Below are 288358 nucleotides of genomic sequence, written 5' to 3' on the forward strand. Positions count from 1 at the left end.
TGCACTGTGAAAAGGAGTGTTATGCTCCATGCGAGTGGATTCCATTTGTGAAGGGCATGCCTACTAACAGCTAAGAAAAGATTCTGAAATATGATAATATTTTGAAAAGGTCACTAGGCAAACCACTGTGCAGTGTGTCTGAGTGCAGGCATATTGCGGGGCATTCAGCCGTAACATCCTCGGAACTCACTTTCTAACTACTGCTGTTTTTACAACAGGCCTACGTGCATTAACTAAACACTGGGTCAAAATTATTTCTTCTGGAATTCATGGCCAATCTAGCTCCAAGGTGGTGGGTATGGCATGAAGACTCTCTCAAAATATGCCGAATGGATGAGAATAGCACCTGCCAATGATTTTCATTTCAGTCTCCTGATAGAGCACAAGGAGAGCGTGCTGTACTCACCCGCATCAGTTTACTTCTCATATTTCAGTTGTCTGCTCGTTGATAATAGGACAATTCTCAGTAACTCTTCAATATTATGTAAATCTCTGAATTCTAAGAGCACAAGGAGAGCGTGCTGTACTCACCCGCATCAGTTTACTTCTCATATTTCAGTTGTCTGCTTGTTGATAATAGGACAATTCTCAGTAACTCTTCAATATTATGTAAATCTCTGTATTCTAAGAGCCATAAGTGGTTAATCAAAGTATAGGGATGCAGACAGAAATTGTCTTAACCACCATGCAGTCTGACTATGGGAGTCTAAAGTTGGCTGCTTGGCATTTAGTTGTCAAGTAACTGCTGAAGCAAGGATATTCGGATATGATCATCTCTAGCTTTTCAGCTTTCAGATAAAGCAATGAACAGAGTAGCGTGTAGTCTGGCTACAGTGTAAAAGCAGGGCTATAGAGTTGCACAGTGGGCCTCAACCTGATGCTGAACATTCTTGTGTGCCATCCTTTCACTCTTTGTATTCCAAGTGTCCCTCTCTAGAAAGAAGCCTCCATCGTGGTAACGTTAGCTTGATCTGTGGTGCAATTACAAGCTCTGTTCATACGGAACCAGCACTGAATTCCTCATGCTGATAAAGTGCTTCTTTCAACCAACCCAGAATTCATTCCTCAAGACAATTGCATCGCCTAGAAGTCTCATGAAATTGCACTATAAATCTGTCCCCAGCCATCGCACCGCATAGATCCCTGCACAATGCTAAAAATAGACTTGGACACAACCAAGGCATTCGGCTGATCAAGTTCACTTTGTGTCCTACCACTTCACTTTAAAAAAGGTACATGTTGTGCGTGTTGGACGAAGGCAAGATTTTCTTCTGCATTCAGGCCATGCTACTTTATCCCTGCGCTCCATGGATTTCTTCACAAAGAATCAAGCAGTTGTCCTCCAAGTCTCACCTGATGGCATTACTGGGAAGTTGGTGTTAGGTTGCTTCACAGAGGGCATGTTGTTCACAGAGTTGCTCATTTTGCTTGCATTAGGCCAAATGGCTTTGATGTCCTTGCTATACATGTCTGGAAAATTACCACTGTATGATTTGGGACACGTCCTGTGTGAAAATCTCTCTACATGCTACCCCCAAAATTCCCTTTCTTCAAGTAGGGACACCAACCCTGCCCTAGCTCAAGTAAGGTATCTCCAATTTGATGTGACCGTCTATTGTAGAACATGAAAACTTGGTTAGATTCATGGTTAGTAGTGTTTTACTTCTAAGGTGGTAATTAGTGCACAGGCTTTTTTAATCAGTTCTCAATTGACAGGGTCTTCAGAAAGGAATGCAACCAAGAGACACCTATTGACAAATCTGAATTCTGCCACTTGGAGTAAGCGTACAAAGTGCCTGCAGAAACTATTATGTAGACAAAGCCTGTATGTGCTAAGCCGCCGCATCACTTTCAGTCTACAGAAGGAAGATTTTTTTTTATGTGCAAATGTTATGGGCACAGCTAAAAACTAAAACTGGCTCCATGTGTCTCAAGAAAAAAGTGAGTAGTTACAATACATAAATAGTTCATATGCACAAGTTCTAGAAATTGACTTATTTAATACAGTAATCCATTTCTTTACTTTAATACAAAGTGACATTTTTGTTTTTAGTACAGAAAATCCAAGTCAGAATCGTACCGTTCTGTTTCAATTGTACCGTGGGAGTCCAACTCTGACCTCAACTTAAAAAAAAATATATAACTGCTGTCCCTCAACATGTGAAGTATTTTAACTAGTATTTTAACTACATTTCCTATATTTATTTTTAAAAAGTATTTAGAACTATAAAACAGTATCTGTAAAACAGAAGTTAAAATTTAGGACCAAATTTTTCTTTGAACAACTGTACAAGAAAAATCCCTTTTTTAATTAAAAACTGCAAATAAAAATGAAACTACACAACTATTGGGTAAAACAAATACTTCTTGCTACATAATGAAATGTTAGGAACAGTCACCGAGAAACAGTTAGACTAAAATGATACTTCAAAAGAATTGAAGTTCAGTACCTACAACGTGACATACAGTTTAGAGAGACAGAAAAACTTCTTGTTAGGAACACAGACTTAGAAGTGCAAAAACAAAAAGGATCTGATACAATGGAGTTTGGTACAATGGGGTACATACGTCTTGTAACCAAAACTAAACAACTGCGTATTTGTTGACAGTGACACCACCAACAATTATGGTACCTCTCTAAAGGCTTTCAATCAAAGCCCTAAAACTGTGACTGTTCTTTTATTAAATAAAAATCTATGTGAATGCTACACACTGAAGTACGACATTTAAGAATTACCCTGCAAAATTGCACCAACATAAGCTTTCAATATTTACAGTCTCTAAAAGTGACACAAATAACATGCTAGGCCTAGTTATCGACTCTCCCCATGTCTACTTAATCCAGGCCCAACAATCAAAAATTATTTCTCAACACACATTAAGCATAGAGTGATCTGATATATTATGATGTTTAAATATTCGATCCATGCATAAAAACAAAAAAACAGTATCCATGACAGACAAATGTTTGCATTTTATCAACAGTGGTCGGCCCTGTAGAGGAGTGCACTTCCTTCTGAGCTCACTCCCAAAAGGTACCATTCACAAAACCCATGCGATTACCCGGTAGTTATGTCAACAGCGGCTTTGGAAATGGTCAGAAATACAAGGTAGAATCACACTGCCCACAACCATTCATTCATATGCAGAAACGTCACTCCATTTTGGAGATATGCCTTGTTTAGGGGAAAAGCAACAAACTTAAAAAAAAAAAAGACATTCAAGTAAACAGCAACAACCAAATACTTGGAAAAGGTTTTTGTAAACTTGTCATTCTAAAGGGTTTTTGTTTCGCAGCATCACTAAATAAATCTCATATGAAAAAGTACACCTACGTCATACCATCCTGTTCTGTATAAAAGCACACCATAAGATACAAGTTCTTCTGATGAAGTGATCTATCCCTTCCAACACACCTTGTGGATTTTTTTAATTCAGTGTATCACTCCCCTTCATGGAAAAAAAAAATCAATCATTTATATCTCTATACAGATATAAATGGATAGTATCCATTGGATGAAAAAAGCCAAATGTGAAGTACATCTGAAGAAGAGTATCTATAGTGGGCCGGCTGGAATCCACAGGACTTTATTTTGTTCTTGATCAACAGTTGTCATAATCTGAGTGCAAATGCTTGAAAGGGCTCCTCCCTGGACAATACCTATAAAAATAATTTAAAAAAACACCAGAGTCACACACATCAGACACTGGAAAAAGCAATTCTTAGCCAGGTATTCTCCTACATAGTATTTATCAATAGATCATAAATAAATTAACCACTTGGATATCTGGCAGATACATGATTGTAGGGAAAACAATAACAAGGATAAACAGAGCAGAGAGGTTAAGTATTTAATATGCAAACTTTCCTGCTAACCCTTAAAATGACACAGGAAAGCAGTCAGAGTCCTGGTTATAATCAGCTAAGACAACTGTTTTGTTACCGAGTCCTCCGTGTGCTATTTTCAGAGGCATGTGCTAAAATTTATTCATTACCTCTAAGGATAGCCAGAACCCTTGTTATATCATAATAAATCCTCACTGCTGGGCAAGTGGTGTTCAAGGTTTAACATTTATGTAGTAATACACAGCGACTATAGCTGTAGCAACTAGGCACTGTTTACAAATATTTTAAACAAACTGTACAGGGCTGAGCTAAATAAAGACACTCTTGCTGCCACCACAAACTAACTGAAACAGCTGGGGAGAGGGAATAGCCCTAAATACACCTGGCATAGTATCGGTCAGTGTGCCAAACTCAGCCTAGGGTGGAATACCAAGCAGAACAAGTTGAAAAGGCCAGGGGCCTTCTTGTTGAGAAATCCCTGATACCTTTCTTGGAGACTGTGCTCAGCCACAAGAACAGCCGCCAGTGTTTTGCATCATGGTGTTAACCCACTTGGATAAGCTTTGCCTGGGACTTTCAAAGCATGCAAAATACCTAGAGCTGGCAGCCAGGAACAGGAAAAGGGACTTCACCAAAATAATAAATTCCCTAAGCTTGGGCTTTGCTTCTCCTAACACCAATCTCCTCGCTCAGCTGCAACAGCATTAGCGTAGGGAAAGAAATCAGTGTAGACAAGGGAAAGCAGATCTTTGGAGCTTTAAAACATTAAAGAGAGCCTTATGTGACTTAATAGTTGTGCCTGAAAAAGCGCCTGTAACGACAGCTAACACCAAGGTCAAGTAACAGGAAAAAACAAGAGGCAGACTTTTTCCCACTTCTGACCTTCGAAGACTGAATACCACTTAAGCAAAAATATATTGTAATGGATGCAGCATGCTGTGCAGTACCAACACCATGAGAATGCATGGACCCAAAAAAAGGACAGGCCTGTACCCAGCAAAAGGGGCACTTAAAAGGCCATGCAAATCACACTAAGTGTACTGTCTCTGAACTCAACATGGCCTTAACAGGCTACTTGCCAAAAACAGTTGGTTACTGAAGCAACCCCTGGGCTTGAGACCTATAGGTCTGCTGCATACCAAGGGAGAAGAAGCTACTGTGTGCAAGATTACATATAGCTCTATGCTCAAACTGCACACTTCTCTCAGAACCCTGTCATGCGAGTTAAGCACTGAATAGGAGCTTAGAGTTTTTAGGTCAAAAGTATAATGCCGTTTCAACATAGCTGCTTTGGTTTGCTGCCTGACTAACATTTAGGAGCCTCCAACTGAGGCACTCAGCGTGCTAGGCACTGTACAGACAGTTTGAGCCTCAGAGAGCTTAGACTGAGGCCTCTCATTGTGCAACGTGTCTGGTCATGCATTTTTTGGGGGGGGGGCAGGATTTGGCTTCAATTAAGGCAACATGCAGCAAGTAGGTGACACACAAGGAATAGAAGGTAGCATGTGGTTATATAAACCAGTTCTGTGCCCATTTTCAAGGTGCACAGTCACGTCTTAGAAAATGAAGTATTTATCTGGGTTAATAAGCTGGAAAACTGCCATTATGACTGAATTTTCTCCACATATAATAGTAATGTCCCTTCTTATGAAGGCTTGTCCCTAAAGATACCTGCATACTGTGTGTGTGTATGACTTGTAGAAATCTAAGTAGAATTTCTTTTAAAGTAAAAGAAACATTGAGGACTGTTGCTCTATATAAGGGCTAGGAATGATTATTATTAAAGGCTTTGTGTTGTGTTCCTAGGCACCTTGTGTAACGTTGGGCCATTCACTTCTACAGTACTAAGCTTTCAGCCTGAATGTTGTGAGTTTGTGCAAAGGAGTTTGGTTCACTGAAGGGAGCTAAAGCATCCTCTAAGTACTGCAGCACTGTCTTGGTAAAAGCATATTAGAAAACAGTCCTCAAATGTCTGGTTGATATTATGAACTATGCCATCAAAATAGACCTCTGATAGGATTATGTACAATGGCTCCACACTCATGGCATAACATGTCATCTCCCTTTGTATTATTCCAAAGCCAGTAAATCCCAATATAGCTTTCTTATGGGAGAACGCCTCAATACACCATATTGGAGCAGGAATAAAAAATATCTCTGTATGTTGTCATGTAATAGTAACATTCATATCTTCCCTATGACTAACACTTACACTTTATGTAGTTTCAGTATAATGCTCCCACTACTACAGGGTCATTTGAATCTAGCCACTTTGAGACGACGGCTCCCTAAATACTAAAACCAAACCAACTCCATTTTGTAGACTAAGCACTTACGATTTTTTTTGAGGGGGGAGGGAAATTATATATTTTCTCTTAAAAGAATCAGAGCGCACACACAATTGGAACCCAGGAGGAGGAACTAACCCTGCTACATACATTAAAGGCTCTTTTGAAACACAATTTAGGTAGGAAAGCCTGCAACTGTGTTCTTACTGAAATGATGATTAAATACTAACCTGTAAAGTACTTGCTATATTCCTGTTCTATTTTTTGAGCGGTCTCAAATTGTTCTTTGGAATGTTTTTGTGTAACCTTGTCCCTCAGAAAGATTGGGTCTTTTTGCTCTCTGTAAGAGAAGAAAAAAATATTTACTCAACAGTCATTCTTTCAACAGACTCCAGATGAATTACATATACTTATGATTATCTCCACGCCTATGATTAATTTTCAGGCATACAAAGAGCGCCATCTGGAGATTCAGTGTAATAGTACCATTAATATGAAATGTAAGTGATAGCCAAGGCATACGAACTGCTGTAATAGGAAACACTACATAACACTGACAAAAATTCACTCATCAGTGAAAGCCAAGAAACCCTCCCCTCAAACTATTCATTTTAAAGGATCTTTTCAGAAGTCTTGGATCATCCTACACTTTGCGAGAAACACTTCTTAGTCAAAGCAACATTAAAGAAACCGCTCTATAAAAGGACTTAAAATCTCAATGCATTTCTCAAACTTTGCAAACAAAGAAACTTTGATACAAGTTGAGGGTGTGAGGGGCTGGAGATTAGCGATAAACTGTGTGTCTCTTCCAGATCAAAATTTCTCCATCATTTAAGAGCATTTTAAATTCATAGTTCTGATTCAGACCTCTCTCTAGAAAAATGCTTTGTTTTGTGAGCATGAAACAAAGATCTGCTATCACATTTTGGATACAGTAGCAACTGGGATTGGTAGGTAAAAAGCCCTAATATAAACAGAGACTCTTCTAGGTATTAGTGAGTAAAGGCAAGTTTCTGTATGAAATGGTAAAGAGCAGTTAGTCTGCTTCTGCACTGCTGAACTAATACATAAAGCTGGGCCAGTGTTGTGGTGCTATCATAGACACTGTCCTAGTATAAAGGTGGTTTTCAAACACATTTAATTGCTCTACAAGACCTGTGCTAAATCACATAAAGCACATCTGAAAATCCTACTTTTAAACTTTTGATGCCCAAAACAGGCACTCCTAAAGTGAACATACAGCTTATTTTGAGGAGCTTTTGCGAAATCATAATTTCTAGTGTTAACAGTTCAATTTTTCACAAAGTTATTATATTGAACTTTCTTTTCAAATAGCTGAGAGCGCTATTGGCCAGTTTTTTCAAGAGTTCAAGAACAGCAGTTTGGTTATCTTTTGAAAATCTGGCCAATAGCTAATACATGAATCATTTTAGGGTTATATTTTAAAAAGATGGTAGGATTTTAACCTCACAACAGAGCTGCAAGGCCTAACTCAATCACATTGATAAAGGTTTTCTGATATACTACAATGAAACAGACTATACAAACTATTATTGTGTAACAAAACAAGTGGCCGAAGGTGACGCTTCTCACTTACTTGATTTGCTTTGCATTTTTGTACCGAATGAAGATGACAATGGGGTAGATATGAACACTGTGGAGCCGTTCAATGGCATGAGGAGCAATGTCCAACAGACAATGACAGTCCTAAAAACAAATATTGCAATAGAAAGCATAAGCAAACTTATAATGTCCCTATTCATCCTCCAGTGAAACCTTGGTAACTCAACAGAATTTCTGCTTTACATTTATATGACAGGTCATTAAGCATATTAGCAACACCTTTTTCACATAAAATACATTGTAGCAGTAACTACCAAGTGAATTGTATGGGAAAGATTTATCAATGTTTAGGAGGACAAAAATATACAAACCAGTAAACCCCATTTAGAGTACTACAATCTATTAACAGAATGAGCACTTAGAGGATATTTGTACTAAATTGAAAATGTAACTTGAAACGGATGGAATCAATTAATCCCAAGCGTTCTGCCATAAAGTATTTAGGTATTCAATCATTTTGTGTTGGAACACAAAACAATAGATGAATAGTCTCTCTTACCTCCTAAATAGACCAAATATGCACCTTTACTCCTTAACTGATAAGAATGTATATCTGCTTTGACAGAACACGTTTTAAATCTTTTAAAGTTAGTTAGGGGGTTTGCAACAAGAACAACAACAAACATCTATATTATAAATTACACTTTCATTGTGAAGAAGAGATTGCACTACACCGTTTGTATGAAGTAAACTGAAAAATACTATTTTGTATGAAGTAAACTAAAAAATACCATTTCTTCTGTTTACCAGTATTTCACTGTATAAATAATTGAAATAGTAGCATAAAATGAGCACTGTACACTTAGTATTCTGAGTTGTAACAGAAGTCAATATATTTGGAAACAGAGAAAGTCATCCAGAAATATTTTATACATTTCATAGTCATAGAACTGGAAGGGACCTCGAGAGGTCATCGAGTCCAGCCCTCCGCCCTCAAGGCAGGACCAAGCTCCGTCTACACCATCCCTGACAGATGTCTATCTAACCTGTTCTTAAATATCTCCAGAGAGGGAGATTCCACCACTTCCCTTGGCAATTTATTCCAATATTTGACCACCCTGACAGGAATTTTTTCCTAATGTCCAATCCAAACGTCCCTTGCTGCACTTTAAGCCCATTACTCCTTGTCCTGTCCTCAGAAACCAAGAGGAACAAATTTTCGCCTTCCTCCTTGTGACACCCTTTTAGATATTTGAAAACCGCTATCATGTCCCCCCTTAATCTTCTTTTTTCCAAACTAAACAAGCCCAGTTCATGAAGCCTGGCTTCATAGGTCATGTTCTCTAGACCTTTAATCATTCTTGTCGCTCTTCTCTGTACCCTTTCCAATTTCTCCACATCTTTCTTGAAATGTGGCGCCCAGAACTGGACACAGTACTCCAGCTGAGGCCTAACTAGTGCAGAGTAGAGCGGCAGAATGACTTCACAAGTTTTGCTTACAACACACCTGTTGATACAACCTAGAATCATATTTGCTTTTTTTGCAACAGCGTCACACTGTTGACTCATATTCAACTTGTGGTCCACGATGACCCCGAGATCCTTTTCCGCCATGCTCCTTCCTAGACAGTCGCTTCCCATCTTGTATGTATGGAACTGATTGTTCCTTCCTAAGTGGAGCACTTTGCATTTCTCTTTATTAAACTTCATCCTGTTTACCTCTGACCATTTCTCTAACTTGCTAAGGTCATTTTGAATTATGTCCCTATCTTGCAAAGAAGTTGCAACCCCACCCAGTTTGGTATCATCTGCAAACTTAATAAGCGTACTCTCTATCCCAATATCTACATCATTGATGAAGATATTGTACAGTACGGGTCCCAAAACAGACCCGTGCGGAACTCCACTTGTTATCCCTTTCCAGCAGGATTTAGCATCGTTAACAACAACAACTCTCTGACTACGGTTATCCAGCCAATTTCAATTGGTAGTCTATTGTTTAACAGTGTGCTTAAACCTAATTAATAATGATTAATTTTAAACCAACATTAATTTTTGAGTTAATCGTGTGAGTTAACTGATTTATCAACAGTCCTGTTAAAAATATTTTTAAAAACAAAAAAATTAATTCAAACTTGTCAATGCATAGACACTGTTTTTAAGTAATATTAAAAAGACTTAAAAAATCACCAACACAACCAGTTTCTCTACATCTAGAACTATAAACGAATCTTGAAATAGTGACATGATAAAACAAGGTAACTGCATTTATATTACCTAGTTTTTCTTAAGAAAATACCCTGGGAACAATTATTTGAGTCTTTTGAAACAGAACAATATCTGTATTGGCAAAACTTTTTCAGGAAACGTATCTGTGGCAGGGTGTTGCCCTTTACTAGCCCTTTAACGGGCTGAGACCTGGAGTCAGGGGGAAGCCTACCTGGAGACTATAAGAGCAGCTTCTGGGAGGAGGAGAGGGACCTGTCTGCCTGCCTGCAATGAGAGAGGCTTCAGCCTAGCAAACCCAGGCTACCCGGCCTGAGGCCCTAGGATCTGCAAGGAGGCTGTCATGGAGGGTGGGGCTCGCATGGAGGCAGCCCTAAAAGGCTGGGCTGCAAGGAGGCAGCCGTGGTTTGCAAGGAAGCAGCTGCGGTAGGCTGGGGGAGTGTGAGCCAGGGAAGCCCCAGGCCATAAGTCCTCAAGGCAGGGTTACAAGAGGCAATCGGGCAGGCAGAGTGGGAGAAGAACTGGGGATCTTAGGGAGTAGGGAGGACCCTGGAGGAGGAGCGGAGGAAGAACAATGACTCCCGCCCCAGAAGGGGGCACGGACCAAGAGCGGAGGGCAGTGCCTTGAAGAAAACACCTCACCCAAAGGGGGCACGTCGGCATAGCTGGTTACTTCCCCAAAGCCACCCTGAGGGAAGAAGCCGTGCTGAAAGTGAGTCGAACCCACTACATATTATATAATAATTATCTGTACATTTTACAGTGAACTGTGGCACAACGAAGATACCATAAGATGACAACCACCTTCTCTGTTATCTCCTTTATCGAAGCTACCGTTGTCACGTCAAAATGTCCACTCCTCCGTTTGTAATCTATAAACAAACAGTCTTTCACTCCCCGTTCAATGGCTTGTTGGGAAGCTTTCATCACTTCTGTTTCAAAAAACAAAAACAGATTCTTAGTTCATTTATATTTCTTAACCACAGCATAAGATTTACAGAATATGCTACGGTTCTACATCTCTTCCCCTCCGCACCCTCCAGGAATTTTTGTGCTACCCTTTCATCCAGTTGTTAGGCCAACATAGCACATAGCAAAACACACATTAGCTCTTATTCCTTGTACACGTACCAAGGGGACATCTGCAAAACTTTCCAGGAGATTCTTTGACTAGCATGTCCTTCACAGCATCAAGTAATGGTCCTAGAATGAGTACAGGTCTGGGAGAGGTACATTCCACCTTCTGTACACGCTGATAAGCCAGACTCACGGAATCTAAAGAGTAACAAAAACAGTTATGTACAATTTAAAAATGTTTTTGTGGTAACGTAAATTTTTAGCAACGGACAAAAAGCCTGTAGTCCTGTTGCGAGAAGCTGGAATCGTCAGGTGCACAAACACACAGCTGTCTCACCCCATTAAGCAGTCTTTGTGACTTAGCATTTTGCTTAGTGTTAATTACGACATGTGAACAATCCTGCCACTTCTACAGATTAAGACAATTTGCAGGGGATCAAAGACATTTTCACTTGTAAAATGCAATCGTGTTTTCAATTAAGCCATAAATGAGCATAAGCCGGGGTGGACAAAAGGGCCTCCGCAGGCTGGATCCGGCCCGCCAAGTGGGTTCATCCAGCCCTCGGAGGTCTAGCTTGTGGCTCCTGAAAGGGTGGAAGAAGACTTGGCGTGCTCCTCCGCTCCCAAGCCCTGACTGGCCTGTGGGCAGAAGGGGGAGAGCACAAAGTCTCCTACCACCGCCAAGGGCATGGGCGCTTTGGGGTAACCCCAGACTGATCATGGTATGAGGGTGGGGAAGCAGGGAAGTATCCCATCCCACCCCACCCCTTCTGCTTGAGGTCCCGCCCCTCCCAGAGCTGCCTGGGATCACTTCAAAATTTCTGCAGTGGCCCCTGGCAAAAAATTATTGCCCACATAAGCAGTATAGAATTCAGTTGTTTGCTCAGGAGCTGTGACTATTCTAATGATTTAGACTCGTCAATTGAGACAGAAATCTCTCAAAGGAGGATTTAAACCATGCTGGTGAATAAATGTCAAAAGGCTTTTACCCCCTACCAATCCTGCTTAGAAGGTACAATTTTAATACAGGTTGAACCTCTCTAGTCTGGCAGGCTCTGGCCCAGCATGATTTTAGCCAGACGTCCACTTATCATGGATGTGGCCAAGTTTCCCGTGGTTCCATCAAGTTTGTTTCCACCCACCAGTCCTGGATCTTGGTGTCCTATGCTGTTATTTAGCTCTAATTTACCGCTAAATGTTTTCTAAAAGCCCAGAATGTGGCAGAAGTGTTGGTAATACTATACAATATTAACTCCCATGGTTCAGCAAATTCTCTGGTTTGGCAATGGTCAGGACCCAAGCATGCCAGACTACCGAGGTTCAACCTATATTTATACATTTCAGGGATGGACTTATTCTTTGTAAATTAAGAAATTACAAGCACTAATCTGAGATGATCTGGTTTCTTATTTAATGCCTACGTTGGTGCCTGAGGACAATAAACGTCATAGGACACAGAGTATACTTCAGTGTTTATATGCAGACTAAGCGGCGTGGAGGGGGAGAGGAAATCACATCTCTCTTAGGAGGTTTCCATAGCCTTAAGAAAACTAAACATAACAAAAGCACTTGCCATCCAAGAAAGGAATGGAGTCGGTACTGATTGTATCGAGAGCCAGTAAATCCTTTCCATCTTTGGAGCCGCTACGCTTGTGTTTATGCTTTCTTCTAAAGAAAGATCTTCGAGCTGCTGCTGACAAAGTCTTAGTGGAGCTGTTTTCATCTTTAGCCTCCGACATACTGTGTCTCCTATAAAACTCCTGGTCCATCCTACAGTGAAATGGATTGAATAATTGTATTCAGGTTGGCACAAACACATGAGGTTTTAAGAGCCATTGTTCACAACAGAGGAGAAAAATCTTAACAGTATGAAAAACTTGTCTAGGACAATTGTCAAATCATCTAAAGCGGCATCAATAGAATGTCCATAACCTGAAAAACTACCCCAAACTACTATTGATCAACACTGGAAGAATATAGCCCATGTATTACATTTAGGTTTGATTTTCTGGGTCTCTCTTCAAGGACACTAGAACATAGGTAAATACAACAGCACTGGAAAAGCTCAGTAAGCTGTGCCTGAGAATTTTGGGGGACATTATTTTCAAGGTAATTAGGTCCCTAATCCCTTGTGAAAAATCCATCTCCTGCTACATACACAAAATTGAAAGTACATATTGAATCACTGTGGTCCGGGACTCTTTGGTCCCGCAACATACATGATATAGAAGGATCACGAATGTTGCTGGACTAGAGAGTCCCAGCAGCAGAGGTTGCCGGCAGTGAAGAGAAGAGCTTGCTGGTAAGGCCAGTGGCAGGGGCGCGATTTCAGATTTTGGAAAGGGTGTGGGGGGGGGGGGGGGGGAGCATGACCAGTGCATGCCATAATGGGGGGGTTGGAAGAGTCAGAGCATGAGGGGCCAGATAAGGACAGTGGCTTCAGTAGTCTTACTCAGCATGCTTAGTACAAGCCAAGCAGCATATTGGGGGGACCAATTCCATTTGCACTGCTGCCACACACGTATCACCTCTTCCTAGGGCTACTAAGGCACTGGAAACCTCTAGGGGTTATGGAAGATAACTCAGCAATTAGCTGACAGGAGCACTGTATCTAATTCCTATATAAAAGAAAGAAAACTTAAATAAATATTAGAGGCACTCAGCTCTAATATTAACCTGTGGAACTCTTCAGCAGGAGATGGTGGAAAGGCCAAACTACAACAGAGTTCCAATAAGAACAAAATAAACTAAAGGAGGAAGCTGGAAATGGGCAACAAAGAATGGATCATTTGATTATTGGGACTTCTGTTGATTAGGGATATTAAATTTTGAATAACTTACTAATTGAATAGTCAAACTTTGTATAGACTATTCGATTAGTCAGTAGGGCACCTCTACCTTTGAAGTGTAGCAACACCCCTAGCAGGTGCACTGGTAAGACGAAAGCACCACATGGAGCCTGGGATCAGCTGGGGCCTTTCAAGTGGCAGCACTGTGTGAAGCCTGGGGCCAGACCCTGGGCTCCACACAGCACTGCCACTTTGAAATGCCTCACCCAGCTGCGATGTCCCCGGCTGCATGCGGCATTTCAAAGCGGCAGTGCTGTGTGGAGCCCAGGGTCAGTGAAGTAGTCCCCAGCTAACTCCAGGCTCCACATGGCATTGCCACTTTAAATGCTGCATGCAGCCTGACGCCGAGCTCCTTGCGGGCGTTTCAAAGCAGCAGCACTGCACAGAGCCCAGGGTCAGCGGGGAGTCACCAGCTGATCCCGGGCTCCACCCGGCGCTTTTGCCTTTCAAGTGTGCCAACTAGGGCTGTTGCTCTACATCTCTAAAATCTCCCTGCTCCCATCCATTAGTCATTTCTTTTCCAAGCTGAAAAATCCCAGTCATTTTAATCTCTCCTATGGAAGCTGTTCCTTACCCCTAATCATTTCTGTTGCCCTTTCTGTACCTTTCACAAATCCAATACATCTTTTTTTAGATGCGGTGATCAAATTTGCATACAATATTCAAGATGTGGGCAGACAGTGACTATATGTAGAGGCAGTATGATATTTTCTGTCTTATCTATTCCTTTCTTATGAATCCCAATATTTGGTTAGTTTTTCAGTTTTTAGACTGACACTGCATATTGAGACTATTTTCAGAGAACTATGCACAATGATTCCAAGATCTCTTTCTTGAGTGGTAACAACTATTCTACATCCCATCATTTTTGCATGTAGACACAGGATTATAGTTTTCCAGGGGCATTACTTTGCATTTCTTAACACTGAACTCCAACGTCCCTTGTGCTGCCCAATCACCCAGCTTGGTGAGATCCCTTTGTAACTCTTCACAGTCAGCTTTTCACTGAACTATTTGAGTAATTCTGTAGTATCTGAATATTTTGCCACCTCACTATTTACCCCCTTTTCAAGAGCATTTAAAGGTGTAACAAGTACTGGTCCAAATGCAAATCCCAGCAACACAACACTCATTGCTACTCTTTCCCCCCCAACCCCGTATCTTTTAAGTGGAGTACCAATATTTTCATGATGATCTAATAATCCTTTAATTACTTGAATGACCAGTCTTTTGTTATTCTTCATCACCTGCCTCTCTCTTTTTATAACAAACTCCCTGACCGAAAGGCAATGCTGCAAGCAGCTTAAACTCTGTTGCAATTAAGACTCACCTTTGGAGCTAGGGCATGCAGCTTTAAGCAGACCTCAAGTATGAAATCCAGAGGTTCAAACTTTCAAGGGGGTGGAGGGCTATTGCCCCCTAGCTCCCCATAAATGGTGCCCTTAACCAGAGGGTCAGTGGATGCTGTGGGGCAGAGAAGCTGGAGTGAGGGGCTGGAGCTCCAGCAGGGTGTCTGGGTCACTGCAAGCTCTGGTGGGGTGGGGTAAGGTCGCCATGAGCTCTGGTGGGGTGGCAGGGCTGCTGCAGCTCATTGGGTGAGGAGGATGGGGAAAGGAGTCCAGAAGGGAAGCTGGCACCCACACCTCCCCTCACGACCTTCCCTGGTGCAGCAAACTCCCTTGTTTGGGACCAGTCAGTTCCCCAGGGTGCTAGACTAGAGAGGTCCAACCTGAACTACTCTTTTGGCAACACAACGCAGTGTTTTGTATTGCCAGTATTGTTTCTACAAACTAAGTGACTAATTCTGTTTAACATTATCAATTAGTATCACGCAGTTGTATTTAAAATGGAAGCAAACAATGTACATACAGTAGTAATCTGTCCACAAAATGGGGTCCATTCCCTCTTATCTCACAAGAACAGTGTCAGGATAGTTAGGTCTACACCGCACTTGCAAAATGTTCTGCAACTGCTAGGGTACGTATTTTAGCGTGGCTTCTTTTGTCAGGAATTGCTTACAAGTTCTCGTGAGGAAAGGAGAGAAAGGAAGGGCAGAAATACTGTGGCAGAAAAATGAGATGGAATGTGACTGCACTAAACAGCTAAAAATTGAGTTATTGACTAAAGATCACGCCATTGATATGGGGGGAAATCTCCCTCAGAGCAGTGGATTGTTGTGGGTACACAGTCCTGAATTTATCATCATCAAAAGGGAGAGGTACTTTCTAACAATGAGTTTGACAGCCCCAGTTTAGATATTTCTGTGTTAAGTCACTTAGGTTACTGTCTGAATCTTCTTTCACAGCGCCAGGTGTTCGTTCCACTTTTAGGAGGTTACTATTAGCAGCATTAAAAATGACTTGGCAGAACATATTGTTTAATTAGATGTTATTAAAACATGCCACCCCTGAAATAACACTTCTAGGAAACTAATACCACACGGGAATCACACAGCTTTGAAGATTCAAACCCAGCTCTCTTTTGTTTATAATTCATCATTCAGGCACTTTAAGCAGCAATTTGTCACTGCGGTTACTTACATATATTTGCTGGGGATCTGTCCTCTCTCTAGCTTTTGAGCATTCTCATCCAGCTGCCAAGCCATCCAGGAACCAAAGTTCCCCTGTGGTAGAGTATCATCAACATACAAAATGTCATCCTTCTTAAAGTTTAAATCCTGCTCCACCTCTGCCAGCCGATCATAAAGTGCTCTGCAAAGAGAGACATAAATAGACGCTATAACTGGAGCCCCACCATCTCAAGATAAGCAAGTGGTGTAGCTACTTAGGAAAATAAATGACTCTCCACTGGAATTGGTCTCTGATGTCCCAAAGGCTCATGTACTCACAGTGAAGTACCTAGTTACACTTACGATGTAGGTTGGAGGCTTTCAACAACTGCCAAGAATCAAGGACTATCTGAGATTGTGCTTTGAATTTCCAATAAAAGCAGGAAAAAAAGACTGACTTGCTAAGCCTCTCTCACTTTGCATATAATGTTCAGCAGACTATTGTAGCCACTTTGTACTTGCCTTTAAATCATTTGCTACCACATGGGATTCTTGCTGGCAAAATAGTTAGGACACTAAGCTATTTAATGAGCATGTGAATACCTGATATAGAATCCATCTCCAGGTAAATCTTTAATCTTGTTGAATTCTTCTATTCTGTACTGAGTCTTTACTCTAATATTTTCTCCTGGCTTCATCATTTCCAGGTAGGCTTCCTCCGCTGTTTTATTTCGCATATCAACAGATCCATACTGTAAAATACAGAAAAACCCAAAACTCATGAGGTCTCAGGGCTCATGCTGTTTCTTAATAGACTGAAGGATTAGAATGGAGCCTGAAGCAGCGTGTGAAGTGGGAATTTGGTTCCCCTAACGGCAAGTAAACATGTAAAAGGAAAACTCACTACAGCATGACAATGAAGGTACCAGTCACAATGGCCAGTAGAGAGAGAGTAGGGCTTTTTAAATCCCTGAAGAAAACACACTAGATATACACAAAAAGGGAAAAAGCCACCTTACGCCCTTTGCTGTTCCAGAAACAAATGCAGAAAATCACAAGATTCCAAGGAGAACTTATTTAGGAATCCTAGAGAGACAAGGTGGATGCGGTAGGCCTGATATACCCTACAGTGTTAGGTCGATGTAAGCCATCTTACAGTGACCTAGCTATGGAAACATTTTTGCTTAAATGTGGCTCCCACAGATATCAATGCCTCTCTATGCTAATTGTAACACCACAAATCTGAGGGGCGTGGATGGTTGATGACACCCACCCCCAGCCAGAGCCTTCACACTTCTCCCCCACACCCTCACCCCTGTGCAGAGCTCTCTCCCATCCTCTGAACCCTTTCATCTCAATTTAGAGTACCCCTCCTCCATCCTAAACCCCTCATCCCCAGCCCCAAACTTGTACTCCTAGCCAGAGCCCTTACCCCCTCCTGCATGCCAACCCTCAGCCCCAGCCCACACATCCTCTTGCACCCTGAGCTCCACATTCCAGGCCCCACCCCACAGCCAGCACCCCAATCCTGATTTTGTGAGCCAAAAAGTTTGCCATTTGTTGCTTACAGCGACTAACTGGTTTTCAGGGGCTGGCCCACAATGCCCACAGTCTAACACTACAACAGATACAAGGGTGTCTAGTAAGGACCAGGGTGGTTGACAGATTTTGTGGGTACCTGAGTAAAGTGTGTGGGGGGGGGGAGGGGCATAAAATGGAAGTGGTGGGGTCTCAAGTGGAAGGGGTGGAGCTAGTAATAGTCTCCCCCAGCCAGCCCTTCAGTGCAGCCCAGCACACGCCACCCAGGGCTCCAGTGGGGATTTGAAAAGCCTGTAGTGGCAGCTGGGAGCCCCAGATTCTTTTCAAAATCACCAGGCCCCGGGGCAGCTGTCCTGCATTGCTCCCCTGCTCCTCCCATCCCTTCCGCCCTCCCCCCAAAATCAGTGGGCCTGGTGAGGACACGTACTGCCAACACAAGGAACCTTGTGTGTGCACATAATCAGGCAATTTTATAACTCTAATAGCTATATGCTTACATAAATCAGAGCTGACAATCCTATAGACAGGGCTGTAATTTCAATGTCATTAGGTGAGAGGGGCAAGCTTTCAAGCCACACAGCTCTTTTGCAGGTCTGGGAAAGGTGCTCCCAGAGTCACAGCAAAAGACATGGTGCAACAGATTGTTTAGCAGAAGCAGTTAGCATCTATGGTAACAGGGCCATTCAAGGCTGAGTGGCCCGTTGGCATCTCTGCAGTCATAGGACAAAATGAGGTTGTTAGTGGCTTACAGGTTGTTTTAAGAAAGCAAAAATCCAGAGTCTTGGTTCAGCACATGATTTTTATTTTAGGATCCCTAGGCAGATTAAGTGGCTTTGATTCAAGGTGTAAACTTAAAAACAAACCCTGCACATCTTCACCATATAAACCAGCCATCCTGCAGCGGCGGGGGGGAGGGGGGGCGGTATAATGGGAACATCTACTCAAGTGCTCAGATGGATTTCATCTCTATAATATTTAGCCAGCTCACTATCAATGAATTTATCCTCCTAACCCGGTGAGGTAGAGAAATATCCCAATTTTATAGATGGAAATAAGGGAAAGATAGATAGGGGGGTTGCTCAAGATCACAAGAGCAATCTATGAGAAGCCCAACCTTCTCTGTTACACAGATCCTTTCCTTCTTGACTCCCTCTCTCCTCTGCCCCCAAGAAGAGGGCTGCATCACAGGAGCTACTGTGTCCATCTACAGAGTCTGGGCTCGAGATTTCCCGTCTACAGCAGGAATTTTCAGCTCCTAATACATGTACCCCAACCCTGGTACTTGGAGCTGGTGTGTGGTTTGTACTGTAAACTCCCTGTCTTTAGCAAAGATAAATCTCCATGAAGTGCCAGGGCCTTCCAACTATTTGTGAGAGTTTAACCAAGGCCCTGGGCCCTCAGTGGTATATAAAGCCCAAGTTATGCATCAGACTCAAGAATCATGGGGTGGTACTTCCCCTCCTCAGTCTGTTCCAGTGGGCACAGAGTTTTCTGCAATTTAGGGTTTTCATATTCATTCCATTTTCTATGCTGTGGCAGCTGTTACTCTTGCAGCATACTACCGATTTTTGTAACTGTTAAGGAGTAAGTACAATGTAAGTCTCAGGACAGTTTTTGTTCTGGAAAGCGGATGCCTTGCCTCACAGCAGTATGTGTCGTCTTCTCTACACTGTACCAATGCAAATTCCTACTGCAGAAACACAGAACTGTGCGAATCATGGCTCACAGAATTTTCATCGTGTCTACACTAGGAGTTATAGCTATGGCTGAAAGAGAGGTTAAACTGACAGTGGTACCTTCAAATGCTCCAGCAACTAGGTGCCCCACTACACTCTGTCCCAGTTGCCACTCCAGCCAGCAATGAAAAATAATCACTTGTCTGCTAAAACGATCACCTGTGAAATAGTTCCTGGTGGCATTTAAATGCTTATGAGACTTAAGTCTCAACACTCCATTGAAATTATGGGGACAAGTCACAGGTCTCAGAGACTCAAGAATTCTCATACCATCACTTAAAAGTTTAGCAGGGCTGTCAATTTGCACTAGGTTTTCCAGGGTTACTAATACTGATGGAAATTAACAGGTCTTCATGGAATTTTTTTCGGGTGTCTCTAGGGCAATCATGAAGTGCAGAAAAGAACACCAGCGGACAGAAATCTAAAAGAGGGGGGGTCCACAACAAAGCAGTTACTCTAGATAACTACATGAAGCTATCACTTGCCAGAAAGTGCCCTGCTGTAAGGACTCTAGAAGCAACAGGAATATGTCGCCTGTATTTTGTGCATCTTCATGGTTTACCTCAAGTATCATGTCTCCCATAACTAGTCCTTCTGGTCCTTTGGCTGGGCTATCATCTTCTACATCAGACACAAATATTCCATACAGGTTTCCACCACAGATCTGGACTCCAAGCTCCACTTGGGATTTTTTAATGACAACATTTCTTGGTTCTGGGGTCCTCTTGTTTGTGTCCACGGGGACCCTTTGAATAGCAATTTTAAAAAATAGATTAGTTGCTCATTTACAGCTCAAGCACCCTTAGTCATCTCAACAAAAGCAATGGATTTCCCTCTATTACATCCCTACAGCACAAGCACCCCATTTTTAACTACAATTTCATGCATCCTGTATTATTCTTAATTCAACTAATCTTGTTTCTATTATTTGTATTTGAAGTGCTTCTCAAACAGGTTTGCAAGAAACATGGAAATGGTTCTCTCCTAGCCCATGTGCTCCTGTCTATTTAAAAATGTCAGTGCACTTCATTTTTGTGTCTTTTCCTCCCCCCCTTTTCAAAAGCAGAAAACGAACAGGTCTGAGTATTTACCTCATGGAATTCCGGGGACTAGTTGTAGGTGTGGTTTGTTTGGATGGAGGTGTCATTGTTCCTTCATCCTGTTCACTCACAGTATCAATTATGGAATGATTGTCGGGGGTTGCCGCCCCACTGCCTTGAGGAGTGGAATGGTTGCTCACTGGTTCTAAACGAGAACTAAACAGACAGACAAAATGGGTAACACACACTGATATAAACGGTTAACAGTTCAACAAATCCCCAACTAACTTCAGACTTGGAGGAACATTAACCATCTAGATACTGATTTTCCCTGGAATCTCAATCTGGGCTATATAATCAAATTGAAATCAACTAAGAAATCTCAAATTATTGCAATCATCAGTATAAGCCTTCCAATATTTTTTTCTAAATTGTATTAATCTTATAGCTAATGTGTCTTTGGGTTTTGTTCTACAATACTTCTCTGTGCAGACCTCCCAGTTAGGTCCTTGGTTTCTACATGCACTGACTTTGCAAGCCAAACCTTTAGTGGTCTTTTGACAGTGTGGATGATACTAGCACTCAGCACCAGCCTCTCCGCCACAGCAAACCAATGTGTGATTACAGTGCTAGAACACTTTTTGGTTTTAGTTTCATATTTCTGAAAAGTTTATTTTCCCTTGTTTACTCTTAAACTAACTAAATAAAACAAATGGATCCCATCACCTTGTTTGGTTTTTCTCTAAGCACTCATATTTCTTATCAAAACAGCTTTAGTGAACAGTCTCCGTTCAGAATGTTTTTAGTATCTTGATAAATGATTCAGACCAAGAGTAGCATTTTCAAGGTCTAGCTAAACTTACCTCGATCGTGAGTGATTGCCAAGTTGATACATATGGGGGTTGTACTGAGCCAGAATAGTAATGGTGTCACATTGCTGCCCAATGATCAGTCGAGCCTGTTGCTCTGTTGCATTTCTCAGATTAATTCCATTAAACTAGAATGAATAAATGTAAGACATTAGAAATCACATTTTCAAAGGAAAAAATGGAAAAATAATTTTAGGACTTGCAGCATCCTGATGTGTTTCAAAAAGCAACATCAACACAAGTCTCAATCTGTGGGAGCGCTGCAGGATGGGTGTCTGAACAAAGGGGAGAAAAAGTAGCTACAGAACTAGTGATTTAATTACTCTTTTGGGGAGAAATCAACACAACTAATGTTTGATAACTTGATGACAATCCTCAAATATGTCTCATTTTTAGATGACAGAAAGCTACCTTCAAAGTAGCATTATCCCTTATACAAAATATGCTTAGCGAAGGAAAAACTTCTGAATAATTTGTGATGAAACTTCACATACAATTAAAACATTATGATCTAGACTATCCCTTGTATTGTATTTATATTTTGAGAGATGACTTCTCGTTCACAAGCTATTACACAACTGCATTTGTTTACTAAAGTAGTAGAAATATTAAGTGAACAAAATTACCTCCAATAACTGATCACCATATTCAAGGCCAGCTTGATGGGCAATGCTCCCACCAGTTACTTTAGACACAAATATGCCACCGTTTTCTCCGCTCACAATGGAAATCCCTAGTGGCTCAGAACCCTTTTGCACTTTAACATGGCGTGGTTCTTCCATATATGGCCTTTAAGAAGAAATTGTTAAAAAATGATTTGGACAAAATGGCACTCAAAGCAAAATATTTAAAAGTGACATGCGCTATGTAATCTGAAGTGGAATATTAAGACTAGTTTTAAAAGCTACTAAAATACTGTAAACAGCCTATGCATTCCTTAAACACCATGCAATGTAGAGTGGTGGAACTAAATGTATATCAGATACACAATTCTAGATACATGACTGCATAAAAAAAGTTACAGCAAAAGTGAATTATAAATACTATGATGGTGAAAGAGGTAGGAAATAAATCTCCACATCCATATTATATAAAAGTAAACCACTCTATATAATATGCAATTTACAAACCATATTCCAGAAAAGTGCCTTACAGTTTATAAATGCTGGGAGTCTTAATATCCAGTGAAAACAAACATTGTAAATAATAACATGGGGAACCAAGAGAAGCCAATAAACACAAAATCAGTTTTATACTTGTACGCAGGGAAACGCAAATTAGTAATGAAAATTAAGCTGTTGCAAACTCAAGCTTTAAGACAGCAGTTTGCATGGTAGCATTACATTTACCATGCAAATTCTCCTTGAGGGAAAATATCAAACATAAAATAGCACAAGGTGCGCAATACTGCTTGAGAAGGACAACCTTATATCAGGCCAACCTCAAACTCCTTAGTGATGAGAACCTAGGCCTAGGAGCCAGAGGGATTCTCAGAAAAGACCTATTACGGAACAGATATCTGAAAGATGCAGAAGATTTGAGAAGAAAAGAACACTTAGACACACAATAGTAACAGGCACTAAAAAGCATAACAATAAAATAGTCTATACATGTTATTTCAGAATGAAAGCCTGGTGTAGTTTTCTCCCCGTCATTCCCTGCATTCACTGTACTCAGATTTGGATGTCTATTTCTCGTTGAATCCCTGAGTGTTATAAAACTTTAGGGAAGGGAAATCAGTCTGTTTATGAGTTTCCCAGACCAACATGCAATTTCTACTCCTTACTCCAAAAGGCAGAAGAAACCACAACTGCTTAAGGCCTATAATTGTTAACGTGGTGCCCAGTCCTAACCCCTTCCACATGACAGAACAACACACACTCACATAACACCTTTTGTGGTACTGACAACAGAAACATCAACCTTCTAGAAAAGTATTTCAACCTGCGGTCAGCAGCTCAGTCAATCTTGTTTTGATGTGATTCACATAACACAGAGAGCTGCATTTGTGGTCCACAGTGATAGAAAGGTTGAGAATCACTGTTCTAGAGAATGCTTATAAAATGGTGCTGCTAGATCCCTAGGTAAAAGTTTCAAAAGCACCTGACCAATGGCTTTGGAAAGAGGGAGGTGGGAGAACAAGGAGGACTTCTTTCCCCTTCATTATCATAAAAACAGCATTTATAGTTGAAAAATCCTTAATGAGATTTCTGTCTGATCTGCTTTTGATTTCTCTCTCCTGCCAATTTTCTCTCCCTGCCCACTGCCTTTGTCAGCATCCCTTTCCAAGGGAACACTCTTCTGGTAACTCTTAGTAGGGGCATTCTTAATGTCATCAGTTTGTATGGATAAAAGAAAGGTCTCATCTAATGACGAGCATAATTACAGAACCCAAGAACTCCTTAATTTGAGTCCTGATTCTAAGACTAACTCCCCTCTGTGGTCCTGGGTGTGTCAGCACTTCCATCTTCTCTCATAACGTGAGAAGTAAAAACAGCACCTTCTTACTCAGCAGATCTTTACCCTCTGTATCTGCTTTTTTCACACCAGCCAAGCAAAGTCAAAATGGCTACGTGAGCAAGATATTACTCTTGCTTGTACAACATATTTTTGATTAAGTTCCCAAGCACGAATACCAGTGTAACCTGATAGCCCATGAATATGACATTACACAGGTAACAATGAACATATCATACTAAACCACTCAAAGTTATGTGCAAAAAGGGGAAAATGCAGTTGGACTTTCAGATTCCAGGGTAAGATTGCATGACTGATCATTAGCAGAAAACATCTTCTGACTTGATAACTGAATACAGTTGTGCTAATCATGGTGAATTAATAAATAAAGCTCCACCATGAGTTTTCTACAATCACTTGCAAAACTGCAATGTATAGTACTATACACACACACACACACACACACACACACACACACACACACAATGGAATAAAAGCTGCTGAAATATCTTCAGTTACAGTGAGATGAAACCTGAAAAGTTCATATAAGATTTAAGAATTAGTTTAATGTTATATAGGATGTCCTTGTTATTCGATTTTATTGCCATTTTAAGGGCCAGGTTGCTATTTTTACCACTCTTGGTGAAGTGCATGTAAATGTAATTTATTCCTACATCAAGGTTCCTTTATATTGCCGAAGTAGTGCAAATAGGCCTCATTGTAAAAGTCCATGGTTAGTTGTTTGATATTCTGAGTTTATGTAAACTCTAACAAATGCAGATATAGCGCATTTACAATACAAGTAAAACCAACAGTCCAAAATTAATTAGCACAAGCTGAAGGAGCATTGTAAGATACAGGGATGTGACATCAATGAAAACTTACATTATATTAAAACCCCAGTATCATACTTAGGCTCCAAACATCCAGCACAACCTGGTATTGGGCACTATTGGCAGACAGGCTACTGGGATAGACGGACCTTTGGTCTGACCCAGTACGGCCATTCTTTTGTTCTTATTACTGCCAATAATCCATTAAAATCTTTGGAACTAACTCATGGTAGTGAAGTTAAGCATGCACAAGCATTTTTGTAGGATCAGGGCCATGATCCTGAATTTAAACCTCGTTGAAGAAATCTGCTTGAACTTGAATCCTTCCAAATCACAGCAAGTAAAAATGAGGGGTAGGCCTGGTGGCTAGTAATGTTAACAAGTTGAGCATTAACCAAAAACTACTTCCAGGTCTTCATTTTCTATTATTGACTCCTAGTGAAAGATTCTGTAAGGGATCAACATCTGAACAAGCCTAGGAGAACAATCCAGTTTAGGAGAAAGTACCCCATCACATGCATCAGCCTAAGAGTTTCTGAAAGTTTTAACACTATCCTGTAACTTCTGAAGGAAGAGTATGCAACACAAGCTTCTTTCACAGCACATAAATCATAACAAAAAAGAAGAGTAACAGGACTTAAAGTACAGCTCAGCACTTAATATATACTCCTGATTTTGTAAAGCCAATTGTTCATATTTTTTCACTTTACTGAATAAGATTATCTTAAGTAGAATTGTATGAAAGATGACAACCACCATCACCTTACCTATCTTTTCTACGCTCTCCAATTGATACAGGGCTAATAGAAATCCTAGGTAATGTAGAAAGGGAGTTCTGTGACTGGCTGCTGGCAAAAGAAGAGGTTTCCAGGTTCAGTGGTGACTGTGGAGGGGTTATCAGACTGGGACTGCTACATTCAGAATGTGATAGTGAACCTGCAATAATGTAAGAAAGGAAATCAGTTTCTGTATAAAGTGCTTATTGTAAATGTCTTACAACAGAGGAATCTGAAGAGGTATTAAAAGACAAGCACACCCATAATATGTGATGTATAATTTACATAAACATAGTTGGGCTCAACTCGAAATAAGCTATGCAACTTGACCTATGCTATCAAATAGCTTAAATCAAAACAGCTTATTTCAAATTTGGGCACGTCTACATAGCACTTATTTCGAAAGAGAGCACTCTTCATCCGATGTCCTTACTCTTCATACAAGGAAGTTTACAGGAGTTGGAGTAAGAAGCCCGTTATTTTGAAATAAGAGGCTTGCTGTGTAGATGTGCAATATATTATTTCGGAATAATATCTATTATTCCAAAATAATGCTACTGTGTAGACGTACCCGAAGATATTTACACATGCAATGTTCCTTTCAAATGTGAGTTGATTTTACTGCTCTAGAAATTGAAAGCATTGGCTTGAAGCAGTAACAGTGAGAATAGCCCGCAGGCCAGCTCCTTCAAATGAATATAGAAATGCACATGAGTAATGGAAAGCCCTGACATCATAATGAAATAAAGAAAACCTAGGGAAAAACAAAAAGATTTAAATGTATGGACAGTCTCAAGAGGATCTTATCCCTTTGCTCCTGAGTCTAGAATGCCTTAAGTAAAGTCCAGACATATAACCTGCAGGTCATGTAGTACAGAAAGTTATTATTGAATATCTAAGGTTTTAAATACTTTGCTTTGACTGTTTTCCTCCTCAAGAATATTTAACTGAAAAAACTGACAGTCAGGAACGTTCAAATCAATCAGTTGCTGCATCAGGGAACATTGCAGAAAATACATTTATAATTATGAATGAGTTAAGAGTTAAGTTTAGTCATGGTATAATAACGTAACATGTGACCTCTATGTATGTCCATTCAAAGTATTTTCAATACTTAATTAAGGATTCAGAAGAGTCAAAGCAATAATAGCAGTCGTCAACTTGCAAGCAGTTTACAGACTGAATTCTACTCATGTAAAATAGTTTTTAAAATATTACAAAGAAAATTTGTTCTGCTTTATACTTCATGAACAGAGATAAGAATTGTTTGCTGAAAATTATTTTCACAATTCCAATATATTTTCAATAATTCAATCAATATTGTTTAAAATATTCAAGTCCTCAGATGAATGCTTTATATAATCAAAATATTAATAATCAAAACCCTTTAAACTCTAAATTTATATCCCGGTTAGAAAGACTGAATTTTCCGAAGAATACGAGGTTTTAGAGTTAACACAATTATATATACACCTTTATGGAATAATTTCACCACTATTATCCACTTAGGATATAACTTCATATTTGCCTACAGAAGACTCGTGATAACTGATGTATTCCATAAAGCTGCAGCTCCTGGAATCAAGTGCTTTCATGCAGAAAAGTAAAAAGGAACATTTTCTATTGCAGTTTTTAAAAATCCCCTAGTTTTTAAAATATTCTTTTGGGACCTGTTTTTTTAATGCTTGGGGTTGGCAATGCTGAAAATATTACCAAAAAAAGTTAAGAATAGAAGATTTTACCCCTGTCGGAGCCCATGATGGACCTTGGATACCTTGGGGTTAAAGGGATCTTAATTCTTTCCGTCCTGTACTGCAAGTTGCTGGAAGAGCCTATTTGTAACAAGAAAATGTTAGAATTTATAACATACTTAAATGCAAACAGATAAAACATATTTAAGTCCTGATTCTTCAAAGGAACGCTAAATGTTCTCTATATGGGTGCAAGAGTCCAGTTCTAGCACAATTAAGGTGTTGCAAAAAAAATAAAATAAAATAAAATAAATTCCAAAACCCTTTTATTCTCCCATTACCGTGGCTAACAAGCTGCCTGGCTCAAACAGCTAATATAGCTATGGAATTGCTTAATGTACATTGCTAATACTCCATTGGGTGCTAAATAACTCTTTAAAATTTTGACCAAATACACAACATGTAAGACAGGTGCTGTTCACTTGTGGTCACTTCTCTTTCAGAATGTGCCAGTGAAAGTTTTTAATTATATTCCAGTTACCTATATTCGTTTCAGTGGATACATCACTTCCTACCCTAACCTGAATGTGGGTTTTGTTGTACTGCTACCATGTTCTGCCATAGACGTAATTGCATTTTGTGATGGATAATGGCATTCTTGAAGATACAATTTTAAAAATACGTTTCAGAATTAAAAGGTCTATGTCATGTTAAAGACTATTGCCATGAAGTGTGTGTATATTTAAGTTTTGCTGGAATAGATACGTACCCAAGTGTAAATATCAAAACTGTGTAAGGTCGATATAAACAATTTAATACACCTTCTTATCTTCCCACAAGATAATACTTTTCAACTAAGTACTACACAGCTATTTGATCAGTGGTAACATCTATGCCTCCCTTCTGGAGCTACCTCCTTTCTCACTTCCCATCATAACTCTGAAACTCAAAATTACATTTAGAAAATCTGTCTACCTGCTGATAACAGTCATCACACAATTGCCTTCCATACAGTAACAGCTGCTTAAAAAGTGTCTCGCACCATTCAACTGTGACATACTAAGCAGCATATAGGCTGAAAAAGGGGTTTCATTCAAATCCTCTCAGTGAGGAGAAATTTTAAGAGCCAGGAATTGGAAGCAAGAAAAAAGATGCATCCTATATGAAGGATCCCTCAAGGATGCTTTGAGTGGGGTTGGAATTTTCTCTGCTTTGTCTTAGAAGTAATGAGAGTGTGAATGAACTTGAAATGCTAATTACCAAGTCTTGCACTGGATGGTAATGAATTTGAACCATGTGATGCCCTCGTCCGTGAGTTTTCAGAATAATCACTGGAGTGCTTGTGACTTAGATCCAAACTCAAGCGACCTTGGTGCTGAGCACTGCATCAAAAACAAAATAAGTTATACTAAATTCCAAACAATGTAGCTCCATGCCACTGATCCTTTGCTTTAGCTCGCTACTACTACTTGGACAGCAACTTTATGCATTTATTTCACTGCAATACATCCTTAAAATCATGAACCATATACAACTGCATTCTGTGAAGTATTCCATAATAAGCACAATAAAGTTACCTCATTATTCAATTCCAGAGAAAACTTTTTTTTTTTTTTAAGAAGACATTTGTACAAGCCAGTCCGAGATAGGACAAACATAGTACTTCCTAACAGGACATTAAATACAATTTTTGATAATGTGATCAAACACATAGCTATTATTGTATACCACAGACTGCAATCTTCAAAAATTCTTTAAGAGTCTTGAGTTATGGCTATTAGGAGAAACATATTTGCTCTTTGTGAAATATGCTAATAAGATTATTACTTAGTTGGAAGGCAGAGACCAAGTGCTCTTACAGATGGTGCACTGAGCCACAGCTCAACAGAAATAATATTTGTGGCCTTTAATTCAGTTCTCTAAGCTTTCAACAGAATATGTCCTTCGTGATAAATTCAATCTTTTTCTAGTAAGCTTTTGGGAACAATTTTAAATATTTGCAAAATATATATTAATCTAACCTAATAATGAACTGTTTGCTTAATCAAGGGAAGCAGGAATTGGGTTTGATCTCTGGCTTTGCCAATGAGAGCCGAGTTGGGCCCAAGAAATTCACAGTAACTATTAATAACTTTGCTTAATTTTAATCTGTCATCTTCAAACACAAGTAGGGTTCAAATTTGCAAAGCCATTTAACTATGGAAATTCCAAATGGAAGAAAGAGTTGAGTCAGTGGGAAACAACAAAAAGTTAAGTCAACATTACAGATAAGGGTTAAGTTTTTAATGACCTTGCTAAATTTTCTACAGATTTAGTAGTCACTTTCTACTTTACTTTCACAGTAAATTATTCTCAGGCAAAAATATACAAGCCAGCGTTGCACGGCTTTTTTCAGAGAAACCCATTACATAGGAAGAAGTCACTGACTTTATACAGTGTTTGTAAAGTGCTTTGAGATTCCCAGGTGTAGGGTGCAACAGAACTACTATTTTACATTATACTGCACTAGTATATAGAGTTGCACTTTGTGTGGACCACAGTGCAGAGCAAGAAGCAGCTTTCTCTTATTGATTTTATTTGTAAATAAAGATCTACAAATGTGATGTTCTGAATATATACCTAGGGTGCAGGTGCTGATGGCAGATTTGGCTGGCAACTGACGGGCAATTGTTGGCATGAACTCTGTGGCTCCAAGCAGTATAAACTGGATTTCTCATTACAGCAGTTACTGCAGGACAGGGTGCTAAACTTCTTGGTACAGTACCTATTTTCAAGTGGAAAAAATATATAGTATGAGTTTTTCCCTAATCAATTCAAATGCTCTAGATATATTCAACATGCTGGGTTCAAGTCATTTATGCAAGTCACTAATCAAGTGGAAAGCTACACACAGCTACAATATGTTCAATGCATTATTTCAGACTGCTTTATTGAACAGCTCAAAAATCTACTTGCCCACCAAAATAGGAAGATTTTTCTGTCTCTTGTCAAGGTCATGAAAGTGTCAAACATTCATATGTAAAGGCAATCGTTCCACACTTCTAGCTGAACTATAATTAGGTAAGAGGTAAAATTTTAGAGAGGTGCACAAAAACTGTTCTTGGCTACAAACATCCTTTTCCCTCGTCAGTTGGCTCATATACTTCCAACTTCTGTAGCATCCTATGGCCATAGACTGACAATTCCCAACACTTTGAAACTGATATTTACACATCAGTCTCATTTAGGATTTTCATTAAAGTACACTTATATTTTACTTTCAGGCAAAATGTTGTTCAACAAATGCTTTGGTAATGTAATTCAGTGGCAGAAATATTTTGAAAGACAATGAATATTTACAGTCAGATATACTGTGAGGTTTGCTGTAAAATTAAGAACACAAATAAAAATAAGGAAACTGCTTTTTAGTGAAAATACCTTCCAATAAAGTCCCAGTTATTAATTTAGTGGAAGATTTAACTGGAGTTACTCAGGTCCCTAACTCAAATAATTTTTGTTTTTCTTCATTTAAATAATTGCTCTGGGATGGAAATGGAGATGAGGGGTTCAGTAGGCAGGTTGTCACAGGGTCAGAGGACTACCCCACCTCCCTCTCTCGGTAGCAGCTTGGGGCCAGGTGAGAAGTGCCTCTCCATGACTGTTGCAGATTGAGTGGGCACAGCCAGGGGAGAGGTTCATGTCCCTTGGCTGAGGCAAGTCCAAGTTTCTCTGCCCCCGCACTCTGCAGTCAAGTGCAAACTGTGCACTTTCCGCTTACTTGCCCCTTGCTCCCTGACAAAGAGGAACACCCAGCAATGTTCGCATGGGAAATGGGTGAGGGGCTTCAGCCCCCACAACTTGCCCTGTCTCAAGGACACCTGGGGGTGGGAAGCTCTGGGCTGAGACAGTACCAGGCAGATAAGTTGTGAGGGAAGAGAGAGAGAGCAGCCAGTCCCTATCACCTGCCTGGTGATTCTCTTTTCTGCTTCTCAGAAACCATATAATCCCATTCTGGGCATATCCCATTTTTTCCTGGTATAACCAAACCCTTACCTTGCTTTAAGTTACAATATGAAGAAGCTGCATACCACATTGGTTGTCCTAGTTCTTACTATTTATATTCTCATATCACAATGTTGTTCAATAAATGCTCACATTTAAATTTTGGTATTTTAATTCACAGTTGCAGAAATACAAAGAAACAAAACAAATATTTACTGTCAGATATACTTTGACATCTGTTCAAAAATTATGGGCATTATTAAGGAAATTGCATTTTTAGTGAAAAGACTTTGCAATAAAGTCCAGTTATTAATTAATAAGTTTCATTATTACATGTTATAATGCTTGGGATGCTACTAGGCTAAAAAATGCTCAATTTTACTAATGTTAATTAAATAATATCCTCTTTACAGCTGGGTAATTTGAGGCACAGAAGTTGAATGAGTGTTCTGTTGTCTCCCAGTAATTATTGATCACCAGGATGAAATCTCAGTAAGCCATAACAAGAACTGTGAATAATATTCAAATTAAACTTCATACCTGCTTGAGCTGGACCATGGTTTTGAGAACTGATGAATGGACATACCTCAGACCCTCACTCAACACAGGCAAATACATAGAGATACATTTTCAGAGATATTCTATGCTAGCAGAAATGCAAACCATATTAAACAAGTATTTTGAAAGACACCAGGGATAGATTTCTACCTACCATTGGTTAGGGGATGCTCTATTGCCTGCATTTCTACATTGTCTGCTTTACACAGCCCCCTCCTCAGCCAGTACATCTATATCAATTCTACAGCATTTTTTTTTAAATAAGGTAGGCAATTTAACTGAAATGTCTGCTTTGTAACATTTCCTGCAGGAAAATGCTCATTTTTGCTATTGATCTCATGCAGTCCTCTCATACTGCCTTTTGTAACTGAAGTAAACCTCTCCAATGAACAGTTTCAATCTGATCGAAGGCAGCAAATTTACTGTTTATAGTAAAATTGCACTCAGAGGCCCCAGTGGGAGAGGTATATTACAAGAGCCTCAAAGGCCTTACAGTCTCATTTGTCAGATCAAACGCTGGAGGTTGAAGAGGCACAGAAAGCAATTTGCTCAAGACTACACAGCAAATTAGTGGCAGTGACAGGATTCAATTCAGGTCTTTTAAAACACATTCCAGTGGTCTCTTCATTTAGTACGAAGCTCCGTTCTGAGATCTCTGTGAATCACCAGTAACCTTCCTGAGTCTCGACATTCATGGGCTCACTCAAAATAAACTCCCTGGTTTCCGGTTACGTATGAACAGTGCGACTTTTGCTGCCCTTGGCGTGCAGCTGCCACTAAGGCCCCCGCTTGCCGTGGCGGCAAGATAGACAGGCGTGCCCAAGTGACTGCCTCTGACTCTATGTTAAGACTGGTATAGTGCTTCAGGAGTTCACATTCAGTACTGAGTTGGTGAAATCTAATTCAAGGGGGTGTCTGCCCTTGTTTTTCTCACCAGACAGCATGACCATCATAATGGTCACTGCTGGCCTTTACGTTTACTAACTGAAGGCTGCTTGGAACGCAAAATGAATATTTCTAGCTTGCAGTCAGAACATTACAACTGACGACAAATTTTCACAATGACATTACAGGCCTTGCCATCCAGGTCGTCATCACTAACCTGATGACATGCCTCCAGCGTACAAGGAGGGAGACACAAAACCATCGCTGTGCCTAGTGGAACGTTTTGGTGAATACGGCGCCCACTCCCGGAGCTCCGGTGAGAGATGCTCTTCGCTGGCTGGAGTGTATTTCTGTATCTGTAAGCAAAGTGCAGAATTCAATCTGCAATTAATCCAGGAAGCTTTGAATAAACTATGACAAAAATAACTTGATGCTGATTATGCTTTGACTCCACCACTTCACGGATATCACTCCTCCCCGTTATTCTTCTCTGTGCCTTCACATTGTCTTTATCTTCAAACTCCTCTGCCTACATCTCAGCTCTCTCTCTCCCAATTAATTACCTATGGACCTTCGGTCACTCCCATAGGCTCTGCAGACTACTCCCATTGTTCTCCTCATGCACTTAGGCATGGGTGTAATTTTAAACATGTCAATAGGAGCTTGTTCAGATACTTAAAAAGTTATGAATCTGCCAAATTATCTTTCTGAATCAAGGCCTATATTGGAAGTCAGCCCCTCTTCACGTAGGCAAAACATCCCCACTACTATTCAAATTCTTCCTAAAAGCACAATGGCCCCACGCTATTTCAACCATAACCCCCTCCAAAAAGAGATGTTTGAAAACAAATTCTACACTCTTTCTCACCTGCCCCTTTCCAACAGAGCACATGACCGCCTAAAACAAGACTGGCTGCTGGACCTGAAGGTGTAGCACTCTGTCTTAGCTTTCACTGACAGGTGGAGCAACGTGGGTTGTGGATAAACATTTCTACATTGTTTGCTTTACTCAGAGTGACTAGGCATGGGTGAATGAGGAAATCTAATGCGGACTGAGAACGCGATGGCCAAAAATTTCAGCAACCATAGGCAGCTGCAAGTACAATTTTTAAGAAATGCATCACCCTCAACACCATTTTCAATGTACACACAGTAGTACATAAAAAGCATATTAAAAATATAATATACAAACTATGAATCATTTAAGGCTGCTCTTCATGTAACAGGGAACTTATTAGTGAGAGAGATTTAATAAAACATACACTGCTCTCACTCCTGCATCAGAGGCAGACACAACTTTTCCCCAGCTTAGAAAAGCCATTTGTAAACCTCTCCTTTTTTCTTGTCGTCTTATTTAATTAAAAGTCTCCAATACACTCATCCTTGATACCTACGTGTTTAATACAAGAAGAAACACAATAACAAATGTATCCATCAACTCCACCACAATGAACACCCTGTATATTTTTGAAGACATGCATTTAATATTAATAGATTCACATTTATATGTAGGGAAGATGGTCTTTCAACCTGAGTAAGGGGCAGTGCATAAGCTGCACCAACCTTAACCTCAGAGTGGCTCCAGACGATGCTGTTCTTGGAGACACTCCTTTACTTCTTGGCATATACCAGCTGATGGGTTCCAAACCTCTGCCCACTTTGCAGAGAGGGAAGGAGGAAGGGTGGGAGGGGGAAATAGCAGGCTTATGACATCTGTACAGCTACATTGGTCTATTTTCAGTCTAGCCACCAGAACAGAAACACACCCTCCATGATACAGGTATTAGCAGCATTACGATGGAAGCCAGCACATTTTCGTTTCTGATATTTAAGTGTATACATTAGAAACTTTAACGTAACTTTTTGTATTTTAAATATCGTCATTTTCATTGTCTCTGCAATTATTACAACTATGAAAGTTAGTGCATAAAAGGCACTTTTGTGAATGCCACACTTTTTAAAAGACACCGCACAAACCCTATTTTAAATCCTGCTCTGAAGCTCACAGCTCAGTTTACAACACAATCCAGAGACAAATGTGTGCGCTCTTGTATCTCTAAGCCTGGAATTCTTGCATAGGCATAACTCAGTCAACATACTTGTACATCAACCACCTCAAAAAAATAAGCGCAAAATTATATGGTTTTCATTATCTGAAAAATACTTGTTGGGGCTGGATGATTTGGAAAATATTAACCACCAACACTAACATGTCCTGATCAGATTCCTACCTCGATTGGTAACAAAGATAAAGGCTTTCTATCCAGAGAATGATTAATGTCACAAATGAGCGCCCTTCAAATTTCTTGTGTTAGCATAAAGATGGCAGGCAACATTTGTCTAGCCATTTAAGGATAATATAAATGTGAGGCACTTAAGGTGACTGATGACTACAGTTAAAATAATAAGCATATAAGTATCAGTGTACATGGATCAACCTGACATTGTGTTTAAGGCAAATTCCTGGCCCTCAAATATGCAATGTTTTCCTGGGTATGAACCAAAAGGCAGGAGTAACCCATATATTAGCTTTATACAGTACAAATCTGTTTTGAAAATAGCATCCTTTTTCTCTGCTCCCTGGGTTTGTTCAATAATCATCTGCTGATGGCAGTTACAAGAGTAAGCTGTTACTAATGCAGTGCAGACAGCAATAAAAAGAGGTAGCAGGGCTCTATTCTAGACCAGATAAAATTATTAAAGGCCCAATTCTGGGAGCTGGCAAGTGTTTCTTGAACCCCCAAATGATATCAAAATAGGAGCAAGAAGTGCTTAGCACAACTGACAGAAATTGCTAAAGTTTCATTTAAAAAAAATCATGACAGTTTTTAAACTAGCACTAGTACCTTGCACCTCACAGCACCGAGCGTCAAATCCTGGTCTCACTTATACCTTTTACTCCATTGTCTGCTCTGTTACACTTTTGCAAAGCCAATGAAAACAGTGGGCCTGATCAGATGTAACTGAGGGAAAATCTTGCCCACAGAATCCTTAAAACTAGAGAGAAACCAGTTTGAATCGCAAGATCCCAGTTAGAAAAAAATTAACTGATAGCTCTGTATGTGCATGTGGTGAGGGGGAAGACTCTTTACTTGGAAACAGAGCAGATCTGATCTGGAGGCCTTGAGCCTCACTAACCCTGTGGCCATTTTTACTTTATCTCTCAGTTAACACCCTACCTTAAATTGACCATCTGCAATCCTTCCTTTGTCTACATCCCTACCATGGATGGATGGTTCATTCACACCTTCCTCTGCAGCAAAACCAAGTGCTTTCCGGTCCACAGTTATTAAATAGTCAACATTTACAGGGTACAATCGCACTTTAACTCTATCTTCTTCAGGCCAGACATAAAAAGGTGTTTAGGCACCTAACGATGTAAATAAGCACCTAACGAGATTCACAGAAATGCGGATATTCAATCAAGAGCCCAACTCCCATCCATTTTCAATTGCTTTTGTGAATCCCAATAGTTGCCCATCTGCATCATTGGACACATACATAGGTTTGTAAACTTGACCCTTCATAATTCAATTTTTGCATCCTGTCAACACATCCTAGAGAACCTAGAATTATCACGGAAAACATCAGCTACCGAAGGGCATGAAACATTCATCAAGTGAGACACTGTTTTTGTAACAATCAGTGCCTTTTGAATACTGTAACTCTGAGAATTACTTTTGTCCTCTGAGAGATAAAAGTATTTTAATGAAAGTTTCAAGGGCCAATATTTTCATTATTATCCATTTTGGGCATCCAATTTGACACACCCTGAAGGGCCCCGATCTTCAGAATGTGCTGAGCATCTCTTCTCTGAAAAATCAGAATCCCTCTGAGGTGTGTCAAGTTAGGCACCCAAACCTGAGTAACTTTTAATATACAGGCCAGCATCTCTGCTTTATGTATATTTAATTTCTACCTGAAGTGAAGGATTAGGAATGGGCACGGGGGTGAGTTTATGTCTCAAAGCAGGTGCTGATTTTGGTCTTGGTCTTTTTATCTCTGGCTCTTCAACTCTTTGAAAGCCAATGTCATCTTCACAAGATTTTCTTGAAGACAGATGAGTACAGTCAAGCCCCTCCTCCCTGTAATAATGCCCAGTGGTCCTGCTGCGCCCCTTGTGAGTGTCTGAGTCTTGCTTAAGTGCCAAGGACGCTGGAGGCTGGGCTGTAGCTGGGCTGGTAGGCGGAGATCCAGTGGTTACCGTAGAGTCTGAGGCAGAACTTGTCTGCTGTTTATGTTTAAATTTAATAGAGTCACTTCTCTTGGGAGGGGTTGGAGGGGTTGAAGCCACTTCAGCTTTTGAGGGCTGAGGCGAATGCCCTGACACCTGATTAGGAGAGAGATAGTCCACTTTGGGAGGAGTCTGTGGTCTTTTGAAAGTGTCAGGATCAAAGATGGACTTCCTTTGTTTTGGCTTCTTGTACACAGAGAACTTTTCAGTTTCTACTGTTGAAATATTGACCATGACTTTAGGCCACGTACCACCACTATGCTTAGCTCCATGCCCTTTGTCTAAAGCAGTCTCTACCATGATGCAGTTGGCTACTGTGGGCTCAAACGGCAGCCTCCTGCCGTCCAAATCAACAAGCCCATAGCCTCGTTCCCCATAAGCATCTGGGCTAAAGGAGCTAAGACTGTGTTCGGAATTACTGTGGCAGCTGTGCACAGCATTCCTGCGCGAGTCTGCCCGTGAAGCGCAGCCGGAAAAGGGCTTGTGATCACAGAACGAGCCACTCCCCTGGTCGCTCTGGTCCTTCTTGCCATCCAGAATGTCTGGATTGAAAATGTCTGTTTGTGTTGAACTGTTGTGTTTCAAGTTTCTTTTATTCTGAGATTGTATCTCTGATGTATGAACCCGGCAGTTGGATATTTTCTCGGAATCCTTCAGGTTTTCAAATATGTTCTGACCACTCCATGATGAGCTCTGAGGAAAAACCTAGAGGGAGAAAAATATTTACTCAACAGTGTGTCAGATTTGAGTTTTGCCCCTGGCTGCCTCAGCTGTCCCCACGAGTTCCCAATTCACACACAGACCATAACACGAAGCTGAACATAAAGGAGCACACCTACGTTCTGGGGGAAATGATGGATGGAGTGTGTGGGGGTGGGAAGAGCTCAATCTCAGAAACCGCTAGTAACAGGGAATCCAATCAATACAGCAATCAGGGAATCAATCCAACAAACCTTTTTGGTCTTTTATAAGTATCTTCACAGAGGCAGCATGGAGTAATGGAGAAGGCCCTTGACCAGGACACCAGAGATTTGGATTTAGTTCTGGATCTACCAGTGGGCAAGTCACTTTTTAGTGTGTCTTTTCACTCTTACCTTTTGTCTGTCCTGTCTATTTAGCCTATCAGGTCTCTGGGGCTGAAACTTTTAGGGTGTGTCGACATAGTAGGGCTTAACTCGAAATTGAATCATGTCAATTACGTAGCTTATTTCAAAATAGGGAGCGTCTACACAGCACTTATTTTAAAATAGAGCACTCTGCCTCTGTCTTCCCTTACTCATCGCACTATGAGGGTTAAGGAATAGGAGTAAGCAGTCCTCCAGCTTGACAGTATTTCGACATTACTTCGAAATAACTGCCTCCTGTGTAGACATGGACTAAGTTATTCCGAAATAATGCTAGTTATTTCAAAATCATGTTGCTGTGTAGATATACCCTTACTCTCTATGGCACACCTAACTTAATTTACCCCCAGCCTCAGTAGAGATTCTGGTTTGAAATGTGTTTCCCTACTGATGGCCGTTGAGAATGAAGAATCCACTATCATGGGAGGAGGCTGCTTTTCCATCAGTGATCCCCACCCCATCTCACAGCAGTGTTCCCTCTAAGCCTCTGACTGGGTGGGGCTGATCAATCACCTGTAAAGCTGTGCTGCCACGCAGTTTAGAGGGAACACTGCTCACCAGGGATCCCTTTCGAGAGGCAAGAGGACAGTTCAGTTTCTATGTGCATGCAGACTTTCTGCAGCTGATGCTAACAAAGGGGCTATATTACCTGTTGCGTTGAGAGGTTTTTGGTTTTTTGCAATGTGTGCGAAATGGAACTGAGAGCAGCCACTGAATTCTACACACTGGAACAGCCATCCAAATGGGCTAATGACCCCATGGACCAATTACTATCAGGGAAAGCCATCTGTTTTCGTTGAATTTCCACATTACTGTATTCATTTTATGAATGCGCTCTTTCCCCTCTTTAGAATTAAAAAAATGTGCATCTTCAAAAAACCTTGCAGCTTTTTCCTTCACCTCCTCCGTTTCTGTCCCCACACTCACCTTCATCAATGAGAGTGTAAGGGAATCCCTACAGTTTCGTAGCAAAGCTTCACATTCAGTCAGTGATTTATTATCAAGTGCAATGCCATTAATCTGCCAAGGAAAACAGCAAAACAAGAGGAAATTACCAAAACAAAGCTAGCAACAAGAATTGTCTTAGTTTACCTTCTATGATATAGGTACATAATGGTTACACAAATACAAACAAAAACAACACTAGAGCAGAAAGAAAAATGACAGTATCTAGGTAAATTGGATCATTTTTGCACATGAGAAGTCAGACAATTTCACTAACTAGAGATTTAATTTAATCAGGGCTGCAATTATGGACTAAAGCTGGCGTTTAATGTTTGATTGCTCCACATTATCTTTATCTATTTGCATGCCTGAGATCTATTCCTGAGATTCTGAGATCTCTGAATAAAACGTATATCTATTCCTCTGAATAAAATGTATAACTAAGATACTAATAATTAAGATACTATTCAACTGATCACGCACACCCAACAGTTCCCAGAAGGGATAAAGTGGCATCCTGGAGGAGACAAGAATTGAAGAATCTCTTTGATTTGGTTCTGGAAGAGCAGGTATCTCAGAGGAAGTCTGAAGATAAAAACAGGCAAATTGCAGGAGCACCTGTAGTTTAACCAGCGCATCCAGAAATGGAATGGAGACACATTGGTCCACTTTTAAAGAAAGAATAGTCACAAAACCATTCCAGATCATTTCTATTTCTAACCTCTAATGGAGATCTAAAGATTCCTTGTATTAACAATACAATTCCTTGCATTAAAGATCCTTGAACTGAAGTCCTTATATTAATAAGTCTTAGATATCACCTATTGTGAAAAGGGAAGGCTGTGTGACTGTCCACAAGTAAGTGTGAAGGATGAGTTACTGCAATCACATTTGCAAAAACTTTACTAATGAAACTACTAAACATGACCTATATTTTCTATTACCCACCCTACAACCCCCAAAACGTTTGTTTATTCCTAAGATCATTACATTTAAAACAGAGAAAAACAACACACAATGAGCCCAACAAGAAGATTCAAGATTTTTAAAGCAAATTAAATGTGTGTTTCATACTCCCTGTAATACTGAAATGATATTTGTTCATTAGACTTACGGCAATTATTCTATCTCCCACAGCAAGAGACCCGTCTTTGGCAGCTGGGCTACCAGGCACAACAGCAGCAGCAAATACTCCATTTTCTAAACTAATTCCACTATCTGAAATCCATAAAAGATAAAACACAAGTTCACTCCTGTAGTATAGTAAAAGAAATGTAGCCGTGTTAGTCTGGTGTAGCTGAAGCAAAATGCAGGACTATGTAGCACTTTAAAGACTAACAAGATGGTTTATTAGATGAGCTTTCGTGGGCCAGACCCACTTCCTCAGATCAAATAGTGGAAGAAAATAGTCACAACCATATATACCAAAGGATACAATTAAAAAAAATGAACACATAAGAAAAGGACAAGTCACATTTCAGAACACGAGGGGGATGCAGGGGAGGGGGAAGGAAGGAAGGTAAGTGTCTGTGAATTAATGATATTAGAGGTGGGGAAAGTTAGATGTCTGTGAGCTAATGGTATTAGAGGTGATAATTGGGGAAGCTATCCTGGTAATGGGTAAGATAGTTGGGGTCTTTGTTCAATCCGCCCCCCCAGCACTCTCCGGGGGGACGGATTGAACAAAGACCCCAACTATCTTACCCATTACCAGGATAGCTTCCCCAATTATCACCTCTAATACCATTAGCTCACAGACATCTAACTTTCCCCACCTCTAATATCATTAATTCACAGACACTTACCTTCCTTCCTTCCCCCACTCCTGTAGTACAAATCCGTTAGAACATATCTGAAGTTACCTGCATGAAAAACAAACTCGTGTAATAAAAATGCAGTTGAAAATAAATTAGCCTAACTTCGAATACCTTTTAAACACACAGAACGGGAAGAGGGTTTACCGATAGCCCAACATTTAATATAGCCTGACAAGCACTTTCTAGTGGAGAAAAAGATTGCAGGGATTTGCAAGTTTATTCAGCTGAAATCCAGTAAGCCTCCTGAGAAGACAAACTAGATGGGAGAAATGATACATTAGCAATATTTATGCAAGAAATCTCTAAAGTCACTACTACTTGAATAGTGATAGAGATGCAGCCGTGTTAGTCTGGTCTAGCTGAAACAAAAGACTGAACTACTTGATCAGTTCTACAACAGTTAACGAGAACTCTTATCTAGGAAGTCATAACAATTCAGGCAAGTGGACTAATAGCTAGCCCTGAGCATTTAAATATATGTGATTACCTTTATGCCCAGCAAGATTGATGTGCAGAGGTGTTATCACTTTCCCGCCTAAGGACTTCCTTCTCCGAACCACCATATTAATAACTCCACCTCCATTAAGTACAGCTTTTATAACTTGCTTCTTATCCTTATTAGTAAGATCCACATCATTTATCTTCAGCAACCAATCATTCACTCTGGCAGTTAAAACAAAGGCAAGGAAATCCATATTATAAGAATACTTTGCTAATATGCAATAATTAATTACAAGGGCCATAATAGCATTATAACAACTTAGACATTAGGGGTGGCGTGTCAAACACTGCTCATTTCTGAAAAAACATGATGTATCCCATCATCTGTTAATGACTGAGTTAGCTCAAGATCCTCTGGTTCCACCACCAGTGCTTACTAGCCCTTGTAGAGATGACTATCGGGAAGTGACACAAGGGGGCACATGTGACTCCTCCCCACCCTTAGCTCAGGTCCCTTCATTGTCCCCATCCTGTCCCTTCCCCATCTCATGTTAGCTAGGGTGGGGAGAGTTCTGTTCCACTGCTCTGTCCCAGGCAGCAACCAGCATCCTAAGCAGTGTGCCCAGAAGCTGTCTGGGATAGAGCAGCAGTCAGGCACGGTGGCTCGAAGAAGAGAGGCTCTGTCCCCACCAGCTATTGGCCCCTTGTTCCCCCTCGTCCTCCCCATGGCATTTGGGGACTGGGACATGTCCCTTCTGCCACTGCACCTCCCCCCCCCATGCATCACCCCAGTCTCAGCATCTCCTAATCAAGCTGACTCTTGGACATCTCATATCTAAAAACATGGTGGTAACACAGCTGTGAAGGTACATTAAGCAGGATTAGCTCCACATTAGAGGCTGCCTAACTAACCACAGATACCTGAAGCAACATTTGAGAGGTAGGTTCTCCTATAAAGTGAATAAGTCACAGTTATTACCTTAATAATCAGGGCTATGAGATGGATTTTGGCAATTCACTTGACATTTTTCAGTTACCTCAAACATATTATTGTTCTTGAAACCATCTCAGGCATGACCCGCTCTCAAAATCTACCTATGTTTCATGTATTCTGATGCCATTGTGTTGAGCAGACATAGCATTAGGTATGTCCCCAAAATGTCCAGCAAATGACATTTAAAGCCCTTTAATATCAGAGAGTGGTCCCTTAGTTTAAACAAAAATGTCACAATATGTTCCAGCTTTTATTGAGACCTCAACTATACACATCTGAAAACATGAGTTACAAGGCCATTGAAAATTAGCCTTATGAAAGGACTGTGGCTGCAACTTTCTATTGGGGGGGAGGGCTTCATTCCATAATAACCTCTGCACATAGTTCCAGAGTCTGGACAAGAGCTCTGGTTCTGCTGTTTCAAAAACACAAGTCTCCATCACTTCTGCCAAAGGAAGACCTCTTTTAGCTTTCTGTACTGTTAACACAATTTTCTGTAAGCTGGACCAGCCAACAGAAGGACAGACATTTAGTCAACTTTCACTTAAGAGACCCAAAACTCAAACTGACACTATGGCATCAGTACTAGGTCATGAAGTATCCATAATCTTCCATCTCCTCGCTATAGCTTACCCACAAAATTCTCAAGAAGATCTAAGTACTGTAAACGGAAAGTGTGAAGCAACAGAAGTAGGTCATGTGCTAGAGGGCTTCTTACTGCAATTTTCAGATCAAACCAATTTCCCAAGCCTAAGTTATTAGGGAGCTAAAACAGAAGCCACTTAAACTATGCAGAGGTGACCAATTATACATATGATTTTTTTAAACTAAAGCACATTAAAATATGTGTTTACCAGTGGCATGCAAATGATTTACCAGTTAACACTGTACCTTAATCGACCATCCGCAATACTTCCTTTGTCTACTTTGGTGACAAATATTCCACAGTCTCCAGGGAGGTATGGTTCATTCACACCTTCTGCCACATCAAAACCAAGTGCTTTCAAGTCCATATCCTCCTAACAAAAACGCAGTTAATATTAGTGAGCAATTCAACAGCAATTCAATTTAATATGTACTTGTAGGCACAGCAAAATTGTAGAATTGAATTATTTCTTTTGGTGCTTTAACAACATCCCAGATATACAAATTATTATATAGAAATGTCAATTCCTCTCCAAGGGTTAAATATTTATCATTATTAATTAATATTCATTTATTATTCACACACAGTTTTATATATAAGTAACACCTGTGCAGCGTACAAGATCAATGGCAAAGTTATCTATGGTTTGTACTCCACAAAAGCAAGTAGATTTCCTATAACAAATCTTTTTGATAATGGTCTATTGTGTCTTAATGTGTCAGCTTTTCATACCTGACTGATATATTGGTTGTGGATACTGCATTTATGGTATGTAACCACAATGACGATTAATAATGCTTAAAAATACATATTGAACAAACTGCACTATTGTACGACCTATTATACCAGGGATGTAATAACGAAACATCAAGTAATTCGTTCACACAAAACCCTCAAGTCTTCAAATGACAGCTTACTCTGTCTTTTTCAAACTCTACCACTTCAGTTTCCCATTCCAGAGAATCCGTGTCAATGGCTGAATCATGAGAACTGTGGGCCATTAACTGCCGAAACCTGGCTTCCTTTTCCAACTGGTTCTCCATCTTCTCTCTATGGAATAAAAGACAATTGTTTATAAGTGATTCAGCAGTTCCCTTGTAAAAATATGAATGGATGACATTATGTATTTTACAGTTTCTTCTCTAATTTAGCAATACAAATTATGCTCAGTCTAGCCAATCCCAAAAGCTTGGTAGAAACCTCCAACCACTTTTAAAACATATTTCCTACATCCTGTAATAACCTTCTCTTAAATGAATGGGAAGAAACTTATGAATAATTTCTATACATGAACATATCGAAAATATCTTAAGAAACCTAGCAGAAGATTTGCTCCCCTTGCCCTCCAGATAACCTGCTCCAATTACTAGGGGAGAAGTGGATGTGAGTTAGTACTGAAACTAAGATCTCCTATCACCCTGAAATAGTATGAGATACAGGTTTTCTGCTCTTATTTATCATTCAGCGGGAATCTGGTTGTAATGAACAAAGCTACAGAGAAATCCTGACTGCAGTGAAAGAGTTGCTTCCATGCATTTCAACTGATATATTTCATATGTAGACATATTCAGAACAGATTACACTTCTGACCCAACAGTCTAATCTCAATGGAGACTTTCTATTTTCTTATTTCCTGTGGGGCAGGCTCTGCCATAGGGCAAGGCGAGCAAAGCAAGTGACTTGGGCCTCATGTTTTCGGGGGCCCCTGATGCTGAGTATTCACCATCCACTGGCCGTGGCCCCACTCCCAGGGTCCTGCCTTGGGCCCCGCAAACTCTTTGGCCAGGCCTGCTGGGGGGACAGGGCATGACTAATAGGCTCCTTTTGTCGGCATCTTACACAACACTGATATATAAGTTTATCTACATGTGGATCCTTCCCCTTATGCACAATAGGGCTGTGTCTACACTGGGCCACTTATTCCGGAAAATCAGCCACTTTTCCGGAATAAGCTGCGAGCTGTCTACACTGGCCCTCGAATTTCCGGAAAAGCAATGACGTTGAACTGTACAAAATCAGCCGCTATTCCGGAAAAACTATTCTGCTCCCGCTCGGGCATAAGTCCTTATTCCGGAACACTGTTCCGGAAAAGGGCCAGTGTAGACAGCTCAGGAGTCTTTTCCGGAAAAAAGCCCCGATCGCAGAAATGACGATTGTCATTGATTGGCCACGGACGCTTTTCCAGAAAAAGGACTTTTCCGGAAAAGCAGCCTGCCAGTGTAGATGCTCTTTTTCCAGAAATACTAATAATGAAAACTATTCTGTTTTAAGCATTTCCGGAAATTCATGCCAGTGTAGACACAGCCCCGGTGTTTAAGTTCTATTTAATCTTAATGCAAGTGATGGGTATAATGCAAGTGAAAGGCTAGGATTAGCCAGAGGCACATAGATATCAAAATGCTGACTACCTCATCAGTACATGTTGACTTGAATTTTTTTTCTGTTTCTGAACAGCTTTTGAAGGGGCATTAGAAATAAGATACTTTCTTAACCTCAAGCTTAAACAGTCATCAAAAGCCCTGAGTTACTGAAGTAAGCTAAACCAGAGAGCGAGCCCTGCTGTGTCTTCAGGCTTCTACGTAAGGGGGGTTGTGTACTAGTGTTATCTTATTTACACTGATGCAGGCAGACAGGCCTGAAGAGTCAGTGGATTAAAGGTTTTTAGTATAAAAAGAATTCCATACAATTACATCATTTTATAACGTACTTCAGTTCCTTCAATTCACGCACAGCATCATTTTTTTGCTTTCTCATGTCATCAAGATTGCGAAGCGCCTCTGCCAAGTCACTCACAGCTCTGTCTCGCTCTCTCCTCAAGTTGTCACACAAAGTCCTTTGAAAGTAACAGATATTCAGGTAATATTTTAAAGCTTCAACTTACATTCATACAACTCTGAATCTTTAAATCCAGACATGTCCTTTACCTGCTAAAAAAATCCTTCCTGTTTTAGAAATTCTGCTTTTGTACTTAAGTGTTTATCTAGCACAAAAGGGGTGTGAGGTGTTTTATAGACAGTAAGTTAACAACTAGATCCTCGGAAATCATAATTCAGGTCCCTTGCTTTTTAGACCATGGGTACTACATAGTCGGCTACTACGTGCGGAGGAAGATACCTTGTTACCACGCTCTTATGACTGCGCTGATGGGCTGTGGAGGGAGAAGTTAGTGTGGCAAGGAAGGGATTTGTTGTTAAGGTTGTCTTGGAAGACCCTCCCAAATTAAAAAGGGTTATTTTGCCTATTACTTAAGTTAACTGTGATCAAATCATGCACTGGCTCAAAAAGATGAGACACACTATCAAAAGCCGTCCAACTATGAAGGAACATCTAATGTGTTTACCGTATGCTCTCCCTTTCCGCAACTATCTTGTCCCGTTCTTGAAAAGCCCAATCTCGCCGACATTTGGCTACTTCTGCTTCCTGGACAGCCTCCTTTAGCTCTTGTGACATGGCCTCATATTGCTTTCGAAGCATTTCAATTTCTTTGTTAGCTCTTTCTATGTCCAATGTAGCAGAATCTTGGATCTGTAAGTTCAAATATATATAAATATTTATTTTATGAACAATTCATGAGATAAGTATGCACGTTAAGTATTTTAACCCATACTACCCATTTATTATATGAAGGGCTTGATTTTGAAATCCTTCCACCAACTAAATAACTGTTCAGTGAGAATCCCGAAGTCGATGGGAACTTTGCCTGTGTAAAGGGGTCAGGATTGGCTCTATGCATTTTAGCCAAGAGGGAGGCTCAGTGATTTATAGGACTGATTCACAGTAGATTTCCTCATCTTAGAGAAAAATCAATATATATACTTGATATTTCAGTGGCACCTTGCTGACTCATTGATCTATTGTAGCATAGAGACCGAAGATGTCGAAGGACAGCTGGAAATGAGATCAATATAGTGCACTTTCATTGCACAGACTGACTGTTCTAGTGTCTAGACTTAGCCTGTGAGACTGTAAACAGATGCAGATTTACAGTGCACCTACACTGGTGATTCACAATCCCCAATCTCACAAGAGGAATAATGGCTCTCGAAGATGTTTTAGCTTTAATTGAATATTTAAAAATTCAGGATTTTAGAAAAGATTTCACTCTTTTAAAAACATGGAACTCCACCTGTCGTCCAGCGCACATTCTGAACACCAAAGGGAACAGCGACAATGGCAACACCAATTTAAAGAGAAACACCTCCATATTTGCAGCACAAAACAAGCAAGATTATTTTAACATGACTAATTCAAAACCTTTTCTTGCTGTTATATGTGAGCTTGACTTGACATACGTGAGTAGTCCTAATGAACACAAAGGACCACTCATGAAATTATGCAACTATGTGTTCACAGAATCAGAGTCTAAATACACATAGAGGGTTCCTATCAGTTTTAGACGAGTCACTTCCAAAGGACTCTACACATTTAGGGCTGTATGCCTCCCCAAATTGTTTTCAATTGTAGCCATTAATGCTTAAAACCCCTTGGCACATTCCAACCCACCACTTTAAAATGTATAATCCTAATTCAGGAGAATAAACACAAGCCACAATAATATATGTCTTGCCTTTCGTTGTGCTATTTCCTTTGCCACTCTTCTACACACCCCTCATGTCAGCCCACCTCTCAAAATCTCCAAATCAACCCACAAACAACTGAGATCTGTGCCTATATATTATGTATCCATCAGTGATTATGTCAGGGCTCTCCACTCAGCTTGTACAGGATTCTCCTCTCCCCTTCATAAAACAAAAGGTAGATGTGACAAAGTAAAACTTCGCTCCTTCTGAGGGTCTTGTGTCGGAAGAGCCCTACAATTCCTTCTCTGTCTCTTTCCCCACTGTACAGATCCTTAAAATCTGTTGACCCCGTTGCCTCTTTTAGCAGACCATTTAGCAAGGCTCCTCCTTTAGAGTCTATCATATGCAACCCTTTACCTATTTGGGAGGTGGGGGTGCACTGTTGAGTGACAAGATGCTGCCAGACCTGCCTATATGGTATTATGATCAAGGATTGATACTATGATGAAATAAGGTAAATGAAAATATGCCGCACACATAAAACATTCAGAAAGATCTTACTTAAACAATTACTGTAAATCATGTAGTTCCTACACAAGCATAGGGAAGCAGGGCTAGTACATGATTTTTAAATACATGATAGCATAATTACAAACATTGCAAAACTGCAGGAATATTTTAATTCTTCTATATAAATAATTAAAATTAGCAGCCATAACTTGTTCTCTGTAAGTTGTAAGAAATGTGTGCAGAACAGAGAGTCTTTAGTCACACTTTATATTGTTTCACTTACAAATTGCTTTATAAGGATTTATATTAAGTGATTGAGATGAGGCACAGAGGACCAAAGCGCGCTGTATCCACGAAAGCTCATGGCAATCCATATTATAGATAGATAGATTAGATAGATTAGATAGATAAGTCTCACATGCCAAGCCAAGAGGGAGGATAAAAGACCGCCTGGCTCAGGTCAGAGCTAACAGCCCTGCCAGAAGGAGCTTCTCTTGCAGAGCTATAGCAAAGAGTCTGCTCACCAGAGCAGCCATTGCAGGAACAGCCAAACCCCAAGGAGCAAAAAGTCCTCTAATCAGAGACTGGCTGGGGAACCAAAGCCAAAGGAAAAGCCTGGGGTGAATTCCCCCTCCTCTCACTGGAAGACTGGGAAACAGCCTAGTGTTTTGGGGGAGGGTGTTGGGTTTTTATTTGGGGGGTAATTGAACTCTTCTGGAGTTTAGCCCCTCAATCCTGTCCAGAACTGGAAAAAGACTGAAGGGAAAACTGATTGGTGGAACAGAACCTGCCACAATGAGGTCCTGGAAGACGCACAAGGGGGCAATGTTCCAGGCACACCACTACTGGAACCTGATGAACCGTTGGGCTATAACAATCCTGTTAACTATATATTGACATCTATTAATTACTGATTAGCCCTTCATAAAGGTAAACTTAAAAGCTGTGACTGATTTATGAAGTAGCTTAGTTGCACCCCCTCCTAAGAAGTGCATTCTTCATCGAGCTTTTAAAAAAAAAAAAAAAAAAAGTTTTGTACGGAGACCTTACAAGTCTGCCAAATGGTGTTGACTCTCCTTGACCTAAAAGGAAAAAGCCATCTGCGAAGACAGCCAGTACCTGACGAGCTTGGTAATATTCCCTTAGCAGATGGTCTCTCTGGATGATAGCTTCTGTTCTCTCTTTCCTGGCAACATCTCTTTCTTCCTTCACTGTCTCTATATCCTTGCAGGCTTGATCAAGTTCCTTCTGGGCCTCAGCCTTATCCTTCACTTCATGACAGTACTTTTCCAGCAACTCGTTCCTTTCACAGATTGCCCGATCACGTTCCACTAGAGCGGAGTTTAGCTCCTGAAACAAACACATTGTTTGCAGGGTGTTTTGTACAGAGCAATATTTCTTATTTCCAGTTAAATAAACGCTGACACCTTAAGAACCATGGGTGTAGAATAAACTTTCTGCAAAAAGGGGAACTGTACAGCTCTTTGACCATACTAAATGCAGACAACATTCAGGAAAGTTACAACTGCTATATCACCACCTTTAAACACCCTGTCATCTGAATAACAGCACACAATTAGGAAAGTTCATGGTTCTGAGAAACCGAGAGCAAGGACATTTGTTGCGAGTCCACCGGAGTCTTGGATAACCAGTCAGATTTAATACCGGGGATGATAAAAAGTGGTTAATTAGGTAACTATGTAACTGTTAAAAACCTTAGCAGTTACACGGTTACATGCCGTAGGCTCTGCAGAGTAAGCTTTATACTGCAGAACCCACAGAACTGGGCGGCAGCTGGAGCCAGCTGTGAGGGGTGGCAGCTCGTGTGTAACCATTATGGTAACCAATAAGCTCATGCTTATTTAATAGTTTAAACAGTTACACTGTTCATCCCTATTTAATATAAAATGATATTATGTACTTTTAATGTACCTTATTCAGTATCATGCTGCATTACACATCAGCACGATAGCTGAATAGGATGGGAGTATTAAACTGCACAGCAGTGGGAAAACAGGATTTCTGGAGAGGAGTAGGACAACAGACTGCCAGTGTGGAAAGGAAGATTGCTAACATGGCTGTGTGTGTCCAGATCAAGAGAATTTTCTTCTCTTTAGCAAGTAGAAATGGATGCTGTAAATGTACAAAAAAATTAGTCCCAAATCCCAGCTGAAGAGTTTATATATTCTCTTGTTTGCAAACAATACTTCTACAAATTGAAGCATTCAACAGTGCTAATAATGATTGGGCAAATGTTGCTCTTTCTTACTCAATTTGCTTCTGCCTACACATATGTATGTAGGCACTCAAATTACAGTTTGATTACTATATAATCAGATGGAAAATGTAGCTAGTTCACAGGCAGAAAGTGAACAGTGTTTGCATCCGTGATAAACATTTTCACTCTTGTAGGATGTTTTCCAGTGTCAACACATTGTGACTAAGATCCCCAGAAGATACCAGAGTCAAAACAACTTGGTCGGCAAAGGAAAAAAAATCAGCTGAATAGCTGAGAAAGTATTGTATACTCAGGTAGTTGCTTGTGCACCTCCCCATCCTACAAGTAATGTGTTATGGTAGGTTACCTGAGCCTACAAATATAAAGACAAAAAACCCTTATCAAAGCTGTGTGGCTAAAGCCATTGCAATCTTGCCTTAAACTGTCCACAAAAACTCTTAACTAAGCTTTCCCACTTTTGATTTGTTCTGTCACTTGTGTGTGGTATACATTTCAGAAGTGTCTGGATATGGTTTGATCTCTTTGTGTTCAAGCACACAGGGCCCCAGGAAGATTTAGAAACTAGCACTAGGTCTGAGAGTTTATGACTGATTACCTTACATAATTTCAGCTTTTAAAAATTACAACCACCCCCCTAAACTTTAGTAGCTTTTACATTTTAGTAACAACACAAAACCCCCTGTATCATTATGCACAGGAGTACTGCAGGATGAACGTTTAGAACAGTTTAAAAAAAAATGGATGCAGTGCTTGCAGTTCCAAACAAATATTTGTGACCATACTATACATGACCATCATAACTGCAGTTTTTCACTAGGTGGCACTACATACAAGTAAGAGTAACTGCAGTACCAGGCGCAGTCAAACTTGTTGAAGGGATAATCCCATTTACATGGGATTATCATGCATACACCTACAAGCTGAAGTGTTGCTTGATCAATAAACCACTCATACATCCCTCTCAGACTCCTGCCCCAGTACCAGATCCAGGCAGAACCAGATAAATGCAAGCTTATATGATCAGTATTACCTAAAAAAGGAACACACTGCTCATAAGGCAGAATAGCTACATAGTTCTAAAGAGAGAAAAACTCTAAACCCAACACAGTTATTCCAATTTATATAATTAAAATAGTTCTAGCAAAAGGTACTTCAGTGCGCTCAGTATATAGGAATTGTATATGCCCTTGAAAACATCCATAACTTTTTTTTAAAATGTCAGCAATTAGCATCTTGTTGATCGGGGTTCTCTCACTCCTGTCTCTATTAAACCACTCATCCAAGTGGGCTTTCAAGATTGACACAGCTCTCTGGAAAAGCTTGGTTTTTTTTTTTTCGTCCTATGCTTAATCATCCATGCAAATTACTGTAGGAACTGTGTTGATTATTAAAACAAATTATGAACCGTCAGTCAACTTGGAGTGAGATTTACAGAAGAGCTCAAAGTTACCTTTCCTCTGCTTTCATGAAAGTGAGTACTAAAAATATGATTGACTTCAATGGGATCAGAGTTAGGCCAACAATGACAATTTCTGTAAACCCTACCTCTTGACCTGGTCTATACTACAGCAGTGCAGCTAGGCCTCTGTAGAGGCAAAGTTCAGACACGACCCATTCTAATGGAAGGAGTTATTCTATCAATGTAGCTGATAGATTTCCACTTCATATTTCCACTTCATACAGCGGAATCAGTGCTTTGCATGCAAGCGTCTGTCAGTGTAGCAATTCCACCTCTCCAAATGGTGGAACACCAATCAAACAGAAGAATCCAACCATTAACATCACTACATTTACACTTGGTGCAAGATCCCTCACAGGTAGGTTAATTCATTTTTTAAGTGTAGACCGGGAATTCACAATTCAAATTCCGCACAGCTAGCACCAACAACAGTTAGTCCAAACATTTTTCAACTTGGTTGTTTGGGTGTTGGCCACATATATAAACATGGCTTAGGCTACCTAAATAAAAGAAGTCTGTTTTTCAGAAGTGCTGCATTTAGATAACTGTATATGTGATCCTTTACAAGTGTGTGAAAGAAAAGCAAAAAAAAAGGTTTATGAGTGCAGGAAAAGTATTTGGTTGTATGTGAATAACACTAAAAAACTGAAAACCAAATGAGTATTATTAATATTCAGCAGCAAGCTGCATTTGTAAATCCTCTTAACAGCACTAATGTTTTAAACATTAAGACTATATAATGCTTGAATGATACAGCTTTTGGATTAACATGATTTATAAAGCAGTGCCTGCTTTTTTTTTTTTTTTTTTAAATCTTAGTGCCAAATGTCCTCTTTCATTTGAGAGGCTAAAGGATAAAATACAGGGGACATACTTCTAGTCTTTGAGTAGATGTTAAAGGAAACTGAGCGTCTATTTTCTAATGCTAGGTCTTACTTCTTAACAGTTAATACCCCGGTGTTTGTTTCTTTGCTACCAGTTTAAAAAAACAAAGAAATGTATTTGAGTTCTAGCTATTGTTATACAGTGCATCACGTACTGGGTACAAATGGTTGGCTTGTTAAAATGAAGAATCTGAAGTGAACTGAACAGAGCAAGTCAAGTGAATATAGCAGACCGCAGCTGACAGGTACCCAACTGTACTCACACTTGGAATATAATGAGCTGACATGCAAGAGTGCCACCAGCAGAACGTCAACAGGGAATTCCCTTTCCACAATGAAGTCAGGTTTCCAGCTCTCGGGTGCATGCTTATTTTCACAGCTGCAAGGAAGCACCGGTAAAACTCTTGATCCTCCCACCCATAGCAAAATGGTCCCTTGGTACCTGTCTCAAAGCTTCCACCTCCTCACTAGCCACTCTTTTCTCTGAGGACGTGTTTTTCAGTTTGGACTCTGCAAGCTCTAGTTCGGTCTGAAGCTTATCCACCTCTTTAATCACTTGGTCTCTCTCACTCATTATGAGGCGATACTCATTGAAAACAGAGTCTCTCTCTTCCTTGTACTTCTCTGCATCCTTCACTGCCTTCAGCTGCATTGTTTTGAACCGTGTCACCTCTGACTGCAACCGCTCCATCTCTCTCTGCAACTCTTTGTTCTGCGCAGTGGCTTTGCTTAGCTCTTGCTGTATTGACTCAAACCTAAACAAAAAACAAAAACAAGAAACAGAGGTACTTCCATCACTGTGCATTTTTTCTTGTACAAAGCGGTAGAAATGTCCAGCCAGAAGGGACTCAAGAAGTCCAGCCTCTTGACTTGAGGCAAGACCATGTAAGCCTAGAATGTCCTGGACGGGTGTTTGTTGTACCTGTGATTGAAAGCTTCCCATGATGGGGATTCCACAACCTCCTGTGGGAGAGTTTAAACCACTCCTATAATCAAAGGGTTTTTTCTCATGTCTAGTCAATCTCCCTTGTTACAGATTAAGCCCATTACTACTTATTTCACTTTCAGCAGACATGGAAAACCACCAATTACCATCCTGTTTGTAACAGCCCTTAACATAAGTGAAAATTCATCACCTTTTCTCTCTCAAGACTCAAAGGCATACCCAATTTTTTTAGCCTTTCCTCATAGGTTTTCTAAACCTTTTATCATATTTACTGCTCATCTCTGGATAACCTCGTTTTAGTGCACATGTATACAACTAAATGCTTTCCATGTGATCCAGAGTATCCATTAAACAGTGCAGTAAATAGCAAAACTTTGCAGATCACATTTTTTTTTAAAAAGACACCCACCATCTACACTATATAGTCAGGTTAGACCTACACCACAAACTTAGTAAGCAGCATAACTACATAGTTCAGCGGTGTGAACGCCACACCTCTGAGTGGCACAGTTATTCGGACCTCATCCCGGGAGTAGGCAAGATATATTCAAGGGAGAGCTTCTCCCATCAACCTAGCTACTTCCTCACAGAAGTGGATGAACTTGGCCAATGGGAGAAGCTTCCCAGTCAGCATTACGCCCATTTTCACTGAAGTGCTACAGCAGTGCTGTACATGCAGACAAGTCATTAGTGCAATAGCTGTCATCCTTTCCAGACTATTGGACTCCTTTATGGACTCTGATTTGTCTTACATACTAAGGATATTAAATATCAGTTTATTTACTAGTCGAGTAGTTGATGGAATTTCCATCTACTACTTGACTAGTCGATAGGCACTTCCACATTCCTCCTTTGAAATGTAAAAGAGCCCCTTGTGGGGCTCTTGTACATTTCAAAGGAGGAATGTTGTTCTCTGCATGCAGCCCAGGGCCAGGGCTGCACAGGGGTGCCAGCTTTGAAATGTACAAGAGCCCCCAGCAGGGGATCTTGTGCATTTCAAAGCAGAAGCGGCCTCATGGAGCCCGGGATCGGGGCGGGGGGGACTCCCTGAGCTCCGTGTTGCGATGCCTATTGAAATGCCATGCGAAGCCCAGGGTCAGCTGGGGAGTCCCCAGCTGATCTCAGGCTCTGCATGGCAATGCTCCAGAACTTGGGGTCAACAGGGAAGTCCCTAGCTGACCCTGGGCTCCAAGCAACACTGCTGCATTGAAACGCTGCCTCAGTGTTTCAAAGGGGCAGCGCCACACAGCTGATCCTGAGCTCAGCCGTGTGGTGCTGCCACTTTGAAGTACCTCTTCTTCCCCCCTCTCCTTTGTTGCAGCGGGAGGAGGGGGAGAAATTAACTAGTCGACTGACTATCCAATAAGCATTTGCTTATCAGATAGTCGACTAGTCCTTAACATCCTTATTGTGTACCCCCAGTTCCATCTCACTTAAAAACCTACTTGCTTACTGAATCAGACATAATACAAACTGTCACAGCCCACTATTACTAAAAAATGCTTACTTTCTCATTAACCATATTACAAATCAATTGGAATATAAATATTGTACTTATGTTTCAGTGTATTGTATATACAGAAGTACAAACAACTCGTCTGCATGAAAATTAGTCTCTACTCAAGTTACTAGTGTTTTTATGTAGCCTTTTGTAAAACTAGGCACACTTCTAGATGAGATAATGTACACCTTAAAGGCCTCTGCTAATCTGCATCTATACATGTACCCCTGATAAGAACTAAGACAGTGGTTCTCAAACTATTTGTGTACCAGGAACCACACCCCCATCCCTCTTTCCAGAATTCCTGCCCCACATATGCAAAACACACTTAGGGAAATGAGAAGGACAGAGTGGTTGCAAATGAACTGACTACAGATTGGTAATTTAAACAGGGAAAATACGTATTTGATACACAGAAGCTGTAGAAATGAAGTGAATGAAAATAATATTACAACGAGTATAAAATGCGATCAACAACAATACTGAAAATGTGCCGTTATAGAAATTGACTGTCTGCCTTTGCATGAAATAAGGTGTTCCGGATCCAGGCACTCCAACCCACAATGGATATAGCAAAGGCGTGGGAGACGGGAGAAATGGGTTCCCAGATCTGGGCATCGGAAATGATCAGTGTCATGGTCAAGAAAGGATACAAATTAGAGGTATGGAAAATAGCGTGGGGGAAAATGGCAAACTGAATGCTTCTATCTGCCTTACTTTGATGAGAAAACAAAAAGGACAGCAGCTAAATTAAGGGAATCACATTTAACTTTGATTTAAAAATATATTTCTTTTTAACAAAACACTTGGTTCAGCTGTGAATTTTATTGCCAAAATGTATGAGAGACTAAGATCTTAGATTCAGAAAAGCACCACCTGCCCATATGAACATCCAGAGTTATGTTGATAGAATTTAAAAAATAATGAAGCATATAAGCCTTCATGCCTCAGAGCAGACACCACCTGATGGGAGCATGGAAGAAACTTCTATCAGAATATTCTTCCATAATTTTATGAAAAGGGATTTCTTTCGCACCTTTTTTTCTGAAGCATCTGGTTATAGTTAATGTCAGAAACAGGGTTCCTGATTTGGACTTCTAGTCAGATCCAGCATGGCAAATCCTATATGCCTCTGGTATATCTTGTGTTCTCACACACAAACTCGGCATGGTCTAGACATGGTTCTTGTGCAAGCCGATATACTATGAATTAATTCCTGGGACCAGAGCTGTAAGCCTGATCCATTGTGCCAGGCTCTGAACTCATCTGGCAAGCAGGGAATGCTAAGATTTGGGGGGGGGGGGGAGAAAGGGGGCCGGAAGAGAGAGAGAGTCCTGAAAATTTAAAGCTTCTTTCATGCCATTAATGACATCTGTCAGTAATTTCCAAGTGTGTTTCCTGCCATTAGTGCAGCTCGAAGACTCTCCTAACAGATCACCAGTATGGAGAGTACAGAAAGATCTACTCGATTAAGTACCTAATTGTTTTTTTCTTTTAGAGTTGTGGGCAAACATGAAGAGGAGATTGTATTGTAACAGGCACACGTTAAAAGCCTGAGACATACACATCTGTGAAGTGTAACCTTGTAGCAGTGCGCATCCCAAACACCATTCAGGTCAACAGTGGGAGTGTGGAAGGCGAGTGGGGAAAGGGAGAATCAAATCAATAGCTGACAAATGAAACCAGGTCATCGGCTATACAGGATACTTGCTATGAAGGATTTTTTTTTTAAAGCAAGAAAAAATCCAACTCTGAGACATTAGGAATTAGTAAATGGGGCAGGAAAATCATACCTTCTGTAGACATTACTTCTATCTGTGAAACGATCATAGTACAGAATTCTGAGTAGCTATTGAAGAGAAATTCCACACAGAAAATCTGGCTTCAGAACTGACCTTGAACAGTCTGCTCTCTGCTTCCAAGAAGGAAGACAGCTGGCATCACACTTTCACAGCTCAGAGGCTTCCTGTTCTAGAAACTGAGTCAAAGCAATTTTTGCAACAGCTCTTATGAAAGCGGAATAGTGGGGAGTGAGGGAGTTTGAAGAGTAAGAAAGGCTAAATCTGGGGATGGTGGCCAAAACCTATTTACACAGTTATATCCATCATACCAATCTTGACATGTAGTATCGCCTCCATATCACAGATGGAGGAAACAAGGGTGCAGTGTTATGTGCTTTTCCCAGGATGAAAGTAGTAGTCCAGGTCAGAACCATGTTTTTGTGTGCAAAAACAATGCACAATTTAGACTCTGCTTAAACAAGTTTTTAAAAAACTGTAGTTAAAACTTGCTGAAGTTAGCTAGTTTTAGTTCATCATTAACTTAAACTGCAGATTTGGTACGTTTGATACTCTGAAAAATATATTTTGAAAAGAGCAATATTTCATGCTTAAACAATACACTGACCATGCACAAGAATTGTTTTCAAGCTGTTTTCCATACTCAATTCCCCATTCAGTCCAATTAACTTATTTTGCATAGGTTTCTGAGGAACAGGACTGCAGCTCCTCAAATTCCTCAGACTTCAGCATACATCAGTCTGACTATTATATCACAGATTTCACTTACACACTTCATTTCATGAGGACTCTTTTCGTGACTATACAGTAGTAGCTGTGAGCAAAGTATTCCATGTGCCTCATTAAAGGCTAGGATATTATGCAAATCCCCAAGCAAGTAGATTCTCTAATTTATATAGAAATCTGTATATAAAATTTACTCTGAAGGAGTTCTCTAGGACAGGACCATAGCATAGAATCATAAAATACTAGAATTGGAAGGGAGATCATCAAGTCCAGTCCCCTGCTCTTATGGCAGGACCAAACACCGTCTAGATCATCCTTTGGTATATATGGTTGTGACTACTTTCTTCCACTATTTGATCTGAGGAAGTGGGTCTGGCCCACGAAAGCTCATCATCTAATAAACCATCTTGTTAGTCTTTAAAGTGCTACATTGTCCTGCATTTTGCTTCAACTACCCCAGACTAACACGGCTACATTTCTATCACTATCCTTGAAAGATGTCTGTCTAGCCTGCTCTTAGATATCTCCAGTGATGGAGATTTCATAACCTCCCTAAGCAATTTATTCCAGTGCTTAACCACCCTGACAGTTAGGAAGCTGTTCCCCATGTCCAACCTAAACCTTCTTTGCTGCAATTTAAGCCCATTGCTTCTTGTCCTATCCTCAGAGACCAAGGAGAACAATTTCTCTCACTCCTCCTTGTAACACCCTTTTAGATACTTGAAAGTTGCTATCATGTTCCCTCACGGTCTTCTCTTTTCTAAACAAAACATGCCCAGCTGTTTCAGTCTTCCCTTATAGCTCATGCTCTCTGGACCTTTAATCATTTTTGTTGCTCTTCTCTTAACCTTCTCCAATTTCTTCACATCTTTCTTGAAATGTGGTCAGTGAGGCCTAATCAGCGCAAAGTAGAGCGGAAGAATGACTTATCGTCTCTTCCTCACAACACACCTGTTAAAGCACCTAGGATCATGTTTGCTTTTTTTGCAACAGTGTCACACTGTTGACTCATACTTAGCTTGTGGTCCACTATAACCCCTAGATCCCTTTCTGTGGTATTCCTTCCTAGACAGTTGCTTCCCATTCTGTATGTGTGAAATGGATTATTCCTTCCTAAGTGGAGTACTTGGCATTTGTCCTTATTAAACTTCATCCTAGGTATCTCAGACAATTTTTTTTTCTTTAGCAGCTAACTTTTTGCCTCCTGGAAAAATTCTGTTTCTGTGACTGGAAGAGATAGAAATGTTAAGCTTTTGCACACTTCCAGGAATCAAAAGAGTTGTGTATAAAATGTTCTTTTTAGCTGGTTTAAGCCTCCTGTGCATCTCTCACACACAAATGGCACTGTAAAGGTGTTCATTCTGCAGCCTTCATCACAGCCAACAGAGGATTGCATTAATAGGATGAGAGGGAGTAATCTGAAATTGTACATTGATGTTGGACTTTCAGTTAACACATGAGGAATGTAAATATTCCTAAATTAAGTCACTGAAAAGCCATAGCATCTCATCTCACCCACAGATACCTTTTTTAAGCCTTGTCTACACTAGCACTCTTCTTTTAAGCATTTGTGTAAACTATCTGAGTTCAAGCAGAGTAGAGTGAGGCCACATCTTCAATTGCCATACCAGAGATCCATCTTCTGGCACTGGATTTAGCGGGTCGAGTTAAGACTGCTAAATCAAATGCTGAGAACGGCTGCAGTATTGTTGGCAGTCGCAAGGGATTTATTTTTCCCTCTGAGCAATACTATGAACCAAAGGCTCTCGCACATGAACAAAAGGACAGTTTGTACAGGATTTCATATGGGTTAAAACATAATTCTGAGAAAGGGAGCATTTTCCCTCAGTGCTTTTCAATTCCTGAAGTTGTGTGGGCTAATGTAGATTTTTTGGTGTTTTACATATTCATGTAGGTTCCTTTCAACCTACATATGCAAATGTTTGGAAAAATACTGGTTAATCACACCATCTCTTTAAAAATGCCACTCGTCAGCAGAATTATCGCCACTTACATGACGTATATAAGCTACCAAAAGCTGCCTATACCTTCTAAGAGAGGAGGAATACTGCTGCTGGACATGTATGGCTGTGTCCCTTTGTTTCATTAACATGTCGATCTGCTTTTGAAGACGTCTGTTCTCCTCTTCTGTCTGTTCTAGCCGGCTAAGGTCTGTGTTGTGGCTTGCTATTTTCTCATTGTACCGTTTCCTTAATGCATCATAATCCTTTTTCACACCCTCTAGCTTGTCCATTGCTGTATCATAGAGTTTATTTAGTATTTCTGAGGATCCATTCTGTTTCATAACCTTCACAAGAAACAAAAAGACAAATTTAATAAGAGGTACATATTAAAGTCTTTTCACTTTTTTAAAAAGAATATGAATCTCTTAGGAGAGATGTTAATGTGTGACAACTACTTAATATTTTTTGCTTACAGCTACTTTTTAAGTTGCACTAGACCATTTTGAAATGTAAATCTCTACATAGAAAATTCTTACCTTCAGGCTGGTAATACTCATATTCAGTAAGTTTAAATGGGAAAATGTGACCATATCAAAACAATTTTTTTCCAATAGGACTATTGCTAAAGACAAGTAATCTAAATTAAAAAAGGTGTCAATAGTTAACTTTAATACATGGATCTTAAAAAAAATTAAACATCACAAGTAGATAAAAAGAAACTTAATTTATGATGACTAGTTGAACATATATTGACGAAATGTGGAAAGTTAACTCCCAAATTGTAAAATACTTACCAAAACATAGCTTTGGAAGCTAAGATAGCTAGAGGTGTTAAATTTAGATTAATTGGCTAATCGAATAGTCCATGCAATTTGCATGGACTGTTCAATTAGTTAATAAGGGGGCCTATGCTTTTGAAGTATAGCAACAGCCCAGGGGTTGTTGCTACACTTCAAAGGCAAAAGTGCTGCGGGGAGCACGGAGCCAGTGGGGACTCAAATGGTCCCCAGCTGGCCCCATGCTCCCTGCAGCGTTTCAAAGCAGCAGTGCCACACAGAGCCCGGGGTCTCCTCCACTGACCCCGGGCTCCATGTGGTGCTACCACTTTGAAGCACCTCCTCCTCTTCCCCCGCCCCTTGCTGCCTCTTTCTGATAGAGGCGGGGGCGGAAGGGGGAAGTGACTAGTTGTTCACATCCCTAGTGATAACAGTTATTAATGCATCATTTTACAACTGCAGCAACAGTAGTGGTGGCTGGAGCCCTTTAAATTGCCCCTGGAGCACCATGCAGCTCTGAGGGGAAGGATGGGGCGGGGTCTTGCACTACAGTAGGGGCAGCGCTGCAGGCTGGCTGTCCCAGCCCCGCCATTTCCCCCCGACCACTCTGGGGCTACAGAGCCAAGGCTCACCCACACCTTGCCTGGGTCCTTACAGAAGCTGTCAGCCCTCCCTATTTGGGCCATGTCACTGTGCTGATTGGGCCTAAGGTTACGAACCACTGCCTTAGGTGGCAATTCAGAAAAGAACTTTAGCACATTCTTTTACCCACCCCTATTTAGGGGGGTGCATTTTTTTTAGTACTCAACTTCAACACATTTGAATTTAAGCACAAGCTTAAGTGCTGTTACTGGGTAGGGATGTTTTCCTGAATTAGGCCTTGACCATAACTGAACTGTCTAAGAAAAACAACAGATACTGAAAAAACTGAACAAGCGGTACTGAAAACAAGCTGAGCTCCCAGACAGAAGCAAACATTTCCTCACAGCCTCAAATGTATGGAGCCTCTTCTCATTGACAGTATGTTAAACAACTATCCAATAAAGTAAACTAAAAGAGAAAACACACGGCCAAAGATATCAGGAATTTGGCTACATTTAAAATAAAGGCTCTAAAATGCAAACGGAATTTGCAGGGAAGAAGAGAGAAATTGCCACAATCAGGAAGCAGAACAAAAAAGACCATGTCCCATCCAGTGCCCCCATATGAGGAAGAGTAAATAGGCCCAGCTGGACTCAAGGGTACAGCCATGGCAACGGAAAAGTTCATACATGAGCAGTAAAAACTTAAAGGTCAGTCAGCTGCTGTACAGGAAATCAATGGCAATTCCACACCATAGGAGTAATTTGATCAACAATTCATGTTTCTCAAGCAGTTGGGCTGCTGTGTTTTGCAACAACCTGGTGATAGAGTGACATGTCAGAGAGACCGTCCAAAATAGAAATAGATTAATCCAGATGCAAAGTAACCAAGACTGAGATAAGACTGCTGGCATTCCTTCAGGACAATATGATTCACAACAACACAATTAGAAAAGGAGCCACGCACACTCGTCACTGTCTGAGCATAACCAAAAAACTTAGTTGGAATGGATAACAAAGTCTGCACAAACTTTAAAACTGACTGACGTCTATCGTAAGTGTTACATCACCAATTTACAGTGAGAGAAACTAAGGCACAGAAAGACTAAGTAATTTGATCAAACTCGCATAGTGAGTCTGTAGTATAGAAGAAAATGGAATATAAACCCAACCTCCTATAGTCCTAGGAGTTTTACACACAAAGATGTATAGGAGAACCAGTTCAAGCAAACCTGATATCAAAGGAAACGAGCAAGATGAAATACAAAGAAAGTTAAAATAATTTAAAAAATCCCCATAAAAACATGGAAAACACCTCTCAGTATTTGTAGTTTATTGTGACTTTTACACCCTTCAAACCTGGCAAGTAATTATTTTTGTTTGCATAGACTTTGGTTCTAAAGCTTAATCATTTGACTTAAAACTTTGTCTTGTGAATCTGCCCACAGAAAATAGGTAGGGCAGCCTATTTAGCCAGTCAACATGTTACTGTAACTGTTCTAACTAAATGATCACTTTTCTGTATATGAACCGTGGACTAAATGCCACTTCCAAGTTGTTTTTAGTTCCAGCCCTCCTGCCCATTTTTTTCTATAGCACGTTTACTACATTTTAAAAAAAAAAAATCACCTTGGTGTTGAGGCTGCTTAATTGTTAGAAACATCCATTCTTTTTTAAAGTTTGAAGTTGAAAAACATTAATCAACCTGTAGCATTGTTCTAACTGAATAGTGTCTGTGAACCTAAATAACCAAACTTTGTTCAATCATTCCCCTAACCTTTAAAGGTGTCACTGGGAGAAAGAAAAACTGCCACTCATTTTTTGGGATACTTTCCAAATATAAACTGAGTCTGGACTTTTGCATGCCGATAGCTACTCGCAAGAAATACCTTTAGGGACTAACATCATTTTTTTTAGCAATTTGCTTTGCTCTCTCTTTGAACATTAAAATGTACCTTTTCTTTATAAAGTATTTCTGGTTTATAATATAACCCAGTTTATGTAATTTCTAACTTCTAGGAAGGGTATGAGAGGGGTTGTGCAGACATTCCTTCACACCAAGGAAGGAGGCAAGCTTTATATAGCTTCGGGTTTGTACCCCAAAAGCAGGAGACGGGGGGAGAATTTGAGTATCTGGGTGCTGCAATAAGTTCCTTAAACTGAATCTTCCCAGAGCTGATCTCAGCGTCTGTATTTTGTGCAGCTGGGGGAGGCCCTGCCTGTCAGCTTTGCTAGAAGAGGCCTAAGTGTTTGGCTCAGCAATACAAGGTTCAAATGGTGACCAGGCTAGGCTGAATAGGCTGACTCAGTGGTATTTCAGCACCTCAGGTGACGTCCCAGGGGTCCTGACCCATCACACAGGCACTTAAGTGATACCTTGAAGGTTTATTTAACATCTGCCTTTGGCTGACTATGGGGAGTTTAAAACAATGAATTTTCTAGGTGTTAAGCATCCATATTTTCTAGGTCTAAATCATCTAGGGATATGAGAGAAGATCTATATTACATGAAAACAATGTCATGTAACAGATTTGTTTTGTTTTCTCAGTGCATCTTGGCAAATGTTTTCATGTCTCTCTCAAGGTGTCCCTAAGTCTAACTTATCTGTAATGTCTAATAATGTTTTTTTGCTTTCCTACTCTTCCAAGTTTTCCCTTTGCACAGTGTTTTCTCACCATCTCTCCATTACCTAACAGAGGAAAATTACCAAGGAGCGATAGGAGTTATTTAAGTTAAGCACCAATACAGACAAAAGAACACACATCAACCGGCCATAAACAACTTTAGCACTGAAATCAGAAAGGTTTCTAACCATCAGAGAGAAGTTCTAGAACAGCTTTCCAATGGGAACAGTGGGAGAAATAAAACCTGACTGCCTTCAAGAATGAACTTGATAAGTTTATGGAGAGGGTGGTATGATGTGAATGTCTACAAAGACATGGAGCCCATCTGCAACTGCTGGCAGCAAATAGCTGCAAGAGCTGAAGATAGGACACTCCATGAAGAGAGCTCCAAATTACTACACAGAACTCTTTCCCAGATGTCTGGCTGGTGGGTCTTGCCGACATGCTCAGGGTCTGGCTGCCTACTTTGGGGTTGAAAACCAATTTCCCCTCTTCTCCAAGGTGAGACTGGCAGAGACCGTGAGTTGCTTTTATTGCCTTCCTCTGTAGCAATGGGGACAAGTCACTTGCAGGTTTAAACAGGTATAAATGGTGGATTCTTTGTAACCTGCTTTATACCATGATTTGAGGAAGTCAGTAACTCAGCCAGAGGTTAGGGCAGGGCTGAGCAAGAGTCTGTCAGCAGGCTGGATCCGGCCACATTAAGCTCTTTCATCTGGCTCTGCAGCAGCTCTTGACCCTACCTCCTAATGCACGACCTAGGAGCCGGGGAGGTGTGTATCCTTTCAACTCAAGGGCTTGCACCTCCCCCGCAGCTACCCAGCAGGCACAAACCCTTTAAATAGCAGGAGTTGAAAGAGCTCACATCTCCCGGCCCCACTAATGCGTTGCCTGGTTGCCGCAGGGGAGATGCAAGCCCTTTCAACTCCTGCTATTTAAAGCTCTACCCCTCTCACCCGAGGCCCCACCCCTTCCAGGGCAGCCCGTGACCACTTCAAAAAATTTTCAAATGGACCCCCTTTAAATACTATTGCCTGCCCCTGGGTTAGGGGTCTGTTATGGAAGTGGTGGGGTGAGGTTCCATGGCCTGCAACAAGCAGGTGGTCAGACTAGGTGATCATGATGGTCCCTTCTGACCTTCTGTGATTCATCTCTTCCTCCTTACTCCATCTCTCAAACACACTGTTCTCTCCTCTCCCCAAATCCAATCATACGTAAACCTCAATCCACCTCCTTTCTCCTCTTTGCACACCCCCCATGCCAAAATTCTCCTCACACAGCACCAAGCTCCCGGTCACTCCCAGATGACACTAGGGCTAAATTAGGCGTGTGTAAATAGTCTCCTTTTGGGATTTTTTTTTTTTTTTTTTTTTTTTTTAGAGTGCTAAGTAGTACAGCTCTTCGTCCTATTGAGCTATAAGACACTTCATATTGCAGGGCTAGCAGGTTTTCAAAGTAAGATGATTTTGCTAATTAAAAGACATTAGAGATATGGAGTTACGGGAAAAAGAGACAAGTAACCACACACAAAATCAATTTTAGAGAGTCGTTTATCAGAGAACAGTGATAATTAAACAAGCATATTACCATTGGGTTTTAAATGGCAATTAGGTGCTTCGCACCCTCAGATTTTTGACGCACAGGAAAAATTACTGCAACTGGTAGAAAGAAAGGTAAGTGGTCGGCCAGCCTAGCAAGGCTTTATATTCCTTGAAAACATTTGTTGCTCATAGCATTCATGCCAAGAACCGCAGGCTACCTGCTGTTGCTGACTGCGAAGGTCTGTTATTTCTTTCTGATCCTCATCGTGAAGTCTCTTCATTTCCTCACATGACTGTTGGAGATGGTTATGCTCTCGTAACAACTGAGTATTCTTCCTCTTCAAGGTATCCATGTCCTCCTTCAGCTGCGACTGGTCACTCAGCAGTCGACTATGCAACGTACTGGAATGCCACAAAGAAAGAGCATTAGATTGAAACTTTCTAGCAAGCCCACTTCATGCCAATGCACTACTGCACATCAATCCAAGATGACGTTTCAAATTTTAAAAGGCAGACAATTAAGTAATTTCTTCAGCTCTGAATATTCTGTATGTCATGCGCATGTAAATCCCACTGAAGAAAGACTGCACAATGAGAGGCCTTCTGGAATTAAAAGCGATTTGCCAGCACTGTGCAACGTTAAAACAGACACACTTATACAGAACAAGCATAGTCTGCTGGGATAGTAGTGTATTTCAACAAGGAAATTGCTAAACAGATACAAAGTTGATGGCCCTAGGCATAAAAGATTTTCCAGGCAAAATAAATTAGCCTACATATTCAACACACTTGAACAAAAGAAAACCATGCAATACCACAGAATAAGGCATCAATGGAGTAGAAAAGGCTTTCTGCCTTTTTTTTCCTTCCCCAAAAAAATATTGTTGGGACTTTCCAAACCAGTAATGCTACCAATTGTTATTCCAAATTATGTATACCGCTTGTAATAGCAGACATATGTCTATTTAAATTTAAAAATCACAACTACGTCATATTTCTGAGGATGTAATTCAAACAATAATTCAATGCAATAGCTCAGTGTTTGAGCAGATTCCTGTTGCAGCAGCCCGAGTTAAAATGGTATTAAGTTGCAGTTTAGAGAAAAAACGTGGCCGTGCCAGGTTTTATTGTTAAAACAGATTGAGAACTCATTCTCACACTTACCAGGGAACGGTTTAAAGTCATTGTAAAAAAACTGCTGTTGCCTGTATCTTCTCTTCCCCCCCCCCCCCCAATGGCTCTTTGCACTCCCCCCCTTCACAAGTAAATGACTGAGCTACATAGCCTGTCCTGTGGTAGACATACCAAAATAACGCAAGAGTTTACAGACATAATTCAATTTAAAAAGGTAGCAATAACTCAAGCAAAGAAAATGAAGCCTTTGATAAATTATGTTTTACAGGACTACATATATACAATCCTTACACCTGGGTCAGATTGATCTCAGCATCTGCTACTCAGACTTAACTTAGATGGTAAATTCTTTGGGGGCAGGGACGTTTTTGTCTTGTTTGTACAGCACCTAGCACAATGGGGATCCTGGTCCATAACTGGGGCTCTTAGATGCTACTGCAATGCAAATACATACTTATTACCATGTTAAAATCAACCTTGACTCAAGAGCCCCATCCTCTCTCTTCCAAGAATAATTCATAGTACAAGTACAATGTTTATGCATAGACTTCAAAATTAAGTATTTGGAGAAGACATCCAAACTCACTAGTTACTTGAGAACACTGGCCAACCTGGGTAAAAGTTTCATTGAAACCAGGGTGGTGCAAAACTTTGAAGGTTTCCTAGATCGTTACAAACTTATCAATTTTGCATGGTGCACCATTAGAAAACAGTAACCTCAAAGCTACTTCCAGCATTTTGTTTTTCCTCTATGCTGATTAAAAATTAGAGTGGTCTAAGATATTGTTCATATCATGACACGTTTGTGTCATGTTCATTCTTGCACCGCTAGGTGGTCTGAAGTTTTAATTATTGATCATCATTACAGCTAGAAGCAGATACTGGCAACTTTTCCCCCCATAACTTCATTTTTCACAAGTGTTTGCTGGTGCTCTAACTCTGCTCTCAAAGTATCAAAACTCCCACTGATTTAAATGGGAAATGGAGTCAGGGCAATGCAGAGCCCAACCTCTTATTTCTAGACTTGTCCGATCACTGAATACCTGATTTTAATAACACTTCAGTTGATAGTTTCGGCTCACACTACTCCACCGAAACACAAATTCATTCCTGGCTTTAGAAGTTACTATTAAAAGATCCCTGCAGATAAAACCCAATGCTCTCCCCCTTCTGAAATCATACAACTCCACCTTTCACAGTAGGTGAAATAAATAAAACAATAAAATCCTTTGACTGTGGAAGTTCACAATAACTTGCATTTAGAATGGTAAGAAACCCAAGATGGTGGCAAGAATCATCTAATTTACAATTGGCATATTTTAAACGATCCATTACCTCATGATCCAACAGACGGAAACTTTTCTGGCAGACCAATACTACTGCTTAAGTCACTAGTAAACTTGTAGGCACTGCTCCTGAACCAGCATAGAGAAAACATTGTTTTTTTACCCCTACCGTTTGTGTGTGTTACTTACTGATAAAAATCTGCCTCCTTGGCTGCTTCTTCACATCTTTTTAGTGTCTTGGTATGTTGATTCTGTAGAGACTGTAGGTCTGACATAGCTTTCATACACTGGATCTTCAATCTTTCATAATCATGACTTGGTTTTGGACTAGGCCTGCCAGAGAAGGGAAAAATAAAACCATACTTCATTTATTACATCAGTGGAGCTATTGTGAAGTGACTATCCAGTTATTAACAAGTAATCACTCACATTGCTTTAAGAAATTACACTATTTAGAATCTACTACGGTAACAAATTACATTATTCAAGGAGTGACCCTGCATCTGTTGCTTTTTCTTCCCCTTCATGCTTCTGATGAAGTGAGCTGCTACTCACAAAAGCTTAAGCCATAATACAATTGTTACTCTTTAAGGTGCCACAAGACTCCTTTGTGTTTTTCCTGAAAAAGACTACCCCAGCTATCTCTCTGAAAATTGTGCCCATAATATTTAAACATCTCAGGCTTGAATTTATTCATCCTCAACACCCGTGAAAGGTAGAGATATTAAATTTAGATTAATGAACTAACTGATTTAGTTAGGATTGGTCCTGCAGCCCCTTACCCAAAGGGCTCAATGACCTCCTGAGGGCTCTTCCAGCCCTGGTATTGTATCAATCTATGAACTAATCGAATAGTCCATGGGATTTCCATCGACTATTTGATTAGTCTATAAGGTTGCCTCCGGCTTTGAACTGTGGCAAGAGACCTGTCGCGCTCTTGCTACATTTCAGCAGTGGAAGCTCTGCAGGGATCGCGGGGCCAACACGTGACTGGCTCCACACTCCCTACAGTCAATGGGGCTCTTGTATATTTCAAAAGCAGAATCACAGCAGAAGCGAAGACTGCTTCAGTCCCCACTTGCGTCATTTCATGCTGTGCCTCTACCTCCTTCCGCCCCCCCGAGACAGTGCTGGGGGAGAACCAGCTTTTAAGCCAGCTCCCTCCATTGTTACTTCTGATAGAGGCAGCGGGGGCAGGGAGAAGGGAGGGAGCAACTAGTCACCTCACCAGTTGACTATCCAAAAAGCATAAGCTTATCGGACAGTCAACTAGTCGGTTACATCCCTAATTGAGGTAGAAGTACTAGACATGGAAGCACAGATATACCAAGAGCTTGTCTACTCATGCAGGGCTCCAAGGCTGTGATAGCGATGATGAGGGAAGAAGCCCCTCCATAAACACTGTAACAATAGCTACACCGAGATTTGGGTTGGTGGAACTGCATCACTTGGGGATTACATGTTTGTTGCATAAACCATGGTCAGGTAACTTGCCCAGGGGCATAAAGGCTCTAAGGGATCTGAATGAGGCTCTGTAGCATGTCAGGTTGCACCCTAACCGCCACTAACTACACAATCTCTCCTCTACACACTCTCACTCGAACCGTAACTATTAAAAATTATTTCCATTAACAAGAATTCAAATTTACATGAAGAACAGAGATAGGGATGTAAAATCCTATTTAATCTGTTAAACATAACATTTAACCGGTAAAAAAGTTAATATTTCAACTGGATCCTGCAGGCAGGGGGGCTGCTCCAGCACAGCCGAGCCTACTGCACAGCCTGCTGCTCCGGCCAAGGCGGGCCTGCTGCAGGTGGGCACTGCTCAGGGTTGGCTGGACCTGCCACACCACATCCCAGACGGGGAGGCTGCTCCAGCCGAGCACACTACAATGCAGGTGGGTGGGGAGCTACTCCAGCCAGGCCAAACATTCGCCTCCCCTCCTTCCCTGTGACATGGCAGGCCAGAGCAGTGGGGGAGCTGCTCCAGCCCAGCCGGGCCACCAGTTAACAGATAAGCATCGCCTGGTCAGGTGACATCCTTAAAGCTGAATACCTCTCCCAGGTACAAGAGCATTATTTTACTGAATACAACTTCCCTGCTACATAGATCAGTCATAGTTGACTGCGTTAGCTTGCCAGCTTGTTTTCCTGAATACATTTCAAATGGGTTCCAAAAGCATGCGTCTGTGACAATGTAACTTATCCACTGAATTCATGCTGCTAAATTCAATGTAGTTTTGAAGTATTATGATAATATTTTATGATATTTTAAGTTATTACAAATATATGTAGGGTTGCCAGCTGTTTCAACAAAAATACCGGACACACTTGACATGACATCACAATCTACAGTATATCTTATTTAGAAAATACCAGACATTTATATTTTCTCAATTTGTTTCCCAAACAGAAAGCTCAAATACTGGACTTTCTGGTTCAAAACTGGACACGTGGCAACCATAATTATATAAAGATATCAGTCTCCAATTTAACTATATACAGAGATTCTTCTGCTGAATACTCTGGGAGTTTTATTTTATTTGCATAAAACATCCAGGATCATTTTTAAGAAAACACACCACTAGTAACAGCCTCTAATGTGATATGCAAACTACAAGCCATTTTAAAATCAAGATGACTTCAGAGGCCGGAATTAAAAATTGTACCAGAATGACTAGATAAAAACAACAGTTACAATCATTTGGCTAACAATTGGACTCATTTGTCATGAATTCCCAGCTCTTATATTTTTATTTACTGAGCTAAGAGGCAATGGGAAGTCATGTGAAACTACTAATTTTAGTGTTGGTAACAAACCAAACTAGCAGGATTTTATCCTGTTTGGCCCATTAAACATTTGTAGAAACTCTAAATTCAGCTCTTTGCGGTCTCTGGATAACCACAATGTTTTTGCAAGACTGAATTTGCTGGTTTCACAATGAAACTTTTGATAGTTAGTCACATGATCTGTCTCCTGGGTCCCCTAAAAATCAAACAAGCCTCCTGGCAATGAAGAGAGCTGAGTGAAAGTCACTTCTCTCTCCTTCTGAACCTGTTTAGTCTCCTATCAAGTTTGCTCCACTGCCAGTTCAGAGCACATTTCCCCATCCCCCAAATGCCACCACTCAGCCTGAAAAGTAATCTGGGTTCTTTCTGCTTCATGCATACAAATGGCAGTAAGGATTCTGGAACTGAAATTTAGCTGGCAGCTCGTTTGATGAAGGAGAATGGACGTGGTCTTTACACAGCTGTCATGGTGAGAGTAGTAAAAATAATGTACTAATCATATAACATTCACAGACTCACAAGGAGTCTATGAGCAATACTATTGTATCTTTTTATTTTAACTGATTTTTGTAAAGAATGCAGCTGTATTTGGGTTGATGAATTCATAATAGTGAGCAATTGTGCCCCAGCATGTAACCCCCCTCTCTCCAAACATAAAATTGGTCTTTGGAACAACCTTCTTGCCTGACAAATTGTAACAGGCATTTCAAACTAAACGACATATTACAGATGAACTTCCAATAGAGAAATCAGGAACATTATTTTCACATGTTCCCCTCTCAAAAATGCCAACTGGCAGAATACCCCGTTATTAATAGTGCTGCATGAGTTATCATTATCAACTGTTAAGAGAGTATTTCCCTCTCAAAATGTAATCCAAGTTACTGCAATTATCCACCCCCGTGACAGATGCATTCAGAACCCAAGTATGACTTAAATGAGGCTTTAGGGTGAAATTATTGAAAGCAGACACCATCTGTCCAACAGAGTAATTAAAATGATGTTAACTGAAACACAGTTTAAATCCCAGTGAATACACTATGTTTATTGAGTGCCATCAGCACATGCTCATATTAAGCTTGTAATCAGACATGTTCATTTGGCAAAGTATTTCAGTGTGAGAAATTCAATCAAAAGGCAACTGATAAACCTCTCTCAAAGGCAAACAAATATTTGTTTCACTCTCAAGTAAAGAAAGAATGGAGAAGTATACCTCGAACTCAGCTGAAGTTAATATTAAAAACCTTACGTTAGTTCCAGCTGAGTCTTATAAACAGATAAATATTGTAGTGTACACACTTTAATGTACCTACTGAAAGGTGGCACTAACAGTAACTAGCACTTGTATTCTCAATAGCTGATCCAAGTGTAACCAGAACCATGTTCTACACTGCCAATTTAGAGGTTTAAGCCCCACTAACAGAAGGCAATCAAGATGAAATTATACTGTAGATCAAAAAATCCCAGATCAGCCTATTACAGCAATACACATCCTTTAAAACCAACATAGCCGTCAGATCTGAGTTCAGATCTGATGAATTTTACTTTGTCCTGAAATTGCAGAACTGTATTCCCTAGCATAACGAAGTTATTTTAGTTGAAGACATATTTGTTGTATTTCATAGAAATGTCACAGTTTCAAAGAATTTAAATAAATCTATATATCGAAAATCTAAGAATTGTGGGTCAAATCCTGTTACAAACTGATCAACCACACACGTCATTTGGAACCAGAAATGCACAATCAGGCGTAGGGATGTGAATGGGTAACTGTTTAACAAGTAAACATTAACCTTACTGGATGATGCTTCCCGGTAACTTGTTAGCTGGCAACCCCCGTGGGACCAGGGCCCAATAGTCCCCACCCATGGGATCCTGCTTAATCGGATAACTAGTTACACATTAACTGATTAAACGGGATTTTATATCCCTCATCAGGTAGCAAGAGACAGGAGAAAAGACAGCAAACATTTAAATTAAGATGATTAAAGAAGCATTTTTCTTCTGCACAAGTTTCAAAGCTGTATTAAAACAGCATGCAGTTGCAAACTTTTGAAACCATCATAACACTCAGTTCAAACAACTTCCATTCCCAAGTTGTTTGTAACTGAGGTTCTATTGTATAACCCCCACTAACTCCCTTGATATGCCAATATTACTCCCCTTGGTGTACACATCAGGGCAAGATTGGGATCAGCACTTGTTAAAAGGTAACAGTAACAAGGAACTACAAAACTAAGGCTATGTCTACACTGGAAAGGTTTGGCAACGGAAGTGCTGTTGACATGCAAAAGTCTTCAAAAGTGAAAACTGGTCAAATCCACTCAACAGTTTATCGTCACGTTACTAGTCTCCTGTCGATAGATCAAGCAAAGCAATGTGGGTAAGCATCCCACAGTGCACTGTTGTGGGAAGGCAGGGCTGATCCCTGAGCTTCGTAGCTCTGGGAGTTGTCGGTACTAAGGAATGCCGAAGCAGCACAGCTGTCTCTCCAGCCCTTCTCCTGCAGCAGTAGTTGGCCTGCTACTGTATTCCTAGCAGGGCAGAACAGAAACATTCCAATGAGTTGCTCTTTGTTCCCCAAATGGAACAGCTCATTCAGGTGTGAGATACTTTCCCAAGTTTTCAAAGGGGAGGGGTGCATGCATGCAGAGCAGCAGAGATCAAACACACCGAGCAGTCTCATCAGGGCAGGCATGGTGGGATATTGGTAGAATCCAGTTCTCCTGACAAAACAACAGAATCCACACTGGCTCTCTGTCCACAATAAAAGGAAAGGAAAGAAAAAAAACAAGAGTCTTTCACAAGGCTGGAAGTTTTGTTGCCAAAACTGGGTGTTTTTCCCTACTAAAGTCGCATTGCAGTGTAAACGCTCTCGCTATTGTGTTGCCAAAAGGCAGTTTTTGGCCACAAAAACTTGCTAGTGTACAGAAGCCCTAAGACAAATAGCTGGTGCCACTATTGCTGGCAGTTATCTACCAGCATCTTGAAAATGTTTACACTCACTATTTCCCCCAATATGCAGTAATTGTAACAGACTGTATAATCAGCTCTCAAACGCTGCTTTCACTTGTTTCAAAATCTTTAAAGGAAAAAATATTAAGAAGGGCAATAAAAGCAGTAGATTTTAAGCATGTCAAATATTCCTTCAATGCATACACTGGCTGCACCGCCATGCACATACTGCACAATGTATGTACGTGTGCACACAGTCACTGACAGAAGGTACTGTAGCATGAGCAATACTGCTTTTACTCAGCAGAATGACAAGTGTCAGACAAGCATGGCACACCACAGCCACTATTTTTGCTCTTTTCAGGAACTAAACATGTAGCAACTCTCTGAAGTTCAGCTTGCACTTGCTGGGAAGAAAGCACATGGTACTTTTGAAGCAACCACAACCCTTGTCCAGCGTACTCTAACAGTAGAAGTGTTTTTAAATCCTCTTTATCATGACACACCAGGATCTCGGTTTGTCAATACTACCTATCCACATCTACAGACAAAAGATAAAAGTAAAAAAGCTTTAAAAAAAAAAGAGTTTAGATTCAGAGCTGGGGGAAAAACAGGACAAAACAAACACCCGCCCCTCTACCTACCCCCCCCGCCCCCCCCCACACACACAAAAAGTGGGCTGACCAAAACATTGAAAAAATTTACAATTTGTTTCCATTTAAAAAAAAAATCTGAAACATGCTTTGTTTCAACATTTTCAAAATAAAATGTTTCAGCTTTTTCATGTGAAATAACTTTTCATATTAATTGTATTTCAAATGTTTTACTCAACGAAAAAGGCAAAAAACGCACAAAAGCTAAACAAAATGTACGCTTCCGAGTCAAACAAAATGTCATAATTATTTCTTTTTTTCCTTTGGCCACTGAAAAGGAAGCGGGGGGGAGAGGGGGGGGGGGGGAGAAGAGAGAGAGAGAGAGAGAGAGAGAGAAAAAAGATAATTTGGATATTTTCAAGGCTCTACTTACAAAGCCACGGCCCAACTCTATGGACCTACAAAGATCCATGGGTGTTTTGCACTGAGCAGGACTGAAAAATGGAAAATAAAAGTAACATGACAAGTTTTTTTGTTGTTGTTTTTTTAAGAAAGAAGTCTACTCAACCTGTTAATTTTTGAAATACCTTCAATTGTTTGGAAACTAGTACCTATTAGGGATGTAAATGGTAACCCAGCTGGAGCAACTCCCCACCAGCCCCAGGCAGGGGCTGCTCCAATCCTGCGGGGCCAACTGCAAGCAGGACCAGAGCACCCTTTGCAGCAGGCTAGATGCTGGCTCCCGGGGAGGGGGGGAGCCGGTTACGCAGCCTGCAGCTCATGTAACGGCTAGCATTCTTAGCAGTTATGTGGTTACATTTTTCAATGCCTTTTTACATCCGTAGTACCTATCCCTTTTCTATACAGGCTGTTTCAACAGTGATCAGCCACAATATTTCTTCTTAAAAAGTTAAGACTATTAAAGCTTACAAATATATTTTCCAGCACACACTTCCTGCAGCTAAAGCAGTGGGCTGATTTCTTGTTCAAAAAATGCACACACTTTGGCACTCTACAAGCCCAAAAGAACCTTATAATAATATCCTGACTTGTATTAAAGAAACTGTTATAAAAAAGTCAGGCAGTCAAATCCTTAAGTCAAGCAATCTCCTTCTGCTTCAAATGGGAATTCTGCCTAATTACGGAAGATGTAAAAATGTAACAACAACTTTAGGATTTGGCCAAGTGATACACAAAAATGCTTTGGAGATGCTGAGATGGAATCTATGACAATGTGTTGAATGCTCGTTAAGTCAGTCTCAACGCTCCCCGGGAGATAGGTAGACTGGCTGACTCAACTCCAGTTCAATGGTTCAAATCTTGGCCACTGTCAGAGGGACTGAAAGTTCATAGTTAAGAGTCTTGCTTCTGAACTCCAGCTGGCAAAGATCCTGTCCCAACAGGCCCCAAACCCAACAGAGGAGGAAACGAAGGTGCAGACTAAGATTTGTCTCATGTCTCCCAGGAAGCCTGTGCAGTGCAAATGCACTTCAGCAGCAGTGGCCATGGGACTAATTTACTCTAGAGCAGTGGTTCTCAAACTGCCACCGTGGCCGCCATTCAAGTGGGCCATAGTTCAAAGCTCAGCACCTTCCCCTGCAGCAGGGAGCCTGTGCTGGTGCTCCACCCTGGCCTTCTTTCCCCTGTGAGGTTGGAGCGCCAGCATCGGCTTCCTGCTGGCGGGGGGGAGAAGGGAGAAAGCCCTGAGCCTTGCCCTGGCACGTGGTTTGCAGGGGAACAAGCAGCTCCGCATGCTGCTGCTCCTCCTCCCTTTGGCTCAGAGAACCGTAGCGCATGGACGTGCTGCCTGGAGGCTTTCCCCGCTGCTTCCATTGGCCAGAATCATGACCAATGAGAGCAGCAGGAGGTGGTGCCTGGGACGCAGCGTCTCAGAGCACGATGATTGGCAAGAGCCTTCCCGCTCCATGACCCTGCACCCCCAGCCCACTCCTGGCACCCTCCCTCCCGGAGAGTCACTGCAGCCTCCCTTGCTCTTGCATCCTCCTCCTGGCCAGACTTCACACTCTCACCCCCTCCTGCACCCAAAACTCCTACCCAGAGACCAACTCCCAGCCTGCTGCAGCACCCTACCTCCTACCCACATCCTTAACCTGCACCCCCCATCCTTATCCCACTCTCTCTCAGCCTCCTCCAGCAATGAATCCCTCATTGTTTTACCCCAACCCAGGCCTAGGGGCCTCACAAAATCTACTAATCCCAGGACCTCAGTAGAGTTCACCTGGCCCGTGGGAAACCCTGAACCTTCCCCTCTCTCCTCCTCCTCCATTCTTGCCCCCCCCTTGGGGTTGGAGCACCCGGGGAGTTAGGTGTCTCAGTTGGGGGCCACATTAGTAAGTGTTGGGGTTTGCCTCTCACTTGTGTGATTCCTGACTGATTTTTCTGTGAATCAGTGCCCCCAACCCAAAAAAGGTTTCCCACCCCTGCCGTAAATAAAGACAACGTTGAAACCTTTTGTTTTGAATATAAATTAGTATTTTACTTTATTTAAAACAAAGTTTGGTAAGCTAACTTGATAAAGTTATGGCACTTAATCTGTTCAGTTATTGTGATTTTAATTAATACTTCCTCTTACCAGTTATGTATGCACCTTACGATATAGCTCCAGTACCGCAATATGAATAATTTAGTATTTAAGGTATTTAGAGCTAAGCAAAGGCATTTTGTCATCATGGCTGGTGGTCCCCAGAAAGGTTTGCGTTAAGCAGAAGGGCCACAGACCAAAAAGTTTGAGAACCACTGCTCTAGGGTTCAACATATTTCCTTGACAAGTACTGTAACTAGCCTTGGTGGAAAATACCTATATACCCCTCAAAACCATTTTTCTCTATATTTTCATATCTTCACTCCTCCAAAATAAACCAACCCTTTCTCCATTCCTGCTCACCTCCCTTCAGGACACCACACTCATAATGCTTCCCACTTAATATTGGATTGTTAAACAGCCTCCTCTCCCCCCCTTTCAAATTAAAACCAAAAATATTGGGGTGTCAAGTATTACTGAATGGAAAATTGCATATTAATAGTGTGTGGCCCCCACAATCAGTATATGCTTTCCCCCCATGCCCTGACACACCCCTTTTCCTACAAGAGATTTTATGCTGGGCCATACTTCTAGGCAGGACTCTCTTTTGCCCTTCTCTCACAAAACTCTGGCTTCTTCTTTAACTCCCACGAGGAATGTTTTGGAGAATGCTCTGCTCCTTGGCTCCTCTCCCTTCTTTCTGAGCACAAGTAGCTCCATCCATTCTGCCCACGGCCTTCCCTCTCCCTCCTCAAGAGAAGAGCTGCAGGCAGGCAGCTAAGACTTCTTCACCCTCCTCTCCAAGAAAGGCACCAATGACTAACTCTAAAAAGCCCACTCACTTTGGCCATGTGATTTTGCAAGTGTTTTATATACTCTGCTACCAAAACTCTTGAAGTAGAAGAGCTCTTCACCCCTGTCTTTCTAATCCAGGGCTACTCAACTTTGGAAGCCCTGGGGGCCACAATGATTCTCATAATACATGCCAAGGGCCGCAACGTAAGTGTGGTTGCATATACATGTAAATATATATGCAAATAGCTTCTTTCACATTGACCAGCATGAATACAAAGATTAAGGCAAAATTATACAACACCGAGACCCCATTTAAGTCAGCTCTACTGATATTAACAAAATGGAATATTTACCTGATTTCCACCCATATGACAGCACTTTTAATGAGCAATGACAATCCAGGAACTTAACTAAAACACAAGACCATTATACTGACTCACCATTGAGGAGTGTGTTCCCAGTGGAGGCCATATTCAAAGGATCCTACCAGCGGGCCGCATGGTGAGCCCCATGTAAATCCAAGCCGCACCGGGGGCCGCAAACAAATAGGCTGAGGGCCGCATGTGAAGTAGCTCTGGTCTAATCATTAGCTCAGAATCAATGGACCATAATAGATGGCTCTTAAGCCTACATGTGGCCACCCAGTTTTCCCTGAGGATCCCAAGAAAAAGTTTGGAGGAAAATGTTCCAACGTTCCCAGAAGACAATAGTAGTAGGTCCCCTGTAAGACCCCTGTGGTAGGTCTCTGTTCTCCTCCGCCCCCCCCCCCCCCGTCCCCTCCCCCGCCCGCCCCAAAAACTACAAAGCAAGTGGTGAGAAAAGTCATTTACAACTATGGAGAAGAGGCTTATGTCCAATGACAAATGAATTTCCACAAACTGGAGTACTGCCAATGCCCATTTGAAAACAACCGCAAAATAAGTTTGAAAAAGGCTCTATTTTATAAGCAAAACAGTTGTCTTCTGTTGAGGTAAAACTCAAACTACAAAGCTATATCTTTTCATCATCCATATAAGTCAGCAACAAATACTAGTGCTACTCAGGGAGTAGCAAACACATTTTACAATCTATTCGCTAACCTGTTTTAATTGCAAGAGGAAGTCCATCTACATCATGAAAACCAAAATGCACAGAACACTCTTTCAAGACCCATGTTCACATTATATATTCCTATTATATTTGTACCTGCAGTCGTCGAAGGTTGATCCAGGAGATGAAAGTGCAAGGCGCTTGCGTAACTCATCCCTCTCCCGTGTAACTTGGCGGAGCTGAAATAAAATAGTCTCTAGTTTCTCATTCATCTGCCTTGTGTCTAAGACAGGTGGGGGGGAAGATGTTTTGCCTGTTGTACCTGTTAAGAACAGAGACATTTCGATTAGACTGTAAAATCAGACCAGGGACGTGAATGGTTAACCAATTAACTGGTAAGCCTCGACCGACTAACCAATTAAAGGGGATTTTACATCATTATCTCAGACGTGAATAATTTATTTTCATTATTACGAGCTAGGCTAAATAGATACAAACCATGACTACATCTTTTGGTGTAATCCTTGTTTTAAAAACCATCCAAGCTACTGTCCTGAATGCTGGCTCATGAGGAGCACCAATGAATTCACTCAGAGTATGTCTACACAGCAGTGTTATTTCGGCATAGCTGAAGTTATTCCAAAACAACAAAGAGCGCATCTACACTAAAAGCCTTTATTTCAAAATTACATCAACCTAGAGGACTTACTTTGACTCCTGTAACCCTCATTTTACAAGGAGTAAGGGAAGTCAAAGGAACAGTGTTCATCCTTCGACTTCTGCTGTGTAGACAGCACCTAAAGCGAAGTTAAGCTATTTTGACTTAAGCTATGCAACTGATGTTGCTAAAGTTGCATAGCTTAATTCAATTTTAGCCCTGCTATATAAACGAACACTCAGACTCTGACGAGGTGCAGACTGGTTTGCAAGATGGAGGCTCTTACGTACTTGGCAACACAGTCACCAGAAAATCAAGGTGCTAGAAGTAGCAAGAGCCTTTATTTACATTGGATATTTGCCCCCACTGTTGACAGTGGTTTGCAAATTCCTACTATAGGCAAAGCCATTACTCACAGCAGTAAAGCTTATTGCATAGTTGAAACTGGAGTAAGGTCTATCAGTGCTCACAACAGCTTTGTTAATCTAAACTGGAAACAGCAATAATGCAGCTATTCTAAAAACCACCCACAGACACACTTACCCTAACTCTGTACATTCACTGGTTTGCAAAGTATTATAATTGACTCTCCTTTTAAAACAATGTGACCTTTAGATAACTATTTGCCTCCACTGAAGATATAGGATAAACTCAAAATAAAACATGGAAAGCCAGAGAGATTTGAGACAGTCTCTCAAGCTTTCCTCAATCAGCTGCTGCCAGGACAGAATCCATAACCAAACACCAAGAACTAAGATGGTACAAATATCCATGAAGACATTGAACATTATTTAATAGGGCTGACATTCAAAAAGAAACTGGAATGTAATAATTAATTCAATACCCCAGCAATTCAATATCCCGGGACCCAACGTAACAGATTAATCCAGTACACTTCAAATACTACTTTTTAAAAAATATAAAGGTACATATGCAAGGTATCTTGCACTACATTTTAAATGTCATTTTCTAAAATGAGTTAATCACATATTTATAAAGCTGAATTACATGATAGCTACCTGGATGAATTGTCACACATTAAGTTTATATGACAAACCACCCCTTTTTTAAATTTAATTGGTGACTGATGGTATGTATTCTTTCAGACAGCTAACATGCATCCATCAGGTCACTGTAAGAAGAGGTTAACTTCCTGCCAAGACTTAATGAGAAGTATTTTGTTTCAAAACATCCTGGCATTAAATTCAATTGTAATTTTAGCTCTGCCAGCACACTGCCCGATTCTAATCTTAGAAGCACTATGGTGAATTCTGAGATGCAGGTCACAGATCAGAAGTTAGAATTTAGGTCTATGTTGAGATTTGTAATTCTGTAATTTTCTAATGCAGTTTTCTAAATGGGTGAAAAAAAACTGACAAATTGTTTGAGGTATTTCTTTTTAAATACTACACAGATGCAGGATTTTCAAGTGAAGTCTTATTAAGATGTGTTTTTAATTATAAATCACATCTGCTTTCATTTGAGGCCCTCAAAGCACAGTGTGAAAGGTAGGTGTCTTCCCCCATTTTAAAAGGTAAGTAATCCAAGGCATAAAGAGGTTAAAGCCAAAAATTTCAACAGTGCACCTGATTCTGGGTATAGGACCTGAAATGTGGAATTTCCAATTAGCAACAGCACTCAACAAGAGTAACTTCAAATCGATCCGTGGACTCATTTCTGAAAATTACCCCCAAGGTCTCTCAGATACTGCCCACAAACACTAAGATAACTACAATCAATGGCGATTTTAAAATGTGACTTACCCAAAACAATGTAAGAAATAGTTCACAGCAAAAACAAAAATACATGCTTACACAAACATCAGTCCTTTTTTCACATTCACTAAGAAAGCCTGTGCCTACCACAAGGTAAACTTTTGATTTATAAGCATCAGAAGAAATCCAAAGCAGTGTATGGTTTTGCTAGATTAACGATAATATAAGGCCAAAGCATTTTGCTCTACAAAGCCTACCATCTGCCTTCTTTCTCTAGTATTTTTAGGCTGGAAATTTAGAATCACATTATTTCCTAAGGCACAGTCCCAACATTTGTTGATTTCAAGTCATTGAACAATGTAGATACTAAAGACAATAGTGCAAAAATTCAGTTAGGCAGTATCTCTGCTGTACATAGTTTTACTTTATAAACTCGCCAAAAGCCTCTTTACCGCAGGCAAATGATAACATCTACAGTTCAGCTATTAATATGCTAACCCAATGGTCTGAAATTAATACATGTCGGTGCAGCCCATACTGCTATATTAGGGGAACTTCACCTGTTGTCCCACTGTAATGAGGATCAGGTCCCACTGTACGTGTCCACTACTCAGATACACAATAGGGAGTGACAACACCAGGAATATGCAAGCAGCAGCTATATGACTCATTCCAGCTTGGTTTTAAAAGTACTGGTACAAACCACTGAACTAATTTCTTGAGACTGAACTCTCAGAAGCAGTGATCACCCTTCTACTCTGTGGCCCAGACAGAGAAAAGTACCTAAATATACTTGACTTCACACATGTGAATATTCCCATAGCATAGACTGTAGAGTGACAAATTATGTTTTGAGTTATGCATGCTGAAGGAACTTCCTAGATGAGTACCTATGTTTGTACAGCACCTTGCACACCAAGACCACTGTTTGAGTTCCCTCTAAAGTTGCACTGCTGTGCAGCAGGTTATCAAGAGCTGTGCAGGCATGCAGCCAGAGGGGCATGGAGAGCAGAGAGGAAAACCTGCATGCTTGATGTTCATGAAAAGCCTGTTGCTCAAGAACAACTCATTGCTAAGTTAAGATTAACCCATCCATTACTTCCAGTGGTCAATATTCACTTGGGTTATTAACTGCATAAGTGCAGAACAAGCCCATCAATACATATCAAATGTTGAGCTCTTCATTTCTTCATCTCATTTTTCTTGCTACTGTATCACAAAGGGGGCATGTTCCTTTGCCATCCTGCTTTGAACTAGAAGAATGTCCTTGTGCATAATCAAAAATGTAAGTTCATGAACATCAATTTTCCTCAACTAATGCAGCATGGCAGCTAGCTTTACAGAAAAATCATCATATGCCACCTCAAAATTGGAAAGCAATTGTTTTCAATTTAGTAATTGATCACTTCCATGAATACACTCAGAATAAGAGTTTTCATCTCAGAGTTCTAAAATTAAATATGCAGAACAAAGCTACGTTTTCACGACTGAAGGAACCTCACATTGTGTCTCAAATACTGAAAGCAAAAATAATTACTGAAAGTCTTAGATTAAAAAATTGATTCCCTTTGCCATGTAAAAATGCACACTTATCATTCAAACATCTCCCTCCAAACAAAGACATTAAAAAGCTTGTATTTGCCCAATTTACTAACAACTTTATATTTTCAATAGTGCTAGAAGACCTTTTGTTGTATTATTTGTGAACTGTATATGCTTGAAATAACTTAAGTTAGCCTCTAGCTCTCAAGAAAAATTCAATACTCTTCATTCCCCTTAAAGGGAACTTTTCTAGCTGAATGCTAAAAGTCTTATTTCAAATGACATCTTGATGTACTGTAAGGAAAGTGACCTGTGCTTACTATTCTGTATTTTTTCCACCTGGCTGCATACATTACACAACATTGTTTCCTTTCTGTACTTTAGCCAATCAAATCTGACTTAATGTGCACAAGTTTAAAGGCTAAAGCTCTATTATCTAAATTATGCTGCCCTTCAGTAACTTACCTGCTTTTTTCAGACAAATCAGATTTGTCAAAATGTATTTATACAACTGCTGCCAAGTACAACTTGTTTGTCTGCTTACATAAGCCTCACATTTAGCCTCAAGAAACCAATTAATATGCAGGTCACCTTTTCTGGCCTATCGCCAGGTAATCTGTGTTCCGTTGTTACGTCTGAAATGGCCTTATTGTTCTACTAGGGATATGGTCTATAAGCAAAATTCATAGTGCTTGTATTACACTACATACATAAAATCTCCATGACACATTAACGCTTACACAACATTACATTTTCACAAAGCAAATCACTCCACTTCTGACCTCATTCTCAAAGGAAATCTGGACAACACTTGACGAGTCTGGGAGCTTAAACTCATACATTGGTTAGAGACTGAAAATCATGATTGATGGCTAATTACAGCAATCTGTATCCCACTTCGTCCTACACTTCAGGATGTAAAATCTCGTTTAATTGGTTAACCAGTTAAATGTGATGTTTAAATCGTTAACCAATTAAAGTGGAGACAGGTAAGGGGGGCACTCTAGCCCAGCAGGGCTAGAGCAGCACACACCCCTCCACCCATTGGGGCCCAGGCTGGAGCCGTCCCCCCACCATAGACAGGAGCTGCTCTAGGTTACCCGGTGGACAAGGGCTGCTCCATACTTATGGGCCCTTCAAGACAGGGGCTGATCCAGCCATCCAGATCAACCCCTGTCCACAGTAGGACCCCGGGGCTGGAACAGCCTCCTGTGTGCCTGTGGTAAGCAGGGTCAGCCCCCACTGGTTAAGCAGAACACATAAGCATCATCCATTAAGGGTGATAGTTACCGGTTAACCTTGCACAACCATACCTACAACTGCAGACATGTCAACTGCCCACTTCACCTTGATAAAACAACTGTTCAGCTTCTATTTAGTTGCGATACCCAAAGAACTCTAAGCCCAAAAGCTTGACTAGTTCCCCAACTTTGGTTTAATAGAAGTTGGTCTAATAGATTATATTACCTCACCTACATTTGCATATTAATATCTGAGGAGGAAAAGCAAAATCCACGTCTCAGAGTATCCTTTATAAATGCTTTTAAAAAGAGCGTGAGTAATCATACAGCAAGAAATTAAACATTAAATGTAGACGTTAACAAAAATCCGCAAGACTCCTTTCCTTTTACATGCAAAACATACTGATTGCTCAAAAATGCTGCTCAAAATTAACTCCATTGATTGCATCCTTTAGGTATTTCCTAATATGACAGTCTCTGATCACAATTTGTAAACCAAAAAGGAGGAAATATCTACAGCTAATTGCCTGAGTGACTGAATTAGGAAACAAACTGGCCAGAAAACTATGTAGTGCTGTACCATTTTTAGTGCAATTCTGAAACGAAACTAGCAGGTGAGAAAATAGTAAATTCTAAGTGTTCATGAAAATATGTAATAAACGTATTACTAAACATCATAGGGCAAACCTGCCTGCCACACTGTTGAGGCACACTTGTGAGATCATGGAAGGACTGTGTCATCTAGCTAAAATATAATCCAAGGTCATCCAGCAGAATGCACACTTCAGGTTTTACTGCAAATTAGTTTAAACAAGTGCCAGATGTTATATGCAGACATCAAACCAAAACAAAGTATTTAGTGTCTCTTCAGCATGTTTTACACATGCTGTGTGCCTTCTACTATCTGAATAACCACATGGTGAACTCAAAATTTTCTTCTGTTCCTGTGAATCATAACTCAGAACATTTCAAAGATTCTTGCTGAATGAAGACAAGACGACAAGAGTCTCAAGCCATTAACAGCTGTTTTTTTGTGTAGCCTCCGTTTTAAAAAATGTTTATGCCAAACCAGCAGTTCACTTCAGCAACAGCAAACGGAAACGAGGGCCATGCCCTAAGACAAAGGGCCATCTGGAGGCACTGAATACATTAGAAGCAGTATAACAAGGTAACAGAGGCAAGTAATGAGAAATATTCCAACAGAAAACTATTATGTAGGTTAAATAAAATATTAGTGGAGGCAAGCAACATTCCGTTATAAAGGGAAAGGGAAAGGTACAATACTGAACTGTACCGGCCATATACTGTGACAGGCAGAGACTATAATAAGCTGTGAAAGCAATGGGGATCATGTTTCAGAAGGGTAACCCTGTTAGACTCTGTTAGACCGTTTCAGCAAAAACAATCCGAAGTCCTGTGTGGCACCTTGAACGCCAACAAAACTATTTGGGCATAAGCTTTTGTGGGCTAGAACCTACTTTGTCAGATTCATTAAGTGGAAACTTCAGTTTGGCAGGGATATATACAGATAAACAAAGATGGGAGTGTTCTATCACTGAGGAAGGACCAGTTTTAAGGAGGCCAATTCAATCAGAATGGATGTGGCCCACTCCCAACAGATGGTAAGGTGGTAAGACTACCAAAGGGCAAAAATTACTTTTTGTAATGCGTAAGGCACTCCCAGTCTCTATTCAGACCCAGTCTGATAGGCTCAGAGGGGTAGTTGTGTTCATCTGTAAAAAAACAAAAACCAACAGTGGTTCTGTAGCACCTTAGAATCATAGGGCTGGAAGAGACCTCAGGAGGTCATTGAGTCCAGCCCCCTGCCCAAAGCAAGAACAATCCCAACTAAAGCATCTCAACGAGGGCTTTGTCAAGCCAGGACTTAAAAATCTTTAGGGATGGAGATTCCACCACCTTCCTAGGGAACCCATCCCAGTGCTTCACCATCCTCCTAGTGTAATACTTTATTCTAATATCCAACCTAGACCTGCCCACTGCAATTTGAGACCATTACTCCTTGTTCTTCCATCCGTCACCACTGAGAACAGCCTCTCTGCATCCTCTTTGGAACCTCCCTTCAGGAAGCTGAATTCTGTTGGAGATTAACAAAAATATCAATAGTATCATGAGCTGTTGTGGGCACAACCCACTGCCTCAGATGACAAATATGGAGCCTTGCATTGTTGTTTTCCAATCTGATGGTATCAAGTTTGCATATGAATTCTAGCTCTGCAGTGTCACGCTGCCATCTATTTTAGTATAGCAGGTTTCAAGTGTGTAACTAACTGTCCAAGGAGGCTGAAGTGCTCTCCGACTAGTTTGAGTGTTATCGTTCTTGAGGTCTGATTTGTGTCTGTTTATTCTTGTGTGCAAAGGCCGTCCAGTTTGGCCAATGTAAATGGCAGAGGAGCACTGCTGGTACATGATGGCATGTATCACATTAGTAGATGTGACGATGAAGGAGCCCCTGATGGTATGGCGGATGTAGGGACTTAAATTCACTGTCCATTCTGGTCAATTTCACGGCCATAGGATTTGAAAATTGGTAATTTTCACATGTTTATACTTGACATTTTCATGATATAACAACCATGGAGTCCTGACCCGAACCAGTGATTCCTTTTGTAAAGTCTTTGAAATGGGGAGCCATAAAGCAATGAAGCCTAGGGCACTAAGATGGACTGACATAAGAAAACAGCTGACAAAGAAGTTTTGCAAGGCATGTGAATGTCAAACCGATAGAGAAGTGTGAGGGAAAGATGCAATGGAGACACAAGGACCCTGGATGCTTTTGTCTTTATTTAAAGCAAAGTCGAGTCATTCTGCCCAGACCTGCAAATTGGACTTTCAGGGACACAAATGATGAGCTGACAGATAACATCAATATATTAAATATGAAAAAGGGAAATAGAGGAATCAAAGTGATGAGGGAAACCCTAATTTTCTGGGACAAAAAACCAAAATTCTCTGATAAAATGAAGTTGTGACAAAGTGGGGATTGTATTCACTCTGTTTGCTTTGTTATGTTGTATGTGATTTCTACTGTCCTATGCTATGTTGTAACTGCACGCATGTGCACGCCTGAGTTTCCCTCTGCACTACACGAGTGCCACCTAAGGATGGGAGTTTTGGGCGTGAGACTGAGGGGGAGGCCAACTCTGCCCACACATCTACACTGGAGCAAACAACACTAGTCACAAAATCAAAGGGTCATTTGACTGCTCATCTAGTAATTTGATCTACGGCATCAAATGCCAACAGTGCCCCTCTACTATATATATATATATATATATATATATATATATATGTAGGTCAAACAGGACGTTCTCTACGTGAAAGAATCAATGGACACAAATCGGATATACGTAAAGAAAAATACTCAGAAGCCAGTGGTAGAACATTTCTGTTTACCTAACCATAATCTCACAGATCTGAAGGTGGCGGTCTTGTCACAGGCCATGCAAATTCAATTCAATTAATTATAGACTTAATCAAGATATGGGGTGGTGGAACCTTTTTCAATGAAGGTGCTAACTACTTTCTGAAATGACATCCTTCCTGTCTTATCCATCCACTGACTTTGATCTTTATCTACTAAGGTTTAGCACTGTCTCCTGATACTTTATGCAAAGAGGTAGGGGGGTGGGCGACAGAACATCTTTCTTTCCCCCCCCCCCTTCCCTTCTCCTATTTATTTCGGGTTTCCTTATCCTCTAATCTTAACTCCCGTCATCTGAAGAAGTGGGCTGTGCCCACGAAAGCTCATTATACCATCTACATGTTTTGTTAGTCTATAAAGTGCTGCCAGACCATTTGCTTGCTGTTTTTTTCTGTAACAGACTAACATGGCTACCCCCTGAAGCTCCTGAACAATGGTTCAGGCTCTCTTGCAACCTAAGCCTGGGGGGGGGGGGGGGGGGGGGGGGAGGAAGAGAGAGCAACCAGGTGACATTAGATGACCCCTTTTTGCCCAGGGAAACTGGACAAAGGAGGAGACAGGGCTGCCTGCAGGCTGGGACTAGTTACTAAGTGTGCAGGAGAGGCCCTGCTGGGTTAGGATGCTGGGAGGGGACTCAGGTTCCTGGCTCCCCAAGTTGGATTGTACTGACTGCTTCTGGTTCCTGTGTTAACAAGTCTGTGCACCGTTGTATCCCTGTCAATGACTAAACCTACCATTCTACTTGCTGGCAGAGTCACATCTGACTGCAGATGTGGACGCGGGGCCTAGAGACTCCTCATTCCTCTATGACAACGAATTTTGTGTTTTTGTAGTCACAGAAAAATGTAACACTTAACTTCAGTGTCCCTAGTCACAATAGAGATAGGCAGGGCTCGACAAATCCGTGTATCTACTCGCCCGGGGCTAGTAGATTTCAGCTGGTCGACCCGTTCACCGGCGGCGCACACATGCATAGTGAGAGTCTGGCGCATGCCTGGTGGGAGGCCTGGCAAGTGGATTTCACCGCAGTTTGTCGAGCCCTGGAGATAGGCATCAATTGAATACAATGTTTTGTTGATATTTAGTTTTTAAGATCAAAACCTACCAGTGGCTTCATCATTAGCAAAATTACAACTTACATTTCTTAAATACAGGTTGGACCTCGCTCGTCTGGCACCCTCAGTACCTGACTGGTCCCGAACAAGGAGATTTGCTGGACCAAGGGAGATCCCTCCTTTCCTAACCCGGGCTGTCTCCAGGTTAGGGCTCCAGCCTACTCCTGCTGCTGCTGCTCCAGACACTCTGGGGCTTCGGCCCACACTGCTGGTGTGCTACCCATTCCACCCCTCACACACACAAACTGGGCTCCTGGCTGAGTCACCGGTTCCCCATACTGCACTCCTGACAGACCTCCCTGTTCCTGGGCTCTGTGGTCTAGGGGAGTCCCAGTTACGGGAGGTACAACCTGTACCCAATAGCTCCATGTCTGTGTTCCATATTTTCAAAAAATTGGATTCCCCCCCAAAGCAACAACACTGGAATCATCCAAGCACCTTATGTTTCTTCTTTACTGCAGTTGATGGCCTTGGTGTTTCAGCCTCTTGTTTGTGTTTCTTTTCATTCAGTTTATGTTTAGCCCTTTCCACGTGTTCTGCAATCGTCTGCCTTTGAATATCATCTTTACAGCCTTGTTGTCCACAATACAGAACAGCACATTACCATTAATGTGAAACTTGCTCTTGCCAAACTCAGTGACAAGGTCTTGGGGGGATTTTTAAAGTTTTTGGCATCTTTTCATAAACTCTTTACTCATGTCTGGAAGCTGAAGTGCAATCTGAAATGCATTAAAACACAAAAACTACAAGCCATTGAGTAACCTCTGTGCAGGAAGCAGACTATGAAAGTATGTTTTGCAATGTAAAGGGAAAGCACATTCCAAAAAACTAGCCACAAGAAGGGGAGGATGCAAACACAGAATAAGTAACCCGGGTATTTTCAGTAAAATTTAGTTAACTCAATATGGGGCGGGGAGGGAGGGGAGAGAGATTAGTTCACAAAACAAAAATTACAGTTTCGCTATAAAAAATAATTTTTGCATTTTTGGAGGCAAATTAAATACTAGGATCCCTGGTGATGAGATACCAATGCCTTCCAGCGTATGTTCTGAGCCCTACACTATAGACCTGGGTCTCTAATTAATGGGAATGTACAACTGACTGTCAAAGTACAAATGTGACAGGCCAAGGCAGCTGACTCTAACCTTGAAGAAACACAGGAGGAACTAGGCCAAGAAACAGAACCCATCTCAGGCAGGTCACAATGGTCTGAGAGACGGAAGCCAAAACACTTCTAGGAGGCAAGGGGAGCAAAGTCCAATTCTTTTCCAGTAGGGTAGCCAAGTACCAGAGCAAAAAGACAACAACCTGGTCGAAGATACAGGACCACTTAAGTCCACAAGAAATGAGCTATTTGGGAAGCGTTTTAACTCAACCATTTGCTCAGGCTTAATTTTACAAGGAAGGTATTGAACATTAACTACAGAGTGTGACCAGAGGTTTGGGAAAAATCAAAGGCAATCAAAATTACTGTATTTTGGCTGTTTACAAATATTCTGATGTTGTATAAAGTTAACTTTCTAGGGGAATGTCTACACTATGCATCTTTCAGAGACATGGCTGTGTTGATATAGCCCTGTCACTAAAGGTCAGCAAGTGTCAATGCTATTAAATACTTCCACCCCCAATGAACAGCTTTCACTTTGTCAGCAGGAGAGCCAAACTCTCCGACAAAGCAGAGTTCACACTTGCCAAGACAAAATTTTGCGGTTCATGAGGGTGGGGAGGACGGGGAGAGGAAGGGTTAAGCATCCCTGAACAACAAGAATTGTCCATCAACTGCAAGTGCATCCTAAACAACTCAATGGTTTTCCCATCTGCAGGCTTTCAACAAGCAGTAACACAAATCTGAACATAAGCTGACAAAGCAACGAATGACAAATGTGAGATAGCTTTACCAAATTAAATTCTGTGCTTGTGTTACCATAAAAGAAAAACATTCCCATTAGCTGACCTGGAGAAAAATGGAGGCAGTTATTCAAAAAGCCAAACAAAGAATGTTTGCCCTTGACTGAAAAACAAGCCTTATAAAGCATGTTTATGGGTCTGTTAACACCAAATGTTCAAATGGACACAGAAGCAAGCCACTCTACTCTGCACACAGACACAAACACTGAGGAAATAAAAAAAACCAAAACTGATTAAGACAGTTAAAAATAATGAATCTAATGAACATAAATAAGTTGGACAGCGATAATGCAAGACTAAGATTGTGAAAAATATATAAATAATCTGATCTTTCTTGGGAATGAAGTGTCATTGCTTTGCAGTAACTAAGATTTAAGGACTCAAAATTAAGCAGCCTCCATGGAAGACTGTCAAAACACAGCCTGGAGCAGGCTGGTTAAGCCCACAAAATGGCGGGCATGGTGAACTCACTGAACTAAGGACAAGCCAGGCACCAAAAGATCAAAGTCTTAAACATCACAGTCCCGGAAGCAGTGTATGTTACAGAATGGAATATCAATCATGCTAAGAAAAGCCAATACAGATTGGACTTCCTGGTCTGGTGCCCTCGGGACCTGACCTGTTCTGAACAAGGGAGTCTGCCAGACCAGAAACATCCATGGTCCATTGCTGGACCAGAGTCACCCAGTTTAGAGAGGTTCAATCTGCACAATAAAGAGTGAGGCATCCGTGGCCAATAGAACCCATTGTGAGGAAATATATTGAGATGTAATTAATAGATAAGGAAGACGAGACAACAGAAAGTGACATGAAGCAACTGTGACTCTAGAAACAACCCTGCATGTACAATAAAGGAATGAAGAAAAACTCTATCAAAAGGGAATGACAAGGAACCGAGAGGAAGAGAACATCAGAACTGCCATACCATCCATGGCGAAAAAGAATCTGAAAATAGGAAGAAAAGTAGTTAAGACCATGGGAGAATGTATTTAATGCCACCACATTCAGGGAAATTTATTTTTATTCAGAAATCACAAAACGCTTACGAGCAGATTGTCAACAGACTTAGACACTGCCCTCTAGCTGCACGCTGAATGCTGACATAGCATTGTGTAGAAACTCCAGTTAAGGGGAAGGAGAAAACTCTCTATACCCTGAAATACAGCCAAGATCACAGAGCTAGAGGTAGGATCTGCAAACAAATGTGGATTATACCCTGATCCTGTAAACACAACTGTTTAAATTTTATGTACAGGAGTAATCCTAGTGATTAGGTGTAAAGTTACTCATACACATGTGTGTTTATAGGATTGGGCCCATAGGAGTTACCATTTTTAAGAGGAACACCATTCACAAAACCTAGTTAATGATCCCAACATTTAAGACAGACACTGAGGTCATAGAGATTTGAAGGGGTTCAGGATTTCACTCCTAGACTTTAGCCTGGCTACACAGCTTCACTGGAACCTGATCTTTACCTTGAAACTTTTCAATTAAATTGAACAGAACTTTCCTCTCTCTCTACTGATGTAAGCCTTGAAACAGGTAGTTCTCCAGTGGCTCTCTCGATATACCTTTTTTTAAAAAACGTGGAACTTTAAATACAGCTTTTAAAAATGCATCTCTTAAAACATGTACCTTCTCTTTCCTTTCTGATCCTTGAAATAACATTTTTTCAGTTCACTACTAAAGCATTTCTCTACTCACTGGATCCCTTCCCTTCCCTGTAGGCACTAGGGTTGCCAGATGGTTGGAACAAAAATACCGAACAGCCTCCCCCTCCCCTACCCCCAAAAAAAAACCCACTGGGAAAAATTCTGTTCAAGGGGGGGGACCAAAGTTGAGGGGGGAGGGGGCGGAGGAAAAAAAAAAAAAAGACTCCAAGGACTTAGGCAAAAAAAAAAAAAAAAAAAACACACACACACACCACACCAGCATTATTAAAACAGCATGTCCCCTTTAAGAGTGAGCGCAGGGGAGTTGATGAGCACTAAGACCCAGGGGAAGCATTGCTTCCCCTAGGTCAGTGGTCCCCAACCTTTTGAGGCTGCCACGTGCCCGGAGCCGGGGCTGCCCATGTGCCATGCGCCCAGGGCCAGCCTCCATCACTTGGCAGGCGCACATAAATGCCCCAGCGGGCGCCATGTTGGGAATCACTGCCCTAGGTCTTTTGGCCAGCAGCCATTTTGTACCGGCAGCCTTGGGGAGCCAGATGAGCATGGGGGTTGGGGTTGGTGGAGTGGGGGCACATGCTCAGGGAGGCCGGGCGCTGAGTGTTTGTAGGGTTGCCAGGTGCCCGGCATTTTTGCCTCATGGCGGGGGAAAATTCAGAACACACCAGACATCTCAGGTGTTCGGTATTCTCTGAATTTTTTTTTTTTTTTTTTTTTTTTTTTTTAAAAACAGGACAGGAGGTGAAAATACCCGACTGTCCGGATGAATTCCGGACACCTGGCAACCCTAGCAGGTACATCATCTCTCACGTGCATAATGAGTTGTAACCTACAGCCCAACTGCCTTCATGCCTCACATTAATAAAGCCCTCCATGAACCGACTGTTGGGAAAGCAGGGGGGCGAAAAAATGGACAGGTTTCTCCCTCCCCTCACTCCGCTGCTGTGACTAGCTGCAAAGCACTCTACATTTTCACTTTCTCCAGCACTCACACAGACAGGGACATACTCAGCTGCAGTTACATGCAGGCTCTCAACTCCAGCCTCCCACCCCAGAGCAATGCTATCCTGCTCTGATCAAATCTGGCCAGCGTATGGGTTTGACACCCAGCTGTCTCTCCTTCAATGTGAAACGGTAACCAGTGCTCCCTTAGAGTTGTGGGTTTGTGCAGCTTCTCAGGAGAGATTCAAATGTTGCCCAGCTGATTAGCAGAGCTCCCACTGCTAGGTTTTTTGTTGCTACTGATGGTAAGCATACACATGCCTTGGTGCACATTAAAAAAAAGCATTCCACACATGGATGGAAAAAAATGCACCTAAATGAAAAAGATTCGAGAAAACATTGATGGTAACAACGCTGAGATTTTCCCTTGATAAACACACACTGATTTAGATTATAACATAAAATAAAGTTTATTTAACTTTACAAAAGGATGAGTGATAGCAAACACATCAAAGCAAATTATCTAGTAAATAAACAAAAATGCCAACAGAGCTTTAAGGTATGATATGAATTAGCAAATGTTCACCAAGAGTGATAAACATGCTTGTAGATGCTCAAGGCACAAGCTACCTTTGCTTTGCAGCTGCGTTTCCCAGGTTTTTATACACTGGCTAGCCTGGGGATGATCAAATCCCTTCAGCCTGGGAACCACCTCTTCCCTGAGTTCAGTCTTTATTCCTCAGGTGCTTCCAGATATGGTGTTGTAGTCAGAGTGAGATATCAAGTCATGTTCTCCCCACCCCACCCCCCTTTATATATTCTTCCAATTTTCTGGCAAGTTCTTTTGCTGTGGCTTGGGTCTAAGAGACCCCACTGTGGGGCGCTATCTCAGAGATCCATTGCACACAGTTTCTAAAGTAATCTTTGGGCTTGTATGCATTTCCTCAGTAAGCCATCAATATTGTTTGTTCTTTCTACTGTTGTACCTGAAAGGCTGCTTGTGGGTGTTTAACCTCAACATGTTTTAGTAATGTATAGTCAAAATTCATAACTTCACATGCAATTCAACAAGATATTAATTACCAGCAGATCAAGACTTTCAGAATACTGTACTTCACAAGGCATACTTTGTGCAAAAACACAAACCATAATTATACTGCAGTGCTGATCAAGGGAATGCCAAGGTGTCACACAATCCACTCCTAGACTAATCTTGTGTTTGTGATAAGCCAGACTCACCCCCAACCCCACCAACTGAAATGTAGTCAGCTGGACAAATCTCTCCCCACCCTCTGCCCCCCCCCCTCCCCCCCGGTTTCTCCTTCTCAGCCACAGCTTGAGTAGTTCCTCTTAAGCAAATGTGGTTTAGATGGTTCCTGTTAGATGAACGAATGTGGTTTAAGTAGCTTCCTATTGTGTGAAGCCAATAAGGCCATACGCTTGCTTAGAAATCATATTGCTTAAATAGAACTAATCACATTAAAGCTTATGAATATGTATGTAACCTACGGAATGTGTGAAGTAGTATGAATGGAAAACACCCAATCATAAGGCAGTCCAGCACCTGTTACCTTTTAAGACAAGAAAGGATTCTGCAAAGTGCATACATTAACATAACGAGTGGCCAGGTGGAAATCTCTTCCTCAGAAAGATGTAACAGTATGCCAAGCCCAGGACAGACTGAAAGCAGTAGAGCCCCTCCCTTGGATCCGAAGGGACCCCAGGGAACTCTCATGGCCTCACAGTTGATCTCCAGGAAGCTGACGCCTGGCCAGCTCCAGCAGCCTGTGAATCAAAAGTAATTTATGCTGCACCTGCACTCTGCCTCCAAACTGCCAGCATCAATGTGATGTGTACACCATTAAAAATCTCTTATAATAAACTAGCTTCAGTGCAGCTCAAATTTACCCTTTATCTAAGTTTTTTTCCCTTAGCCGGTCCAAGGACAGCTAACAGTGGTAAGGGAAAAATTCCTTCCCAGCCCCCTTAGAAAGGAGCTAAGCCCACCACAGGTCCTGAACAAACCTGGCATTTTGCTACCTCAAGGGAAAGAAGGGTGGACAAGAGACTTCTTATGCCCAGGTTTGCCCTTTTTAAACTCCTCCATTTTCAGGCAGAGTCTCAGAATCACCACATTGACCAACACTTCACTTTCTGCAGCAGCTTTTTACCTCCCTCCAATCATACCGTTCCCTGTTACCTTTTAAAAGGGCAGTGCAGTCACTTTCTGGGCACTAATGAAAAGCACCTTCAGAAAAGTTATGCACTAGGAATGATTTGGAAATTCTATGACTTGTGTTATAAAGAATTAGACTACAATGGCGGCTCTCAACCTTTTCAGAGTACGGTACCCCTTTCAGGAGTCTCGTGTCTCTTGCATACCCCAAGTTTGTGGGTCTTGTGTACCTCACATAAAAACTAATTGCTTACACTATTAGGCATAAAAATACAAAAGAAGTCACAATACATTATCGAAAAAGGTGCCTATTTTCAGTATTTTTATTGCAGCTGACAGGTTTACAGGTAAAAATGATGTTTACATTTCAGTGTATAGTATATAAAGGAGTATAAACAAGACATTGTCTGTATGAAATTTTAGTTTGTACTAGATTTTGCTAGTGCTTTTTATGTAGCCTGTTGTAAATATCTAGACTAGTAGATGTACACCCAAATGACCTCTGCAAATTCCCAGTAGGAAGTATACCACTGGTTGAGAACCACTCGACTATGTGATCACAAATGTCTCTTTTGGTCTTGAAATCTATCAATCCTCAGATTAAAAGCATATTGTAACAAAATTACAGTATTTCTATGAGCTGCTCTTAAATTGCATTTTAGTCCTGACTTTACTGCTAATCTGAACCAAAGGTTTACAGCTATGTCTTTTCTTCTGCTATCACAACTATAAACTTAATATCTGTCATGTTAGTGGGTTTCACTCTTCATGGAAGCCTTCTCTGTCATTAAAGATCATGTAGGATTTGCTATATTGTTATTTGATCATATTCATTAACATTAATTAATAGCTTTTAATTTGCATAATCAGCATAAACATCCACTGAAGTAGGTTTTACCCACCAAAGCTCATGATTCTATATATTTTTTGTTAGTCTCTAAGGTGCCACAGGACTTGTCATTGTTTGTAAATAAAGAAAATCTTAGTCTTTAGTCTTATTTAGCTTACTATGCCACATTAGGTCAGCTAAATGTTAACAGCACTTTTTCCTAAAGCATAGAAAGAACCATTTCCATTAAAGGCAACCTATATAGATACATGTGTATGAGCGACAGACGCACATAAACACAACTATCCCAGCAATTTTCATACGCAAACTTCTGCGAACTCCTCTTGTAGTTGAAAAAGTATCTGAGTTGTATGACACAGTGCTCGCTCAAAGCAATTAAATTGTCTAAAGAATTCTTTTAATAATCTGGAGAAATTGCTGCCTGTGAGTTTCTAAAATCTCATCTGGATCCTTAAAATTTTGCCAAAAAAAAAAAAAAAAGCTTTCACTTTGAATACTAAACAATGCCCTCTGAAGTTGCTAGGTAAACTACTCCCAGAATCAACAACTCCTTTTATTTTGGATGGAATTATTTTCAAGCACCTTTACAGAATGATGCACTCATGCAGCCATGTGTAGAACCGCCCATGGTAAATCACTAGAGGAAAAGCATTATTTAGATTTGGAATGTAAAAGTACAACTGTTTAAACGGTTAACCGGGGGATGCATGTAGTCAATAGGATTCTCCAATAAGCCCAGGCTTATCAGTTAATCGTGTGCTCAGCTACATGTTGACATCCCAAACCATGACTTGCAGTTCTTCCTGCTTACTCCTTGTATGGAGGACAGGAAGGATGGGTGAGAGCATTAGTTGAGCCCCAAACTCTTATCTTCCTTCCCACAGCTAACATGTAGTCTGCTTAAAGTCATTCTTGGTAGTATAGCTGGTACCCACATGAATAACCAAGAAGGGGGAATAGTGATAGGAATGTAGCTGTGTTAGTCTGGTGTAGCTGAAACAAAAGACAGGACTATGTAGCACTTTAAAGACTAACAAGATGGTTTATTAAATCAAGAGCACACAGGGGAGCAGAGCCGCCTTGCGCTGCTGTGCGATGGAGGCAACAGTGTGAAGCAGCGCCCAGGAGCCCGCTGACTGCCGACTCTGCCCCTGGGTGGGCCATCAAATAATCATGTAACTGCTAAGAGTCGTTGCACTGGTGAATTGTGAAGTCTCCTTCACTGGAGGTTTTCAAAAGGAGGCTGAATGGTTTAGTTCTAACAATCCCTACATCTTGACCGGGGGGGGGGGGGAGAAGAGGGGGGCGGTAAGACTACATGAGCCTTGTGGTCCCTTCTGCCCTATGGTTCTATGATTCTATAACTGTTACAGTAAAAACCTCTGAACATTAAAAAAAGATATGAACAAGCAACGTAACAACTGGGTTTTTGATTGTACCCGCTCTGGAAAGCTACATAGCTTCTCCCCCCAACAGAAATGCTATATCTAACTGAAAAATATTTCATCAACACTCTTAAAAAATTACTTGTGCCTACTTGATAGTCCCTTCCCCATGAGTACTGCCTACCCACAGGGGAGGGCAACCAGAAGCTGTCACCTACATGCTCGGACACTGCTTTCTGCCCAATTCTTTAGTGACAGTACCTCTCAGTGCTTGGTGTATAAGCACTTATCTCCATAAAATTACTCTGATGTCACAGAAGCTGGATTGTATTTCTGCTCATTGATTCTGCCTGGCAGAGGGAGCAGACTCATGAAGGAAGCTTCTGTTCACACACAAGTATCTTTGTGATCAGCTGGGAATGAGAAGAAAGGAAATTCAGCAAGAATATGACAGTTGAATGAAGATTTGTTTGGCGGGAAGAGGAAGGAGGACTGATGCACTGTGGTGGGAGTGCAGGAAAACGAACTGTTGAAGCTTATATCACACCTATTCTGTGGCTAAGAGGATTCCTGACTCCAGTACAGGCCGTCCTTGCTACAGGTCCACCCATTCCTTTCTAAGTGGGCTACTCACACTGCTGGTAACAGCACAGGTGCGAGAGGACATTACCAATTACATGGGATTTTACATCTCTAGTCACAACTCAGTCCCTGCTCTGCTCCCAGGACAGCAGAACTATGTGCTGGCATTCACTCAGGGCAGACTATGAAACTAATTTAATTCTAACATTTATCAATATATCAACATAAGGGAGCTGCGGGGGGTGGGAGACAATTTTTGAACTATTTCCCAGAAATATTAGAAGTAGTAGGCTCTCCCCAAAGCCCATCAATTTACATGCTTCCATTTTTCAGAGCAGTGAATACTTATTGTAGATTATAATTTAAGAGCTCACTTAGAATCGGAATTAACTGTGACTTTTACAACACCCCAGAGGAAAAATGGAACACGGCGTAATTGTTCCAATCCCAATGTATAACACGTACATTCAAATTGCCTCCAAGATGGCTCAGAGTTCATATCAGAAAGCTACAGTATACAGTACATTATAAATAGGTTGGCAACTCCCATCAGAGTGCCAGATGGGCTCCATCTTCCCCTCAAGTCAGATATCTAACTGGGGTGTTTTTAAATAAAACTGAATAAATGGGATTTTCCATATCAGTGTTCACTGAAAAAAATCTGTCCAAGAACACTGCTTTATTCTAATCAAAAAGAAAGTTGGAGCTAAGAAGTAAGTGACCCTGACTCTTCCAATTTACCCCTAAGAATTATTGGATTAGGCCTTAAATATGTAACCTGTAACAACAATGCCATTTCATGCCACCAATGTTAAAGCAAAAAAATCTCCAATGCCTTCGATCGGAAGTTAACATTTTAAAAATAATCGTTAGTATGAGTGTCTGTAGAAATGTTTCATACTATATACACACAAATTAGAGAAGCAAAGGGTTAACCAGTAAGCATCAGCCTTACCTGCACGCTTACTGGGATAGCCAACACACTAGCGGGTCCTTCCCAGCCTGGCTGAAGCAGATCCCCGACTACTGCATGGTGAGGCAGGCCGTACCCAGCCTGAGCAGCTCTCTGCCCGCGGTACCACGAGCTCAGCCCAACTGGGCTGGAGCAGCTCCCTACCTGCAGCAACACATGGTGGATGGGGGACCTTCTCCACCACAACTGGAGGGCCTGCTCCAGCCCAGCTGGGCTAGAGTGGCCCGCTGCCGCCGGGATCTCAATTTAAACAATGTTTAATCGATTAACATTTTTACCTCCATAACACAAATTATTGCCAAGACTGTCTGAGTCAATTTATATCCTTTGCTATATTTTCAATTCATAGTTAACAAAGCCTCAGTCAGGTACAAATTAAGAATTATTCACACACGATTAACAGATTAGTAGAATATTGGGGAAAAACCCAAAACTGTCTCCCCTAGTATACACAACATTTGTATATACAAAGTAAAGGTTCATCAATGGCTGATGAATTGTCTTTTTCAAAGGACATTAAAGAGTTGATTTTCTTCATCTACACGAAAATTACTAGATGTTCATATTTTAACATATTGCTGGAAGCTCCTGTTTGCAAAACCATAGAACAGAATATGTACTGGTTTGGGTGCTAAATATTGCACATTCATTCTTCCGGTAGTAAAACCTAAAAGGCGACCTATGACAATTGTTTTCTAACAAACATTAAGGAAAAAGTTGACAATTGCAATTTATTTTCTTGCTACTCCACTAACACAAAGCAGCAGCATAGAATATTGGCCATCTTAACGAACACTAGTTAAAGAGGCCGCCACTCCAACTCCAGAGAGACATTTTTCTCCTGGCATCCCTTATCAGGAGAGTGTTTGGTAACACACAAGTCTCTTGAGAACTGTTCAAAATATGGGAATGCAGTAAATATCTTGTACAGTGCATACCCTACAATACACCATGTAAAACACATATAATTAATAATATTTGCTCATTTTACTGAAGATAATCTGGAGTCTTACAAGACTTCACAAACAAATTGCAAAGTTGTTTCCAAAACAAAATATGCTGGGTTTGATTACAAAAGTATTGCTCAGACAAATGGGAACCTCATCCCTTCTCATTTTTTGCCTACTGGGTTGGAGTATCCCATGTTTTGAAGTAGAAAAGTGAGTCAAAGAACATGCAGTATTCCTCTTACGGCAGGTCTACACTATCCCTTGTTTGAAAAAAAGACACCCTTTTAGTGACATGTTAGTAACTTCAACACTGTCCGTACCAGCACTATGTCCATGCGTGATGCTCTCCCACCTCTCATGGAGGTCGTGTAACTATGCCTACAGGACAGAGCTCTTCTGTGCACAGAGGGTCTTCACCAGATGTGCTACAACAGAGCATCTGGATCAATGCAGCTCCACTGATCTACACTTGAAGCGCTTTATCGGCCCAGAGATGTGGCAAGAATTCCCTTAGCTGTCCACTGGAGAAAAAGCAGGCTCCAAGCCCACAACAATTAAAGACAGATGATCCTGGCAACAAAACAGCTCTGCTACCAAACTAGTTTTTTCAAAATTATGAGACCTGGGCTCCTCTCAGAGTAATTATCCTCAAATCAGCATCTCTGCCATCTTCCAAGCTGCAATAATTAGAGTAAAGACATACAGACTTATATACTGGAATATCATATGTTGAGCTGACCATTATAACTTCAATGTTCACTTAGCTCCGTTTATGTGCAGTCTCTTTGGAGTCATCTAGAAGCAACTCTATTTTGGAATCCATAACTTGCACGAAGTTGCTTGGTCAAAGGAACAGGGACAGACCCCAAGAGACTGGACTATGGCATGTTTACTTATTCCAGTTTTACAGCATCCTATCTTCTATGCAGAAAGGTGGATTGTGCAGTTGAAAAGCATAGTTAAGAAAATTTAACTGGCAGTGGGAACTAGGTTTTCAAAAGGAAGATCAAAGTTTGCAAGCAACTATAATACTTATATTTCTACTCAAGGGGATAACAAGATATAATCCCTCAGATCTTTTTCATTTGATTATCACTCAGAAAAAAGTCCAAAAGAAAAACAGTTACAAAAATATTTTATATAAAGTATGCTACAAATGAAATTAATTCCTCTGTTTATGTGCCTCAATATTTTCCTTGCTTAATAAAAGCAGTGCATGTCTATGTGGTGAATTGACTAAGCAAGTGGCAAACAGAATACTGAATACAGCTTAGTTGCACATAAACTTTGTGGCTATGAGTTAGTGAGAAACTAATTCTTAAAAAGAAAAAAAAAATTACCCTATCCTTTGCTTGCCTGGAAGTTTGCAGGAATAATGATGACCCAGTTATTTGGCCTAGCAAATTAGCACAGTAGAGAAAGTTAACTGTCAGATTACGTATTTGCTAGCTAACCGCACAAGCAGCATGATTATGACAAAACTATCTTGTGTTCATGGAATTAAAAAGGACAAGAGATGTAATGGGCTGAGAACTGTTCAGTCTCCGGAAACTAGCTGAGATGCTCACAATGACCAATTTCACGCTGAAGGAATATAAAGCAGAAGCTCTTAACCACAGGGCTGGGGCCCCTTGGGGGCTGCAAAAAGGTTTCAAGGAGACTGCCAAACATGGCTGGTTTTAGACTCACTAGGGCCTAGGGCAGACAACTGCAACCTGCCACTAGGACTGCAGTCCGTGACCCTGAGCTGCAGTACCCAGGGCTGAAGCCGAAGCCTGTGCCATGTGCTCCTTGGGGCCCTGCTGGCAATCTCCTTATGTCAGACTGCTCTTTTAAATGGAGAAAAACAGTTGTTGTGGCACAGGTGGCCTGTGGTTTTTGTATAGCACATCGGGAGGCCTCAAAGAAAAAACCTGAGAACCCCTGACAAAGCACAGAACTCAAGGCATGATGTTCATGAGAAGGGGAAGGAAAAAGGATGAGAACTGCACTTCTTGAATAACAACAAGTTCAGGCCTCAGGGAGCAAACCAAAAGCCTGGTATCCACTGATCAAGCTGCGCAGATGAAGTATAGTATTTTTGGCATCTTACTTGCAAGGCCAGTGATGTCGAAGGACTATTGCCCAAGGGTAGCAGTTGTCAAGCATTTGTCTAATCTGGATTACAGAATTAACATGGAAAGAGAGGGGCAATTTTAACAAATTGCCGAAAACAGCCCAACCATTGTAATAAATCAGATGTGTCCCTTTCTGTGAAACTAGTCCTCATGTTCCTAGCAGACTGAATATGATAATGTCTATTTACAAGCCAGGCCCACCATTCCCAAACTACAACCACTGCACTGCTTGATTTCATGGTTCACAGACTTTGAGGGAGAGCAGGGGTGTCCAGGAAAGTCAGTTTAACTGTGCTGGGCTCCATAGCATTGACGTGCATGGATTTCTTTTTCCACAGGGGACACCAAGTTTGCACTCTTTGTGACTGATAGGAGCTTCGTAAACGTGAGCAGTCAGATTAAGAACCATGACATTTCAGCCCGGCATCACCAAAATTTCCCAATGTTGCACTTCCTCAGAGCTGCTGAGAACAAACCCGGACAAAGGGTGGGCTGGAGCAGTATTGCTTTTCAGGTTTACTGGTACCGATTCTTAAGAGTGAAGTGATACTCACACACATACATCACAGTCATGCTGGCAGTTTGGAGACAGGCTACTTTTGATTTCGCTGGTGATTGAGTGCTAGTCAGGCATCAGCTTCCCAGAGACTCAACCATTATATTCCTTGGGAGATCCTTCGGATCTGCAGGAGGCTTTACTTCCTCTGGGCTGGCCCCAGGTTTCTGCTGTGATGCTACATTTTGTCCAAGAGGCAGAGAAACAGATTCTCTGGCCACTTCTCAGTTAATTTATTTGCTTACAGGGTATTTGTCTGCCTTAAAAGGTCAGGGATCCTAAACTGACTTTTTGGTTGTGTATTTCTCATGCACACCTCACACACATCCCACAGCTTACATACATATCCATAAGCAATACGGTTTCTAGGCAAAGCTGGGCCTCATGGTGGCCCTGAGTACAAGAAATTGCATTGTACTACAGTTAACATGCCAAAGGCATGGAAAAAAAAAAGCTTAACAAATTATAGCTAAGAAAGAAGGCAAAAGCAGAGGACTATATGTCTGGTCAGCTAGACACCAGTGAGGGGAAGGGGAGATGTCCGACTGTTTACACCCAATGCCTAGAAGAAACCAGAAGTTATGTGAAAAGCAACTGGCTCAAGCACAATGCAGAGAAGAAACATGTGATGTAGTAGAGAAAGAGTATTGAGGCAACAAAGCAATTTACTAATGCTCTGTTCCTCCCAAACACCTGAAGTCCCCAGACTGCACATTGCCAAAGGAGTGTGCAACTTTAGGATCATGCTGCATTCATTGATACGTCTAGACTTGCAGATTGCCATTGTGACGCTGACCTATCCAATGCAGCCCATGGTTTTATCTCCTCCAGATTATAGTACTGGAGCTCACTCTACTTGGGGCTGAATGCAACCAAAGCAACTGACATTGATCAGGTATGCAGCATTGTGTCTCATGAGTGGACATGAACACATCATATACATGCTTCCTAAATTCCGCTACCTCCCATTCATCATGGAATCAAAAACCCGGTCCCTATCTCCAAAGCCCTGAACAAACTGGCATCCAGCTGCCTCATCCACCACAACTCTGCACAACAGCTACTCTCTCCAAAGACAACACAGCTAGAGAGACTCTGGTTAAGACTACCGTGAGAACGGACACACACTTACCCCGTAGCTGGGGCATAAATGTCCGACAAGCCAGCCGAACCGCCCGCAGCTCCCTGACATGGATATGCAGGTTCCTCTCTGCCTCCAACCACATACCTTGCATATGAAGATCTGCCAGGTGGGCACCTCATCCTGCATCGGACACATCGGCTACCAGCTGGACCGAGCAGGAGGGGTGGTGGATTGGGACCCTTTCGCATACTTCAGAGTCCCTCCGCCACCAATTCAGGGTCAATAACATTGCTGAAGGGACCATCACCACCAGGTCAATATGGTTGCGGGCTGGCCTGTACACTGTCACCAGCCAGTTCTGGAGAGGCCTGCCATGTGACCCAAAACCCTCATGCAGTTCTGCACCATAGTCATAGCCGCATGACTGGAGGCCGCAAATGTCGTCACCCACGGACAGGAACCGTGGACATGGGAGGTACACCCTGCCACATGTCGCATCCAAAAGTGCCCCCACAAACTCTATCACTTGGGTGGGAATAAGGGTGGACTTCTCTTCATTCAGTATGAGCCCCAACCCTAAGAACGTTTCCCTGGCTAGGTCGATGTCGGACAAAAGTTGGTCCCTCAAACGGCCCCTGATCAGCCAGTCGTCAAGGATAAACGTGAAGCCCCTTCCTTCGAAGGAATGCCGCCACTACTGCCATGCACTTGGTGAACACCCTGGGTGCTGTGGAGAGGCCAAACGGCAGCACCGCAAACTGGTAATGGTCTTTGCCCACCATAAACCAAAGGTATTTCCTGTGGTGGGGAACAATCGAGATGCGGAAGTATGAGTCCTTCAAATCGAGGGCCGTGTACCAGTCTCCTAGATCGAGGGAAGGGATGATGGAGGGTAGCGTCACAATCCTGAATTTTGACTTAACAACCTGGAGCCCTCGAAGGGGAGGTCTTACAACGTCACCTGGACCTCCTGCGGTATGCCGGAGATCTGGAGTCACGAGCACCTACGAACAACAATGCCCGTGGCCATGGCCCGAGCTGCCAAGTCCGCGGCATCCAGGGTGGCCTGCAGTGCTGTTGGTGCAACTATTCTTCCTTCCTCCATAAAGGTGGCAAACTCCCGCTGAGAAGCTTGGGTACCTGGTCCTTGAATTTGACCACAGCCACCCAAGAATTGCATGCATACCGGCTGAGCATAGCTTGCTGGTTTGTGATCCTCAGTTGTAGGCCCACCATAGCATATGCCTTCCGCCCCAGCAGGTCCAACTTCTTTGGCTCCTTACTCTTCGGAGTCAGGCCCCACTGCCCCTGCCTCTCCCTCTGGCAAGCTGCCTGAACCACTGCTGAACCCGGTGGTGAATATGCGAAGAGATGCTCATGCCCAGAGTGGGGCACGAAATACCTCCTCTCAACCCCTTTTTATGTCGGGGGAATGGAGGCCGGTGTCTACCGTAAGGGTCTTGGTTATCTTTGCCACCATTTTATTCAGAGACAGGGCGATCTTAGCCAGAGCATCAGCCATAAGAATGTCCACCACAGGGTCCTCCTCAATCTCTTCCGCCTGTATCCCCAGGTTCTGCACAAGGTGCCTGAGGAGGTTCTGATGGGCTCGCATGTCCATCGTAGGCATGCCCGGAGATGGATCTGCTAAGGCCTCATCCATTGATGAGGACGAGGACTCCAGCAGCTGGGGTTGAACCATAACCGTGGCGGCAGGCTCAGTCCTGTGGCCAGGGCTCTGCACAGGGCCTGCTGGAAGGAGATGACAGGGTGGCTCAGCCGCTTCACCTCTCAATCCCGGGGAGCTGGCTCTAGTCTCCAAGCCCGAGTCCCTGGTGAGCGGGGTGGCCGAGGGGGCAGACCTACAGCTAGAGCGCACAGAGGTCGCTAGAGAGCCTGGTCTCAACAGGTCAGGGCTTTGTGCCTGATGATAGGCCCACGGTGTCCAGAAGGGCCACTGCATAGGCAGCTGCCACTGGGGGGGGCCATGTCTGGACCATGGGTTGGATGAGATGCCCCAAGTGATGCCGAGACGAGGACCGGTGGATTGGACCTGAAGCGGTGCGCCGACCTACAAGACGAGCAAGAGACCCTAGATGCAGCTGACCATTGAGAGGAGGCTGATGAGACCCGAGACTCCGCATAGGACTCCAAAGAGTATTCCAACACCCTCCATGGCAGTGCAGAAGACCCTTCTTCCCCCTGAACCACATGGTGAGCCATGGCAGCCCGTTTCCCTCTATGGGGTACAGGCAGTATCGGGGGGGGGGGGGGCGTGGTGTGGGACACCAGTGCCAGAGTGCGCGGTGCCGACTCTGTGGGAAAAGGTGCTCTCCTCCATGGTGCCAAGCCCAGGTCTTGCGTGGGCGATGGCCTAGGCAGTGCTGGCTGCAGTGCCAGGGCCCGCTTAGGCACATGGGTCTTGCAGCCCGCGTGCTCCTGTGCGCTGCATGGATGGCCTCCGGACCTCCTCCAGAGACAGGTCCCGGCCCCCTTGGGCTCCCAATCCTACCAGGCTCCTCCCTTGAAGCACTAGCTCCCGGAGGAAGGCGCTCCAGTCCCATTTCTGTGGCAACCTTTCACTTCGTGCCAGTTACTGGTCGACGGCACCGGCAATTGAGATCCGTACCTCAGTGCAAATCGGTGCGGGGAAGGCACCATGTGCCTTGGAGCCCCCTGTGTCTCTAGTCGATGCTGGTGTGCTCCAGCGGGGGGGGGGGGGGGGGAAGCATTGAAGTACCGACTCCATTAACAGGAGCTTAAGCCTCGAGTCTCTCTCCCTCTGCGTAGACGGCTTAAAGGACCCATGGGGCATGGGTTTGGAGCACTGTTGATAATGTTTGAAGCCCGGGGGCCCCAGCATGCCCTCCCTGAGGGGAGAAGCGGGGGTGGGGAGGTGGTAATGACTAACACCACTATCTAATCCAGTGGTCCCCAACCTTTTGGGGCTGCTGGGCGCCCGGGAGCGGGGCCGCTCACATGCCGGACACCCATGCGCTGCACTCCCGGGGCCGGCGCCGCTCCTCCACTGCATGCCCAGGAGCGGGGATGCCCATACGCCGCGTGCCCGGGGCCGGCACAGCCCTTGCGCCATGCACCTGGGAGCGGGGCCACCCACTCGACGGGCGCACAGAAATGGCCTGGCACCACATTGGGGACCACTGATCTAATCACTGTCTACTAACAATCAACTGCTAACTACTCCTAAGGAGAAAGCTAAGGGCACACTTGCAAAGGCAACCAGAGCGTTCCAGCAACCATCAGGGGCAGAAAGAAGGAACTGAGGGGGTGGAGGGCCAGCACGGGGTTATATGCTAGGATATACTGGCACCACTCCAGAGGACTCCCCTGCTGGCCCAACAGGTACTGCTAAGGGCAAAAAGCTTCCGGAACTTGTGCACAGGGCATGCGCACACACCTGGACAGAATGGACATAAACAAGCACTAGAACCACCACCAGTCTGCTCTTAATTAATCCCTGTGGGGTGCTGCATCACAGAACACCAGATGCCTTTTCCCCTCAGTTTATTGCCCATCTCAAATTGTCCTTCCCCAAGTCTCCTGGAATAAGTAAACACCATTACCCTCAGAGTAAATAAAAAACAAACAGAGCCCAGGTAATTACTAACAAACCCAAAACGAAACAAATCTGTGAAGGAAGATCTGATCTCAGTGAAGGGATATGTGCCGCAAGCAAGAGCGCCGGTAGACAGCACTGCAGATGAATAACTGAGAAGAACGAAGAGAAGCATATAAGTGCATAAAATTGATTTGAAGAACTTTGCTACCATATTCCTATCAGAAAGGTGGAAGGGTTGAAATCTGCAGCCAGCACTGGTGACAAAGATGGCAGGATAGATACATTTATATCCCAAGTTACTTTGGATTCTCTCTTCTCCACACCAGGGATTACCCCACAATCCATTTATGCAGTTTGCAGGGAGATACCACAGGACTCGGCAACTACCAGCTGTTTGATTTGCACACAGATTGGTGCAGCTGCAATGCACAATCAGTATTATAATAAATCAGTCATCAACTAAGACCATGTGCTAGGCACTGTAGGAGCTCTCAAAAAAAAAAAAAAAAGACAAAACAATCCATGTAGAATATTTATACTAATATCAACATGATTTGTGGACACTACAATGTTTTCATACAATCAAACTATCCTGGACAGGATCTACCTACCTCTATTAAAGCAGATTACACTGGGGGAAGATGCCAATACAATTCTGTCTTACTAACTTCTCATGTCCAGGCCTGAAGTTTACTCACCTACTTGCCCCAGCTGGTCATTAGCTTTCCCTGATGAGGAAGGAAAGGATAACAAATCTAAGCCACAATTTACAGCAGGCAAAACTTTTATTTTTCAAAATGAAATTACATTTCCAGACTCTATGCTTGATACAATAGTGTGAAATATCAACTCTTCCCCAGACTACTGACAGAAGAACCTGGACAGTTCCACAACTGCTATTCAGAATCCTAAAGCAGTTGTTCAACTCACAAGTATCTTTTCCATTATACTGTCTCCATTCGTTGGAGCTACTTCAAGACAGAACCACCTAATGAAGACGACCAGGAACTGCACCAAATACACCACCACTCAGCAGCGAGGACGATCTGGCCTACAGAGACAGAGAGAACTTACTCCATTCCAACCAACAAAGAAGGGGGAGGGGGAAGTGACTCACGTTTGTATGACACATTAGGTTAAAGGAGGTTATGAAATACAAAGCCCCCAAGCAGAGTCCAAGGTTAGAACTCTCTTCTAAGCAACTTGGGGCAGGATTTGGATTTCTCACCCATGCGCTTCCCCTAGGCCTTATTAGGGGCTCTCAAATCTTTTGTATTTGCCTCTGGCAACTAGTACTCCCAGTTCTGAACTTTATTTGACAATCAATGGAAATAGGAGGATCACTTGAGGTTATCCCCAGGTGAACAAGTGAGATGGATCCTGGGTGAACCTTTCTTGCCCATCGTGAAAGAGAAACAGATGTACTGAAGAAACACCCTCTCCCCCGGCCCCCACATATGTCCAAGTGGATTTACATTTAATCCAGAGGATATATCTAGCAAACTACTTTTCTCTTTCCTCCATACTGTGTGCATTTCACATCGAAAACTTGTCTGTTTCATTGCACAGCGTGTTCTATTAATGAAAATCTATTTGAATATATGTTTTTATATGTAATTTCTGAAATATTGTAGCTTCATACTGCTAGGATTCCATTCAAGAAAGCCATATGAAGCCTTCAGGGTTCTGGCATGCAAACAGCTTCAGTTGTGACGACCTGTAACTCAACAAATCAAATAGCGTTGAAAGAATTTGGCTGTAGTTGTAAGGTAACTTGCTAACATAAAAAAGCCTTTTTTATATGCTGGTTATTAAGCAGCAAAAATACCGTTACTGGGTTCCAAAAAATAAAGTAAAAAAATATTTAAAATACTGTTCCCTTCTTACAGGAGGAAAAGTGACTGGATACAAATGAATGGAATGTTGTGCCCTATAGTCTGGCCTGTGGAATTAACAAATGGTGGGAGTGTCAAAACACAAAAGAGAATTAATTTACCTATGCAAGCACTATATACCCTATATTAATTTTTTTCCCCCAAGGGAGATGAACTATGAAGAATCCTAAAGTTAGAAATATTGATGGTTTACATGTTTAATAGACTGCCTTCCGTTCATGTTAAGAAATAGTCCACTATTGCCTACTCTTAACAGGATCAACAAATCCACTCAAGAGCTTTGTGCCCTTTAAATACCCAAATCAAAAGTTCAGAGCAAAATGGTGTCAAATGCTAGTTGTTTTTCCACAAACTCTTCATGAAGACCCTGAGTTATATCTTGGACCATTGGATATGTAAAAAAGATCTTGACACACTCTGAAATGAGGATCGTGTCAAATTCTAAAAACATTGCCTCTGGATTTTACAGAATTTAGCAACAATCCACTGTATTTTTAAAAGTAAGGCTCTGATTCCAAGTCATCTGAATTCAACAGAAAGATTCCCATCGACTTGACAGGCTTTGGACTAGATCCTTAATTATTTACATTGCTTTACATATTAGCTTTAATTTCCCTCTCCTTTTTTAAAATTCTCTAACCTTCATGCACTCTTTCATTTCCTCACCCCCAACATTTACCAGTTCCTAACAGATTACACTTTCTTTTCCCTCCACAATGAAAGAGGGAACATACAAAACATTTAATAGACAATACAAGTATTTGTATGTAACACTTAATTTATGTGAAACTTCCTGCGATATGTCTTGCAAATGAATCCAACCACACTGTGTAAAACAAAACAGATGCATGTTTCTGCTAAAAGCAAGCAGCAATGAAATAATTGATATGTTGGCATATGAAACACCACCATTAAGTTTCCGTGTTAACAATTAGGATGTGGAAGCTCATGACTCAGGGCTACTGTTTGTGGCTAACTACAGGTTCTACATGACAATACTAGAATGCTCCACATACAAAAAGAGATCCTGCTGTATCCAGAAAAGCTAGGAAAGTATTTTTGAACACAAACCTGAGTTCTGCAAAAATAACTGGAAATATCTGAAGTCTACAGATATGTCCTAAATCTGCATTAAAGCATAGAATTTCTGGCAACATTTTAAAAAGCGAGATTCGTCCAATTCTAACCAAAATAATGTTGAATTACAAGATCATAAAGATCTTTTTACTGTTATTCCGATTCTAGGTGCTGATCTATCTAGCGAGTGGAACAATTCTTCCGAAGGAAAATAGTTGTATTTCTCTTACATATGATGATAGTCTGGTTTGGATAACAGCACAAATCTTGAGACAAATGATTTAGAACAGAAAATGGAAAAAAAGATTTGACTGTAGCTGCCACAACGCCAGTCTCACTTGTCTCTCACCTGCACTTTCAGAAAATACACACCTGACAGAAAGGCAGAAGGAAAATAGAAGGCATATTAACTATAACTTGGAGGGAGGCAATTCTGGAAAAAGGAATCATGTAAAATGTATTTTATACTCTCCAAAGACTACTTTTAACCCACTCCTCTATTAAAATTTTAAAAATGCAATTTTAAACACTCTTATTCCAACTCTTTAGTATGTGCAAAAAAGGTTAAATATTTATTTTTAAAAAGAAATACGTACACATCTTCTATATGCTAGCAGCCATCCTACAAGTTGAGTCTTGAAAAAAAAAATTCTGAAGTGTCACGGCTTCCCGTTATTTCAGTAAATAGTTTTAGTCAAAACTGAAATCTTGTTCTTGCATGCTGAAGTTAAAGTTCAACCTGATGTCTGAAGACATTCTTTAATAGACAACTGACTTGTCTTGTGCTATCAAGAGAATTCTACGGATGTCTGACGCAACACTGGAACTTTAACATGCAGGAGTCCATGACCTTTATTTAAGATTAATCACGTTTATGCAAATTTCACAAAAATTTGTGTATGTGGAAAGCTGAATAAGCTGGTAGTGAAGCTCGCTATGCCACTCTTGTTTAATTTTAGACCACACTTAACTTTTTCATACGTTTATCAGAGAGTGGTCATGAAAATGATATTTAGAAAGTTGGAGGAAGTGAAGTAACCAATCATATTAAGAACAAAAGATCTATTACAAGTCACTCCCGAAGTTCTGCAGCAGCTGGACAAAGCTTAAGAGTTGGATAACTTGAGCTAAAACTATTTTTCATTCTCTTTCAGGGTTGTTTTAAATCTAGTTATGATTTACATGTTAAATATCACTAATAAAAATATCACTAATAACACTGCTGTAATTATGATCAGTTATGTAACTCAACGGATCTTAAGCACAGATTTTATTGGCTGCTCATCATTACCTTTAGCTATAAAAATGTTTAGCCCTGCAATATTAACTGAGCATAAGCGTTGTCATTGGGAAGACAATTGCAGTTCACTCTCATAATTTAGCCTACATTTACATTTGTTATTATACAAAACCCAGAGAGATCTATTCATGCTTCCAACTGTGATCCTTGAAAAATGTAACCCCACTGAAAGGTGTATACTTTAAGCTCTTTGCTATAATATTTTACTCACCAATGCTACTAAGAGAACTGCTGCTTTCGGAATCAGATGGCATGATTGACAGCACACTGTAAGTGGACCCTGGAATATGAAAAAAAAAAAAAAAAGCAAAAAGTTAGTTCTTTGCCTTCACTCTCTCCCTCCGGTTTTTCTTCAATCCACCAAGAAAATATCAATTTTGCTCTCTCAACAGATCAAACCAGTGGTATCCAACAGACACATCTCTGCTGAGATCCTAAAGACAGTTTGTTATTTACTTAGGTATTTCTAGAACATATCACTAGAATCTCACAGTAACTGGAATACCTGAGGTCACTGGCTTCCTTTATCATGAACCAATCCTATTAATCTGTGTTACTCCTATTCCAAACAATTACTTCCCCTCAAGCACATAAGAGACAGTAACACTCAGCTTAGTTCAAGACTTTCAGAAGGAGGCCTACACTAATTGCACTTTTCAGTTTTTGCAATACATAGGAGCTGCTACCTGGTCATGACACCCGATTACGCTATGACGACCCTCAAGAAACCATTCCCAAGCGTGAAGAACTAATTTCATGCTTGGGCTTCAATAAATCTAGATTCCCTCCATTTGCTTTTTTCAAGTAGCCAGTCTTACAAGAGGAAAGCCTCAACACTGTTTTGCTAATACCGGAGACACGGAAGGGTGGGATCTTTAATTAGCATTGCTATTATGAAAATAAAGTACAATTTATTTACGAGAACAAGCAATAAGATGGGATCTATTTGAAGAGCTGCCTATCAAAAAATTGCATCTCTTCTCTACCCCTCCCTCCAAAAAAAATTCCACCACACAAATGAGAGAGGGAAGGAGGTTATGAACGATAAGGTAAGAGGCACACCAAGGGAATTTCCACTGGCACATATATCAAGTCTATCCTCCAAAAATCTGGCCTTAGTATGAAGGTTTCTGTGCAAGACTCTTTTACTCTCCTAATTCTTTCCACTCATGCTTTAAGGTTTGTTTCTTCCAAACTCCTTGTCACAACGTGTCACACTACAAAACACAGTATCAAAAACCAAGGCCTGGCTCTTCAGCTAGAGTACACTGGTATGGCTTCCTAGATTTCAATAAGCAATTCCAATTTACACTAGTTGAGAAGCCAGCCCTGAATTTGGCACAACAGGAGCAAACGCTGCAACGATGAGAACAAATGTCAGAAAAGTAGGGTGATGCCACAATTAATCCTTTGAAGCAGACTCTCTAGCTTCACTACTAAACCAAAATACCTACAAGAATTGGTTATTTTACCTGACAGCTTTTTGGAAAGAAAGTTTCAACATGCACTGCTTATTGAATAATTCCAATTGATTACACATATTGTAGATTATAAAAAAAACATATCTGACAAGTATGTCACTTTGACAGGTAACTAATGTAGTAGCCTCTATCTTTCCCCCCATACTGTGGACATTTTTGATGCAGTAAAATGAGGAGTTTTGTTATTTGATACTGCTCATTTAAAGGAAGATACTCTAAGCATCAACTAGAGTCCATCAGTGTCTCTTCACTACGTAAGAGTCTTTCACACCTCCATCCTAACCTTCAGCATATTTTGTAGCCCTGGCCTGGGGGCAGGAGTTTGAAGAAAACCTTTATTGGCCACCACCTGTATTTGGAGGAAGTTTTTACAACAGCAAGTATCAGGATGAGATCACGATCTCGCCGCACGTGCGACTAGAGCAGGATCTGAATGCCCATCTTGAAAGGTAAAAGCTAATTAAGCATCTGTTAAAAGTTTACCTCCTCACCAGTTTCCTTTTAGGAACACAAGAAAATAGGCACTGCAAAGGGCTTCTGGCCCTTTTCAAGAGCACCCAATGAATTAAAAACCAGGAGTGCTCCAATTCCAGTAATTCAAATTTTTCTCTAGAAAGAGTTTCATCATGACTCTACAGATAGCTGAACTCACTAGCCTGCAATGTGTCTCAGTGACAAATGGGATGATTGATAGTGGAGAGGGAAGATGTTCTGGCAATTAAGGTAGTGACTTGGAGACAAGATCAGGGTACTATTGCCAGCTTTAACTCATGGCAATAATTTACGTTCCGTATCTCAGTATCCCAATCTATAATATATTTCCCTGTGAAGGAGCACTCAGATATTATAATTAGGGCACCTTTGAGAAGTTAAAAAACCAAACAACTAGCACAGACTGTTCTCCCTGTCACTCCAGTAGTTTGTCCTTTCCAGTGTCTCATTTGATACTCAGACTGAAATTTGTAACAGACACCACGATGATCCAGAATGTCATTTGTCTTCAGCTTAAAAATAATACAACCGACCCTTGTAGATCTGGGCTGAAAATCAAACATTCCCTCTTTCCTAGCTAATGTCAGCTGACAGTTTTGCATACAATGAATACACTGTGGAAACATACCTTAAAGCAGAAGTCAAAAACAGATTATGGGCACAGCATTTATCATCCCTTACACAGTAGTAAACACATGCTAAGGCATTTACGACATATGAGGAGACAGGCCCCTTCCCTCAACAGCCGATAACGTAAGACCCCAAGCCTGCAAATGCATCCAAAGCATCACTAAAGTCAATGTAGTCGGTGCAGGTGTTTGACTGTATACATATGGAGAACCAGGACTTAAGGAGAGAAAGGATACCAGGGTACAAACGTATCTAAGTGATATCTGGTACACATCTTGTGGGTCCAAAAATCATCTCCTCCTCCCCATGTGTCCAGTTGGCCCAATCAATATTTTTTTCAACAGCACTTTGGTTCTGCATCCCTATCTGTTGCAATGTGTTTTTTTCCTTAAAGAAGCACACTCTTTAAAAGATGGGCACTGTTAAAGAGGTTCCCATTGGTAGTTTCACACTGCTTTAAAACCTTACACCCAAGTAAAGCTCCTACTTTTGATATTTAAGAATGATCTGACAAAGTGAAAGATTTGGTCTACTGTTGCTGCTTTTAAACATTTTCAAGTAAACAGCTATACAGGTTAGGTCTCAAAATCCACAACAGATTCTTCAAAAACCAGACAGCATCTCACTGTTAGATCCTTGGTTTTCTTCATCAATAAGCAATCTTGTTTTTTAAAAAGGAGTCAAACTCTCTATAACAAAGTTAGAATAGCGTTTTGTGAAATATATCAAGATGGTCTAGATAAGTAAAGCATGACCTCTTCCTAGAGATAGCGGGAAGATGCAATACAGCTGTTGGTAAGAACTACGAGTGCAAAAATCTGACAGTCAGCATTCTGCCATCTGAACACCCACATCCAAGAAGAAGGTTGCAGTCATCTATCTAATCCTTCATAGCTCATCAGCCCTGCAACCTGAAAAAAAGTTACACCTGGGGTTCTTCTTAGTAATACCTATGGAAAAGAGTTTGTGTCTGCTCCCCTAAAGCATGTGTACCTGATGAGTTCTGTTCTGTTTAAACACAGTGGGGATGAAATAAGGTCAATGTCTGGAACTTGTTACGTTAGTATTCAATATCAATAAATTGGCAGAAATTGTACATGCAACTAGGTGATTTGGTAAATTATTCATAGTGTTAGAATTATCCCTACACCACTATTTTCACATTAGCAAAATAGAGTCTCGTGAATTACTGTACTCATCAACCACCCACTGCCTGAAACCACTCAAAGGGATGCAGCACTGAAACTATTGTTCTAAACTGCTGCTGTTTAATTAGGCTGGGAACTGTATTTGAAAGAGGTAGGAAATATACCAAAAGACAAAACTACTCCAACTTTGGATTTCTTTGCATTTTATCATCACCTTAAGTAGATGTTTTGTAAAGTATGAGACAAAACTGGTCCATTTTTCTAGTGAACAAGTTTAAAGTTACAGATTTTTTTAATTTTGTAAATGGCTACTTCAACTTTAACCGAAAAGTCTTTAATTAGAAGAACATAGAAGGTATGTTTCACTGAAATTATCACTACACCTTTCAACAGGTTGGCTCATGCAGTTCCATAACAACAGCCATATGGGGTCAGACCAAAAGGTCCATCTAGCCCAGTAGCCTATCTTCTGACAATCAGTGTCAGGTGGTTCAGAACCAATCAACAGAATCCATTATCAAGTGATCCATCCCATTGCCCATTCCCAGCCCTAACACCAGAGGCTAGGGACACCATACCTGTCCATCCTGGCTAATAGCCATCGATGGACCTATCCACCATGAATTTAACTCTTTTTTGAACCCTGTTGTAGTCCTGGACTTGACCACATCCTCTGGCAGGAAGTTCCACAGTTTGACCGTGTGTTTTGTGGGGGGAAAAAAAAAACCCTACTTTTTTTGTTGGTTTGTTTATCTTAAACCTGCGCTCTATTAAATTCATTTGGTGACTCCTCATTCTTGTGTTACAGGAAGGAATAAATTAACTTTTCCGTATTAACTTTCTCTCCATATCCCCCATAGTCATCTCTTCCCAAGCTGAAAAGTTCATTTTCACACAGATAGATCTGCTGTTCAGCTGCCACCTGGAAATTTGTTTCATGTTTTTAATAAAGAGGGGAAGTATTTTATTAGGAAAACTCAAATGGAATTTTGCTTTTTCAAAACAAAATTGTAATTGACATTTGCATTTGGAATTATCAACACTATAAAGCAAGTAGAATATTAGCTCAAGCAACTCTCTATAGTCTTTAGAGTCAAGTAGATCTTTCTAAATATGTAACGTTTTTCCTGTGTGTCCTGCAGCCCCTCCCTCCGTCCCCCATGCTGAGGGCCTTGGCCTCCCTGGTGCTAGAGCGGGCAATAGCAATGCAGTCTCCAGCTTCCATGGAACTCGGGGGGGAAGGGGGGCAGCAGCCATGAAGCCTCCCCAATGGGCAGGGCAGCAGCCACATGGCTTCCCTGGTGCTCTGGAGAAGGTCCAGGAGCTGCTCCCCCTTCCTACTTGCGGGGGAGGGGAGGCTGGGAGCCACACACCCTCCCCCTCATGGGGGGGGGGGGGAGGGCGGCACTCGGGAGTCACAAAGTCTCCACCCTCATGGCTTGAGGTATGGCCAGGTTTTGCCCCCTCCCTGGTGGCTGGGGGGGAGGGCAAAGATGCAGGGACAGGGGGCCAAGGGCCTGGTGGCTTTGGTCTTGGGGGGGGGAGGGGGGGGAGAGCCAGGGTGTCTTTGGCCTGAGGGCCTAGGTGGGGGGAGGAAGAGCCAGGGCAGCCTCGGACCCTCCCCACCACAGACTGAAGCTGCTCCAGCATCCCGTACAGCCGCCGCTGCCCTCCCCACTGTTGCTTCTGATAGAGGCAGCAGCACGGGGGACACAGAGGGAGAGGCTGCTCTGTGAAGCCAGTGCTCATGGGGGACCAGCTTTTAAGTCAGCTCCTCAGAGCACCAGCTCCTGCTTGGCCCTCCCCGCACCCACCTCTGCAGGAAGCAGCCGGGGGGGGGGGGGGGGGAGCGGAGGCAGCTTCATGGAGCCTGCTCTCCGCTTGTATCAGCTCACACCTGCCATCCCCAGTGCTGCTGCCTGGGATAGGAAGGCAGCAGCACGGTGGAAGAGCAGCTCCGTGTGAGCGAATACATGCGGGGAGCTGGTTTGAAAGCCAGCTACCTGCAAGTACCAGCTCTCACCTGCCCCCCTCACCTTCCACGCTGCTCCCTCTTTATGAGAGGCAGAGGCAACAAGGGTGGGTGCATATAGTTGTTTGGATAAATCAATAAACCCGAGGTTATCAGTTAATTCTTTAAATGACTATATGCTAACATCCCTAATGCACAGCACCAAAGTCAACAGTAACTTTTATATGCCCTCTCCCTCACTTGGAGTTTTCATGGCTGTATAAAGAAAAACACTAAGGAGGACAACATCAGCCATCTTTGCTCCTGGTACAAATAGGACTGATTATAGTGCAATTTTTATTTTGCTAGTCCACTTCATGATTTAGGCCCTATTTCTGCAATATCTACCTGCCCTACCATTCATCCTGTTTTATTAGGAATTTTAATGTGTCCATCTCCAGCCATTTCTGACTTGCTCACAAGTGTTGTATTTATTGGCGTACTGATTTAGCAGCCTCTTATGTACCTCCAACTAGGCACTGGAGTTAGTCACTGAATGCTGAGAACAGGGTTATACCAGGATTTATTATCCTCAGATCAAACCTGGGAGGCAGCGGATTCATTTCCTTTCTTCCCCCTCCAAAGACCTACAGCACTGAGACACTGACGTCTATTTGAGTTTAATATGACTCCTTCTCCCAGTTTAGGAAAGATAATGATAGCAGGACAGGGAGGGGTTGAGAGAGAGTGTTACACATCCAAAGAGAATGCCAACTGTTAAATGCTGCTAATTCCTCATCAACAATGCCCAGTCAAAAACAAAGCCACTAGGCAATGCAGCTGGATCAATGGAAACAGCTGAAGTGTGTGGGGGAGGGATGTGGGGAGGACAGGGATGCAAGGAAAAGATGGATGCCACTGTAATTAAATGAAAACATTGCTCTTCTTCTGTCTCTCTAATTACAAATCATAAAGCACCAGGCAATACTGAGCATTGGCTGCATTTGGAGTAGACATTAAAATAAAATGAAAACATCCAACAGTTGCTATCCTCAAACAGACCACAAATAGCCTAACCAGAGGGTATCCCTGCAACTGGCTGCTAACTTGCTCCAAGTGGCCAGTTGTCCAAGTCTATCCACGTTAACTCAGTACTGTACAAGGAAGATTTTTAAGGGATACTAGCTCCTCTTGCCTTGGCCCTCACACCAAGCCACCTGTCAGAACTACAGCTCCATTATCTTCTCTCTCACACCTGATCAGTGAAACAATAGACAGAACTATGTAGCACTTTAAAGACTAACAAGATGGTTTATTAGATGATGAGCTTTCGTGGGCCAGACCCACTTCCTCAGATCAATATGTGGAAGAAAATCGGCATAACCTTATATACCAAAGTGATACAATAAAAAAAAATGAACGCATGTGAAATTGACAAATCAAATTTTAGAACAGAGTTGGAGTGAGGGGGGGGAAGATAAGATTCTGTGAGGTAATGACATTAGGGGGTGATAATTGGGGAAGCTATCTTTGTAATGGGTAAGATAATTAGAGTCTTTGTTTAAACCCATACATAAAGTGTCAAATTTAAGCATGAATGACAATTCTGAAGCTTCTCGTTGAAGTCTGGCATTAAAGTCTCTTTGAAGCAATACGCATGTTTTAAGGTAATTGAGGGAATGATCAGTCTGGCTGAAATGGCAGGCAACAGTTTTCTCTGCGAGAGTCTTATGTCTGTTTTATGTGCATTGATCCTTTGGCAAAGTGTCTGAGACGTTTGTCCAATGTACATAGTAGAAGGACACTTTAGGCACCTGATCAGTGTCATTCAACGGGGCCACAGTCACCAGGAGGGGTCTCCGTTAATCAGACTGGTAAACTAAGGTATGGAGAGCTTAAATAAATTGCCCAAACTCTCACAACAAACATACACTGCTAATGCCACTTCTGTTGAAGGACTCTGTTGTCTTGTGCTCTCTCAGTCTCGGGGGCAGAAGGCTTACTGCAAAGCAGCCTTTGCCAACAATGGGCCCGGGCTCCTCACAGACAAAGGCTCTTGTCCATAGGGGGGTCTGAGCTTCCCGTGGGTAGAGGCTGCTCTGCCTGGAGCCTGGACTCGCCACCCCCGACAGGGGGCTGCTGCTGTATCAGAGGCAGCAGCTTGGGGAAACAGGTAGGAGCAGGTCTGTGCAGGCAGCTGGTTTTAAATCCAGCTCCCCTCATGGACTGGCTCCCCCCCGTCACCCCTCGCTGCTGCCTGATATTCCCCTGGGACTATTGAATATTCATATAACCGCTAAAATTTGAGGCATTTATACAACTATTCAATTATACGCTAACACGCACCCTTAAGGGCAAGCACTCTTAATCAGCAAGCTTTGCCTGATTAAGTACACACTTACCTATGATGCACTCCTTCAATGTTAAAGAAGTTCTGTCTGAATGAATCTGCTTCCAACGTAGGAATTTTGAATAATCAAATATCCACAAACATCATCAGAGCTCTACTGCCATTTCAGAGTTTCTAGGGGGTCCAATCCTGCAAAGCGCTGAGTACTCTGGTCCCAATCCTGCAAGCCTTAGGCACATGCCTAACTTTAAACACACGGGTTGTGTCAGGCTTAAAAAGTTAAGCACATGATTAGTGCTTTACTCAACTGAAACCAGGGGACTTAACGTTTTGCAGGGCGGCACCCAAAATGAGCAAGTACTTTTCACATACTGTACTCCTTTCACTACACATCTGAACTACAGTGACATCAAGCAACTTTCTCTTCATACCCCTTTGCTAAAAGTTTCCATTATTACTTTATTAGTAGTAGTATTACTTTACTAAAGTATTATATTACTACTTCACTTCTCTCTTTCTGCTGCCCACTTCCCCACAGGCACTGGCTAATTCAACTTCTTGTCAGCAAACACTTTCTGACAGAGGCCTAATACGCAGGATGAGGGGGCAGTGTGACAAACATTTGTTTATCCACATCTCAGTGACCGAACTAAACTGACTTTGGCAGGACTCCCACTTGCTGTGGGGGAGCTAAAAAGTTTGACTGAAAATTGAAGTGACCCTGTTCACCATTTTCCCATTGCTTTTCACATCACAAGAAAAAAAATGACCAAGGAGCTGAAGAATCACATGGATCTACCATGCTTTAGCTTAGAGTCTATTCTTTTCTTAGAAGCCTGTGTGGTCAGGTTTGTCAGAAGCTGTAAAATGCGTAGTCATTCAAGGGCTAAGTGCTTCTTCTAAGTCATGTGATGCTTACACAAAGCCCTGAATGTACTGCATTAGTTCAACAGGAAATTTGCTTCGGTCTGTGCCATCTTTATTTCAGGTGTTTCACAATCATTTCTCTTCAAGACTGACTGGGATTCCTAATGAAAGGGCTAGAACATGGCAGTGAAGGGTGGGGAAAAAAAGTGTAATAAGTTTAGTTTTAGTTGCATAACCAATGTTCCTCCTCCCCCAACCCAACACTTTTAAAAGCATTTTCTACACTGCAAGATGATCTTGCATACTAAAATTCTGATTCCTTAAAATTATGTCCTGCAGTATAAAATTCTCCCTTTCTATCTTTAGCTCTATGGAAATACAAAATGGAACACTAAATTGCTTTCTAAAACACCAAATGACTAGAATTATCTTCCAAGTGCTGTACAGGCTTTAACCCTCAGTGTCTCTGTGAGCCTGTTAAGAACATTATTTCCCTTTGTACATGCTACACTGTCGTATTTTAACAATACGGGATAGATGCTTTCAGGGCAAAACACTCCTGAATTATTATAGGAGGTTAAAAGTTAATTTTTTCCTGGAGACAGGAATTACCCTAACTGTATGGGGTTTTTTTCTATCTTCCTCAGAAACAGTTAATAGAAGCTGCTACTGGCAATACTGGATTAGACCTGCAGTTGCAACTCCTATGTAACTGGGACACAGGAGGTTAAGAGACTTGCACCAGGCCAGAGATTAGCCAGGATTCAGATTCTGGAGTTCCTAGCTCCCCATCTCGTGTTAGACACAGCATTTGATTATGAGGTGGTAAGTGGCAAAAAACCTGGGCATTTATGCCCAAGAAAGTACTAATTTCCTATCTACTTCTCGGGGCGGGGGGGGGGGGGGGAGAAGGAGGGAGGAGAGAAGAGAAGACTCAATAGTAGATTGAATCAGGCAGGTGCAAGGGAAAAAACCAGGAACTTCTCACCTCTCCATAGCAACAACTGTGCTAGTACTGTGGCGTTTTCTAAAAGATTAGTTGCTGGTAGTGAGTTGTATTGAAAAGAATTCACAATAAAGCTTTTCAGAGGATCTGGGTCACTGGAATGTTCTTGTGAATCATCTGAAGAACAGAAGGCAGCCCCTTCAACAAACAAGTAAAAAGTGAGAGTGGTAGAGAAAAAATGGAAGAGGGATGGGTGGGTGAGGTGGGTGGAGGAGACAGCTTCCTTTGCCTTTTGTGTAACATGATCTGTCATTAGCATACACTCGCAGGATCCACATATTTATTTGTTCTTGTTCCTTGCATTCAAAATAATGTGCCAAGTCATCCCCTTTTCAGGCAATTATGCACCCAGGAGGGAAGCTCCTTAAATCAAAATGTATAGTTTCTGGCATCTACTGTCCACAAGGTAGGAGGCTGGTGCCAGTGATTGGATTGGAAGCACAGGAGCAGTCTGGCCACAGCCTTGCTACTTTATACTCTGGCTTATGAGGGTAGAGGGGGAAAGGGCATTTTTAAAAGCTTAAATGATCATAAATGTTGTAAGTACACCATTGTTTTACCTGCACTCATTTCAAGCATTGTTCGTGCCAGTAGATGGAGCATCTTTCGTATATGATCAGTAAACAATTAGATACATACCCCATAAATATCAAGGCTTACAATAGCAATCATGTATCTAGCTGCTACGGTTCACCACCACTTTTCCTTCTATTCCCTGGGCAACGGACAGAATGACTCGGTGATCAGCCTTGGCCCTTGACTTTGTCAGCACTCAATGCTCCTTCTAATGGGCCTTCACAAAGAGCAGGGGACAAGTTAATATTTCAGGCAACTGTAACTCATGTAGCTACCACTGATGCAGAACAAAAAAAAACCTGTCACATTTCAGATTCAGAATGGAATTTAGCACTGAAAAGCAACTGCTTTTACCTTTGCCTACTTGCTGTTGAAAAGTCTGAGAGGCAGCCATGTTAGTCTGTAACTTGAAATGGGTTGTGCCCGTGATACTCCATATATTTGTTAGTCTCTAAGGTGCCATAGGACTACTCATTACTTGCTGCTGGTTTGTGACCTTTTATTGTCTGCTTCAGTCAGCTCATTTTCTACTTGATGATCTGTAAGACTATATACTACCAGAACATTTCAATAGATGAGAACCTACCTTTATGACAAGACAGTTTTCCCATCACAATCCTGATTTCCACCATGTGGGTGCACTGACCTTGCTTTCTAAAAATCCTTTAAGGCTGGTTCCCAACATACCTAGTCACTCTGAAAACAGTGGAGTACATATTATGCCAGGGATGGGCAAAAGGGCCTCCGTGGGCCAGATGTGGCCCGCCAAGTGGGTTCATCTGGCCTGTGGAGGCCCTGCCACTCCTCCACCCCTAGGCCAATTAGGACCTGGGAGAGTGCACAAAGTTTCCTCCGCCCTTTTAAGTGCTGCACACTCCCAGCAGGGCAGGAGGAGGCTGTGTGTGCTCCCCCACCTCCAGGCCCTGTATTGGCCTGGGGGTGGGCAAGCACTGGAAATCTCTTCCCACAGCCAGGGGCATGGGTGATTAGTGGGAAAGGCTCCCCCATCCCCAGACCAATCATGGTCTGGGGGGTGGGGAAGCCCAAAGCATCCTGGCCATGTCCCTTCCAGTGCAGCCAAGGCCACTTCAATTTTTGAAGTGGCCCCTGACAAAAAATTATTGCCCTCCCTTGTACTACGCTGTGCCGTATGACGGACTAAAATTCTCATTTGTACTATAGCACGTGCTGCATTCATGTAATACATTTCTTACATAAAGAATCCATATTTTAGAGGTATAAACACAGAAGGGGAAAAATGAAGTAAGATTTTCATCCATATCCTAGCCTCCGAGCATTGATTCTTTAACCTTAATGATCAACGCGTAGTCCTGTAGCACTGTAGAGACTAACAAAAATATACCCGATCATGAGCTTTCATGGGTAAAACCCACTTCATCAGATGAGTGGAAGTGTAAATAACAGAACGTGGGTTTTTTTCCATTGAGAGCTATGTGAATAGATACAATATATGTATTATGATAGTGTACCTGTCAAATACAAATTGACATAAATTGCATTCTATGTAAACGCATATGAAAAGTATAGTCCTTGGAAAATCATTACTGGCCCGGTGTTCCACAAAGAAGTGCATCATGGAAGTTAATACCATATCAGAAAAATATCTAAGTAATTCTTCGGGTGATTCCCTAGCGATTCTGAAGAATTAATTAAATTTTAAATACTACTAGTCACCTTATTCTGGGAAATCCATCTCCTGCTTGATTGTAAAATGTCTAGCAGGATTTTTGTGCTATATATAAACCATAATATTCATCATAGCACCCTTTAATTTATTACCACAAACTAAAATATTTAATTAAAATGACCAATTTTGTCCGCCACCATATTACTAAAAACATTTACAGTACTGGTCCAATGTCATGCCAAATGTACTCCTGACTCATTCATGTTTTCAGATTGCTCTAAGTAGCAAGGATCTGACTAAATCAGTCTTTAAATAATTGCTAACATTTCTCAACCATATTCTGATTTCTTAACATTGAACTGTAAACAAGAGAGATACATAAAGGATATTTTTAATCAGTGTCAGGTCACTCCTCAGATGCTGATTAAGCGTTGCCTTTATTTTCAAACAAACAAAAATACATCCCACAATGTGAGCTTACACAATATTACAATACTTTTAAAGAGTGAGAATTTCTTTGAAAGCTTTCCAATATTCTTAAGAGGAAAGCATCCTTATTTGGTCAGCTCCCACAGGAGGCGAAGAAAAAATAATCCAACTAGCATACTGCAAGAATTGCTCTTAACCCTCGTAACATGATTCCTATTGCACTCAATTTACTAAAGTAGCCAACATTGCTTGCTAGGGACATACATATTCACTTGTAGAAATCATTTTCTGGAAAGCTTAAGAAAAAAGGCCTTGCATGATACTAGCTTTCAAGAACTATTACCTTTATTTGCTGGATAATGCATTGCAAGCCAAAGGGAAAAGGAGTAACCTTTTTAAAACAAATGCTTCATAAGGTTTAACATCAGTGCTTCTATGGCAGAGGTGGGCAATAATTTTCACGGAAGGGAAGCGGGGGGGGGCAAGGGGGAGGAGAGAGGCACTTAATGTTTTGGTATGTGGTCATGAGCCAGCTCCACCCTCAGAAGGAGCAGGGCCTGGAGCAGAAGGAGTGGGCTGGGGACTAGCCTCCCCTCCCCCCAGAGTAGTCTTGGGCCAGAGGCTTTGAATTAAACACACAGCTAAGGACTTGTGGCTATGGCCTCACGGCTATCGGGTTGCTGTGGCTATTTAAAGGGCTCACAGGTCTGGCCCCTGCAACCGTGAGCCATTTAAATAGGATTCTGCCGCCAGAGCCAACCCCTACAAATACGGTGGCTCGGGCAGCAGGATATAAATAGAAAGCGGAAAGACCAGGGCTGGGCCAGATGCAGTATGCAGACCGGCTCCAGCCCCTGGGCCACATCTTGCCCAGCTCTGTTCTACAGTCAGTTATAAAAATGCCCTCTTTATCTAGGTTATAAAAATCTATTGTAGAAAACAGCATTAATAGTTACTTCAGATGCATTAAGGAGCAAAGTAACAGTGACCAATGTTTCCTATAAGCTGGGCACTTGTATGGCCACTCAGGAGAAATTCAAATGCCGCCCATCTGATTAGCAGAGCACCAGCAGCTAGGCTTTTTCTTTCTACTAGTGCTACACATTTGCAAATGCTCGGCACACAAAAAATTATTCTGCACATGCATGAAAAAAATCTCCACATGGATGGAAAAAATTAGAGGAAACACTGACAGTGACCCCCATGTTGAACAAGTAAAAAGAAACCCTTAAGTCTCTCTCAGCTAAATAGATAGGTCAGGTCTCTGGGGCAGAATCTGGCCCATTTGTTACTTTTGCCTAGCATTTGTTTGCCTAGCATTTAACACAATGGGGCCTAACCCTTGATTAGACTTTCCAGGCACAACTATTGTAATGGATATAGTCCTTGGAAATTGGGGAAGAGGATCCTTCCTCTCAGTATACTATGAGCAGCTGAAATCCTGGGGAAGCCGGGAGGCAGCCCTTCAACATGCAGTTGGATTGGCTCCAAAATGGTGGATTGGAGGTTTAACATGTTCCCCTTTAACTTAATACCGCTAAGTAAAAAGGAACTTCCTCTAAACACATACCCTGGAGCACCCCTTTTCCTTAAGGCTAGAGGGGAAAGAATGAGAACACCAGTTCTAGGCCTTACCAGTAAAACCACCTTGGATCCACACAGGACCTTAGCAAGAAAGGCTGTCTGTTGAGGACTTGAAATAAAGTTTCCAACATTCCCACATCAATGTCAGAAGGAAATCTATTTTTCCAACTGAACGGTGAATTGGGAGAACAGTTTTTGGTCATCCTTTTGAGATTTAATGACCAAATCAGTATGCCAAATAGCATCCTCACTGACTTTTCTGCTTAGAGTGAGTGGGCCCTGGTCAGTCAATGAAGCCAGACATCACACTGAGGGTGCCCTTCTTGAGGCAATTACTTGTCTCCTTGATGATTTGGATCCATGTTATTGGTTCTGCCACCAAGTTAAAGTACAGTGTGGATCTGGAAGTTAAGATACCCAACCCATAAGGAAACTTAGAAATTAATAACAGATTACCACCACCAAAAGGCAAAGTAGTAAGAAAACTACAAGAAAAATAGTGGCTCATATTATGGAATCATTTTCACCTCCAACAGTAAGCACTTCTATCCTCCCAAAATCCACACTACTGGGACTTTCGGACTGCCAACAGTCAGTATCAAAATTCTTTAAGACCTGAGTGGGAAGACCTGGGCAGCAGAACCTAACGAATCAGAGATGCAACTTGGGAACACTTACCTTCTCTGTCATCAGCTACGTTTGGAGCAAGAAGGCACAAATGAACATTTGATGAGTAGCCTAGCAGTACTAATGAGACTAAAATGGTGGAACACAAATAGGTTGCATACTCATCTGGCCTGGTAACTCCTGCAATCAAGCAAGTCTCCTTATCTTCCCATTTTCTCCACCCCAAAGCAGAAGCCACAAAAAGAACTTGTACTGACCCACCCCGGCCAGTCATTTATGAGCAGGGGAGATCAACTTGATATGGCATAAGAAGTTAGAAGGAAATTTCCACCAGTTGCCAACACCACCATTTTTCATAATTAAAAGCTATCACCAAACAGAAGACAAGAAAACCTAAACCACTTACAAACATGCAAGCTCTGTGGGCTGCATGTCCTCATGTAACAAACATTACCTAGAGCTCCTTCAGAAACTAAGCTTTCATGTAAAAGAAAAATTAAGTTTATAGCCCTTGTATTGGTGTAACAGCCCCTCTTCCTTTCTCATGTGAACCAATGTAGTAGTTTCTTCCTTAATTTGCCAACAGTGGCTCTAAGATCTCACTAGGATGTCAATGTAAATATTCATCAACCAATATAGATTCACCTACAGTAAAACTCCATTAGTCCGGCATCCAATGCTCCGGGACTCCTGATGGTCCGGCACCATCAGGAACCCGGAAGTGCTGGGGCAGTCGGACAGGCTTCCCCCATTCAGCTGCTGCTGAAACTGACCAGCAGCTGAATCGGGGAAGCCGGGAGCAGAGCAGGTGGGGTGCTGCCGGATTGGTCTTGTAGTGCTGCCCCTCGGGGCTGCGGGACCAACCGGGCAGCACCCCAGCTGCTCTTGGGGTCGCCTGGGGCAGAGCAGCTGGGGTGCTGCCGGGTTGGTCCCGAAGTGCCTAGGGGCGGCGCTGCAGGACCAACCGGCAGCACCCCAGCTACTTTGCCCCAGGCGTCGGGATTCAGCTGCTGCTGAAACTGACCAGCAGCGTCAGTTTCACCAGCAGGCTGAATCCGGACGCCTGGGGCAGAGCAGCATGGGTGCTGTGGGGTTGGGCTCATAGCGCCGCCCCTCGGCGCTGCGGGACCAACCCGGCAGGACCCCAGCTGCTCTGCCCCAGGGGTCCCCGAGTCAGCCGCTGCTGAAACAGATCAGCGGCTGATTCCAGGAAGCCCGGGGCAGAGCAGCTCTGCCCCAGGCTTCCTGGAATCAGCCGCTGATCTGTTTCAGCAGCGGCTGACTCGGGGACCCCTGGGGCAGAGCAGCTGGGGTCCTGCCGGGTTGGTCCCGCAGCGCCGTCCTTTGGCGCTGCGGAACCAACCCGGCGGCACTCCAGCTGCTCTGTCCCAGGCATCCCCAAGAGCAGCTGGAGTGCTGCTGGGTTGGTGCCGTAGCACCGCCCCTCCGCGCTGCGGGACCAACCTGGCAGCACCCCAGCTGCTCTAATGCAAGCATCCCCGATTGAGCTGCTACTGAAACTGACCAGCAGCAGCTGAATCAGGGACGCCTGGGGCAGAGCCGGACTATTGTAAGGGGGGGGCTATGAGGGGTCTGGGGTGGCATCCCCTCCCACCCCACTCCAGACCCTTCATAGCCCCCCCTTCAAATATTCCGGCATATCTGATCATCCGGCATCCCCTGGGTCCTAAAGGTGCCGGATTATCGGAAATTTACTGTATTTAGTTTAATACTTATGTTCACACCAACAGTGTTTTATGGGATGTTGTATATCACTGAATTAATGAGAATGTCAATTAAATAGTGTACCCTTAATTTCACTTAATGCCAACTATAAAAATAACATTTTGTTGTAATCTTAATACAATAATTGACTTTAAATCTAATTGTAATCATAATAGCATCTTATCCTGATTGTTGGGTTGCCAGGTTACAGCCTAGAACCTAGATAAAAGAACAAAGGAAAGAGGAAGTACTGACATTGAAATGTCAGATGCTGATGTTCAAGCAGTCAGAACTCTTCTACGTAAGCAGAAAAAGTAAGCATTAATTCCACAAGATTAGCCAGCATCTGGTGCTTTCATTAACCAACTAACGCTTGGAACTGGGCATTTCCCACTACAGAACACTCTGCCAGCAACAGGAGATGTGTGTCACAATCTAACAAGCCATTCTCTAGCAAATTTAAGTCTCTATAGACAGAAGCAAGGTTACAATTCAAACCTTGCCAGGTCACTCATCAGATGTTCATAACAAGCAGGTTTCGATAGACACAGTCTTAGGCACAATCTATACACAGAAGCTGTGCTGCTTTAAACATGGGCTTATCTAGACTACGTGGAACAGTCGAAAGAGGATATGCAAATTGTGGGAATTTGCATATCTTCTTCCGATCGCACTTTCGTTTCAAAAGTGAAAGCAGTTTAGACGCAGCTTTTGTGGCGAACACCCCCCCCTTGTCAAAAAGCCACTCTTCCTCAAAAAATGAGGTTTTGCATATCTTCTTTCGACTGTTCCGTGTAGTCTAGATAAGCCCATAGTGGCACTGTTAAAGCAGTACAAGCCCCTTTTGTAGGTACAGTTATACACCAGTATAAGGTACCGAATATTTACCGATGCAGCTTATTTCCAGTTTTTTATGCTATTAATAGAGGTCTGATAGCTACAGGAACTGGACTAAGTAGTACTGGTATAAGGCTCATTTACACCAGTAAAACTGCAACAGTAAGGGTTGTTGTGTTAACTAAAATGGATTATACACCTGCTTAGTTGAGGAATACCAGGAATAAACAGGTCTGAATCAGACGTAGAGTAGGAACTATGCATTAACATTCCAAACTCCAAGGTTTTTTTAGGATGCCCACCATGACTACATAGAAAAAATTCTAGATATATCTTAATATATCCACCAATCTCCACTGACCATCCCTTTGACAGACTTTCATAGATGTAGTAACTTGATAGAACTATCAAACAAACTCCTAAGAATGATTGAATTACACGGAAAACTGTCTTCATTACAGTACTACAAAACACAGTTTCCATTTGAAAAGGAGGGTTAGCAGTTAATCTCCTTTGCATGGCAGTTCTCCATCTTAAATGATACAGATATTAGAAGATCTTCTAGGGCTTTCTTTTTATGGAGCTCTGTACTTTTCTAATAATTTCCTATACGACTTAAAAATTCCCTCAGTCCCACACCTCAAAGGCCACTTCAGAAGAGATACCAATGAAGTCATCCAAGTTCAAATTAAGGGGGAGTTAATATTCCATATACAGGCAGTCCCCGACTTACGTGGATCCGACTTATGTTGGATCCGCACTTACGAATGTGGCTTTTCTCACCCCGGAGCTTGCGGGCGACAGGACTGCCCAGAGCGCAGCGGTCCCACCACCGCATCCTCCGGGGCAAGAAAAGCTGCTCCGGGTCTCCCTGCTGTGCTGGGGGGGGGACTCCCTCCCAGCACAGCAGGGAGACAGGAGCAAAGCTGCAGAGGGGGGCCTGTGCGGCTTTGCTCGGGTCTCCCTGCTGTGCTGGGGGGAGACGGGGCGCAGCTAGTGCGCCGCCCCGCCCCCGCCCCCCCCAACAGACCAGGCTTTTGTTGCGGGACGCCTGGGGTAGAGCAGCTGGGGTGCTGCCAGGTTGGTCCTGCGGGGGACCTACCCGGCAGCACCTCAGCTGTTCTGTCCCAGGAGTCCAGATTCAGCCGCTGTTGAAACTGATCAGCGGCTGATTCCAGGAAGCTGGGGGCAGAGCAACTCTGCCTAGGGCTTCCTGTAGTCAGCTGCTGATCAGTTTCAGCAGCAGCAGCTGAATCTGGAGCCAGTTCCGACTTACATACAAATTCAACTTAAGAACAAACCTATAGTCCCTATCTTGTACGTAACCCGGGGACTGCCTGTACTACTTCTGAAAAGTAAGTGACATGACCAGAGTGTCCTCTTCTTTAAAATGTACACTTTCCACCAAAGCCGGCACTTCTGAAAGAAAGTGATTCACATTTCCTGGCATAAAACTGAAGTAACTTCTTTCAACCCTGAAATGGCATGCAGCCAACACCATCAGCTGAGACCTGATAAAAAGAATACCTTATAGAGTACTCTAGAACAAGTAAAGTAATGTTCAGGCCACGGCATACAGAAACAGGGAACTATTTCCAAGGACGAGCAGCTTCATTTAAGTATATTCAAATTGGGCTTTGCATTTTATTTGTCTAGTGGTAATAGGAAAAAACAAACTTGTTATAAAGAGTAGCTCATATCCAATTCTCTTCAAGCTACTAATCCAAATTCACAGTGGTCATTAATTGAACGAGGAGTATTTATAAAGATTTTGATATAATGCATACTACAGAATTTGTACTTCTCATGACACTGGTTTAATAAAGCGAACACTTATACAAAAAAATAAGCCAAATCCCCAAACTCAAAGGTGAGGATAAGAAGTCATCAATTCGGAACACACTGAAATCTCTGCTATGGCCAACTGGAATTACTCAACTTTGACAATCAAATGGAGGATGAGACATGCTGGCCGTACATCAATTTAGAAGTCTGAAAAGACTGTACCTAAACTCTGATTTAAAAATGCAGTTAGATTCCTGCCTTAGGGATATTAAATAGCAGTTAGGAAGCTAGTCGAGCGATCCATGGCATTTCCATTGACTACTGTATTAGTCAATAAGGGGGTTCACTGCGGCACTCCTTGTTAGGCTCTTACTACATTTAAAAAGCAGAGGCACAGTGTGTGGGACCCAGAACGAGCCAGGACACCTCAGTCCCAGCTCACGACATTTCCCTTGCTACACCTCTGCCTCCCCTGTGCTCCATAGAGATGGTGCTGGAGGGAAACAGCTTTTAAGCTGATAGAGATGCAGCCATGTTAGTCTGGTCTAGCAGAAACAAAAGACAGGACTATCCAGCACTTTAAAGACTAACAAGATGGTTTATTAGGTGTTGAGCTTTCGTGGGCCAGACCCACTTCCTCAGATCAATCTGTGGGTCAATTTCTTCTGTGACATCAATATGTGGGTCGAGATCCATCTGTTTTTAAAAATTCTGCAAGAATACCTTGGAAAACTCTTCAAAGTAGAAAGAGAAAATTGACCAATATCACCGAACCAAGAAAAATCATTAATGGTAACGGCTTGCCTTCCACCGTGGTGGTGAACATGAACCACTGTGTCAAAAAAACCAAAAGCTCCATTGGCAGCAGGGCATGTACCCGAAATGTGAAATTATTTTCCTACATCACTCACCCTGCTCTGGTGAGGTTTCGACAGAGCAAGGGAAGAGGAGATTCCTTCTGGGTTTGGAAGAATAGAAGATACCTGAACTGGCAGCAGCAGAGGCCATGTGTCATGGGCCCCTCTTTTTCCCCTCCCTTCACTTGCCTTCACCACATGAGGGCTGATTGTCTTCTCCTTTACATCCCTAGATAGCTCACAAGGAAAGGGAAGGAAATAACATTTTAAATGGGTAACTAGTTAAACTACATGTTTAACTGTTAACAGTGAAGGGCTGTAGCCAACCTCGCCTCAAGCGGGGGCTGCTCCAGCCCCGCCTGTCCTCTGGGTAACTCGTTACCACATAAGCATACAGGTAAAGCTAATTCTTACTGGGCAGCCAGTTAACCCACTACATCCCTAGCGCTCTACGTCCCTAGTACTCACATGGCGCATGTGTGTGCTGGAGGGGGCGGAGCGCAGCGAAGTGGGCAGGGCTCTGGAGCTTGTCTTTCTTGTTACCACTGGATTACAGTGCTGGGGCTGAGTGACTGGTTCCCATTTGGTTATGGCAGAGCACGTGCAGGGCTGATACCATTTGCTGCCTTGGTGGAACAGCCATTGTGGGGTGGAGGTAAGACATGGTCTTCTTTCACCAGGATGCTTACAGTACATCTGGGCAATAGGTTCCCATTGTGATTTATACAATAAGTCTCCTGTGCAGTCTAGCATGGTTGCCCCAGTTAGGAAACAGTTTTCAATAAAGCTGCAGCCACTGCATTTAACTATAGTATAGTATCTGTCTCATTGTTTTCATGTCTACAACAGAGACAGAAGTAATGGTACCAATTTTGTCTCCAAGAATAGATTGGTACAGGTCTAAGTGCAGCATTAGACATTGCTTCCCAACTGAAATCTTTATGGATACCAATTTCCTTTCCTTTTTTATTTTTCAATAGAATCATAGAACACTAGAACAGGAAGGGACCTCGAGAGATCATCAAGTCCAGTCCCCTGTCCTCACAGAAGGACCAAGCACCATCTAGATCATCCCTGATACTTGAGAGCAGGTTGGGTAGACCCGTATCTCCAGTGATGGAGATTCCACAGCCTCCCAAGGCAATTTATTCCAGTGCTTAACCACCTTACAGTTAGGAATTTTTTCTAATGTCCAACCTAAACCTCCACTGCTACAGTTTAAGCCCATTGCTTCTTGTCCTAAGGTTTTGCAAATGCACTGTTTTTCAGTGTAGGTAACATCACTAGAAGCAATTAACTGTTTTTGTATGCTTCCCTGTTCACTGGAGGTGACAAAGAAGGGTAAGGGGAGGAACCACAGAAATACAGCCAACAGCATGAACAGAATGGGAGTGCATTACAAAAATAAAGACATCCATTGTTCTATTCATAGTCTTACTGCTGGCATGAAGTGCAAAATGCTTTCATGTACAATTAAATACAAATTCCAGCCCTTCATCCCGATGCTTTAAAATAACATTTTACAATCCAAAGAAACAAGGTTTGATGTGAAACTAGCAACAAATGCATCAAAGCTAATACATTTAGGGTGTGTCTAAACAACAGGGTTTTTTTCTTTTTTTTAAGTGGCCTTTTTCGAAAAAACTTCTCCTGCGTCTAGTAAATCGAAAGAACATGGCCGTTTTTCGACCGCGGAAAATTTTACGAGGAGCAACACCGTTTTTCGAAAGTGCTCTTTTGAAAAAAAGGTGCTATGTAATGCAAACTATGCTTTTTCTAGAGCATCCAGACTGCCTGCGTGCTCTCTCAGCTGCTTTTTCGAAAGTACTAGTTGTAGTCTAGACGCTCTTTTTTCAAAAAAGAGGCTTTTTCGAAAAAGCCTCTTTTGAAAAAGGTGTGCAGCCTAGACGTACCCTTAGAATGAACTGAAAGGAAGTTGAGAAATTTAGTAAATCCATGATCAGTGAGATTCTTTCGAAGTAAGAGTTGCCAGTACCAAGGTTTTTCTACATACAGTATATCTACACTATGCAGTTTTTAGCAACAAGGCTGTGTCAACACCGACCTGTCACTGAAAGTTAGTGCGTGAATGCTGTCTGTTGGCATTTTGTAGACAAAATACTTCCACCCCCAATAAGAACACAAGAATGACCATACAGGGTCAGACCAAAGATCCATCCAGCCAGGTACCCTGTCTGCCAACAGTGGCCAACACCAGGTGTCCCAGAGGGAGTGAACTGAACAGGTTAAAAAAAATCATCAAGCGATCTCTCTCCTGCCATCCATCTCCACCCTCTGACAAACAGAGGCTAGGGACACCACAGGTAATACCTGTATTTTACTTTTGGATGAAGGACAAGATGAAAAAAACATTACCACCTGTCCTTAGAAGACACTAATTGAGGGGAATTTTACAACCAGCATTCAGATGGACACACCAGCTTTAGCTAATAGTGACAAGAAACCTTTGCCAACCATCTGAAAACATTTAATTCATTTATTTGGGGTTTTTTTGATTGACAACTTCCCAGTCAAAGCAACTTTCTGGGAAGTTATAACTTGCATAGCTACAGACCTTCGACTCTGCCTACCTCTTGATTTATTTAAACACACCTCCCAGAGGCATACAACTCCAGAGAAATAATGGAATTTTTAAAAGACAGCGAGAGCTTAAATAACTCATAATTAAGAGAGACAAGAGGGTTCTTAGAGTCAATTTCCAAGAGTGCACTCAGTTTTCTAAATTAAAGGATTTCATTTAGTCCCACATAACTGTTTTTCTTCAGTAAAATTCAGGGCAAAACTCCAAAGGTGGCTGAATTAATTTCTTAGTCCCAAGATAACACCTCAGTATCACTGAGGTTTTAGGCTCAAGAGCTTGTTTTCCTCAACGACCAAGTATCATCACTGCCCCCATTCTACAATCTTTTATACATAACCCCAATATTGTAAGGAAACACAGTAGACCATATTATACAAAGCATGTGTTTAAGAGTGTTACGGGGAAAGTAGGAGCTGGAAGCATCAGGAGAAGATTTCCGTGAGCACATAATATGGTTCATTTAGCACGTACCGTGTGTGTTGCCCTTTCCATAAATGAACAATGCAACTTAAGAGGATAGAGTAAACTTGAAATTTAACCATCACAAAGTTGCATTAAGCAGAAATAGGCACCAACAGCTAGAGTCTGTAAGTCTCAAAGTCTTCCAGAAAGAAACCTTTGCCCACAGAAAATCCTAGAGTGGCAGGGAATGTTTTCTGTCACTTACGGTACAGGGAGCTTTTACTCCAACCCTGAAGATATCAATCTGGCCATATTGGGAAATGCTTAAAGAACCCTGCAAAGAAGGGACTACTCTGCAACAGAGTATACTTGAAGGAACGCCAACTTTTACAGATCACCTACCAGTTCTGGTTGAGATATACAAACTCTCAGTGCTCTGTTCTCTATACTTATTTCTCAAAGAGTAATCAATCAGCACCCAGGCCTCGATTTTAATGTTCTAGGAAGAAAACGGGATTGACCCCAGGCACAGACACCACCTATCTCCATGAACAGGGGGTGTCACAACAGCTGTGCTCATTGTGGATAGCTCTAAGGTACCCAAAGAGTGCAAAGGGACATGCTGTCATAAAGCTCAGAGCTCTATAACCCCTCTTTGCAACAACCACAGATCTGACCACCATCCAAACTTACATGCAAAACTCAGCTCTTTGACTCTTTGGCATTTCCACAACAGTAGACAACAAACAAGGGTAACATGGATGATTACCTGTCCACGAGGCAGGGAGCTTATAAATACAGGAGGTGTAAGGAACTCATGCCCTCAAAGATAGGTTCAGGATCTTGAGGCCAGAGTTGCTGAAGTAGAGGAGCTGAGGTATACAGCAGTGTCATCCCAGCTCCTGTCTGACAGCCTCTGTGCTCCCAAGTTGGATGAATGCCTCAGGCCAGGAGACCATCCATATGGCACAGAGAGCAGTGATTCCATAGTTGGGACCCACTTTCCAGGAGAACTCACAGTATCAGCTTGCACTGAGGTACTGCACTGCAGACTGAACCTCAGTTATTCAGATAGTATAAGCAATAGTAGTGGGCATGTGAATATTAGAAACAGATTGTTGGGTGTGAGATGAAGGAGAATGCTGCATGGTGCTGCCTTCGCACCATCTCATAAGACATTTACACAGCCTCAGAAAAACTGCTACAGAGGAGCCAGTGATCATGGAGTTCATTCATACCAATGCAAGGGGAAGGACATAGGTCCTGGCTGCAAGATCAGAAATTAGTGCAGAACCTCCACGGTAACACTCACGTACAGAGCCAATAAGACAGGCAAAACTGCATGATTTCAATGTGTGGATGAGATGGCATAGGGAAGAGAGATTTAAGTTTATCAGGAATTGGGCAACTTTTGGGGGAAAGGAGTGACCTGTAGAGGAGAAATAGGCTCCACCTAAACCAAAGGGAACCAGATGGCTGGCATTTAAAATTAAAAGAACTGAGGGCTGAGCAAGGGCCGACAGGTGCAGAGGAGCACGTGGTTAGAGTAGTGATATCCTTTAGGAATGAGTTTATTGAAGAAAGAAGTTGATACGGTACAAGCAGAAGTAGCGATGAACAGTCAAATGAAACAGAGCCCCACTTAAATGCACAGAGGGTTGAATTGAATATTGACAAATAGTGCATATATACAAATATTAGGAATCTAAACACTAAGGATATGTCTACACTTGCACCCTCTTTCGATAGAGGGATGCAAATGAAGACGTTCAAAATTGCAAATGAAGCCAGGATTTAAATCTCACACTGCATTTGCATAATCGCGTTATGGAGCTATTTCAAAACAACACGCTGTGTAGAAGCGTTATTTTGAGAGAAAAATCTCTGAAAATAAACTTCATTTTGAGGAATAAGGGTTATTAGTTATTTCGAGAGAAGGGTTTTCTCTTGAAATAACGCATCTACACAGCGTGTTTTATTTCGAAATAGCGCCATAACATGATTATGCAAATGAACTGTGAGAGATTTAAATCCTGGCTTCATTTGCCATTTCAAATTCTTCATTTCCATCCCTCTATCGAAACAGGGTGCAAACGAAGACATACCCTAAGAGAGGTGACCTAGAGTGTGGCACTAAAGGAGGATATTGATATAATAGGCAACATGAACATTTGGTGGAATGAGGATAATCAATGGGATACTAACACCAGGTTACAAAATATATAGGCATGGCATATACATCATGCTGGTCCAGAAGTGACAAAAAAATCAACACCATGAAAAATTCAACATCAGACCTATGAAGGCCCCACTTACATGTGCTATGTGTCATCAATAGGTTGCTAAAAATTCATCTCTCCTCTTAGTGACACGCGTTTTATTAGCCACCTGTCACAGGAAATAATTTCCAAGCTACGTGTGATTAATATAGGAACTCACTATCACCTGCAATATAAAAAGATTACAGAAGTAGTCCATATATACAAAGTCTGGTAAGTGGCCCATTGAAGACAAGTGACTCCATGAAGTATACAGCAAACGCCATTTACTTTATTATCCCTATAAAATAATTTCCTCTTGCAAACAAAAACACTTATCCAACTAAATCAGCTCTGTCTCTCTCTTTGGAAAGCTTTTAAGCAGTCTCTAATCAACCACAGGAAGTCCCTGCGGTTGGGACCTAACCTGAGAGTTGTGCCACTGTCAAAGGGAAGTGGTTATCACACTTGTAATAATCAAACCACAAAAAAGCCTGGTTTTAGCCTTAAAAGGCTTCCACTTCCTCACACTGCAGAAGTCTTGATGAGACTGTATAAAGCCAAGCCCGAACTGTAAGTGTCAGCTTGAAGACAGCTAAGTGATTTGCCAATAAAAATGTTTTTCCTCTTAAGCAAGTTTTAGCCATTCAGTTTGTTTTTAAAAACACTCAGTATTTCATGGATAAATTATAAAACCTGGCTGAAGTATTTGAGAATCAGTTCTCCAAGATAAAGAACAGAGTGAAAAATCAAACACAGGGTCACATTAACCCCTTTTAAGAGACACAAGGAGGAGCAAGGGGGAAAAGACAAGGTAACAGGACTCCTCAAGTGCCTTGTGTATTCTCCATTCTCCTCTCTCCACAAGGGGAAGGAATCAGAAGCCACACAAAAGGAGGGCTGACAAATCTACCCACACAACTTGAAAACTTTAAAAGCATCTGTAGGTCTCAAGAAGCGACTGGTGAAGGTGAGACAGGGGCAGCCCCCAGCCATGAGTTCCCCTCCCCAACGCTGCTACTCCTCTCCATGCCCCTCCTCTTCCCCATCCCCAGAGCCATGTGGCCCAAGGGACCAGCAGGGCGACCCTTACACCCCCCCCCCCGCCACTCACGGACAGCACTGGAGCAAGGGGAGCAACAGCCTCAGCTCATTTTACTCCCCCAGCTGCATCGCTCCACTTCCTGCCAGTGAGTGTGGGGCAGTGCCACCTCCCCAAGCAACACGGACAGAAGAACTCAGTGAGCTGGAGCCACTGATCCATTTGCCCCGTCACTGCCAACGGGGGTGCGTGTGGGGGTCACTGTTGTGGGCACCAGACCCTCCCACTAGTCCCCACCGCTGCTGTCTGTGCCCCTTCTATCCACACCATTTGGGGCACACGTGACCCCTCATGCTTCCCCACATGACCCCTGTGGTAGGACTAATGCATTATCCTAACCTACCCTAACCCCGCCTTCCCTCCCAATTTTTACTTATGCTGTTCCTGTCCACCACCTCATGGGCCCACCTCCAAGGCAGTGCAAGGGGTGGGGGCTCAGGTGAGGGTTAGGGTGCTAGATCAGTGAGGTTCAACCTGTAGTGGCTTCTGGGTGGGTGTATCAGGAAAACAAGTTGTAGAAACCTTAGACCAGGATTATCATGAGCTGCAAACGGGGCCACTAGGTTAGAAAAAAAAAAATCAATGTCAGGAAGACGGCCGGGGCGAAGATAAGATGTGGTTTTTAAAGTGGCCATGCTGCTTTTCCGAACGGCAGAGGACACTGGGGATCTTATAACCTCACGTTGTGTTTCCAGTTTACTCGCACAGTTCTCGGATTTCAAGAAGAGGAAGTAATATCGGAAAACATTAAAGCTACATTAATTAGTTACACTGAGCAACTAAATGGTACTGTACTTGCCTCAACTGCAAACTTCATATCCATTAAAATTACAACACTTTATCAAACTGAATTACTAAGTGACCTCAGGGACAGCATTTCTGAACTGATACAAGTTAATGTATTTATATGGCACATAAATCCTTAATAAATAACCCTTGTATGCAAGTCAGCATCATTTAGATACAAACACCATTTAAGGAACATAAAATCAGCATGCTGTATTTTTCTGCATATTAAATAACTGCTATAAAAGCTATCAAAATAAATCATGGAAATATAAAAAAGAGCCGGAGTATATTCTTCTTTCTAAAATCAAATATATTCTCAGTATTTCATTGCTTGTCTATGCATCTTAAACTATACAGTTTCAGTTAGATATACATAGTCTAGTTGCAACAACACTAAAATAATGGACCCTAAAACAGCCACTTGAATATGATTAGCCCATATACCAACAGCCTAACTACAATAAGCAAAGAAAAAGGTAGACTGCACAAGTGAGTGCTTGCTTAGTACCAACTGTCGCAAGGAATATTCTTCTACAATGGCTCTCAAACATGGGTTACACACACACACACATACACAGCAAGAGTAATTATTCATGGTGTAAAATCCTCACAACAGAGTCCATATATCTACTGTATTTTATGCTACTTGGCAGTGTAAAACAAAAGGGTATAATTTATTGAAGCCCAAGTCACTGGGACACCAACTGACAGGTTCTACAATCAAACACAGCAACCTGCTGACAATGCACATTGGACAGCCAAGCATACAAAAGGCTGTTGTTCTGAACTAGCCCCAGCATAGTGGCTGAACCAGTTGGCCCAGTACTTTATGCTGGTCTATGTTACAACAAAGACTTGCTATGACCTTACCATACAATTAGTATGTTGGTGTAGAATTACAAAGCTCTAAAAAGTCATTCACAGATGGATTTTAGTACTGCAATGCAACTAGTTGCTCTGTTTGTTTGTTTGTTTTTTAAGATTTAGGATTAGTTCCTTTATAGAACATTCAGGACAAAAAAAAAATTGAGGAACTAATAGTGCTACTTTTGTATGAGAATAAATTATACTTCCTATCGCTTATGAACATCTAAGGATTTACATTCTAAATATTCTATTAATATTACACAATAATCATTGTAGTTTACAATAAAAGCATAATGATGTGCACACAACAGCATGCATGCATACCATGAGACGGAAAAAGTCCCTGTCACTCCCAATGTCTACTTTAAGGTGGAGGTTTAATGTGTTGGCCAAATCAATCAGCAAGTAAGGGGGGCATAGCACAGCATGAGAAGCAAAAAATAAATCATTTTAGTTGTCCCAACTGCTGGGAACACTGACAAAAATAAATTTCTCTTCAAACAGAAGATAGGAAGGGTGAGAACAACAGGAAACTCATGGGAAAAAGAAGGGTGAACAGCCCGATGCTTGCCAAATAGGCCAAGAGAAGAGAGATTGAAATAAAAAGCAGAACCTGCAAAAGGATTCTTGAACATTCTCAAAACCACTATAAAGACACACATCTCACCTAAGAACTACTGTATGTTCTCCCTCAAACACACAATTCACCTGCTTCAGCACTAACAGAAGCGTTTAGGCTTTATGATACTAACTAGCCATCTAACTCTACAGCACTGATCCTGCCCCAGTGACATACTCTTAGTGAAAAACTACTTGAAGACAGGCTCCCGTCTCATTGTTATATTTAAACAAAGAAATGGGTGAAGTAATGTTTTATTGGATCAACTAATAGGAAAGGTACTAACAGTATTACAGCTAAATAAGATCAGACTCTTTACCATAAGCAGCTGGCACATACTAAGGTGAAACAGCCTTGAATAGCCCCATAAAAATGTGCCATTTCTTTCCCTCCTTTCATTCCATGGACTTCCTATTTCAATTCATATGGTTTTCAACTGCCCTTGTAAACCATGCACCTGCCACCTCTGCCCAACAGCATAAATGCTAGGCTGTTGACCAGTCTGGTGATGAGCCATATGAACCCAACTTGGACAATCCTGCAGTATTTCATGAGTTCCAAAACATTCACAGAGCAGCTTGTCACATTGGACCATCGATACTGGGCTAAGGACACATGCACTACGTGATAGGATTGTGTCGGGATGCTTGTACGGGATGAGGAGTAGCAAGTGAAGAACTTCTGGATGCACAGATCCATCTTCGTGAAACTATGTGCACAGCTCGCCCCAACACTGTGGCACAAGGACACTGAAATGAAACCTGCCTTCACTGTGGTCAGCATGTGCACACTGTGAACTTCAGACAGCTACCGGTGAGTTGCCAATCAGTTTCGGATTGGCAAGTACACCATGCAGATCGCAGTGATGCAAGCATGCAGGGTCATTAATCGCCTCCTGCTACAGAGGACTGACTCTTGATAATGAAATAATTGATGGCTTTGAGGCAGAGGGATTCCCTAATGCGGCAGGGAGACAAATGGAACTCATATCCTAATTCTGGCCCCATATCATCTTTCAACACTGTATATCAACTGAAAGATACTTCACACTGTGATCTCACAGGCCCTAGTGGACCACTGTGGCCATTTCACTTCACTGACATCAATAGGAATGGGGGGGGAGCAATTAGGGAGCGTGCATGACACGTGCATCTTTTGGAACATTGGATTGTATAGAGCGCTACATGCTGGGACTTAACTTTGAACAAATTAGGGAAATGCAACCTAGATGGAGTTCCTGTATGATGGGTGCAAAACTGGTTGGAAAAAACATTGCCAGAGAATAATCATCAACACTTCACAATCAGCCTGGAAGGGCATAATGAATGGGGTTCTGCAGGGATCAATTATGGGGCCAGTTCTGTTCAGTATCTACATCAATGATTTAGGTAATCATCTTATAAAGTTTGCAGATGATACCAAGTTGGAAGGGGTTGTAAGTGCTTTGGAGGAGAGGGTCCTAATTCAAAAAGATCTGGACAAAATGGAGAAATGGTCTGAAGTAAACAGGATTAAATTGAATAAGGACAAATGCAAAGTATTCTACTTAGGAAGGAATAAGCAGCTGCACATATACAAAATGGCAGAGGACTACCTAGTAAGGAGTGCTTCGGAAAGGGATCTATGGGCTCAAAGTGGACCACAAGCTTAAGATGAGTCAACAATGTGATAGTTACACACACACACGGATGTATTAACAGATGTATTGTAAGCAAGACACAATTAGCAATTCTTCTGCTCTACTATGCACTCATTAGGCCTCAACTGGAATACTGTGTCCAGTTCTAGGCACATTTCAGAACAGATGTGGAGAAATTAGGGATGGTCCAGAGAAGAGAAATAAAAATGATTAAAGGTCTAGAAAACCTATGCATTCCCCACAGACAGCAGCCTCTGTCTGCAGCAGCCCAAGCTGATCCTTAGTCACCTGGGTCCCCACCCCTTTCATAGGAGCCTCCCCTGCTTCCCTCCCTTCCCCCCACGATGACAGAGGCAGCAATGCTTGGGGGGGGGGGGGAAAGAGAGAGGAGGCAGCACCAGAGAGCCGGTGCGGGGGGGGGGGGGGGGAAGTCAGCTTTTAAGTCAGCTCCCTCAGCACTAGCTCCTGTTACTCCTCTCCCCCCCCCCCCCACACACGATCACCCTCTGCCTCTGGTACTAAGGCAACAAGTGGGGGGGAAATGCAAGTAGTTGAGACGATTAACCAGTAAGCCTAGGCTTATCAGTCATATACTCAACTACTAGTTTACATCCCTACTGCCTACAGCTGAAATTTTTGAAATGTTGCAGCAAAAAGTTGTCATTTCTGAGAATGAATTTAGGGGAAAATTTGCTCATGGTCAATATTTCAACCATTTTATCAATTTCTAGCATTTTCCTGCTTTGGAAGAGGGACCAGATCTGGCACAGGACTCACATTAATGTCTGGAATGTGTCTTTCATCATCCCCATCAGAATTTGCTCAAAATTGGACTGTTTATAAACCCCTGAAAATTTAATTGTGCAAATGCTCACAAACATGATTTTGGCAGCTAATTTCCCCAAAGACTTCATCTGAATTGGCTATGCTCTATCCCTACACACCTCCATGCCAACTGGACATGCATGAACCATGCCCACAGCTCTAGGGGCAGAGAAAAACTTCTCTTGTAATTACTCTTCCCAGACAGCTAATGCCTACGTAATCTTAATTTGGTTCCCTTGTATGTATGCATCTTGATTCAATCTTCACATGCACATTTTTCAAAGGCCTGCTTCCTCAAATGTAGGAAAGTGTTCATTTTAACAAAAAAATTTTAAAAAGTCACTGTAGTGAAACTCATCTGCATTAATTTAAGAAAAACAAGCACCTTTTCTAGGTTTCAGACAGTACATTTCAAAGGTTTAATGACTGAGGCCCAAACCAGAGGTGTTTTGTTTAACTAAAACCCGTAATTGAAGAAATATATGCTTTCAGAAATTCTCTCAATTCAATGAAAATGTTTCTTTGAGTTTAAAACCATTTGCCTACAAAACAGGGCTGTGAACCCTGCTCTAAACAGTAATCACCACCCTTACCAGTGATGCTTACCAGTCACGGTTAACTGGCAGAGGCTGGAACAGCCTACAGCCTGATGCAGGCAGGTAGTTGCTCCAGCTCCGCAGGACCCACCACCAGCAAGGGTGCTCCAACCTGGCCGGCACAACTCCCAGCCACCGCAGGCCCAGCCTGGCTGGAGTAGCGCCCAGCTGCCCTCATTTAAGCAGTAACCAATTACACATAACATTCAAGTTAAACATAACCGGTTAAGTGATTAAGCGGGATCCCTATTATAGAGCTTGCCATTCAAACATTGGGCCATGATACCAGAAGGGCTTATTTTCCATGGGCAAGCTAAAGTGCAAAGACACAGGAAAAAATGGTGGAAAGTTAAACTTATTAAAACCAAAAAAAGTAACTGAGTCAACAAATTGCTTACACACATGCCCAATTTTAAGCACATGAGCAGTCCAACTGAAGCCACAAGAAATACTTACGCCTTAAAAGATGGGCACCTGCTTCAGTACTTTACTCAACTGGAGCTTTAAAGGATTCATAATTAAGTAAGGCGGGGGTTCTCAAACTTTGTGATACCACGACCCCCCCGGGGGTCAGGATCCCCAGTTTGCGAAACGCAGAAGAAAGAAATTCTCTTTTCAGGCTCTGGGACAACACTCCAGGAACAGCAGAAGGGCTGGCATTCACCCTGTGAGGCCCAGATAGGAGTTCCACGGGGGAAAGAGGCTGGGTGGCCAGGGACCAGAACCACAGATGTTGTCCGATGAGAGGAAATCCAGACTATAGAGGTCCAAACTTGACATGCATATGGAGATTCAAGATTTGTGAAGCTTTCTGATAAAGACATTTTTTAAATAATATTTACAGTTGAGGAATATTAAGTCCAATACTATCAGCATAATTCTACAGATTTTACTCAGGCAATTTCACCAACATCAGAATTTTGCCCTGTTAAGAACCAAGAACCAAAAAAGTCAATGACAGTATTTTTTGCAACACTCAAACCTTTGAAATTTCACTGCCATCACAGAAATGAGACTTGAATTTTCCCCTTTCTGCTAACTAAATGACAATGATGGGTTTGCAAGATGACAGATGCCACTAGCAAGATGAAAAGGAAAATAATATGAGATTGTCAAGGGAATATTTTAATGAAATTCATTTCTAACTTCTGAGAAATGAAGATCAAAATGTTTCAGATTTCAACTTTCTCTGTAAAGTACATTTTACTTTCTAATTAAGATATTTCTGTAAGCACAGTCTCCATTTTGTACAATAATTAATTTTAAGTCATACCTCTAGTAAAATAGCACACAGATAGATGGAGGATATAATGATCAACTCCACCAAATGTATCCCACTGGCATTGGCTAACACATTCACGTTTGAGAATTACTCAGGATTGTTTTCGTAGAGATTCATCAAGAAGGTTCAGATTACCTTACCAACAATCAGTGCGTCCTGTGAGCAGAGTGCTTGAGTAGCCACTCAGGAGAGAATCAAATGCCACCAAGAGTGCCCACAGCCGGCAGCATGTGTTTCCACTTGCGGTGCACATCAAATACCATGGTGCACATAACATTTATTTGCACACGGATTTAAAAAAAAAAAAAAAAAAAAGAGTAGCACTGGCAACAGCCCTTAAAAACTCTCGTTTTACCTTATTTCTGTATTGTTAAAATTCTTCTGTGTTAGACTCCTTTTTTATTTTAACAAAACAATCTCGATTTTTTAAAAAAGAATATAAACTGTACAAGAAAAAAAAGTCACGCAACATGCTAAACCACGTGGGTGCGTCTAGACTGCCAAGATTTTGTGCGAAAGCATTTGCTTTTGCGCAAAATCTTGCCGCCTGTTTACACTGGCCACGAGAATGTGTGCAAGAACGCTGACTTTGTAATGCACAAAATCAGTGCTTCTTGCGCAAATACTTTGATGCTCCCATTCAGGCATAAGCCCTCTTGCGCAAGAATACTTGCCCAAAGGAGCCAGTGTAGACAGGAACATTAATTTCTTGCACAAGAAAGCCTGATGGCTAAAATGGCCATCGGAGCTTTCTTGCGCAAGAGAGCGTCTACACAGGCATGGATACTTTTGTGCAAAAGCAAATCTTTTGCGCAAAGGCACATGCCAGTCTAGATGCATTTTTGCGGAAATACTTTTAACGGAAAAACTTTTCCATTAAAAGTATTGCCGCAAAATCATGCCAGTCTAGACACAGCCTACATGTTTTACAAAAGTGAACCCTGATCTGTTTTAGCACTTCACACCTACAAGATTTCCTTCTCACATATACAGGCAGTCCCCGGGTTACATGGATCCAACTTACATCGGATCCCTACTTACAAACGGGGTGAGGCAACCCCACACTAGCTGCTTCCCTCCAGCAGACCAGGGAGATGCGAAGCTAGAGTCCCCGTCCACCCCCCCCCCCCCCAGCAGACCAGGGAGACGCGGAGTGGCTTTTCTCAGCAGACACCTCAGCTTGAGAATAAAGGACTGAGGGAAGTGAGGTGTGGGAGAATAAAACTGAGCTCTGGAGAAATGTTTGGCTAGAGTTTCCCCTACAATATGTACCAGTTCCGACTTACATACAAATTCAACTTAAGAACAAACCTACAGTCCCTATCTTGTACGTAACCCGGGGACTGCCTGTACCTGCTTTTTAGTCTACAAGTAACACTCTACTGTATTTACTTCTAAATACACTGTTAGACAACTGTGGCGGGGTAGCCCCGCCCCTCCCGGAAACCGCCGGGACACCGCAACCACGGGGGGAGAACCCACCCCCCGGAGGGGAGCGGATCACCGCCCGCCGTCCCCGAACGGCGGGGCCGGCACACCGGCCGGGTGACGAGCCGGGGCCGACAGGCAGTGCAGAGACGGGGGCGCCGGCACACCGGCCGGGTGACGAGCCGGGGCCGGCCGGCAGCGCAGAGAGGGGGCGGGGCCGAGCAGACGTGGCAGAGACGTCACGGGGAGGACGGCCCTGGGAGGGGCCAGAGGCCGACGAGGGGGGTGACGTGATCTGCCTGCGACCGGCGGGCAACTCAAAAGGTCGCAGCGGACCAGCCGTAAGGGGGAATGCCGAGGAGACGCACCCCCCCCGCGAGCCGGCGAGTGGTCGACATTATTGGAGGCCCTGGGCAGGGTCAGAGGAAGGGCCCAGGTGAGCCTATGGGACCTGGGGGAAGAAGCAGCCCAGGGCGGGGACGCGGACCCTGAGGGCAGGGGAGTTTAGGGGTCTCGACCCCCCTGCTAGGTGGGGGAGCCTTTTCCCCGACCTTAGGGCCCTGGGCTGGGGTCCGGAGAGAGGGCGGGCCCGGACCCCCTTCCCCCAACCGCCTAACCAAACCAATTGGAATCGGTCGCGTCAAGGCGTCGATAAATCGGAGAACCGAGGGGGGCGGACGTAAGCCCCTCCGCACAGGGGGAGAACCCCCTACAACAACTTACTGTTATCTTACAATTTAGACATTCATCTGAAACAGTTTGACATTCTTTGAAAAATGGAACAAACCTTTTCCACCTAATGATCACTTTGTTGCACAATCACAGTTGATACACACACACTTTTAAGAAAACCCTTTCATTCCTGTATCAGAATAAAAATCACACAATACACATAAAACTCTGACTCAGCCAGAGTCACAAGACTGTTAGAGCCATAACAACATTTTAACAAGCATAACTACTACTAGGACACTTCATGTTATTTTGCAGTTACCATAGTAGCTGCAACGCTACCAGCACATCTCACTGTCTAGTACACCATAGCAGAAGAAGCTGTCGGTAAATTCTCTATATGATTTTTCAACTATGGACATTTCTTTTTTGGACTACACAGCCCAATATATTTGACAGTTTTCCAAAAAGTACTAGTTTAACTCTCGTTATCTCAGAACTAACACACACGTTTTGATACAGAAAGAGCTGTAAAAGCATTATTCAGCTGCTCCAATCACCAGAAATGCGAAACAACTTGACCTTACCTGAAATCTCCATCAATTTCATCCCAAATTAAAATCATATTGAAGTGATATAAAGGTAGCTGGTAGCCATGCAGATACAAGTTCCCAACAGTACAGTTCTATCAGTTTTCACTGCTCTAATTTTTAACACTCTTCCAATGATTTAATTCTACTCCAATATTGATCAATTTATGTTCATGTCGCCGGACATCCTTAATACATACTGGATTAGCCATTTTAAAGAACAAATCAATGAGTTTTGCTGCCTCAATAAAAATGAGGTCCTAGTGAAGTCAGGCTCCATGCAGCGTTTCAAAGCGGCAGCGCTGTATGGAGCCCAGGGTCTGTCCCCAGGAGCTCCATGTGGTGCTGCTGCTTTGAAGCACCCCATATTCTCCCCCCTCCGCCCCTCTTGCTGCCTCTTTCCAATAGAGGCAGGAAGGGGGGAAAGCAACTAGTCATTCACATCCCCAGGGATGCTGGAACAGTTTTTGTAACTAGGGTGTGGATTATGGAAACGATGTATTTGATGTGTTTGTTATTACTATTTCAAGCCAGAGAGTGCAGGAACACCCCTAGCACCAGCCACCCATTAGCCTACAGACCCCTAAATATCTACTGATCACAGATTAAAACCACTGATTTAGACACTATCTATTGTATCGTAACCCCAACAAAAACATTAAAAGGACATTAAGAGTGCTAAATTATGCATTAAAAATTGAAGGAACGACAAACTTGTATGCACAAGGAGGCTCACATAAGTCTTAACCTATTATATTCTCCACAGGAGCCCAGTCTCATTCAGTGCCCAGGATGCACGATGCTAACTGGATAAGGATTTAAGAGTTTAATTTATCTTCATCCTTCAGTGTGGCCTCATATGTTATGTACTGTATAACATTCAAACTCTCCTGAATACAGAATGATGATTAGTTCCTCGTGGGCTTTCGAAAGTTTCTAATTGCTGTTGTTTCTGAATGCTTCAGAAAGATTAATTTATTTACACAACATCCATTTGAGACAAAGGATTAGTAGTATCTTATTTTACATAAGGGAAACTGAGGCACAGAGAGATAGTGAAAAGAGTCCACTAATTTTGGATGCCGCATCGAGGAGACTTAGGACCTGATTTTTCAGGTTACTTATCAAATTTCATACAACCCTGTGTTCAAAGCACAGCTCCCAGTCCCTTCAGCTGCAGTACTCAATACTCAGGCAATTCAGACTAGGGATGTAAAATCCCGTTTAATTGGTTAACTGGATAAACATGATGTTTAACCAGTTAACCGACTTAAGGGGGCATGGGTGGTGCTGGAGCAGCTCCCTTCCCCTGTGCCTCCCTCTCCCTCCCTCCCCACCTTGCTGCAGTCAGGAACTGCATCGGCCTGGCCCTGTCCATTGCAGCCCCATGCAGAGGCTGCTCCAGATGACTGGAGCAAACCCTGTCCACGTCGGGCCCTCCCCACCCACCGCGGGGCTGTAGCAGCTCCCTGCATCCACCAGTTAACCAGAAACCCTAGTCATTTTGCAGCCACACAAGAGAAACTCCAATGGTGCCCAGCTGCTTAGAAGAGAGCCCACAGCTAGGTAGTATGTTTCTACCCGTGGTGCATATTACACAAATAGATGGAAAAGATTCAAGGGAACATTGATTCAGACACCAGCATCTCAAACTAAATACAGGAAGTCCCCGGGTTACATCAATCCAACTTATGTTGGAGCCCTAGTTACAAACGGGGGGGTGGGGGGGAGAGGCGCGCAGCTAGTGCGGGGTGCCCAGAGGCTGCAGCCCAGCCGGGTGTTGAACAGCAGAGGCGGATTCCCCTTTACATCTCCCGGCCTGCCCCCCCCCCCCCCCGTCTCCCTCTTATCACAATGCACCGGGCACGCCGGGCTTCCTCAGTGCCGCCTGAATGGAAATGCCGCCGCCGGGGCGCAGCTAGTGCGGGGTGCCTCCCCCACTGTCGTCGCCTCCGGCGGCGCGGGGGACGCTTCCCCCCCAGCAGACCAGGGAGACGCGGAGCTAGCGCGTTCCCCCCCCCCTCCCCCCCCCAGCAGACCAGGGAGAGACAGAGCGGCTTTTCTCGCCGCGGAGAACGCGGGCAGCAGGACCAACACGGCAGCGCCCCAGCTGCTCTGTCCCAGGCGTCTCCGATTCAGCCGCTGCTCGTCAGTTTCAACTCACATACAAATTCAACTTAGCATACCAGTTCCGAATTACATAAAAATTCAACTTAAGAACAAACCTACAGTCCCAATTTTGTACGTAACCCAGGGACTTCCTGTACTGAGAAAGAACCATTTGTGGACGTTCAATAGGAACACTGTAGCAGCAGCAGGATTATAATCCAATTCTCCAGGGTGGTATTCAACTGTCGGAAACCATCCTTATATTTCCTGGACTCTCTTTCCCCATTCACCACACTTTCCTCAACAAACGAGGCAGGGGTCCTACAGACAGAACCTCCTTCGCTACACATTCCTGAATCCATGCTAGAGTATAGTCCATCCTTTGCACTGCATGAGCCAGGGGGGCTGTGGAAAAACAGCATGCTGTCATGTAATTAAAGACTCTCTCAATGCAAATACAAAAGTTGGCCAAATGAGGGTTACACGGAAGCAGCTGGCCTGGAAAATTTCAGCCTGAATTATTTAAATTTTGGCAAAACTATAAGCAAAAGAAAACAATCTTACAACGTAAAGAGGGGGTCGCCCTTTAACTATAGGCCAGCGTTTCCCAAACTATGGGCCGCAGCCCAGTACCAGACCACGGGAAAAAAATACCGGGCCTCAGCATGCCTGGAGGCTGCCAGCAGGGCCAGCCTTAGGCCGATTCGATCGAATCGGGCCCTGCTCCACCAATATGTGCAGCTGGGTCTCTCCCCCGGCTCTGCCTAGACCAGGGCCCGGACCCCCCTCCGCGTCCTCCCATCCCGCCCCCAAAGCGTCTCCCCCTGCGGCCCCAGAGCATCCCTGCCATGTGCAGCTCCTCCTCACCGCCTGCTGCTGCCCATGCGCGGTGTTGCACATGGGTGGGGAGGACCCCCTGGCGTGATGTGACATCACGGCACGGGGTTTTAAAACTCTTCGGAGGCACGTGGCGGGGCCACGCTGGCTCCGGGTTCAGCCTCCGGGGCCTGAGCGCGGCCTCCATCCCCGCAACGTGGAAGGCAGAAGGTAGGGAATGGGCTTGTGCGGTGGCAGCAAGGAGGGGAGGGGAGGGGAGGGGAGGGGAGAGAAAGGGGCGGCAGCAGGCTTGGGTAGAGGCAGGGGGAAGGAGAGGAGGCGGTGAGGGAGCAGCGGCTTGGGCAGGGGGAGCGGAAGGTACCAAGGGACAAGGTGCAGGAGAGAGACAAATGCCAGGGGGCCAAGTGCAGACAATGGAACGGGCAGGAGGGGAGGTGTCAGTGGGAGAAGGGACAGGGTGATTCTGGGAGAGGCTAGGAGAGGGGAAGGGCATTGGGGGCTGGAGAAGGTGGTGCTGGGAGATGGCTTGAAAGAAGGGGTGGGCATGAGGATGGCCAGGATGGAGCAAGTCATATGTGAGGGGCAGGAGGGCAATGGGACAGAGTGGTGAGGGGGTGGGTATCAGGGAAAAAGAGGACAAAGGGGGCAGGGGCAGTAAGAGAAGGGGGAGGCTCAAGGAGGGGGCAAGGCTAAGGGAAGGTGCAGGTGCCAGGGGATTCTGGGGTGAAGCAGAAGGGCAGACACCTGCAGGGGAGGGACCAGCACCAGAGGAGAGAGGCAGGGTAGGTGTGTAGAGGGAGGTGTTAGAAGAAAGGTAGCTCACTTGATCAGAGTGGGGCTACTAGAGGAGTGGGCACAGGGGGGGAGAAGGGCTGGTGGAGGGGGGCAGGTCGCAGGAGGGCTGAGGGCAGTGAGAAGGGTAGGAGTCAGAACAGCAGAAGAGGGTGAGGAGTTGGGGAGCAGCAGGCACCAGGGGAGATGATGGAGCAAGGAGAGGAGAGATGGCAGCAGAGAGAAAAGGTAAAAGTTGATAAAATATTTATTAATAACTTGGTATGCTGCCCACGGCCAGTTTGTTTGTGCCTCATGGTGTAGTTTGGGTTTATGTAGGCATCAACACATGGCCGGCGAGTGGGAGCCGAAACAAAAAAGTAGTCAGTGTAATGACCTTCTGTAAATATGCGTTTTAGTAGTTAAATTCTTGGACTGTCATTGCTCATTAAAAGTGCTGTCACATGGGTAGAAATCAGGTAAATATTGAATTTTATTAATATCACCAGAACTGACTTAAATGGGGCCTGTGTGTTGTGTAGTCTTGCCTTAATCTTTGTATTCATGCCTGTCAGTATGAGAGAAGCTATTTGTATATATTTGCTTGCACATGCAACCACAGTTAAGTTGACACTCTCAGCATGTTCTGTAAGTATCAGTGTGGCCCCTGGGGCTTCCAAAGTTGAGTTGCCCTAGCTCATCCCTGACAGGTGTCTGTCTTAAGTATCTCCAGTGATGGAGATTCCGCAATCTCACTAGGCCAGCATTTCCCAAACTATGGGCTGCAGCCCGGTACCGGGCCGCAGGAAAAAACTACAGGGCCTCAGAGTGGTTGCCGGGGTGTTCTGCGCTTCCAGAGTGCCCGTGTGGTGCCGGGTCCCCCAAGCCCTCTGCCAGCCTGGGCAGAGAGTCTGCAGCTGGATGTTCCGGCTCCTGGCAGAGTCCAAGCTAGGGGAGGTGGGGGGAGGGAAGGAAGAAGGAGGAGGGGAGAGCCAGCCACCGGAAGCAGCACTGGACTAGGGAATCAGGGCGGGCTGGGAAGATTGGGGGGGCCGGTGGAAGCAGGGCTGCCGGGGGGGGGGGGGAAGGCACGAGATTGGGGACAGGGAGCTGGCCAGGGAAGATGTGGGTGGGGGTGGGGGGGGGGGGAAGAGAAGCAGCTGCCGAAAGGAGGGTTGGACGCGGACAGCGGAGCTGGCCAAGGGAGACTGGGGGGAGAAGCGTCAGACACACTCATGCAGCCTAAGGACATTTACCAGCCAGGCAGTTCAAAACTAGAAACTGATACATCCAGTAATGATTAAATAAAAATAAAAATTAAAAAAAAACCACACACTTAACTAATGTTATATGTCTTGTATTTTCTCAGTTTGTTTATGTGTTTATATTTTTGGGCTGCAAAAAAGGGTTCCAACTAAAGTAAAAAGTTTGGGAAACCCTGGTCTAACCAGCCTTCTGTCTGTCTTGCAGTCCATTTATCCAATCCATATTCCTTAACTTACTGGCAAGAATATTGTGGGTGACCATATCAAAAGCTTTGCTAAAGCTGGCACTGGGGGTTTTGAGAGGACCAGAAACAATTTGAATATTCATCATTTGATTAATGAATATGCAAATGAACGTTATCAGTCCTCCAAAAGTTCGTGAATGGATTTACTGGTCCCTGTGTCAAAAAGTTCGGGAACCCCTGCTATAGGCAGTGCTACCCACTCCAACTATAATGAAACAATTGAGGATGCACAAATAAGTTGGAAAAGACTACACTAGTGTCACATCTGTCCAGAAACAGGAAGGCATACTGATACATGATCAAGGCTAGAGCTGTTAAAATGTGTTACATTTTAAGTGGATACATCTTCACAAAAAGAATCAGCAGTTACACGTTTACACACAGAGAGTTGGCAGGATGGAGCCAGTGCTCACTGGGAGGCAGCGGCTCCTGTCCCCCTGCGTCTCCCTACCCCTCTGCGTTGCTGCCTGTGGGGAGGGAAGCTGCATGTAAGCATGAGGATTTACTATGTACACCTTCACATCTCTGTTGAACTCACCTATATCAACTCCCAAAACATTAAAATGATACCTTTTGAACTCTGTTCCTGACATGAGCCAACAAGGGACAATTTTGTTATTTTGGCCAAGACAGTTCACTCCTAATAAAAATCCCCCTGAAGTAAGTGGTCAAGTTTATAAATATTTGCTCTGGCTTCTCCCAAATCAGAGTTTAAAACAGTAGGAATATCTGCTTGTTTTTAAAATTAAAGTTTGAAAGTTTAAATAAGATGGCAATATTTCTAAAACACTATTAAACTTTTAGTAATTTCAGTGGACACCTCAGGCCCAAGTACTTATGACAAGCTGAGACTCCTCATAAAAAAATATTGCGGGAGAGGGTCGGGGTAGGAGGGAAGAGACTAGATTAATCCACTCATATCATTCATGTTCCTTATATGTACAAAAAGCTAGACAAATTCTTTTGCCACTATCAGAAATCCCTTGCCAAAAGAACAAAGCTGAAAATATTTAGATATTCAACCACTACTTGGATGCAAAAGCCTAGTTAGAAAAATAACGTTTTGTTACAATTTCACAATACACGTGATCATCAGCTAGTGAAAATTATTAGTTAAAGACATTTTACACATAGCCCACAGCTCAGTAGCTCTACGCTATGACCCATGAACAACCTTCGCATTAGTACTTCTTAATAACACATGCTCTATTTCCTCAGGCATCTATGAAAAGTTCAAATCAAATAAATGCCTTTTTTTTTTTTAAAAGGCCTGAGATGCATTATTCTGGATATACATGCAGACATTTAAGAACAGCACCATCTCTCACACAGGTATCATGTTCTATGATTTACAATGACATTCATGTTCCAAACCTTCCATCTACAAATCATTAGACTTCTGAAAGTAAATGGCTAATGCACATTTATCTGCACAGTTAATATGTTTCATGACCTGAGTTAGGAACATTACAGCTATTGTTCATGTAAAGATATCAAATGAAAAACATATTACCTGTCCTAGAAATGGCAGGTCCTCACATACCTTTTAACTTCTTTGCTCCCCATTTAACAAGATTACTCAAGTACAGAAATGTGGGTTCAACCATTTTTACATATTTCAGTGTTTTCTCTGCATTTTCTTCACTCTCATTGTAAAGCATATTGGGGTGCCTGTCCGAAGGGTGGTACCTAAAACAAGTGACTAGTAAATACTAGTTAAGACTTAGGCACCTGGAGACTCTGCTTTGGCCCTGACTGCTAAATCTGGGAACAATCAAAGATGAGAGGGTGCATTTTAATTAAAATCCTGCAGGCCTTTCAAAGGCACTATTTACTGTACTGACTAATCTTTACGAAGCAATGAATCTATTTTCACATCCATTTGAGACAAAGCAATAGTACTCCTATTTTACAGATGGGAATCTGGGGCATTTTTTGAGTTACAAAAAACTTCATCCGATATTTTCATTTTATTAAAATTAAACAGTCAATGCTACAAGAGGTTTCCTGCCACCAAGGATCCCCAGAGTTGATCTAAGGAAGAACTCTTTGGCAAGCCTGAAGCACTATGTCTTTATGGAGATTTAAATCAAGGAAGCTAAGATGACATCTGCACAACAAACCCTGTTACTACTTGAAAAAGTCATCTTGACAATGAGAAAATAGAAAGCAAAGAAAAACAAAGTGACTGGAGAACACTTTCAGGAAGAGTGCTTAATTTAAGCATGTCACTAAATCCTAGTGATTTCATTTTAAATGCTTTCCTGAATCAGATCCTGACAAGGGAATACCAGAAATCTTTCATACTAAAATAAGATTCCTTGTTAGAAGTACTAGAATCCTACCCAGTACTAGGTACGATTAGAACAACTGATATCAAGATTTCATCGCTGGACTTCCACGGTCTAAATGGTTTTTGTACCCATTCCAAAACATATCGATGACTGCAGCTGAATGAATAATTCAATTTTTTGGTTCAGTAGCAAAAACAAACAATTCAAACAAACACTTAGGTTTTTTTCCTCACCAAAATGAACAAAAAACCTTCATCGTGGTCCATTCAAATCAACATTTTCAGAATTAAGTGTCAATTTGAATCAACATTTATTTTAAAAACTAAGCATTTTGCAAATTCAGAAAATTTTCAAACCCATTATTTTGTCTTTTCTGAAAAAAAGCCTCATATTTGTTTGGCCAAAGCTATGTGCAAAAGTTTGTCACCTGAAGCTGAACAATTAATTTTCCAAAAATGCTAACAAAATGTTTTGCCTCGACTCTATTTGTGACCCCATCTCATAACAATACAGGGAACTTGACTACAAGTTATACCTCCCTAAACCAGGACTTTCTGGTTCACGATGTCCCTGGACCAGAAAGCCCAGGGGTGGGCACCTGCAGCAGCCCAGGCTGGCAGTGAAGAGGCCACTGGCTGGTTAGAGTCAGCTGCCCAGAGGCAGGGGAGGTCAGCAAGCTGGAGAGGGAGGGGCAATAGCAAAGGCCCTTGGTCTGGCAGACTCCCTTGTTTGGGACGGGGGAGGTCCTGAAGTGCAGGACCAGGTGAGTCCCAACCTGTAATACAGAATGATTCATAAAAGTTATTTCCATACTGGTGGCAGGATGGATATGTTATAATGCATTAATAAGCAAGGTAGCATCTCCCTACAGCATGGAATGCACATACGTTTCTCATAACCTCTCCCTGCCCCAACTTACTTAATTATCTCTTCACAGGCCAAACTGACAATGTTACGGTTGGAGTTAGATGGATGATGCAAAACCAGTTAAGCCCACTAAAACATCATGCAGCTTTCAGGCTGGGGGAAGCACTCAAATGTCTAAATCAACAAAACATGACTTCATAGGCTGTAGGGATGCTGTCAATGTAACACTGGCTTTCTTTGATCATCTTGGGTTTTGTGTAAATGCAGAAGTTGAGTGAAAAAACCCCTAATAATGCAACTGTATGGGAATGGGCTTTATGAACTCATAAGGCTCTTTCATAAACATCTACTGCACTCTAGTCACTGCAGTAAGTAGGCAGTTTTCTCCCTCTTGTCTGAAGTCAACAAACGTGCATGGGATTGATGCCAAATGGCCGTCAAATGGCCTTTTTTTCTGGTTTTGATCCCATTCCCATGCAGCTCTCTTGCTAGACAAGCTCAGCCCCTATTCGTGTTTGAAATTAACCTCCCTTTACACATTACGTCTGTTTGCACACTTCAAACTATTCACTTGTGGGAGTCTTCCCCCATTCACCCCTCAAACGAACACCCCACAAAACAAAACCCACATGTTTCTCTACACTCTTTTTAAAACTGTTATTTTGATTAACAGTTGCTCAAAGAGACGTGCATTAAAGATGAAAAAAAGATTGAGAGCTTGCAGAACTGCGTGAAAACATTTGCTAACTCAATGATGACTTTGCAGCCACTTTGCCAGAAGCTGTGCTAGCAGAGGACGTGGCATACAACAGCGATGCTAGGAGAATCAAATTTTTGCTGCAGGGTTCTCCTTGCAGCCAGATCAGACAAGATTTTTTTTTTTTTTACATATATCCAAATCCAAAGGTCATTTCTTCTATGAAACAAGATATTGCCACCAGCATTGCAAGAGAGCTTGCATAGAGATACCATCTCTGCACTGCGTAGGTCAGGGCTGAATAAAATACAGCCCAGGGGCCAAATCCGGCCCACAGTCACTGGATCCGGCCCACAGACCACACCCTGCTGCGACTCTCAGGCATGCAGCTGCCACAGTTTAAACTGAAGTCTGTGCAAGTCTCTGCTCTGCAGGCATAGGGAGGCTTTGTATCATCTTCATGCCCCCATCCTCTGTTCCTATTTGCTGGAAACAGCCAATAGGAGCTAAGAGACTGGCTGGGGGCAACACAAGCCTCTTCCCCCTCACCCCCCAGAGCGGAGAGCCAAGTTGAGGGAGCAGCCTGCAGTTTCAAGCAGTCTGGGGTTGCAACATGCAGGGAGTCTAGCCTGCCTTGTTGGTGCTGCAGGGCTGCTGGCCAGGAGACACTTACCTAAGTGCCTCCCAGCCAAAGCCTGCCTCTGGCACCCTAGCCCCTTCTGCATCCCAACTCCCTCCCCCAGGTCACTATCCAAACCCTCTGTATCCTCTTGTCACAGGTCACAACCCCCTTCCTCACCCAAATTCCCTGTCAGACCTTACACCATCTCCTGTACCCCAGTCCCTTACCCCATTCACCCTTCTACATCCAACCCCCATCCTAGACCCTGCATCTCCTCTACAGTTTAATGTAGCCCTTGACCACTTTTCAAAATCTTGGCGTGGGCTCCCCCCCCACCAAAAATTATTGCCCATCCCTGGCGTAGGTGCTTCTCACACCAGTAACAGAAACTGAACCTTAAGTCGTCTGATTTTGGCTGGTGAAGTGAAAGAGAAACTAAGCAGGTAATCCCAGTTCATGATCTTTCAGAAATATTTTCTAATATTTAATATTGACATCAAAGATAAAATATATCAGGTGGTATAAAAACAGGACACTTTAGATAAAAAGACATTCTGAAGTAACATAATATGGAAGTATCACATCCAAATGAAACCATGTTAAATGAATTCATGTCATGAAAACAGTTGCTTTTCCACTCTCTCATTCTTAATTGGGACAGAACGATTAAAATGCTCACGAGAAGGTCTACCACTCTTATGAAGCTAATTGTGGCATATATTTCCCAACAAAAGAGAAATTAATTTTCACTGCAATTTCACTGAAAATCTCCAACAGAAAAAAATTCTTTCCAGTTTTCTGATTTAAAAAAATTCAGACGCATTTATGCAAAAGTAGTAATAATGCTGTGAAAGGTAAATCGTCAGACGCACAATTTTCTCAAAAAAGTGACTGAAATTTTTTTTACTAATCTTATTATGTGCTAAGACACAGAGCACATTGCACACTCAAAACACTAGGCCATGCTGATTATTGCTAAAGAGATGTAAATTGCAGTAAATACATATCAATGTTTGACTTATATATCATCCCCCCCCAAAAAAAACCCTCTCATTGTACTATATTACTAAGCATTACACATCATAGATAATATAAGTCTATTCAGTGATCCTTAGTTTTTTCCTCCACTCTGCTCCGCTCCCCCCAGTGATGAATTGACTATTTGTTCCCATACAACATTTGATTTCTTTTAAAATTCTCTCTTGTATGAACATGTTTAAGTAAATGTCATGAGTTTTAAAATACTTGGTTGAAGTCATTTCTACAGTGCATAAAACAATCCATTGCTCTCAAAAGGAAGAAGTACATTAAAATCTCACTTTCAGCTCAAGTGCATATTACTTGGTGCCCCTTACTGCCAAGGTTTTTTAAATACATAAAACCACCCATGTAATCAGATAGATTCAAAGATCCACTATACTACTCAAAGCCTCAGATATGAACTCACATGCCCATGAGAAATACAAACATATATATAGTTTTGGTTTTGTTTTTTTTAAAGTAAACACAATAACTGTCACATACATACAGAGAAAATTTTATAGAGAGGTAGCCACGTTAGTCTCATCTTGGTAAAACAAACGGAAAAAATATGTAGCACTTTAAAGACTGAGAAGATAGTTTATTAGTTTCTAATATTTCATCTATCAGTACATCATTTGTTTACTTTCTTCATTGTATTCCTTCGTTATATACGGTCATGTCAATTCACTTTCAGAATATGATCTGAACAAGTGGGTCTGCCCCAGAAAAGCTATATAAACTATCTTGTTAGTCTTTAAAGTGCTACTTTTTTTTGAGAGAAAGAAAATTTGGAGAACTTTCCCACACACTCCTTCCTATATAATCTATCTCCTTATGAAACATACAATACAATGCAGGTAGGAAAAATATTGTGTTCAGTACCGACAGGTAACATTTTAGTAATGGTCTTGACCGCTCCACAACTGTCTTACTGGCATCCTGATAAAAAAGAAAATAAAGAGCCTTATGTGTATTGGAGATAAGTGTATGTTATCATCGGGTTTTTCAACATCCATGCTCTTTTCATAATACTTGGAGAGCATACCTCTGGATCTAAGATGAACTGGCAGTTAAGACCTGGGTAAAAGGGAGGAGTGGGGGAGACAGCCATCTGGAACATTGCACAAACCATTTCTCACATGTACAGAAGGAAGGAGCCATCACAGAAAGATGGATTCATATTTTAGGTTTCATCTGAACAATTCTCAATACAAAAGGACCCCTAACAAACTTGTTTGCCCTAAAGAATGCAAAAGGTCAATCAACAAACAACAAAAAGAGAGTATTTTAAATACCATGGATTTAAGTGGAAATCTTTGACCTGAAAACATGACACTGCTTCCTACCATTATCAACCAGCATTCTCCCTCTCAGTCAAAACATTGCTGTGTCTGTCATTTTCATCTATACCGCAGAACAAAATATTCCAGACGGCTGCAGAGATGCCAAAAAGCTCAATGAGGTTCATGAAACAACAGAATAAGCATGGATTGTGAGATAATGCTGTACATCTTAAAAACACTGACCTAGATATTTTCAAGGCCTATAATTTGGAAAATAAACCACAGCATATAACTTGGGGCTTAATCCTATAGCGCAAACTCAAGTCAACGTCTCAGATACAAATGAGATTTTTGCCTAATTAAGGATTGAAGAAACAGTCCCAGACCCTTAATTTCTGGAATTCTGTTTTTTTACCCCAAAACAGTAAGTACCCAAATCCACAAAAGAGCTATAATTTTGGCCAGATATACTCAAAACAAGATATCCACTCCTCCTCTGCCACAGTTTCAGAAATATGCATGTTCCAGCCAACATCAAAGATGCTTGTGCAGAGAGAGAAAGAAACCATGCTGGCTGCTGTAGCATAACTGTAAATGACACCCCCCCCCCCACCCCCACCCCAAAAAAAACTAGGTAGCCAATGCTGTCTTCAGTCACTGGCAGAATTTTTTTTAAATATATTTACTCACACAAAATCAGGACTATTTAAAATAAAAATATCTTTGCTCTTAAAAAGAATCAGCGAAGTTGAACAACTCTAGAAGTCTTTTCTTCCTAAATGCTTCTTTCCTCTCAAAGAGAAGAGTGATTCAAATTAAAAAAGAAACACCATCCTTAACAAAAAACACACAAAGTTCTGGTCTTGTCTACCTTGTTTACTCTGGCAATTGGAGAACTAAATTATAACACTACCCATATCAAGCAGTTGAGATAGAAAATGTTTTTGTTAAAGCTTTGGTTTGTTTATATATTTTAACCACTCTTATCCAAGTCAAATGCCCTATAAGCAGTTGAAAGAACCAATCTATTAGATTAAACATGCCCGGCTTCTTCAATTAAGGGCTGAGCAAGCTCCCCAAACTACACCAGTCCTCCCAAAAAGGGTGCATCTACACTGCACCCCATAACTTGATATAAGGTACGCAATTTGAACTATGCAAGTTGCATAGCTTATTTCAAAATTTGTCACCGTCTACACAGCACTTATTTCAAAATAAACTGCTATTCCGAAATGTCCCTTACACCGTGTGGAATGAGGTTTAGTGACGTCGGAAAAGCATGCCCGCTATATTTCAAAATAACGGGCATGCTCAAAAGATGTGGAATAACTATTCCCGAAATAGTGCAGCAGTGTAGACGTAGACAAAATGTCCAAGAGTGAAGACCAGCTTAGACATTCCTGATATTTTAAGGTAAACAAATGGATTTACAACAGTAAAAGCTTCACGCCTTCAACAACCCTAGAAGCAAGCAGCAAGAAAAAAGGCATACAACCAAACTGATCCCCACCACCGTTCTTTGCACATCAGCTTTAAGACAACATTTAATTCTGTAGGATCAAGTTGTCAAATAGCCTCTCTCTCCTATCCTGATTTTGAGTTTTGTTAACCTTTTCATTCACTTGGTGTTTTTCAATTACTCTTCCAAAAAGGCTTTTACCTCACTAAGGAACCAGAATCCGGGCAGGGCAGAGGGAGGAGAGAGAAAGAAGAGACGGTAATCTGTGTACATCCTATCAAGCTCCGTTTAGAAAAAGTCACTGACATATGGCCCTGCCCCTTTTTCTTTGAGAAGTTGGAAGGAAAGGGGACCTGGAATGACAACCATGAGACCAGCACTCCAAGAGTGCAAAGACAAATGGCAAATTCATGTTTATATAATTACTGATTTATAAGGACTTTCATTTTTATTTCATCAATAGGAAAACTGGAAGATTTACAAATAATGGGGGAAGAAAGCTGTACATAGGAAAAAAGACACAGGTGAATGACAGGCAAAACATAGAAAGAAAGCTAACTCAAGAGAACAGAAGCAACTAGGGAAATAAGGATGTTAAAATGCAATGATCTGGCTAACCATATAGTCAATACAATCTCTATCACTATACAATTAATCAATAAGTGCTGCTGTGCAGACCCACAGCAGAGGTAGCTCCAAGAACAGACTCCAGAGCCACCTGCACTGATGCTCTGCATTTTAAATATCCTAAGAGCCAGGACTGCTCGGCCCCAGCTCACACTGAGTCCAGCAGCCCTTGTTCGAGGCAAACACAGGGGCCAGGGCTAGCCATGGACAGGGGCTACTGTTTGAGTAGCACCTGGCCACCACAAACAGGGGCTGCTTCATGGGGCTGGGGGGAGGAGACTGGCTTTTAAGCTGGTCCCCCCCGGACACCAGCTCCTATCCTGCCTCTCAGAGGCAGCAAGGAGGGGGGCGGGGGGTGCCGCAGAGAGTACAGGGCGAACAGGGACTGCTTGATTCCCCACTCACCCTATGCTCCCTGTAGCACTTCTGCTTTTGAAATGTACAAGAGTCCGGAGCACTCTTGTACATTTCAAAAGCAGAAGTGCTGGCAGCAGCAGGGACTACAGCAGCCCCCGCTAGCGCTGTTTCCCTGCTGTGCCTCTGCTTCCCCTGCTCCCCTGCGGAGACGATTCTGGGGAGACCAGCTTAAAGCCAGTTTCACCCCAGCACCAGCTCCTGCTCCTCACCCCCCTTGCTGCCCCTCTGATAGAGGCAGGGAGAAGGTGGGGTAGCAACTAGTCAAGTGGCTACTCGACAAGTGACAACTTACACCAGGTATATCAAAATTTGTCAGCTTGTGACCCCAAAAGCTCTCCCGCTGCCATCCCTCCAACAGACATCTGTATTGTCTTGACACTCTCCCCTGCTTTGTTTCCCTAGCTACAGGCATAGTTATACGTAGGCTGAGTTAGAGCTGATTTGAAATAAGACATTATGTCCTATCAGCTGAATTTTCAAAAACAATTCAAGATTTTCTAATACTATCAGAATTATCAGGAGGAAGCCAATTATACTCCACAAGAGTGAGTTACAGCAGAATTTGTTTTAAAATTCATAATTTAAATGTATGAAATGGAAAGGACCTTTCAAATGCAATAAATTATCCTTTGCTTACACTTTAAACGTGCCTTTACAAGTGGAGACCAAGCCTGCAAGAACTTCCACCCCTGCTATAGGCCCCCTGCCCTCCCCACTCCCGAATTCTGCAATATGGAGGAAGAGGTGCAGGAATGAGAGAAGCTGCTGGCTCTGACGTCTGTGGCCAACTTGTTCCCATTTCTAAACACGTGCCTTTTCAGGGACCAAGCTCCAAGCATACAGATGACTACAGGCAGTCCCCGGGTTACGTACAAGATAGGGACTGTAGGTTTGTTCTTAAGTTGAATGTGTATGTAAGTCGGAACTGGCATCCAGATTCAGCCGCTGCTGAAACTGATCAGTTTCAACAGCAGCTGAATCTGGATGCCAGTTCTGACTTACATACACATTCAACTTAAGAACCCCAGGCGTCCCCAAGTCAGCTGCTGCTGAAACTGATCAGCGGCTGATTCCAGGAAGCCAGGGGCAGAGCAACTCTGCCTCGGGCTACCTGTAGTCAGCCGCTGGTCAGTTTCAGCAGCGGCTGACTTGGGGATGCCTGAGGCAGAGCAGCTGGGGTGCTGCCGGGTTGGTCCAGTAGCGCTGAGGAGCGGCGCTGTGGGACCAGCCCAGCAGCGCCCCAGCTGCTCTACCCCAGGCGTCATGGGCAGAAAAGCCTGGTCTGCTGGGGGGCAGGGGGCACTAGCTGCGCCCTCCCGCCCCCCCCCCCCCCCAGCAGACCAGGGAGACGGGGAGCAGCTTTTCTCACCCCTGAGGATGCGGGCGGTGGGACCACGGCTCATCTGGGCGTCCCGCCGCTCCCGTCCTCCGGGGCGAGAAAAGCCCCGTTCGTAAATGCGGATCCGACATAAGTCGGATCCGCGTAACTCGGGGACTGCCTGTATTTCCACAACACTGTAAGCCACCCTCCAACTTGTGGGAATTCCCATCATGACGCTGATGCTGAGAAGGACTAGCATTAACAAAGCTGCCACCCTAGGGTGGGACCTGGGATCCGTTTAAAATAGCAACTGCCATTAGGCTTAGGAAAAGTTTAGATCCACCAGGCTTTTGTACAAAATAGCTCTAGCTTCCAACACAGCTGTGGTTTTCAGGAATTAACCCCTCCCTTCCCCACTCCCCCCACTGCCCTCTTCCAGTTACTAGAGGGCTTGGGAGGGAAGGGGGAAGAGGGGAGGGAAAGCGTGAGAGAAAGGAAGAGCACTGTCCTGTCTCAATGAGCACAAACTTGCCTACTTCCTCGCCCCTACATCAGAAAGATTCAGGATAATTATCGAAGCCATTTACCAAAAAACAAAACCTTCAACCTGCCAACGGTATTTTGATTTTGAGAAGTGGGTCAGCTCATGCTTCCAAATGATGATTAGTCACCATGGAAAATCCCAGAGGAGCCTAAAATAATGTTGCTTCTGAATTATTGTAGCTTTCATTACTAATGTCAAAAATAGTTATCCCAGTAAGTTTTATCAGCAATACTGCACAAAATCTTTACAAAGAAAGGATTCAAAATAAGCATTCACAGAACTTATCAAGAGAGCTCTTAGAGAAAAACTTGGCAACCAATTACTATTTTACTTTAGCAGCAAATTGTGGTAGGTACTGTGGACATACAGGAAGAGACAATCCATATGCCCTGCAGCTTACAATATTACAGGTGTAAGAAGGAAGGAGAAAGAGGAGTACAACATACAAGGAAATGGTCAGGATTAATGACATATTAGATCAGTGTGTAGAAAGATTAATCATTGTAAAGGGAAGAGGGAAACTGGGATGGGAGGGTAGGAAAGGAAGGGAGATTAAGGCTGACAACAGAGCAGAGGTCAGACCAAACATTCAAGAGAAAAGAATACTCAAGAGTTCCAGCTGCAAAACCCAGTGAGCTGACATCACTAGAATTTAACCAGTACATCCAGTGGCTGGTTTTAAGCTCATTCTGTTCTCCATTGAGTCTAGGGGACTGGAACTATAGTCTGATACCTTTGGAATGAGTCACCTGACAGAGTCCTGGTAAGTCTGCAGGAGAGGCCACATAGAAACAAAATGTAACCAATAGTGAAAACATTCTAATAGCTAGATCAGTGACTGAAAATTGAAGAGGGTTATCTTGACTTCCAACACAAACCTCATACCTAGTTCCTCAGGTGACTGATTTCCCTTACTAATTTGGTACCCTCTCTCTTTTTTTTTTTTTTTTTTTTTTTAATAAAGTGACTTTTTGCTATGTATTTTAGTATGATCACTGCTGGATACGCATCACAGCAAAATGCCCAGCTGCAAAGAAGCACTCAATCTTATTAACTATATTTTTACTTCATAGTACCCTAACTACTAAGTAGCAAGTTTCCTTCTTTGAGCTTGGGAGACGACTTCAAAGCAGCTACAACTTGATATTGCGTTTGGGGTTATCCGTTCTGGACATACTTCTTGATTCTCCTAAAATATCTGTGTCATCTGAGCAGGCATTCAGAATTGAAGACTATCAAGAAACCAGGAGACTGCTACCAAGCTGGCTGGCAAATACCTGATCAGTTTCACTGACCACCCAGCAAGCAGCAATGGGAAACCAAGACTAGTGGGCTGGACGAGTAGCTCTCTGTCTCAGCGGGCCCCATATTGCCACAGGTGGATAACCTACAGACCACTAGTGTTCCACCTGAACTCCCATCCCCCTTCCCCTCCCACACACCCCCCAGCACTGGAAACCCACACTTCATACTCCTCCCGCTCCTTCCCAGCGTTTGCAGAGTATTGGCAATCAGCAGACTCAGGGCACTCCAAAAATGCTGGGAGGAACAGGAGAGGAGTAGGAAATGTACGGCTCCGGTGCCCGAGTGCACAAAATATGCCTGGGGTAGAGGAGCAGACAGGAGGCCTGCAGGCCGCAAGTGAAACCACAATATGCCGCACGTTGCCCACCACTGCAGTAGAGCCAAAGGTCTTTCAGTCCCCACCACCAAATAGTGTTTTTTGAATGCTGCCTAACCAAACAGAAGGAGTAACTGCATGACTTCTGAGCTACATAGTGCAAAGAAATCCACAATAGGGTTTCTGGAGTTTTTCCATCTGACTAGTAAGTACTGGATAAGCACTGTGCTATCCCATACACCACTCCTTCCACTTGCAAGGAATAACAACTCTATGCCCTGTTTATTGTTTCACTCAACCATATTTAAATTACAGCAATTTATCTTGCCACTTCTTCACTATCACAGTGCAATTTTTCATCATCTGTTGCTTCTTTCCTTCTCACCATCTACCTCTCTTCTGGGGCAGGGAGGGGGGAGGGAAGAGATGAGTCTTTCACCACCTCCTTCTTACCGATCCCCCCAAATCTCTCAGCCAGTCTCAAATCTTCCACCCACATATTTACCCATTTGATGGCTTCTCTGGCTCTCTGATCCCCACTCCCTTTCTGGGTAAAGAACAGTGGACTCCAGGGTCTCCCTATCTCTCACCTCCTTTCGGGGAAGACATCAGTCATTTCAAAATCATTCTGTCCCAGGGTCCATCACTACCCTCCTGAGAAGTGGCCCCCAAATAATACCTCTGCTTATTAACTCTAATCAAACAGCAACAAGGGAGTGGAAAGACATTTTAAAAGAAAATAAAAAGGATGAAAGTTATCTGTAGAAAACTCACTGTGTGGCAGGGGGTAAAAGCTATTTTTTAAATTGACTGGATTAAGGTGGTGCCATCCCTCTAAAGCTAAAACAGTGAGAGTTTCCATTCAATCTCCATTTTCCATGCACTTAGAGCAGTGGTGGGCAACCTGTGGCCCATCAGATTTCTACATGTGGCCTGCAAGACATTTTGTTTACCAGTGCCTACGCGCAGGGTTGCCAGATTCTGCTGATTTTCATCCATGTAGTTTTTCCTCCTACCCATATTACTAAGTGATATACATGTGAAGCAAGGGCACGTGAAGTGAGGTACATGCTGTTTGCACACAACACTGACAGAGCCATGTGCTCCCTCTACATCCAAAGCAAATTTTAAGCATTCAAATGCCCACTGAGATGGAGGGCTACTCATGCAGCCCACTCACTAGTCTACGTACCCCATCACTGACTTGGAACTTCATAAGATTGCACTAGAGATTAACACATGATGTCTGCCCAAAGATAAGTAAAAAAAAGTTTAAGATGCAACTTCGAGCAACTTTCTTCATTTATTTTTCAAATTAGGTTTACTACATTTTCCCCATCCCCAGGGTTTCCCAACCTATGGGTTGGGACCCAAATATGGGTCGCCATTACACTTCAAAAGGGTTGCCAAGTGTCTCCCCAGGTAGCTTTGCCTCCTCTCCTCCCCCCGTTTTTGATTTGCCTTCCTTCACCAAGTCTTCCTGAATTGTCAAAATGGGTCCCCATCTGGAAAAGATTGGGAACCGCTGCCTTAGAAACAAACTCAGAAATGAGAGAATGGTGGAATTTCAAACATAGTCCGGCAAACACGTAAGCACATGTGTAATTTTATTTACACAAATAATCCTACTGGCTTTCAGTGTTGCTCATCTCATGCCCTATTACATACAGGTCTCACTCAGTAGCACGTGCTCTGTGATGAGTATCTGCAACAAGTACTGAAAGTGCATCAGAAAACTTCTAGTCTATTATTAGCCGCAAACTTCCAGATGGTGCAGTTGGTTGGTTGGTTACAAGAATTTACCAGCCTGGCAGGTAAAGTAAAAGAAAAACGTCAACCTGACAAGCTTAACAACTTTGAAGATATGCAACTACTACATGATTAAAAGTATCTTGGCCAAGTCAGGTACTTTATTAAAATGTCTAAGTTCATAAAGGCAGATAAGAACTTGAAAAAATATATAGGAAGAGAAACTTATCAACTGCTTAAAATAAACAACCGGCACACCTAGTTCGGCATGGCTTTAAAATGCCAAAAAAAACCATCAGATTGATTTTCAAATTGACATTTTCAAGAAATTACTGTAATCAATTGTCTAACAAGGATTAGGGATGGTAAAACTCGTGTATCAGAGGTAGCCAGTGTGCTCCTGGCCCAACTCCTGGAGAGCCCCCTACTATACCATACTGCTCCCTCTATTAGCAGAAGTTTAAAAATTGACACCCTGTGCAGACCGACTCTGGCCTGCTGCTCTCCAGTGCTGTCTCTGATACTTAAGCAGGAGTGCAAGGCTGCAGCAGCCCTTGTCCACAGGAGCCCCGTAAACAGGATCTGCTCTGTGGGACACTGGAGCAGCCTCTGTCAACCGTCAGCTCTGGACCCCCAGATAGGAGTGCAGGGCAGCAGCAGCTGCTAACTATGTATCAGAGACAGCACTGGAGAGCAGCAGGCCAGAGTCCGTCTGCATGGGGTGTTGATTTTTAAACTTCTGTTAATAGAGGCAGCAGTATGGTATAGGAGGGGGCTCTCCAGGCGTTGGGCCAGGAACCAGGAGCACACTGGCTGCTGGGCCCTCTTCTGGGGAAGAGCATTTTAGTAACTATGTAAACGCTAAGAATTGTTATGGCTACACAATTACTAAAATAAATAATTTACAACATCCCTACTTTATACTGCAGAGCCCACAGGGAAGCTGCCTCCCAGGGGCCAGCTGAGTGTAACGGACACCATTAACCAATAAGCATTAGCTTATTGGTTAAACGTTTAATCAGTTAAACTCTAACATCCTGAGCAAGGATACATCTACCCTGACCTTTGAATTGGCCTCTCCAATCTTGAGAGGTACATTAACCATCGACTACTAGAACTGGAAGAGATCATCGTTCAAGTCCAGTCCCCTGCACTCACGGCAGAACCAAGCACAATCTAGACCAGTGATTCCCAACCAGTAGTACACAAACCACTGGCTGCTGGGCCAAAGCACACTGCCAAGCCACACACCCATGGCTTGATAATTGGCTTGGTGGGGGGGAGGGGACGCGCAGGGGGAACCCTGTAAGTTGCATGGCTGTGCAGCTGCTAATTGAGCAGCCGCACCATGGACCTGGTTCCAGCTCTAGGGGCCACTACAACCAATTATTATTCACAATTAATATGTACCCATACAAGGTAGACTGATTTAAATCAATGTGATTCAAATTAAGAAGTGGGTAACTGACTAATCGTGTACTGGATTTAAAAGGCAGAGCCACAGCAGTGGTAAGTCAGGGGCCCAACACGAGCTGCGAATGAAGCAGTCCTGGCTCACGCCAGGGCCCTGACCACTGCTCCTCTGCCATTAAATGTAGTCAAAGCCGGGCTGGGCAGGTCCAGGATCGCGGCGCCTCTGCCTCTGTCTTCCCCCCTCACCACACCACAGAGACAGTGCTGTGGGGGGTGGAGGGGGAAATCAGCTTTTAAGCACCAGCTACTGCTTCTCTGTTGCCCCTTTGTTGCCTCTGATGGGGGGGTAGAAAGTGAGTAGTCAACTGGACTACCCAATAAGCCTAGGCTTATCAGGGAGTCAACTAATCGACTGCTCTTTTACACCCCTAATTTAAATGGCCAAAAAAAATCGTTGATGTAAATCAAGTTACCAACCAGAAGTATAGACTTATTGGAGCATAAAATTTCATGGGCAAAGACCCACTTCATCAGATGCACGGTCCAATAAATCTGTTAGTCTATAAGGTGTCACAGGACTTCTTGTTGTTTATGCAGATTCAAGCTAACACAGCTACCCCTCTGATACAAGTTACCACGAAAACCAAGACTGACGGTGCTTAGAGTTAACAAACAAACAAACCACAGAACAAATGGTCTGGTAGCACTTTATAGACTAACAAAACATGTAATTTTGGAGTAAGACCCATGGTACTTACTAGCACTTCTGGTTTTTTAAGAAAACAAGTATAGAATGGGGCTTCCTTGGAAAATAGGAATGCAAAATCCTGTTTAATTGGTTAACCAGTTAAACGTGAGGGTTAAGCAATTATGAAGGGGGACGGAGCAGCCCCTGCTGTTGAAACACCAGGCCCATCACATACAGTGGCCATGGTGGAAGGAAGCTGCTTCAGCCCATCTGGTTAAACACAAGTGGTAAGCAACACCCTTAATGGTGATGCTTGCCAGTTAACCTTTCACCTCCCTACTAGAAAAGCTGAGTTATGCTTTGGCATCACCGTTATGATCTGTGGTCATGATGTTCCAAAATAAGAGGCATATATGTAATATGAAATAAGTGCCAGTAGCAACTGGCAACTCTAGATATATCTTACAGCAGCTTTCTGCATTATATACTTGAGTGATAGAATCTAAACCTAGTTAACTAATTAAACAAGCCATGAGGATTAGCTAAGCTTAACTTTTTTTCTAGCAACATCCAACACAGTAAACAGCTTGGAAATGTACTTGTCAAATCACACTTATACTAAAAAGACAGAGAGAATCTTGAAGAATGATGCATTGGGTTTTTACCCACAAAAGCTTATGCCCAAATAAATCTGTTAGTCTTTAAGGTGCCACTGAACTCCTTGTAATTTTTTGATTATTTAAGCTACTAATCAGTTGATCCATTCAGCCATATCCACATCTTCATCCACATCATTTTCTCCCAATAAGCAGTTTTCCTTATTATGTGTCATTCTTGCAACTAAGCCCTGCATCAACTTCTTGTACTGCTTACACTTGACATGTACTCGTTTTTCACCCACAGAACAAATTTCTTGAAAATATTCCCTGACAGGGTCTCTCTTATACCCAGAAGCCATGACAGTTTTTCTGTGGCACAAGTGGGGGGGGGGGGGGGGAGGGAGAGAGAAGTAGAAAGCTTTGTGTGAGCTGAATAATATCTTCCTTTTTCTTTCCAATCCACTCCACTGTTCCTTTCTATGTTGACTGCATCCTTTCCTATATATTGTGTCTCACTAAGACAATACCTTAACTAGTGCCTCTATTGCTCTTGGCCAAGGTCCACCACCACATAAGCACAGAACAAAAACAATCCTATCCGTGTGCTACTTTCTCATCTGCTGCAAAACAGAAGGCCCAAATTTTTCAAGAAGCAAGAGCTGGTAGTACGGCTGGATAGACTATGGGGGGAGGGGATCTCCCTGGTCCAACATCCTTAAGACCTGAGAGGTCCTGAACAACAGTTTTCTGGACTGGGGAGGTCCACCCTGCTCCCCGCCGCAGGTCCTCTGCCCCCCCCAGTGCACTGATTCCAGCTGGGGCTGTGCTTTCGCTACAAGGCCAGGCTGTACTCCCAGATACCAGCCCCACTGCCTCTGGTCCAAGTAGGGCTATGCTCCTCACTATGCTGGCCCAGCCAGGACTGTGCTACCAGAACCTGCTGGCCCCACTGCTCCCAGTTGGGTGCAGCTGCACTCCCCACAGTGCAGGTCCCATTGTTGGCAGGTCTGTGCTCTCACCACCAGCCTCAGTGGGGGCTATTCTCCCCACCATAGCAACCCTACTACCACCTGCACTGCACTCACCACTATGAGCCCAGCCCTTGAACCTGGCCAGGCAGGACTCTCTGATCCAGCAGTATCAGTGGTCCAGAATCATGGATTTTAGAGGAGCAATCTGAAGAGCCATTAATTCATTTTTATGTGTGTAGCATGTTGGTGATGAGATTTAATTGTAACTTGTTTTTAAATGAGAAATATAGTATTTTGAGGATTTTAAAAATCTGAATAAAAAAATCTGTTTTAAAATCAATTTTTTTCCACTCCCATACTCTAAGTGTGCAACATGGGTTCAAATCTGAATAGTTATTGAGCTAGTGAAAATGCTATAAAGAAAATCAAACTCTTTGTAAAGCAAATCCATCATGATCCATGTTAGCAGTTCTTTAGTAATTGCTAGAACTCCCAATCTCTCCCTAAAGCATTCAGAACAGTTGTTTACTGGTGTGCAGACTGTCTCAATGGTCCACAAAAGGCTGTTACCATAGAACAGAGGTTTTCTGCCTGTGCTCTGCAGATCCCTGGAGGTCTGGAGACTACGGTTAAGTTTTCCAAAAAGATCTGCACCTCCATTTAAAATACTTTTGGTTTGTAAACAATAAAAGGTTAAAAACCATTGCAATCCACCAATGGATTAGAAATCTCATTGACACCAGCAAGTGGAATGCATGTGTCTAAATGAATGTCTATCAACGTTGATGTAAATTACTGGTTTAAGACCCTCTCTTGAAGAAAAAAAAATAGACCCTTCCAAATTTGTTACATGTAAGTCGTCTGCTGCATATTATTTTAACCCGCAACAAGCATTCAAGATGTATACTGAAGATACATCATGCCTCTGCCAAACAAGCCTGTAATTTAATTGTGCTTGTCCTAAATTCCTTCATTAACTCAACTCTAAATAGTAACTTGAAAAGCTAATTCAGGAAAATACCTTAGATTGAATTAAAGGGACACTTCATTTAGTCCCAACAGCTAGTTTTTACATTACTTTTAAATATAAGCATTTTACAAAACTTATTAATAGAACTGTTTTCACTAGTTTCACTTTTTAAAATTTTGCACATTTTTGTTCAGATACAAACCATGCTCCCTTCAGTGTTTGCTATCCAAACAATGCAGCAACTCAATCTACATGAGAACATGAAACTGATTACAGGTAGTCTATTTTCATTGTCCACATGAATAGAAGTGCAAAAAAAATCAACTACGTAAATGGCAAAGTATGAAGCAGATTCATTTCCAACTTAATATAAAAAGATCATTTTAAAATTTTAAATAGGGCCCCAAATATGCCCTTTCCAAGCGGCTGTGATTAAAGATTAACACCTTTCCTGTAGTATATTCAATATGCAACTGAATATTTAGGTTCTGATCCTCCAAAAAGGTTTGCAAGTACAGGCAGTCCCCGGGTTCCGTACAAGATAGAGACTGTAGGTTTGTTCTTAAGTTGAATTTGTATGTAAGTCGGAACTGGTACATATTGTAGGGGAAACTCTAGCCAAACATTTCTCCAGAGCTCAGTTTTATTCTCCCACACCTCACTTCCCTCAGTCCTTTATTCTCAAGCTGAGGTGTCTGCTGAGAAAAGCCGCTCCGCGTCTCCCTGGTCTGCTGGAGGGAAGCAGCTAGTGCGGGGTTGCCTCACCCCGTTTGTAAGTAGGGATCCGATGTAAGTCGGATCCATGTAACCCGGGGACTGCCTGTAATTATCTTCATGCAGGAACAGACCTACTGTCTTCCCTGATATTCTTAGGCATGCACAGTTAAGCATACGGCAGAATCAGGACCTTAATATTTTAAGGTACATTATGACTGTCACTTCATTATTAAGTCACTTCAATAATATCTGTACTAACTTGTAAAAATTTCAGTTTCAATTAAATGAAAAGTGTAATTTTAAAAAGGTATAATTTTTTATGATAAAAAACTAAAGTGTTCTGAAAAGTACCTGTCAATATGAATGCACTTTACATACAAAGTCTATCTGGATATATTCTTACTAACATTGGCTTCATGAGTTCATGCAGAAAGAAAATCATTTTGCCCATTAACTTCAAATGCCTTCTCCATTGGGATCTCATTATTTTAACACTTGCTGAATCTTACTTTCAGATTATTCACACAATATTATCACACAGAGTGCAAACATCCACTCCATTTTAAACTTTTTTTTTTTTTTTTACGACAGGAATTCAAGTGGCCCAGCACCCTCAGTTCATTGAATAGAGCTTCCAAACCATGGTACACTGAGCATTTAATCACATAAAATATTATGGGTCCTATTCTGCAAAGCAGAACATGCAATAGAAGAAGTCATGAGGTCCATTGTTCCTGTCAACTCCTGATACACGTTCATTAGAGATCATGTTATAATATATGGGGATGTAAAATAAAGTCATGTTTTCTACATGTGAATCTTACAGCTGACAATTAAAAATAAAGTCCACTGCACAGTATATATTACAAAGGCACATCCATAAATATTTTGTAGGTGAAACAGGCAAATTTAAGAATCTGATAATAAAAGGTTTGCATCAATTTTCCTAATAAAATTATATGGTTCACATGAGCCAGGAAGCACCTCTCAAGGATAGTTTCCATACTGTAAACAGGTATGTCGCTCTTTAAATCCATCTCTGATGTAAAAAAGCTTTTTCCTTATTGCCAAATGTTAATAGCCATTATAAAACAGTGCTTGCACATTACTCTAACAAATGCATATTCTTTAAAGCCAATCTACGATAAAGCCTTGAAATTTAGATCAATTGTAGTAGTTAACTTAGAGAAACAGCTGAATCAAAACACTTCAAAAAGCAATACCAACTTCATATTTAAAAAAATAGAACAGAGTCCTGACAGGTTTTCATAAATGAGGAAGTTTACTCTCAAAATTCTCATTGCTACCTAGCTGAAGAGCAACACCAGTTGTGTCTCTCCTCTTTCCCAACGCAGACAAGTTACTACAATGTAGATCCAACCAGAACCAGTAGTCATAATATTTGCCATTCTCCTCAAACAGTAAACGCAAAAAATCCTGTGTTTAACTAGGCCAGCCCAGCTCAATCCATCTGCAACAGAAACAGTAACTTCACAACTGCAACTAGTCACAAAACTTCAACTGTTTAAGGACTTGAACTTTAGTGTATTTACAAACAACAGTGAATCACGCCGCACTATGGGAAACGTTAGCTTCATCTTCACTCATCCCAGGTTCCCAGAGATAGGAATAGTAATAATGAAAGCATGAATGAAGTAATTATGTCACTTTTTCGGGAAAGTAATGCGAGATACAGGCTGAAAGTCGGCATTTACAGTTACCTGAGAACAAGCCGCAGCCCATCTTCCCAAAACAGGAAAAATGGTTGGGAGCAAGAAGGCAGAACAAAAACTCCGAAGCAAAGCCCGAAGAAAACATAAGCAATAGAAGAACAAGGGCCCGCATCCCTAAGTGCCTAACTCAGCTCCTGTTGATCCTAACGATCTGGCAGTATCCAGGCTCAGGTGTGTGCCCCGTTTCATTAAGAGTGGCCTCTCCACAAGTGCGCGTTAAGATTAGCAAGGTGACTTAGTGGCCAAGGACTGGGCTGAGCTTTGGGGTGTGAGTCCCGGCTCTGCAGGGCAAGCCCCTTGCTCTCTCTCCGCCTGCTTCCCTCGGGGTACAATGGAGAGACGGAGGCAGCTCTCTGGGGGGAGAGCAGGACGCAGGGACCACTGCCCGGGGTGGGGGCAGACCCATGCTGGGCTCTTGCTTCCATCCCACCCTGCTCCCCCTCTGGTTTGAAGGGATCAGGACGAAGCCGGTTTCCACACAAGCCCCCCCCCACGCGCCAGCTCCCCCGCCCAAGCCCCGCGCGGCCCCGCGCTCACCGGCCGTCTCGGCGGGCGGCGCCCCCGCCACCCCGTTCAGGTAGAGGATGGCGAGCAGGTGAGGCTGCGTCTTCTCCAGCGCCACCCGCAGGTCTTGGAAATGGTCCCGCTCCTTGGCCAGCAGCAGCTGGAGCAGCAGGTCGGCCTTGGCGGCGGCGCCCCCTCCCCCGCCCCCTTCCTCCAGCTCGCGCCGCTCGCGGGGGCTCAGGGCGCCGGCCGCCTCCAGCAGCTCGATCACCGCGTCCACCTCGCTCATGGCCTGGGCCAGGCTCGGGCGGCACTGGGCCAGCAGCTCCTTGTGCTTGGGCTCCATGGCCGCCCAACTCCGTCCGCTCCCCCGCCCCGCGGGATGCTGCTGAGGCGGCGCCTCCCCGCGCCGGGCTGCTGCCCCCCCGGGGCCGCCCCAGCCTCCTGAGGGGGGCGACTGCTCTCCCGCGCCGCGGCTCCAACGGCTACAGGCCGGGGGCCGCGGGGCGCTGCCGGGGGCCGGGCGGCTTCAGCGCCGCGCGCCGCCTCGCACCCGCGGCCATGTTGGTTGCGCGGGGCCGCGGGCCGCCCCGCGCCCGGGCTGCAGCCGTGCCCCTGCCCGCGCCCCCCCGCCCATGCGGCCAGGCCCGCCCCGCCTAAGTGGCTCCCCCTGGGCTGCTCCCCGCCGCAGCCTCCTCCGCCATAGCCCGGCGGCGGCGGCAGCAGCTGCAGCGCTCGCCTCCGCCCGGCTGCCAATCAGCGCCTCCCCGCCGGCCCATGTACGGGCAGGGGAGGCGGGCCCCGGCGCCGGCTGCGGCCTCTCCCCCGGGCGGGGCGCGCACAACCGGGGGCGGGAGGGGAGGAGTCCCCCACCCGCGGGAGCCCAGCTGCGGGGGCGGGAGAAATAGACAAGTACCCCCCCCAACACACACACACCCGGCTGGGAGACCAGCGCCTGGGGAGGAGAACAAGACACACACTCACCCCCCTCTCTGAGTGGGGCACTAGCTCCCGGGGAAGAAAAACGAGACACACACACACACCCCTCTGACTGGGGCAGCAGCTCCTAGGGAGGAGAACTAGACACACACACACACCCCTCTGACTGGGGCAGCAGCTCCTGGGGCGGAGAACTAGACACACACACACACACACACACACACACACACACCCCTCTGACTGGGGCAGCAGCTCCTGGGGCGGAGAACTAGACACACACACACACACATACACCCCTCTGACTGGGGCAGCAGCTCCTAGGGAGGAGAACTAGACACACACACACACACACACACACCCCTCTGACTGGGGCAGCAGCTCCTGGGGCGGAGAACTAGACACACACACACACACACACATACACCCCTCTGACTGGGGCAGCAGCTCCTAGGGAGGAGAACTAGACACACACACACACATACACCCCTCTGACTGGGGCAGCAGCTCCTAGGGAGGAGAACTAGACACACACACACACATACACCCCTCTGACTGGGGCAGCAGCTCCTAGGGAGGAGAACTAGACACACACACACACACACATACACCCCTCTGACTGGGGCAGCAGTTCCTGGGGATGGAGAACAACATACTAGGGATGTAAGAGTAGTTGAATAGTCGATGTCTCAATAAGCCTAGGCTTATCAGGTTGTCAAGTCGACTACTCATTCCTTCCTCCACATCCCCAGTTAGAGGCACCAAGCCAGGGGCAGGGAGCAGGAGCCAGTGCTAGGAAGAGTCAGCTTAAAAGCCGGTTCCCCCCTGCACTGTCTTTGTGGGAGGCAGAGGCAGAGTGGTGATGTGGCTCTGCCGCCTGGCTCTTAACTACATTTAAAAGGCAGAGCTGCAGCACTGGACCGGGCACAAGCTAGGACTGCTTCAGTCCCTGCTCGTGTCAGGTCCACACTGCTGTGGCTTTGCCTTTTAAATGTAGCAAGAGCCAGGTTGTGCTGCCCCCAAGAGCTAACCCTACTGCATTTAAACTGCAGAGCAGCAGACAGATAGTGATTTGTCCTCCCACCATTGACTAATCAAGTAGTTGATGGAAATACCATCAATTACTCGATTAGCCGATTATGTTCAATTTAACATCCCTACTACACATACATACATCCCTCTGACTGGGGCTCCTGGGGATGGAGAATTAAACACCACCTGGGAGACCAACTCCTAATTGAGAAAACCACCTCACTAGGGAGAAAATCTGCTCCACAGACACAAAGCATCCTCTGGGCGGGAGGGGGAAAAGCAGTTAGCAGAAGAGGGTGGATTCTTCATCCACTCCTTGCCCAGGGATGGGGCAGCAGGTATGGCTTACATAAGTATGGAATTCTGCCTCCCTGCCTGAGAGATTGGCATGGCATGAAGGGGGCTCCCTCCTATTCTCTTTCTCCACTTTGAAGCTAAATATAAACATGTAAATAATGATTTCTTGTAATGTGTATGAATATAATCTGGACAGACCCAAATGGCCATCTGCGATATTACAGCATGCTGTAGCTACTCAGAACTTCACAGCCACCGAGCGAACTGCTCCAACAGGCTAGGCTCCTCCTTCCAATAAAAAAGAAACTCCTATTATCAGTGTGGGGCCTATGACAAGCAACTGTCCAGTTCTGATTCTTTATAGTAGAGGGTCACAGTGCACACACATCCCCACCACTTGATTACAGTATAACATTTGCCTTTTGTTTGGTCTCTCATTGTCAAGATTACATTTGGGAGGAGAAAATTTTTTTTCCTTCCAATTCATTCCCTCCCCATCCCGGCCCATAACAAAAAGAAACACAGACAGGAGATAGGGGGCTCTAACAAAGGGAAAAGGTACAATGAAATAAACTATACACTTGATCCAAAGAGGAAAGAAAAGGTTTAATTAAAAAAAACCAGGAATGTAGATCTACATCTTGTACTATATAAAGTTAGAAAATGAGTGACAGAGCAAAGCTGATTTCAGGTGATCATAATATAATATATGAAATTGTGTGGACATGCCACTGCCATCTACTGGAAAGGCTATGTCACACCTGTTCATAGACATAACCAACAATTGATTTAGCCTATTTGGTGACATTATTAATCCTGAGCTGTGCAGGAATTGAAATGTCCATTGTGATTGAAATACTGTGACTGCAAGATTTGTTGCTGGCCCAAGTTGGAATAAAATCAAAGATTGTTGAAGTTTCTAAGACAGCATACTCATCAGCCGTAGCACCCCTTTGTGCCAGGGTGCAAACTCGCAAGGGACCCTGGCCTCAGGCACCTCCTACAGAAAATCTACCTCCCACCTTGTTTTCTATGACCTGGCCTTCTGGCCAACTCATATAAACTCAGTCCCTTTCTGGAGTAGCTAAAAGGCCAACTGAAAGTCCAAGCTAAACTTCCAAATAACTCTTGGGGCCCACCCTCAGGGCCTCCCCCAAATGAACCTGGCCTGCTCCTATAGTTGGGCTTCCTCAGGTGCTGGTAAGGGAATCCAGGGCCACCTGCTGCTCTGAATTCCAGGTCCCTCTATTAAGCTGCTAAGACTGCTTCTTCATCAAACATGGCGCTGTTTCTCTGGACCACTTCCTATCTCTAAGACCCCTAGAGCTGCTTCTCTACAGCATGTGCTTAACACAACCTACCTTTTCATTCTCAAGCCTCTGGCTTCCCCCTTCTCTGCTGAGCCAGTTTGTCTCCCAACCTCTCAAGTTCCACTAAACTTCTTTTAGCAGTTCTTCCTCAGGATCTTCCCTGAAGGACTCTGACCTCAATCCCAGTGGGTTTTCCAACCTGCAAAAAAGTCCTTCTTTCTCTCCCATTTCTTTTCCGTTATCTACACTGAATTCCCCACTTTACTATGTAAGTAATCTTTCCTGATTCCCAGATGCTGGGGGTTAGCTGGTACTCCGAGCCTTGTTTCTCTTAAAGGCCAGACTTCCTGTGACATTCCTGCATGCCAGCATTTTCTAAACATGTTAATGTTGTTAAAGTCAATCAAAATGTTGTGTTTTGTTTTGATACCGCTGTTAAATCATTTACTTTTTGATTTTAACTTTGTTATCATGTAACTTACAATGTAAAATAAATATCAAAACAACAGGTTGTTACAAAATGGAAGCTCAAAAGATCTTGTTCAGACATCACTGAATTTTTTTCCCCCCAAAATGAAAATTTGTTACATTCAAGGCATTCTGAAGACTATTTAGATGTGGCTGAATCTGCATTTTCAAACATAAAAGCTTTCCATCAGAAGGTTTTTGACGAGCTCTAATGAATTTATTTACATGTTACCTTTCAACAGAATGTTCTTATTAATAACACAGGTTACGTCCACATTGGGAAAAAAACAAACAAAAAAAACCAAAACCCTGCAGCAGCAAGTATCAAAGCTCAACTCAACAGAGTTGGGTTTACACTGCAGGGCTAAAATAGAATGGTAAATGTTTTGTGCTCAGGCTCTGAAACCTGGCAAGGGCAGTGGGTCTCACAGCCTAGGCAGGAACATCTATACTGCTATTTTAAGTTTTGTTGTGTGAGCCTGAGCCAGCTGATTTGAGCTGTGAGATTCGGGGTTGCAGGGGCGAGTGGCGGGTGGGCTGGGCTGCACTGCAGGTGTACCTCTCGGTCACGTCAGACACCCAAAAATGCTGCTTGCTGTAGGTAGAAACATAGCAGCTGTTTACCAGCAATAGTACACAATATTTTAGCCCCAAAGGTGAAGTAATAACCATTTTTCCAGTGGAAGTCAAGAAGAATATTATTAGTTATTTAGGACCAGATTCTGATACACTTTGCAAGAAGCTGGTGACATCTATCAGGAAATCTGTAATGTTTGTAAGTGGTCATGACCTCCTCTTTATATTTTCTCTAAAAGAGAGTGCTTTCCCCAGTGTAATGTATCTGACAGCCCACTATGACATGGCATGTGGTTTAGCAAATGATAGTTTATGTTGCTATACTGGTAATACTTGTGTTGCCCTTTGGCATACTTGAATTAATGCAGATAGAAATGGAATCAGAGACTGTGACATTTGTCTAGACTTAAAAGTCTATTATATTTGAAAGAGACATCTATGTGCCTTTTAAAGGGTTTCCATTCATCTTTGCATATTTGTTTGTAATCTACGCTTAGAAGTTTGAAAATAAAATGTTTTTCCTTTTTCTGATTTAGTTTTCATATTTAGTAAACATAGCTATGTTTAGCAAATGGAAATGCACACAGCTGATTTGGTTTACTTCATTGTTTATACTTCAGCATCTTGAATCATCTCTGAGTGATGTTAATACCCAAACAAAAATCTTTATTTGCTAACAATTAAGGTTGCGAAGTGCTACTCCAAACATGTGCAATTACACACATTATTTAAAAGAAAACAAATGTAAAAGCTATGGGAAATTGCCCAGTAAGGTTAAATATGCAATGCTGACATCAAATCTAATAACTCTATTAATACACAAATGGCTAATTTTCATCAGTATAAAGGCAAAACAAACTTAACTCTCTCCCTGTAATGATGCCAACCTACAATATTTCCTTTCTTAATCTTTTCCTACCTGGATTCTGACCTTAAAAACAATTTTTAATATAATTTAAGGTTTGCAATGTGAAGCACCCATATTGTAAGACCAGCTCCATTTTGACGAATGATTTATTTTAAAGGGTTGTAAGACTATGGTTGAGGACAAACAGAATTTTAAAAAAGTTTTACCACTGCCATCCTTCTATCTCCCTCTCATTAGAAACAATAAAGGGAGAAAAGACATTATCTATGATTGTTTCTTCTTAAATGTATGACTCAAATTCTCTAAATGATATTCATACAGTAAAACACTTCTGGGTCCATTTGTATAAATGTTGGACTTTGACCATGGCTAGTATATCTGTTCCTATTAAAGCTTCAGGATATATCTACACTGCATTCCTCTTTCGAGAGAGGAATGCAAATGCAGCGGAGCAAAATTACAAATGATGCGCGGATTTGAATTTCCCACGCTTCATTGCATAATCGCATCCGGCCGCCATTTCAAAATACCCCATTTTGAAATAAAAAACGCTGTGTAGACGCAGTGATTTTGAAAGAAACCCCTTCTTTCGAAATAACCGTTAAACCTCATTTTTTTTAGCAGTAAGGGTTATTTCAAAAGAAGGGATTTCTTTCAAAATAACCGCATCTACACAGCGGTTTTTATTTCGAAATGGGGTATTTTGAAATAGCATCTGGATGCGATTATGCAAATGAAGAGCGGGAAATTCAAATCCACGCTTCATTTGCAATTTCGCTCAGCTCCATTTGCATTCCTCTCTCAAAAGAGGAATGCCGTGTAGACATACCCTTCAGAGGGGTAGATGAGTTAGTCTGTAACAGGAAAAACTTAAAAAACAACAGATAGTTGAGTAGCACCTTAAAGACTAACAAAACATGTAGATGGTATCATGAGCTTTCGTGGGCACAACCCACTTCTTCAGATAACAGGAGTGTTGGAAGTCCAGATCCAAGAATAAAGACACTGGAGAATCTCTCAGCACCAAACGAGGTCATGATTTCAGATTTATATCTTATCTAAATCACATATATTATCTCTCTCACCTCCTCTATAGCACTATGCTGATAAACTGGTCTCAGCCATGACATGAAAAGAAGCCTACCATGTCCATACCAGTTATACTTATTGTAGGTCCTGACATAATGTTATATTGTTCCTTTCTGGTGATAAGAGTATTATTACTAACGGTCTGATTTTCAGAGGCGCTGGTCACCCACAAATCCGGTTGAAATAAATAGGAGTTAGAGATGCTGAATAAGTTGGACCACAGCTAATGTTTAGAATCTGGAAAAACTATTACATTATGATGTTACATAACATAGGAAAGGAAGACAAGCCATACAGGATCATGAAATACAGGATCAGACCAAAGGCCATGAAATACAGGATCAGACCAAAGGTCTATTAGTGATCAGTGCCTGCTGTTCCAGGAGGAATGAACAGAACAGGTAATCATCAAGCCTTACATCCCTTGTCACCCATTCCCAGTTTCTGGCAAACAGACTAGGGACATCTTCACTGCCCTTCCAGGCTAAAAGCCATGCATGGATCTATCCACCATGAATTTGTCTCGTTCTGTTTTTAACCCTATTATAGACTTGGCCTTTGCAACATCCTCTGACAAAGGTTGACTGAGTAAAAAAATAGTTCCCTTTGTTTGGTTTAAACTTGCTGCCTATTAATTTCCATAGCTCTTGCAGGAGCGGCCTGAGACCGGCTGCAGCAGCTGGCACCCTAGGTAGGGCGGCGCAATCGGCGCCCCTGCCTGCACGGCCAACAATGGCTGTGACATCATTACAGGGTGCCCCGGCGCCCCATGACGTCATCATCGGACGCCCGGGCCACCGGCACCCTAGGCAGCTGCCTACCTTGCCTAGGCTCACGGGCCGCCAGTGAGCTCTTGTGTTATGAGTAGGAGTAAATAACACTTCCTTATTTACTTTCTCCACATCAGTCATGATTTTATAGACCTCTATCATATCCCCCCTTAGTCATCTCTTTTCCTAGTCCCAGTTTTATTAATTTCTCTTCATACAGAAGCCGATCCATACTCCTAATCATTTTTGTTGCCCTTTTCTGTACCTTTTCCAGTTGGATAGATCTTTTCTTGAAATGAGGCAAGCAGATCTGCATGCAGTATTCAAGATGTGGGCGTACCATGGATTTATAGAGAGGCAATAGAATATTTTCTGACTATCCCTTTCTTAATGATTCCTAACAATCTGTTCGTCTTTTTTGACTGCTGCTGCACATTGAGTTGATTTTTTCAGAGAACTCTCCACAATGACTCCAAGATCTCTTTCTTGAGTGTTAACAAGTAATTGAGACCCTATCATTGTTTATATATAGTCAAGATTATGTTTTCCAATGAGGATTATTTTGTATTTATTAACAGGGAATTTCATCTGCCATTTTGTTGCCCAGTCAGCCAGTAATAGGAGATCCCTTTGTAACTCTTAACAGTCTGCTTTGAGCTTAGCTGTCTTGAATAGTTTTGTATCATCTGCAGATGTTGCCACCTCACTGCTTACCCCCTTTTCCAGACATTTATGAATATATTAAATAGTATTGGTCCCAGTACAGACCCCTGGGGGACATCTCTATTTACCTCTCTCCATTCTGAAAACTGATACTTTATTCCCTTTTTTTGTATCTTTTAATCAGTTACTGAACCATAAGAGGATCTTCCCTTTTATCCCAGGACAGTTTACTTAGGGTGAATCTACACAGCAAAGTTATTTCGGAGTAATGGCCATTTTTCCGAAATAACTATGCAAGCATCGACACAGCAATTCTGTTATTTCGAAATAATTTCAAAATAATGAATTGCTTGTTCTGACTTCTGTAAACCTCATTCTACGAAGAATAATGCCTATTCCGAAATAGCTATTTCGAAATAAGGCGTGTATAGATGCTATTTCGAAATAGCCCCTCACCGGGACCATTCTAAGGCTGTGTCCAGACTCCATGCCTCCGTCGACGGAGGCATGTAGATTAGCCAGCTCGGAAGAGGGAAATGAAGCCGCGATTAAAATAATCGCGGCTTCATTTAAATTTAAATGGCTGCCCCGATCTGCCGATCAGCTGTTTGTCGGCAGATCGGGAGAGTCTGGACGCGATGCCCCGACAAAGAAGCCTTTCTTCATCGACACAGGTAAACCTGGTTTCACGAGGCTTACCTGTGTCGATGAAGAAAGGCTTCTTTGTCGGGGCATCGCGTCCAGACTCTCCCGATCTGCCGACAAACAGCTGATCGGCAGATCGGGGCAGCCATTTAAATTTAAATGAAGCCGCGATTATTTTAATCGCGGCTTCATTTCCCTCTTCCGAGCTGGCTAATCTACATGCCTCCGTCGACGGAGGCATGGAGTCTGGACACAGCCTAAGTTATTCCTCCTGGGGCTCTAAATTGAGATAGCACATTTACATTAGGAAAGCCAGCCTCAGACAAATTTTGAGGCTTCCCTGCAGTGCAGATGTGCTATTTCGAAGTAAGCTATTTCAGAATAACTATTCTAGAATAGCTTATTCCGAAATAACTGTGCAGAATAGACGTAGCAGAATTATTTGAGGGACCGTGTGAAAGGCTTTCTGAAAAACTAAGTACACTATATAGCCACTGGACGCCCCTCAAATAATTCTAGTAGATCAGTGAGGCATGATTTCCCTTTACAAAAATCACATTGATTTTTTCCCAGCAAATTAAGTTCACCTACATGTCTGACTGATGCAGAAATAGCTAAGTTCTGAGAGGGCTCAGCTATAGGGCCTTATCAGCTTCTAGAAACACAACCCTCAAAAGGGACCAAAACCCCAAATAAATCTGTCTTATTCAGCATAAAAGTTTTACACGGAGAAAGCTCATAAATTCACCCTCTTTATCAAGGAAAAGGAGATATGCACAGTGGTTGCTTGGGTAACAGTTATTTACACAGGGAGCGATAATAAACAACAGAGGTTTTATTAAGTACAAAAAGTAGCATTTAAGTGATTGCAAGTGAAAACAGACAGATCACAGTAAATTACTATGCCAAAATAAACAAAAGATGCCAGCTATTCATAATACGCCCAGATACATAGTTACAGACCATAATTCTCACCCTACTCCTTATCTCAAATACAATTCTTCACAAGCCAGAGTTGATCTTTCTCTGGCTTGAATCTAACAACCACTTCTGTAACCTCCTCAAGTGGCAAGGCAGTTTCAAAAGCCAACTGAAGATGACTTTTGATCGCTACCCATCCCTTAAATAGAATTTTCTCAGGGCAGGAATCCTTTGTTTATCTTTCCGTCCCCATGAAAAAATACCAGATTGAAGATGGATGGGGCGGGGGAAGGTGCTAACAAAGGCATTTTGGCTTTGTACTGCCTCCAGGAGTTACCTCTGCATGTCCGTGTCTTTTCCCAAACTGTCTTTGGCCAGGGTGATGCTTTCCCAGGCCACTGCAAGCATCTCCATGGAAAGTTCCTTCTCAGATTCCCTCAGGGAATGCCTACACTATAGAGTTTTTTTCAGAAAAATGACGTTCTTAATGTCACATTAAGAATCCTATTCAAAATCAGCAGGTTGCAAGATAGAAGTTTTAGGCTCTGATCTTGCAAAGTCTTTGGTACGTTACATAGGGACTTTCCTAGACACACTATCAGCAGTCCTTGGACTTCAATGAGGTTAATCACAGTATGTAAAATGAAGCACATGCATACGACTTTGCAGAAATTTGAATCTGATGACTAATGGCCCAATCTTGCTCCTATTGAAATTACTAGGAGCAAAATCAGGCCTAGAGGTAATTGCCAATATACAGACTTTTTGCTCTGCAACCTCTACTGGGTCTGCCTGCACAAATTCAGCAGCGAATATTCTGAAATAAGATTCTGCCTACTATGTTTAATAGATAAAGCTTAAAAACTAGAGGTGCGCTGGAAATTTAAATTCACAGGGCAGATGAAATTTTACAGTTTAACAGCCTACAGATTGAAAATATAGCTGATGTGTGAACCATGTCCCTTGGTAGTATGCTTTCCTCTTAGAAATGTATATGCTCAAGTCAATATACGGTACCAGTATAATTCATTACGATGCTGAAAGATCTCCGGATACCTAGAGAGGAACAGAACCCAGTGCATGTATGGAACACCCAGAGTTCATAATCAGCGCAGAACACACTGTTCCTTTGAGACTGTATCTTTAAAAAGGTTCAAAATGTGGGCAGAAAGCAACCTCACAGTATATATTTATTGCCAGAACACAAAGGCTATGTCTACACAGATGCATTATTTTGGAATAACAGATGTTATTTTGAAATAACATTGCGTATCTACACAGCAAGCCATTAACAGCTGGCACGTCTACACAGCATGCTGAAAGACTTCTTACTTGGACTCATGGTAACCCTCATTTCACAAGGGCTACGTCTACATTGCATCCCTTTTTCGTAAAAGGGATGCAAATTAGACGTATCGCAATTGCTAATGAAGCGGGGATTTAAATCTGCCCCACTTCATTAGCATAAAAATGGCTGCCGCTTTTTTTCGTCACGGAGCTTTGCCGGAAAAAAGCGCCAGTCTAGACGTGGATCTTTCGGAAAATAAAGCCTTTTCCAAAAGAACCCTTATCCCTTATTTTAAGGGACCTCGTAGACCTCGGGTATGTCCTTTTACTTGGCCAGCCCTATCCTTCAGAAAGACAGTGGCCAGGCTCTTTTGAATGAAATTGGACCAGACTCTTTAGCTTCTTTAGGAGATCACTTTCCATGGTGGGATTGCTTTTCTCCCCAGCTGGCCGGCTGTAATGCAGCTTCAGAAATTTAAAGAGACGGTTGCTTAAAGTTTGATATGGGAATGTTTCCAGGCTGACAGAACTGCTCTGGAGCTGAGTAACCATTTGCTGTTACTTCTTTTAATGCTGATGGGAAACAGAAGCAAATGGCTGTCATTAACATCTCATGGTGACCGCAAGAATAAGAGAGGAGTAAAGGGGCCATGTGTGTACTGATAATTCAGATAAAGGACAAACAGGCACTTGAAAGAGGCTGGTGACTTTAGTGGTTAAGATTTCTACAGTAAGCCACTAAACAGGCTTCCCAGAGCCCTTACCAAATGCATCCTTTTACTTTATGAAAAAGCTCCTTTTTTTGGTTGCCATAGCAATATATGTATTCAAACTTGATTTAAGTCTAAAGAAGGCTGAAGACAGAGATGGTTTATGATTTTTTTTCCTTTACTCCTTTCACATTTGAACTCCCCCTTCTCCAAAGACATAGCCACATGCTTTAAATTCTACCCGCTGTGACTAGTTCCCTTGTTCTCCAGTGTAGTAGTCTACCCCCAACTCTAAGGCTATGTCTACACTGCTGAGAAAAGTCGGAAAAAGATACGCAAATTGCAAACTTCAATTCACTGCTTTTTTTCCGAAAGAGGCTTTTACACATGGCCAAATTTTGGAAAAAAAGTCCTCTTTCAGAACATCCCGTACGAGAGGAATACAGGGATGCTGAAAAAACATGTCCGCTTTTTTGGAAACCATTCCGAAAAAGTGGACGCGTTCCTTGGATGCCGCAGAACTTTTTCAGGATACCACTGTGGAGTCTAGACATAGCCTTAGTCACCGAGAACATGAGGGTCAGTGGAAGGATCTCGGGCCTGACCCAAAGTCCTTTGAAGTCAACACAAGTCCTGTCATGGACGTTGAACCAGGCCCACAGAGCATTATCTACCAACTTACGAATTTTATTCCACCATTTAAAAAAAATGGATGGAAAATATGTTTTAAAAGAAGTCTACAGTGAGAGATGCGGAGGCTTCTTTGATAGGGCATATAACCTTTACTGTTGGGTACTAAGCCCCTTAGGCGTAATAAAATGTATGGGCAACACACCTGAATTATGAAGTCTTCAAGCATCCTAGGGGGTGGGTCTCAGTAGCAGAGCCAGACAGCCACAAACCATTCAGACAAGCAGAATTTCTTTCCTGACACATCATCCATGACAACTTAGCTCTGAGACGTGAATCATAGAGTAGAATAGAACACTAGAACTGAAAGGCACCTTGAGAGATCATCCAGTCCAGTCCCCTGCCATCATGGCAGGACCAAGGTCTATATCATCCCTGACAGGTGTCTGTCTAACCTGCTCTTAAATATCTCCGGTGATGGAGATGCCACGACCTCCTTAGGCAATTTATTCCAGTGTTTAACCACCCTGACAGTTAGGAAGTTTTTTCCTAATGTCCCACCTAAGCCTCCCTTGCTGCATTTTAAGTCCATTGTTTCTTGTCCTACATGACAGTAGCAAAGAGCTCCATGGCCAGCTTTGGCCCTGATCTAGACCTACTGACATCGATGGAGTCTTACAATTGACTTCCACAGGTGCAGGGTCAGGCCCTGCTGGGCCTCTTTCCGAGGGGGGGTAAAAAGAAGAACTATGCAAGACAGATGATGGTCACCATCATCTAATATGCTTCTGGAAGCTGCTCAGCCCAGGATGATGGACATGCTACAGGAATCTACATTTTAAAAAATTAAAACAAGTGTGCTCATGTCCCAGTCCCACCCAGCTATCTTAGGTACTCACTTGAGGTAAAATTCGTTAGTATGTCATAATCTTTACACTACCCCATGAAAAAGTACAATCGTCACCATTTGACAGATGGGGAACTGAGGCACAGAAAGCTAAATGACTCTCTCAGGGCCCTACAGGAAATCACTGGCAAGGGCAGGGACTGGAACCTTAGTATCCCAAGTCCTAGACTAATGCCCTAACCATCAGACAACCTTCCTTCTGCTAACCTGTGCTTAACTCCTGTTGAGATACGAGTTCAGCAGATGAAAGAACTACGGCATCAGTTCAATGGGAAGAGTCCGGACAAGGAAGGAAGAAAATGTGTGCATTTTGATAAGAACGACAAAAAACACAAAAAATTGATGCACAAAGTACAAACTCTTCTGTGTAACTGGTTATTTCTTCAGAAGTCTCTCAAGTTCAGAGTTGTAAATTTGATGGCAATACATGTAGAGGTGAGGTTTTTTTTTTCCTTGAGCAGCTGAATTGCCCTCAGGGGAAGGGTTCACAGTAACCATGCACAGCTGAGTTAAAGCGAGCCAGCGGCACAATATGGTTGATGTAGCTCTGCTACAAGGAAGTTATTGTCACCACCAATGACAGTCACTGCAGGCCCAGAGGGAGGAAAGTCTGTATGAGAAATGAGACTAGGGAGACACAACTAAATATAAAAAGAAATCACAGAAGATGGGTAGCAGTGGATTCAGAGAGAAGGATTAGAACAAAGACATCCTTCTCCTTAAGAGGAAAGCATTAAGGGTTTCCCAGAAACAAGGAGAAAGCAACATCTGTGTAACCTGCAAATCTCTTTAAGTAAAGCTGATGGAAGGAGGTGATACATCCCTAAAGGATATCCAGAGAAACACACACAAGCCAAAAGTTTTTGCACTGGTACACTGGATGGGTTGTGTGCACAAAGAAGCAGCCTTCTTCTCCTCCCCAGTGCACCCTCGCATGACAAAGGCATTATACCTAGTAGGCTGCGTCTAGATTGGCATGATTTTCCAGAAATGCTTTTAACGGAAAAGTTTTCCGTTAAAAGCATTTTCGGAACAGAGTGTCTAGATTGGCAGGACGCTTTTCCGCAAAAGCACTTTTTGCGGAAAAGCGTCTGTGCCAATCTAGACGCGCTTTTCCGCAAAAAAGCCCCAATCGCCATTTTCGTGATCAGGGCTTTTTTGTGGAAAACAAATCTGAGCTGTTTATACTGGCCCTTTTGCGCAAAAGCTTTGCGCAAAAGGACTTTTGCCCGAACGGGAGCAGAACAGTATTTCCGCAAGAAGCACTGATTTCTTACAGTAGGAAGTCAGTGCTTTTGCGGAAATTCAAGCGGCCAGTGTAGACAGCCGGCAAGTTTTTCCGGAAAAACTGGCCAGTCTAGACACAGCCAGTACTGCCTTGTTACCCGCACACATTTCTCTATCCCTTCCACACTGTAGGGACACACACCTTTACCCAGTTCCAAGGTGCAACCCTGTGAATTTACACAACACCCACCCTTACCCAATTCCTTGGGCTCAGGGCACATTTTCCTGCGGATTTTGCAGGATCTTTAGCCACTGAAAGAGCCTCACACAGTAATGGCCTTATCCTCTATTTATTAATAATTTCCAAACAAGCAGAATACACATGCTAAGCACACAGTGTCATGCTCACCAATCCTGATAAAGGCAGGCAGACTTCGCCTATTGGCCAGGCAACGTCAGTGTCTCTGGATCTTAGCTGCTGCATGTCACGGTTGTGCAGGAAAATCCTGGCAGCTCTTCTTAGGCTGGGTCTTGGAGGTGAGTTCTTCTTCTTGGGGTTCCTTGACTCCCTTTGGTCTTCTTCCAGCCTTTTACTTCCTTCTTTCTGTTTCTGTTACTTCCAATCTCCTTCTTCTCCTTCTTGAACCCCAGTTTAGATGCTGAAATTTGAGTCTTGCTTAGCTAGACCTTAACCAATTATTTTAGTATAATTTTACTAAACAATCATAACAAAATTACCTAACCAATCATACCCCATCCCTGTAATTGATTTACACCTAGCAAAATTAATTATACAGCAGACAGAAACAATTACAAACCAGACAGAGATCACATAGTCAAACAATAGGAAAGTGTCATAGAATGAAGCTTCCACAACATTCTCTATTGATAAGCAGTTTCTTGCCAGACAGCATGGTGTGACTTAAGTTTTCTTTACCCATCTTGGGATCTGCTTCTTTATCTGGTGACAGTGGGGGAGCGATCAGGGCAAAGTCTCCTCCTCACAGCCTGGTGTGACACTTTTTCATACAATTTAGATGGAACTGTGAGGATGTGACTCCAGGCCTTACAGGAATGGCTGCTGCTCTTCAGTCTGGCTACAGAAGGCGGCTTTGGTTCAGGCCTAGCACAGGCCTTCCAACGTGGCTACAGAAAAGCCATTTTGTTACAGTCTCTAGAGCAGTGGTTCTCAAAGTGTGGTCCACGGACCACTAGTGGTCTGCAACTGTCCTGCAGGTGGGCCATGGGTTCGGAGCCCCCCCCCTTCCCCGCCCCGAAATTGGAGTGCCAGCGCTGGTTTCCCTCTGCGGGGATGAGGGAGTCCTCACAGGCTGTATCCGCCTTGTGCACTGTGAGGTGGGACAGGGGCATGGAGCCAGGTAAGTGCCCCCTGATTCCCTTCCCAGTGACACCTCCCAGACCACTCCTGCCCCCTCCCTCCTGCCCAGAGCCCCACATCCTCACCCCTCCTGCAACCTTCCTCTCAGCCAGATCCCCTTCCACCCATAGCCTGCTCCTGCACCTGCACCCTCCCTCCCACCAAGACTCCCCATCCCCACCCTTTCCTGCACCCATTTTGTCATCATGGGTGGCTGGCTGCTGGTCCAAAGGTTTGTGTTGAGTGGGGTAGGTCATGAGCCTAAAAGTTTGAGAACCACTGCTCTAGGGACAAACCATCTTGGCCTACAGGATAAGGTACTTTGAGAACCAAACCCTGCAGGCCGTAAATGAAGAACAGATGTACAGCTATTTTAAAGCAATGTGTCATTTTGGACTGCTACACCATGTTTCTCAGACAGCATCCAGCAAAAGACTGAGAATATCAAAGCAAGACACTAGAATATTTTAAAATCTCATTTCTGCTTAATTTTCGTGTTTCCTGGCATTTGGTGAGCAAAACTGCACAAGCCCGAAGTTGCATTGTGAAAACCGTTAGCAGTTCATTTCCTTGTCTTTATTTGCAGTTTGGTGAAAACTACCCAAACAGCAGGATATTTTAAAAGTATGCACATGGATATAGTAGACACAGCTAACAAAAGAGGCAACTCCTAATAGAAACAGCTCCACAAAAAAAGAGGAAGACGGAGTTAACAAAAGGGTCTTACGTTTAGTAAGATATTAAAATACCTGTATCTAATCAGATGAGTTACTAAAGGTTGCAGAACAGTTTCCCACCTTTGCAATTACTGCTGGGGTAGAAGAGAGATGCTGAAAAGCAACACTGTCCGACCAGGCATCTGTTCAAAAGCCCTGGACATTTTTTGTCTCACTTATCACTTCTTCCATTCCAGCACCTGTTTTCTGCTGCCAATCTGCAATAGTCTCTAATGCCAACCAACCATTTTAACACCCCCTCTTCCCACCTTACCGTCTTCATTTTTCTAGCCCTCGGCAGTTTTATTTCTTCCTCCCTCCATCTTGCATCTTCTCTCCACATGCCACAACCTCACCTCCCTGCTCTCACTTCCTTCTCTGACCAGTTCTTTCTTCCTGCCCAGGTAGATTGGTGTAGAAACAAACCAGGTCCAAGTGCGTTTCCAAAAATATTTTTGCTAAACTGCAATACTCACCCCTAGCCCTCAAGACATGAACACAACTTGCCTCAGCTTCTGCATGGCTTAGCTGTTTTGTTTACACGTTAGAATGTAAGTTCTCTCAGGCAGGGACCACACATCTAGGGTGCATCTACACGGCACAGTTATTTCAAAATAACAATGCGAGTGACTATACAGGAAGTCCGTTTTTTAAAATTAAATTCAAAATAACGGATGGCTTATTCCGACTTCTGTAAACCTCATTCCACGAGGAATAACGCCTGTTCCGAAATAGCTACAGGCAGTCCCCGGGTTACATGGATCCGACTTACATCGGATCCCTACTTACAAACGGGGTGAGGCAACCCCGCACTAGCTGCTTCCCCCCAGCAGACCAGGGAGACGCGGAGGGGCTTTTCTCAGCAGACACCTCAGCTTGAGAATAAAGGACTGAGGGAAGTGAGGTGTGGGAGAATAAAACTGAGCTCTGGAGAAATGTTTGGCTAGAGTTTCCCCTACAATATGTACCAGTTCCGACTTACATACAAATTCAACTTAAGAACAAACCTACAGTCCCTATCTTGTACGGAACCCGGGGACTGCCTGTATTTCAAAATAGCAGTAGTGTGGACACTCCACGGCTGCTATTTCGAAATAGCTCCCCCCAAGGGCCATTCAAACTAATTACTCCCCAGTTCCTCGTAAGACTCTAATCGATATAGCACATCCAGATTAGGGAAGTCTGCCTTGGACTAATTTTGAGGCTTCCCTGTAGTGTAGACGCACTATTTTGAAATAAGCTATTTCACAGTATTTCTTCCAGATTAGTTTATTGTGATGTAAGTGTGCAATGTGTAGACCCTCTCATATTCATCTGTATGGTGTCTAGCACATTTTGGACACTCTGCGAATAAGCAACAGTACTGTGAACTGCAAATTTTCAAAAATCGTGGATCAGAAATCATGAGATGCTTAAAAGCCTGCTTCTGGCTCACCCTCATTGTTATCTACATTACCCTCCAACCTCTTATTTAGGGGCAAGTGTAGGTTGTGTTAAAATCCAGCCTAAGCAGTTTTCACACTGACTACAGCCGTCAAAGTAGCAAATCTGCTGCTTTGGTTTTCGTACAGCTTGTGGAATGAAGAGTGCAGACAAATCATTTATTTGCTGACTGAAGTGAACAATTCAACTCTGTTATTTATCAATATTGTTGCATCACCACCAGAGATGTCATTTCAGAAAAATTCTGGGGGAGGCAGAGTTGTGTCAGCGCATAGAGCTTTCTCCATCCACAACAGCATCTCCAAGGAGGAAAATCAGGCAACTGTGGCTTTCCTATTGACTGTATCCAAAATCTTGGAGGGGAGGGGATAAGGGAGGAAAAGGTACAATAGAACATGTTGACCTCTGACAAGTCTGGAGGGGGGGCAAACGCAGGTTGAAGGAGGGTATGGACAGTGCCTCTCTGGGGTCCTCACTTGGGGTCTGGTGGGGGAACATGTCCTAGTGGTCACAGCCACAGTCCTTCACTACCAATGGGGAGTTGTGGAAGTGGAATTGAGACCCTCCCACTCCACTGGGCTCCATCCCCATAATCCGGTAATCGAGCTGCTTAAAGCTGTCCTCCCTGGGCCTTTTCCTTTCGTTCCTTCCTCCTCCCCCCGCAGGTCAGCTTAGTCCAGTGTTTTCCTCTGGTGGGAAACCCAAGCCTCAATAAGTAAGAGAGAATTACAAAATCCAAGGTCACAGGATACTTCCCTCTCGGGTTGTCTCTGAGGTGGGTCCTCCCTTCCCTGAGGGCGGGCCTCTGTGGGCAGCTGTGTCCGCTCACCTCCAGCTCTGCCATCCAAATGAAGCAAATCCTGCCTTTTTATTCCTCCAGCAGGTGTGGAGTGCGGGGGATGGGAGTGGGAGGGGGCTGAGCCCCAAATAATCCCTTAACCCGTTGTTGCCCAGTATGGGGTTTGTACACCCCATCACAGACTCCTTGTGGAATCACTAATACCCATGTCTCAGGCTACCTGCCTGGAAAGCTTCAGAGGGGTAGCAGAGTTAGTCTGTAGCTTGAAAAACTTGAAAAACAACAAATAGTCTTGCAGCACCTTAAAGTCTAACAAAACATGTAGATGGGTTCATGAGCTATCGTGGGTACAACCCTCTTCTTCAGATGAATGGAGTATTAAAAGCCCAGATCCAAAAATAAATAGGGGATGAGGGGGAGGGGAAAAGAAGGGGAAAAACAGTGAATTAGACTGTTCAAGTTACAAGAGACTGATAGAGTAGATGTAAATTGTTCTTAAGTACCTATTGTTTAGTTGGGTAAGTCATTAGGATGCGGAAGGTAGTGTGCTAGAAAGAGTGCATTTTCACTCTATTGCTTACCACTCGCTCACGCAAGGCGTGAGACTGAGTGCCTTCATGTTTGTACATTGCTTCTGAGACACTGCGCCTCACATCTGCTCTAATTCCACACCCGTCCCCTTGCTTCTTACTCTCTTCCCAGTCTTTTCACAAACTATTTAACAAAATAATTGCAATTAATTGTGAGATTAAAAAATAGTTGGGATTAATTGCAATTTTAATCACACTGTTAAACAGTATGAATCTAAATGCATTATACTTTGGGATTTTTTTTTTACATTTCCAATTATATTGATGTATTCTGTTTATAAAAGAAAAAGTGTTATAATAGAAGAAGTTGTACAGTGATCACTTATATTATTATTTTTGATTGCAAACATTAACACGGCAGAGAAGGTCAACAAAAGAAATGAGTATTTTTCAACTCACCTCATACAAACACTACGGTGCAAACAATCATGAAAGTACAGCTTGCTAATTTTTTACATAACTGCACTCAAAACCAGAACAACGTAAAACTTCAGTGCTTACAAGTTCACTCACTCGTACTTCTTTTCCTGCCAATCCCTCGGCCAAACAGGTTTGTTTACATTTGTGGCAGACAATGCTGCTTTGCTTCTTATTTATAAGGTCACCTCAGAGTGAGAACAGGTATTTGTATAGCACTGTTGCAATATAACATCAGCCCTGTGCACTTTGTATTCTGGTTGATAATTGAAATCAATATATTTGAAATTGTGCAAAAACATCCAAAATATTGACAATACATTTAGAATCATAGAGCTGGAAGATACCTCAGGAGGTCATCAGGTCCAGCCCCCTGCTCAAGGCGGGACCAACCCCAACTAAATCAACCCAGCCAGGGCTTTGTCAAACCGAGACTTAAAATCCTCTAGGGATGGAGATTCCACCCCCTCCCTAGGTAACCCATCCCAGTGCTTCACCACTCTCCTAGTGAAATAGTTTTTCCTAATGTCCAACCTGGACCTCCCCCACTGTAACTGTAACATTTAAATTTGTATTCTGTTATTAACAGTGCTATTAAAACAGCTTAATTGTGCCTTTTAATCGTTTGCATTTCGTTAATCAATTTGCTTGCATTAGCTGTGATTGACAGCTCCACCTTTCACTTCACTGCTTTTTATGGAGCGAAGGAGGTTTAGGTTGGACATTAGAAAAAAACTTGCAATCGGGTGGTTAAACACTAGAATAAATTACCTACAGGGATTGTAGAATCTCCATCATTGGAGATTTTTAAGAGCAGGTTAGACTAACACCTATCTAGGATGGTCTAGTCTCAGTGTTTCTTTTTTTATGAAGTACCCCTTTAAAAAGAAGTATCCCCCAGGACCTACAGTTTTCAGACACACAATATTTTTTTCTACCATTGCAATACATTAGTTTAAACAACTTAATCGGAGCCGGGTGGGTGATGACATTTTGGGGTGTAAAAAGTACAAAAATAATAAAGCGCTGTAAAACTTAAAACAAAGATTCAGTTTTCTCCAAGTTTCAGTTGTGTTGACATACCCCCTAGACTTCTCTCAAGTAGACCTAAGAGTACTCATATCACTGGTTGAGAAACACTGGTCTAGTCTGCCTTGAATTCAGGGGATTGGCTTAAAGACATCTTGAAGTCCCTTCAGGTACGTCTACACAGCAGTGTTATTTTGGAGTAACTGACATTATTCCAAAATAACAGTCTGCATCTACACTACAAGCAGTTATTTCAACATAATGTTGAGATAACAGTGAGAGCTAGAGGACTTCTTACGCCGACTCCTGTAACTCTCACTTTATGAGAAGTAAGGGAAGTCGGAGGAAGAGTACGCTATCTCAGACTTCATGCTGTGTAGATAGCGCCAAAAGCTGAAATAAGCTATTTCAACTTAAGCTACGCAATTGTTGTAGCTCAAGTTATATAGCTTATTTTGGCCTTAGCCCTGCTGTGTAGACGTGCCCTTCCAGTCAGAGGTAACACACGGGGAAGATCATATCCTATTAATTACATTTAACTTAATGTAGGCACCATGACATAGCTTGTGGATGCAGCTTTGCCAGCTTACTGACACCTCAAAAATGTTGGCTTTTCGTTTTTCCATCTACAAAACGGTGAATGATCTATTTGCTAGAAAAAACTCATACTCTGTCGATTGTACTTGCTACATAGCACCTTCCCCAGGAAGTTTTGCTCTTGTTTCCGTAGTTTATTGTAATTTATTAGCACAGATCATTTTTCTTTGCACAACACGTTCACCCTAAATATTCGTTGTATTCAATACAACTCAGGGAACAGTCAAAGTGAATGTGTCAAGGACAGAGACTGGGAGGCCTTAGTCCACTAGTTTGTTATGAGCCTCTTGTGCAACAGTGATAAGGGGGTCAGGTTTGTATACCTATGTCAGAACTAGCCTGGGAAACACGTTAAAGTCATGTAATTCAGCCTTGCATGTCTGATGGGAATATTCCCCAGGTCACTCTTAAAACGAATACCGGCAACCCTCCGCTCACGGAGAGGAGATTTACTCTTATCCCTTCTTCCTACTCTTAGCCAGCCCCTTTGACTGACACACAGGGATGGTAGGTTTGAAGAAATGCTGGTGGTTCCCAGAATGTCCAGAGCCTGCAACCCTCCCCTCTTCAAGGTCCCCCCACACCTGCCTAAGGCTCAGAGAGGGAGTTTGGGTGCTGGGTGCAGGCTCTGGTCTGGAGCAGGGAATTGGGGTGGGGGGGGGCAGGAGCAGCTGCAGGCTCTAGGAGGGAGTTTGGGTGTAGAAGGGGTAAGGGGTGCATGCTCCAGGATGGAGTTTGGGTGCTGGCTCTGGCCTGGGGCAGGGGTCCTGGGTGTAGGATTTAGGAGGGAGTGTGGGTGCAGGCGGGGGTGAGGCTCCAGTCTGGAGTCAGGGATTGGAGTACAAGGCGCAGGCTCTGGGAGGAAGCTCTGGCGCTGGAGGGGGGAGGGAGTTTGGGGTTAGGACGGGCAGGTGTGTGTGGGGGGGGGAGTGTGAAGGCTTTGGAGGGTGGGGGGTGCCACACTTGCCTTGGACACCCCCCTGTGTCTTGAGCCTCTGCTGCTCCTGCACACTCCCCCCCACAGTATGGCTCTAGCCCCACCTGTCACTCACAGTGACGGCCACCACCCCCACCAACAGTGCAGCGTAGCTACAGCAGCTTCCTGCTGCTTGCTCCTCTCAGCTGCTGGCACGTGTGTCCCTGCAGCGCTGGAGGGAACGGGGCTCGGTGGCTCCACACTGTGTGTTGCCCCAGCTTCTGGAAGCAGTGCATGGAGACCCGCCCCCGGCAGCGGGGGCACCCACGCTGGCAGCTGTTGGAAGCAAGCTGCGGAAGCTGCTCTAGCCCTGCTGCACCGCTGGGGGTTGCAGCAGGGTTCCCCAGGCATTTTAAGTCTCTCGGGGGCAGCACCCCTTAATGCTCTGTGCCCACACCACGGCTCAGCGCCTGCCCTAGAGTCCCCTCAGTCCCCCCGTCCACTAACACTCTCCCACCACATCTCTCCTGCCTGCTCCCACAGTCCGTTTGCTTCCCCAAGTCAGGAAATCAGATGAACTGCTGCTGAGAACCAACAGGGGCAGGAGCGGCCTTAGCACCTTCGCATCCCTGCGGGCCCCAATCTTCTCAGCAGCTCTCTCCTCCGTGCTGCATTTGGAGCAGCCCAGAGGGACCAGGGATTCTGCTCTACCAAATGCCCCCCCTAAGGACAGGCCATTAGAGCAGCTGGGATCTTTGCCCCCTAACATGTAGGGCAGCGATCTCCAATCTTTTGAAGCGCGAAATCACTTTTTGAATTTTAGTGCAATCCAGGATCTACCTCAAACCCAAACACCCTTGCACTACCCTCCTGCCTGCCCCTTCTCCGAGGCCCCACCCCACTCATTCCATCTGCCCCCCCCTTCCTCACTCACTTTCATCAGGTTGGGGGCAGGAGTTTGGGGGTGCAAGAGAGGTTCAGGACCAGGGCCCAGGTTCAGAATACAGGCTCCAGCTGGGCACTGCTTACCTCAGGTGGCTCCTGGGTGGGGGTGCAGGGGCCTAAGGCAGGCTCACCCCTACCCTGCCCCTGCCCCACTCTGAAAAGCAGCCAGCACACTCTCTGCACCCACTCTGCTCTGCAGAAATGGAGGGAGGGGCACCATGACATCAGCACCTCACGGCCTCCTCTTTTCATGCCCTGCACAACAAGCAGGAGGCTCCCACGAGCGAGGGGCACCTCCAGAGGGCAGGAGCAGCACGGCAGTGCTGAGAGGGGGAGCAGATGAAGTGCAAGCAGTTGACAGGCTCCTGGCCAAACCTGTCAGGATCACCTGCCAGAGGCTCCAAGATCTACCACTCGATCCCAATCTACCGGTTGGTGACCACTGCTGTAGGTGAGAAAGGAGACAGATTTCATTCCTTAGAAGGGCAGAGGGGGGACAGTCTGTGAGCGAATGGGGCAGGATGGCAGAGGAGGGGGGCTCCAGGACAAGCCTATGTAGTAGAGCTGGTTGGGAAAGCTCCCGCCCCACGACATTTCAATGAATAGTTGTCTAATTTGTCTATAGAATATTGACTTGGAAGTCAGTGTTCCATGCTCCCAGTCTTCTCTTTAGCCCTGCCGGCTGGTCAGACTACAGTCCAGCACCGAGGGCAAGCCTGGACCTAGGGAAGACCGGAAGTGAAGGGTTTCATGGAAGGTGAAAGTCTGCTTGGGGAGCGTGGCCTAGAAGGCCAGTGGGACACGAGACAGCTCAGCGACCACCACCTGAAGCCATGTTGCAATGATACCTTTGCCATCTGAAATGCTACGTTCTCGACTGTTAACCAGGCACGCCTAAAGCCACATCACAAAAGGAAATACCTTTGAAAGTTTAACTTACTGCTCCGGTGGGTCCCATTGTTGGGACTTTGGTTGGACAATAAAGTCAGCATTTGAAACAATTACACATCCCACTAATTAGACACAACCAGATGAGTTTGATGAAAATTGAGACGATCCTGCAACATCAATTTGGTTTTAAAAATGAAGTGAGAAATATGGATGATGGTGACTCATCAGGATGTCACGAAGTCTTGTGAAATTTAGTTTGGGTTTATTGAATTGACCATAACCCCCTCAAATAACTGCTTAGAAACAAAATCAATACCATTAGCTTGATTTTATTTACTTGACAAGATAGAAAACTAATATAAGATTGATTAGCAAGTCATTAAACATTAATTTTGCATTTCCCTTTGCTACTTTTATAGCTATATTCAGTTTTTTTGGTTCAACAGACAGTCAAATACAGAGTCTGGCTAGGAGGGGCATTCAACACTAATGTGTCAAACTCTGTTTGTATCTGGATCTTGCACTACGTATCCACTTCAATTGGTTTCTAAAATCGGACTATTTGTGAAAGCTTTGGAATGGTTAGTTTCTCTTTAGTATTCATGAACTGACTCACAGGTTTTACATTGCTGACATGAATTCCCATGTACTCGTAAGGTGTCACACAGAGCTTTGGTCAGCAGTGTCTTCTAAAAGTAAGATGTGATTTGACATCAAAGATAAGCTGCAGAAATGCACTGCAGCAGGTTGAATTTAAATGCCTGCAGCTCCAACACTTCCCATATATGAATCAAAAGCAAATGAATTTTCTTGTTTTCAATGTATTGAACTCTACTTGTTCATCGCCTACAATTTCAACTTTGCCTTTGTTCCTTTTTCCTCTCATTGTCAGGATAAGCGACTAATAGATTTAACTTAATAAAGACCACTAACGCATGCTTAGAACAGAACACAGAAAAGTTAGTAAATGCTTTATTATGCATATTTACAAAAAACTGAAGCTATACGAGGCCCAACAAAATTACATCTTTAGAAAATCTTTATACATAGCAATACAGTACAGTATTCCAAGAATTTTCCATGCTATACTCAAGTATTTATCTGCAGCAAGAAGGAGTTTATTATCCCGCAATTTATGCCTTCATCGCATCCTTGCAATATCCCTCCCGCAAATAATTTGATATAGATCAACTGGTCCACCAGAGGGCCATCCAGCTGAAGTATTCATATTTACTCTCAAGATTGCATTTTGCTATTGCTTTCAAAATATTTTAAAGTGGCTTGTAATGACGTGAGTACCAATTTTTACACTGCTCATTTTTAGCCATCCAAATCTCTCCCCTTTTACCCTGCCTGAATCTACACATGGATATGCCTCAGTAGCTTGCCTAAAGCTGCAGATTCACATTTTAGGGTAGCAATATAGAGCGTTTCATCTAGGTTTTTTCCTTTCGTCTACTTTTAGTACATCCTCCTCCACACACAGACATCACTGCTTCCTCTCAGATGCTACAGACAGAAAGGCTGATGGTCTCTTAACACATAACTATGTCTTTCAAGTAGCTGCTGCATGTGATAGATATCACAGTGCACATGCATCTCATCCCAGAGACTGAGTCACCTCTGGACACACTCAGGCAAATGGCAGGTTAGACAGTGAGCTGGCTTCTGTTCAGGTCTGTACTATCTTAGCCTTAGAAGAACGCTGCTCTGAAGGCTGTCCTGTTCCTTTCCATCCTGACCAAATTTAATGAAGGTGTTTGAAGCAAATTTGCTGTGCCTGCTTCCAGGCAATATTGTTTACCAAAAACCAACCAACCAATTCTTAAAAGTTCACACTTTTCCCTTACATCACTAGTGTACATTCAGGAAGACTGAATTTATATGCACTAGTTGAAGTGGATCTTCAGTCTAAAGATTATTCCAATAAGTTAAAGGGAAAGTAAAGGCATTATTTTAACTCCAGTGGGTTAAAGGGAACGAAAAGGAACTCTATTTCGGTTTTAATTTCCAGACGTGAGATGACTTTTCTACTTTACTCGTTTTAAAAACAAAAACAAAGTTCAAAGAACCTTTGCTGACTTACAAAAATAAGGCTGCCACATGCTTAGTTTCAGCAATATAACATATGCTATACCATGAACAAAAGTTAGCTTTGTATCATTCTTGTACACAAAGCCTTCTCTCAAACTTTAATGCCAGCTTTGCTTCACATTCTATAAACTCCATTAAATCCTCACTGGAACAGAATCTCTGAGGAAAATACAGCAGTGAATAATAATTTAGTATAAGGAGAGTTTATGGAAACCATAATACAAAAGGTACAATTTTGCACCAAACTTAGAGAGGGTTCTGTTTTCTATTAACAATGGCAATATTCAGTCACTCACATTACACAAGCAAAACAGAAGTGAATTGGTCTTCTGGTATGTTCCTCCCAAAGTCTGATTCTCTTGTATTTTTACTAATACATTCCCTCCTTTGCATTTGGGCAAGCATACAAGGTGTTGTGAATTGGGCATTGGATGCAACTTTCTAGTGCTCATTCCTCATCTTTAGAAATGGCATATTTAGAGATCAGATTTTACAGAGATTTGTTCAAGACACCGAACAGAGAAAATCGCTCAGTAGTACGGATAAAAGCAAACTCAACCTCTGGACAGGACTGTAGGAGTGAGACAGTATCCCACCATACTGCATGAATCTTAAATGGCTATTCGTACACTACAAAACTTAAGATTTCTCAAATGCCCATGGTGTGACTTTTTTCTTCCTCTAGATTTAGTGCTACATCCTCACACACGACGCATGTGTCTCACGCATGGCTCCCACATGTCCAGCTTCCCCCACTTGTCAAAGTTTAGTGTAAACCCAAAAACAGTTAGTCAATATCATGAATAATTGGGACAATACACTTATTATCCTGACTACTACTGTTGCTACCAGGATTTTGCTTGCAAGAAGCCTTCATGTCTGCAGGCCAGTAGACCATGAATATGCAGCAATCATCCACTCTTTGGGTGGGAAAAATCACTAATCAAAGTAGCACCTTCTACTTCCCCCTCTGAAAACAACATCTAATGACAAACCATCACAGGCTACTTGATTTTCCTTGAGCCTTGTCCTGAGAACACCTGAAGTAATGCTATACCTCTTGGCAAGCTCAATAAGGCAGCAAAAAGTGAGAGAGGAAAGAGGACCTGCAGAGATGGTTTTCAGGCCACAAGGCAGTATATTTCTGCCACTATTTAATGATGTCTTACTTTGGCAAAATGCTAATCTCAGTTAGTAGGTTCAACATAAAGGACACATTGTCTCCCTGAGCAAAAGGCTCTTTTTTGCAGACAAATTGCTTACATTGCTTGTTTATATTGCATGGACCAATACATCTTGTAAAACCGAACAACAATTATATTTCTTTTGTAAAGAATATTATTAGATTGAAATCTTGCCATCCTTCATTATCTTACTGCTTTAACATATAATTCTTAGCTTCAACCACCTTATATGCATCTTTTGTAGTCATTTAACCAGTTCTACTAATGACCCTCTAGAGGTAGCAGTCCAAAAACTTCCACTTCTAAAGGCACCAATGAAATTGCATCTGTGCTTCAACTCCCAACACCAAGAAGTTGAGTACATCTTTCAGAAAATGGATGATTTTATATGTGATGATCTAAGAAATAGAAAATCAATTTCTACTACACTGCATCCACCAAATCTTGGGAGTATTTATCATAAATCACGTAATTCCTCCAGCTTTCTTCCAGCCAGTGTGTTGCTGCTTTTACTATTTGTAGCATGGAAACTTCTTAAACATTAACAATGAAGTATAGTCAATGGACATTCATTTTAGACCTGATTTTTAGTTCTCTGTCTAGACGAGTATCTCCTTTAAAAATCTGTATCAACACAGTGCACTGCCGACTCTGGCAACAATATTTCCCTTGCCTGGTCACAGCTCCAACTATCTGAGATACGTGTAGTGAAAACCTTAGTTTGAGCTTTATTTCAAGTTCTTCCAAATTGGTGTTTCCCAGCTCCTATGTGATAAGTGGAATATGGAATTCGTTATCAAAAATAAGAGGTCTCCGAGGAGGATTTGGCTCCTTGTCTGCTTTGTGCAGCAGTTTGAAGAGTCCTGTTCCGATGTTCATGGGAATTCCCATGATGATACACTCAGAAACACCTAGGAGAGAAAACACAGTGACTAAAAGCTTGCCAAAATTACTTGCTCTGCTGATTCTCCTCTGTATACATCCTTAGAGCAAAAACTTGTTCAAACCTTACATAGAAAGCCAAACATGTCAAAAGTGCTTTCCAGCAGACAGAGTTAAGCAAGATGCTCATCACAACTAATAAATGGCAAACATGTTTTCCAAGGAGAAAAAAACAACCAGCTGCAGTGAAGGAGCTTCAGTTATAATATGGATTTATAGCTTTCTGTTTGACAGTGGAATTTACAGTGGACAAGGCACTGCCTATTGTTAAGTACAAACCAAACTCTGTGGGGAATTTATCCTGAATGTTGACCTTTCTACTGTTTGTCACGGCAGCAAGGCTTTTGTGCAGCCAGATCAGGTTCTTTTTGGCTGACAGATTTTCAAGTGGAAGGAAGTCTGGAGTATCTCACCACGATAGCTCTTCTCATTATATTTTTTGCATTTTGATGGCTCAGAAGTGCATGTTTTGCAAGCTATCACTCTTGCCATGGATTTAGCCCTCAGGTGAGCCTCAATGCCTTTGATGTGTCAGTTAGCATATGGTTTGGAAGTAAATCCACAAATGCATGCAATACATGCTGTGTTGATGCAATGTGCTGTATTACTGTGTTTTAGACACACACTCCTAGAACACTCTTCAATGACTATGTATTCAAAGATTTAAACTACTACTGTACACAAAAATAAAAGCAATGTTGTAGCTACTTGACTGGTTGTATTTTTTTGGAGTTTCTACAATCTAACATCATGAGATCCTGGCTTATGAATGAGGACCCAACACATTACAATAAATAATAATGATAATAATGAGTAGGAATAACGTGAGAACCCTTCGAACCAAAATGGCTATGTGCTTTTATTTCCTACTCATATGATGATGTAATTGTGCATAGTTTACTTGTAAGAAAAAAATGTAACACCTCTTTACATTTGGAAATGAGGTAATTGTATGTTTTGTCCATCCCATTTTCTTATTTGAACTAAACTGTTACATGAAGGGGACAGCATGGAAAGGTCCTTAGGACAATATTGATTAAGGGAGAGGGAAATTATCGCAGTCAGAGGGGACTTGGAGCTAAACGTTTTCTTTTCCATGCCATTCAGGATGAAACAAGTTTACCATTGAGCCTTCACTTCAACCTCCATTGAGTGGAGTAAGAGAAAGCTGCTACTGATATGAATTCAATACTTTGAGCCTATAGATATGCATGCACATTTTGAAGATAAATTAAAAAGCTTTTATTTGTTGGAACAAGAGTCCTCTCTAGGAGTTTATACCTTGCTTTCCCCCGCCCCCCATGGCCTCTGAGTGCCTAAGAGATCAAGGCCTTCAGCCTTCTGGTTTGTCTTGTTGCAGTTGATGAAACCCATCATAATTATTCATTATTCAAAGCAAAAGGCTCTACATATCAGGCTGAACCTCTGTTAACTGGGACTCGCTGGTCCAGCAACATCCGTGGTCTGACAGGACCACAGGTGTTCCAGGACCAGGGTCCCCGTGGAAGGCTGCAGTTGGGCTCCCTGCAGCAGCTCTGCCTGGGACATCCAGGACCCTAATGCCTTGCAGTGGGGCTGCCCTGGTGCGCCACAAAAGAGCTGCCAGGTGAAGCCAGGAGCTAGGCTGCCTGGCTTAGCGGGGGACAGGAGAAGGGAAAAGGGGAAACTGGCAGGGCAGCGGCGCTGGCAAGCGGGGGCAGGAGGCCGGCAGTGGGGACAGGACTGGAGGGGCAAGTAGCAGGTCAGATATAATCTCCCCATATCTGGCAAAATCCCTCGTCCGGGACCGGTCAGGTTCCGAGGGTGCCGGACCAGGGAGGTCTGGCCGGAACAAACAAATAGGGAACTTAAAACCAGAAATTGGGAACTATTTCCCTTCATTTAGGTCTTAGTAATGGTCAACTACTTGTACAATGAACACAAGAAAACTGATCTTGGCAGATAACTGAGGAGAGAGACTATTTCCTGCTATTTCATTTAGTTAGAGGGAAAAAATCCCAAGGAAGAAATTGAATCCCAAGCTGTACAGGCTGGCTTTAATAACTGATTTTAATATCTTTGGGTGGAAACAGAATGTGGCTCCTAGGGCAGTGTCCATAGGAGTTATCTAGCCTCACTTCTAAGCTTCCATCATATATGATCTAGTTTCATTTTTGTGTTTTAGGAGGTACACAGAAAGCTCTGGCAGGTGGGCAACACACACACAGTTTTAAGAGCATTTTGCTGAGGCTGAATGAATTCCACATGCTACAGTCTAACCTAAAATACCTACCACACACGGAATCCTTCTGCCCAAAGTAGGCAGCATCAAAGAGATGGTCTGCAGTCTTTTCGAAAGAAGCCAGCATTAGCACACTCTCTTTCATTTTTGCCAGCCCAAACCTAGTAATGCCCAGGACTTCACCCTAAATCAATACAGAAACAGAAAAAAGTCAGTCATGTGTCAGTCCAGGGTTTCAGTTTAATTGATTGACGAATTAAAGTAAGCCGATACGTAGTTTATTTTAACAGTACTGAACAAGTCTAATAGTCTAGAACGTAGCCTCTATTCCGGTGCTTCATGCTTGGAGTCTTTTAAAGGTTTAAGGCTTTGGTAATAATGAAAGTTTAAATAAAACAAAAAATTCATAGGCAGTAGGATCAGCTACAAATCATTTGAAACTGTATGATGCCAAGTAAATGAAGAGCCTTATGGATGACAGAAAAATGTTCAATTATTAACCAACCACTTAAAAACAAAACAAAGCCAATCTTTGCAGAGGCTGCTATCAAGAACTCAATTGAGAGTGTCAGTTATCGTTGGCCAATGAATTGGACCCCAAGTGTAAAATGACTGGATATTGCCAATCCCCCATTTTAGTCACGTTAGAAATTCCACTTGAATTTAAAGATATTAGATCTAATCCTGCTTCTAAATCCATGTTGCTATAGAGCACCGTGACCCTAGTGGAACTAGTATAGTTGTGATATATGGGACGGATGGGTAAGAGAAAGAAGCAGATGCTGGAAATCCAACAAGCTTGCCAACACTATGCTCTGTGCCCCTTCTCCAATGAAGCGGGGCAGCCGACTTGCTGCAACATTTTGCAAAGCTTTCACAACCAGCACAGAAGCTATTAGAGTCCTAAGAGTGCATCAGTAACTGCCCTGCAGCTTTGGGAAGCAAGGAAACGCCTTAGAAAAGTCCTTAGCTGCTTTCCCTAAGGGCAAAGTGCCCCCACATACTCCTGCAATTCTCACTCGACACACGGGAAAGGATTTGCTCCATTATGTACGTTCACACACATTAGCAAGGGTGTGAGCAGCTATTTTCCTTCCCCAAGGAGCACTTCACATTGCATCAACATGGCCAGTGCTATAACCATCCTCCATTATGTAATCTGCTTCCACTTGCAAGGGCTCTACCCTGCTCTCTGCTACGAAGCGCAGCTGCTGCTTTCAAATATATGAACAGATACACACAATGATGCACATACTTGGGTGCCCACACAAACTATGCTCTTTATTGGGACGGGCCAACTAGTTGACCTCCAGGGTGAAATAAAGACACTCCAACCTCTAAATGAAGCTTTTCAAACAGACTGCGGTTCTCAAGTTATGGATTAAATCACCCTTTAAATTTGAGATAAGAAGTCAGTCAAAAGGGTCAGTGTGATAAGCAGTTATTTCGGTATATAGCCTATTAATAAACCTCAAATGAAAATTCTTCCATTGATTCCATAAAGTTAACTTGGATAAAGAGACAAATGTGACAGCAAAAAGAATGCACCACAAACCTTACCTTGTATGTCATCAGATCTGATAGCAGCATAACATGCCTCCTGTCAATGCTCATACCATGGTTTACCATAGTGTACTGAATCTCATTGATAATGGTGGTTCGAGCAGCTTCAATCCCTAGTGTTCTCTCTACCTAGAAGAGAAATCAAATTAGATAAGTGAAGAGGAGAAATGCTTTAAGCACTGAGGCATTTCTTTGTTTGCACATGGGACTGAAGATTTTCTTAGTGATCTAACCAGAAAAATCTGAAGTGATTTTCCTCAGATACAGCTTCTATCAACCCCAGCATTTCTTATTTTTTTAAGACTTGAATTAATAAAACATTTGCTCATTAAAAGTAATTGAAGTCTGCAGCTGAATTAGATTATACACATACACACTGATTACTTGTGAAAATAGAAGGGATTAGTTTTACGTTGCATTAGCCATCTGTAAATGAGCATAAGGAGAATCAAGATGCAGCCAGAAGTAGTGATAACACACTCTTGAGCATTACCTCATAAGTGTTGTTAGAAGTGGTTTTTGTTCCTTTAACTCCATGGGTGGCCATGACAGCTCGTAGGTTATCACCTTCCACCAGAAGTTTGTATTTCTCCTTGCCACTCTGCTCATCAATATGAATGACAGCTCGAGACACTTCTGGGATACCTTGCACTACAATCTTTGTAAAATAAAAAGCTGTGTAAACTCAATTTGTCCACGGAGCTTTAAATAGACAAGGTGAAAAAATGTACATCTTACGACTTTACATCAATCCTCAAAGTGATCTAAAAACTCCACTTACAATATCACAGTGGTCTGATCATTAAAATATACATCAGTGTGATGTCTACTATTTAGAAAGGGCATTCGCCACATTACTGTTTTTACAACTTGTCTTCCTGCCCCCATATTTTGAATTGGGGTCCAGAAAACGAGATCTTTTCCTCTTTCTCTGTATGACACACAGCACACACCCTGTCAATTACAGATTTTTATTTGCAACTGTCTCTAAACCTAGACTAGATGTGGCAGATTTTATTATGAGTGGTAGGAAATTTGGTGCTCATAGCACTTTTTATCTTCAAAAGTCTTACAATCAAACATACTCCACAAAAATATCCTAAGAAATCTTCAGTTTACATAGACCACATGGACACTCAATGCAATCAAGAAATAGGAGTATTTCCCACATACAATCTGAAGTGCTTACCAACTGCAAAAGAAAGAACGTCTACTTACCTTTGGTAGCTCTTCTTTAAGGGATTGCAAGACGTAATACATTGAACTCTTACTATTCTCACGAGGGGTCACACATACGACTGCCTCTCCATGGACAGCAACATCCCCTGGCTTTACTCTTAACTTAGATGTGCAGATAGAGTACCGCACAGTCTCTGCATTCACCTGTGGCAAAATGATTCCTTGACTATTAAAACATGTTCTTTAACTAGTTAAAGTCTTCCAGCTCTGCTGAAATCAAATTTCTGCTCCACTCAACTAAAATATTATTGCAGCGGGATGGGTCTAAACAACAGAATGTTCATAGACCATCACTAAATCACTCTCAGAGCGAAACATGCCCCTGTGCAGATTGTCCACATAGGCTTGAGTCTCAGTGTAGTGTTGCATAAGGAGGAACTTTTATTGAACAGGACACAGAACTAAATGGTTTGCCACGCTGCTGCAGTTGTGTTGGTCCCAGGACAGTCAATAATAAAAGAGATATTACTGTGATAGTGGTAAACCAAGTGCCAGCTCTGGCCAGGCTGTACACATTAGCTAAGAACTGATAACCTTGTAGTTGGGAAACCAAACCAGCTTACTGGTATGTTAGTTTTGTTCAACATAAGCATTTGTCTTAACAGAATATACTTAGTGTTTAGACTCTATGAAATGCTTACAAGTTGCTGCATGCATTAATCTCACTTGTAGCGCCTGTCCCTCATGCTCTAAGCAAAGAGGTCAGTATGGCTTTATGGCTCTGAACTTGTGGATCCATGCATGGGAATCATCTCCCACACACTGTAAGGAGGTCTATCAAGATTAAATGGGCCATTAAGAATCAGCATAGTGCACAGAATTGGTGAATGGCCCTATCAGACCTTGGAAATACTATGTACAAGGAGGGTTTGTCTCATGAACTGGAAGGCCAAATGTAAGATATAAAACAGGGTCACATGAGAATTTGTCATCTCTTGGCTGTTTTAACTCACAGGGCCAGAAACATTAAACAAAGGTAGAGGTCCCTCAAGTAAGCAAAGGCTCCACTCAAAGACATTTTGAAGTCACAGATTACTACATCTCTGTCACCTTCAGGAATCATAGATAACTTGAGCGTGTTAAGCGTTTGCTTGCTTTAACTTGTAAACAACTGTTATTTATTTTTCTTATTCAATAAACATTTAGATAGGTTGTTACAGGACTGATACGGGGGCTGATTTTTATGTAAGATCTGGGGTAACTGACTGGTCTCTTTCGACTGGAAGCAACTTGAATAGTGTGTGATGTTTGGTGTCAGTGACCATTTATCACTAAGTCCAGCTTGCCTGGATGGAGCATTTAAGGAGACTGTCTGTGTTTCCCTGATGAGACTGCTACAGTGATCCACTTCAAATTTGTTAATGATGCGATGAAATCTAATTTTAGAGCATTCCGCCAGTTTGAGCTGTCCGCCCTGGTTTTGATAGTTTGCCCCGAGACAGACACTTCTAGATGTGAGCTACGCCAGACAGTGTGACAATTACCTTACTCACTTTCTCAGAACTACACCTGCATTCTAAAAGCCACACTGACCAACAGCTATTCACCTCAGAAGGCTCAAGAGAAAAATACTTTAGCAGTGGTCTGCTTACAAGAGTACCATAATTCTGTGCAACTTAATTGTAAATGCAGACATTAACATAGGTCAGGAAACCAGAACACTTGCTGCCTATGCTATTCCCAGCTCTGGCTCAAATTGCCAAATCTGAGTACTAAATGGAGTTGTCAAATTTGTACGGATGGGACTAGCTTGTCATCTCTGGAAATGGCATCAACCAGTGTGGATAAAGGGACCACTGCTTGTTCTAGTTTACTGGTCAACAAGATGCAGAAAGCTCACCTCTAGTCTCAGCAGTCTAATCCGCTCCAGTGAGAGCTTGACCAGTATAAAGCAATCATCAGGAAGAAACACTTCTTCAATGTACTCTGAAATCTGCAAGTTACAGATCCAGATGGCATAGTTAGAATCTCTCCAAGAACAGTCATCATCTGCTACAACAAAGAGTCGGCAACAGTACAGACTGGAAATTTTAAGTTTAATGTAGGACCAACAATAAAGATTTTCCTACCTCTCCTAATAGGGTTTTCTCAATTCTTCCCTTAACTAGACGGGCAAAATCAGAATCATCATCCATGTCCAAGTGTGCGGTGATAATAGGTGTGCTACACAGAGTAAGACAGAGCTATAAAATTTACTAGCTAGATTATAAAACAGTATCTTTTTGTTACATCCTAGCTCCTGTGGTTAGTCTCAATTACCATCCTCCATCATGACAAATAGGACAAAGAAACTGCTGCTTGCTAGGAAATAACAGTACCCAAAACTGACACAAAGTTTAAGAAAATTATTCTTTAATTACCTCAAGTTTGGAGGAATACCACAGTTATTGGAATTCACACTCCAAGGTATACAAACTCCATGAGGTTATAAGACGTTTTTATTTGCTGAGTTTACTGTAGCAGCGCTAAAATACAGTTCAAGATGAACATCAGAAATATAGCAGTGTTTTAATTACTGCACATGCTAGACTCATCTGATGTAGACTAATCTGTTGACAGTCTGTAGTCTTTACCTCAATATTCTGGATACAAAGCATTCTGCTTTAGTCAGTTATGAAATTATTCATTTTCAGAGGAAATGATTGCCTAATCTTGTGGTTTGGCCCATAGAAGAGTCCTTTTTGGACGGACTGAAATAGGAGATTTTCTTCCGATTAAGATAAAATGTGATGAGTAACTGGGTTCATCACAGTTACATATCTGACAGCATAAACCGTGCATAGTCCTGTAAGGGAGAGGCTACTCTGGGCTGCAGGTTAATCACTTTTCACTAAAGCAGAGGAATAAAAAAAAAAGTTGTTTCAATACCTGATTGCTTTGGAAGCATTTATAATTTCTTTGATTCTTGGAACACCCAAAGTGATGTTCATTGAGGCAACACCAGCGAAGTGGAACGTTTTCAGAGTCATTTGTGTGCCAGGCTCACCAATACTCTGAGCACACAGAGCTCCTACTGCCGAGCCAGGCTCCATCTGTGCCCTGAGAAGAAAACCAAGGGTGGGGGAAAACCCTTCAGATCAAAAAACACACAATAAAACAAACTGCTCATCTATTTATTTTAGAAATGAGTATCTGTCTGTCTTTCCATCTGTCTGTAAATATATTTGCTCAAGAATGCTCCTAAACAGTAAGAGTTCATTATATGGATGATTGTGAACAAGCTTGGGATGTGAATGGTTAACTGGTAAGCCTCACCCATTAAGGGTGAGGCTTACTGGTTCCAGTTAACTGATGGGGGGTGGGGATGGAGCAGCCACCTGTCCACTGTGGGCAAGGGGCTATTCCAGCTTCGTGGCAGGGGAACTCCAGCTCAGCTGAAGCATTGGTTAATTTCAAACAACCAGGTTGTATTGCAGCAACAACACCGTTATTAAGGCTGGTCTGCACTCAAAAACTTATATCGGTATAGCTGTCTCTGTCAGAGACAGTACTGAAAGACTACCTCAGTTCTGATAGAAGTCCTGCATGGTGCTGCTTCTGATAAAACTATAATGTAATTAACAAATAAATGTTTCATAGCAACTAAGCCCAAATTCCAAAATTATAGCATTGTGAATAAATCACAAGGGGAAGATTACTACATCAAAACCTTAATTAAAACCAGAATTTACTTGTGTACCTTGATCACCATCCAAGGCTATACAAACTTATTAACACAAAAAAAGAAGCCATGGAGTAGGTTTGTACATGCTTTGTACGTGAGTAATGATTTCTGGTGAACACAACCTAGTAATTCCAGGCAAGAAAATCAGTTTACTTGTTAATTATCTGCAACATAAATCTAATGCTTCTAAAATGGTGGTTTTCAAATGGCAACCCACAGACTATGTCTCACATTTCTAAAGGGTGCAAAACTCCATTCGAAACATTTTAGGGGTCCTCAAATGAAAAAAAAAAGTTGAAAACCACTGTCCTAGCAGCAAGAAGCTATGAAAATAACCAATGCATGTAGTAAAGCAGAGTAGAGGTCCCCTTCTTTCATATACCAATGAACCAAAACGCAAGGTTTGTGACCCTTCTCTCTTCATATCAATCAACTCACAATGAATAACACAAAGAGAAGAGCCTTCAGACTATCAGTGTTTTCTTACGTTATAGAAGCAACTGCCCAGAAATGAGTATCAGATTCAGGATCAGTGCTGTGCAAAATGGAAGATAACTATTGTCTACAATTTATAAACCAAGATTAACCGTCAAGGTGGTAATGGCCTTCCGATTGACCTAACTTGAACACTACTTCAATACTAAGACCATGTCTACACTACCACTTTTGTCAGTATAACTTGTATCGCTCAGAGGTTTGAAAACAAAAACCACTCCTGTGAGTGATAGAAGTGCTGGTATGGACTGTGCTACATTAGGGGAAGAGCTTCTCCTGCTGACAGAGCTATCACTGCTCATGGAGATGGTTTCATTATGCCTCTCTCCTGTCAGCATACAGTGGCTACATGAGCAATCTTACAGCAATGCAGCTGCATTAGTACAGCTGTGGTGCTTTACGCTCTACTGTAGACATGTTCTCAGTCTATGAAGGTTACCACTGCAATAACCTTGTGAGGAAAGAAGTCTATACATGGCTACCACTTTCCTATTTTCCCTTATGTGTTTCTTGTACTCCCACAAGTAGCATTTGACTAGTATCTCCTGACATTTGCAACCTCCTTTGACTTGAACCTGCTGTGAAACCACAGTCCTTAGGATATGACAAAATAATGTATAGCTGTGGAAAAAAAACGAGACAATTTAAATCATTTAGATAAAGATGGTCTATGGAATACACAAGCTGTGGCTTAAGCAGATAGCTCTTTACAGAGCCAAGAAGAGAGGATTGATGCTCAAGACTGAAGTAATGGAAATATTAAAGTCTCTTATGTAGAAATATTTAAAGTAACAAAATATTACTTCTATTTCTTCAAGAAGAAAATACAAATAAATGAGAAAGGATGGCATTCTGGTTAAGGCACTGGACTGGCACTTGAGCTAAAGCTCAAATTTTAACTGTGCCACAAACTGCCAATGTGACCTTTGGCAACTCAATTTCCCCAGCTGTCAAACAGTGACACTATTACCAGCTTTCTTTGACTCACAACCTGTTTTGTGTGTTTAAGGGCTTTTGGCCAAGGTCTCTTGCTATGCACTGCACAGCACTTAGCACAAGAGTGGGCAATAATTTCTGCAGAGAGGCCACTCCAAGATTTTGTAAGTGGTCACACTTTTCTACTATATTAATGGAGGCAGTGCAGTGTCTAGGATGGAGTTTGGGTGCAGGAGGGAGCTCAAGGCAGGAGACTGGGTGCAGGGCCTGGAAGGGAGTTTGGGTGACGAGGGGTCTGTGACTTGAGGTACGGGAGGGAGTGCAGAAGAGGGTGCCAGGTGCAGGCTCTGACCAAGAAGCACTTATTGTAGGTGACTCCCTGCCGGTGGCCCAGGGGGTCGCTAATGTGAAGGGGTCAGTGGTTCTCTGTGTGTTGCCTATGCCTGCAAATGCTGGCCAATAGGAGCTGTGAGGATGGTGCTGGGGGCAGCAGCAGCGTACAGAGAGCCTCTGCCTCCCCACAAGAGGCACGCAAGCAGACACACACTTGCCCCAGCAGCTTGCCGCTTTGAGCGGCGCGTGAGGCCGTAGCTTGCTTGAACATCCTGCTGGGTAATGAGGGATTAGCAGCCCAGAAGGTGACAGTGGGCTGCATTTGGCCCCTGGGCTGGATTTTAGTCATCCCTCACCTAGTGCAATGTGGCCTTTAGACACTACTGTAACAACAACATATTCAGATTTAAGTCAATCAGTTATAAACTCTTGTTTAATAAGTGGTGAATACTGAATTGATGTAAGCTAACTGGAAGAAAACAATACCCAAAATTTTACCTCATGTATTTATCCCTACAGGTCTCTAGAAACTTCTCTAGCTGTGTTGGAGTAATTCGATCCAATTGGTACAAAACACGTGGCTGAAGAGATGATGAGACAAAAGTTAGAAATCCAATAGGTTATGGAACTTTACTGTAAGTAAATTTGTTGTTGGCCCTCTGAAGACAGTTACCTCTGTTGTGCCATTGTCATTAATGCCATATTTATCCCTGGTTTTCTTGATCTTTTCAGAAACACTTTTGATGAACTTTTTAATCTCCTGAAATTTAAAAAAAGTAATATTTATGCAACAATATACAAGTCTTGTATTGCAGCACTACTATCGTGAATGTTATATGGTTACAGATCTGAAAGAATTGTTTCACAGCAGTAAATAAGCAAAGCACACTATGAGAAAGAGGACTCCAAAACCTATGCATACAGAATGTGGGTACTGAAAACCCAGTTGCCCTTTGCTGTACCGCCACGGATTTTTCAGCTACATCAGGAATTTGTCCCAATACATAGTAAGTATTCTTCCTCAGCACCTGCCTAGAAACTGAAAAACAATTTTGACTTTGCTAACCTGAGAGAGTCCATGTTGGAGGATGCCTGTCCTTCTGACCCACCCTTCATTTAATGTGAATATGCCACTATTACTACTTGGTGAGTTTGTCACTATTTTAAAAGTTAATGGTTCCTGCAGAGTTTAAGTTTTCCACTTGCATACATACAAACAGGAACAGCATAAGCAGTAGCAAAACAACCTTCTCCAAACTCCACTATCATGTCAACATACCTCAGCAGTGACTTGGGAGAACTATTTTCACAACACAGGACAATTCAGTTTTCACAGTCCTTTTAAATCCTTGGCCTCTCTGCTGAGGCAGCCAATTGTGCTGATGACTAGATAATATAGATAGTTAACCACTACTAGTACCAACAACTCTCTGAGGGTATGTCTACACTACAAAGACAATTCGAATTAACAGCCATTAGTTCAAATTAACTTTCATAGGCGCTACACAAACAAACCGCTAGTTCGAACTTAATTCGAACTAGCGGAGCGCTTAATTCGAACGAGGTAAACCTCATTCTACGAGGACTAACGCCTAGTTCGAATTAAGTAGTTCGAATTAAGGGCGGTGTAGCCACTTAATTCGAACTAGTGGGAGGCTAGCCCTTCCTAGCTTGCCCTGGTGGCCACTCTGGGCCAAACCAGGGAAACTCTTCTGCCCCCCTCCTGGCCCGGAGCCCTTAAAGGGGCACGGTCTGGCTACGGTGCTTGTGCCAGGTGCAAGCCTACCAGCACCCAGCCAGCAGACCCTGCACCTGGCACAGCACGAGCCAGCCACCCGCTGCCACCCAGCCCCCTGCCTCTTCCCGGGACCAGGCTGGCGGCTCTCAGGAGCCTGCCCGGAGCCGAAAGAGGCGGGAGCCCGCCTGGTCTAGTGCGGAGATCGTGTACCTCATCGAGGTTTGGGGGGAGGCCTCCAACGTCCACAACCTCTGCACTAGACACAGGAAAGTGGCCATCTAGGGCAGGATAGCTGCCAGCCTGGCCACATGTGAACCCAGGAGCAGGTTTGCATGAAAATCAGGGTGGTCCAGTGAGACCCCCGACCCTGAGCTTAGAACATAAGAACGTAAGAACGGCCGTACTGGGTCAGACCAAAGGTCCATCTAGCCCAGTAGCCTGTCTGCCAACAGCGGCCAACACCAGGTGCCCCGGAAGGGATGGACCAAAGACAATAACCAAGCCATTTGTTTCGTGACATCCATCTCCAGCCTTCCACAAACAGAGTCCAGGGACACCATTCCTACCCCCTGGCTAATAGCACTCCATGGACCCAACCTCCATGACTTTATCTAACTTCTCTTTAAACTCTGTTATAGTTCTAGCCTTCACAGCCTCATGTGGCAAGGAGTTCCACAGGTTGACTATTTGCTTTGTGAAGAAGAATTTCCTTTTATTAGTTTGAAGCCTGCTACCCATTCATTTCATTTGGTGTCCTCTAGTCCTTATATTATGGGAACTAATGAACTTTTCTTTATGCACCCTCTCCACACCACTCATGATTTTATAGACCTCTATCATATCCCCCCTCAGTCTCCTCTTTTCTAAGCTGAAAAGTCCCAGTCTCTTTAGCCTCTCTTCATATGGGACCTGTTCCAAACCCCTAATCATTTTAGTTGCCCTTTTCTGAACACTTTCCAAGGCCAAAACATCTTTTTTGAGGTGAGGAGACCATGTCTGTACACTGTAATGAAGATATGGCGTATCATAGTTTTATACTTCCCCTCCTCCTTCTTCCCCTGGCTTCCCCCTTCCAGCTCCCTCCTCCCAGGTTTCCCCCTCCCTTCTCCCACCCTCTCTCTTCCCCTCTCGCACCTCCTTTTCCCAGTCTCCCCAGAGGTTAAACCCCCCCCTCCCAGTTTTGTTAAATAAAGAGAGTTTCTATTTTTGAACACACGTTTACTTTACCTTTTACATCAGGAAGGAGTGTTAGGGAGGGGTAAATGGAAGGAGGTGAGGGAGGAATGGGGCTCGAGCTCCCGATGGGGAGGACTGGGGTGGCTCTGCAGGCTCCTCAGGGTGGAAGCTCTCCTGCAGGGCCTCCTGGATCCTGACAGCCCCCGACTGACCCCTCCCCCCGGATGGCAGCCTGTGGCAAGTGCAGCCGGGCTGATGACCGAGTGCTGTGATGTGCCGAGTGTGGGCACTCAGGGCACTCCAAGATAGGACTGCTTTGCTGTCCCTCACCGAGGTAGACAAGCAAGTGGGGAATCCTGAGAACTGTCTGTCCAGGGTTGGGGGTCGGGTCCCTTTAAGCACAGTCCTCGGCTAGCCTGAGGCAGCAGCTCCATGCTCTAAGTCCTAACCTGATGCCCTGCTGGCACCTGTTCCGGCCAGCCAAAGTCAAAGTCAAAGTGGAAGAATAATTTGATAAAAGTATAACACAGGACTTGGGAGCTTCAACTTATCCCCATTTAGAAGATACCTTGTTGTGTTGTGTAATTTCTGCCTATTTTAACCTTATGGCATACTTCTCTCCCTTTAATCATATTCAGTCAGAAGTACACTTGTCACTTTTTCAGATCTTTCTATCAGAACATCTCAACCCTTCGTCATTTGTCAATTACCTGTTAGGGAGTAAGTATTAAATAACCATGTGATAAGTAAGCAGCTCCCTATTACAGATAAGCAAATAGAGAGGGAGGTTAATTATTTCATAAGGTTACATACTTCCAACTCTAAGGCAACAAAAAAATATATGATTAAAAGCCATACAATTTTGGGAAGTTTGAGAGCCACCGTTGAAGTGAAACTAACCAAAAGGAGTAGAAATTTACTTTTAAAAAAATACAAGGCAACATTTCACCTAATCAAATGGCTCCCAGAGCTGGGGCATTTTGAAAACAAATATTTGAGACTTGCAATAAAATTACAAGAGTTAGCAAGTGAGTATCTTTGAGACACAGAACTAGGACCCAGACAAGAAAACCCATTTACAGACAATCTTTTCGTTTTAACTGTTCCTGACTACCTAACCAGCTTTCATCAAAACAAACAATTGGAATGCTTCTCTATACAATTTTCTGAGCTGCAAACAACAGGATAGGTGATCAAACCAGAGAACTGGTCTTAATTCAACAAGATGAAATTCAATATGACAAGTGTAAAAATCAAATGCACAACCACATAATATTACTGTAAAGGATCTGGCTGCTACAGGAGATCACAAAGTGAATTAGCCAACATGTGATGAAGTTGTGAAAAGCGCTATCATCACTCTGGAGCGTACTAACAGGAGCATTGTCTGCAAGACATGGCAGGTAACTATGCTATTCTACTTATCAATGGGGAGGTCTCAACTGTACACTATGGACAGTTCTAGTGCTGTACTATGAAGTTCTAGGTGTTATGCTTCAGCTCCACAAACGAAGTGGAGAGAGCCCAAAGGAGAGCAACAAAAATGATAGAAGTCTGGCATACGCAGAAAGGTTAAAGAACCAGGCTTCTTTAGTCTTGAGAAAAGATGCAGGGGAGGAGGGGAAGAGAAGGGGGATTAAGAGAGAACCTGATAATAGCCTTCAACAATGTTAACGACCATTCTAAGAGAGAACTGTGATCAACTGTCCAATGAAGGCTGGAGAAGTAGTTACGAGCCTAATCAGCAGCAACGTTTAAGTTAGATAGCAGGAAATACCTATAATCATGTGCTGGAAAAGGCTTCGGAGGGAGAACAAAGCATTCCCATCACTGGATGTTTTTAAAATGTTGGACAAGCCTATCAGGGATGGTCTAGGTAAACTTGGTCTAGCCTCAGTGTAGGAAGCGGGAATTGAGAACCTCTTCAACTCTCTTCCAGCCCTACCTTTCTATGATTCTCATTTAAATTCCAGTTTTATCCATCATATCAAATAAATATTGGTACAAAATCCAAAGCGAAGAACTGGAGAGAGATTTATTCTCAAGTGTCTTCCACATGTATGAGAAGCAGGGAAAGCTACCATCTAATTTCCAAAGACCTCCCCAATGTCTATGGGAAATTATGCTAAGTTTCCTCCAATTGCCATATACTAGTACTTCTGAAACAAGCTGGACTGTCAAGTTGTTAGACTGAGTTAATAACCTTAGTGAATAAGATGACTGATGAGAGGAGAGAAAACAGTGGTAGCTGAAATAAAGCTTCAAATGGCTAGTTCTTGTAATTTAGCTAGTAGAGACCGTCTTATCACATCTGAGTTTTGTTTTCATGTAAGACATAATAAAAAGAAACCTCCGTGGATTACTGGAGGAGAAATTTTAATTATAATTTGCCAGGCAGTAACGTACCTAGACCTATTTGTTACTATAAGCTCTTGCACAAACATCTTAAGTTAAATAGCACAAACATTAATGCTCACAAAGTGTACACACATGCTAAAATTACCTCATTATACTTTGCATAACCTGTCTCAGTTAATGCCTTCAAGAATGAATGGAAAAAAAAAAGGTAAAAAGAAAAGTGATTATGTCTGCAATTTACTGGTTAGAAATAAATCTTTCGAAAACAGTATTCCAAGGTGATGTACCTACAGCTTCGCATCTTAGTTTGAATTCTGAAAGCAGCATTAAAATATAGTGCAGCTCTAAAAATCAAGAAAATTGACTTTGAACTTTATGATGCTATCAGGTCAGAATTTATTTCTAAAAGCTGCAAAAAATTGTTTGCCATCCCACACAGTAAAGATTTGAATGCACATCTATTTATATTTACAGTAGTCCACTGACTCATCACTGGCATTGGGATAGCAAGTCACATATAGAAAGAGCTTTTTACAGCTCATCACCTTCTGCTCTGGAACATAGGGATCTATCATAAATAGCATAAAGCCACTAGACCTAGTTGCTGAAATTCAGTTTTATCACCAATAACCCAGAGGGCATGCCCTCTGGGTTAACAGATCAGGTTAGTAGTTCTTCTTTGTTGAGGCTCATCTATATTACCCTGCAGTGCAGTCTACTGGGTGTGAATAGCAGAACGCATTGAGGTGCTGTGCCATCACATTCCACTGTGTGGATGCTGCGGGCTCAGATTGACACCTCCCTCTTCATAATTACGTTAATGTCAACTAAGAACCTTTTAGTTCATGCCTGCAGCCTTGAAATGGGCGAGTGACAGTACAGCATTTTGGTGTGCGCTGCTATACACACCTGCATGGCAGCGTAGACATTAGCATTTACCACCAAAGGCTAAAACTCAAATTAGGAGACCGTATATATCTGCTTGCTTCTCTAAATATTTCAGTTATCTAAACACTTTTGTAAAACTTGAACATTACGTTTTGTGAAATCCTAATGCAAGCAGCCTGTGTTCACACTTCCTTTTAGGAGTGTGGGTAAGCCACAAGGAACAGCCCCCAATATAGCAAAGCAAAGCAAGTACTTGACGTGATTTGTTGTATTGGGAACCATAAGAAAATGGGTGTATACTCAAGAAGCAGGGCAAATGACAAAACATGGTTACACAAAAGATTGATAAAAGGGAAGATAAATGTGAATACTTTCACATTTACATCAAATTGATATTAGATAATTCCTTAATATTCCTCTGAGGTAGCCAATTCCTAGAACTATTTTGCAGTTGGTAATGAGTTGGAGAGTAGTCAAAGAGATTTAATTAAGGTGGCTCACCAGATCAATGACTGGCCCCTGCTCAAACCACTAGACTTAACTTTATAAAGAAAGAAATTGTAACAAACACAGATTTACCAAAGAACACAAAGGAAGAAATGAATTATCCATACTGAACTGCATTAATAAGAAATATCTTAAAGACAGGTGAGCAAGTAGGTGTTGCTGCTGGTAATGGATAAAACTTTCCTTTTGAAAATCTTTTTCAATGTGTTTATTGTCCCTGATTTATGAGGGAAGTGATATTTCTTTGTACTGTATGGTTACTAAGGGGCTGCGCCCCCCTTGTTCACTATGCTCTTTCTGGGGGTATATGTCTGGCTGGGGAGGGAGGGGGAATGCAGGAGTGGGCTGGGGGCATAGTGTCTGTCCAGAGGGGGCAGAAGCAGGCTGGGGTAGGTGTCTGCTGGAGGGAGGTGGTGGAGCAGGCTGGGTTGTGGGGTCTTGGTGGAAGGGGTATATGAGGGTGCAGGGTTTTGGTGGAGGGTGTGTCTGAGGGGGCTGGGGGTATGAGGTATCAGCTTGGGGGGTATGAGTGAGTGGGCTGGGGATGCAGGGTCTTGGCAGAGGTGGTGTGTGAGAGAGTTGGGGGTGTGGAGTCTCAGCAGGCAGCAGCTTCAGCTCTGCCCCCAGCAGCCGGGGATATCTGGGCCGAGGCTGCAGCATGGCAGCCTCTCCATGTGGCTGTCGGGAAGGGGAGGGCCGGGCTTAGCCCCAGGGGCAGGGCCTTGGGTACAAAGGGGCAGGGCTAGGGTTTGCCTTCCCCAGCTGGGCTTTCACCACCCATGCCTATCCCCACTGCCTGTGGATGCTGATGACGTCATTCTGTCATCCTGCAGGAAAAAAATGTATAGAGAGAGATTATGGATTAAGAAGTTACCTGCAGGAAACTGTCTCGGCAGCAAAGGAATTCAACCTTCTTCATGATGGACTCAGCAGTTAACACCAATTCATTTTTACTAAGAGCTGGTTCACTTTGACATGGATATACGGCCTTAAGCAATAACAAAGAGTTATACTTCTACATACATAGACCTCACAGGGCCATTGCATTAATTATTTTAGAGATTAGTTCTGTGTCCTACATGGACAATAAAGTCCATTAACACTTCACTGAATAGCATCCCAAATATATGTACTTGGAAAAATATCAACCCGTATTTTAATGATTACACCAATCAAATTATTTCAGCCAGTCACTTAAGTCCAATTTGCCACTTCCACAGAAAAAAAATTGGTCTTAGGCAAGATAAAATATGAACATTCTGCAAACAAGAAGAGATGTTCAGCCTTCAAACATTTCACAATACCTCGTTAGGCTCAGAGACAGCCAACAAGGCTCTTTTTACTTGTGAGCTGAGCAATCCAACAACTCGCTACGGAAGAAAAAATTTTCTTCCCAAAAAGCCCAATCCATCCACCTAATTAATTCAACGGTAGTCCAACCACTGACTTCAATGGGCTATGGGTAAGGCATGAACAGCATACCCTAAAATCTTCCCAAATGATCGTCTATTCATTCAATTTCAAAGGAGCTTTAGCATTCTTTAGTTAACATAAACCTGCTAACAAAGTCCAGCTGATAGATCTGGCAAGAAATTAAGTTTAGAAAGAAATCCTTACAACACTGAGCATCATACTATTTTATCATGATACTTCTCTATGCCCTAAATACTATTTCACGTCTCTGACATCTAGAGAACCTAAACATATTTGCAACAGATGATTTCAGAAAAACTGACTCTGATGTTGTCCAGGACTCGCTTGAATTCCAAAGGCTCATCTTTCCCTTCCATAGCGGCAGGATCTAAGCCATCTCCCCCATAAATGAACTGTATAATGTCACCAGTAGAACTTCTGACAGTCAGATCATATTGAGAACAAAGATCTTCAAGAGATTTCACCAGTCGTCTCTGGAAAAAAGGAGAGGAAGTAAAGATGACTGTTTTTTTAAGACTCTCCAGGCATTTGAGTTACAAAAAACCCCTTATGGAATATGGTGCTGAGAAAATAAAACTTTATTTCATACACTATCCATAAGATTTCATTTTATGTTCCCCTGAGAACAAAACAACTCAGCAGTAATAAATAAGTCAATGCAATATGAAGGTCTGCAAATTTTCCTTCATACACCTCATATAATTTAATTTTGCGCGCGCGCACACACACACACACACACACACAAATTTAATCACCATTAGAGTCTAATACTGTCCACTTTATCTGGAATTTAAAAATACAAATACTTTTTAGGAAAATGTCTTTACAATCACGTGTTTCTAACCAGCTTTGTTTTCTGGTATTATTTTTTAAATGCAAGAACATAGGAGATCTTGCCACAGAAATGGTCTTGCAGGAAGAAAAAAAGAGCACAGTCAGCCTGAACATTGGCCTCTTTTTAAAAAACACAGTGTTCTAATTTATGAGTCAGCCTTCAAGGTATTTGTGGCACATGTTCAAACCCACATAGCTGTGATTAGGCAGGGCTGGGCAAACAGGTCTTAAAAGAACGTGTGCTTACTTCAATTTACATGTAAATAATAACAAGGAGCTTGAGAAGACATGGCAAATCTATACTTTAAGGGTGTGTCTAGACTACAGAGTTTTGTCGACAAAAGTGGACTTTTGTCGACAAAACTATACCTGCGTCTACACTACCGCTGAGTTCTGTCGACAGAAGGTGTTATTGCATGTAGGGTTGTGTCTAGACTACAGGGTTTTGTCGACAAAGCAGCATGCTTTGTCGACAGAACTGAATGTAGTCTAGACGCTCTTTGTTGACAGAAGCTTTGTCGACAACAAAACTTCTGTTGACAAAACCCTGTAGTCTAGACGTAACCTAAGAAAACAGCAGCATGACATCTGGAAGACAGAGTGTGGCTGACTTGCTAACCAATTGCTGGGGTCAAAGTTGCTAGACTAGGGCAGTGGAAGAGACCTGCATGCTGTTTGTGAGTGACCTAGATGGCCACGATAGCTGCAAAATATATGAGGCACCAAAGGTTGGAGGACTGACGGTGACACAGCCCAACACTAGTCTGGATTGCATCCCAGAATGTCATACCTTCTAAATGGGGTCAGAGATTGCACCCAAATAAGAAAATAAGAATGTTTAAGATAGTAAGAATTTAAGTATGTGAATTTCAAGAGCACTCACACTGGCTATGACTATAATCAATGAAAGAGTTCTTATTTACCTAAATAGAGCAAAAGTTAGGCCAGCCTTGAGCTACATTCCAACAAGATCATGCACCTTCAAGTAAGTGTTCATTTTTGTAATAGGAGCCAAATTCTGCTTGCCTTACTTCAGTAGTCCCCTAAAGACTCTGAGATGACTCACACTAGTAAGATAAGCAGATTTGCCCCAGAACAGGCCATGATCACAACTAGGCAATGGAGAGAGCTTTCTTTTTCTTTTGATGGTTTAAACCAGGGATGGGCAACCAGGAATGGTGGGTGGGACACATGAGAAGCCCTCCTTCACCTCAGTGAGCTGCAACAGCCCGTGACCTATTGGGTTTACACCTGTGGTCCTGTGGCCCCCCATCTGCTCCCTCCTCAGCCACATGCCTCATGCACCAAGGCACTGGAGCCCCCTACTCTCCCCCGCAATCAGCAGTTTCGGGGTCTGTGAATCTACTGATTCAGATTCTGTCCCAGCTACTCTCCCTCCCTCCCAGAGCTGGAGCATCATGAGCAGCTGATTCACGGTGTTCCAGCTCTGAAAAAAAGGGGGAAGAGCAGGGACAAAGCACAAATGGGGCAATTCATGGCTTCTCCAAAAATAAGAAGTGTGGGGCTTTGGTGCCTCACTGCGCGAGGTGGAGGATAGCCAGGGGGTCCACAGGCCATAGGTGGAGCCCAAGTGGGCCACATGTGGCCCGCAGGCTGCCCCCTGCTAGTTTAAACCAAGAGTTTCAAGTTTCACTGTTATTATCTTTGTTTCTTAGTCCAAATCTACACTGCAGGGCGAAGGTCAGCTTAAGGTATACAACTCCAGCTACGTAAACAACACAGCTGGAATCGACGTACCTTAAGCCAAACTTGGCACAGTCTCCACAGTGGGAGGACAACAGGAGAAATGCTCCCATCAAGTTCCCTTACTCCTTCCGACAGAGAGGAGTACTGGTGCAGATGGGGGCCGGGACCCCACTCCCGACAGGAGCTGCTGGACCCACACAAGCCGGAACTGAGCAAGCATGGCTCAGTCCCAGCTTACACTGGTCCGGTACCACTGTGGCTCTATTTTAAATGTAGTAAGAGTCAGATGGCTCTTATTAAATTTAAAAATGCAGAGCCACAGCTGTCCTAGCTGTCCCAGCTAGCGCCGGTGTGGGGTCTATCTTCTGCGCGCCCAGCTGCACAGTTTAAATTTAAACTGCAGAGCCGCAGCGGGATAGCGCTGGACTGGCGTGAGCCGGGACAAAGCGCCCTCCCTTAACGACTAATTGGGTAGTTAATAGAAATTGTATCGACTACACGATTAGTCTATTACGCACCTCTTAACATCCTTATTTTAGAAGAGTAATGACTATGTTTTCCAACATCAAACACTAGATCAATGAGGTCTATTCAAGATATGACTGGCAACCATAATAACCCTCTTGCAACACCAAAACTGATATACATCTCTATGCCTTTATCAAGCGTTACCTGCATATATCCAGTTTCAGCTGTTTTTACTGCTGTATCAACTAGACCTTCTCGACCAGCCATTGTATGGAAGAAGAACTCAGTAGGAGTCAAGCCAGAATAGAAACTATTGGCAACAAAACCTTTTGCTGCTGGAAGCTAAAGGAGGAGGAAAAAAAGTTCTGAAGACACATTCTACAAGTCTGCAATAGCAAAACATTTCTTCTAGTGGGGTCTCCTGAGTTGCAACCTGGTTGGAGAACAACATGAATGCTCATTTTTGAGTGGCAATGAGAAAGTATGGCAGAAGCATGACTTCCACTTCTCAGCCTGGCCCTATGGATTGTGGAGTATCTAACATGATTCATACTGATGGGAGTTTCTAACTGTGGTCATTTTACTTTATCAACTTATTTTGGCTACTGATGAGGGTCTGGTCAATAGAATTTATACCGGGATGAGGGAACTTTTTTGGTCTGGGGATTACTGACCAACAGAAAAACACAAAAAGCCCTCACTCAGGTGACCTCCCCCCCCCCACAACTGAGAAGTGGAAAAAAAAGACACTAAGCCTCATGGGGGGAAGTGTGGTGTGCAAGGATCAGGGCTCCATGACTTGGCCCAATCAACTTTTCTAGGGAGCTAATAGATTTTGCGGGCCCCCTCCCCCAGGCTCAGAGGTGGAGCCAAAAGTAAGCAGTTCAGTGTGACGGAGGGAGCTGCCAGGGAACAGATTGGGGGTGAGTGCAGGGTCTGGGTGGGAGGTAGGGTGTAGGAGAGAATTAAGGTTTGGGGTGCCGTGTTTGGGACGGAGAAGGTGGGGCTGTTTCACCTCCGGGGCAGAGGGGAGCACGTCACTCTGCACTGCCTTATGCTTGTGGGCACCGCCCCCCGCTGCTCTCTCTGGCCGTGGGGGAAAAGCCTGCAAGTGAGCACTAGCTTCCCTGCACTGCTGTTTCTCCAGCCAATGGGGGAGGGCGAACGGCAGTGTGCAGAACCACTTCCTTCCCGTCAGGCAGAGCCAGACATGCAGGGGCTTTAGTGCCAGCTCCTTGCTGCTTCCCCCACTTTAGGGGATGGGGTAGTCTCACAGGATCAATCAAGGAAAGCCAGCAGTTGGATCTGGCCTGTGGGCTGTAGGTTTCCCAGCCCTGCTTTACACAAACTGCTCAGAGCCAATTTAGAAGCTTATTAAACTAAAACCCCATCACTAGCATCCAACTCTGCTGGGCTCTTACTACATTCAAAGTGCAGAGCTGCACTTTGCAGGTCAGGTAAACTCCTCGGAGAATGGGGGGGGGGGGATGTTGCACAAGCAGGGATGAGTAGTTCTAGTTCGCACAACTCTGGGACCACTGTGGCTCTTCCTCCCCTGCCCCCAGCACAGACCTGGCTTTAATCCAGCTCCCTCCCCTCCAACTTGCTGCCTCTGATACACAGGCAGGGGGGACAAAGAGTACTGTAGTTCAACAGTCACTTGACTAGTTGCATACATCCCTAGTAAGGACCTATTTGTCAGGACTAAAACCTGTTTCATGCTACTGACCTTACAATGCTTCTCGAAGTGAGGCAGAGACCTATTTTCAAATCCATCAGGCACTCGTGACCCACTGATAGCCTGCTGTCCTACACAGGCAATCATCTGGGATATATTAATGAAGGAACCTAAAGAACCAAGAGACATCAACATTAAAAATCCTCTAATGAAGGATGCTAGTTCAAAGTGGAGATGAATGGCACACCATTTACTAGGTCATAAGCAAATTGTTTTAAATGTGCAGTCAAACTCTTCAGTTATTTCTCCAATTCAAACCTACTTTCACAGGCTGGAGATACCAATCAAAATTAAGACATCCCTACAAGAACTCCTTGCCTGTCAATCAAAAGATTGAGTTTTCTATGGATCAAAGACCTTTATGATTGATTACAAGTTTTATGTTAGCATAATAAAAAATACCAATCAAGTTATCTACAACCCTATAATTCATGTTTATTAAAATCATTTCTTATTATTTCATTATTGGGCATCTCTTTTGCTGTTGACAGATACAATATCAACTGCTTTAAAAACCCATCTTGAATTTAGACCGTTTCTCTACACACATAGCTTCATTTGATTAACTCCTTCTGAAAATGGTCAAAACAACATAGACTTACTATGGCTTTAACTTCAGGATACCAAAATGTTATACAAATATAAATATTAATAAAACTCCTTCCCCTGTGAAGTATTACCTCTCTCCAATACAGATGGAGGCAAAGAGCACAATTAACTTGCTCAAGGTCACACAAGAAATTAATAGCAAAAGATCAGACAATACCCAAGCAAAAGAAGAAAACTAATTGGTTCAACTGATTTAAGCAAATCAGTAGAAATGAGGATCACAAAACATGACATGGAATGACTTGACTTTCCACTGCCATTATCTTCCTGACCAATACTTTTTCAGATAACCCCACAAAAATATGAGTGTATTTGACTCTGAAATAAATGTGTTTATTTGTGTATTTCCATAAGATTCCCTCTGGCAATGTACTGGATGGAGGATCTTTTTGTAGAGCAATAAAAACCTAAATCAATAAAAGAAAGGGTGGTACTGAGTGTGACCATTTACAAGGCAATTTAAAAAGAAGCTAGTTTTACCCTCTCCAAAGGTTCTGATAACGATACATGCTATGTACTTACACAACTGCATGTTTTAGACAAAACATACTTCTTAACGTTTAATGCAAAGGTGGAACAAGCAATTAACAGCAAATGATGTAAGCAGCAACTTCATGCAATATTGTAACTTCACTGATCTTACCTTTAGAACCACAGAGCGCCATGATAAGGGGACTGTTACTCTTATCTAGTTCTCTGAGACAGGCACTGCCAGCGTGGTCTCTGATCACAGAGAGCTCTTTAAGGATTAAGGCCTAAAATCACAGAGTTCAGACATTTAGTATTAGTAACAGGTAACGTGCACATAGTATACTAAGGCTAGCCACCAAAAAACCTTCAGCGATGTTCTGTATGAAGACTACAATAGCATCAAAAAGGCGAGCAAAAATTTGCTAAAATGTAAAAAATTTCTGTTTTCTGAAATGCATGAGAATCTTAGTGAAATGAATTACACAATGGGAGACCCACTATAGATTAGGGATGTAAAATTCCATTTAATCAGTTAGCCAGTTAAACCTTAGGTTTAACTGGTTAAGCAGGATGGGGGGGGGGAGGGGTTCTCTCCCCGGTTACCCATTCACAGCCTTACTATCAAGTTTATCTGTATGTGTTCTATAATGTATTTTGTGCAAGTATTACATTTAATAAGAGATTTTATTCCTCTTCTTCTCTACTTCGAGAAGGTAAAACTACTGCTTTTTGTGACTAGCATCGAATTGATTACTAGCAAAGTGACATCTTATTTTAGCTGTACAGAGCTTCTGAAAAACAGTGATTGAGCACTTCTAGAAATTGACTAGCTAAGGGTATGTCTACACTTGCACCCTCTTTCGATTTAAATATCCCACGCTTCATTTGCATATTCACATTATGGCACAATTTCAAAAGAGTGCTATTTTGAAATAACAGACTCGGTTAAGACGCCGTTATTTTAAGAGAAAACCCCTCTCTCAAAATAACTGGTAAACCTCATTGTCTGAGGAATAAGGGTTATTTCGAGAGAAGGGTTCTCTCTCGAAATAACAGACACTGTTAAGACGCAGTTATTTCAAAATAGCGCTATTTTGAAATAGCACCGTAATGTGAATATGGAAATGAAGATATTTAAATCCCGGCTTAATTTGCAATTTCGAATGTCTTCATTTGCATCCCTCTCTCGAAAGAGGGTGCAGGTGTAGACATACACCTAAGAGAACAAAGGTTTGAAACTTAATGGAGGCGACAGCTACATGATTACCCAGGTTCTTCAAGTTAGGCATGTATATAAGTACAATGATTCATTCCCCATAATTTTTAGGCGAAGTCATATTTAGAACCTGCTGTGTATTTTATAACCTTTTAATCAAATCTTACTGAAAACTATCTTGTAATAGGCTAGTATTGTTGTTTGTTTTACACAGTCCTGCAAGTAAAGCTGGCTTTGGCTTAGTTTGCAGCCTGCCTGACATGAGCTAAATGTTACTTTAAATTGCCTTGTCATCAAGTCAGCTTGTTTACAACAGCTACACAGAACAGAGATGGATATTTAATAAATTAAGATGCGCTTAAATTGAAGATAATGCAGCAATAAATTGTGTTGCCAAAAGCAGTTAGAGAAGTGGACTGAAAGCTAGCAAAAACACCCTATGCAGAGAAACAGGTCAAAGTGGCCTGGCCAAAACACGCATGATTGTGTACTATCAGAGAACACCACGAAAATGACAGCAAAATCTTACATGCCAATTAAAGTTCATACATGAGTATTGTATGAGTGAGATAAAATACTTAACTAATGATATGTAATATGGATGTCTAATTAAAATATGAGAGGCAGGGCTAAGGGAGCAGTTGTCCCAGAGCTCCTGGCTGCCACCACAGTAGCCCTGGACACTTAAAAAAAATCGCATTTGGAGTGCCACACACAGCTGAGAGGGGCCAGCATGGTGTGTTACAGGTGGCTGAGGGCTGACTGTGCCCAGCCCTACTGCTTCCTCCCACAGCCCTGTCCTTTCCAGAAACGGGGAGCCAGGCACATCCCCCACCTTGCCAAGGAGCCCAGCAAGTCTGTCAGCCCCCTGGAAATAGCACTTTAATAATATTTGTACCTGCAAGATATGCTTTCAATTAAAATAAAGTTTTGATTTAATAAACCTGGCCTGAGTGTGTGGCACCCTCATTCAACGCTATTATGACCAACCAAGTACCACTCACCTCTAATGTCTCTTCTGCGGTGCAGCCAGGCTGCTGCTGCAGCTTGCCAGTGTTCAAAGCTTCAATGTACTCATCACATTTCTTATAGCCGGCATTTAGCAGCTCATATTTAGCCTTTAGCAGCCCCTGTCCTGGAGTTACATCACCAATCCCAATTGAGAACCCTCGGTTAGCTACAGTAAAATTACAAAAAAAGATACTGATATATGTAAAAGAAGTTCACTGAGTTCTTTGCAGATAATTTTGTTCCATTATATGGCATTTGCAAATCCATCTCCTGAGTTAAAAACGAAATTGTGAACAGATGCACTTTTTCCATTTCCATCAAGTATCTTACTAATTTTATTTGTTTGAATAAGCTACATTTTAATAGCAAACTTCCTGGATTTAAGTTACAATATTACAGTAAAATATTGTTAGAACAAAAGGCTCCCCCTCCCGCCCCTCGCCAAGCTACTTACAGAGGTAGACAGGAGCAAGCCTAGCTAACCGTGACATAGCATCTGCTGCTTCCACCTGTCCCCAGTCTCTCAGCAGAATGTAAAAAATATTTTTCTTGGATCCGGATCCTAATGTTCCTTTGTCCATACTACCACTCATCAACTGGCTATTCTGGATTGTAACATCTGGAGGCACAAAAGGAAAATACTGAAAGCCTAACACCCTAAAAGACCAAGAGTTTAACTTAGGTTACCAGTCATTTAATAGTATTTCATCATAAATATGTTATCTGTCAAAGCAAAAAGCTGGAAAAAACCCCACATGCATTTGTTATGCCCACAGAAGTATAACACTGAATGAAAGAAGATACAGTCCAAGGCTATGTCTACACTGGCACCTTTTTCCGGAAATGCTTAAAACGGAATACTATTCCGTTTTCAGTTTTTCCGGAAAAGGAGCGTCTACATTGGCAGGCTGCTTTTCCGGAAAAGCCCTTTTTCCGGAAAAGCGTCTGTGGCCAATGTAGACGCGCTTTTCCGGAAAAGAGCCCCGAGTGTCATTTTCGCGATCGGGGCTTTTTTCCGGAAAAGACTACTGGGCTGTCTACACTGGCCCTTTTCCGGAACAGTGTTCCAGAATAAGGACTTATGCCCGAGCGGGAGCAGAATAGTTTTTCCGGAATAGCGGCTGATTTTGTACAGTAGAGCGTCGTTGCTTTTCCGGAAAAGCAAGCGGCCAGTGTAGACAGCTCGCAGCTTATTCTGGAAAAGCGGCTGCTTTTCCGGAATAAGTGGCCCAGTGTAGACACAGCCCCAAGTGTCTCAGAAACTGTCCTCCCCTGCAACTCCATTTCCCACATACTTTTAAGTCTATTTCCCATCCCTTTCCCAGGTAAATGCTTAAATTGCCCGATTTTCTTTTAAGAAACAGTAGTAGCCTGTAACTTAAAAGCAATCTTAATGCTGCACATCTTCTCTACAAGCCCTGCTCAAGTCTCTCACCAGTCCCTTCATTTCAGTGCTTTGTCGTTCTCCACCCACACTTGCTGTGCGTCCACCCCACTGCTCTCCAACACTGGACTGACATATCAAGTGTTTGCATTGTCCATTCAAAGCCCACTTTCCTCCACTGCCTTGCACCTTGATCCCAATTTTAAAAACACTAGAGAATTTTCTGTCAGTAAGTAACTGTTTTTGAGCAGTCTCTACTTTCCTTATCACCTTCCTTTGTCTTGCTTCAAGAGCCGCACTTCCCAAGTTAAACACGGTAAGATCTTTGGGGCAAAGATCGTGCTTGCCCCCATCTCTGTAAGGGGTCATGGAAAGGTAATTGCTACATAAATGTTTTATCGCTAAAATTAATGATTTTTCCTTAGTGTTGTATGTCTGAGAAAACATCAACTTTTGAGAAATATCCTAATTTGTGTATGAAACAAATATTCATCACACCCTTACATTTTTACTCAGCCTCATGCTTACCAGTGAAAACAGCATTTAACAGTGAAAAGTGCATTTGACAGCATTTTCCTCAGTCACATTTCCCTGTTGTGACACAACTCTAGCTAGTAACAGTAATCACTGGGGTGCATTTTTAACAAACAGTTGAACAGTCAAGGACACTCACAAGAATCATTGGTACAAAGATCTTCCCCTCTGCCACAATACTGTTTTCCTTTGGTTCGGAGATTGGCTTTCACAGGACAGTCATCGCTAGGTTTCAGAATCAGGCTGAAGACCTGCTTTCCTGTCCACAGGGTTACAGGCTGAAGGCAACAAAGGGAAAGAATCAGACACGGTTTTCAATAGGGTTACAGTTCCCAAACAGCCAATTTTTATACGCTGCTCTAAAACAGTGTTTAACATATTGGTGGAACAACATGTGGAAGTCAGGTTGCTGGAAGGGCTGCCATTAGTCAATCATAGAATACTAGAACTAGAAGGGACCTTGAGAGGTCATCAAGTCCAGTCCCCTGCCCTCATGGCAGGACCCAGTACTGTCTAGACCATCCCTGATATAGACATTTATCTAACCTACTCCCAGAGATGGAGATTCCACAACCTCCCTTGGCAATATATTCCAGAATTTAACCACTCTGACTGTTAGGAAGTTTTTCCTAATGTCCAACCTAAACCTCTCTTGCTGAAGTTTAAGCCCATTGCTTCTTGTCCTATCATCAGAGGCCAAGGAGAACAATTTTTCTCCGTCCTCCTTGTAACATCCTTTTAGAAGAGAGAGAGGGCAGGGAGGAGAAGGATGTTAAAAGTTACCTACCCCCAGGCTCCTGTCTGCCCGTTCCCCCCCGCACATGTAAACATATAATCGCTGAAAAGTCCAGCGGTTATATGTTTAAACAAATACATGTTAGTTAACACCCCTAAACCCCACTACTTTCAATTTTCCCCCACAATCCCTATGACATTTTCATTGTCTTAAATGCTCTAGACTCCCTACGGTGCTGCTGTGTATTGTAGTGAAGGAGCTGAGGACAAGTCAGTAGGATCTGGAAACAGGAAGGAGGCAGAAGATTTAATGGGAAAGTGGAGGATCGAATTCCTTCTCATCAAGCCATTCGTGCTGAACGCACAGGGCCCCAATGCAGGTGGCAGCAGCTAAAGCATCAGCACCAGATACTCCATTCAAGTTCTAACACTCCAATATGCAGCTCTAACAAGTTGAGACTCACTGCCATGGCATCTCCTGCTGGTGAGTCCAGGAAATAGCTCTCCCCCAGCTCTGGAGTGTCCTCTTCCAGTTGACATTTCACCTGCTGTTACCTATCCATTCCCTGTTCTCCACCACATTCCACCAGGCCACATGTCCTCCCAGACTGTGATGCCTTTTCCCCATGGCGCCCATGCTTTGGGGTCCTCGTCTCCTGAGGAGCCCAATCACCCCTAAAACAGCACTTGCCTCAGTGATCTGCTCCTGTTGGTCAGTCTGAACTGGACATGTCCCCAGAATTGCCTTTTGGTGGCTGCTGAATGGGTCAAGTATGCACTATAGCAGGGGTGGGCAATAATGTTTGATGGGGGGGCATTACAAGAATTTGGTAAGTGGTAAAGGGTCACTCTTTCATGATATTAATGGAAGAGATACAGGGTCTGAGATGGAGATTGGATGCAGAAGGGAGCTTGGGGCAAGGAACTGGGGTACAGGAGAGGGTGTTGGGTCTGGGAAGAAATTTGGGTGAAGGAACGGGTTCTCACCTGGGACAGGGGATTGGGGTACAGGAGGGGACACAAGGGTTTGGGTTGTGACCCAGGGCAGAAGAGGGTTGTGACCAGAGAAGGGGATTGAGGTGCAAGGTCTGGGAACGGGTAAAGCTGCAGGATGGGCAGGGCAGAAGACTGGGGGGAGGCAGGGCGGAAGATTGGGGTGGTAGAGGCAGGCTCTGGCTGGGAGACACTTACCTGAGCAACTCCCAGTCAGCAGCCCAGCAGGTTCTCTGCCTTCCATACTCTGGAAGGTTGCTCAGAGCAGCCGCTGTGTGTGATGTGCATCGGAACAGCTGCGAGTCCAAAGGGAGGGGCAGGGAGAGGTAACTTGCCTGCTGCCTGTTCTTCCAACAGGCAGCTCCCATTGGCCCGTTTCTGGTCAATGGGAGCTGCATGATTATGCTGGGCTTTGTGCCCTCCTCCCCCACCAGGCTAGCAGCTGTTCAGAAACTGGGTCCCGCAGCCAGCTTTTCTGAGCAGCTTGAGGAGCAGGGAAGGCAGGGAGCTGGCCTGCGGACTGCATTTTGCCTGGCCCTGCACTAAATCCAATAGAAATCATGGACAAACTTCTTTGCAACAGTTAAAAAACCCCATAGGATCACAAACCTTTAAGATTGCTGGGTGTGGAAGGCGAACTTTAATCTTCTCATCCTTGCCAACCAGGATAGAAGCAATAATTTGACAGGCCTTGGCACGGTCAAAGAAGGTGTCTTTTAGTGTGAGAAGATAGGCACCTAAAAGGCAAAAAAGATTAACCTGTCAGGCTCAAGTGGAATTTAAAAAGGACTGCATGTTGAGCGATATTCTGACCACTAGTTATCCAACTGATCCAGAGGACATTTAAATTCTAAAAGGCCATACTGACAACTGCTATCAAACATCCTCTTCTTTATTAGGTCTCTGGCCACAGATAAATCCACTAAGCATTTTCTATAACATTAAGTAACCTTCTAGACACATAAGTGACACCATCAACTTTTTTTAACCCTACTATTATTACAAGTAACTCTCTGATGTCAGATCATAACTGAAAAACACGGTGTAGATCAATTTAATTGCAATTTAGCTGGGGAATCCATTTTAATAGGTCTTGCAAGAGGACAAAAAAACATTTTTACAAGTTGAAAATTGGGTTGCAAAACCTCAAAAACTGTGAAGGGGCTTCAGACAGGTACACTCTCATCATGGGTGAAGGAATGATTTTCAGATTTATAGGTTTTAAAACACTTGCTGTGTTTATTTAGGTAATTTGATTTGTGAAAAAAACAGATTTATAGATTAACATGGGACATTATTCATTGCACATCTGACAAAATGGGGTTTTGCCAATGAAAGCTTATGCCCAAATACATCTGTTAGTCTGTAAAGTGTCACAGGACTCTTCCTTGTTTTTATGGGACATTACTGATTTTTTAAAAAAAGTGTGTAAGTCATACCTACACATTTCTAAAATGACCTTTACATACTTACCTGTAAGAAAATCTTGAATAGCAGCAATCAGAGGCTCTCCATTTCTTGGTGTTACCAAGTTTGCTTTGGTCTGCAGAATGTAGGAAAGAAAATTAAGTATTACTTGAAATATTCTGTGGAAATGATTAACTTAATATACATTAACACTGCTATACAGAACTTTCAAGAAAAGGGCCACTCACATAGTTTAACGTTAGCATTTACTCTAGCACGGTTTTTCCCAAATGGTGCTCTGCAAAGTGCAAGTAAGGGTTCCACGAGAACTTTACTGCTCCCCCGCCTCCTCCCCAAAGAGACAGATGAAAACCCAGGTTTCTCTGGTGGTGGGTGGGGGTTTTGCTTGATAAATTCCTCCCCTCCCCCAGCTGTAGGGATTCCTCGGAATTCTTCTCAGTTTAAAAGGGTTCCGTGGCCAAATTAAATTGGGAAACACTGCTCTAGTATGTAGCACAAATCTGTGAACTCGAGGGTCTATAAGCAGAGATTCCTTTCATATCCCTACAGCCAATACACATCTAAGATATGGATTAGCTTTGGGAAAGACTGAAGGTATGTACACCTTTACAAGTTGTGTGCTCAGTAAAACGAGTTTTACTCATAAAAGAAAAATGGCACCCAAATGTAGCATGTCTGGAAGTTTACTTCTCAATCATTTGTGGTGGAATTAACTGATGCTAGAAAGGTAGATTCCCAAGGACACAAATAAAACCTCATAGTGACATTAACAACAAATCTATGACACATGGCTGTTCAGCAAGACTGTTGAGTAGGATTGTAACAGATCTTTGGTCAGAAAGGGAGGAATAGTTTCTACTGATGTATTGGTTGAAGTGAGTTAGTCAAGTTACAAATACAAGGGATAGTATTGCAGGCATTCCTTATAAAGTTGTGAGTTTGGTGACCCCATCATTAATCTGTTTCATTAAGTGGCTACCTTAGCTACCACCTCACTTCTTAACTCTGATCTGCACCCTGTATGGCTGTAATCTGGACAGCCAGGATATATGGGAGATCTACTATACCTTCAAACGCCTCCCACGAGTAATTGCTAGTCTGGAAGTGAAATAATTGCCAGTGATCTCCCTTATAATTGGAGCCAGTATCAGGGTATAGCATGAGACTTCCCTGACACAATTGCCACTCCTTTACATGTAACTCAATAGCCTCCTAAGGTCTGGTCTACACTCAAAATTTGGTCGAGATACCAACAGCCCTTGGGATGAAAAATCCACACCGGAGTATCATAGCTATACCAATCTAACCCCCAGTATGGAGACAGATAAATCTATGGAAGAATGCTTCCATTAACCTAGCTACTGGCACTCAGGAATATGGTGTTCCGACAGCGATTGAAAGCCTTCCCTCACTGCTACGGTCTGCATCTACACTGTGGGTTTACGACAACATACTATGGCACTGCTGTAGGTCACATCTACACTATGGATGCAATGTCCCAACCTACTTTTGAAAAGAGAACTCAGTGCTCCACTGTTGCCCTGTCAGTTGGAGGGGAGATTAGATGATGTGGCAGAAAGTAAAATACCATAGATCCCAAAGCAAAAGCCCTTTGTTTCTGCAGTCTGTCACTACAGGAAGGCACGCAGCTTAATAGTCTCTGCAAATGTGGGTTTTTTTTAAGTAGTTATCACAATGATGCGTCTACTTCTGTTTAAAATCCCCTTGGTTTCTGAAAGTTTTCCATGCCATAGCACTAGTCCCAAATAACTAGTTAGCTGCAGAATAGAGCATTGGTCTCCTGAAGCAGTCCAAAGGCCTACCCAAAGAATGCAGATCTCATGGGCAACTCAAAAATACAAGGTGTTTTTTCATTCAGAAATGCAAGCTCACATTACCACAAGCCAGAAGTAAAATACTCCATTTACCCCCATCAGAATCAATGCTTCTGCTTTGGCTTCCTCCGTTTGAGGAAGATGAAGGTTCATTTCATCTCCATCAAAATCAGCATTGTATGGTGTGCAGACACATTCGTTAAACCTGAAGGTCCTGTGGGGCTTTACTCTAGCCTGCAAGAGATGAAAAAATGATGCCACAAAGACCATGAACCACACTGAGATTCAGAAAGTTCCAGAATCTGCAAGTTTTGAGTGGGTTTTCTTCGCAAATGATACTTTTACTTTTTCTTAAATATGAAGACTCTTAAAATGCTACATCTAATTATTTACTTTAATTTACACAGAAACTGATGGAGGCTCACCAAGTGAATTTACTTACTAACCCCTTAACCTTGTGCTTGCAAAGTACAAAATGCATCATTCTTAGGTATCAGAGCTCTTACTAATGCTACAAATGTTGTTACTTTTACATCTACTTCTATGCTGCATGCATACACCAATGTAAGTCAGTGGAATTTGAACAAGACTACTCATGTAGTGTTGCTCTAAGATGAAGGGGGCCAAAAAAAAACAGTTTGGCCGAGAGATTAACAAATAAAACTAAACCACCAAAGGTTAAAGTTGCAAGTTAGCCAGGCTGTGCGGATACTCACTATGTGAGCCATTATGCTTAGCTTGTGCAGAGAGGGCTGTCGGTTGAACAGAACTATATCCCCATCTATGAGATGTCTCTCTACTATGTCACCATACTTGAGCTCCTGAGCCATCTTCTCACGGTTTCCATATTTCAAAAACCTTATATAAAAACACAACAAGAGAGCCAAAATCCCATGGAAAAAGGAAACCCAGAAAAACAGACAAAGAGGATTTCTTATACTCTGATTTGTTAAAAAGCCTCCAGTGACAGTCACTTTGAAGCAGACATGCATTCTGCAAGTTTATTAAATATTAACAGAGTGTCTGTCATCGAGCAGAACTGAGAGGTAATGTCTTTCACGCAAGTTTTAGATTAAGACTGAGGTCAGTTGAATAACAAAGATACAGCAGAGTTACATAATCCATTAGCAAATAACTACATCATTATTCCCCACGGCAAAGGTGGATCCGTCACCAAAGACGGCACATCCATGAAAATCAATGTTTTAAAGAAAAAAATTAGTTTTAAGTTCCCAGGGAACAGGCCTATGTCATCCACAAATTGCTTGCTAACAAGAACACTGAAATCTATGCCTATCAAAATGTTCTAAATAGGAGAGCTTATCTATGTTCACATTTGCTTCTACAAGCTATCCTTAGGTCATGGAATATTGTTTTATTTGTTACCAAAGATGACAAACCAAAAACTTCAAAGAAGTCCCTATGGTGAATAATCTGCTGGTTTCAGTTCAGCAGTGAGACCTACCAGGTAGCAGTGGTAGGTGGCAAGTGAACCTTTACAGATAAGTACCTTTTCATTTGCGTGTGCCTCTGCTGAATGAAATTGGCACCAGGGTGAACTTCAGGACCGTTCCGTACAAGTTTCCTCATAAAATTTAGGTTAGCTTTGTTCACCTGCAGCATAAAAGGTATCAGTTAGAAACAAGCAAAACATTTTACCGCCACTTGCTATTCCTTGGGTTTGTACTTTGGGATTTTTTGGTTTAACTTCCATTTCTATACTGGTTGCCCCCCCATATTTTAAGCTCCTGAAGGGACATGAAAAGAAGAAAAATACAAGCCAATTTTGACCTTATGGAGGAAAGACTATTGACTGAATTGGAATGAATAACTTGCTGGCCAAATTCACAAATAGAGGGAAGCTTCAGAAGCTTTCTAAAATGCTGAGATCTATGTTAAATGCGAACACAGTTTCCATTAGCAAAGCTGACATCCTCATTGTACAGCTGGTCTGTTTTATGCTACACAATCAAAGCAATGAGAAAACAAAGTGCAGACAGGATCACAGATAAATTATGTCTTCTGCATTTTAATCTATTAGGAACAAAGTATAAAATCACAGACACACTGTAATGTGAAGTCATGCAAAATTTCTAACAGATTGGACAAAATTGACTTGGTTGTTTTTCCATGACTGTCCCTTCATGCCTCCCTCCTTATAGTCTGCAACAAACATCCCCTCTGCCTTGCTCTTTGAAACAAATCAGCTTTACAATGGACAATGAATCTATGCCTCTATGACCTTCTGGTGCTAAAGGCACTGAGCACCTGAAACTATATGACATTCTTTCCCAGTACACACTCTATTGATTCCCTTTCTCTCCAGTGATTTGAACTGCACAATGAACAATGTAGGTATCTGGAGAAACATGCATGAAAAGAATTTCAGTTTTACACTACTTACTTTTTCAGGGAATGTTAAAATTTTGGCAACGTGAACAGGCACAGCCACTTCGTCTATTCGTAAGTTGGGGTCAGGGGAAATGACAGTTCTGCCTGAGAAGTCCACTCGCTTTCCAGACAGATTGCCTCTAAACCGACCTAACAAAGCAAATTAAAGCTAGTTGGGGAAAGTTATACCGTATAAAATGACATTTGGGACAACAAAGTGTTAATACAGCATAGTAGGCACATCATATAGGGAAACACTGCTAATTTGATCTGCCAACACTGCTCTGACCACCACGCAGTGGAAAAGGTTTTGGCTTTAAAAAAAAAAAAAAAAAATTTGGGAGGTGGAAAAGGAACAGTTTCAACATACCTTGCTTCCCTTTCAGTCTTTGAACAAAACCTCGGGTCCATTTCTTGGGTGCCATATTAAGAGGAATTCCAGAAAGCTCACTGTTAATGTACAGGGCACACTGTAGCTGTAGGAAGTCCCAGTCTTCCATTATCATCTGTGTTTTGGCTCCCGATATCCTATGCTAAACAAAACAGTTACCCATTTCAGAAAACAAATGTAGCGACACACACAAAATTGGCATTGAATACATTTTTCAGAAAGATTCGCACCACCTTAAGCTGCAAAAGCAACAAGACATTGGTACCCTCACCATAAGTAATAACGGGCCACATTCTGTTCATGCATAAGGTTGCATGGATGTAACAGAACAGAACCCGGCAAAACACATTTTCCTTCTGGCAAGGCCAGCTTCTGATTAATGACAAACTAAAGGATTTGTGCCTGTTTGAATGTGTAATGCAAACAGCATGCTGTGGAAACACATTACAATTCATTAAACATGACTAATATAGCAGAGAGGTCGCATACAAAATTACACTGTATTTCGCACTCTTCTAGATGAAGATCATCGTTCAAAGTTTCACTCCTGCATTTCTGAAGCATGAATTAAGACAAAACAACAGGTTAAGCAAGTACTAATTTCTCTATTTCCCAGGGAAGAGCACACATGCTCTAGAGCAGTGATTCTCAACCTTTTTTTTGCTCATGGCCCCCTTCTGAGCCTCATTCATCATACACCTGGCAGTTAAGTTTGGGTGGCCCCCTCAGAAACTTACTGTGGCCCGCTAATGTTCTGGTTTTCTCCATGTGGCCCCCTAGAAGTAAGGCGTGGCCCCGTGAGGAGCCATATGACCCACGTTGAGAACCACTGCTATAGAGCACCATTTCCCACGATGGGAGAAAAATAGGACATACAAAGGGCTAGTTTCTGGGGGACGTATGGTAAACAAAACTCTCCAATTGCATTGAGAATTAAATTGTTCTCCGATTTATGTTTTTGTTTAAAAACCATTCTAGCTGTAATCATTTCAAATACAACCTTGAAAGCATGACCTGAATATAACCAATGTCTGAGTTTTCAGAGAGTGGAAACAATAGCTCTGAACTGTGAAGTGCCCCTTTTATTTCAATGGGTACTGACTGACTTTGTGCAGTTTTCTTGACAGGTTTCATTTCACTGGGCTAAATTACATTTCTATTTAGCTTAAACCCGGGCCTAATCAATTTAAACTAAACCAAGTAAATCTGGTTTAATCCAAAAAGAAATCAGGTAATATATTGCAGCAGTTTAAAAAAATTAAATTGGTGAAATTCTACAAGCCCAATAAGCTGTTCATATTGGGTAGGATTTTAAGACCACCTGGAAGAGTATAAAGAGAGATGAGAAGGAGACATGAGCCTCTCTCATTTGGGAAGAACTGGTTTGGAGTCAAAAGAATACTGCCCAATTCACAACAGACCTTCCAGCAACGTAACAGACTTCTAGCTCTAGCATCCCTTTCAGTCCTTGATGAAGGAAAAATGGTAATAGATCTGAATTCTTACGAATGAGTGATAGGGTAGAGTAAGAGGGAAAAGACAGGTGCCTCTAAACACAAAAAGAGAAGTTGGAAGAGCCTTCTGGCAAAGAGAGACAGAGGGATATACAATAAGAAATGAGATGAGTGAGAGAATTTCTGGGCTTATGAATCTTAATTATATGCTTGTGCTACTGTCAAGCACAAAAGACATCCCAAAACATGAGAAATGTAGTGTAATCTACACTGAAACTGAAAAATACTTAAGAACAAGAATTAGTCTAGTCCATGTTTAGCAGGTCTCTAACATAGTGGTCTGACACCAAGAGCCAAATAGACAGCACCATCCGAGTCCAGCATTCCTATGCCATTTTGCATAGGACCAGATACCACAGCTGACTCTTACACTGAAGTCAATGCAACACTAGGCCCAGCAGCAACAAGCAAAATCAATTCCATCCTTCCTCCCAAGTCGAATACATTGTTTTATTTACTAGCAGATGTACCTGGCATTGCTTTGGTCTTTAAGAGAAGTAATGGGTTTTGGGGTTTGTTTGGAAAATATACATACTTTATTTAAACAAGTGTATTTTTCAATAGTGAAGGGAAAAGAGTTTGTATTAAAGAAGGAAGGTGATTCAAACAGACAGAGCTTGTTTGCAGACAGTATTTGCAGCTCTTCTTTTTCTACAGTAAAAAGAAGGTGGGGTGCAGGAGTGTGGACAGAAGGTAGGGGGGTGCTGAAGTCCGGGTAGGGGGTGGGAGGCCAGAGGAGCTTACCGGGGCCACATGTGGCGGCAAGGGTGGTTCTGATCTGGCAGAGGAGCCAAGGGTGCAGTCCCCACCCAGTGGCTTCTCCGGGGGGCCAGGGCTGCACTCTCCAGTAGGTGGCTCACCTCGATCTCCAGCTTGTTCGGAGCGGGGGGAGCAGGACTGTGTGGGCCAGCCCCAGCCTCCAGATGCTCCTCCCCTACTCCCTGCTGTGCAGCTGGTCTCGGGGGGTAAGGCACAGTCCCAGCCCACCCACCCCAGTCCCAGCCCACCTGTCTGGGGACAGGGGGCTTGGAGACTGGCCCTAGTCTCTAGCTGTGCCCCCTATGCTGAAGCTGGTCTGGGCCTCATGGAGGGAGAGGGAGAGTTCCTGGTCTCTCTTTGGGGGCAGAGGGGGGAATCACCTGGATGGGGTCTGGCTTCCATTGCCTAGCCCTGGAGGTGGTCCTGAAGTGGGGCCACAGTATGTGGGCTGAGGGGGACTTCCCCCCTCCTTCCAGCACTGTGTGGAGCAGGGGGATCACTTACCAGTGGCCTGTCCCCAGCTGGACACACTCCTGCTGGTGCAGCTGCCTCCAATCATCACTCAGCAGTATAAAACTGTTCCCAGTAGTCACTCGGCAGTATCGCTGTCCTTCTGATCAGCACCCTCCTTTTCCATGTTATAGAAAACAATCCCTTTCCAGGCACTTTCCATTTTCCTAGCCCAATCAAACCCTGACCTTGCTTTAAGTTTGGATAAGAGGAAGCAGCACACCAAATTTGGTCGTCTTGGCTCTTTCCATTTGCTCAAGAATGTCTCCTAAACGGTCTTGTAGACAGACACTCACAGATTCACAAACTCTAAAATACATATAGATTTTTGAAAAGCAGCAGCAGCAGCTTCAGGTAGGCAGAGTGACTCACCTTTTTGATTACATCATTGAGAAAAATTATCTCTGTAAGCTTCATTGTCAAGTCATCTTCATTGGTGCCAGATTTCAAGTCACTCACAACAGAGGGTCGGATGCACAATGGAGGTACCAGCAGTCGTGTCAGGATCAAATCGGAAGGCTTTCCTGCTTCTGGGTTCATCAGAAGCAGAGGGATATCTTCTGCTGGGATTCTTTTAAAGAGGTTTAATACCACTAAAGGAGTCAAGTTCTCCTGCAAAATTCAATGAAAACAGTTATAACGACCTCCAAGGGAGTAACAGCTCACTTTTGGCTATACAGGCAACCCCCAACTTACGACCACTCGACTTACGACCCTCCGCATTTATGACGGCATATGACGCAGACTCCATGCGTCAGCAGCAGTACCAGCCAGCAGCGGGTGGCGTTTGGACTGGCACCCCGCCAGGCCAGTGCCTTGCCCCGGGGTACCAATCAGCGCTGCTGCAGGCCTGGGACATTTGTGCGACATCCTTGGAGACTGCCCTGCTCCACCCCAGCGTGGCCTCTCAAACCTGGTATGCTGGGAACTTCAATTCCCAGGAGGCAAAGTGGGCAGCTGTTTCTCCCGCCACATGGCCTCATGGGAATCGCAGTGGGTGGGGCTGGGAGCTGTGGCTGGCTCTGTTACAGTAGTGCTCCGCCTGGTTGTATTTTTAGGGTATGAAATGGGTTTCCAGGAACGGAATCGCCATTTATAACATTGCGCCTATGGGAAATAAGGGTTCAACTTACGATGGCTTGACTTACGATGGTTCTCCAGGAACCAATTAGGTTGTAAGTGTAAGCGGGGTCAGGGTAAACTTTATTCTGACATCTGGTGGTGGACTGTGGCAAGTGGTGCAAAGAGACCTCAGGTGTATGTAAGATTTCCCAGGTCACTGGGTGGGGGCTCGAGCCGGTGTTGTATTACCTTGTTGGGAGGAGACCCCTAGATACTGAACCCGGCCCTTGCTGCTATTTACTCGGCCTGGCAGAAGGGTTACATAAGCATGGGGTTCGCCTGTATCTTACTAATGTTTATTTCACTTGTCACTCGACTACTAATTGTACAAGTGAAAAAAACATTTAAAAAACCAAAACCATACATAGAGGAAGACTTTATGAATGCAAACAAAACCAAATTTCAGCGGTCCCAGCAAATATGGCTTGTTGATTCTTTCCCTTAAGCTTCTCCTCTTGCACTAGGTTTCTGTCTATACAGATTAATTGTTACAGAAGTCTGCTTTCTACAGCAATATGAGCATTTCTTAATTACTTGCCAAAGCAATGCAGTCAGCTTGCAACATACCTGCAGTAATGTGTAATGACCACCCATTTTAATAATTAGAGTTCACATGGATTACAGCACTATATTCTTTCATTATGTTTAGCAATTTGTTTTTTAAAAAAATGTTAAGTATTTTTCCTGAAGGAAGACTATATTGCTAACATATTTCAGATTAATTAATTACCACAAAGCTTACAAGCAGTGACTGTCTTTTGTAAAGTTGATTTATTATCACTGAAGAGAGATGCTTACATTCTGCATCACAATGTCTTCTACTTGCATTTTCCAAATATCTCTACCGAGAACTGACTGACCCATTAAGACCGCAGGGGAAAACCCCATACAATGCCAACCACAGCAAAGCACCAAAAACTATATATTCCAGTACAGGTTGAACCTCTGTGGTCCAGGACTCTCTGGTCCGGCAACATCTGTGGACACTAGTGCCCAGCATATGAAGAGCATCAAAACGGGGCAGCAGAGGCTGCACCTGGCAGGGCAGGGAAACCAGTGGGGCCACTGGGAGTTGTGGTGGGGGCTGGCTGCAGCTTGTGGGGCCAGAAGGCTAGAAGAGGAGGCTAGAGAGAGGAGCCTAGTGGGGAGACTGACACCTCCTGCATCCCAGACCTCTCCTGGTCCAGCAAACTTCCTTGTCAAGGACCAGTCAGGTCCCACGGCTGCCAGATCCAATCTGTATTATACTTGGGTCATTTCCTCCCACCCAGTTGTCAGCTCTTCCAATCACAGATAGGGTTTATGAGTATTATAAATATTCAAGACAGTTACTCAAGGAAACTGTCTCCGGGAGCCTAAATTTTTTGTCCCCTTGCCATCACCATGATTTCCTCACTAAGATTTGTTCACTGACAGCCACTGATTAGAGCATCCCTGTCCTTTGAATGCAGAAGACTGTGTCCCACAATAACCTGACTAGGTAAAGATGCTGCTCCTTGCAGAAACCATATAATAACTTGTTCAGATTCTCCTCTCCATGTATTTAAAGGCTAAACCAGCACCAGTCCTTTACCCTCTATACAAAATACTTTAGCTCAGTATTCAGAAATATATGCATCAAAATTAGCAGAATTCAAGCACTGGCAGATATACTCATTTACCTGAGCTCTCCCCAGCAAGGATTCCACTTCTTTGTTGTGTTCTATGGCAGTTTCAAAGGACTGCAGGAAACTGGATACTATTGGATCCACCACTTTCTTATTGGTCTTGTACTTCTCATGGATTATCTTCAATAACCCACACTTCTTTACAGTACCTGCAAGATAATTTTTGTTAGAAAAAAAATCAATTTTTGAGCTCTTCTAAATTTTTTTAAAAATAATTTCCCCATAAACACAGCGTTAGGGAGAAGGCGCTGGCTCTGGTGACCTTTAGATACCAAGTTACTCTCTTCATGGAAAGAGGAGCTGCAGTTATGACAGTTTCCCAATGTTGCCTCGTCAGTGGATCTCACCTTCACTTGGACTACTTCTGAGGATGAAATGGTGGCTCACTCTGTGTGTCCATTTCACCTCTCCTCAAGAGTGGTAGGGATTTTTGCAACATACATGCTCTTGCACTAGGGACTGGACCCACAGTGCAAAAACTTGTTTCACTCACAAGTCATTCAGAGAGTAGCTTTTGCTCTTTACCAACCTAGAATGGATTTGAGCTAGTGGCCTAATGGTATAAGACATTATAACCATTTCTGTTCGAGACAGTTAGTCCTCTCAAATTGTGCTGTTCTATTGTACTCGTTAAGAAAGAGGACAAACTGATTTGGAAAACAAAACAAAGCCACAACTAAAAACTGACAATAGCTGGAATAAGTTCAAAGAACCAGAAATCTCCCAAAGAACAAATTTCCACTTCTGATGCATGTGAGCATTTGACTCCAGAAGGGACACTACATTAACTAATTTCCCCCACCACTTCAATTAACCTCTCGATAGCTTCACAACACAGATGAGGCAGTTTTTCCTGTGTGTTTTTTAACTGCATGGCTTTTTTGCACATCCACATTAGATTGAGATTCTAATTTGATGAGCATTTCACCTTCTCACTATCTGTTTCTGTGTATGTGTAAAAAGAAACTGGAGGTTCTGCAAAACGAATAGCAGTGTGTTATATCTCCGGATGACAAAATACAATGAAAAAAAATTTAAAAGATTACCTCAAATGTTTTTCTTAGGGACATATACAGCTTCAAAAACAACAACAAATATTGACTTGTATATGAAACCTCACATATACACTAGGGATGTAAAACCCAATTAAAGAGGATAACTGTTTAAACCTCATGCTGGTTTTTAAACTGGCTACCCTTGCGGGCCAACTCCCACCTGGCACTCCACGTACCTGCCTCTTATACAGAGGCAGCAGTGCGGAATGGCATGATTCTCTTCGGCAGTGGGGCAGAAACACTGGCTGCCGGCCCCAACCTGGGGACTATAGAATAGTCGAGTAGATTATAAGAATTCATTACATTCAATTAACGGATATTTAACATCCAAACTGGGTGCTAGTGTCCACACTCACCATTGAAAGCGCTACAGTAGGGGCAGGTGCTTTTCTTTCTGCACTTCTCTGAGACTTTCTTTTTCAATCCTCGTTTTTGTAGGTAGGTCAGACCAGGCCTCTTCAGATAATCCAAAAACTGTTTCCTCTCCTCAAAGGACAATAGGATACGGCAACAGGTCTTGCAGATCATCTTAAATGTAAACAACTGATCAACCCTCATTCTTTTATTAGAAATAAATAAATATGTGATTAAGGACAAATTATAATGAGGGGCGCCACAGTTCTTCTTAAACCGTTATGCATGAAGTTTTATGGAGGAAATTCCATAGCCTTAGCAGGGAAACCCAATTAGTTCACAGGACACAGCCCAACAGACTGGAGCAATTGGGAAAACTGTGGCCAATAGGACAAAATCTAACGATTAAGTAAAGTTCAGGAACTTATATGTCCATGCAAAGAGACATAACTTTTATTGGCATCACTTAAAAGACAAACTTTGAAGAAACTTTGCAGCTTGAAAAGAGGTTACTCTATAAACATTGTAAATCAGGTACTTAGACAATTGAGGATTCTATCAAAGGGGAACACTTATGTAAAACATAAAGACATCAATACTGACCAAAGTGTTCTGCCAACGAACAAAACAAAAACAAACACAAAAAGCAAACAAAAAACCCAGCACCATCTTTTTCATAGTTCCCAAAGGGATAATTCAAATGAAGTGAAATCTCATCTTCTCTGACATCTCCCCCTTCTTCTTAGGCTGGGTATAATAATTGCTGCCTGGGAAATTAAGGGAAATTATGTTACCTGTAAGATGCCTATGACAGCTTTAAAGTACCCAACATGGAAACATGGCAGCTCCAAGTCAATGTAGCCATAATGCCCCAAACACTCGGCTAGATTCTTTCCACAGGTTTCACATGGACGGTCCTTTTCACTTGTACCCTTTGAAAAATATACACACAGAAACATTATAGCTGCAACTATCAAATTGGGGAGCCAAAAGAAGCTATCACAGCTGTTTTTAAATTAGTTCATATTCCTGTGAACAGTGCACTGTACACTCACATGAAAGGATGTCAGATCATTTTAACTCTGAACTCTTGCTGTCAGTCAGCAAGAGCTAAGAACACACTGAAAGCATCATACGCAATAGCCAATCCTTACAGAAACAGAGCATCTTGCACTGCTCCTACTAATGCAAGTAGTGTTAACTCATCCAGTCTTATTCATCTGGAAAGACTACAATAGTGACAAGGCACTAAAAGTATGCCCACACTATAGATGGCATAATTTGCAGCTTGTGTAGATGTACCCACATTACTCGGTAACAGCAGTTAGGATGCACCAGCAAGGGTTTCAGTGCAGATTGCACAACCCCACCTGATCCCCCTGAGTGCATACTAGCAATGACAACACATGCTAAAACCCACAACGTTATCTACACAAGCTGCAAATAAGTCTCCAGATACAAGGCAGAGATTACCCATAGAGGGTGCATATGTTGTGGTCATGTGAAAAGCACAGCGAGTAATTTGTATCCAGCTTCGAAAGTGAGTCTAACTGATCTCTCCAACAGTGTAAAATGCCTGATGGCAGAAATCACATTCCAATTCAAGAGCAGCGTGTATCAAAAGACACTATTGTAATTGGCAATTTCAGCAAAAGAGCCAAGGAAACATAACTATCTTCTTCCTCTCAGCTCATGTAGTTTAAGGGGAAGTTTGCGTAGGCACCACTTTTCTATGGCTAGATAGTGGAATTCAGTTTTTATTTCAGTACTATCCATAAACATTAAAAATATTTCTGTTAAAAAAACATACAAACTAGGAAGTAGCAATGATCCTTACCATTCGGTGGTCCAGTACTCCATACAGCAGTGGAGAGTGGTGGTTGTCCTGGCTGTACAAATTCTTACTAACCACCTGAATATGAGCCTGTTGACGCATCTCTTCTGGAGATTTCATCCCAAAGCAGATGTGGCTTCTAGAATAGGAAAAAGCACAAAACTTGATTTAAAAAAGATATACAAGAAGCTAATCTGAGTTACAATAAAGTTATACTTCCATATTGGGGGAGCGGGGGTGTGTGGAAGGGATCATGATGCTTATGTATTTTTACTTTACAGTGGTCCCCAAACTGTGGGGCACTCCAAGGAGAATGGAAGAGCCCAAGCCAGCAGGAAAGGAGAGCCATCCAGACCTACTCTGCCCCCAGCTCAGCTTCTCTCAGTCTCCCCAGCTCCAGGCCCTCCAACAGAAGTGCCAACCCTGGCTCTGGACTGCAGCTCTGGGGAGTGTGTGCGGGGGAGGGGAAGAATCCATTATTTGTAAAGAGGGGGGACACAACAGAAAAAGTTTGGGGGCCCCTGCTGTCGAGTTTGTCACATGGACGTGCTCTGCGCACAGAGTCAAGAGCCTCTCTCAGCAATACTCATGCAAAGCAATTACCAACTCCCAATGAGGTCAGCTTGCAGGAAATGTGGATGAGATACCCCCACCAGTATCCCCTCAAGGGGCACAGCCCTTCCCCCCCCAGGGTCTGACCCCTCCCCCACCCCGCCTGGAGCTGAACCCCTCCCCCACCCAGCCTCCCCTCAAGGGGCACAGCCCCTCCCCCCGCGGGGTCTGACCCCCCCCCCTGCCTGGAGCTGAACCCCTCCCCCACCCAGCCTCCCGTCAAGGGGCACAGACCCTCCCCCCCGGGGTCTGACCCCCCCCCTGCCTGGAGCTGAACCCCTCCCCCACCCAGCCTCCCCTCAAGGGGCACAGCCCCTCCCCCCCGGGGTCTGACCCCCCCCCCTGCCTGGAGCTGAACCCCTCCCCCACCCAGCCTCCCCTCAAGGGGCACAGCCCCTCCCCCCCGGGGTCTGACCCCCCCCCCCCGCCTGGAGCTGAACCCCTCCCCCACCCAGCCTCCCGTCAAGGGGCACAGACCCTCCCCCCCGGGGTCTGACCCCCCCCCTGCCTGGAGCTGAACCCCTCCCCCACCCAGCCTCCCCTCAAGGGGCACAGCCCCTCCCCCCCGGGGTCTGACCCCCCCCCTGCCTGGAGCTGAACCCCTCCCCCACCCAGCCTCCCCTCAAGGGGCACAGCCCCTCCCCCCCGGGGTCTGACCCCCCCCCCCGCCTGGAGCTGAACCCCTCCCCCACCCAGCCTCCCCTCAAGGGGCACAGCCCCTCCCCCCCGGGGTCTGACCCCCCCCGCCTGGATCTGAACCCCTCCCCCACCCAGCCTCCCCTCAAGGGGCACAGCCCCTCCCCCCCCGGGGTCTGACCTCCCCTGCCTGGAGCTGAACCCCTCCCCCACCCAGCCTCCCCTCAAAGGGCACAGCCCCTCCCCCCCGGGGTCTGACCCCCCCCTGCCTAGAGCTGAACCCCTCCCCCACCCAGCCTCCGCTCAAGGGGCACAGCCCCTCCCCCCCCGGGGTCTGACCCCCCCCCCTACCCAGCCTCCCCTCAAGGGGCACAGCCCCTCCCCCCCGGGGTCTGACCCCTCCCCTCAAGGGGCACAGCACAGGTGCCCGGGCAGCCCCCTCCTCACATTTTCTTGGCCACGTCGGTCTCGCGGAACTGCTCCTTCACCATGATGGCGGCGGGCGCGGGGCGCTGCCCGCGCGGCGGGAGGGGGAGGGGAGGGAGCTGAGAAGCCGGGAGCCGCGCGCCCCGCCGCACTGCAGCGCTGCTGCCCCGGCCGCCGGCCTCGCGTCCTCCTGGCTCCGCCCCCCGCGCCAAGGCGAGGCGGAGCCGGCGCAGGCCCACAGGGAAGCGCAGCGCGGCGGCCGCCCCCGACAGCGACACCTGGTGGCCAGAAGGGGCAGGCCCGCCCGGGCTCCCCAGACCTGGTGCAGAGCCCGCAGTGTCCTCGCTCCAACCCCTGGTGCAGCCCCCGGGCAGTGCAAAGCACCCGGCACCGCAGCCCCCGGGAGAGCCCCCAGCGCCCATCCCGCACCCCCAGGATAATCCCCGACAGACCCCCCCCAGCTCCCGGGAGAGCCCCCAGCGCCCATCCCGCACCCCCAGGATAATCCCCGACAGACCCCCCCCAGCTCCCGGGAGAGCCCCCAGCGCCCATCCCGCACCCCCAGGATAATCCCCGACAGACCCCCCCCAGCTCCCGGGAGAGCCCCCAGCGCCCATCCCGCACCCCCAGGATAATCCCCGACAGACCCCCCCAGCTCCCGGGAGAGCCCCCAGCGCCCATCCCGCACCCCCAGGATAATCCCCGACAGACCCCCCCAGCTCCCGGGAGAGCCCCCAGCGCCCATCCCGCACCCCCAGGATAATCCCCGACAGACCCCCCCGGCTCGCGGGAGAGCCCCCAGCGCCCATCCCGCACCCCCAGGATAATCCCCGACAGACCCCCCCCGGCTCGCGGGAGAGCCCCCAGCGCCCATCCCGCACCCCCAGGGTAATCCCCGACAGACCCCCCAGCTCCCGGGAGAGCCCCCTGCGCCCATCCCGCACCCCCAGGATAATCCCCGACAGACCCCCCAGCTCCCGGGAGAGCCCCCAGCGCCCATCCCGCACCCCCAGGATAATCCCCGACAGACCCCCCCCGGCTCCCGGGAGAGCCCCCAGCGCCCATCCCGCACCCCCAGGATAATCCCCGACAGACCCCCCCCGGCTCCCGGGAGAGCCCCCAGCGCCCGTCCCGCACCCCCAGGATAATCCCCGACAGACCCCCCCAGCTCGCGGGAGAGCCCCCAGCGCCCATCCCGCACCCCCAGGATAATCCCCGACAGACCCCCCCCAGCTCGCGGGAGAGCCCCCAGCCCCCATCCCGCACCCCCAGGATAATCCCCGACAGACCCCCCCCGGCTCCCGGGAGAGCCCCCAGCGCCCATCCCGCACCCCCAGGATAATCCCCGACAGACCCCCCCCGGCTCCCGGGAGAGCCCCCAGCGCCCATCCCGCACCCCCAAGGATAATCCCCGACAGACCCCCCAGCTCCCGGGAGAGCCCCCAGCGCCCATCCCGCACCCCCAGGATAATCCCCGACAGACCCCCCCAGCTCCCGGGAGAGCCCCCAGCGCCCATCCCGCACCCCCAGGATAATCCCCGACAGACCCCCCCAGCTCCCGGGAGAGCCCCCAGCGCCCATCCCGCACCCCCAGGATAATCCCCGACAGACCCCCCCCCCAGCTCCCGGGAGAGCCCCCAGCGCCCATCCCGCACCCCCAGGATAATCCCCGACAGACCCCCCAGCTCCCGGGAGAGCCCCCAGCGCCCGTCCCGCACCCCCAGGATAATCCCCGACAGACCCCCCCAGCTCCCGGGAGAGCCCCCAGCGCCCATCCCGCACCCCCAGGATAATCCCCGACAGACCCCCCCCAGCTCCCGGGAGAGCCCCCAGCGCCCATCCCGCACCCCCAGGATAATCCCCGACAGACCCCCCCCGGCTCGCGGGAGAGCCCCCAGCGCCCATCCCGCACCCCCAGGATAATCCCCGACAGACCCCCCCCGGCTCGCGGGAGAGCCCCCAGCGCCCATCCCGCACCCCCAGGGTAATCCCCGACAGACCCCCCAGCTCCCGGGAGAGCCCCCTGCGCCCATCCCGCACCCCCAGGATAATCCCCGACAGACCCCCCAGCTCCCGGGAGAGCCCCCAGCGCCCATCCCGCACCCCCAGGATAATCCCCGACAGACCCCCCCCGGCTCCCGGGAGAGCCCCCAGCCCCCATCCCGCACCCCCAGGATAATCCCCGACAGACCCCCCCCGGCTCCCGGGAGAGCCCCCAGCGCCCATCCCGCACCCCCAGGATAATCCCCGACAGACCCCCCCCGGCTCCCGGGAGAGCCCCCAGCGCCCATCCCGCACCCCCAAGGATAATCCCCGACAGACCCCCCAGCTCCCGGGAGAGCCCCCAGCGCCCATCCCGCACCCCCAGGATAATCCCCGACAGACCCCCCCAGCTCCCGGGAGAGCCCCCAGCGCCCATCCCGCACCCCCAGGATAATCCCCGACAGACCCCCCCCAGCTCCCGGGAGAGCCCCCAGCGCCCATCCCGCACCCCCAAGGATAATCCCCGACAGACCCCCCCAGCTCCCGGGAGAGCCCCCAGCGCCCATCCCGCACCCCCAGGATAATCCCCGACAGACCCCCCCCAGCTCCCGGGAGAGCCCCCAGCGCCCATCCCGCACCCCCAGGATAATCCCCGACAGACCCCCCAGCTCCCGGGAGAGCCCCCAGCGCCCGTCCCGCACCCCCAGGATAATCCCCGACAGACCCCCCCAGCTCCCGGGAGAGCCCCCAGCGCCCATCCCGCACCCCCAGGATAATCCCCGACAGACCCCCCCCAGCTCCCGGGAGAGCCCCCAGCGCCCATCCCGCACCCCCAGGATAATCCCCGACAGACCCCCCCGGCTCGCGGGAGAGCCCCCAGCGCCCATCCCGCACCCCCAGGATAATCCCCGACAGACCCCCCCCGGCTCGCGGGAGAGCCCCCAGCGCCCATCCCGCACCCCCAGGATAATCCCCGACAGACCCCCCAGCTCCCGGGAGAGCCCCCAGCGCCCATCCCGCACCCCCAGGATAATCCCCGACAGACCCCCCCCCGGCTCCCGGGAGAGCCCCCAGCGCCCATCCCGCACCCCCAGGATAATCCCCGACAGACCCCCCCCGGCTCCCGGGAGAGCCCCCAGCGCCCGTCCCGCACCCCCAGGATAATCCCCGACAGACCCCCCCAGCTCGCGGGAGAGCCCCCAGCGCCCATCCCGCACCCCCAGGATAATCCCCGACAGACCCCCCCCAGCTCGCGGGAGAGCCCCCAGCGCCCATCCCGCACCCCCAGGATAATCCCCGACAGACCCCCCCCGGCTCCCGGGAGAGCCCCCAGCCCCCATCCCGCACCCCCAGGATAATCCCCGACAGACCCCCCCCGGCTCCCGGGAGAGCCCCCAGCGCCCATCCCGCACCCCCAAGGATAATCCCCGACAGACCCCCCAGCTCCCGGGAGAGCCCCCAGCGCCCATCCCGCACCCCCAGGATAATCCCCGACAGACCCCCCCAGCTCCCGGGAGAGCCCCCAGCGCCCATCCCGCACCCCCAGGATAATCCCCGACAGACCCCCCCCAGCTCCCGGGAGAGCCCCCAGCGCCCATCCCGCACCCCCAGGATAATCCCCGACAGACCCCCCCAGCTCCCGGGAGAGCCCCCAGCGCCCATCCCGCACCCCCAGGATAATCCCCGACCGACCCCCCCCCCAGCTCCCGGGAGAGCCCCCAGCGCCCATCCCGCACCCCCAGGATAATCCCCGACAGACCCCCCAGCTCCCGGGAGAGCCCCCAGCGCCCGTCCCGCACCCCCAGGATAATCCCCGACAGACCCCCCCAGCTCCCGGGAGAGCCCCCAGCGCCCATCCCGCACCCCCAGGATAATCCCCGACAGACCCCCCCAGCTCCCGGGAGAGCCCCCAGCGCCCATCCCGCACCCCCAGGATAATCCCCGACAGACCCCCCCCAGCTCCCGGGAGAGCCCCCAGCGCCCATCCCGCACCCCCAAGGATAATCCCCGACAGACCCCCCCCGGCTCCCGGGAGAGCCCCCAGCGCCCATCCCGCACCCCCCAGGGTAATCCCCGACAGACCCTCCCCAGCTCCCGGGAGAGGCCCCAGCGCCCATCCCGCACCCCCAAGGATAATCCCCGACAGACCCCCCCAGCTCCCGGGAGAGCCCCCAGCGCCCATCCCGCACCCCCAGGATAATCCCCGACAGACCCCCCCCGGCTCCCGGGAGAGCCCCCAGCGCCCATCCCGCACCCCCAGGATAATCCCCGACAGACCCCCCCCGGCTCCCGGGAGAGCCCCCAGCGCCCATCCCGCACCCCCAAGGATAATCCCCGACAGACCCCCCCAGCTCCCGGGAGAGCCCCCAGCGCCCATCCCGCACCCCCAGGATAATCCCCGACAGACCCCCCCAGCTCCCGGGAGAGCCCCCAGCGCCCATCCCGCACCCCAAGGATAATCCCCGACAGACCCCCCCCAGCTCCCGGGAGAGCCCCCAGCGCCCATCCCGCACCCCCAGGATAATCCCCGACAGACCCCCCCAGCTCCCGGGAGAGCCCCCAGCGCCCATCCCGCACCCCCAGGATAATCCCCGACAGACCCCCCCAGCTCCCGGGAGAGCCCCCAGCGCCCATCCCGCACCCCCAAGGATAATCCCCGACAGACCCCCCCCCGGCTCCCGGGAGAGCCCCCAGCGCCCATCCCGCACCCCCCAGGGTAATCCCCGACAGACCCTCCCCACCTCCCGGGAGAGCCCCCAGCGCCCATCCCGCACCCCCAAGGATAATCCCCGACAGACCCCCCCAGCTCCCGGGAGAGCCCCCAGCGCCCATCCCGCACCCCCAGGATAATCCCCGACAGACCCCCCCAGCTCCCGGGAGAGCCCCCAGCGCCCATCCCGCACCCCCAGGATAATCCCCGACAGACCCCCCCCAGCTCGCGGGAGAGCCCCCAGCGCCCATCCCGCACCCCCAGGATAATCCCCGACAGACCCCCCCCGGCTCCCGGGAGAGCCCCCAGCGCCCATCCCGCACCCCCCAGGGTAATCCCTGACAGACCCTCCCCAGCTCCCGGGAGAGCCCCCAGCGCCCATCCCGCACCCCCAAGGATAATCCCCGACAGACCCCCCCAGCTCCCGGGAGAGCCCCCAGCGCCCATCCCGCACCCCCAGGATAATCCCCGACAGACCCCCCCCAGCTCCCGGGAGAGCCCCCAGCGCCCATCCCGCACCCCCAGGATAATCCCCGACAGACCCCCCCCAGCTCGCGGGAGAGCCCCCAGCGCCCATCCCGCACTCCCAGGATAATCCCCGACAGACCCCCCCCGGCTCCCGGGAGAGCCCCCAGCGCCCATCCCGCACCCCCAGGATAATCCCCGACAGACCCCCCCCGGCTCCCGGGAGAGCCCCCAGCGCCCATCCCGCACCCCCAGGATAATCCCCGACAGACCCCCCCCGGCTCCCGGGAGAGCCCCCAGCGTCCATCCCGCACCCCCAGCATAATCCCCGACAGACCCCCCCCAGCTCCCGGGAGAGCCCCCAGCGCCCATCCCGCACCCCCAGGATAATCCCCGACAGACCCCCCCAGCTCCCGGGAGAGCCCCCAGCGCCCATCCCGCACCCCCAGGATAATCCCCGACAGACCCCCCCAGCTCCCGGGAGAGCCCCCAGCGCCCATCCCGCACCCCCAAGGATAATCCCCGACAGACCCCCCCCGGCTCCCGGGAGAGCCCCCAGCGCCCATCTCGCACCCCCCAGGGTAATCCCCGACAGACCCTCCCCAGCTCCCGGGAGAGCCCCCAGCGCCCATCCCGCACCCCCAAGGATAATCCCCGACAGACCCCCCCAGCTCCCGGGAGAGCCCCCAGAGCCCATCCCGCACCCCCAGGATAATCCCCGACAGACCCCCCCAGCTCCCGGGAGAGCCCCCAGCGCCCATCCCGCACCCCCAAGGATAATCCCCGACAGACCCCCCCCAGCTCCCGGGAGAGCCCCCAGCGCCCATCCCGCACCCCCAAGGATAATCCCCGACAGACCCCCCCAGCTCCCGGGAGAGCCCCCAGCGCCCATCCCGCACCCCCAAGGATAATCCCGGACAGACCCCCCCAGCTCCCGGGAGAGCCCCCAGCGCCCATCCCGCACCCCCAAGGATAATCCCCGACAGACCCCCCCAGCTCCCGGGAGAGCCCCCAGCACCCATCCCGCACCCCCAAGGATAATCCCCGACAGACCCCCCCAGCTCCCGGGAGAGCCCCCAGCGCCCATCCCGCACCCCCAAGGATAATCCCCGACAGACCCCCCTAGCTCCCGGGAGAGCCCCCAGCGCCCATCCTGCACCCCAACTCTCCCTGGATATAAATCCTAGCACCGCTTCCAGTGCATCTGCCAGTACAACCTCCCAACACTGTCAGCGCTTCATAGAATCCTAGGGCTGGAAGAGACCTCAGAGGTCATTGAGTCCAGCCCCCTGCCCAAAGCAGGACCAATCCCAACTAAATCGTCCCAGCCAGGGTTTTGTCAAACTGGGATTTACAAACCTCTAGGGATGGAGATGCCACCCCCCTCCCTAGGTAACCCATTCCAGTGCTTCACCACCCTCCTAGTGAAATAGTTTTTCTTAAGATCAAACCTAGACCTCCCCCCACTGCAACTTGAGGCCATTGCTCCTTGTTCTGCCATCCGTCACCACAGAGAACAGCCTCTCTCCATCCTCTTTGGAACCTCCCTTAAGGGAGTTGAAGGCTGCTATCAAATCCGCCCTCCCCCCCACTCTTCTGCAGACTAAATAAACCCACATCCCTCAGCCACTCTTCATAGGTCATGTGCTCCAGCCCCCTAATAACTTCCCTCAATAACTCCACATCTTCCTCCAGTGCAGTCACCCAGAATAACCCCCATCTACTGCACTCTGTCCAAATTACCCCTACACTGCATCTCCCTAATGCAGTCTCTCATAATCCCCCTCCTCTATCCCAATTCACACACTTCTTCATTGCTCTGAGAAAGTCAGTGGTGTTAAAATGCCAGTGATACACCTACACCATTATATGTAATGACTAAGGAGGTTAATATGTTGTCACGCATGTTTCTAGTGAAAGTTATGGACAGGTCATGGGCAATCTAATAAGGGAAAATTGATGTGGCAAGGGGACTCTGCAGCACTGTGTGCTGAGCTCATGGATTCGTGACTTCTGCTAACAAAGGGACATTTTAAAATAGCTTACCGTTGTTTAGACAGTGCTCACTCTTATTCAATGAAATAATTTTTCTACTGTAATTAGTATGTAACTGAGTAAAGAAAAATGCAGGCTGTGCAAAAGTTAGATATTTAAGATCAGATTGTATTTTGTGCCCTTCAGAGAAAAGACAATACTGCAAGTTTACATCACCTGTATCATTGTACTTGACAATCTTTTTGCTGTGTGTATACAGTGCCTTGTACAATGGTCCAGGAAAGGAGCTTGTTAGTGCTATCATTATACAATTAAATAAAAAATAAAAAATATTTTAATGGGGAATGAATAATTACGAAGGCAGCCATGAAAATTCCTAGAATTTCCTGCTTATAGTAATCACCAGTGCATCCAACAAAAATGAAGAAATGATCAAATTTCTGCTCAAATGCTCAGCAATGAAAAATGTAAAATGGCCATAGAAATGGTGTCCTTGGCCTCTGTTTGTCAGAGGCTGGAGAGGGATGGCACGAGACAAATCACCTGATCATTGTGTTCTGTCCACCCCCTCTGGGGCACCTGGTGTTGGCCGCTGTCGGCAGACAGGCTACTGGGCTAGATGGACCTTTGGTCTGAACCCGTTTGGCCATTCTTATATTCTTATGCCATCTTACATTTAAATTATCATTAACATTTAGAAAGCTCCTCAATAAGCCATTTGGAGCAGTTTGCAGCTTATGCAGGAGACACAATCAGAAAGGCTAAATATTAATATTTAAAAAATAAAATCTTAACATCTACAGAATTTGGGAAATTAACCTGCAACACCAAACATTTGTCAGCAACAGATCTTGAATCAGTACTGAAAACAGTTTGACTTCAACCATTTCCTGCACCATAACAGACAGTGATTTCGGTACCATGTGGGGAAGATGGAAACAGTGCAAACTTTTCTCATTCTGAAGACCAGTAGTCCCTGTGGCATCTTAGAGATTAACAAATATATTGGATCATGAGCTTTCATGGGTAACACCCACTTCTTTGTAGAGTTTTTGAAGGAGACTCTACAGCTCATCGCCTGCAGTAAATTCAACCAATCTGTTTCCCAGTGCGGATACTCCATACAGAGCAATGGAAAATGGGCAGAGAACTCCACCCCACCCCCTGCTGTGCTCCTGCTGCGCTCTCCCCTGCCAGAGTCCAGTTGAAGCAAGATGCCTCATCCCTGTATTTTCAGTCAGGCGCTGGGCTAGTCGCCTCACTCCTGCACTTTTACTCAGGCTCCGAGCAGGGCACCCTCGAGTTCGGCTCCGGCCTCCACGAAGCCCCCGCGCGCCGGGATATGATTGGCTGCGGCGGGGGCCTCTTTCTTTTCCTCGCTCCCTCGGAGAGAGCCAGCCGCAGAGATGGTGAGTGTCCGGGACGCGCTCCGCGTCTATCCGTCCTGCATCGTCGCCATCCCGCCGCCTCGGGGCTCGCGGGCTCCCCGGCCTCTCGGGGCCCCCTAGCCGGGGCCTCCAGGCCGGGTATTGCCCCGCCCGGCGGCAGGGCAGTGGTGGGGCCGCGTCCCCCTCCAGCCCGGCCTGTAGGCTGGGGTGCGGGTGGGGGGGGGTCTCCCCGCGCGGCGCGGCGCGGCTCTCGGCTGTGTGCGGGTGAGCGCAGCCGGGCCGGCGGGGGCAGGACGTGCCCTGCAGCCCAGCTGTAGCCGCTGTGGGGTCCGTGTGTTCACGTTCTCTGCACCGCCCCTGCATGTGCTCTCAGTCCCATTTCGCATCCCGTTGCGTCTCTGCCCCAAACCCTGCTCTCTGCAGGAGCTGGGATAAGGAGCAGCTGCTGGCCAGGTGTGCTTAGGCAAGTGATGGTTTCCCTCTGTATCCTAGCACACGAGTTAGTAGTCAGCTCCCTTACTCCCATCCCCCGACCTGCGTTCGGGTTCACACACAACTCGTTTCCTGTGCACTTGTTGGATACACTTATGTTTCACGTTTAAGGGTTGTATTTACCTTGTGTAACCCACCACCTAGGGGTAGTGGCACAGAGACCACTCATGGAGAGAGGTGGAGAGTCTGCTCTACATTCTTAGCTAAGAGCTGGCTGACTTTTAGCTTATACAGTAGAGTATCATGTGCCAAACTCCACAGGTTTAACTCCACCTGTCTGTGTTACACTTGTGTCATGTTTGAGTTAGTGTGGTATGAAAAATTCTTGCTTCTATGTGTGGGTCAAATCTGAACTGTTCATGCAACAAACATGATTTGAAAGTGTCCCAGTTTCCTATAACCCTAGTTCAGTTTCCCAGTTTTTGAGGACAAACACTGGTGGGTGTGAAGTGTTTGACATGATCTGTGGGTTGCAAACCTGAATTGTTTCTATAAGTATCGGGACAGCTTTTTCTCTGTCTGGTTGGTATAGATCTCCTACCACAGGTTGTGTTGGATAGTAGTAGCATCTTGCCATGAGTTTCAGGCCCAGATTTTAATCCGTTTTGCAAACCGCCTGATAGATTATTTGAACTGCTGTGTCATTGGGCCATTTTGGTGTAAAAGATCATGGAATAACTCAAATGCATATTAATGGGTTTTCTGAATTGTCTTGTAGAATGACACGGTGACTATCAGAACCAGGAAGTTCATGACAAATAGACTGCTTCAGCGGAAGCAGATGGTAAGAAATATTGTGTTCTGCCTCTGTTTATTTGTTTATGCTTGGGTATGTGTGTTTTCTATTTAGCTTATGTGTGTAATAGGGATGTAAAAATATAGAAGAATACTATCTTTAATCAGTTACAGGGTTAAACATTTTAGGGGATGTAGCTGTTGGGAGGAAGGGTCACGGCCCCTCACTGCAGGCTCTCCTTGTCTCCCAGATCCGGCTGCTGGCCCTGTGGCTAACCCTGCTCCTGGCCAGGGAGTTTAACCATTTAAGTAAATGGTTAAACCCGACCAATAAAAGTTACAAACTAGGGATCTTAAGCATGAGGTTTAATGGTATGCTTACCAGTTAACTGTTTTTTGCCAACCAGTTGTGCTGGAGTGGAGCAGACCTGGCCAGTGGGGGTACCCTATGGTTGCAGCACTACTCAAGTTAAAACAGTTAATCATTTAGTTGGTTAACAGTTTTAGCATTCCTAGTAGCCAAGGGCAACAGTATAGAGTGATTTCAGTAATTGGGTATTACATATGAAAACCTCATTCAGCCTTTGGTATATTATTTTTTCAACTACCCATCTTCTAATAGTATGCTAGGAAAAACATGAATGATTCTTTTTATCGGCTAACAAAAATGCATGTCGAAGCCACCCTTTGTTTATGTCCATAGCTGCGTGCTCCATTGGTACTTGATTTAGTCCATTCGTGACAGAATGTCCAGGCATCTTTAACATACATTCATCTCTTTCAGTTTCCAAAAACTAGTTGCCCAACTGGGGTGAGCTTTAAATCTTTTCTACTTCAGAATAAGAAGTTAATAGGGAGTAATGTTTCATATATGAAACATGGCAGTAAAATGTGCCTGGGTCATTAGTTAATAGTTGTATAGCTAGTGAGTTGATGAGCTTGTCAACCTTCAGTTAGTTTTTCTTGAAAGTCAGACCCCCTGTTACATCTTCCTCATGATACAAGCCAGTTTTATATTTGACTGCGAAAGCTTGTGGTATGTGAAACCAGAAAACATCTATAAGGAATTATCCCCTCACTTTAGGATTAGTTATCTGACCATAATCCCAAATTCTTGGTTATGTGATGCAATTTAAATGCAGAGAATGGAGATATGCGTGTTACTGTTTCCTTGTGATTTTAAGTTCTAGTAACGTGACCAATTACAAAATGTATATATCCTCTCATATATGTATATATCCTATAAATGCTCTTATTCTGTCTATTGTGTGTCTTAAAATAAATTATTCTAATTTTGCAAAAGTGTCAAGGAGTCCTGTAGCACCTTCTAGACTAACAGATGTATTGGAGCATAAGCTTTCGTGGGCATGTGACGAAGTGGGTCTTTGCCCACGAAAGCTTATGCTCCAATACATCTGTTAGTCTAGAAGGTGCTACAGGACTCCTTATCTCTTTTGCAGATCCAGACTAACACGGCTACCCCTCTGATATTCTAATTTTGTAATTGTTAGATCAAAAAGACATATTTAGGTTTGCAACTCTAAATGGTAATTGTTGCTGAAATTTCTCATGCTGACCTCAATTCTAAAGATTGCATTAACTTGTTTTACAGACAGAGTTTCTGTTTGAGAACTCTGCAACAATAACGATGTAAAGTGGTGGGAGAAATGTTGCGCTTTAAGAATAACCATTTACCCCTGAATTTTTTTGAGCCTCTTTATAGTGAAATATATACCAAATAGGAATTGCTGGCCTCTATTGTTGCTGTGATGAGTTAACTGTAGATGCCAACCTGTGGGTAGTGATATTTTCCTTATTATATGCTATAAGACTCTTTAGACATAATCATTATGAATGGAATATGTTTATACCCATGGTGTCCAACCAGTTGTGAAGCAGTGGCCACAATCAACCGGCCAAATAGCCACATGTGGCTAGTGTGTTGGACGTCATGGATTTATACCATAGGTGCTGACTCTGGGTGCTTTGGGGCTGGAGCATTTACAGAGAAAAATGAAGCAGGTACTTAGTAGCCAAGCTTCCCCCCCTTTGTGGGAGGGAAGAGGCAGAGTGGGAGCTGGAAGAAGTGGGGTTGGGGCTTTGGAGAAGAGGCAGAGGCAAGGTCAAGGGATCAAGCACCTGCCAAGGTGGTGCCTGTGGTTTATACCATTTATAAATTGTGGATATTTCTAACTGAGAAAAACTTGCATCTGTAGGTGATTGATGTTCTTCATCCTGGAAAGGCCACAGTTCCCAAAACTGAAATCAGGGAAAAGCTGGCAAAAATGTACAAGACAACCCCAGATGTAATTTTTGTCTTCGGCTTCAGAACCCATTTTGGTGGTGGCAAGACAACAGGCTTCGGCATGATTTATGATTCCCTGGACTATGCAAAGAAGAATGAACCAAAGCACAGACTGGCACGGGTAAATTTCTTGCTCGCAGTTTTTACAGTGGCAAGAAGGTGGTTGTTGGTACTAAAGTGCATTTTATGTGCTTAGTTATGATTTAAAAACATGAAATATTGAAGCTAAGTTCAACTCTTACCTCTAGGTTTTTATTGAGATCGAAAGGTGAGCTCTCTAAATAAAAATCCCTTCTCTGTATTCATGAATTTACAGAGGCAAACAAACTTCTTGAAGTAATGGAGATGAAGGAGAATGAAGTGTTTTTTGTTGTTGTTGTTGTTTTTTTAAATCAGTTGTGGATTTTTAGTATGTTCTTAAATGTACTCAACTGCATTGTCATCACAAAATACAAAGTAAGGCAACTTGAGGTGAGGTTTTAGTTGTTTGTTGAACATTGAAAATTTTTTTTAAGGGGTAAATTAGTCATACTTGATTAAAGCTTTTGATATGTGTAAAATATTTAAAGTAGAAGCACTTTATAGATATTGTTTAGTAATTGTGTTCATAATTCTGTTACTACTAGCATGGTTTGTATGAAAAAAAGAAGACTTCAAGAAAACAGCGAAAGGAGCGTAAGAACAGAATGAAGAAAGTCAGAGGCACAGCTAAAGCAACTGTTGGTGCTGGCAAGAAGGTATGATGACATCTGCAGGCGAGAGTGTAGATACTGGAGTTTGTTTCATTGGTAGACAGGTTTCTTCCTCAACACAATAATCTTTCCCTTTCTCTAACTTTTTTTTACCTTTCCTACTGGATAATAGAAGGTAACTTATGAGATCCTGTGTAGCTGTAACTCCTCAGTAGTTTACAGTAGAACCTTGAGTTACGAACACCAAAGTTACAAACTGATCAGTTAACCATACACTTCATTGGAAACTAGAAGTGTGTAGTCCAGCAGCAGGAAAGACTAAAGTGTAAATACAGTACTGTTAAATGTACACTATTAAAAAGGAAAGCAGCATTTCTCCTCTGCAGAGGAAAGTTTCAGAGCTGTAATAAATCAGTGTTCAGTTACAAATCTTTCAATAACTAGAGTTCATATCTTTGAAATGTTCATAACAACCTTCATTTCCGAGGTGTTCCTAACTCTTATGGGTGTGCTGTAGTTTTGCTCAGCTGATTAAGCTCCTACTGAGCAGTAATGTGAAGATTTATTATAGTTAATCTATGAGTTTGAAACCTTACAGAACTGAGCTTTGTTTCAATCAAAGTAAGTGACACCTCACTTTAATTACTAGATAACACCAATAATACACAGTGTCTCTCCAGACTTGAATTTTGTTTGTTAAATTGCCTCCGCTCCACCATGCTCAAGAACTCAAGCTAGCCTGATGCTGCCACAAAGGAATTTGGAGTTGGGAGCCATGTGTTTGAGGCAGTGCCCTCCACCATTTGTAGACTGAGAGGAGGGGAGGATGTCTGTCTGGGATTGCTGTTTGCTTCTGCCTGTTTAGTCATAGTTGCCCAACTTCTGGTGGGAGCTATGTCAATCCTTCAGAAAGATGGAAAGCCAGGCCGACAAACAGGTTGGAGGGGACCTTGGAATGTTTTCAAGCAGAATGAAAAACTGTTACAGTGCAGAAATTAAAGTTTAAAGACAGAACAGCATTATTCAAAGTATTTTAGAGGTACAAAATAGGCAAGGCATACTTAAAATCGGTTTTAGAGTTTTTAGCACTGCTCCAGTGGTAAAGGTGGTGGGTAATAGAAAAAGCTGATTTTCGAGTAAATAGTTTGTAGTTGCTAATGTGTTATAAATAACCAAATAGCCTTTCTGCAATCTTAATAACCTTTACTTTAACTTTTCTTACTTTCTTGGAATTCATCAGAAATGACGTGACTAGCAGGTACTGAATGAGCATGGATATGGTGGTGGCTGTATGAATTATGGATCACTTAGACACTTGAGATGTATTTTAATAGAAACACCTTGTGTATTGCTTTGCATGCTTGTGCTTTCACATGGAACTTGAGTTCATTTCTGCCATTCAGTATATGGTAATATGCTACAAATTTAAATACTGCTACAGAAATAAAGGGTGGCTAACAGTAAAACTGGTGCAGAAATGAAATCTGGTTTTCTGTCACTGCTCATCCAAGTTCACCCAGTGCATCGTGACAAGCTCACAAAATATTTGTGCATATTATGAAATACCGGTGAATACTGCCTCAACATTATGTATTGAAGTGAAAAGTATTGGCCCAAATTTTTTTTTTTTTTTTAACAACTCCGTATTCAAAATACAACTGCATGTGTTACTTGGGCTTATTAGTAATGCACCATGCTTTTTTAAATATAAGCCATAGTGCCATAAGGGGTGTGCATATGCCATAACCATATACCCATGCAACTATTGTGTGAATAAATACTTTTTGGCCTCTGGATTCCTGAACTTTTAAAGGTATGAATTGTTATGTAGTTCAAATTCTTTATTGGGTTACTTACTCATTGTAATCAATTTTATGAAAGATGCGCTTACTATCTTGCATCAATTTTCTGATAGTATCAATTCTGACTGAATCCAAGTGCTTGAATCTTGAATTTCAAATGGAGGCTTCATTTGGATGCTTTTTTCTTTTCATTTAAACACTGTAATAAAGAGGAAGCCCTGGCAATATTAACTACATCAGTGAATGCACTTGAATAAGAGTTCTTAGTGGTTTGTAGTTTGATAGCTTGTCTCTTTCACCAATAGCAGGTCCAATAAGAGATTGCCTCACCTGCCTTGTGTGCAAATGTAGTCAATTTCAAGGATGGAATGTAATCTGCAAATTTAATCAATGTATTTTGATGTTTGCTGGCTAAATTCATTCCATGGCAACTGTGAAATTCACACTTTGCCATTTAAACTCATGAGTTTCCAAAAAATAATCTCATACCTCATGATCAGCACAGTCCTTGTAACTTATTTCAGGCTAGGTAGGAAAGTATAGGATAATTAGTTTAATGCTACTTTGTTGACAGTTGTGTTATCTGCCTGACTAGTTCAGTGATATAGTGTATAACCCTTGAAAGTGAAATAATTGTTCTAATCGATTTTGTTCTCATTTGAGGCTGACCAAAGCTTAAAAATTGGCTTGGGACCTTCACTTAGAGCAGTGGTGATCAACCTTATTATACAGGAGGGACATGCAGCCTATTTGGATGCATACAAAAACAATTTGTTTAGCCCATGTCGGGTTGTACTTAGGCTTTTGTGCAATACTGTGTAGTTAAAAACCAAGAAATTGGTGCTTAAAATGTGTGTTGAGATGGTAGAAAATGTGCATGGGACTGAATGTAAAGAATGCACAACTAGATTAAGATTGTCAAAGTCAAAATACTGATTAATCTGCCTTTAATGTATTGTGTTGAAGCAGGCTTTGGACCTTATGAATTGTTCTTGTGGGCTATAAATACATAGAGGATCTACTTCTGACTAGTTGAACAGCCTAATCCATATTGATTATCCTTTCTAATTTATAAAACACATGGCCAGTATTTATTATTATAGTTGTGTCTCTAGAGGCCAGAATCAAGTCCCCATTTTGCTAGGTTATGAATACATGTAACAAACAGCCTCTGCTCTAAAGAATGTAACGTCTCAATTAAAGGATCGGTTTGAGGTATACTATGTTACTTGAAATTTATGTAGTTTAAGTAGACATTAAAAATCTTTGAAATAATTTTAGGAAAAAGTGAAGCGTTAGTGGCATTTCTGTATAATTTCTGAGAAGGTTTGTGGATGGAGGAATAACAGGAAAGGCACTGAGTTGAGTAGGAGTAGATGTCCATGCCTTCATTTGGTTAATAAGTTCTTAGGAACAAAAAGCAGAGCAGTCGCTTTAATTGACTGTAACTGGTAACTTAAGGAAGCTATAAGTAAATTTAGTTACTTGTAGTAATCTTAACTTGGTGGAAATATGGTTGTTGCTAAATCAGTTATGTCTTTGTATATACTTAACCTTTTCTTTTTGAAGATGCATGTCTGAACTCTGTGCTAAGTGTATCTGAAAATGTAAATCCATGTACACATTCAATTGCTTTCATTTGCCCTTCCTATTGTGGACATAGGGTTTATACCACACTGCTTTCTCTAGCTTTTGATGGCTTGAGTTGGCTTGTCTGTGTCTTCATAATACCCTTTGTAAAGTGTTGTTAACACTGAGAAATAGTCTAGGGTGTAGACACTGGTGTGGCTGTACAGAAGCAAACTCCTGACAAAGGAAAAGCTGCCATTTTTCACATGTGAAGCTTACCCTTGAAAGTGGGGTGAATTGTGTCCGTTATTGTAAATTTTTGGCTCTGGTGCCAATGAGGTGTGATTGGCCAATGAGGGCTGGAGTTTGGGGAGGGCTGTGGCTACACTTAGTTTCTTTGCATCATCTGTACTTGCAGTCTTATAGTGGCACTTCTGTGCCGATACAGCTGTGCTGCAGTAAGATGGCTCACGGAGCTGTTATGCTGAAGAATGTTAAGTAGTATAATGGTGACGTGAAATCATTCAGATAAGAAACAAGTTTTGCTGACATATGTGGACATGGTCTTATTCTTGCTTTTAAATGGCGAAGGCACAAAGCAAGTAACTGTTTGCTTTTCTCTTTCCATAGCTTGCTTTCACTTTCCCTGGCTTGACTGTTGCACCCACAATAACCTCTTTACGTTACTTTTCACAGATTTGAGCTGAATCTCCCTTGCATTGTTGCATGACTATTTTTACTCTTCCGTACTGCACATAAATCTACCGCATCTCTGGGTGCCAAAAAGATACCTTTATAGTAAAATGGCACTAACCGCTCTCCTTGTATCTTATTTAAGTGCTTTTTTACATTCACAGCTTTCATTATGTTTTGAGATATTACCGTAGCTTGATTTTATTGTAACGTGTAAACTAGTCACCACACAAGCACATGAATGGCCTAACTGGCCATTTGTGTTTTCAGCACTGTTGTATAGTTGTGAAAATGGATCCCTGATGTTTGTAACGAATGAAGAGCAGAAGACTCTCAAAAGAAGCCTTATCGGCTTCTTCAGCCATGACTACTTCTCTCTCCTTCCTGCCTCTTCTTGCCCCCCCCCCCCCCCCCCCCCCGGCCCCGGACATTGTCACACTCTTTTTGCAGCCACTGTCCCATGGAACTTTTCAAGATCCATTTCTCCTATACATTTTTGAAATGTCTTTATGACTTATCCTTTTCTTAAACCTTCTACCCTTCATTTCTATGTTACTTGTATTATTGTTGTCCATGACAGGAGCTGCTTTTTGTATGTGGGTAGTGCTTACTATATCATTCGCTATTGGCATACAAACATTAAACATAATTTGGGCTGTGGTGACACAGGTGACCAGTCCTTCATATGTGGCACTCTAGTTGACTGCAGTAGCTCTGAATGTGCAGGACTTGCTTGATCATGGTTTTAAGGCTGCTATAACTTTATTTTGTTATGTGTAATCCTAGGATGTATGTAGATCCTTGTATTTTCTCAAGTGCAGATGCACTCAAGAAACGAAGCATGTAAAAATGGAAACTGTAGTTGCTTCCCTTCCTCTTGTTAAGTTATATCTGGTTGTAACTTTGACAAGGTAGACTTCGATTTGCTATATGGGCTCTACGAGGTTAAGAAGAAAAATTGAATTGTTCTCTGGTTCGTGCATTGAATTGCCTGGTTTCCATTTGCAGAATATCTTGAAGGTGCAGGCATGTGTGATCCAGAGTGCACCTTTCACTTTCCAGGACCTAGTAGAGCCCGCAGTGCTGATAGTTAAAGCAAGCCACTCCTCCCCTGTGGGGTGTTTTTTGGGAGTGGGCTAACTTGTTAGGAAAGTTACCGAAAATAATATGATAACCATCAGTGCTATTAGCACTCTTGAGAACACATCCACAGCAAACAGGCTGGATTTTCTAGGGTAGTAAGACCATGTGAGTGTTTAAACCATTTACTGATTATTTTCTGTTTTGTTTTTTTCTTGTTTCAGTGAGCTGACAAATGGAAGCAACAGGTAAAAATTCTTAAATGAGTGGCTTTCTGCTATGCTGGTAATATGGCTTTTCTCTAAGAATTCATCTTTAATCAAAGTGTTTTATTGTGCTGTGGCCTAATGTTCAAAGTCAGCACAAGTAAGTTTTACCACAAGATTTTAAAGCGAACACTCAATTTTTGCATATGTTATCTGTCCTGAGTTCAACTGCCAGGTTTTGTGGGCATCTTCCCCGTGACATTCCCCTGTGGGAAAGATGCAAGGAAATAATGTGTTTTACAGTCAACAAAGTGGACTTGCATACTCAGAGTAATGCTGAAAAAAGAGATTTCCTTCAATCTCATCATAATAGAATTGTGACTCCTCAAAATTTGTCCTATAAAATTTCATTAGTAACTAATATAATGGGATGATGCACAATATTTTTACTGCTGCTTATGTTGATAAATATTTATCATTTTAGCTCAGATTACAAGCAGTTTATTTCCCTGATTAAAGTTACGATTGTAAAACTGTCAATTTCTATCTTAATATCAGCAAAAAGTGTCTCAAATGGAATGATGAGGCTATCAAGCCAACTTCAAATTCTGCTGTTTGTTATAGCTATTATGACTTGGGTCTTTTTACTGCTTGAATGTTCTTATTTTCTTAGGTAACTGATAAAGCAGTTGCTTCTGATCTTATGGCTTCATAATTGTTCAAAACACTTTTCAAAAGTTGAGTGTCTGAAGCCCTGATCTTTTAGTCCTCTTTCTGCATAGGACTAATTACAGGATAAGAACCTTAGTCATTTTTCTAATGTAAAATAAGCTGACTACATTCCATTCCAAAGCTAATATTACAGGGCTGGCTTTTTCTCTCCCCCTCCCTCTTTTTTTCCTTTCCAGAGCCTATATTATCCTTATGCTAAGGTAACAAGAGAAGATGGTGCTGATCTATCAGAAGCTCATCAAATAAACTATACAAACAGAAATGCTCTTCTTTTGTTTTTTGTTTTTTACAATTTTAAATCTACAATAAAGATTTTATAAACTTAATGTCAAAGATACAGGATTGTTCAGTTCCAGTACCTTGTTCATATTATATTAATAATTCTTTTCAGATAATGCTGAGACTTATTTTACAGCTTAAATTTCTACTTGAAGATAGTTGTTCATGAATCAATTTGAAATATTTGGACACAATAGGAACTAGACCAAAGCACTTAGTGGTCTATATTTCACATTTTTTGAAAGCTGAGAAACTTACAAAGCGTTGTATGTGATAAGCAATAAAACTTCATCCCTGGGCTAGAACTTTGCAAGCAATGTTCATTTATTAGCAAGTGCTGGATTTTATTAATAGGTGTTCAGATACTTTCATTTATACTCAGGTGAACATATTAAACAAATATACAGATCACTGTATTGGCAAATCATGACATTCTTGCACCCATGGAAGTCAATGAAAGAATTCAGAACCATCTTTTTAGACTTCCCTGTTAAGCAAACTAGAAGTATGTGAGGTGGGGACTTATCAATGAGGTCAGAGCTGTTTTTACTAAAACCGTAACCAGACTCTCTTGTACCTCCTGTATAAATACATAATGGACTTCTAGTATCAATACATGGGTTTCTATCCTAAGAACCACAAAACTGAGGCACAAACATGTTGCTGCAGCAAAGACACTTAGCTGTTTTGAGAGGTAGGGGAATATTGCCATAATCCCACTGAACTTGGACAAAATACATACATACAGTAAAAGCACTGAATTGGGTTCTGGTGAGCCAGAAGTGAGTGTTAAAGGTTATTTAAAATCTAGAAGGTAAGTCAACTTTTATGTGTCAGAAATTTAACTTGTCTTTTATCTGGTAATTGCACTCGCAAACCCTTTGGCTTTGGGAAACATGAGTCAAAACACTCAGAATAAAGGATTTCCTACAGCTTGTAGTGTAGAAAAAGGGGCTGTTTTCATGCTTTTAGAGCTAACTCTCAATGTGCATGGTGAAATTTCCCCGCATAGGAAGAGGATGGAGAATAGGGGCAGTCTTCTCAAAGTTAGCTGCATGTTAAACTCCTTTTGAGTTCTCTGCAGTGAAGTTTAGAAGCCTTGGGCTTCTCTAAAAAATGAAGTAATTTGTCTCCTTGCAGTCTTGTTTACAATATATTGTGGGAATAATGGAAAATACCCCTGTGTACAATAAACAGATGGTTGGCCCTTTACACAGCAAGTCCTGTTCACCACCCCGTCCAAGTCAACCACTGATTGGCTCCTCGGTATTGTTTTGCTGAAATCACAGGGGAGCCTCTGGGCCTCAGTTTCCCCAATTGTAAAATGGCTTAATTATGGGAGTTCATAAGAGAACCTTCTGAAAGTTAGTTTTTCATGGGTAGAATGCTGAGGAGTTGTCCCATTTTAAAAAGTTACAGCCGTTACAGTGAATAGGGAGAAAGATTAGCTGTAAGTTCAAACAGGTGCCAGAAGCTGTGGCTTTTTTGGGGAGGGCGGGAGGGGGGGATTACTTACTGTAACTGCTCCACAATAACTGGTTTTGATTAACTCCAGGGCTGGATGCTCCTGATTAGGATAATGCACTCATTTTGCCATGCATGGAGTTACTTAGGAATAGTGATTTGGAAAGAACTACTGTAGGGAAGTGTTAGAGGATACTCAGTTATAGACTTGCAGACTTAATGGGAGTGCCTTGCATGTCATTTCACAATGAGATCAAGGCACTAGCCTTGACTGGCTAATCTTGCACTCTGCTGCCTATGTTCTGACAACTTAAGCAAAATGTGATATGCATTGGGGGTCTAGAGTGTAGCATCCTCAGGCTAGTCAGGGTGTCAATGACTTTCCATGCAAATGTGACTCGCTTCACAAGAACGGCTTTTTTTTTTTTTCCTGTAAATTCATGTTGGGGTCTGAGAACCTAACCCCAACAAAGCTCAGGCTGACTGCCAGATTTTTAGGCTTCTATTTTCCCTGGATTTCAGTGACAGGTGCTTGAACACTCTTGTGGCACAGGGCTGGCCTTATTGCGTGATAGCATTATTGCTTCCAAATGTTGCCCCATAATTGTATTATTTTTTAAATAATCGTTGAAAAAAATGATTGGAGTGAGGAAAAAGCCCTAGCCAGCAGGGGAGACAAGTATAACGGAAGGTGGCAGTGATATATTGTGTCGTCAGAAGTGTTTTAATAAGGCGGGAGAGTGGAAAACGCTAGAGGGTGAAAGATGAGTGAAAAGGAAGTCTTAAAATCCTGCTTCTTAGTGCATATCAAAATAAGGTCCTGTTTTATTTGGGCCCCGGTGCTGCTTAGGCAGTTCCAACAATCCTACTGCTGTTAACTTTGGCCTTAGGGTCGCTTATGGAGATTAGAAAGTGCTATGTTTCTACAGGCTTTAAGGAAGGCTATGAAGGTTCAGGCTCAAAAAAGGGACATCTGTGAATAGACAGGTACATAAGAAATGGCATAAAGCCATTAAGATGGGGGGAAATCTATACTTGAAGGTAATGGGTGTTGCCTTTAATCAATTAGCCTATGTCTACACTGCACAGTTACTTTGGTATAAGCTATTCTGGAACAGTTATTCCAAAATAGCTTATTTTGAAATAGCATGTCTATTCTGCAGGCAAGCCTCAAAATTAGTCTGGAGCAGGCTTCCCTAATGGAGATGTGCTCTCGATTTAGAACCCCAGGAGGAATCACTTGGAATGACCCTGGTGTGGGTCTATTTCGAAATAGCAGAAGTAGAGCCTTTACACGCGCTTTATTTCAAAATACCTATTTTGGAATAGGGGTTATTCTTCGTTGAATGAGGTTTATAGAAGTTGGAATAAGCCATCTGTTGTTTTGAAATTATTTCGAAATAATGGAATGGCTGTGTAGATGCTTGCATAGTTATTTTGGAATAATGGCTGTTATAAAATTTCGGAAAAGCAGATGTGTTTTTTGGCATCCCTGTAAGCCTCGTTCTGCGAGAAAGAAGGGATGTTCTGAAAGGGGGGTTTTCTGACCTTTGGCCCTGTGTAGATGGGCCAAATGTTGGAAAAGCCTTGTTCGGAAGAAAAGCAGAAAAAGGTACGTAAGTTGTGGTTTGCAATTTGTGTATCTTTTCCCGTCTTTTCCTTGTAGTGTAGATATGGCCTTGTTTAGCACTGTGGAGCAAAGAGGAGCCTTCCTATAAAATATATTAGAATCATCACTAGAGGGTACTGTGAACACAGCAATGCACAGCTACTTTCAAGGCTGCTATTAAGACCTTAACACACAAACCTGAAAGAAACCACCTTGTGCTGAAGAGAAAGGGGCCAACTCTACATAGAAGCTTCACAGGAGTGGGAGGGCAGAAAGTGGTGTGTGCGGAGTAAGGGGTAATAAGGCTGTTTAAGTGTGTCAGGAGAAACAAAAAGTAAAATGTACTAAGCATTTCAAATATTAAAAAGACTTCACTAGAGCACTGATGTAAATCTATATTGCTTGTCCTTTGACTCATTACTTTAGGGCTACATATATATTGGCATGATTTTCCGGAAATGCTTTAACGGAAAAGTTTTCCGTTAAAAGCATTTTCGGAAAAGCGCGTCTAGATGGGCAAGACACTTTTGCGGAAAAGCATCTGTGGCCAATCTAGGCGCGTTTTCCCACAAAAAAGCCCTGATCGTCATTTTCGCGATTGGGGCTTTTTTGCGGAAAACAGAACTATGCTGTCTACACTGGCCCTTTCGGGCAAAAGTCTTTTGGAAAAAGACTTTTGCCCGAACGGGAGCAGCATAGTTTTACCGGAAAAGCACTGATAATTTTACATAAGATCGTCAGTGCTGTTGCGGAAATTCAAGCGGCCAGTGTAGACAGCTGGCAAGTTTTTCCGCAAAATCAGATGATTTTCCAGAAAAACTTGCCAGTGTAGACTCAGCCTAGCTGCAAACAAGAAACCAAAAGCTTTTTGATAAAAGGTGATTGTACAAATATTTAAAAAAAGACAAAAAAGCTTTTTCAGGGGCTCTCTTAGGCTATGTCTACATTACACTGATCTGTCGGAAAAAGATATGCAAATTGCACTCTGTAATTTGCTTATCTTTTTCCTGTTAGTTTTTTCGGAAGAGGCTTTTCTGAAATTTGGCCTGTCTACACTGGGCCAAATTTCAGAAAAGCCTCCTTTTTCGGAAGAACCCTTCCTTGTAGGAGGAGGAAGACAGGGCTTCTGAAAAAGCGCCTCTGCTCTTCCGCAAAAAAAGCAGAAGTGTTCCTGGACAGCAACCCCCATAGTGTAGACATCGCCATAGTGGCAAAAATTCTGTGACTTCTTGGGAAGAACACAAGTTGCAGAAGGGATGTACCTATAGTTCACACAGGATTAAAGACAGAGTTTTAGGATGCCATTTTTCACTTGAAAGAGCAGTTTTTTTTTAATTCCAGGATTGCTTATGGAACAACTTTTTATGAAAAATAAACTGTCAAAGCAGAGTGTGTGTGCGTGCGTGCGCAACCCTGTGATATTCTTCCAGCAGAACTTGTGGCATGTATCTGTGATGGTCCACTGTGGTATGTTCTGATCTGTCTCAGTCTCTCCAGAAATGGGCTTGCCATTGAATTAATGGGGCAAAAGCCTCCTCCCCCCCCCCCCCAACAAAATGTTTTTAATTGTCATTTGAAAGTTATCCATCCAGTTGGGACACTAAACACTTCCAGTGGGAATCGCCTCCTAGGAGAAATATAGCAAGCCAGCTTGAAATACAGGTAGTTTGAAGAGAATGTACCATTTTGGACATGACCTCTACTGTTACCCGACTGTATCTTCATTGCTTCAGAATCTTTTTTGGAGCTAAAAGTCTAAGGTCCCTGGGAATGTTCTCTCCACCCGCTGTAGAATATAGCAGGCAAGCAGCTTGGTAATAGAAAACTTTCTGCTTTGAAATTCTTCAGAAACAATCAGCATTCTCCCTCTGTGATATTTTGTTCTGGCAATATTTTTCTTTCCTCTAGTACAATTGAAACTAGAAGTAGCAGCTGTTCTGTAACTCAAAATTGAACACACATGCACACACAATGCATGCTGTGATGATACTCTAAGGTAACTCCTTTTCCTCTGGGAGGTAAATCTATTATGTATAAGGGAATGGTGAAGGGAGGAATCTTGATGCCATTCATGCTGTGTACTGAAGACACCTTTGTGTCTCCGGCTGATCCTAATGCACCTTATCTTCTGCAGAATCCATAGTTTTAGCAATAGCTACCTGCATTTGGATTCTCTTTTTCTTGGGCTTCAATATTAGCTACTTAGTGTTTTTTTTTTAAAATATAGAAGTTTCCTTAATAGGCCATCTTCAACCATCAATATCTTTCTTATGACTTTCATGGAGGCCCAACTAAAATCCATGAAAGATTTATGGGGTAGAGACCTCTAAATTAAACTCCTAGTTGGTCAATAGTCCCAGGTCGGGGCTTACGGTCAGATTTTCATTAACCCTTCACCATCATTTCAGACCCAGAAATAGCAGGACATATGCTTCGGGGAGCTATTCTTATGGTTAGAGGAGGGATAAAATGATACATCCCTTCTATTTCTAATTTGTCGTGTTCTATCAATATACATAGGATACGCTCAAATCTATTTCAGAGCAAACTTGCAGCAAAAAAATAAAAATCAGGGACTTCTTCAACTAGCCTGTTAGGGCAGTGTATCGTATTCTAGAAAAAAGTATGTGTGGGGAGGGGAGGTATACAGAACTACATTAGGGCAGCTGTGGATGCAAGATACATATTAGAAACGAATTCGATTTAAAACTCCAAATTTGAACATCACTGAAATTTGTGTTGGATCAGATCTAAGTCACAGCTTAATGGTCTTAGCTGGATATTTTGGTTGAGGAAAAACTCCTGATATTGACAGCCTGTCTTCCCCCTACATTTTTGAGAACTGCATTAGCACATGGGAACTTTGCATCTGTCGCATGCAATTCTGCCTGACTAAAAATACAAATTAGGTGCTGTGGTGATGGTCTGTTTTAAGTAGGCTTTCACAACTCTGATGTTAGGACTGGGCTTCTGGCATGCTAAAGCTTTTGAGCTTCCTCGTTTTAAGGCCGTGGTGTCCAACTAATTCTGAAGCCAACTAGCCACATTCATCCGGTCAAGTAGCCATACATGCCTTGTGGCTAGCATGCTGGACACCATGGCTTTAAGGGCTTAACTGGGACTACAGTTGTGCATTGGTAATACTTGGTGAACCCTGATAATGTGATCTCCAAAACTGACTTTTTCTTAAAGCTTAAAATTCATATTCTCCCATGAAGTTTATCCTCATCTGAAATTCAGTAAATTCTGTTCTAATTTTAGCTTTCACTCTAAAAAAGGTGTGGCTAATGAAACAGCTGCACAAGTGGCTAAAAGGCATCTGGAGCCCTAGAAGATAATTGTATTTTTTCCAGGAGTTGGCCGTGGGCAACAAATACTATAATAAGAAGCCTTTGTGGTGGTTGTTCATACATACAGAAATCATAAACAGGGTCAAGTAGCAAGCTTAGGTAGGCAAAATGCACAATTCCATTCCTTGACTATGGGCAGATGAAAGTGTTTTATACCTGCATTTTTTTTAGGTTAAATATTATCTAATAAGGCTGGCAGGAATTGAAACTGATTAAGTTCAGAGAAACATGCTTCATTGTGTTTCATGATGATCTGATCTGGTCGTACTGCCCTGACGTTTTCTGTCAATAGTTGGCTAGCCCGATTGTCGACAAAGGCATCATGTGTTGATCTTGTAGCAGGTTTTTAATCATGGGAAATGGGCCTTTTCTACAACAACGTTGACTGTAGGTAGGTAAAAGACTAGCTCAAATGCTTTCCTGGTTTAACTTTTGCTGGCTAGTTTAAACGGACACTGTCCACTTAAAAATCACACCAAAAATTTATCTTGTGACACTATTGTTACAAGAAAAGAAAGTGCTCATTTTATGAATTTCACAGCAATTTGTGAGCTTCATACTTTCCCTGGTCATTTGTGTGGATCATTCCATGCAGCAAAAAGGAAGAGAGAAGTATTTTTGAAGGGCAGACACATGTCACTATAAAAGAAAAACAAACAAAAACCTCCAAAAATTGGCCAATGGCTAAGGCAGTTTGAATAGTTCAAACTACTTTTTTTTGTTCTTTGTTTTAGTTCAGTAGGTTTCAAGCTGATGGTTGCACTTAAACTAAATATGAAAGAGGAGGGTCAGTTTGACTTGGGCTCAACTTCAGGGTTCTGTAAAAATGAGTCTTTTACAAGATTGGAAAGTGTACCGAAATGTTTGAACTCTTTTAAAAAAGGCAGTTTTTGTCTGCCATTGAACATTCCTCCAGCGTAGCCCATGACACCGAGGCAGCATAGTGCATGAGAAGTAGGAAAACACACCAATTATAAACAAAAAGGCAAACTGATTAGTGAAGCTCCTGTGTCCAAACTAAGAGAAACTCAGACGTGAACTCACAGCTGATGTCTGGCTGCCACATTTCACCAACCCCACATTAACTATTAATGATACATAGGGCCACCCGGAGAGGAGAGGGGCAAGGTAGATAAAAGGGTCAGCTGCCACGGGGCCCAGTGGTTTAAAAAACAACCAGGGCTCATGGCTGCTGGAACTCTGACAGCAGCAGCAGCCTGAGTCCTGGGCCTTTTAAATTGTCACCACAGTCTCGGGCAACAGGCGCCTGCTAGTGCTGCAGGGCTGTCTGGACGAGGGTAGACCCCAGCCTCACCCTCCTGCCCAAAGCCCTGCCCCTGGGCCCAGTGCAATCTGACCTGCGCTCTGACGATACAGACTAAACCCAGCTGTATTCCTTAATTCAAGAAATGTAAACAGCGTGTGTTTGCTAATGCAAACTCAGTGGTATGTGCTTGTACCTAGGAGCAACAGGAGCCTGCTCCTGCAGGCAGCTCTACCTAATCAACGGTAACCACTTAACCCACTCTCTCTCTCTCTCTCTCTCAGGTCTTTCCTTCAGTCAGTAGGAAGTGCTAGGTGCTATTAAAGCTTTGTGAACGCTGCAGGGAGAGAACAAGAGCCCAAAATCTCAGGTGTAGTGATGTTTCCCTTTCTGGCTTTCAACTCTGTCTCAGCCCCCTCTTTCTTATTTGTGTCACTGCCTAAGCAGCTGCCCTGGAAACTGACCCATGTCAAATCTGGATGAATCAGTTAACTGGTTAAATGTTAGGTTAACCTAATGTTAACTGGTTAACCGACTAAGGCTACGTGTACACTGCGGCAGTTTTTCGGAAGAGGCAATGCAAATGGAGTGCGAGATTTGCATATCTTCTTCTGATCCTTTTTGCAATAAAAAGCCCTGTGTAGACGGGGCCGTTTGTTGGAAAAAAACCCTTTTGCACAAGAGCCTGTAAACCTCATTTTTTGAGGAATAAGGGATCTTGCGCAAAATGGGGGTTTTCCGACAAATGGTCCCATCTGCACAGGGCTTTTTATCTCAAAAACCTCTTCTGCAAAAAGGATCGGAGGAGAATATGCAAATGAGAGCGTGAGATTTGCATTTCCTTTTCCGTAAAACTGCCGCAGTGTAGACATAGCCTAAGTGGGATCGCAGGTGGGGGACTGCTCCAGCCCGGTTTCCCCCAGCTCTGCACGGGTATGGCTGCCAGCTCTCTGCCCCAGCAGTGTGTGTGTGTGTGGGGGGGGGGGAGTGGGGAGCCAGCAGTGCTGGATCAGCTCTCCACCTGTGGGGGGCAGCTCCTGGGGAACCGGTTAACTATTACCCAGTAAGTATCACCCTGTAAGGGTGATGCTCACCGGTTAACTGGTTACCTGTTCACATCCTTAACTCATAGCAGGTTCTATAAAATACTTTTCCCCTAACCTTGCTGAGCAGTGACAATGCCTCACACAGCACAGGGCAGTTCCAGTCTATGACAACACCAAGGCTGTGTCCAGACTCCATGCCTCCGTCGACGGAGGCATGTAGATTAGCCAGATCGGAAGAGGGAAATGAAGCCGCGATTAAAATAATCGCGGCTTCATTTAAATTTAAATGGCTGCCCCGATCTGCCGATCAGCTGTTTGTCGGCAGATCGGGAGAGTCTGGACGCGATGCCCCGACAAAGAAGCCTTTCTTCATCGACACAGGTAAGCCTCGTGAAACCAGGTTTACCTGTGTCGATGAAGAAAGGCTTCTTTGTCGGGGCATCGCGTCCAGACTCTCCCGATCTGCCGACAAACAGCTGATCGGCAGATCGGGGCAGCCATTTAAATTTAAATGAAGCCGCGATTATTTTAATCGCGGCTTCATTTCCCTCTTCCGATCTGGCTAATCTACATGCCTCCGTCGACGGAGGCATGGAGTCTGGACACAGCCCAAGAGCAAGCACTTCCCCTCCCGCTTTTTGGGGAAAAGGCCCAAGAGAAATTAGCCTGATTCTCCAAGAGCTTGTGCAAGGCAGCCATTTAACCAGCAGAGGACTGTAGAGCCACATGGCACACAGTGTTGTGAAATTGTCTAATCACAAAGGAGAGGGGAGGTAGAATGAATAGATTTTATAAGCCACGATAAAATCCTGAAAAGGGAGAGCCGTCTTCCTTGTTTGTTCCTTATTAAAGTGTTCAATTTGCCCGAGCGTCCCCTCCCCCTGGAAGATTTATGGGAATTTTGTTTACATTTTGAAGAGTGTTGTCACAAGCACTTCACACATGAAATATACCTAGCCCTTTGGGGGCTCACCACACCGCGCTGATACAGAAATGGTGGCGCAGTCCCTAAAGGAAAACATACTTCATTTGTAACAAACATTACGTCTGCAGAAAGTAATGGCACAACCTCCCATTCAGTTGATGTAAAATAAAACAGGCCATATGTTGCTGCTTTTAGAGTTTGGGTGTTTAATTTAAATGTTGTTTAATGAATATTCAAGCCCATTTGCTCAAAAGTTTTGCTCAACGTGACTCCCCACCCCCAAATCTTACCTAGAGTATTAAGCCATTACAACAGAGTGCTAAAAACTAGGCATCTGTCTTCTAACTCAAATGTGGATATTAAAATGCTACAGCAGATGAGAGGATAAATAAAGACATACAGTAAGAGGATCATATTATTTTTGGTTTTGTAATTAAGACTGAGGAAGGTTCGACATGCTTGCCACCCTTTAAGGAACAGGAAAATTCTCCCTTATTACAACAGCTGGGGTTTTGGATACATTATAGCAGTTTATATATACACTCCTCTCTAGACTGCAGGCTTCTTTCAGAATAAGCTTTTCCGAAAGAGATCTTCTGAAAAAAACTTCTTCTGAAAGAGAGCGTTCACGCTGCAAAAGCACATCAAAAAAGCGATCTGCTTTTTCGAAAGATAGCGTCCACATTCATTGGACTCGATCTCGCATTTAAGTTGTGATTAGTGTGGATGGAGTGGCTGCCAAGGCACCTGCACTTTTTCCTCTTTCCTCTTTTTTCAAAAGAACTCCCTCTTCCCGGTCCGCACATGTCTTTTTGCTAAAGAGCTCTTTCGGAAAAAGGCTTCTTCCTCAGAGAATGAGGATTACCAATGTCGGAAAAACCCCTCTGTTCATTCGATTTTCTTTCAAAAGAACACGATTGCAGTGTGGATGGAACTCAAGTTTTTTTCAGAAAAATGGCTGTTTTTCCAAAAAAACTTTTTAGTGTAGGCACACCCCCCCCCATTGCCTAAAGATATGTTAGCCTTTTCATCATCAACGACTGAGGGAGGCGCTCTCTCAGTGGAATAGAAGCCCTGTATTGCGTACCGGATGCTAAGTTTAGTCTTTATAGTGAGACTCATGTCAATTTAGCCAGGGCCTGATTCAGGAAAGCCCTTAAACACGTGCTTAAGCCCATCCCTATTTAGGAAAGCTCCTTAACTTTAAGCACATGAGTTAAGTGTGTGCTGAAGTGATTTCCTAAACTGGGGCTGCAAGTCCAGAATTGACTCTTTATTTTGAAATAGCATGAAAACAATTCTCATTTGAAGACAGCTGGTGCGTAAAAGCAAATCATAGTAATTGCCTTTCGCATGTTTTCATAAGGGTTCTTGAGATGCTTGTTTTTGCTGCACAAGTGCAATAAGATTGTCGAAATATAGTGAAGCCCTCTTAAGAGAATAACAGATACATCAATAAAATGTTTAAAACATTCCCCAGCACTATGCCTGTTTATAAAAACCTGAGTGGGAGCTATGACTGCTAAATGAGAAAAACAAACAACCCCCAAAGAAATTTTGAAAAATCCTTTGTTATTCATTAAGCTTTTCAGTGCCTTGCTTGTTCTGACAGTATAATCTCTGGCTATATCTAGACTGCAGGCTTCTTCTGGAAGAAGCTTTTCCAGAGGAGATCTTCCGAAAAAACTTTTTCCAAAAGAGAGCGTCCACACTGCCAAAGTGCATCGAAAAAGCGATCTACTTTTTCGAAAGATAGCCTCCACACTGAATGGACACTATCTCGCATGTAAGCTGTGATTACTTTGGGCAGAATGGCCACCATAGCACCTGTGCTTTTTCCTGGAGACCTCTTCTTTCGAAAAAACCCCCATACAAGCCATTTTCCAAAAGAGCTCTTTTGGAAAAAGGCTTCTTCCTCGAAGAAAGAGGTTTACTGCTTTTGGAAACCCCCCTGGATTCTTTTGGTTTTCTGTCAAAAGAATGCAATTGCAGTGTGGACATAAGTGTAGTTTTTCTGGAAAAATGGTGGTTTTTCCAGAAAAACAGTGCAGCGTAGACATACCCTCTGTGTGATTAGCCAGGTCGTTATGCTCCCATCCATGCTAAAAGGGAGCAAGACTTTATTTATCCTACTATAGACTTGTCACCTGAACCTAGTTAACATCTCAGCAGGTGGTATGGCCAAGTCTGTAGGGCATATACATTTATTGTTGGTCAGATGACTGCACCATTTCTCTGGTTCAACAGAGTATTTGAATATTGGTTCCTTCTAGGAAAAAGAAATATGCATATGAATAAAACATAAATAATGAATAAACATAGGAAAACATGAATAAAAATGAACAATATATCTACAGATAATGAGAACTTTCTGAATGAACCAATTTTGAACTTTTCATAGACTTTTACAAGTCGAAAGTGAGGCTGTATGTTATTGAAAAATTAATTTTCTCCAGATTTATTTGTATCATAGTAGTGCTTAGTGACTTCAAGCATGATTGGGAAGGGAGACTATAGGATTAGGTACTGAACACTCACAAAGTAGGAGACAAAACTTAAAAATATAATGAATCACCTTGCAGCACCTTAGAGACTAACAAAAAACGGAAATAGTATTGTTAGCTGTCGTGGGCACAACCCACTTCTTCAGATGAATGGAGGTTAAGAGTTCAAGCTCCAAATAAATAGAGTAGGAGACGATGCTGATTCAGTTTTGGTTGACCATTGACCTTGATGACCTCTGAGCTTGAGGGTATCGTAGATGTACCACAGGCAAATAAGTGAGTTATTATTTCCTAAACATGCTATAGTGTTGGTAAGGAGCCTTCGTAGAGCTAATGAATTATTTTGGTTTTAAAAAGTAATTCTACACACAGGCTACTTTTTATTTAGTAGATCTGCTCTTGGTGCATATTCATAGTCCTATATGCTTCCAGCAGCGGAAAGCCCCAGTTCTTCAAAGGTATTTAGGTACCTAAATCCCATTGAAATCAATGACAGTTAGGCACTTAAATATCTTTGAGGATCTGGGCAAAAGATCTTAAGTGCTCTTAACTCCTGGTAGCACCATCAATGAAAGTCAGCTATCACTTCTTGCCTACTTCTACCAGAGCTCTTTACTTAGTTGAAATCAGGGACGCTGTGCAAACCCACTGAAGGTATGGGACTGCACACCTTTGACGGATGCACAGGGCTGCTTTTTTTGAGAGAAGCTGAATTCAAAGCCTTTACAAGGGCTTTACCAGTGGGGAGCCTTCCATTTTCCTTTTATCCACTTAACTGATACCGAGTGGACGAGGTTAAGGAAACATCCTCAGATTGATCCGCTGAGAGTGCTTAGCTCTGACTTTGAAGGATAACCCTCGCAGGTTAGTTCAGGCTCTCAGTCCTTTGTGTGTCTGCTGAAACTTCCAATGCGGAGTCAATTAGTGCTAGTTGTGAGGGTGGCTTTGTGGTGTGGACACTTTTCTACCAGGAAGTAGACCGAGACACTAAGCAGTCACTGGTTGGGGGCAACTTCTGGCTACTTGTGCCCAGGAGGCTAGTTTGGTGTGTGTGTGACTCCCATTGAAAAGGTTGCCAACTGTCTAATTTCACAAACCCAGACACTGTGGTTCCATCCCTTCTCCAAGGCCCTGCCCCGCTCACTTCATCCTCCCTTCCTCTGTCGCTCGCTGTCTCCCACCCTCGCTTGTGTTCATTGGATTGGGGTGCAGGCTGTGAGCTGAGGCTGGAGTGCAAGAGGGGGTTCAGGCTCTGGGAAGGAGTTTGGGTGCAGGAGGGGGCTCAGGGCTAGGGCAGGGGGTTGGAGAGCAGGAGCCGGTGAGTGGTGCTGGGCTTCCCAGCCAATGGGAGCTGTGGAGCTAGCGCTTAGGTTGGGGATAGCTCAGAGTCCCCTGCTCCCTCCTCTCAGGGATGTGCCGGCCACTACTGGGAGTGGCTCAGCGCCAGGGTAGGGAGAGAGCTTGCCTACTCCTCTGCACCACCAGACTTTTAGTGGCCTAAAATCTCCCAGTTTGGCTTCAGTAGCCTGCAGTGGAGAGAGCTCAATTCCAAAAAAAATTGGGAGGGTTGACAACCCTACCCATAAATGTCAAAGGGCGAGCCACAAACCCTCACTAGACAACATTATTCCTTTGGCTGGGAGTAAGGCTTACTGGAGCAGTGTTTCTCAACCAGTGGTATTCTCAGGGGTACTAGAGAGAAGTCGGGGGGGGGGGAGGGTATTATAACACAACTGAAATTTGGAGAAAACTGAATTTTTGTTTTAAGTTTTACAGCGCTTTATTATTTTCATACTTTTTACGCCCAAAAATTTCATTGCCCGCCCGGCTACGATTAAGTTGTTTAAACAAATGTGTTGCAATGGTAGAAAAAAAGTTTTGTGTGTCTGAAAACTGTAGGCACTGGGGTACTTTTTTTTTTGAAAAAGGGGGTACTTTTAATTTTTTTAAAAAAAGGGGTACTTCATAAAAAAAGGTTGAGAAACACTGCATCAGAGTGCTAAAGTATAACAAACGTGTGTTTTCTTTGGCACGAGCTCTCCATTGAAACATTTTCCACTGTCTGGTGAGACATCCTTGGGTGTCATTGCCCTGCCTGGATAGTTACCCAGAGGAGAGTGAGCGGACATATTTTAGGAGATTGGGAGGAAAATTATGGCCGTAATCAGTGTTCCCTCTAATCTGGGCAGTTTCCTTGCATGGAGCCCTGAGTCTCTGACTGGGCAGTGCTGATTAATCACCTGTGAAGCTGTACTGCCCCCAGCTAGAGGGAACACTGGCTGTGGTAATTGAAATGAAACTTTTGGAGGAAGTTGTGTGAGGGCACCTATAACCCAATTAGAGCATTCACACTATTTTAGTCCAGTGGTTTTTCATCTCTGACACCAGAAAGAAAGGACAGTTCATATTCAAAATGAGAGAGTTGTGAGGAATCTTTTTCTCAGTGAAAGTCCTATTAGATAGGCAATGGCCAAGAAATGGCTATCAATCATATATACCATGGAGGGATTTGGAGACTTCCCCAGTGGTGGTGTTCAAGTTGGCATGTGTGGTTAAAATGGGAATGTTTTTTATGATACATTGTGCTGTGTCTACATTGCGGTGCTATTTTGGAATACTGGAAGTATCCCAAAATAGCTATTCTGCATCTTTAGGAGTGCGCCCTTTATTTCAAAATACAATGGGCTTGCTATTCCAACGTTCCTATAAACATCACTCCACGAGGGTTAAGGGATGTTTCGGAATAGTGCTTTATTTGAAATTCAGCACTGTGTAGACAGTGCCAAATTTTGAAATAAGCTATTTCGAAATTACCTTGCATAACACAAATTGCATAGCTTATATCGAGGGAAGCGTGCAATTTAGATGCGCCCTTGGTGTTTGCTTAGGCACAGCGGGGTTAGCCTTGCTGACATGGATAAAACCTTGCTTCTTTAAAAAAACCATGCTAACCATCTCAAGGAGGCTTGGAAGACATCAGATGCCAGATGATTAAATTAAAAGGAGGTGGGAGAAGTCTGTGGAGTTTGTATTTCCATGCAAAACATTGTTTTCAGAAAAGGCTTTTTCTCCTCATGAGTTTCTACTGAAAAATTTTGAACAGCTTTCCTCATGAGTCATCCCATACTAGCGGCAATGAATCTTTGCACCACACCACAGTTATTACTGCAATGCTGGCTGATATGTATAGCCCAAAGAACTTGGGTCAGTAGAACTCAAAATGGCACCCGTGGTTATTAACTTTTTTGACCCTCCCCCCCCAACTTTGATTGTTTCAGGCTGAGATGGTGTTTTGGTTTGTGCTGGTAGTTCCTGGCCGTTGGCTGATGAAATGGGATCTCACTGAAATACCGTCCATGCAATAAAGAGTAAGAAAATGGGTAGACAAATCGACAGACTTGCAATGTACCAGAAATAAATTCCTTACAAAACATTTCACAGTAGACAGGACAATCCTGAGCCTATAGATAGACTCGGCATGAAAGATGAGTGCTAGCTTCCAAAACTGTATTCATTTAACACATAATTTAGAGTAAATGTGGACTCACTGGCATATGGATTACTGGCATATGGATTACTATGTCTCTCTTTTCTTGGATTTATGGATGAAGAGCTTGATCCAAGGCTCAGTGAGGGTCATTGATAGTCCTTCCAGTGACTTTAGTAAACTTTGGGTCAGCTGTAAATTCCTTTCATCATCCTTATCCGGACAAAATTCACACTGATTTGGGACTTCAGAACTTGAGCCACATTTCTATTGTGTTTTACTCTCTCTGTTCCTCCTCCTAACTCATTCCCTTCCTCACCCAGCTGACTTCAAGATACCAATTGCAAAGGCTAAGCTCAGCTGTGAACATGAGAAGACACAGCTAAAAAGGCATGATATAGCTCTCTCCTGTGCTTCTGAACACAGATGTCTTTTCTTCCTTCCCTTTCTCTTTCCCAGATATCACAAACAAGCTGTCCCTAAGGAAAAAACCAAACACTTGTTTTAGTAAGCTGTGAATTTGTACTGAAAGAGTGTTTCAGGACCAAATTAAAATCCAGTCTCCTGCACTGGATAGCATTTCTTCCCAGCTCTCTCTGCAGCCTCTTCCAGGTTAATGTGTAGATGCTAATACACACTCAACACCCTCGTTCCAATAGCGTACGTGTTAAAACATTGAAATTTTTCTCCATCTTCCTTAATACTGTATAGGAAAGATAAAGAGCTGTGGAGGACAATTGCATATATAGTACCAATCCTCAGGATGTGAACGGCACTGATGACAGCTGGTTGAAACACCAAACTTCTGTTATTGCATGGATAAAAGAGAAAATGAAAATGAGGACTAAAGCAATCCAAATACTTTTGGTTGGGCATTGGGGATTTTCTAGCAGCAGACTTTCGAAGTTCATTCAGGCCACTAGTGATTACCATGGAAGTCAGATATTCTGCTACTGTGGGGATCTAAAAATGCCCCTATACTAGATTCTGCAAATCACAGTAGTAAGGTTTGGTTTGTTATAGCCTTTGAAAAGGCTTTTAAACCCTCATGGAATCATAGAATACTAGGACTGGAAGGGACCTCGAGAGGTCATCGAGTCCAGTCCTCATGGCAGGACCCAGTACTGTCTAGACCATCCCTTATAAACATTTATCTAACCTACTCTTAAATATTTCCAGAGATGGAGATTCCACAACCTCCCTAGGCAACTTATTCCAGGTTGCATCTACAATGCAACGGCCATTCTTGCGCAAAAACTTGCAGAGCGTCTACACGGCACACATGTTCTTGCACCTGATTACCTACTGACTCCAAGATTTATCTAGCCTTCACTAGAAAAGTTATTTATCCCATTTATCTCCAGTATACACACATTCTGGCTCTGTGTACATGAAAAAGTTGGGTTGAGTTAACTAAAAAAGCGTTGGGTTAGAACCAATCTAGTTGTAAAGATGTAAAGTCACACATAGACACTCTTAATTTGGTTTAAGAGAACCTTGTATCAACTTACCTTAAGATAGTTAAGTAGTCAAATTAGTGCAACCTTCTCATGGAAAGTTTTCTGATCATGGTACCTGACCTATCTCATGTGTCTTACCAGCAAAATTCCCATTCACTATATTGTGAGCAAGTTGCCTCAATTTCTGAAAATATATCTCCATACTTTATAGCATATCGGGGCCAATGGCATTTAATACCTAAGCCCCTTCTAAAAGACAGCCTACAACTATTGTAGAGAGTCCCAGTAGCCGATGCCCTGCAAATAAAGATGGGGGTTGCAAGTTTTTTATCCCAGCCCTGACATCTATTGGACAGCTCAGTGCAATTACAGATATTCAATCAGGTAAACAACAGTGGATAGAATCTAGAATCAATATGAAAGGAGAAGCCTGATATTTTCCAGGTTCCAATCCACTTATATACTCCCCTTGAGAGCTGGCCCAAGGATTTTTGGAGCCCTCGGTGAAGGATGTCTTTGGCGCACCCCCATTCACTATAGAGGAAAGTGAGATGTCTAAACTAGACTAAAAGATACATGAATCAAAGTGATGAGTAAGAATGATTAAATGTGGAGTAAATAATGCACGGAAAAACTATGAATTTGCAATGCCAACAGGACAACAGTGCATGTAGCTCTCTACCTACTGAAACCTTTCCCGATGAATTACTGTGCATGTAATGACATCATAGTAACATAAATCTGGTAAATTTTAATTTATGTTATCATTTCAACATTCACTTAGAGTTATATGACAATTAAACAGAAGGCCAGAATTTCTGTTCTTATCAAATATTATTGAATTAGAACAGAAAGGAATATTTATGTTAAGTGGTATTTGTTAACATTTGTAATCAGGTGTTCGAAAAATCAGAGCTTTATGTTACTTTACCAGTAATAGTCTACAATTAATACACAATCTTAATCTTACAAGTACTTGTGAATCTCCTTTTACAATGTTGCTAAAACCTCTTACCAACTGTTACAAGCCCAACACAATACAAATGCTTCGTGGGCACAAAGTCTTTGAAATCACGGCGTGTAACATGGCAGAACACCTGTTGTGGGTCTCTGACTGGCCTTTACTAAGCGGCAAGCAACACTGACTCAACTATATGACTGGCTGACATTGGGCTACAGAGAATGACTCATCTGCTAGACTCTACCCTCTTGGGATATGTAAAAATGAATAGGTCTGAAATGGCTCTACATTAGTGGTTCAGGGGCCAGCCACAGAGTTACCCTTTAAACGTGCTTTTTCCTTTTGTTTTGTAGTTTGGGAAGATAGATTTAGGGTCTGGTCAAAACCAGTATTATCCTTTCTGATGTATAAACATGTTGGCTACGTCTACATTGGCATGATTTTGCGCAAGAACTCTTTTGCAGAAGAGTTCTTGTGCAAAAACTCTTCCAGAAGAGAGCGTCTACACTGGCATGTGCCTTTGCGCAAGAGATGTGCTTTTGCGCAAGAGCATCCATGCCAGTGTAGACGCTCTCTTGCGCAAGAAAGCTCTGATGGCCATTTTAACCATAGGGCTTTCTTGCGCAAGAAATTCATGTTGCCTGTCTACACTGGCCTTTTGCACAAGAACAGTTGCGCAAGAGGGCTTCTTCCTGAGCGGGAGCATCATAGTTCCTGTGCAAGAAGCACTGATTTCATACATTAGAACGTCAGTGTTCTTGCACAAGAACTCGTGGCCAGTGTAGACAGGCAGCAAGTTTCTGCGCAAAAGTGGCTGCACCAATGATTGCACCAATGTAGACACAGCCGTTCTCTCTCTTTGTGCTTGTAGCCTAGAAAACTAGATAAGTATGGAGTTGCTCTATTTTGTTATGTCTCTTGCTTTTCCTCATTGGCTCTGCATAACATATCTTCAGGGTCAAATTCCTTGTAATCTCTGTACTCTGTTAGTTTGTAGTATAGGAAAGTGTTGATTCAATTAGAAATTATATAAATAGTAATTAGGGGTGGGTATAATTGTATTCATTATTTGCTTATTAATATTCATTTTATGGGAGTTAATATTACTAAATAAGGTTTTAGGAAAAGTAGTGATAGATGTGTGAATTAACATCCTAAAATAGATAAAAGAGTCTGACTACTTCCAATTTGTTGCCACTTGGATATGGTGTTGAATGTCTGAGGTAAACGCGTGTAGGCATTAAAGCAGTTCCGTTTACCCCATCCTCTCCTGGATCGTCTGTCTGTTCTATAACATACCCCTAGGCAGCAAACCCAGGCAACATTCATTTGAAGCTGTACTGTGACAAATGTTAACTGTAATTAGATACAATCTACTATATATTTGAGAGAATTTGTCTGTGAATGTGTCTGTCTGTTTGCTCAAGAAATCCTTATAAACTGTAAGGCTACATCTAGACTGGCATGATTTTCCAGAAATGCTTTTAACAGAAAAGTTTTCCATTAAAAGCATTTTCAGAAAAGAGCGTCTAGATTGGCACAGACGCTTTTCTGCAAAAGCACTTTTAGCAGAAAAGCGTCTGTGCCAATCTAGACGCGCTTTTGCGCAAAAAAGCCCCAATCGCCATTTTAGCCATTGGGCTTTTTTGCGCAAAACAGTTTTCAGCTGTCTACACTGGCCCTCTTGTGCAAATCTTACATGAGATCGTCAGTGTTCTTGTGGAAATTCAAGCGGCCAGTGTAGACAGGTGGCAAGTTTTTCCGCAAAAGCAGATGATTTTGTGGAAAAACTGGCCAGTCTAGACACAGCCTAAGAGTTAGGACCACCAGATTTGCAATGTAGCTTCCTCTTAACATAACTTACAGCAAGGTCAGGGTTTGGTGGTGCCAGGAAAATGGGGCGTGCCTGGAATGGGATTGTTTCTCATAAAATGGAAAGAGAGGCTTCTGCTATATAATGACCACATGGGGCAGCAAAGTATATGAGATGGAAAGCAGGGACAGTTATATTAATGAATGAGGGGGACGGGGCAAGGCGCCAGGGATGGGGACCAGGGACAGCTCTAACCTTATTGGGGCAGCAGAGGGCAGGAGTGGAAAAGGGATAGCTATCTCCTACATATCCAAGGAAGCGGGTGTGTGTCTGTCTGTCTGTCCCCCAGCTGTGAGACATGCACCCCTCCCCCGACTGTGCCAGCTCGAGCTG

At 43.3% G+C, this 288358-nt stretch overlaps 3 protein-coding genes and 1 non-coding gene across 7 annotated transcripts; 1 reads left to right on the forward strand and 3 right to left on the reverse strand.

Moving 5' to 3' along the window:
• Positions 1-1980: 1980 nt before the first annotated feature.
• DLG5 (discs large MAGUK scaffold protein 5) lies at positions 1981-174614 on the reverse strand. Of its 2 annotated transcripts, XM_075934726.2 has the most exons (34): positions 173927-174614; positions 111095-111163; positions 107310-107339; positions 78279-78444; positions 67605-67748; positions 65214-65397; positions 59558-59817; positions 52980-53292; positions 49075-49305; positions 46266-46450; positions 45633-45758; positions 43843-43975; positions 43171-43298; positions 41332-41507; positions 40142-40245; positions 39010-39102; positions 36644-37663; positions 32942-33080; positions 29920-30064; positions 28561-28682; positions 27352-27441; positions 25601-25769; positions 22170-22332; positions 21538-21671; positions 20726-20890; positions 20197-20380; positions 16963-17111; positions 16391-16561; positions 12575-12771; positions 11056-11199; positions 10729-10856; positions 7733-7842; positions 6366-6475; positions 1981-3661 (listed from the first exon to the last, which is right to left on the reverse strand). In XM_075934726.2, the coding sequence occupies exons 1-34, from the start codon at positions 174237-174239 to the stop codon at positions 3558-3560; spliced, it is 6099 nt and encodes a 2032-aa protein (XP_075790841.2). In that variant the 5' UTR covers positions 174240-174614; the 3' UTR covers positions 1981-3557. The 2 variants fall into 2 exon arrangements, with proteins under 2 accessions (XP_075790841.2, XP_075790842.2); XM_075934727.2 differs by lacking the exon at positions 107310-107339 and having other exon boundaries at positions 173927-174613.
• LOC112544324 (small nucleolar RNA SNORD109A) lies at positions 141923-141989 on the reverse strand. The gene has a single exon (XR_003087673.1). It is a non-coding gene; the product is annotated as a small nucleolar RNA SNORD109A (small nucleolar RNA).
• A 24286-nt stretch (positions 174615-198900) lies between the features above and the next one.
• Positions 198901-249142, reverse strand: POLR3A (RNA polymerase III subunit A). Of its 2 annotated transcripts, XM_075934728.2 has the most exons (32): positions 248978-249142; positions 247286-247421; positions 246243-246380; positions 245451-245622; positions 244034-244188; positions 241623-241862; positions 238447-238609; positions 238090-238226; positions 237196-237299; positions 236402-236543; positions 235779-235919; positions 233896-233965; positions 233032-233159; positions 230834-230972; positions 229231-229395; positions 228770-228942; positions 226722-226833; positions 225461-225579; positions 223936-224073; positions 221025-221195; positions 220163-220276; positions 218039-218074; positions 213295-213381; positions 213120-213202; positions 210062-210232; positions 209263-209356; positions 209034-209126; positions 207173-207337; positions 206448-206612; positions 205952-206083; positions 204443-204575; positions 198901-202139 (listed from the first exon to the last, which is right to left on the reverse strand). In XM_075934728.2, the coding sequence occupies exons 1-32, from the start codon at positions 249019-249021 to the stop codon at positions 201994-201996; spliced, it is 4206 nt and encodes a 1401-aa protein (XP_075790843.1). In that variant the 5' UTR covers positions 249022-249142; the 3' UTR covers positions 198901-201993. The 2 variants fall into 2 exon arrangements, with proteins under 2 accessions (XP_075790843.1, XP_075790844.1); XM_075934729.2 differs by lacking the exon at positions 218039-218074.
• Positions 249143-257402: 8260 nt separating this feature from the next.
• RPS24 (ribosomal protein S24) lies at positions 257403-268129 on the forward strand. Of its 2 annotated transcripts, XM_075934730.2 has the most exons (7): positions 257403-257518; positions 258708-258773; positions 260941-261150; positions 261656-261766; positions 262962-262979; positions 267090-267113; positions 267980-268129. In XM_075934730.2, exons 1-5 carry the CDS (start codon positions 257516-257518, stop codon positions 262965-262967), a joined length of 396 nt encoding a protein of 131 aa, XP_075790845.1. In that variant the 5' UTR covers positions 257403-257515; the 3' UTR covers positions 262968-262979; positions 267090-267113; positions 267980-268129. The 2 variants fall into 2 exon arrangements, with proteins under 2 accessions (XP_075790845.1, XP_075790846.1); XM_075934731.2 differs by lacking the exon at positions 262962-262979 and having other exon boundaries at positions 257417-257518.
• The last annotated feature ends 20229 nt before the right edge of the window (positions 268130-288358 follow it).

The sequence above is a fragment of the Pelodiscus sinensis genome, chromosome 8 (genome assembly GCF_052426305.1).
Source record: "Pelodiscus sinensis isolate ZL-2025 chromosome 8, ASM5242630v1, whole genome shotgun sequence".
NCBI classification, from domain to species: Eukaryota; Metazoa; Chordata; order Testudines; family Trionychidae; genus Pelodiscus; species Pelodiscus sinensis.

Excerpts from the sequence above, each read along its gene's own strand:
- DLG5 (XM_075934726.2), bottom strand. The coding sequence starts at position 174,239 with ATGGAGCCCAAGCACAAGGAGCTGCTGGCCCAGTGCCGCCCGAGCCTG. Across the intron at positions 67,749-78,278 it reads TCAACCTTCGACGACTGCAG|GCCTAGTCCAAAACCAAGTC; the intron begins GTACAAATATAA and ends CTTCTCTGGCAG. Across the intron at positions 59,818-65,213 it reads TTCGCAGTCAGCAACAGCAG|GTTATGAAACAGAATGGATC; the intron begins GTAGCCTGCGGT and ends TTTCTTGTGAAG.
- RPS24 (XM_075934730.2), top strand. Across the intron at positions 258,774-260,940 it reads TGCTTCAGCGGAAGCAGATG|GTGATTGATGTTCTTCATCC; the intron begins GTAAGAAATATT and ends TTGCATCTGTAG. Across the intron at positions 261,151-261,655 it reads CAAAGCACAGACTGGCACGG|CATGGTTTGTATGAAAAAAA; the intron begins GTAAATTTCTTG and ends TGTTACTACTAG.
- POLR3A (XM_075934728.2), bottom strand. The coding sequence starts at position 249,021 with ATGGTGAAGGAGCAGTTCCGCGAGACCGACGTGGCCAAGAAAAT. Across the intron at positions 210,233-213,119 it reads TGTAGGGATAAATACATGAG|GGCACAGATGGAGCCTGGCT; the intron begins GTAAAATTTTGG and ends TTTTCTTCTCAG. Across the intron at positions 206,084-206,447 it reads CTTCTAACAACACTTATGAG|GTAGAGAGAACACTAGGGAT; the intron begins GTAATGCTCAAG and ends TTTCTCTTCTAG.